The sequence below is a fragment of the Bufo gargarizans genome, chromosome 3 (genome assembly GCF_014858855.1).
Source record: "Bufo gargarizans isolate SCDJY-AF-19 chromosome 3, ASM1485885v1, whole genome shotgun sequence".
NCBI classification, from domain to species: Eukaryota; Metazoa; Chordata; class Amphibia; order Anura; family Bufonidae; genus Bufo; species Bufo gargarizans.
This window is the reverse complement of record NC_058082.1, coordinates 199,010,153-199,278,083: the sequence shown is the minus strand read 5'-3', so window position 1 is coordinate 199,278,083 and position 267,931 is coordinate 199,010,153. Positions and strand designations below refer to the sequence as shown.

The following is a 267,931-nucleotide window of genomic DNA, read 5'->3' as shown; positions in this document are numbered from 1 at the left end:
CAAGCCGCTACATTGGTTTCTGAGACCATTGATTCACTTCATGGCTCTGAGTGAACGCTTACCAGATTCTCAAGAGTCCACGGACGTCTCCACCCCAGAGGAGCCGGCAGTCTTACCAGTGCTATACAACAGCTGAGGAGATCTGAAAGGTCCACCTGCGATAAGATACCTGCCAAATACTTGGACTAGAGACTCCATCTTAAAGGTACTCAACCTTAAATCCCAGTTTTTCACATTGTACATCCCCTACCTTCTTAGGTTGAAGCTAGAATAACTTGAAGTTAATGCAATGCAACGTAGAGATTTTCAGTTTTTGCATTTTTGTTTTTTACTCCCTGCCTTCCCGAAGCCATAACTTTTTTATTTTTCCATTCGCATAGCCATATGATGTCTTGTTTTTTTGCAGAACAAATTACACCAATTATTATTGCATAGAATGTAGCTGGAAAAAAAATCCAAATGGGGAAATTGGAAAAAAATGCAATTCTGCTACAGTTTTATGGGCTTTGTTTTTACGGAAGTCACTATGAGGTAAAACTGACTTGTGCTCTTCATTCTCCAGGTCAGTACGATTAAAGCCATACCACATATGTATAGTTTTTCTTGGGTTTTAATACTGAAAAAAATATAAACTTTTGAAATAATTTTTTTTTTCTTCATCATCATATTCTGACCCCTATAACTTTTTTACCGTTATTTCTACAGAGATGTATTTTTTTAGGTACCCAATTGGACCACAACATGCAAACATCAGATTGCAATTCGTATAGGGTAATGGAATTTTCTTCATTATCCTACAGAAATAGCTATATTACAAATCATGCTGTCACCTGCTGGCCTGAATTGTAATATACAAGTAATGAGCCTGGAAGCCTAGTACAGGCTCAGGCTCATAATCTCCACCAGAGGGAGGCATTCCTGCCCATGAAGTGCACGCTTCCGGGTTTCCGTTTCCGGTCTATCATATTTGACCACGGCATCTGAGAGGATAAATGCCGATCACGGACATTAGCCACGGGTGTCTGTTCTATGATGTTAAAGACCCGACATCCACCGTCCATGTACAGAAGATATAAAATAATCTGGTCTTTTCTCGTCCAATACTACGTCAGACACTGACAGCTGAAACTGATATGCTACACAGACAAATGCTCTAGGTCTGGGTGAGTAGCTTAACTGTGAGAGGGACGCCTCTACAGCAAGCACAATCGAATTCTACAAGTGACTATATATACTGAACAATTTATTCAAAAATCACCCATTGACCTATATAGCCTCAGTTTTCCATTGCAAATACCAACCACTTTATGGTATAAATCAAGGCAATATACGAAAATTTGGGCGATTGTAACATCAATATTCTGCAATTAACTCAGTACTGGATTGTGTTGGATTACCCATAAGAACAAAGAGACAAGTATACTTGGCAAATTTTCGGAACTACATTTGTATAATACCCGAAAACTATATACGAAAGATTCTAAGGATACTTTTCTGCTAATCTGATTTTTTTATCCAATCTTTTACTTGATTTTTTACTTGAATATATATTTGATCTTTTATAAATTGACTCTATTATAACATCTGTTGTCCACTGATATATGGTTATATACTTTCTATACTGTGTGTCAAATAAGATATATTGTTATCTATATTGTTATCCATTTTTTATCTCCAACATTTTATTTATTTTTAATTATTCTTGTTTTAATCTAAACAATAAATGTGTTATATATGTATGAAACCCAGATGGTGAGTGCCTGCTGATTATTTTATATTTATTGATTTTGACTAAGAGATTAGGTGAATCACTTGTAGCAAAGCACCATTACCGTGGTGACAAACAGAGTGAGCCACTATAATTTACAATTTAAGTATATAACATGTACAGAAGATGTCGTGAAGGGGTAAAGTGTCACTAAGCTTACATCAAACTTTGCATCAATAGTGCAGAATGTGTATGTTAAACTTAAAGGGGTTGCCCCATCTCACTGTTTCCATGGTGACCCAAAAGCTGGGCTTATGGAAACAGTCAAGCACGCTGATGCTCCACTGTTTCCATGAGTCCCACTGAAGTGAATTTGAGCCACGGAAACAGCGTAGCAGAACAACCAACACCACTTCTGTAAGTCTAAGGTCCCTTTCACATAAGCGAGTTTTCCGCGCGGGTGCAATGCGTGAAGTGAACGCATAGCACCCGCACTGAATCCGGACCCATTCATTTCTATAGGTCTGTGTACATGAGCGGTGATTTTCACGCATCAGTTCTGCATTGCGTGAAAATCGCAGCATGTTCTATATTCAGCATTTTTCACGCAGCCCTGGCCCCATAGAAGTGAATTGGGCTGCGTGAAAAACGCATTGCATCCGCAAGCAAGTGCGGGTGCGATGCGTTTTTCACTGATGGTTGCTAAGAGATGTTGTTTGTAAACATTCAGTTTTTTATCACGCGCGTGAAAAACGCATAAAAACGCATTGCACCCGCGCGGAAAAAACTGAACAACTAAACGCACTCGCAGGCAAAACAGACTGAACTTGCTTGCAAAATAGTGCGAGTTTCACTGAACGCACCCTGAACGCATCCGGCCCCAAAGCGCAACGCCCGTGTGAAACCAGCCTAAGGTCCCTTTCCCACGAGCGAGTTTTCCGCGCGGGTGCAATGCGTAACGTGAACGCATAGCACCCGCACTGAATCCTGACCCACTCATTTCAATGGGTCTGTGCACATGAGCGTTGTTTTTCACGCATCAGTTCTGCATTGCGTGAAAATCGCAGCATGTTCTATATTCTGCGTTTTTCACACAGCCCTGGCTCCATAGAAGTGAATAAGGGCTACATTAAAAACACAATGGATCCGGATGTAATGTGTTGTGTTGTGATATTAACGGTGAAGGCACATGCCACAGGAAGTTTGTCTTTGCAAGCGTCTGCAGAGTGCTTGTACTGTGAGCAGCAGCTTTCTAGTTTTTAGCCAGCCCTCGCAGTGCGTCTTACAAGATGCCGAAAACTCCTCGACCAATGGCTGTGGAGAAAATGATAATCCTCGTGCAGGAGTGGTCCTGCATTTCGGACACCTGGTCTGGGGAGTACCATGGCGGGCACAAGAAGGAGCTTTTTTTCGAATGTTTGGTCCAAAACCTCAGAAAAAAAGTAGGCAGGATCTGGGTAAGTGCAACATTTAAATTTGTTTGTGAACAGTACCATATTAACTAGTGTAGCACATGTCAAACACTGTAGTATGTAGCATAGCACATGTCAAACAGCAGTTTCGTACTAAGGGGGAAGGGTGGCTCTCGGAGGGGTACCAGAAGCAATGAACGCTTCCATCAATACAGATGGAAGCTCTCATTGCTGGAGCGCTAGGAGCTGCGGTCCTGTCACTCACTGCTAAGTTCCCAGCGCTCCTCCCCTCCTTGAGACTGGCAACGCACAGAATGGTGAAGCAGGAAGACTTCTCCCCGCTCCACCATTCAGCTTGCAGACACAGATCACGCTGCCAGCCTGTGTGGGCGGATCCTGCAGCCCAGAAATCTGCATAAGCTCCACCTACACAGTGCTGCAGAGCGATCTGTGCCTGCAGGGAAGAGAGTTATGTGAGCTTCCGGAAAGGGACAAGGTGAGTAGTTACTGTGGTTTTTTTTTGGACAAGATTTGTTAGCAAACTGGCATAGTTGCCCATATTAACCAATTATATTGGAGCAAAATGTAATAAAAAGGTTCTGTGATAGCAATATTTGTACTGTAGCATAGGATTTGTGGACCTATGACACAAGTGTCATCACTCTGTGAATTATAGAATGGCCCCTACATATCGTCATGGTGCAACGCGATGGTGGTGGCAGACTGTTTTTATTTCACAATGTTTTTATTGAATAGTATAAAACATACATCACAAGCGACATAGCTTTCTTTGCTTGACAATTATTTACATACTTCTCACATTAATAATCGTCATACTGTGTCCTTGTGTTGGGATAAAGGGAAAGGGGGATAGGAATGGAGTTGGAGGGACATAGGGTAAGAACAGCAGAACTACAACAACAACATCAACATAGTCGTGGTTCAGAATTAGGTATAGAGTCAGTACTTAGCGAGGCAGTCAAGTTTCAATTACATTCATGTATAAAGACGATCCAACGGTTAGTGGGAAAAGCAAGAAATCATAATATCCCAAGAGTTATATGTGTCATTGTCATTCATTTATCTTATGTCACTAGAACGCAAAGGTAAGACCTTAACCTACAACCCCTGTGCCTCTTAGCCAGCTTTCTCTCCCTTTATGAATACAGACCTCCAAATTTCCCATTTCCCAAGGTAACTATTATATGATCCTGAGCAAGATGCCATAGTACATTGCATTTCACAATGGTAGGAAACCCTTTTCGTGACCTCAGAAATAGATGGTACCACCGTGGACTTCCAATGTTTTGCTATAAGTATTTTAGCAGTTGTTAGGACATGGAAGACAACCGTACGATGTCTCATATGAATCAGCTCTAGGCCATTAAGCAAGAGGAACATGTCGGGAGTATAAGATAATCCAATTCGGAGAGTGAATGACAACAACTTATACACCCTCCCTCCCAAAATTTCCTGACCTTCGGACATCCCCAAAATATGTGTAGCATATCCCCAAGAAATTTCTTACACCTCCAGCATGTGTTAGACACACCCGGGTATATCAAGGATAATCGTTCCGGAGTCATGTACCATTTATATATTATTTTCCTAGAAGCTTCTAGGTGGTTAGAGCATCTAGAATGTTTCTGGGGGGCAGAGAAAATTGTTCTCCGGGAAATTTGGTCTATTGGAATTTTTAGGTCCATTGCCCATTTTTCCATTCCTGAAGTTATAGCCACATTACATACATCTAGTAACATTTTATACAGTGTGGATATGCCTTTAGGCTGGGCAGTTTTCCCAAAGAAATATTTTGCGAAGGGAGAAGCTTTACCAGTTTCCTCTTCTTGTAATGTAGGACAGCAAAGATCTCAGCCTCAAATATCTAAAGAATTCCCTTTTGGAGAGACCAACTTTTTGAGTAATTTCAGAAAAGGGTAACAATCTGTAGTCCTCCCAAATAACACTCACACTTGTTATGCCTTTCTGTATCCAGGTATCGAATGATATATCTGGGAGCATGTGTTCCAGAATTTTCATAGGGATTTGTGTGCGCTGCATTGTAACTAGTTTCTTAGCCAAGATCACAGATTTCCACACCATGAAGCTAGCCCTCACTGGTGCATATTTAGGAGGATGTCTCAGTCGGTTAATAAAAGGACATTGAAGAATGTCCTTGATATCTCCTGTACCCATTGCGGTTGTTTCCAAAGCGACCCATATGGGAGGGTTTGGGTTTGCGAACCAATACCTCATTTGGTCCAATAAGGATGCATAGTAATACAACAACAAATAGGGAAAGCTTAGGCCCCCACGCACCGTAGGTGAGTATAAGGTAGAAGCTGCTACCCTGTGTCTGGCGTTTTTCCATACAAAATTCATCAATAAAGCCTGAAGTTTAGTAATGAATCTTTTGGACAAAGTTATTGGAACGTTCCTAAACAGATAGATCACTTTTGGTAGTAACATCATTTTAGTCACAGCAATCCTCCCCACCCATGAGATTTCTTGTGAAGAGTAAAGTTTAATATCTTCTATTAACATATTAATCAATGGCAAATAGTTCATCTTGTATAGATTTTTGGAGGGGAACATCAATGTGATGCCAAGATATGAGATCCCTTCAGTCGCCCACTTAAACGAGAATTGGGAGGATAATGTCGACGCCTCATCTGGCGCTAGGCCCATATTAAGAATAACTGATTTACTAACATTTAGCTTGTAGTATGAGATGTCACTGAACTCTTTAAGTTTTAGCATGACCGCCGGTAGGGATTGTGTCGGGTTAGACAGTGCTATAAGCACGTCATCCGCAAATAAGCCGATTTTGTTTTTAAAAGTATTCATAAAACTCATAGTATTCATAAAAAAATGGATCTGACTGTGTGTTGACATTTTTAAAGGTAGCGATAAACCAATCTATCATGTTGTCTTGCTTATTTTAAAGACTGGAGGACAACCTGAGGGAAGAAGTGCATGTGCGGATGAAGGTCCACCATCCCATCCTCCTCCAGACAATGGTGAAGGGAGAACCTCCAGTGCGTCCCATGTCAGTGCTCCTCCTCCAGTTGAATCAGAGCCACCCTTGCTTACCCAAATGTGGAGGTAGAGACCTGCTCCAGTGTTTGAGATGGTGGTGAATACTCAGATCCAGCAGTATATTTCCCGAGCTCGCCAGGAGGAAAATTTTGACCTGTATGTCAGGAGTCTGGCAACTCATTTTAGGAACCTGCCTCCAGAACGATACTTTAGAACTCAAGCTACAATAGGTATGATTCTGGAGGCAGCCACGCTTTCTCACTGGCCCTGTGCCAATGCCACCTCAAGTTCCACAGCGACCCCCGGAATACCCTTCTCAAGGGCGACAATATGGCCCCCTAACTCAACTTTATGGGGCTCCATATAGTGGCGAGTCTACATACCGCCAACATGTCCCCTCTTCTTCCCAACTTGGGCCCTCTCATCATCCAATGGGCTCTTCCCATGCCAGTTACCACGGCCAATGGTATGAGGGAACCCCATCCACACCTGCAAGTTTTTTTAATTTGTAATTTTTAAGTTGTTTTATTTGTTGTTGTTTTTTTGTCTGTGTCCAGTTACACTAAGCAAAGGTGACAAATCTCAGATTATAAATAAAGGGCATTACTCTTTGTTTACTTGCATTGTTGTTTCCCCGTACGTCCTGAACAGCAGCACAACTGGGGTATTTCTGCCCCTGTAGACAATAAAGACAGGTGGAACTTTTATTAATTAAAACAAAATAAAGTACTAATTAACCAATTAGGTCCCTCTAAACCACTCCCCCTGCACTGACCCCGTGCGACAGGTGGTGGTCTCTTGGAGATCAATCTTTTCTAATACTATTTTATTTTCTCTTACTTGCAGATTCGGGATCTCCTGGTGCTGAGGCGTCCGTTCCTGGAGGAATCAAAGCGGTTCACTGTGCGCTCCCCATCCTTGGCAGCAGTGTGGGTGGCGCTTCCTGGGCCTTCCAGGCCCTACCGCCGCCATCTTGGTCCTCTTCCTCTCTCCGCACGGCAGGGAACACCGAATTTACGACCAGTGGGTTCTTCAGGTTATAAGGGAGGAGTACAGAATACGTTTCTTAGCTCCTCCTCCTTCAAAGTTTGTGAGGACTTCACTCCTCTAGCCGTTAAAGCAGGCGTGCCTAGAACAATCCATCCTTCTTTAACTACAGAAGAAAGCTTTGGAGGAGGTACCCGCTGCAGAGAAGAGATCCGAGTGTACTACCCCGTGTTCCTTGTACCCAAGCCGGTTGGGAGCTGGTGAATTATCTATGATAATAGATCTCCGCTACCTGAACTGTTTTATAACCCAAAAACGGTTTCGAATCGAGACCATTCGCTCGGTAATAGAAGTTCTGCAACCAAGGGACCTCATGGTCACCATCAACCTCAAGGATGCGTATCTTCATGTACCCATTCATCTGGATCACAGAAGATACCTACGGATTGCTGTCTCTCTAAATGGCACTGTCAGACATTTTCAGTTTGCTGTCCTGCCTTTTGGAATCTCTTCTGCCCCCCACACCCTCACGAAGTTTGTGGTCGCTATAGTGGCAGCCTTGAGGCTAGAAGTTCTAGAGATTATTCCTTATCTAGACGACTGGCTACTAAAGGGTGCGTCCTCTAGATGTGTTGCAGAACCATCAACATCAGGCTCTTACTTTTCTCCAGCATTTAAGCTGGATAATAAATTGGAAAAAATCCGAAATCATACCGACAACATCAAGAAGATTCTTGGGGTTCATAATAGACTTCTCTCGAATGACTCTCTCCCTCACTCCGGAGAGACGCCAGAAAGTAATCAGAGCCGCAGTTTTCCTAATGGTCCCCCGTGTGGTTTCCATCAGAATCTTGATGAAGATGTTGGGCCACATGTCAGCAACTGCAGAAGCAGTCCCTTGGGCCCTAGCACACTTGCGCCCTCTTCATTTAGAAGTCTTGGGCCTGTGGAACCGCAACCCTACTGGGTTAGACAAGAAATGATCCCTGTCTCCTCAGGTATGCCGCTCCCTCAGGTGGTGGAAGCAGCTGAAAGATGGAAGGTCCTTCATGGATGCATCCCTTCTAGGTTGGGGAGTCCACCTAGAAGAAGTGCCAGTACAGGGTACTTGGACTCCACAAGAGAGCAAAATGTCTTCAAACTTAAGAGAATTAAGAGCGGTCTGGTTGGCGCTCCTACACTTCGCGCCCCAAGTCCAGGGCAAAGCAGTCAAAATTCGCTTGGACAACATGACGACAGTATTCGTCTTAAACAGACAGGGAAGAACGAGATCTCAACCTCTCCTCCAGGAAGTGGGATTGATCCTGTCTTGGGCAGAGAAGAACCTTACCCACCTAGCTTCAGTTCACATCAGAGGAACCCTCAATGTGGTGGCAGATCGCCTAAGTCGAAATCTTCCGGTGCCAGGCGAGTATTCCCTAAGCCAAGAAGTCTTCCATCAGATTACTCAACGGTGGGGAATGCCAGAGATCGATCTTATGGCGACAAGGTTCAACGCCAAGGTGGACAGATTCTGCTCCCTGTATAGGAAGGGCAATCCTTGGGCGGTAGATGCTCTGTCCATTCCGTGGAGGTTCAGGCTGGCCTATCTGTTCCCTCCAGTTTTCATGATACCAACGGTACTGATGAAACTCAGGCAAGACCAGGCCTCAGTGATCGCCATAATAACCTTCTGGCCAAAGAGGTCTTGGTTCACCCAGCTCATGCAGATGAGCCAGGGACAATATTGGAAGCTTCCCCTGAGGCAGGACCTAGTACATCTGGCAGGGTCTAGCCTAGACTTGAAGAGTCTCAACATGACAGCCTGGAGGTTGATCGCCCCTTCTAGAGTCTAGAGGGTTTTCTGAAGGATTTTTCTGCAGTGCAGTGGTGTGCTCTAAAGAAGGCATCCTCATTGGATCCCCCTCTTTCTTCCGTTCTTCAGTTCCTACAGGATGGATGAGACAAAGATCTCAAACCTTCAACCCTAAGGGTACATACCTCAGCTTTGTCTAAAGTTTTGGGCAAGCCTTTTTCTCAGGACCCTCCAATTAAAAGGTTCCTCAAGGGAGCCGAAAGACTGCAACCTAGGATCCGGAGTACGATACCTCAGTGGGATATTTCAGTCGTGCTCAGGGGCTTATGCTCTCCCCCCTTTGAGCCCCTTCAGAGCAAGGATTTAAAGTTCTTATCTTGGAAGACCTATTTTTTACTTGCCATTACATCAGCAAAGAGAATGGGAGAATTGCAAGCCTTGGCTGCTGTGGAGCCATATACTCTATTCTTTCCAGAAAGAGTCCTCCTGAGGTTACTTCCTACCTTTGTTCCTAAGGTGCCTTCTTTCCACAATCTAAACCAGGTCATTTCCTTACCTGTTTTTTATCCATCACCAATGTTGGAAAAAGAACAGGCCCTACAGACACTAGACATTGCCAGAAGTATGAAGACATACCTAGAAAAAACTAAAGACTTCCGAAGATCTGAATTTTTTCATTATTTTTGCAGGAAGGGACAAGGGTCTTAAGGCTTCTAAACCGACATTAAGCCGGTGGATCAAAGAGGCCATAGGAGAAACTTTTTTCGCTTAGGGATTGGCGCCCCCTGCTTTTATCCACGCTCATTCTACCCGAGCGGTAGCTTCTTCTACGGCTGAGAGGAGCCTAGTATCGTTGGAGCACATTTGTGCTGCTGCCTCATGAAGTTCCCACTCCACTTTTGTAAACTATTATAGGCTTGACTTAAAGGGTTCGGAACAGACCGCCTTTGGCAGGTCTGTCCTGAATTCAGTTCAGCTGGAAGACCCTCCCTCATAGGTTCTCTTCTTGCTAAATCCCAAGTTGTGCTGCTGTTCAGGACCTAAGGGAATCATTAATTTCTAACGATAATTTTTTTTTCCTTAGTCCTAACAGCGGCACACATATATCCCTCCCTCTCATTTTTGTTTATTATTACTTAACAGGTCGCACGGGGTCAGTGCAGGGAGAGTGGTTTATAGGGACCTAATTGGTTAATTAGTACTTTATTTAGTTTAAATTAATAAAAGTTCCACCTGCCCTGATTGTCCACAGGGGCAGTAATACCCCAGTTGTGCTGCTGTTAGGACTAAGGGAAAAAAATAATCGTTAGAAATTAACGATTTACTAATTTACGAGTGCACTAACATTCAACATATCCAACCGTAGCCATGTTTTTGAAACAGTTAACATACACAAACAACACTGAGGAAGTAAATGACTGTGACATTATGTACCTAAACAAGTACCTAAACATCCCCCTGCTTCAAAATTTAAATCTAAATAGGTACTTTATTACACACATTCAGTTACAATACATATCAGGGCTCAAAAGATCAATGACTATAATGTATGTTCTGTATTAAAGGGAACCTGTCACCTCCAAAAGTGATATAAAACTGCCAGCATTACCCTATAGCAGTCCCCAGTCTGTTACTGATCATGTGTGTGAGCCAGAAGTCGATAATCCATACTTGAGAAAAACGCTTTTTTAATCTCCATGAGCGCTCTGTTTCCTGTGAGCTTGAAGTCAAGGGGGCAGCGGCCTCCTTGCTTCAAATCAAGCAAAGCCTGCCTCTTACCCGTCCCCTCTTGACTGTGATTTAGATATTTTCTATTCCTTGGGATCGCGCAAGACTGGCGCCTGCACGGTGCGCCCCTTGTGACTGCACAATCCTGTCTCGGGCTCCCCCAGTCAGCCGGGCATAATTTTCTCACTGCGCATGCGCCGGCTAGATTCGGCATGCGCTGGCGAGGTATATTCACAGCGCGAGCGTGATCACTGGCTGCAGGAGCAGGGAAACTCAAGCCAGTGATCACGCTCGTGCTGTGAATATACCTCGCCAGCGCGAGTGTGCACGCTGATTCTTGCCCGCGCTCGTGCGCACGCTGAATCTAGCTGGCGCATGCACAGTGAGAAAATTATGCCCGGCTGACTGCGGGAGCCCGAGACGAGATCGTGCAGTCACAAGGGGAGCACCGCGCAGGCGCCAGACTTGTGCGATCCCAAGGAATAGAAAATATGTAAATCACAGTCAAGAGGGTATGGGTAAGAGGCGGGCTTTGCTTGATTTGAAGCAAGGATCAAATCAATAAGGTAATAAGGTAATGCTGGCAGTTTTATATCACTTTTGGAGTTGACAGGTTCCCTTTAAATTTGAAAATAAAAAATAAAAAATTATTTTTACATTACATATGTAATCATTAACTAAGTAAACAAAAGAATATTATTATAGTTAATGATACAGGTATATAGTTTATTTTACAGAGATTGAAAGTTACATTGTTCTGTTCATACCAATGAGGTATTAGTTCATATTTCACAGACATTTCTAAAAACAGTATGTCTGCAAAATATGTAAGCTCGCAACTCACATCAAGGGTCCTCATTATATTGCAAGTCCCTAACAAAAAAAAATTTAAAACAGAAAGGGCAAACCCCTCTGCCCTACAATCACATATGGAGCAGGTGGACTAGAGGATCCAGGAAGGTTAGCTGGCTGTAGTATGTCCTGAAGATACGAGTATCTGAAGAACTTCCATAGGACCTGATATATAGAATCGGGACCCTGAGTTCGGTGTCTTCTTCACCCATATGTGCTTCCCGTCAAGGACACAAATACAGAATTGTGCCCTCTCCAGGAAACCCTGGACTATATCAAGCCACTGCTGTCTTGTTGGTTGTGGCAGCACTGCAGCTCGCAGTCTCAACCAAATGGTGGTACATGTGGCCCACACCACACCGTGAATTGCGGAGGTCCCCATTCTAAACAAAAAATGTTGTGACGTAAAAGAATTCCCAGTTGCTAGATATCGGAAACAAAAAGAACACAACATAATTAGATCAGTAGTGTTAAACTGAAGAACATGTGCAACAGACTTCAGCATTCTTTATAGGAATTTAATAGCAATGTGTTTGCAAAAATAAAACAAAAAACAAGATAGAGACACGATACCTTATATAATAATACTACTTTAATTTCTTTAAACTGCTGGAGTTTATCCTTTTTATTTAACCCCTTCCCGACATATGACGTAATAGTACGTCATGGCGGCAAGTGACTTGCTGCATTTTGACGTACTATTACGTCATGGTGATCAGACGGGCACCTGAGCTGTGGGCGCCGCCTGATCACTACAGTGTTTTTAATTTAAAAAAAATAGTACCAAACAAACTTTCATCTCACAAAAAATGAGAGCCTACCTAAGACAATCGGTCAAAAGATAAAAAAATCTATTGCTCTCAGATTATAGAGACACTAAAACATAATTTCATTGGTTTAAAAATTGCTATTATTGTGTAAAACTTAAATAAATAAATAAAAGTATATATATTAGGTATGGCCACATCTGTAACGATCTGCTATATAAAAAATATCACATGACCTAACCCCTCAGGTGACTGCTGTAAAAATAAATAAACAAAAACTGTGCCAAAACAACCAATTTTTTGGTCACCTTGCCCCATAAAGTGTAATAATGAATGACCAAAAAATCATATGTACTCAAAAATTGTACCAATAAAAATGTAAACTCTTCCTGCAAAAAACGAGCTCTTGCACAAGACAATCGGCAGAAAAATTAATAAAATATAGCGTTTAGAAAATTGAGACACACAAAAACATAATAATAAAAAAATATGGTCTATTATGTAAAACTGAAACAAAGTAGACACATTTGATATCATTGCGTCCTTAACAACCTGCTCTATAAAAATAGCACATGATTTACCCTGTCAGATGAATGTAGTAAAAAACAATAAATTTAAGTTGGTGCCAAAACAGCCGTTTTTTGGTTACCTTGCCTCACAAAAAAAATAATATAGAGGAATAAAAAAACATATGTACCCCAAAATGGTGCCAATAAAACTGGCACCTTATCCCCTAGTTTCCAAAATGGGGTCACTTTTTGGGAGTTTCTGCTGTAGGGGTGCATCACGGGGGCTTCAAATGGGACATGGCATCTAAAAACAAAATCTGCCTTCCAATAACCATATGGCGCTCCTTTTCTTCTGTGCCCTGCCGTGTGCCTTACATCAGTTTACGACCACATGTGGGGTGTTTCGATAAACCGCAGAATCAGGGTAATAAATAGCCGGAAAAAGTGCAGTTGTGCGAAACGGCCGCCGCTAGCTACTTAGCGCTCTGGGAGAAGCGAGTCTGCCCCAGTCTGCCCCAGTCCTGTTTATTCTATGTCTATAATAAGTAATAAATATTGAGTTTTGTTTGGCTGTTAACCCTTGATGTGTTAAAGAAAAAAATTGATTAAAATGGAAAATCTGCCAAAAAAGTGAAATTTAGAAATGTAATCTCCATTTTCCTTTAATTCTTGTGGAACTCCTAAAGGGTTAAAGTTTGCAAAATCAGTTTTGAGTAACTTGAGGGGTGTAGACCCGAACTGGTCTTTAAAAAGTGGCTTTTGGAAATTTTCTTTAAAATTTTAAGAATTGCTTCTAAAATTTTAAGCCTTCTAACATCCTAAAAAAATAAAATGACATTTACAAAATGATGGCAACATAAAGTAGACATATGGGGAATGTTAAATAAGAAAAATTTTATGAGGTATCACTTTCTGTTTTAAAAGCAGAAAAATTAAAATTTAGAAAATTGCAAAATTTTCTAAATTGATAGCAAATGTGTGATTTTTTCATAAATAAAGGTGAAATATATTGACACAAATTTATGAATATCATGAAGTACAATGTGTCACGAAAAAACTATCTTAGAATGGCTTGGATAAATAAAAGTGTTCCAAAGTTATTACCACATGTGGTACATGTCAGATTTGCAAAAAATGGCCTGGGCAGGATGGCGAAAACTGGCCAGGGATAGAAGGGGTTAAATATATAGATAATACATGGATACACCAAATACTAACATATAGATCATGTACAGAATACATATGCCATTTAAAAGGGCTACAACAAACAGCTATATATTGTCAAACAGTGGGTCCTTGATGTATGAGTCGGAAAATATAGTCTTACCACAAAGTAATAATTAGCCGCTCTTCAGGTGCCACTGACGCATGTTGGTGTCCTGAAAGTCAGGGCAGGCCGCAACTCTCCCAACAGCCAATCAACATAGCGACCAACATGCGGCAATGATTAAAGAACTTTTCAGGGTGCGCACGTAGACCTTTGCAGGCCCTGTGATAAAAATTAGGATGTATCCACATCCACTTCCTCCGCGGCTCCTCTGTCATTTCTTGCCATGGTCAGTAGTTGATAAGGGGAAAGTGATATCCTGCCAAGAAAATAAAGCACACACTACACAAACAAGGCAACTTCTATAATCTCCACACAAAATGGAGCTTTACCCCCAAAAAGGGCATGCTGGGGGTATTTATATGTGTTTGAAGTGAACATGTGGCTATAGATGATGGTTCAGCTTTTTTTCACGTGTGTTAAAAACGCATGCCACCCGGATGTCATCTGCACGGAACAAAACGGAACAAAACTGACAGCACACACAAGCAAAGTCATGCGATTATCACTGAGCGCATCCTGATACAATCCGTAAGGCTAGGTCTACACAACGACATTTGTCACGCGACAAAAATTCACGACAGATAGGGCGCAACAGTTGTCGCGCGACATTTTGTTGCACTAATGTCGCGCGACAATTTTTATAATGGCAGTCTATGGTGTCGCACTGCAACATGCGACATGTTGCGACTGCGACGCGACAGTCGCAGAAAAATCCATCTTGAATGGATTTTCTGCGACTGTCGCGTCGCAGTCGCAGCATGTCGCAGTGCGACACCATAGACTGCCATTATAAAAATTGTCGCGCGACATTGGTGCGACAAAATGTCGCGCGACAAATGTCGTTGTGTAGACCTAGCCTTATGCCCATGTGAAAGAGGCCTATTAGGTTATGATGGTTTTTATGCACTATACTTTTGTAGCTGCTATGTAATATACATCATCAGTCAGGATGGAGATACACAAGCATTTCTACCTAGAAATCTGAAACCTCAGTAGAGTAACAATCAGAGGAAAATGGCACTTGTTGTGCAGTTCCCCAGATAGCTGCACAAAAAAAACACATTCCACGCAGCACGAAAAGCAGAACCTGAAGCAGTCTAGTGTGAAGCGATGGCTTTTATGCTGTGTCTGTACACAAGTGTTTCCCTTCCGTCCTAAACACCAGCAGAATAATGGGGTATTTCTGCCCCTGTAGGATAGATGGAATTTTTAATTAATCAAATTAGTCACTATTCCTAATTTAGGCTACTTTCACACCTGCGTTTAGGTGCGGATCCGTCTGGTGTCTGCACAGACGGATCCGCACCTATAATGCAAACGCTTAGATCCGTTCAGAACGGATCCGTTTGCATTACCATGTTCATGATAATGCAAACGGATCCGTTTTGACTTTACATTGAAAGTCAACGGGGAACGGATCCGTTTGAAAATTGAGCCATATTGTGTCAACTTCAAACGGATCCGTCCCCATTGACTTACATTGTAAGTCTGGACGGATCCGTTTGCCTCCGCACGGCCAGGCGGACACCCGAACGCTGCAAGCAGCGTTCAGGTGTCCGCCTGCTGAGCGGAGGACAAACGGTGCCAGACTGATGCATTCTGAGCAGATCCGCATCCACTCAGAATGCATTCGGGCTGGACGGAAGCGTTTGGGGCCGCTTGTGAGAGCCTTCAAACGGAACTCACAAGCGGAGCCCCGAACGCTAGTGTGAAAGTAGCCTAAGTAGAGCAGCCTTAACCCATATAAGCCCTTCCCACCATATAAAGAATTTCTGGTTCTCAGAGGGGACGACTCTGGTGATTGATTTTGAGTTCTACCACACAAGAATGTCCTCCCCATGGAGTAACTTCTTGCTATATTCCTATTATAGTGCATAATGGAAGCATTGGTTTTTAATGTTAATCTGTTTTCCCTTAGTCCTAACAGCAGCACAAGCTTCTCACCCTATGTAGGATACTTCTTTATAATAAACACAAGGTAGGAAGGGCTAGACGTTCTTATATAGGCTTCACTAATTAATTAGTAATTCATTTCCTTCTGTCCAGTTAGTACACAGGGGTAGAAACATCTGTTATTGTGGTGTTGCTAGGATTAAGGGAAAACAAATCATATTTAGAAATCAACACTTTTCGCTGCAGAATTAATGTATTTACTTGGAAAAATCCATCAAACCACATGGCAGAATAATATATACAGGGGTTGTGCACTTGATTGGACCTGTATAGGGAAGCTTACTTAGGCCTCATGCACACGACCGTATGGCTTTTTCAGTATTTTGCTGTCCGCAAAAACGGATCCGCAAAAAATATGGATGACGTCCGTGTGCATTCAGTTTTTTGCGGAACGGAACAGCTGGCCCCTGATAGAACAGTACTATCCTTGTCCATTATGCAGACAATAATAGGACATGTTCTAGTTTTAGAACGAAACAGAAAAAAACGGAAATACGAAAACGGAAGGCATATGGAGTACCTTCAGTTTTTTTTGCGGATCCATTGAAATGAATGGTTCCGTATACGGTCCGTATACGAAACACAAAAAACAAAACATAAACGGGAAAAAAAAGTTTGTGGCAAGAGATCTTAGGGCTCTTTCACACTTGCGTTGTCCGGATCCGGCGTGTACTCCACTTGCCGGAATTACACGCCGGATCCGGAAAAACGCAAGTGAACTGAAAGCATTTGAAGACGGATCCGTCTTCAAAATGCGTTCAGTGTTACTATGGCAGCCAGGACGCTATTAAAGTCCCGATTGCCATAGTAGTAGTGGGGAGCGGGGGAGCGGGGGAGCGGTATACTTACAGTCCGTGCGGCTCCCGGGGTGCTCCAGAATGACGTCAGAGCGCCCCATGCGCATGGATGACGTGCCATGTGATCACGTCATCCATGCGCGTGGGGCGCCCTGACGTCACTCTGGAGCACCCCGGGAGCCGCACGGACGGTAAGTATACTGCTCCCCCGCTCCCCGCTACACTTTACCATGGCTGCCAGGACTTTAGCGTCCCGGCAGCCATGGTAACCATTCAGAAAAAGCTAAACGTCGGATCCGGCAATGCGCCGAAACAACGTTTAGCTTAAGGCCGGATCAGGATTAATGCCTTTCAATGGGCATTAATTCCGGATCCGGCCTTGCGGTCCGGAACTGAAGACATTCTGATGCATCCTGAACGGATTTCTCTCCATTCAGAATGCATTAGGATAAAACTGATCAGGATTCTTCCGGCATAGAGCCCCGACGACAGAACTCTATGCCGGAAGAAAAGAACGCAAGTGTGAAAGAGCCCTTACACTGACGAGCAAAAGGGTAACAATGTTTTGGACTTTTGACTTTCAGGCTCTATATCTCACCATCCACTACAGCTTCTAACGTAAGACTACCATAATTTTATAGAAAATTATCTTGGCTATCTCATACATAAATTGGACTTGCAACTATTTAGTATATGCAGGGCCGTTTCTAGGGCCAGGCGAGGGGTGCTACTGCACAGGGCGCAAGTCAAAGGGGGGCGCTAGTCACACTGGCGATGCAGGGGGAGGCCACGGGTCAATTGGTGCCCCGCCCCCCCATTGTAGAAGCGCTCATCTCTATAATCATCTGTATCGCCGTCCTCAGGAGGAGGGAGAGGCGTGTCCCTTCCCTGTTCCTCTGATAGGCTGCTGGCACTAGGACGGCAGCCTATTAGAGACCGGTGCAGGCGGCACGATGACGTCAGTGTGCCGCCTGAGCCGTACAGGCGGGACACAGGCCGGAAGAGGCTGGCATCGCATCGCTGACATGGAGGTAAGTATAAGTGTTAATTTTTTTTTATATGGGACAATATGTGGCAGATGATGGGGGGGGGGGGGGGCAGGGAGAGGCACTTCTAACTGGCACATGATTGGGGGGCATCTATGGGGGCACTTACTGGCACATTATTGGGGGGCATCTATGGTGGCACCTACTGGCACATTATTGGGGGGCATCTATGGGGCACTTTCTACTGGCACATTATTGGGAGCATCTATGGGGCACTTACTGGCACATTATTGGGGGCATCTATGGGGGAACTTACTGGCACATTATTGTGGGAATCTATGGGGGCACTTATTAGCACATTATTGGGGGAATCTATGGGGGCACTTACTGGCACATTATTGGGGGCATCTATGGGGGCACTTTCTACTGGCAAATTATTGGGGGGCATCTATGGGGGCACTTTCTACTGGCACATTATTGGGGGGCATCTATGGGGGCACTTTCTACTGGCACATTATTGAGGACATCTATGGGGGCACCTACTGGCACATTATTGGGGGCTTCTATGGGGCACTTCCTACTGGCTCATTATTGGCTACAGTAGCGGAATCCATAACGGAATTCTTAGATAACCTGAACCTTGTACGTCGAACTTCATAACACAAGTCCGCTCAACACTAATAATAATACATAGACATATACTTCAAATTCTGAGGGGAATCCAGTCCCTGCCCCTCATTGCCCTATTAGAGATAGAAATAAGGCAATGAGAGGCAAGGACTGAAGCACCCTTCAGAATTTCAAGCATATGTCTATGGGGGGTTGGAAGTCTATGGGAAGCTACTCTGAGGTGAATAAGCTATGAACAGGTCTGTGTGTGTATGTATATATATATATATATATATATATATATACACACACACATATTCACACATACACCAGCACAACTACTAACTCCCTGCTACACCTACATAACACACATAGCTTTAACCAGCCGTCAGCACCCTAGTGTGACCCCCTCCCCCTCTGCAGCTCAGCATGTGAGCGATTAGATAACGGTCATGTAGCCTGTGCAGTCTGCTGCTTGTGTTGCTGTGAGATGTGGGAATCCCAACAGCTCATGGAATATACACTACCTTGCAGGCCAGGGCTCTCCAGGTCAGTGGTTGGCGGTCAGGAAGTTAGAGCCGTGAAGAGCTTCTAACCTTGCCGGGCCCTCTCACACACAGTGCTCTGCTGGTGTAGGGATGCTAGGCAGGGGAACTGCAGAAAGTGCAAAGTGGATAAAACACAAAATAAGAATATATAAAACCACCCATAGGCATCTTGTAAATATTATTCCACACAGAGGCAAAGTGCAAATGCACAGTGGGTAGAGCATTGAATAAAGAGATCTACAATACAGACCGCAAGCAGATGTGACCTCCAAAGACTCTCCAACACGTGTTTCGCCCAATGGCTTCTTCCAGGGAGTTATTCTGGTTGCCTGATTGGAGTCGGGAAGGAATTTTTTATTCCCCTAAAGTGAGGAAAATTGGCTTCTACCTCACAGGTTTTTTTTTTGCCTTCCTCTGGATCAACTTGCAGGATAACAGGCCAAACTGGACGGACAAATGTCTTTTTTCGGCCTTATGTACTATGTTACTATGTTACATCTGCTTTCGGTCGGTATTGTATATCTCTCTTTATTTAATTTGCATCTATGTGGAATATTTACAGGATGCCTACGGGTGGTTTTATATATCCTTATTTTTGGTTTTTATCCACTTTGCACTTTCTGCAGTGTTAGCACTGCATGGGAGAGGCTTGTAGGGCCTCAGTCCTATTGATATACTGGGGCTTGTGTGTAGTATAACATTGATAGTTTCCATATGAACGTACTGCTGTGCTGATGTTTGACCGACCAATATCCTGCTGCTTAGGATCAATTTTTAACCGCAATGATATTATTTTATTTTGTAATTTGTGTCATAAATAGTGTATATTTTTCATTACTTATTGATGCATGGCTATTTATTCGGTGTATGCCAATAGCAACTGCGTGGTCTGCCGTCAGTGGCTCAGAGTGTTATTAGGTTGATTTCCAAGTGAAAGGTCCCTGGTTCTAATTCAGGAGCAGCCATGAAGAAGATTTCCCAAGAGAAGAGAAACAGCATCATCCAGCTCACCGATAGCAGTATCTCCACCAAGAAAACTGATAAACTGCATCATTTGAGTGCTAGGACAGTTGAAAGAATACAAAATGAAGTCCATCCAAAAGCCAAGAGGTGGACGTCCAGGCAAAATATCAGAGTCAACAAGTCGTTTCATCACAAGGTCTATCAGTTCTAGCACAACAAACACGTCAGTGGAGGTGGCTCGTATGCTATGTAATAGTGAGATCACAGACGTCCATACAAGCACCATGCAATGCCCATTACAAAAGTTTGAAATGGTGGCCCGAAAAAAGGTGAAGAAGCCTCGACCTCAATATCGTCATAAGAAGCATCGGCTCGAGTTTGCAAAAAAGTATAAATAGTAGAAGATTGGAAATTGGTGATTTGGAGATGAAAGTCAATAGAGTGGGCTCTGATGGGTGCAAATGGGCCTGGAAGAAACAAGGGAAAAGGGGGCTAACAGATTGAAGGAACTCTCAAGTTCGGTGGAGGAAGCCTGATGATATGGGGTTGTTTCACACCCAAAGGCGTTGGATACTGGACCAGGATCAATAGTGGTCTCAACGCTGAGGTATATGTGAGTATCCTACAAGACAAATTACTTTGTACACTCTAGTACTATGCATATGAATAGGACGACATAGTGTTCCAGGACAACGACCAGAAGCATACATCGAGATTGGTGAATAAATGGTTCAATGACAATGAAGAAGAGGTGCTGGATTGGCCCCCACAGTCCCCAGACCTGAACCTAATTGAATATTTGTGGGTAGAGTTGAAGAAAAAGTACATTCATACCCAAGTTAATCGACCAGTATGCACCAACATTGGGAATACGTAGAAGAGACCTGGGAATTCAGATTTCGGTTAAGACATGCTTGAATCTGATTGAGAGCATGCCCAGAAGGATCTCAGGCAGTGTTGAAAGCCAAAGGTGGATTTACAAAATACTAACAAAATAATAAAAATGTAGAATTTTAGGATCAAACCAGTAATAATGCAGTTACATGACAAGAATCTGCATAACTAATCACATGCTAAATAGTTGCAAGTCCAATTTATGTATGAGATAGCCAAGATGATTGTCTATAAAATGATGGTAGTCTCACATTTGAAGCAGTAGTGGATGGTGAGATATGGAGCCTGAAAGTCAAAAGTTCCAAGCATTGTTACCCTTTTGCTCGTCAGTGTACTGTACCTGCTTCCCAGTGCTGGCTCTCTGCTCCTTCTCCTCCAGGCCTGCGATGCTCCGCGTGACTCCCTTTCTGAACACATCCGGTTTCACATGGCTGCAGCCAAACACTGGCCTTACGTCATGAATGATAAATGGTCACATGATGCAAGGGGATCCAGTCACTGCCATGGCCAGTCATTGGCTACAGTCATGTCAAACCAGATACTTTCAGCAAGGTAACCCAGAGGAGCATTGCAGGCTAGAAGAAGGGTTGGGGAGCCGGGAAGCAGGTAAGTAAGCCTTCCATCTTGCCAAGTGGGGAGGGGGCAATTTTCTCAACTGCTGCATATTATGGAATATATTGCAGCCCTACAAAAAACCCAAATGCCATACCATTTTCTGCTGCATACAGAAATCTGGAGGGCATTTTCCTGACCTGCGATAGCAAAGCATCTTATAGTGCCTTCATATGCAAATAATTTTTTTAAACCGAATCCATTTCAAAAACATATGCAAGCTGATGTCAGTTTTTATGATGAATCCAAGTTATCCATCTGTTTAGATCAATTCTAGCACACTGCAAGAATGCTTTGCCCTTTGGCTTCCCTTGCTGTCAGTTCTCCTTAATACAAGAACTGAGCAGCATAAGCAGGGCCGGCGTCATAACCCGGCATCCCCGGGCAAGTGCCGGGGCCCAATGCTCCTGGGGGGGCCCACTGAGCTGCTATGAGCACTTCCATCAATACAGATGGGAGCTCTCACTGCTGTCATTTCACTCACGCAGTACCCCTTTGGTGGGGCCCCCTGAGCTGCAGAGACTCAGACCACACCCCCTCTACACAGGACACATGCTGCCTGAGGAGAGAGACCGAGGGCTGGAGGCTGGAGCTGGAGCTGGAGCAGAGACGTGTGTAGACAGTCTGTGAGTGAGTCTGCACTGTGACTGTCTCTTGTCTGTGGGACAGAAGGGGGGGCTCTTCGATCGGCTGCTGCTTCATTCTATTTAGTTGTATTACTGTTTCATTAAGCAGTTTGCCTCCATGATACCTGCCCCCCCCCCCACACACATATCCTGTCCTATCTCATCCTCATGGGGCCCCTGCTGTCTCCTTTCCTCCCTCATGTATCCAGAGCTCCGTTTTCACCCTCCTATCTCCTATTGCTGCCCTGCACAGACCTCCTGCCCCTACTTCTTGTATGAATTCCCCTCAGAGCCCCTTCCACCTACTTGCTGTGTCCACCCCTCCTGTCCATCCAGGGCCCCTGTCTCACTTCTCTGCCTCTCATTATGGTGGCATCTGAACCGCATTCACCATAAGAACCTTCTAACGTCACAGGGTCATGTGACTGTGCCCCCCACCCCGTACTGTGCCCACTTATACCCTGCATTGTGCCCTCTTACCACACCCTGTGCAGTGCCCATAGTCATTCTGTGTACTGTGCCCTCTTATACCCTTTTATCCGGTCACTGTATGGTGGTTTTATCATTGTATGGCGGTGGTATCCAATAACTGCATGGCCATAACTGTGTCCCCTTCCATGCCCACACCACTTTTTTTAGACCTGTCATGAGCGGGAAAAGATACAGATTGCGGTGTCAAAAATACGCCTAACATAGACGTATTTGTATATAATAAATGACCCCCTGAATGTATTATTATTAAGGGGTAGGGCTAATATCTTTATATTATATAGATTCTAGTGTATGATACTGTGCCCTGTATTTCCCAGTAGAAAATGATCCTTGGGAAACACAGTCCTCATCCCTGACCACCAGGACCAGGTAGCGCTCTGTCAGTACATGGCGGCCTCCCCTCTCCGCCACGCTGCTCCGCTGTGTACTGGGGCTTATTCTGACACTAGGGCTGGGTTGACATCCCATTTGTGCCATCCATTTAATGTATACCAAAAATGTATGTGTTAACAGATGCCTCAGACTGACGCCGCACAGTGGCGTCCGGTCACCATACACTTCCATTGTAAAAAAACATATATGCATTTTTTACTTGACTCTGCAGGATACAAAAACGTGGAATGCTGCACATTTGTATACATCAGGCATGTCCAAACTGCGGCCCTCCAGCTGTTCCAAAACTACAACTCCCAGCATGCCTGGATAGCTTACAGCTATTAGAGCATGCTGGGAGTTGTAGTTTTGCAACAGCTGGAGGGCCGCAGTTTGGATATGCCTGATGTATACATCAAATCGATAGGAAAAACGTGATGTGAACACACATTGGGGGGGAGGGGGGGGGTACTAAAATTTGCTGTGGGGCCCAGTCAGTTCTAGCTACATCACTGCACATCTCCTTCTCTCCTCCAGGCCTGGCTCACTGCTGCAGCGGCCACCGGAGAGAAGGAGCGCAGGGAGCTGCGGTTAGTGAATGACAGGACTGCCAGCTCCCCTGCAATGATAGGTATGTGAGGGGGCCACTGGGGGGTCATTCATCACACGGTGAGGGCCCCTTACACAGTATAATGACTCCCAGTGCCCCCCATTTAGTATAATGATCCCCATTGACCCTCTATTTAGCATAATGACCACCAGAGCCCCCATTAAAAATAATAACCCCTCGTGCCCCCTCCATACAGTATAACCCCCAGTGTGGGGGCAACTGGGGGTCATTATTCTGAATGGAGGGTCACTGTGGGGTCATTATACTGTGAGGGCCCTTTACATAGTATAATGACCCCCAGTGTCCCCCATTTAGTATAATGACCCCCAGAGCCCCCTCCATACAGTATTCCCCCAGTGTGGAGGCTACTGGGGGTCATTATTCTGAATGGGTGCGACTGGGGGTTATTATTCTGAATGCAGGGCCACAGGTGGTCATTATACAGTGGGGGGGAATTGGGGGTTCATTATACTGTGTGAAGGGCCACTAGTAGTCATTATACTGTGTGAAGGGCCACTAGTAGTCATTATACTGTATAGGGGCCACTGGGGGTCATTATACCGTGTGGGAGCCACAGGGGGACATGTCAATGTAAAAAAATACCTCATGGGGCCCACTGGGATTTATCGCCCAAGGGCCCACATGAACCTGGAGCCGGCCCTGAGCATAAGGCTGGGCTGCTGTTCCCCGCCTAATGCTAGCACTGAGTAGGAATAAGCTCCTTTCCATCTCCCTATTATCCGTTTGTCAATAGCAGGTTTCACAATAAGTGCAAGGGCTCATTCACATGGCTGTTATTCAGCCGTCCCGTGCATTGGTGGCTGCAATTTGCGGACCCCAATGCACGGGCAACATCGATGCAGCTGCCGAGATGGGTCCAGACCCATTCAACTAGAATGGGTCCGTGATCCATCCGCACCGCAAAAAAATAGAACATGTTCTATATTTTTGCGGTGCTAAGGCACAGAGAGAAACCCCACAGAAGCACCCCGTAGTGCTTCTGTTGGGTTCCGTGCCTCCCTTCCACACTGACCTTCAGGATTGCGGACCCATTCAAGTGAATCCCGGCCCCGTGTCGCTAGACCGCAGGTTGCGCAGGATCCGCTTCAAGAGCAGCAGAGTGGGGCTGGTGCTGTCGGATTACGTGGTGAGGCATACACCAGCAGCCCAGCCCTCCCTGGACCTAGTACCAGCACTGCCGTACAACCTGGTGAAGTAGCGAGCACCAGAAGGGCAGTTGAAGCTGGTACGGTGGCACGTGCAGTAGTGACCCCGTCGCAGCCACCGCAAAGACGTGCCCGTAGAGCCCCTAGAATCCCAGAGGTGCTGGCAAAGCCTGATTGGCAGTCCCCAACTTCAGCCGCACCTGTAGTTTTCCCTTTCACTGCCCAGTCTGGAGTTCGGGTTGAGACGGCTCAGATCGGTTCGGCCCTGGGATTTATCACCGCTAACCCGGGAAGCTTTTATGCCCAGCCTTTCCGGTGGAAACCAGTCCAAGTTTCCGAACTTAAAACTTTTCTGGGCCTCCTCCTCAACATGGGCCTGACAAAAAAGCATGAATTGCGGTCATATTGGTCCACGAACCCGATTCATCACATGCCCATGTTCTCTGCTGCCATGTCCAGGGCACGTTTTGAGGCCATCCTGCGGTTCCTGCACTTTAGTGACAACACCGCCTCCCGTCCCAGGGGCCACCCTGCTTTTGACCGGCTCCACAAAATTCGGCCCCTCATAGACCATTTCAACCAGAAATTTGCAGATATTTATACCCCAGAGCAAAACATCTGCATAGACGAGTCCCTTATACATTTTACCGGGCGCCTTGGCTTCAAACAATACATCCCAAGCAAGCGCGCCCGGTATGGGGTCAAATTGTATAAGCTCTGTGAAAGGGCCACAGGCTATACCCACAAATTTCGGGTCTATGAGGGAAAAGATCAGACCCTGGAGCCGGTCGGTTGCCCTGACTACCTGGGGAGCAGTGGGAAGACAGTTTGGGACTTGGTGTCACCCTTATTCGGCAAGGGGTACCATCTTTATGTGGACAATTTTTACACAAGTGTGGCCCTCTTTAGGCATTTGTTTCTAGAACGGATTGGCGCCTGTGGTACCGCGCGAACTAGTCGCGCGGGCTTCCCCCAACGGCTCGTTACCACCCGTCTTGCAAGGGGGCAGAGGGCCGCACTGTGTAACGAAGAACTGCTCGCGGTGAAATGGAGAGACAAGCGTGACGTTTACATGCTCTCCTCCATTCACGCAGACACGACAATACAAATTGAGCGAGCAACCCGTGTCATTGAAAAGCCCCTCTCAGTCCACGACTATAACCTCCACATGGGAGGGGTCGACTTCAATGACCAGATGTTGTCTCCGTATTTAGTTTCCCGACGCACCAGACGCTGGTATAAGAAGGTGTCTGTATATTTAATTCAATTGGCTCTGTACAATAGTTTTGTTCTCTACAGTAAGGCTGGGAGAACTGGATCCTTCCTCAAATTTCAGGAAGAGATCATCGAGAACCTCCTGTATCCAGGAGGTTCCGTGGCCCCAACCACCAGTGTAGTTAGCCGTCTACACGAGCGACATTTCCCCAATGTCGTTCCTGGTACCTCAACCCAACCGTCACCCCGAAAAAGATGTCGTGTCTGTAGCAGGAGTGGAATAAGGCGTGACACCCGCTATTTCTGTCCTGACTGTCCGGTCTTGGCAAAAGACAACTTTTCCCATTTTTTTATACAAAGTTGGCATTTGACCAAGATATTTTTCTCACCCAGCATGGGTATATGTAAAATGACCCCCAAAACACATTCCCCAACTTCTCCTGAGTACGGCGATACCAGATGTGTCACACTTTTTTGCTGCCAAGGTGGGCAAAGGGGCACATATTCCAAAGTGCACCTTTTGGATTTCACCGGTCATTTTTTACACATTTTGATTGCAAAGTTCTTCTCACACATTTGGGCCCCTAAATTGCCAGGGCAGTATAACTACCCCACAAGTGACCCCATTTTGGAAAGAAGACACCCCAAGGTATTCCGTGAGGGGCATGGCGAGTTCCTAGAATTTTTTATTTTTTGTCGCAAGTTAGTGGAATATGAGACTTTGTAAGAAAAAAAAAAAAAAAAAAAATTATCATCATTTTCCGCTAACTTGTGACAAAAAATAAAAAGTTCTATGAACTCACTATGCCCATCAGCGAATACCTTAGGGTGTCTACTTTCCGAAATGGGGTCATTTGTGGGGTTTTTCTACTGTTTGGGCATTGTAGAACCTCAGGAATCATGACAGGTGCTCAGAAAGTCAGAGCTGTTTCAAAAAGCGGAAATTCACATTTTTGTACCATAGTTTGTAAATGCTATAACTTTTACCCAAACAATTTTTTTTTTTTGCCCAAACATTTTTTTTTTATCAAAGACATGTAGAACAATAAATTTGGCGAAAAATTTATATATGGATGTCGTTTTTTTTGCAAAATTTTACAGCTGAAAGTGAAAAATGTCATTTTTTTGCAAAAAAATCGTTACATTTTGATTAATAACAAAAAAAGTAAAAATGCCAGCAGCAATGAAATACCACCAAATGAAAGCTCTATTAGTGAGAAGAAAAGGAGGTAAAATTCATTTGGGTGGTAAGTTGCATGACCGAGCGATAAACGGTGAAAGTAGTGTAGTGCCGAAGTGTAAAAAGTGCTCTGGTCATGAAGGGGGTTTCACCTAGCGGGGCTGAAGTGGTTAAATAAAGAATAAAAAAAATTAAAAAATATATAGAATCCTTTTTTCTGTACAGAGCTGAGATGCTCTACTAGCTGCCTGTGGATTTTTTTGTCCATCAGACCAGGAGCAAACTGACTTCTTATCTCTGCCCTTAAAAATACTCATTATAGCTCAGTAAGTGTTTATGAGATAAGGTTTATTAGATGACCGGCACAAAGTGAAAATCACACAGCTAGAAAAACTGTTAACTCTTTGTGACAGAATGGCTGAATATTTTTAATAAAGGCCAATTGAAAATATAATTTTTAGCCAAAAATAGATTAAATGCAATAATAAAAGAAAATTGTCTCAAAAGGTGTACATCGCCTTTAAACCTGACCATGCTGAGGACTGTAGATGCAGCCAAAGAAACTTCATGCTTACTTTCTTTTGAAATCGAAAACAGTGCCATCAGCTCAGAACTGGCAGAAACCAGTGGGACCTCGGTACACTGTTCTTCATGAAAGAATTGTGGCCAAAAAGCAATACCTTTGACGTGGAAACAAGGCCATGACTTAACTATGCATGAAAACATAATGCATTCAGAAAGTCTTCAGACCCTTTCACATTTTATTATGTTGCGGTAAAATAAAATAAAAACATTTTTTTCCTCATCATTCTGCACTCAATCCCCCATAATAAAGTGAAAATGGAATATTAGAAATCTTTGCTAATTTATTGAAAAGGGAAAACTAACATACTGCCTTGACCTAAATATTCAGACCATTTTAGTACTTAGGTGAAGCACCTTTGCAGACTCGTGTCTTCTTGGGGATCATGCCACAAGATTTGCACACCTGGATTTAGTGATTATTTGCCATTCTTCTCTGCAGATCCTCTCAAGCTCTGATGGCTTTCAGGTCTCTCCAGAGATGTTCGACTGGGTTCAGGTTTTCATTAAGCATATCTTTGCTCCATTCAGCTTTCCCTCAACCATGACCAGTCTCCCTGTCCCAACTGCTGAAAAACACACCACAGCATGATGCTCCCACCATCATGCTTTACTGTAGGGATGGTATTGGGCAGGTGACTAGCCAAACATAACACTTAGAACTGAGACAAAAACTTCAAGCTTTGTTTTATCAGACCAGAGAATCTTGTTTCTCATAGACGGAGAGCCCTTTAGGTGCTCTTTTGCAAACTTCAGGTGGGCTTTTACTAAGGAGACACTTCTTTCTGATCACACTGCCATAAAGCCCAAATTGGTGGAATGCTGCAGTGATGTTTGACCTTCTGGAAGTTTCTCCCATCTGCACACAGGCTCTTTGGAGCTTATCCAGAGTGACAATTGAGTGACAAAATAAAGCACCAAGGAGGAGGAGTTGTTTGGAAATGAATGAAATGTATATAATGATGATATCTGTACATGATTACAATATTACATTGAAAGGATGTCTGTACCATTCAAAGAAGGCTCTAGCACCCTGTTAGGCCGCCTGTAGTCTGGATACAAGATGAGATACGGTTGGGCATGGAGGCATACAGGTTATGTGTGGTCTCCTGAAGCACATTTGCCCACAGAAGTTGCAGCTCGGCCTGTAGATTCAGCACACTCCTAGGCGAAGATGGCATCCCAGCTGGTTCCATAAATGCTTGATTGAAGAGAAGTATGGTGAACGGGCAGAACATGGAAGTGTTGCAATCTGGCGGAAACATTCCTGGGAAACTCTTGCTGTGTGTCAGCGAGGATTAGGCTCCATCCAGACGTCCGTAATGTGCTTTGCGGAGCCACGGACAGCAACAATGTGCGTTCTGCATTTTGTGGACCGCACACTGCCGTCACTAATAGAATATGCCTATTCTTGTCCGCAATTATGGACAAGAATAGGAAATGTTCTATTTTTTTCGGGAACAGAATTGTGCTGCCCCATAGAAATGAATAGGTCCGCCATTCCGTTCCGCAAAATGTGGAACGAAATTGCGGACATGTGAATGGACTCTTATCCTGCTGAAAAATGCGGGTTGAAAGTCCTATCACAAGAGGCAACACGTGGCCACAGGATGTCCTGCACGTATCACTACTAGGGGTGACTCGTATGTGATGGCTCCACCGATCATCACATCAGCAGTTGGGGCAGTGTGTCGCTCCCACTAGAAATGGTTACATCTGATATTTAGCATCATAGGCTTTTACGTAAATTACAGGATTCATTAACCACTTGTAGACTGACAAGCGGCTACCATATATTCGTCAGGATTGTCAGCATTAACTGTATACTGCTTTTTAGCACTGCAGCGTCCGTAGGGGCAGTTTAAATCTGTGGCCCCAACAGGAAAGACAGAGCAGGTCGAGAGCAAAGCCACCATCTGACTGAACCACATTGGTAACCCTGCCTCCAATGACTCGAAACGACATATCTCCTTTTTCACATTGACTGTAATGGCAATGTCTTCATTGTGTTGAGTCATATAATATAGTAGAAAACATGGAAAAATAGGTGAAAAGCTGCAAAAATTTTACTTGCAAAACCTGCATATACTATAATAAAAACTCTGATCAGGAACTGGTTCAATTAGATTTAAAGCAGGTGTCTGACAAAAAAATGAAAAATAAAAATCATCTCACCTTTTGAAAGCCGCCTGTGTGATCACATGTTTTTGCACATGTGACCGCTGAGGGCAGTAATTGGCTGCAGTAGTCACATGAATGAATTCAGAATGTACCTGTATCCACTTCAACGAGACGGCTCTATGGTATACACTTGAATAGGAAGGAGCCGTCCGACTGAAGTGAATGGGAAGGCTTGGAATCATACAGGTGGGGGGGGACCAGCACCCCGCCGATCAGCTGTTTGAATAGAAGGCAGCGCTCCATGCGAGCGCAACCTTCTCTTCATTGTTTACCTGATCGCTGTCGAGATTACAGCGGTGAGCAGGTGTAATTCCAAGCTTTCCCATTCACTTCAGTCGGACGGCTCCTTCCTATTCAAGTGTATATTCGCTCTGTCTTTCCTGTTGGGGCCACAGATTTAAACTGCCCCTACGGACGCTGCAGTGCTAAAAAATTTACTGTGCACAACATCGAGTTATATAAAAAGATATTTCAGAATGATTATTTGATGTGTGATATTATTTTACTAAATAATTGTATTATTGCACATAGATTTAGGACGTCAGCAGGAAAAAGACCTAGCGCTGCCTCAGCTCAAACATGAGCCTTTCACGCTTGAGGCAAAACCTTGCTAGGCGTTTTTCTTGCCACAATAAAGGAGCAATGAAGTTATGCTGACGTCCTAAATCTATGTGCAATGTATTACAGGTCTTACCATGACTGATCCACCAAGGGCAGACTGCGAAGGTGGACCCGTTCACTTCAATGGGGCTGCAGAAGATGCAGACTGTCCGCATACGTGGCCCCCGCAAAAAAATAAATAAAAATATAGAACGTGTCCCATTCTTCATCCGGCATCCGTGTTTTGCGGATCGCACATGTGCATGAGCCTTTAGAAAGTCATTGTATTCCACATTAAACGACGATTCAGGAGCTTTTCATGTAACTCTATCGTGTGCCATGTTGTGTCAGGCCTCCAAACATTTCAGACTATTATTGGCTGAGCCCGCTGTTTTCGGCAGGACTGGCTAACAATCTAAGGCCTCATGCACATGACCGTTGTGTGCATCCGTGTCCGTTGTTCCGTGATTTTCTGCAGACCCATTGACTTTCAATGGGTCCGTTGAAAACTTGGAAAATGCACCGTTGTTCACGATTAATCGATGTAATCGATTATATTCGATAACTGGATTCGTTGTCGACGAATCCAGTTATCGAATAATCGCCGATTCGTTGCTATTCGGGCGGGCGGTCGCTGCATCTTTATTTTACCTTTTTACAATGACGCTCCCGCTCCTGTAACAGCCAGGCAGAGCGGACGGCAGCGTAACGTCACTCACTCACGTGACACGCCTGCTCCGCCTCCTTCATTCATGAAGTGGGCGGAGCAGGCGCGTCACGTGATTGAGTGACGTTACGCCGCCGTCCGCTCTGCCTGGCTGTTACAGGAGCGGGAGCGTCATTGTAAAAAGGTAAAATAAAGATGCAAGCATCGGGGCCGGGGCTGTTAGGGGGAAGGGGGAGGGGGGATCTGTCTATGGCACTGCTATGGGAAGGGGGGTCTGTGTATAGCACTGCTATGGGGAGGGGGGAGGATCTGTCTATGGCACTGCTATGGGGAGGGGGGTCTGTGTATGGCACTGCTATGGGAAGGGGGATCTGTGCACTGTTATGAGGAAAGGGATCTGTGCACTGTTATGCCCATAACAGTGCACATATCCCCCTCTCCATAACTACGCCGTCCACAGATCCCCCTCTCCATAACTACGCCGTCCACAGATCCCCCATAATAGTGTCGTCCACAGATCCCCCATAATAGTGTCGTCCACAGATCCCCCATAATAGTGTCGTCCACAGATCCCCCATAATAGTGTCGTCCACAGATCCCCCATAATAGTGTCGTCCACAGATCCCCCATAATAGTGTCGTCCACAGATCCCCCATAATAGTGTCGTCCACAGATCCCCCATAATAGTGTCGTCCACAATTTGTTTTAATATGGCCTTTGAACATAATTTTTCAAGTAAGATCATATAAACCTCTCTGTTTTGTAATTTTGTCATTTTTCCCGATTAATCGTAGAAATTAATCGGCAACTAATCGATTATTCAAATAATCGTTAGCTGCAGCCCTACTCATAGGGGCATATTACTGGGGACCGCTAATGGGGGCATTAAACATACCGGGGAACTATGGGGGATATTATATATATGTAGGGCACAGCGGGTTGAGATCTGTTCATCTGTTTTTAGTGGCCGTTTTTAACAGTAGTTAGAAAAGGAATACAAAACATGTGAAAAATGGACGCACAGCAAGAAAATTAATGTAAAAATAGTTTAAAAACGGCCATGAACGACGTACAGTGAGAATGTAGCCTTAGCCTGAACTGATAATAGTAAACTATAGCTTGCAGACAATAGCGTTAAGACAGACTTCAGTTTCTTTTGTCCCTTTTAAGAGGACCAGTCACCACAAAATGCAGCACAATCTGCAGGCGGCATGTTATAGAGCAGGAGAAGCAGAGCAGATTGATGTATATGTTTATAGGAAAAGACTCCATAAAAATTGTTATTTATACATTTATATCTGTCATTTCTGAGTTCAGCTGTACACGGGGGATGTGTTTGTTCCCAGTGACTGACAGTTGTGTACCAATCACTGGTAATAACCCAACCCCCCCCCCCCCCCCATATACAACTATCGGTGACTGACAGCTATCTATGTATACACACTTACACAGAGAATGCTATCAACAATAAGGCTTCTTTCACACTTCCGTTACTGATAATACAACCATCTGCATTCGTTATGAACGGATCCGGGTGTATTATCTGTAACATTGCCAAGACGGATCCGTCATGAACGCCATTGAAAGTCAATGGCGGACAGATCCGTTTTCTATTGTCAGAGAAAACGGATCCGTCTCCATTGACATGCATTGGGGGGGTCATGCCGGATCCATCTTGCGCCGCATCCCCAGGCGGAAAGCAAACTACAACATGTTGCGCTTTGCTCTCCGGTATGTAAACGCAACTAAACAGAATGGAATACATTTTGGTGCACTCCGTTCTGTTCAGTTTTGTTCTCATTAATAATGAATGAGGACAAAACTGAAGCGTTTTTTTTCCCCAGTATTGAGCCCCTATGACGGATCTCAATACTGGAAAACCAAAACGCTAGTGTGAAAGTAGCCTAACACAATCCCCATGTACATCTATCAGTGACTGACAGCTATATATGTATACACACTTACACAGAGAATGCTATCAGTCACTTATAACACCTCCCTCATGTATAACAATCAGTGACTGACAGCTGTTTCTGCATACACACTTACACAGAGAATGCTGTCACTGATAACACCTCCCACGTGTATAACAATCAGTGACTGACAGCTGTTTCTGTATACACACTAAAGGCTGTATTAAACCAAATGATTAGCTGACAGATTTTCTGACCAATCATTGGTTAGATGGCAGATTACACACAGAGATCTTTTTGTCTACACACCAACTATTGGTCTGATTGGACCGAAATTAGTCAGATATTATAATGACAAGGTATTGCTGTTTAGATGGCACGATCTGCTGCCCAGAAACGACAATTTAGGTGCCTGCCCAAATGACAGGATCACCTGATGAACAAGTGCGTCGCTCGTTCATCAGCTACACCTTTACACAGGCAGTTTGTCAGGAATGAGCATTCGCAAGAACGTTCATTCCCGATAATCTGCCCAGCAATTGCAATGTGTGAATTCTATACACCGAGAACGCTATCAACCACTGATAAAAGATCCCCTGTACAACTGGAGTCAGAAAGAGCAGAGATGTAAATGTATACATTACAGGTTTCACTGAAACTGTATATACGACGTGCTCCGCTCCTCCTGCTCTATAACCTGCCGTCTGCCCTCTCTCAGTTGTGCCAGCTGCAGTCTGCTGAGGTGGGTTCCAGGGAGAGGCCTCAACCCCCTTGCAGCTGGTAGGACAGCACCTGCATGGCATCTCCACAGGCCTCCTCCACCCTGCGGACCTGCTCCCGGCTCAGCCTCTCCCGCCAGGCGCTTATGGCCTCCCTGGCATTGCGGGCAGACACCAGAAAGGGTCTGTCTGAGGAGTAGCCGGCTGCCCGAGTCATGTTCAGCACAAAGTCCTCCAGCTCCGCCATGGCGGGCAGCCCAGTGAAATGCAGCAGGCGGCGTAGTTCCTTGTGCGGGGACAACACCAGGTCCTCATAGCGGATCTTGAGGTAGCGGTGACGGAGCCAGGTTGGGCTGTGGCCCCGCACCAGGAGCAAGTCCCGCAGCCAGGCCTGGCAGATGACCTCCAGGGAGCTGCTTAACAAGAAGTCTGCACCTCCTCGGTGCAGCTGCTGCTGCTGCAGGGCTCTGCCCGCTGGGTCCACTCCCCTCAGGCGGCTGCGCAGCACCTGGAGGCTCTCCCGCAGTAGGGAACGCTTGGAGCGGAGCCGGGAGTTGTGGACAGCTCTGGGGTCGCGGAATAGCTGGACCACCCGCAGGTTGAGGCCGGGGTCCCGCAGCAGCGGCCGCAGGGAGGCTAGATCCAGTAACCGCACGTCTTTGATGACGACTACAGGGTAGCGCCTGCACTCCGCCTCCAGGTCCCGCAGGGGCCGAGCCGGGCAGCTCTGCTGACAGTCGTTAGGTTCCACAAGTCCCACCTTGTCCCTGCGCCCCCCAGCGGTGGAGCTAGAGTTCTTTGCAGAAGGTGGGCAGAAGGGGGCGCTGCAGATCACCTTGTTGCTCTTCCAGCCGAACACTCCGGCAGAAGTCAGGTTGTCCCCGGCATACAGCCGCAGCGCGGAGAAGTCACAGCGGAACAGGGAGCCGAGCAAGTCCCTCAGCGCCCCCTGCAGGCTCTCCGCGTCCCCGGGGTACAGGGACTGCCACATGTGCCACGCCGGCTCGTACAAGTAGAAGACGCCGGGATGCTGGTTGAAGAGCTCCCCCAGGAAGGACGAGCCGCTCCGCCATGTAGCGTGCAGGTACACGTGAGTTCGGGGGAGCGGGGAGCCCGCACCTTGCTCCGTTCCTTCCTCCCCATCATCCTCCCACAGAGACTGGTCCAGGCTTGGGCAGAGCCGCCGGGGAGGTGACCGGTTCCAGCCTCCTTCGTAGTCCTGAGCAGCCGAGGCTTTCCTTCCAGACCGCCAGCCTTCGTGTAACATCACTGAGAGGACCAGGAGCATGAGCGCCGCGTACAGCAGCAGGAGCAGCCACAGGCTCCGTGCCCGCCGCCTGCCCATCCTGTCACTCCCGGGCCATCTCCTGCATGCCGTTCTATCGGCCACTTCCTGGCAGTCCGCCCAGGGGCGGGGCTGGTGTCCTCCAGGCTGGGGATTACCGTGCGCTCGTCACATCGGCCCGTAGTCAGTGTGAGGAGGACGCGGCGCTGAGCCTGGAATCCGGAGTCACACCCCAAAGAGAGAGGCCGAGGTGTTATCCTGGGACACGGCATATGTACCATGAAGAGGGGTTATATATATTATACTACTGATATATACCTCGTATACCATGAAGAGGGGTTATATATTATACTACTGATATATACCTCGTATACAGTGGGAGAGTGGTTATATATATTATCCTGGGACATATCATATATACCATGAAGAGGGGTTATATATTATACTACTGATATATATCGTATACAGTGAGAGAGGGGTTATATATTATCCTGGGACACAGCATATATACCATGAAGAGGGGTTATATATTATACTACTGATATATATCGTATACAGTGAGAGAGGGGTATATATATTATCCTGGGACACATCATATATACCATGAAGAGGGGTTATATATATTATCCTGGGACACATCATATATACCATGAAGAGGGATTATATATATTGTATTACTGATATATATCGTATACAGTGAGAGAGGGGTATATATATTATCCTGGGACACATCATATATACCATGAAGAGGGATTATATATATTGTATTACTGATATATATCGTATACAGTGAGAGAGGGGTATATATATTATCCTGGGACACATCATATATACCATGAAGAGGGGTTATATATTATACTACTGCTGATATATATCGTATACAGTGAGAGAGGGGTATATATATTATCCTAGGACACATCATATATACCATGAAGAGGGGTTATATATTATACTACTGATATACCTCGTATACCATGAAGAGGGGTTATATATTATACTACTGATATATATACCTCGTATACCATGAAGAGGGGTTATATATATTATCCTGGGACACATCATATATACCATGAAGAGGGTTTATATATATATATATATTGTACTACTGATATACCTCGTATACCATGAAGAGGGGTTATATATTATACTACTGATATATATACCTCGTATACCATGAAGATGGGTTATATATATGTTATCCTGGGACACATCATATATACCATGAAGAGGGGTTATATATTATACTACTTCTGATATATATCGTATACCATGAAGAGGGGTTATATATATATATATATTGTACTACTGCTGATATATACCTCGTATACCATGAAGAGGGGTTTATACACCTCATATACAGTGAGAGAGGGGTTATATATATTATCCTGGGACACATCATATATACCATGAAGAGGGGTTATATATTATACTACTGATATATAACTCATATCCTACAGCTGATATATACCTCCTATATGGTGGGAGGGGGGTTATACAGGTCCTTCTAAAAAAAATTAGCATATTGTGATAAAGTTCATTATTTTCTGTAATGTACTGATAAACATTAAACTTTCATATATTTTAGATTCATTACACACAACTGAAGTAGTTCAAGCCTTTTATTGTTTTAATATTGATGATTTTGGCATACAGCTCATGAAAACCCCAAATTCCTATCTAAAAAAATTAGCATATTTCATCCGACCAATAAAAGCGAAGTGTTTTTAATACAAAAAAAGTCACCCTTCAAATAATTATGTTCAGTTATGCACTCAATACTTGGTCGGGAATCCTTTTGCAGAAATGACTGCTTCAATGCGGCGTGGCATGGAGGCAATCAGCCTGTGGCACTGCTGAGGTGTTATGGAGGCCCAGGATGCTTCGATAGCGGCCTTAAGCTCATCCAGAGTGTTGGGTCTTGCGTCTTAACTTTCTCTTCCCAATATCCCCCAGATTCTCTATGGGGTTCAGGTCAGGAGAGTTGGCAGGCCAATTGAGCATAGTAATACCATGGTCAGTAAATCATTTACCAGTGGTTTTGGCACTGTGAGCAGGTGCCCGGTCGTGCTGAAAAATGAAATCTTCATCTCCATAAAGCTTTTCAGCAGATGGAAGCATGAAGTGCTCCAAAATCTCCTGATAGCTAGCTGCATTGACCCTGCCCTTGATAAAACACAGTGGACCAACACAAGCAGCTGACATGGCACCCCAGACCATCACTGACTGTGGGTACTTGACACTGGACTTCAGGCATTTTGGCATTTCCCTCTCCCCAGTCTTCCTCCAGACTCTGGCACCTTGATTTCCGAATGACATGCAACAGTCCAGTGCTGCTTCTCTGTAGCCCAGGTCAGGCGCTTCTGCCGCTGTTTCTGGTTCAAAAGTGGCTTGACCTGGGGAATGCGGCACCTGTAGCCCATTTCCTGCACACGCCTGTACACGGTGGCTCTGGATGTCCCCCAAGGTCTGGAATCGGCCCTTCTCCACAATCTTCCTCAGGGTCCGGTCACCTCTTCTCGTTGTGCAGCGTTTTCTGCCACACTTTCCTTACCACAGACTTCCCACTGAGGTGCCTTGATACAGCACTCTGGGAACAGCCTATTCATTCAGAAATTTCTTTCTGTGTCTTACCCTCTTGCTTGAGGGTGTCAATGATGGCCTTCTGGACAGCAGTCAGGTCGGCAGTCTTACCCATGATTGCGGTTTTGAGTAATGAACCAGGCTGGGAGTTTTTAAAAGCCTCAGGAATCTTTTGCAGGTGTTTAGAGTTAATTAGGTGATTCAGATGATTAGGTTAATAGCTCGTTTAGAGAACCTTTTCATGATATGCTAATTTTTTTAGATAGGAATTTTGGGTTTTCATGAGCTGTATGCCAAAATCATCAATATTAAAACAATAAAAGGCTTGAACTACTTCAGTTGTGTGTAATGAATCTAAAATATATGAAAGTCTAATGTTTATCAGTACATTACAGAAAATAATGAACTTTATCACAATATGCTAATTTTTTAAGAAGGACCTGTATATGTTATCCTGGGACACATCATATATACCATGAAGAGGGGTTATATATTATACTACTGATATATAGCTCGTATACAGTGTGAGAGGGGTTATATATGTTATCCTGGGACACATCATATATACCATGAAGAGGTGTTTTATATTATACTACTGCTGATATATAACTCATATCCTACAGCTGATATATACCTCGTATACATTGAGAAAGGGGTTATATACGTTATCCTACTGCTGATATATACCTCATATACAGTGAGAGAGGGGTATATATATTATCCTATAGCTGATATGTACTTCATATACAGTGTGAGAGAGGTTATATATGTTATCCTACTGCTGATATATACCTCATATATAGTAAGAGAGGGGTTATATATGTTATCCTGCTGCTGATCTACACCTCATATATAGTAAGAGAGGGGTTATATATGTTATCCTGCTGCTGATCTACACCTCATATACAGTGCGAGAGGGGTTATATATGTTATTCTTCTGATATATACCTTATATACAGTGAGAGAGGGGTTATATAGATTATCCTGCTGCTGATATATACCTTATATACAGTGAGAGATGGGGTTATATAGATTATCCTGCTGCTGATGTATACCTCATATACAGTAAGAGGGGTTATATATGTTATCCTACTGCTGATATCCTCATATACAGTGAAAGAGGGGTTATATATGTTATCCTACTGCTGATATATACCTTATATACAGGGAGAGAGGGGGTTATATAGATTATCCTGCTGCTGATATATACCTCATATATAGTGAGAGAGGGGTTTGATATATATATATATATATATATATATATATATATGTTATCCTGCTGCTGATATATACCTCATATTATAGTGAGAGAGGGGTTATATATGTTATCCTACTGCTGGAATATATATATTTTTTTTTAAATCAGATAATTTTTATTAAACATTTTTCTTGAAAAACAACGGAAAACAAGCATTCGGGCGTCTATCCCACCCCCCCCCCCTCCCCCGCAGGTCTGCAATATAGAGATTGTCCATAGTAACGTTTCTGTAAAGGGTTCTCCATTAAAGTTCGGATTCATATACTATCTCTTGACTCCGTGTGGTTCTTCGATCGCGTCTTCTGTTGTTCACCGGTGTCGCACACAATTAGACTTCCATCACATTCCCATGCACTCATCGTGTACTATTTTCGGCTAGCCGACCATCCCCTATCTCTCATCCAGTCTTGCCTAGCTGCCACCTTCGCTCAACATTTCTACTACAAACCCCATCATCTCTAGACTACAGGTCCTGTCAGAGTCTCACTCCTTAGCCTCCTCACCCTGCAGACATGTCTCCTGTTACCGATTGCCCTATTAAACCGAAAGGGTGTTAAGTAATATTGTAAAGTAAAAAATGTGGGGGGTTCAGCCTGCACAACCCTATGCAGGTGCACATTGCTATGGCGAAATACAGATACAAACGCAAAAACACAAATGCAATCGCACTCTGCAAACCAGCACTCTGCCCTGCCTTTTTGCTGGATGTTGAATGAGGCATTGGTATACATTTTGGCCAAAGCGTAATGAGCCACTCACCACGTCAAGGTCGCCTTCATGAGTGGTCCCTAACACTAGTTCCTACCTGTTATGGGCCATGACAGCCACACAAAGTCCAGGGAGCACAGGTACAGCATGCATGCCAAGCACACTCTGCTTTTAACCCCGTCCAGTGCCATTACAGCTTTCATCGGATCCAGGGATGCAAGTACCAACATGCATGCTGAGCCCACTATATACTTCTCCTGGAGCCAAATGGCTACTGGTAGGTGCTATATAAGCAGACTCAGTTTTATACTGACTTTAAAACCAGCCTCCAGGGCAGACTAACTGGTCAGGGTTGCATGACTGCTTGGAGATCGCCACGCCTCCACTACATACTACAAAGAAAAAAATATGTAGGGGGTTCAGCCCGCACAACCCTATGCAGGTGCACATTGCTATGGCGAAATACAGATACAAACGCAAAAACACAAATGCAATCGCACTCTGCAAACCAGCACTCTGCCCTGCCTTTATGCTGGATGTTGAATAAGGCATTGGTGTACATTTTGGCCAAAGTGTAATAAGCCACTCACCACGTCAAGGTCGCCTTCATGAGTGGTCCCTAACACTAGTTCCTACCTTTTATGGGCCATGACAGCCACACAAAGTCCAGGGAGTGCAGGTACAGTATCCATTTTCATTGTTTTTAATGATTTATATGCAATAAATTAGTTTTTGGCTACTTTCACACTTGCGTTGGTAATTCCGGTATTAAGATCCGGCAGAGGATCTCAATACCAGAATTAAATGGATCCGTTTTGATTTTGCACATCAGGATGTATCAGTTCCGTTATGATGGGGTTGTGTGAAATCACAACGGATCCATCACCAAATACATTGAAAGTCAATGGGTGAAAGGCTCCTAAAAAAACGGATCCGTCACCATTGACTTAAATTGTTTTCAGTGTCGGATCATTTTTTTTCAATTTTTATGACCGGACACAAAAACGCAGCCTTCAGCGGTTTTGTGTCCGGTCATAAAACGGAATGCTCCTGGCACAGAAGTCATCCTGATGCATCCTGAATGGATCTCTTTCCATTCAGAATGCATGAGGATTACACAGATTCTTTTTTTCTGGTATTGAGATCCTCTGCCGGATCTCAATACCGGGTATACAACAACAACACAAGTGTGGAACAGAATTTGTTTCTGTAGGTATCTAATAAGATGTGTTCCACAGGGGCACAGATCACTTATGCAAATTGCACGTCACATAGAATGCTGCATGACAGCATGCAGATGATGGGAGTATATCATCATATTAGCTTTTACACATTTCTATTTTACTCTTTTTTTTATGTATCACTTTATATTTATTTTAGGTATCCAGCCTTGTTGGCCGGCGGTAGCAAAGCAGACAATGGCCCAGATCTGTGCCTATAATCTGTCTAAAAAGTGGCACAAATTGACACATTATTGTTGCAACTAGAGCTTTGACAATGTTTTCCAACTTGCCTGACAGAGGATTTTGTGGAGAAAAGGGCGGCGCTTTCAAGAATGGGATGGGAATAAGATGTGCCATTTTTATTCCAAACTACCGCCACAATTCTGGCGTAAAGTTCAGTCCTAATAGTTGGTATAGAGTCAGGGAAAAGTGTCCATCCCTACACCAGATGTATCTTGAGCCCTGTGATAAATCTGGTGCAGGTCTGGACAGCCTTTTCTGGGCCAGTGTATGTCTTTCTACATTTTCCTGTATACACTTGACAGGTAGCTAAGTGATGTGGCAATGGAGGGGTTACAGAAGCAGGATTAGATCTCTATCAGCATTGCTGAGTCTCACAAGTGTTTTGTTCCTTCCTGGGAAGAAGGGCTTTTATATCTCAGTAGTAGTCATTTCCTCATCTTTGCAAAGGTAGACAATTAGCCAGATGCCTAGAGGATAGCTTCCTGTCAAAATGGATGTCATTTCCCCCTGAGGTCAGTGATTTCAGGCTTGCAGCTGTGCACAAAACAACTATAAGAGACTGCAATAAACAGCTGCACACCATGCGGATTACGTGCCGTTTTTCTGCGTGGACTTTTGTACGGAGAAACCGCTGTGTAATACCCCAATACAGTACCAGTAAAGTACAAATCTCATGCACACTTTGCTTTTTTTCTTAAAGGGTTTGTCCCACAAAAAATATTCTACAGTTGTTATTTTTCTTATTTCTTTGACCTGCTCACTGTGAAGGCCGCACATGCTCAGTTTCAACCTTCAACTGCCTCCTGAGCTGTGATGGGGAGAGCTGAGACACGCCTCCTGAGCTGTGATAGGGAGAGCATGGACACGCCCCCTTAGCTGCAGCAGAAAAGACACTCCCCTGAGCTGCCAGCTTGATATAAATCTGTCAGAGCAATGAATGGGGACATCTCTGGAGTCATGTGAGGTACAGGGCTGGTGTGGCCGTGAGCTGTGCGGGGTGTGGACTGTTGCGGTTGAGTACCATGTGGCTAGTTAGGCTGCAGCTGCCTGTTATTTACCTAATGAAGGTAGCACTGTATAGCCAGTCTGCATTGTTAATTATTGAAGGTGCTGCTCAGCCATTAACAATGCAGACCAGCTATACACAAAATCCATGGGAAAAAACACGCATAATCTGTAATAAAAATGTATTATAGCTGCTAAGGTATTCAATGAAATCTATCTGTATAGTGCCTCCTGCTCTTTTTTCTAATTTCTCTGTACTGCTCACTGAGACGGAAGCAAATGCTTAGTTCCATCCTTCACCTGCCACCAGCTGCAGCAGATGGCAAGCTGTCTGAGAAGGGACACGTGCCCGAGCCTGCCTGCTTCACATAACAGGAGCAATGAATGGGGAGATTTCTGGCTCTACGTGAGGTACTGTTTTAGATTATGTGTTTTTTTTATTTTTTTTACATCAATCATGGGATAACCGCAGCGTTGTTCTCTGCGGCACTGGTCCAGTTCACCTGGTGAAGTTTCTTACAGATTGCAACAGTGACTGTGTCGGGATACGGAATGTGACCGCTGCAGCCCATCACTTTATGTGCCCTATATCAGCATGTCACTAACATCTGCTGAATCAACCAACCATCTAATATGTATGGGGGGACCTCCCGACTGCAGATGTCAGCGGAGAAAGAGATTGGGCAGTCCATTTGTTCTCTGGGAGATAAACCACTACCAGAGATGGCTGTGGCTTTGTCTGTTCTCCTCGTTCAGGACACATGCATGTATATGGGGGAGACATAGCTGTTGGCTGTTGCCAGCCACCTTAGAGCTCATTCACACACCCGTATCCGTTTTTGCAGATCATAATTTGCAGATCCACAAAACACAGATACAGGCCATGTGCGTTCCATATTCGGGGAACGTCCTTCTCCTGGATAGAAATGCCTATTCTATGGGACAAGAATAGGACATGTTGTATCTTTTTTTTTTTTTTGCGGGGCCACACAGTGTGCTGTCCATATCTTTTGCAGCCCCATAGAAATGAATCTGCAAAATTGCGCAACTGATGCATACAGAAAAATATGGTCTTGTGAATGGGCCCTAATGAAGATATAGGCGACACACTAGCTTCAATTTGTTAAAAAAAAAAAATGAATATGGGATTATTTCAGGGTTCGAAGGTGGAAGTAAACTCTCCATAAGTGTTTAGTCAGTGCCTGGAATAATTCCAAAACCTCCAAGTTTGGTGGATGTATTAAGTCTTGTTTTCCTCACTTACATGTGCAGTATGGAGGAAAAAACACTTATCTGACTGATCTAGCTGGCTGCAAAGATGATTGATGAACTCCATTTAACTGTGCACACATAAAAAAAACTTCATAAAAAGCATAATTAAAGGGAATCTGTCACCGGGATTTTGTGTATAGAGCTGAGGACATGGGCTGCTAGATGGCCGCTAGCACATCCGCAATACCCAGTCCCCATAGCTCTGTGTGCTTTTATTGTGTAAAAAACCTGATTTGATACATATGCAAATTAACCTGAGATGAGTCCTGTATGTGAGATGAGTCAGGGACAGGACTCATCTCAGGTTAATTTGCATATGTATCAAATCAGGTTTTTTACACAATAAAAGCACACAGAGCTATGGGGACTGGGTATTGCGGATGTGCTAGCGGCCATCTAGCAGCCCATGTCCTCAGCTCTATACCCAAAATCCCGGTGACAGGTTCCCTTTAAGGCTACTTTAATCTGTCATGGATCTGCAAAAACGCTTCCGTTACCATAATACAACCGCATGCATCCGTCATGAATGGATTTGGTTGTATTATGTCTTCTATAGCCATAACGAATCCGTTATGGACACCATTGAGAGTCAATGGGGACGGATCAGTTTTCTATTGTGTCCGAGAAAACAGATCCGTCCCCATTGACTTATATTGTGCGTCAGGATGGATCCATCTTGCTCCGCACCACATCGCGGACAGAAAAACACTGCCTTCAGCGTCATTCTGCCCTCGATGGGGATGCAACCAAGCAGAACAGAAAGCATTCTGGTGCACTCTGTTTCGTCTAGTTCAGTTTTGTCCCCATTGACAATGAATGGGGACAAAACTGAAGCGTTTTCTTCCACTACTGAGATTCTATGACGGATCTCAATAGCGGAATTGAAAATGCTAGTGTGAAAGTAGCCTAAGGGAAAAGGGTAAAGATAGTAGATTCAGTCTGTGATATGAAATGTATTAGATGTGACTGTGGTGGGAAACCTAGCAATGTGCATTGGAATGTTAGGCCTGCCCCAAGGGAGTGTCAGCACGCATACCGAGACTGGTTCTTGTGTGCAGTAACATGGTCCTGTAATGGGAACTCACTGAAGTGGAGCTAGTCATCAAAACAAGAAGTGCAGCAAACCCTTCTCTGCAAAGGCATTATTAGGCTACTTTCACACTCGCGTTTTTACTGGATCCGGAAGGGATCAGCAAAAACGCTTCAGTTACTGATAATACAACCATCTGCATCCATTATGAATGGATCCAGTTGTATTATCTTTAACATTGCCAAGATGGATCCGTTTTCTATTGTGTCAGAGTTAAACAGATCCGTCCCCATTGACTTCCTTCTTCTCCGCATCCCATGACGGAAAGAAAACCGCAGCATGCTGTGGTTTGCTCTCCGGTATGGGAACGCAACCAAACAGAACGGAATGCATTTTGGAGCATTCCGTTCTGTTCAGTTGCGTTTTTTCCCCATTGACAATGAATGGGGACAAAACAAAAGTGTTTTTTTTTCTGGTATTGAGCCCCTATGATTGATCTCAATACCGGAAAATAGAAATGCTAGTGTAAAAAGTAGCCTAAGGCTATGTCCATATATGAGCCCAAAGTCCAGTAGTCTATTCTGGTAGAGGAACAGACTATTGGAGTTTACCGTATCTGTCTTATCCAGACACGGCCACGTACCACTGGATCCATCTGCTTTCTGACATAAGTGCTGGCTCCTGAACAGACAAAATACTGCATGCAGTATTTTCTGCCCAGCCAAAAGCCTGAATTCCGGAAAGTGGACGGATCCCATTTTATAGTCAGTGGTGCTAAGCTATGCTAAACTCTGGTAGTCTGTTCCTCTGCCAAAAAAGACTATTGGACTTAGGGTGCATATGTGAACACAGCCAAAGCCAATTAATTATCAGGGTGCATGCACACGGTAAGGCTACTTTCACACTAGCGTTCATGGGTCCGTTCGTGAGCTCCGTTTGAAGGGGCTCACGAGCGGACTCGAACACCTCCGTCCAGCCCTGATGCAGTCTGAATGGAGCGGATCCGCTCAGACTGCATCAGTCTGGCGGCGTTCAGCCTCCGCTCCGCTCGCCTCCGCACGGCCAGGCGGACAGCTGAACGCTGCTTGCAGCGTTCAGCTGTCCGCCTGGCCGTGCGGATCCGTTCAGACTTACAATGTAAGTCAATGGCAACGGATCCGCTTGAAGATGACACCATATGGCTCAATCTTCAAGCGGATCCGTCCCCCATTGACTTTACATTGAAGGTCTGAACGGATCCGCTCAGGCATCTTGCGCACTTAGAAATTTTTCTAAGTTATTAATGCAGACGGATCCGTACTGAACGGAGCCACCGTCTGCATTAATATGATCGGATCCGTTCAGAACGGATCCGATCAAGCGCTAGTGTGAAAGTAGCCTTAGATTGTCAGGTGACTTTCGCGCCTGAAAATCAATTCCATTCATCTGAATGGGATGTGCAGAAAATCCATGTGCTTCCCCCCCAAAACATCCCCATTCATTAAAATTTTTTACAGTCCCAGAACTTTTCTGCAACAAAATCTAGCACTTTTGAAGGCAGACTCAAAGTGGAGAAAGACTGAAGAATGCATACTAATAGCAGCATGGTGGCTCAGTAAAAGTAGCCCTTTGTTGCAGGCAGGTCCATATTGACAGAAGGCGGGGTAATATGATTAGGCAGGGAAAGCATATGTAGGCAGGGACAAATACCATAGTGCAGCACAAAGTACTGCCACCTGCGCCACAGTATTCAACTGCATCACTGTCCTGAGGACATCAATACTGTTCAATTCAGGATGGCACCTACGACTGCTGGCCAGGTATGTAAGAGACAATCGGATCATTATGTACCCGGCAGGCGGCCATGAGGAGGACTTGGGTGGCCCTCCTAGGCATTGGCCCACCGGCAAATTTCCCTCTGGGGTCTATGGCCAATCCACCCCTGCTTGGAGCTCTGGGGTTGTAGATTTAAATCTGACCAAGGGCAACATCTGCATGGAGTTTGTATGTTCTCCCCGTGTTTGTGTGGATCTCCTCTAGGTACTCTGGTCTCTTCCCACACTTCCACGCTTTACTGGGGACAGGAAGGAATGATAATGTCTGTAATAAGTGATGATGATGCTTGCCTATTTCCTATCTAGGTCATTTAACCCCTCATATTGTTGTGCATTTTCATAGGTATATAACATTATATCTAAATTTCCTAATTATAGTGGATTTAATTAGACCTATAAGAGGCCATATTCTTATATGTTATGTATTTTAAAGTAGGCCAAAAGAGTGCATGGAAAGGACACTGTTCATAAAATTTCTTCTCATGGATGTACCAGTCTGAGAAGAGGCATTCCTTTCCCCTTATGGATTTATGGCTGAGATAACAATATTTTCTAGACGCAGCTGGTGCTAATTACCTCTGCAGTTTGGTATCCAGGGGCGTAGCTATAGGGGGTGCAGAGGTAGCAGTCGCTACCGGGCCCAGGAGCCCAAAGACCCTTGTGCCACATAAGACACTGGCATTATAGAAAGTGCATGCTGGTCAATTTACACCTCTGGCTGGAGGGAAGGGGTTAGGTCAAGAATTTGGCATAAGGGGGTGCCCTTTCAATGTTTGGCTCAGGCAGCAGGAAGGCTACGTGCTCCCCTGCCTCTTTCCAACAAGCACTGAGGGAAGGGGGGCCCAAGCTGAACTCTTGCACTAGGGCCCATAAGCTTTTAGCTACGCCCCTGTTGGTATCTATTAATGAAGCAAAAAATCTGTACTATCTATATATACATATAATTAACCTTAGTTTTTTTTGTATAAGAAAATCAATAAGACCTATGTATAGTTTTATATTGTTACGTATTATTAAGGAAATTTATGTAACTGTTATATATATATATTTCTCACTAGGAACTCAAATATTCTTAAAGCACGAATTTAAAGTATAAACCATGTTAAAGAGTCTCTGTTTAGGGAAAGAAGTGTTATTTTAACTAACCATCAATCACCCATTGGAGTAGCAGAGGAGGCACAGATAGCTCTGTGAGAGAACAAGGTTCATTATATTATTATCTGTAACATAAATTAAAAGTATAGGAAAAGTCTAAATGGTTCCCAAACATGTGGGTTTTTGTGTCAAAATTAATCACTGGAGCTCCGATTTAAGGTTCCATATGTCATGTAAATAGAATGTGAGAAAGTCAAACTTGGATATTTAACCCTTACTAGAATGATACTAATAGCTTAGGTAATAGTGTCACCTAGGGGTAAATGAGTAACATTACACCAACCGCAGAAATGCATTTTGGCTAATACAATGACATCGCTGTCATTATCAGATGTACACGCCTAGCCGACAATGATTTGAAAACTCCAAAGCTAGGAAGGTGTGTCTAACTGATAAGTTTGTGATCATAAACACACACATGAGGGAAAGAAAAAACAGCAACAGGAAAAACAGGGAGCAACTGATGACACAGAAACACTGAGAAACAAATAAAGCACACCCAACAGGCTGACGTTATACATGTGCAAATGTCACCTGAATTTAACTCTGCTAGTCTTTTGTTTCTGTGTGCCCCCGTTTTTGTGCAATTATAACTTTTATTATATGCTAATTAGCCTCTAGGAGCAGGGGGGGGGGCATTGCACCTGCTCCTAGAGGCTCCATTCGCCCACCTCTTTCCACTCACTTCTACTGATTGACAGGGCCAGGCCAGCGTTGGTCTCCTCCTGCCGGCCCTGAAATCTCACGCCGCCCCGTTCAGTATTCAGCGCAGGTGCGGTGAGGGAAGGAGACTCGCCGGCTTCCTTACTGCAACGTATTCGGCGCAGTGAGGGAGCCGGCGAGCGTCCTGCGGTCTGTTTTTCTGGGAGATGCTGTGTGTTATTCTTCAGTTTTTTCACATGGATGACAAATGGATACATTCCGAATGGAAAAAACTGAAACACTGAACGCAACTGCAGATTCAAAACTGACTCAATTTGCTTGCAAAATAATAATTTTTTTCCACTGAACAGACTCTGACACATTCCGTATCATCATGTCAAAGAAGCCTATCTGAAGATGGGTGCGGTTCCCATCTCTAGGACCCTGCTCCTATCTGACACTGATGGCATATCCTAACGATGCCACTAATGTCGGAAATGGGCATATCTTTAAATCCATGCTTTTTTTGTTTTTAAAGGTGAATAGTGCAGAATGCCGTTTGGCAGCATATAAAAATGTACATGACACTCCTTTACTTTTGTTCTTTTTCTTTTTTTCTTTTAGTTGTTGTCAGTAGATGGATCTAATCATATGGTATCCGGTTGCTCGTTCCTGTTCTGAATCTATCTCACAAGAAAAAAAAATAAACTTCATTTCCTCCAATTTCTTAAGGGAAAAGTTGCTAGCACAACTTCTGCAAGGCACAGTCTGCAAATTTATGTGTGAAGACATTAAGCGGTGTGGCGTCATTTTTGCCGCATTGTTTGTGGCATTTTTATTCAAATGTTTTTTGCAAATAGTGCGGGTCATTGTGCTATGCCAGTTTTTGGCATAAAACAGTCCCCGTTTTGTGACTTTTTAAACGATTGGCACATGGACGTTTTTGTGCCATGATTGCCACTTGGGAGGTGTAAATGTTGATGATGGACTACTTCAGTCCCATGAAGATACTCTGAGCACACGTACTTCCGGAGGTGTGCCTAATTTATGATGAGACCTGCACCTTGTCATAAATTAGGCACATCCCCTGGCAGCGCAGGGGCTATCAAAGAAAAGCCTATCTTTGATAAATAACCCCCATTGTGTTTTTCCCCTACAGAGAAGGTGATGTGAAAACACCTGAAAAAAAAGCTACAGCATGCCGCATTTTTTAAAATAAGCCAGAAAGACATAAAATGCTACCTAATTAACAAAAACACCAGTAGCAATTTCATATTTCTCAGAAATGTTCATCTGACATTTTTACATCTGAAAAACACAGATGCATAAAAATGCCACCTCATGCACACAACCGTATTTTGTGTTCTCCAATCAGCATTTTTAGTATGGGTTCACAAAATAAAAAACAGACCGCACATGGATGTCATCCGTATGCTGTCCGCATCTGTGTGTCCATTCCACAAAGGGGTAAAGCATGTCCTATTCTTGGCCGCAAAATGCGGACAATGGACCCATTGACGTCAAGCATTCTGCAAAAAAAATAAATAAAATGGATGCAACATGGACATCATCCGTGTTTTGAGGATCCGCTTACAGTTGTGTGCAGGAGGCCTTTAACACATACAAGTGCAGAAAATGCCAGCAAAAACCTACTTGCAAAAAAACCTACTTTTTTGGCCACCTGTGTTTCTTTATTTTTTGTTAACAGCGTATTTGTCCACTAGCATTTTTTTCATGCCATATTTCCCTATTTATTAGGTGATGTCAAAATGCCTGAGAAAAGTCCAAGAGCTTCAGCATGCTGTGGTTTTTAAAAGAATCCAGAGAAACAAAAAAGAGCCACCTCATAGGCAAAAACAGCAGTAGCACACGTGAGTGTCCTGCGTTCATGCTTCCGATAGATGTTCCACTAACATATACAGTAGCTGGTGGTATTGTCGGAAAAGAAGCACAACAAAAAATGCAGGTTCAAAATATGCTAATAAAGCAAAAGTGCAGAAATACGCCAGCAAAAAAGGAGTAGAAAAGGACAGGGCTGCCTGAGTGAGAAAAATAAGGTTCCATTCAATCTTTTAGGGCAGTCTGTTGACTTACGTTATGTGTAGGGATGAGCGAATTTCATATTTTGAAGTTTGTGTGCGGGTTCGTGTTGTGGTATTTACTGAATTGCGTTATGGATTCCGTTACCACGGACCATAACGCAATTCCATAACAGAATGCCTTTAGAGGCATTCCGTCATTCATTTAATCATAATAGAAGTCTATGGTCTGCATAACGGATCCGTCCGGTTTCCGTTGTGCAGGAAAGGACTCCAGCATAACGAAAATTAGACTTCTAAAGGCATTCCGTTATCGTCCGTTGTAACGGAATCCATAACGCAATTCAGTAAATACCACGACACAAACCCGCACACGAACTTCAAAATATGAAATTCGCTCATCCCTAGTTGTGTGCAATCTGACTTAAAGGGGTAGTCCCATGAAAAATATTCTACAGTTTTCAAACCAGCACCTAGATCTAAATACTTTTGTAATTGCATGTAATTAAATATTTAGTATAGATACTGAGTTATTCAATAAAAAGTATCTGTATAGCTCCTAGGGTTGCCACCTTTTCTTCAAGCCAAACCCGAACACGGGTGGAACGCATCGGGACTGGAAGTTGCGTTCCACAGGCCGGAAGTGGGTTGAGCTGTGGAGCGCACAGTAGGGTAAAAGGAAACACAAGGAGGAACAATAGTAAAAGAAAACATTTAAAGGAGGGAGGGAGTGTCTGAAGACAGCGCCGCCCTGCGCTAGCATCACAGCTGATCGTCCCCACTGCTGACCCCTCATCGGCCGCCGCCGCTGCTCACCGCCAGCTGTCAGGTAAGCACGTCTGCAGTTTGAATCCTGTGCCCGGGTCTGAGAAAGGCTTGTATTCGGGTACAGGATTACAAACCCGGACTGTCCGGGTCATTCCCGTACGGGTGGCAACCCTAATAGCTCCACCTGCTGTTTCTTTTTTCCTTGTCCTACTTACTGAGAAGGCTGCACATGCTCAATTTCATCTTTCAACTGCCGCCTGTGCATGTGATAGGGAGAGCGATACAGAGGAAAGACACGCCCCCTGAGAAAGGACACTCCCCTTAAGCTGCCAGCTTCATATAAATCTAGCAGAGCAATAGGAGCAATGAATGGGAAAAGCTCTGGATCCATGTGAGGTACAGGGCTGGTTCTAGCTTTGTTAGAAAGAGATTGTTATTTACTATATGATGTCCGATTTTCTTTTTTTGCATTAATCATGGGATAACCCCTTTAACAAGGCCTCCTGCACACAAATGTATCCGTTTTGCAGTTCACAAACTGTGGATCCCCAAAATACGGATACCTGCTGTGTGCATCCCACACTTTTCTCTGCTTCCATTATACAAACGTCTATTTTTGCGTGCCAAACGAACAAAAAATAGTCCATGTTCAATCATTTGTGACATAGCCGCTCAGATGCGGACCGAACGGCACACGGATGACATCTGTGTGCTGGCCGCATTTTTTGAGGCCCCATAAAAATGAATGCAGAAAACCCACTGATCATCTGTGAACCTTCCATATCCGTTCCTCAAATGGATAGAACATGTCCTATACTTGGCCATAAAATGCAGACCATGGACCCACTGAAGTCAATGGGTCCACAAAAAATACAAAACACATGCAACACGGACATCATCTGTATTTTGCGGATCCGCATGAGGCCTAAGAGTCATTTTTTTTTTTTCTTGGGAATGCTGCAACTAACTTTCAGGTAACAGGAATTATTTTAATCAGCAGAATCGACCCTACAAGGCCAAAGACTGTCCAGCTCCAGTGCTTTTGTGCCCTATATTTATTTGTCATTCCAATTAGACCTTCAGGATACATTCACACATGGCAGATTTGTTGAAGAAATGTCTGACTATAAATCCATCAGATCGGGGTTGTTCCTGCAGCACGTGTATGGATGGCGTGGCAGTCATATAGAGATATCTGATTGCTGAGTTGCCTGCTTTTAAGCATACAGGCAGATTTAAACATTGTTTAATGCCCTTGAACATGGCAGATGTTACAAGTGGTGGTCTATGAGCTAGCGAGTAGAGACCAGTGTATGGTGGGTAGTGCAATGCTTCTTTCAATATTACATCTGTGTTGAATTTTGGGAAAGCAGTGCTAAATACCGGTCTATTCCCACTGTACGTGAATTCTGCTATCAGGTGACCTTTTTGGATGTATGTGCTATTCGTCACACTTGTTTGCATAACCTATTGACGTAAAACCAAGCAGTCACAAAATAACCCAGCACTAGTAGCAGGCATTGAATCTGTTGAGCAAGTTTCATAATTATATACTATTAAATTTACTTTTATTCAGATTTATAATAGCCCCATAAAATCCACCATTACATTGTGCTTTATCCAGGATCAGATTACTTTACATACAGAGCTTTCATATGAGTGAGGTAGTGCCTTACAAAGTAAATATGGCAATGGCAGCCGGAAGCCTAAATCATACATTGCCCCACAATGAAAGCTCTTTAATGACACCTTACCATGACATCACCCTTCCTGACATGTCTGTTTTAATAGCTTCATGCATTCCCCATGTAATAACAATTCTGGAGCATCTATTCTTAGGTCTCTATGTTGTGCCGTTCTTTTATTATTTCTACTAGAAGTTATGAATGAATTGCTAGCAGTCTGCAGTAAGGGTACAGGGGGGTTGGGGTTTCCCTGCACAGTCTAAAAATGGGAGCACTGATTGGATAGAGTCAGTCTGTGCAGGTACGCCCCCCCAACTTGTTACCTCCCCTATGTACCCTTGAAGGTTTTCTGTCACCAGAATTAACCATATTAAACTGGCTGACATTAGCAATGTGCTAATGTCAGCAGATCCTAACTCTCCTATTCTTATGGATGCGCCCCTTATTATTATTTATTATTATTAAAGCACCATTCATTCCATAGCGCTGTACATATGATAAGGGGTGCACATACATAATACAGACAATTGCACTAATCATAAAGAAGATGAGCTAAAAACTGGTACAGAAGGAGAGAGGGCCCTGCCCGTGAGGGCTTACAATCTACATACTGCACAATTTTTACTTTGATGATATGTAAGTTAGGCATTGCTCCTAGAGGCTCCGTTCTCCTACCTTAAGTCACGCCCTGCCATCCGTGATGGACAGGGCCAGGTAGCATTCATCTCCTCCTGCCGGCCCTGTGTGCTGGCTAAACAGCACTGTGCAGGCACAAGATTTATCCAGCACACAGGGCCGGCAGGAGAAGACGAACGCTGGCCCTGTCAATCAAGGATGTTTTACTGGCTAGGGCAGCGCTAAAGCCCGCCCATTAGTGCCGGTGATGTCACCGGGCTTCCTGGCAGCCCCATGGAGAGCCCAGGTACATCACCGGAACGCCTAATAATGCCTCTGCCCTGCGCGATTTAGCACAGGGCAAAGGAGAGCAATGGAGCACGAACTGCTCCGATGCTCAAGTCATAGGGGCTGCCTGGGTGAAAATGGGGGTATGTCCGGACAGACGGATCCGTTCTTGCAATGCATTTTTAAGACGGATCAGGACCCTGATCAGTCTTAAAATGCTATCAGTTGGCATATGTTTGGCAGGCAGTTCCGGTGACAGAACTGCCTGCTAGATTCCTCTGCTGCAAGTGTGAAAGTAGCCTTACATGTGCGCTTGGCAGCTGAAGGAATCTGTGTTGCTTCCATGTTCATATGTGCCCGCATTGCTGAAAAAAATGATGTTTTTATATAAGCAAATGAGCCTCTAGGAGCAACGGGGGCGCTGTCTGTACAGTAGTACCTTAGTTTGTGAAATACGTTTCGTGTGACTGGACTAAACAGTGCTCCTGTGTCACCAACAAATGGCATTCTAATGATTGCTAATGCCGTGTGTCCCTGTGTTGAGTTGTACTGAAGGCATTATGTGGGCACAACACAGTACAGCAGTGGTCAGGCCAGAACGCACTGCAAGTAAAACTCCAGCTCTTATTAAACGTAGGCCTAATAAATTGTCGTTTTTCAAAGAAGCGGTGAAAAATTAAAAGGTGGAATCTGATTGGTTGCTATGGGCAACTAAGCCAGTTCTACGTTACACCAGTTTGATAGATGTGTTTTGCAGTCTGAACACCACAGATAGCGGCTGTGTGCATGCTGCAATTTTCTCAATCCCTTTACTAGAACTTCCTATTCCCGGTTTGCTGACCCATAGAAATGAATGAAAAAATGCAGATTGGATGCAGACCAAAAACACGGTTGTGTGCACGAGGCCTTATTTACCTATACTTTTTAGATCAGAGTTGGCAGATTGGTAGCAGAAACAGCCCTACCTAGTAACTTGCTAGGCCCCATACTCTGGAACTCTCTACCCCAGTACATCAGACTCTCCTCCAACATCCGAACCTTCAAAAGCAACCTGAAAACCCACCTCTTCAGGAAAGCCTACCACCTGCAATGGGCCAGATAAGCAGCTTTTACCCTCACTGACTGTCTTTCCCTTTCCCCTCTGTACCAGTCTGCTAATAGTTTCATGTTTATCGTATTTGTATTTTTTTTTATATTTATTGTATATGTAACCTTCCCTTCATGTACAACAGGACTATGGAAATAATGGCGCTTTCAAATAAATAATGATGCTAAAATGAATGGTCTGACCAGGGGGCATCACGTCACAGCGCCAGAGTTACTAATGTTTCTGTGCCTAGAATCGGCCATGGTAAGTTTCTACATGTCTTTCTCTGCCTTGCATGATCAGGGGGCTTGGCAGGAAGGAGTGGGTTTGGCAGGAGAGGGACATGGCCTAACACGTATTGTTTTGTGCCAATTCTGGCGTAAAATTTTGTCTCAAAGTACAGCAACCGACAGTGGTTATACAGTTGACAACTCAAATCAATAGCGCTGATGTGAAGGAGGTTTTTCTTTCCTTTTATGCATTTAAGGACAGTTTCATACGGTTGTGCTCTCTCTGTGTGATGGCTGCGTTTCCCGGTCTGAACACTGCTTCTCTGACCATAACTCACAGCATCATCATGTTAGTACTGCACATGCGGTCAGGCATGAAACGCTCAATATCAAATCATGATGATACTGATCAGAGGAGCACTGCTCGGTCCAGGAAATACGGCCATCACATGGAGGACAAAAAAAATAAATAAATATATGAAATCAACTACTGAGCATTTAAAGAGTCTGTTTTAATAAATTGTACTGTACAATTTCAGGTCATTTTACAGGTCTTAAAATATTGCACTTTTATAGTTATATTTAAAACCAGACTTTGATGAAACACACGACATGGGAGTACATTTTCCATTTCAAGCATCTTCCACATGGCAGTCTTCACAGGTATACAGTTTGTTCTGCACTTTTATACTACGTTGAAATTGCTTTTTAGGCAATTGTGCTTGAGCTCAGATTTTGGAACACGTGTATAAATATGTAGGAAGGGCAGCGCATTAATGAAGAAACATAAAACATGTACTTGTGCACTGCATTGATTCACTAGCCTAGGTCATATTTCTGAATATGTAACATTTTACTACGTACAGTTTATTACATTTATTAGACATGCTTCATCATTAAAGGGGTTCTGCACTTTCAATTAACTGATGATCTATCCTCTGGATAGATCATCAGCTTCTGATCGGTCGGGGTCCGACACCCGGGACCCCCGCCGATCAGCTGTTTGAGAAGGCAGCGGCGCTCCAGCAGCGCCGCGGCCTTCTCACTGTTTACCGCCGGGCGGGCCGCCCGCCCACTGACGTCACGACTTGTATCAACTAGAGTGGGCGCGGCTAAGCTCTGTTCACTTGAATGGAGCTTAGCCGAGCCCACTCTACTTGATACAAGTCGTGACGTCAGTGGGCGGGCGGGCCGGCGGTAAACAGTGAGAAGGCCGCGGCGCTGCCGGAGCGCCGCTGCCTTCTCAAACAGCTGATCGGCGGGGGTCTCGGGTGTCGGACCCCGACCGATCAGAAGCTGATGATCTATCCAGAGGATAGATCATCAGTTAATTGAAAGTGCAGAACCCCTTTAAACATACATTGACCTACATATACAAAATCATAAAAAACAAAAATAATCTTATTCTTCATGTAAACTGTCCATGTCATCATGCAGTTCAGATGCTATATACTGTATAGTACAAGACTTGTAAAAAAATCCGTTAACGCTTCCAGTCATCATAACATTGCCACTTGCTCTTTAAATGATAGGCACTTTCCAAAAGAGATTTCTCCTTGCCGTTAACGAAAGCTGCTAGTCAAACATGATGGAATAAAGCAGTCACATCTACCTTACAAGTATATCGTTGGGATTAAGCTATTTAGGAGAGGAGCAGGCATGGAGAGGTCCACAGCCAAATTATATTGCAGATTTCTGTGCCACATCTAAAGAATCTCAGGTTCCGTATTGGATGAGGAAATAAAATAGTCTTGTAGGTTCTCCGACAGTACCAGAGAAATGGCCATATTTCTAGTGTGTGAACTGCACCCAACTCTTCACCTCCACACTGGGCCTGAGATACTTCTGGTACCACATATGGTCATACACCTTTCCTTCCACTGTGTTACTTGCGCATGATATTACGCGTTCTCTTCTAGTGGAAACACTAGTCGGGTTCCCCTGTTTGTGATCTCATAGTCTCCTCCAAGTTCACGTTCCAATGCCTCCTCTGAACTGCTTTTTGTTCTTCTGCCATCGAGGCTTGTTGTCGCTGTGTGGGAGCCAGAAGAGCCATTGGCTGTAATGGTGGTGTCCCCATACGTTAACGTCAGGTCACCGTCATTAAATATAAAATCTGTATCATCTTCCCTCAGCTGCTCTGCGTTCTGTATATAAAAAACAAAACAAAAAACAGACTGAATCCAGACAGCGAGGACCTCGAAATGTAGGTCAAAACTGAACCCTTATTCCTTAAGTCAGGTGGGAATTCTTTTTAGTAGTGTAGATTAAAGGGATGTATTGTGAACGAATGAAATTTTGTGTACATTGCCTTTAACATGCTGCTCTCCAAACAGGTTTGAGCCACTGCAACCATCTCAAATGGTGCATCTCTACATGCTTGTTGAAACCCAGAGTCACCAGAACTTCCATGCTAGTGAGACTACAGCGGTAGCCACAGCTAAAAACTAGACTATGGATTTTATTGGTTAGAAAATGTTTTATTTTATTTCGGCTTTATGGAAGAGATTTGGGTATAGGCTAGCATGCGACTTTGTATACACATGTTAGAGTTGGTCCATTAATGCAGCGCACGTATTTATCATAGCAGAAATGTGGTCCTCAATAAATGGATATCAAACTTGGCAGATGTGCTATTTAACATATTGGGGGAGATTAATTAAATCTGGGGTAAAGTAAAACTGGCTTAGTTGCCCATAGCAACCAATCAGTCCACTTTTAAATTTTCAGAGCCCCTTTGGATAATGAATGGTGGAATCTAGAATAATACAAATATTAGTCATTTTGATAATCTACCCCAATATATATTGGCTTATAAGTAGTTTGACTGGGGAAAAAGTAAGGCCTCATTGCACACGACAGTTGTTCTGGTCTGCATCCGAGCCAGACCCATTTACTTCAATGGGGCCGCAAAAGATGCGGACAGCACTCCGTGTGCTGTCCGCATCCGTTGCTCCGTTCCGTGGCCCGGCAAAAAAATAAAAAATATAACGTTTTGCGGACAAGAATAGGCATTTCTACAATGGGCCGCCTATTCCGTTGCGCAAATTGTGGAAGGCACATGGGCGGGTTCCGTGTTTTGCGGATCGCAAAAACCGTAACGGTCGTGTGCATGAGGCCTAAATGCAACTCAAGTTTCTTTGCCGAAATTTGCATAAAATCACAGCAATGTGTGGCCTTACCCCAACCGCTGATGTACTTACATTGTAGACCTGTGGACTTGTGAAACATTTGGCCACCAAACCACACCAGCTTGGCAACGTTGAAGTTAATGGAGGACCGCTGTGCGTCAGCATTGGCTTCAGATACCTGATTTTTTTCTAAATTAAGGATTTTACTCTGAAAGGAGACTTCAGATTAAAAGGAAAACTGAAACACAAGAGGACATTTCCAAGACTTAGGATAAGGCCGCTGTGGATTTTGTTTGGTTTAGGCCGAATGCACACGGCCGTGAACGGTCTGTGGTATCCTGGCCTGGCATCCTGCTGGGAGCAGAAGCGCACGGAGTCATTGGTTGCCGTTAGCAGGATTCCAGGCCGGGATACCACGGACGGTTCACGGTCATTCGGCCTTACACAGCAAAAGCTGCAATAACGCAGTGGCAAAATCTCCATGTGTTAGGCCTTCTTCACACGTCAGTGTTCGGTCAGTGATTTCCATCTGTGATTTTGAGCCAAAACCAGGTGCGGCTCTAAACACAGAACAGGTGCAGATCTTTCCCTTATACCTGATCTCAGTGTAGGCTTTACTACTGTTTTTGGCTCACAAATCACTGATGGAAATCACTGACCAAACCCTGACTGTGTGAATAACGATTTCACCCTGTGCTTTGTAAAGGATGAGATCCACATCACAAGCTGCAGATTTAAAACCTGCACCGCAGATCAATTAATACTTTTATTTTTACGCAGAATTTAGATGGTACTTGTTTAAATCTCATCCACTTTGCTGCAGTCTATCCAAACACATGGTATGTAATACATGCAGGTTTTCCTGCAGAAAAAATGCAGCATAATAGAGGGCGAGGCAAAAGTCTGGACACAACCTTTAAACTAGTGTAATGTGTAGAAACTTGACTTCCAATGGGTGAAAGTATTGATTGGAAGGGAGCTGCATTATTTGGTGGTGGAAAATTTCAGCTGCCATTTTGAAATCGGCCATATTGAATTCAGCTCAGGTTTTTCCAGTGGGAAGGGGGTCATTTGATATATCAATATTGGCTAGAATTTACTCAAACGCACTGTCATTGTTAACCTGTTTATAAGTTAAGCGAGGTCAAAGTTTCCTAAAGTGCTTTACATGTGTTCTAGGTGTCCGCCATTCCGCCAGATGCACAAAAACGCACTGAAAAACCGCAGGTGATACTTCACAGCACTGTAGGATTCACCATTTCAGGTGAGCCTCATTATGTATTGCATCAATGATTGTCAGCCAAAACCTGGTGCAGGTCAAAAACAGAGGGGCACCACTTCTGGTTTTGGCTCACAATCCCTGATGAAAATCACAGACCAGACACAGAATTGTGACCTGGGCCTAATGCAGTGATAGCATATCACTAGAAACTATCACTATGATCAGTGGGGGTCCCAAAAGGTCAGAACCTGAGAACAAGGGGGATGCTGTGCTGGTGAGGTGCTGCATCTCCTCCACTGGTGCTCCAGCCACCCGCTCTGCAGGGAACTGCAGCGTGGCATCATTCAAATGAATGGCGCCAACTACCGTTTCCTCCAGAGGCAGAAGTGCCGCTGTGGAGGGAAAATTTTGGAAGGGAACACAGTGCTAAACTGAACCCACTTAATTCTCAGGACTGGTGATAGTCTAAATAGACCTACACCGATCATAATATGATGGGCTATCACAGTGATATACCCTCACTGCATAAGATGGGAATACCCCTTTAATACCTTTGATTAGTTTACAAGCTTTTTACTGCCATATAGGTTCCTACTCAGCATTAAACCGACCCTATCTGGACTTACTAGACTGATTTACTACTTTAGACTATTTTCTTGAAGTGTCCTTACCGCTGCACTCATGTTTGGGAAAACTGGTCAGATTAATACCTAATACCAATTCCTTTATCCATCTAATGAATGAATTGTGCTCTGTTCCTTTTGTGCTGCCGATACTCTGTTAACACAATCATAAGACTGTATTTCTGCATATTGGAAAGGTGCCTGGAGAAGCCGATACACCAAAGGACCAAGATCATTAAACAAAGAGGATACTTGTGATCAAAGCTGTACCAAAGCCTAAATATCCAAGCACTTTCTTGCTTTGTGCGACTTCCATTTGCAATTCCGCTGTCCTACAAGAGCAAAAAACAAACAAAAATGAGGCTTGTGGTATGAGCATTAAATACCAGATTGTCTAAAAGTAATTTCCCATCCCATGTAAGAAAAAAACAATGCACATGGCACTAGGTTATCCTATTAAAAGAAAAAACTGTATTTGAGCTAACCCTTTATGCCCCATTCACACGTCCGTGTTTTGGTCAGTGATTATAAGCCAAAACCAGGACTGGAGCTTCCACAGAGATCGGGTGTAGGGGAAACGGTTGCACCTGTTCTGTGTTTAGAGCCACGCCTGGTTTTGGCTTGCGATCACTAATGGACCAAAAGGGCTCATGCACACGATCGTATGTATTTTATGGTCCACAAAACACTGAGCCGTTAAAAAAAAAAAAAAAAAAAAAAAAAAAGGTGATGTCTGCGTTACATCAGTTTTATATTTTTTTACAGATTCATTGTAACAGACAAGAATAGGACATGTTCTATTTTTTGTGGATGGACTTACAGACATACAGCTATGGAATACACACTGAGTCAATTCCGTTTTTTTGTGGCCCCATTGAAATAAATGGTTCCGCATACGGGCCACAAAAAATAAAAAATAAACACGAATGGACCCTGACGAAAAATACATTTGTGTGCATGAGCCCATACACTGACTGTGAATGAGGTATTACTTTGCGAGAATAATGTGCAAAAAAGGAGTTAAATTGGTTGATATGGTAAATAAATACACAGCTACTAACCTTAACCTATAAGAATGCACGGGGCATTATGTACCAGTATGGACTGTAACTGAACCAACTACACCTTCTATTCATTATATGATTTACTAGGCATGTAGTGCTACTTAAAAGTCAAACCTGGACCTTTTCATTTATAGTGGATTACTCTTCAATGTATATCAATGCGAGTGCCCCACTGGATACAGGGACTGGTGTTGATTCATTTTCTGTACAGCTCTGTAGAATAGGTTAGCGCTACATAAGTAGCTACAAACAAAAGGTGAGAAATGTGCCTTATATTTTAGGCTACTTTCACACTCGTTTTGTGCGGATCCGCCATGGACGGGTCCGTTCAGATAATACAAACATCTGCATCTGTTCAGAAAGGATCTGTTTGTATTATCTGTAACATAGCCAAGACGGATCAGTCTTGAACACTATTGAAAGTCAATGGAGGACGGATCCGTTTTCTATTGTGCCATTGACTTACATTGTGTGCCAGGACGGATCCATTTGGCTCAGTTTCATCAGACTGAATGGAAACTGAACTGATGCATTCTGAGAGGATCCTTTTTTATTGAGAATGCATTAGACTGCAAACTGATCCGTTTTGGACCGCTTGTGAGAGCCCTGAACGGATCTCACAAACGTAAAGCCAAAGTGCGAGTGTGAAAGTAGACCAACTCTGTTCAGAACGCACTCAAGATCATTTCATGGCTTGCAACATTTTGACAGTTTTATACAACCACTTTGTTTAAGGCTACATTCACACGGTTGTATTAGTTTTGTGGTCAGCAAATGGCAGATCCACAAAATGCGGATAGCGGCCCAGATGTGGACACACACTGATGACATCTGTGTGCTGTTCGCATTTTTTGCAGCCCCGTAGAAATTAATGGTCCACAAGTGACAAGCAAAAAAATGTGGATCGGACACGGACTGAAAATACATTTGTTTGACTGATGCCTAAAAATGTAAACATTTACTCCGTAAGTCAAAACGGACAGCTTAGTCACTTACTGCTTGTAATACTTGAAAACTGTCATTAGTTGGAGGTGGGTCTTCATCTGGATCAACACCAACCCTGAAAAAAATTTGAAGCATGAAACATGGATTATATAACAAAATCTATTACTAGTGGTGAATCTAATCAATCACTCTTATCAACAGCTCAATAAGACACTTTTTGCACAAATGTCACAGTAAGAAGCGGCATGTTCCATCACATCATATTACAGCATTGCATCTAGTGGATGATACAGACTGTGTACAGGCTCCGTATAGGTGAGTTTGTGGTGTATATAAGCTGAGTGTTTGGTAAGTAAAGCCAGCCACATACCGGTGCAGATGCATCCATTATTTCATTAGTACACAAGTGCGGACAGAGAATAAAGGTATTAGTGAAACAGATTATGAAGCCTTTTTCCCCCCACTTTGCATAAATATACAGACAAAGCAAACTTCTTTAGGAAATGCAAATGTTGATGTAGGAGCTTAAAAGGGTTTTTATGGGAGGAGAATATTCTTGACCTATCATCTGGATAGGTCATAAAATATCTGATCGTGGGGGTCCGACATCTGGCACCCCCACCGATTAGCCGTTTGAAGAGTCTGCACCCTTCTCATAGCACATATGACAGATGAACGTGATGTCACTGGCCTAGGAAGAAACTGCAACGCTTACCGAAGCACCACGGCCACTTCAAGCAGCTGATTGGCAGAAGTGCCAGGAGTCTGACCCCACCGATCAGATATTAATTATCTTTCCTGAGGACAGGTCATCAGTATTGTACCCCTGGAAAATCTATTTAAAGGGAATCTGTCATGTAATTTTCACTTCTATAACTGACAGTATTGCCCATCAGAAGATTGTAAACGCATTCCAAACATATCTGTGTGTACTTTGTGTCTTTATTCCATGTTCAGAAAAAGTGCTTTTATTTTTAAGTGGCCAAAGCAAGCCAGCTTTAAGAAGAGGGGAGGGTGATTTTAGCTGCTTGTATCTTGGGATTGGTAGCAGCTTGAGATATGGGCCTGGTCTTGTTTGAAAATTGGCATTTCAAGCTTTCAGACAATATCAGAATAACAGCATTATATCCATCTGAAGATATAGCTAAATCGGGATGGCAGAGAATGCAGTTGAAAGTGAAAGTAAAAACAGGTTTTACTCCTGACTCGATATATCAGCTATATCTTCAGATATAATGGATATAAAATTATGTGATTCTGATATAGTCTGAAAGCTTGAAATGTCAGCTTTCAAACAAGACCAGCACTCCCTTCTTAAGTTTGGTTTGGGCACTTGAAAACAGCAAACCCTGCCCAGCCAGGCATTTGGGAGTGGTTTTCCAGCAGAATAAAGTACTTTTTTTGGACATGGAATAAAGACACAAAGTGCACGAGTATGTATTTGGAATGCATTTGCAATCTTCTATGGGGCAATGCTGTTAGTTATATAGGCGAAAATGACGTGACAGACTATTTAAATCTCAGCTTTTTCTGAGCTTAGTAGACATGTGGACAGTCTTAGCAGTAATTGACAGACTCCTAATGACATCTTCACCACCCCCCCATAAAGTGGCGTCCTAGGGACAAATAAACAATGTAAAAAAGAGAAAGAGAAATGCCACTGAACTGTAATTCAGAGAGTCTCTAACAAAGCAAAACCAACAATTCACAGCAATGACAAATTTATAGATATATCCTACTAAGGGGGAAACGCAGGATGAAAGTAAAGAACTGATGTTGGGTGAAGTTCATTTTGTAAGGGTTTAGTCAATGAGGCTTTTCTATGGGATACAAAATGTGATAACAGCCGTGGCAGCAGGTTGTGCTAGTCATTTCCAGATAGGATCCCACAAGAGGAAAGCAATTTGTTGTTTTTGTTTTATCAGCGAATGAATGGAATTTGTCCATTCTTCTCAGATAGCAGCTGTGGAACGACAGTCCATTTAAAATGGTTTTTACATTCATTTGAATTCAATGACTAAGACACCATGAAAACAAGAGAGCCTTGATCTCGCCACAGAGCCTCTATTGTTGGCCTATAGGAGAGAAGTTTATGTGATCTGAAGGGCATGTCATTGGCGCCCAGCCAGTGTTGAAAGAAGTTTTCTACTAAGTGCATTTACTTCAAGAACAACAGTCTGTTTACTTTGTACTTGCTTTAAGATAGGAGAACACTGCTGGTAAACTACTTCTAAGTCAAATTTAGGCCACTTACATGGTAGACACCATCAACAAGCAAAATAGGCGATGACGAAATACATGAACTAAAAAAAATTTTGTTAAAGAAAATGTATAACCTATATTGTTTTCCTTATTAAAACGAGACATGACTTTTTATTCAGTTTTTTTGTACATTAATATGAAGATGTCCATTTAGCCTGAGCGGCTTTTAACAGCATTGAGATATGTTTTACAAGGCTGCAGAAACCTGGAGACCCGCTTTTACAGGCGACTTTCCTGGGAATGCTTAGTAACCTGAGGAGGAGGGAGTACATGAGAGGTGACTATCACCTATTGTAAATGTTCTGATCCTGTGTCATCTATATATAGCGGTTACCTTTCATGGTAATCCTGGCTGATAATTATGAGATGCTTGCTGTGGAGTGATCTTTATAAAAGAAGTGTCAACCTATTAAGAAGCTACAGGGTCAGAGTGGAAATTTCAAGATTTTAGGATTTTTGTCCTAAAAATATAGTGACATAATTTTTTTTTTTTTAAAAAAGGTAAACTACTGTAAAACATGATTTAAATAGTAGGTCCTTCTCTGATGACAGATTCCCTTTACATAATATGGATACTGATTATCTCATAAAACCATTATTGTGAAGGCTACTTCAGGAAAGGTTTGGCCAGGGTTTCAGTCTTGAAGTGACATTGTAAAAAATCAAAATGGCTTTTCAGTTCATATTATATTGGGGTAGTGAGTCCCTGGTCAGAGTACCTGCTTATACTGGGCCTTATATATCAATCTATTATGAAGCATTTACATTAGTGTGTATGGTGCTCAAACCATACCACTAGTTCATCTAAATATATCAGAATACCATCAAAAAGTTAAATTATGTCAGTAATTAAATTAAAAGAGTGAAACTTATATTATATAGATTAATTACACGCAGAATGATCTATTTCAAGCGCTTATTTCTTTTAAGGCCAGTTTCACAACAGCATCAAGCTTTTCCAGCAGGGGAACAGCCTGCCAGATCTGTACTACGCAGCGTTTTTTTGTCCGACAGCCTTTCGTCATGTTCGCCGTGCTGCGGCCAGATCTCCAGGCGATCCCCATTATAGTGAATGGGGTCCGGGCGGACCTCCAGCAGCACGTGTGCAAACGGTAATCTGGATCCGGCAAGGCTGTTCCCTTTCTTGAACAGCCTGCCAAAAAGGCTTAATGCCAGTGTGAAACTGGCCTAATGTTGATGATTATGGCTTACAACTAATGAATATTTGAATATTGTGAAAAAGTTCAATATTGTAGACTCATGGTGTCACACTCTAATTAGCTAATCAACACAAAACATCTGCAAAGGTTTCCTAAGCCTTTAAATGGTTCCTCAGTCTGGTTCAGTGCACAATCATGGGGAAGACTGGTGACTTGACAGTTGTCCAGAAGACAGTCATTGACACCCTCCATTAGGAGAGTAAGCCACAAAAGGTTATTGCCAAGAAAAAAAAAAATGTGGTAGAAAAAGGTGCACAAGCAACGGATAACCACAGCCTTGAAAGAATGGTCAAGAAAAGGCCGTTCAAGAATTTGGAGGAGAGTCACAAGGAGTGGACTGCAGCTGGAATCAGTGCCACCACACCCAGACACACACACACTTATCCAGGACATGGGGTACAACTGTGGCATTCCTTGTGTCAAGCTACTCATAACCCAGAGACAACGTCAGAAGAGTCTTACTTGGGATAAGGAGAAAAAGTAATGTTTTCAGATTAAAGAAAAATTTGCATTTCATTGGAAATCAAGGTCCCAGAGTCTAAAGGAGTAGAGAGGCACACAATCAAAGTTGCTTGAGGTCCAGTTTGAAGTTTCCACACTCAGTGATGGTTTGGGGAGCCATGTCATCTGCTGATGTTGTTCCACTGTGTATATCAAGTCCACAGTCATCAGAGTCATCTACCAGGAAATTTTAAGTGCTTCATGCTTCCCCCTGCTGACAAGCTTTATGGAGAAACAGATTTTATTTTCCCAGCATGACTTGGCACCTGACCACACTAACAAAAGTACCAATACCTTGTTTAATAACCACGGTATCACTGTGCTTGATTTGGAGTATTGTCAAGAGGAAGATGAGACACCTGACCCAACAATGCAGACAAGCTGAAGGCCGCCAGAGAGCGAACTGGGCTTCCATAGGGTGATCGCCTCCATGCCATGCTGCATTGATGTAGTAATTCATGCAAAAGGAGCCCTGACCAAATATTGAGGGCACAACTGTACATACTTTTCAATAGGCCAACATTTCTGTATTAAAAAAATATATTTTTAAAATTGGTCTTATACAATTTAAAATTTTCTGGGAAAAGGACTTTTGGGTTTTCCTAAGCTGTAAGCCATAAACATTAAATGATATAAATGCTTGAAATAGATCACTCTGTGTGTAATTAATCTATGTAGTATATTTTTGAACCGAATTACTGAAATAAACTTTTTGATGATATTCTAATTTATTGAGATTGACTAGTATATTGCACGATGTTTAATAATGTATTGCACCCTACCCTCTTCATCCACCCCAAAAAAAAAAATAAAAAAAAAAGTACCACATTTTTTGGACTATAAGACGCACTTTTCCCCCACATAAGTGGTGGTGCGACTTCTAGTCTGAATGCTAATGACCGCTTCCATAATGGAAGGCACAGGGAGGCGAGTGCAGTGCTGCACTGGCTGTACTCAGCCTCCCTGGTCGTCTTCCGGATCCCGCTGCGCAGTGTCACGTAGGCACGCACTATGACCTGACACTGTGCGACGTCAGGTCAGAGTACAGCACAGGCCAGAAAAAGCAATGCGGGGAGCGGCGAGTCCTGGATATGCACGCCATCTGAAGCAAGCAAGGCAAGTTTGTTTATTTTTTTAAACCTCTAATCTGAGGAGTGATGGGGGTTCAATCTGAGGCCGATTTGAGGCTAATGAGGGCTGGGGGGTCGGATCAGAGGCTAATGGAGGCTGGGGGTCTAATCTAATCTAAAGGCTGATGGAGGCTGGGGGGTCTAATCTGAAACTGATAGACGTGGGGGGGGGGGGGGGTTGGTCTGATCAAGAATGGGGGACTAATGAGGGTTTGATATGTGTCACGACCATGTTTATGGCCGTGACTCCTTGGGGGGCGCATACAGTTGCCCGCGGTTTGGTTTGTTGTGTCGACCGCAGCTGGGGGCACTTTGCTGTCTGCCTCAAGTGCGGTTGCCGCGGACAACAGGTATGTGTGCGGTTGCCTTTGGTTTGTGTGTGTATTTATGCACTCTGAATGTCTGGTGTGCACTCTGACATTTTCCTTTTATCTGTGGCTGCCCGTGGCAACGTTTGGTGTTAGTACATGTAGTGGCAGTGTCTCGGCCTTTTGGCTGGCTCCCAGGACACGTTTGCCACACATGTCGTTGTCAACGGTAACAGCTGCAGTGAGTATTTGTGTGTATTTCCTTTTATGTGGTCTCACTACACTTCCTGGTGTTGGAAGGGTTAATTCCCTTCTGTGTGTGCGAACACTGGGTGTGTCTGTGTGGGTGTGACTACTTGGGCCTATAAAGCCTCATGGTTATCTCCAGTCTGAGGGGTACTTCAGCCATGACTAGCTGGAGTAGCCTCCTGTGTTATTTCACCTGCAAGTGGGGGCAACCCTTGTGGTCATAAGTTTAAGTTTTATGTCATGATGTTCAGTTGAGGTTTTCAATTGTTATCTGTTTATTGGAACTATGGATGTCCTGGTTACCTGTGTGATATGTGTGCTGTGTCCCTTAGTGTTTTGTGGACATTAGTAGTCATGCATGGGTTCAAGTCAGCGTGACTGTGACAGGTACGTTTGGAACTACATTAGTTCGCATGTCATATCTGTATGTTGTATTTGTTCCCCCATTCCTTGCAGCTTGGCCAGTGAGACTCCTGTCCCTCCGTGTCCAGAAGGAACAGGTCGTCTTACCCTACTCCTAGTTCATGGACCGGTCGGAGGGTGAGTAGGGATCCGAGGTTCCTGAGCATGGCCCCTCCTACCTTTAAGGTCGGCCCATGCAGACAGGAGTTAGGGACGGATTAGGGATGTATTAGGAGGTGACCTGCTCCCTAATTCTGTCGTCCTGGCCGAGCAGCCATTAACATCTTCTGGCATCGCACGGCTGAGGGTTTTCCCCATCCTCAGCCGTGACAATATGAGGTCTGATGGAAAACATTTTTTTCTAATTTTCCTTCTCCAAATCCTAGGTGAGTCTTATAGTCCGAAAAATACGGCATATATATGATGCTCTGCATTTTTATTTCTGTTGCTGACAAAAGAAAGTAAAATAATTTAAAAGACCCAGTCATACAAACAGCATTGAGATGTGAACCCCAGAACCAATACAAAGATAATGAATGTTAATCAATAATACATTTATAGATGACAAAGACAGTGACATATGCACAGAAATGATATAAATTTTGTGCTGAATAGAATTACACAGACAAGTGAAAAGTAGCCCAAGAAGCTTAGTGTTAATTACATATGGCAGAAACCAATCACCTGAAATACTGCCAATGACTAATGTTCGCATCCTCCGACGATGGGTTATGGTCACCAACTCTGGTACAGCACAAGAATGAAATGAAAATGAAGGTTGTGGAATGGGTGACCTGGAACATTAAGATACTTCACTACATGGACTGACAGATTAGAAGAGAAAACCTAACAAATCTGTTCAAATGGTAACCACATTACAGGTATATCACTTACCTTCCCTACTTAAGTAGAAGAGTTCTACACATTGCACACAGGCCAGCCAACAATATAACCAGTATTATAATTGGCATTTCTAGACCTAATAGAAATGAGTACCTTCAGGTGCTAAATTATCAAACATATGGGATTAATAGAAGGGAATTTTAGAGTGGGGCTATAGTTCAATGGAAAGTGGAAGTTCTTTCCTTTTTTTCTGGTCAGTAAGAACACACACTATATGTAAATCTATATCTATATCTATCTATCTATATATATATCTCACACACAAATGTTTTAGTATCAGGAGAAGATTAAGATTTGTGCATCTGTGGAATACACAGCATGGAACTCACTACCCCATCAGGCTGAGTAACCTGAAAACCCACCTCTTCAGGAAAGCCTACCACCTGCAATAAGCCTGCTGCCACCTCATAGCCACATGAGCAGCATATACCCTCACTTACTGTGTTATCTCCTTCCCTTATAGATTGTAAACTCTTGCAGGCAGGGTCCTCTACCCCTATGTACCAGTCTGTTAATAGTTTCTTGTTTATTGTATTTTTAGATTTGAGTACAGCGCCATGGAATGGTGCCTTCAAATAATATATATATATATATATATATATATATATATATATATATATATATATATATATATATATACACACACACACACATATACACACACATATACACACACACACACACACACATATTTATGTATGCGTGTGTGTGTATGTTTTCCTCATTGCAGCGGTGAGATCACATTGACAACACGTGATTGCTGCAGCCAGTCACTGGCCTCAGCAGAGCACTGAAGAGACCACTGACTGGCTGCAGCAGCTATGTGTTGTTGACTTGATGTCACAGATGCAGTCAGGAAAACGGAGCCCTGCCAGGTAAATAATAATCTATTCTTTCTTCTTGCAACCAGACAACCCCTTTCATGAAAGAGGTTTGGCATATTTAAAGGCTCTTGTTGTACTGTTGTCAATTTGCTTTCTAAATGCAAATTTAGGCAACTGTCTAAATAGTCTTTATCACAATTTCCTACCATTTTGGTTCTGCAGAGAGTGTACAAGTCCTTTACATAACTGCTGCTGCTCCTGAATGTAACACATTTGTCAACTCTGTAGATAGGGAGGAAAGCAATGAAACACTTGTAATGCCCTTTTTCACAGGGACTCAAAACTCAGGGATAGTTGCATGACTGGGGGGTCTCCCTGGGAAGTCAGTGGCTGTGATATAGGGGCTCAACCCCCAACACACACAGCACACATTAGGGTCAATTTCGTAGGGAGCCAATTTGCCTATTTGTATATATTTTTGGAGACAGTTTAAAGGGGGAGAAGACAGCAGCACCCTGGACACACAGATCCATCATATATCATTGGTTAGGGACGCATCCACATAAAAAAAAAAAAAAAAAGAAAGTTTGAAACTAGGAGCAGGTTACAAACTGAATATGAGTAATTATGTGTTCTTGCATAGCAAGACCACATAATGTTATCCAAGACCACAATGTTATCTCACATATATATTATTATGTGTTCTTGCATAGCAAGAACACATAATTATGTGTTCTTGCATAGCAAGACCACATACTATTATCTCACAAGTATATTATTATTATTCTTCTTATTCTTATTATAGCCAAATTTGCCACCCTAACTCCTCCCACAGTTTTTACACTACATAGACAAAAATTTACCAAAACATGCAGATTGTACCCGATCGGATTGCTATTACTTTGTGGAGCGATCCCACCCCCGGGGCCCCCGTGGCGGGCCCCGGAAGCCCCCTTTTTTCCCATAGACTTTGACAGGGTAAATTTTCAAATCGCTCCCACTCGCACAGATTTTAAACTAAGGTCACCAAACTTGGGTCACTTAGTCATGGAGTCAACCCGAAAACTTTGGGCACATTTCGGGGACCCCAAAAAGTGGGCGGGGCCACACAGCACCAATCAAAATCTCCCCATTGACTTTAATGAGACCTTCAAATTGCTACTTCTCCCACATTTTTAGGAGTACAAATTCCAAACTTTGCAGACTTGGTCGGCACCCACCCAAGTACCTTGCTTTTGCTTTGTTACCCGATCCCACCCTCCGGGCCCCTGGGACAGGGCCCCCAAAATCCACGTTTTTCCCATTGACTTTGACAGGGACAATTTTCAAATCTCTCCCAGTCGCACAGATTTTAAACTAAAGTCACCAAACTTGGGTCACTTAGTCATGGGGTCAACCTGAAAATTTCTGTCACATTTTGGGGGACATTAAAAAGTGGGCGGAGCTACAAACCACCAATCAGATTTTCCCTATTGACTTCAATGAGAAACTTTTAAATTGCTGTCATTCTCACAGTATTTAAGCCAGAATACCCAAACTAGGCACCGTAGGTCATTGGGTGACTGGGGTCAAAAAAAATTAAAAAGTGGGCGGGGTCTACAACGGCCAATCAAATTTCAGCCATTTGTTTAAATGGGAAAAATTCAAACTGCCGCTGCTCTTAGACTGTTAATGGCAGGGTTCCCGAAACTTGGCACAGTTGGTCACTGGAGGACTGTGCCAATGTATATCTCATTTTGGGGATGCTAAAAAGTGGGCGGAGCCACAAACAACCAATCAGATTTTCCCTATTGACTTCTATAAGAAACCTTTAAACAGCTGTCATTCTCACAGCACCCAAACTCGGCAGGGTGGGTCAGTGTGAGACAAAGGTCAAAATTTATAAAAGTGGGCGGAGTCTACACTCCACCCAGTTACTCCGCCCACTCCAGTTGTAAGCTACTGGTGGAGGCAAGAACACATCACACAATTTCCCCAGAAATTGTACCTTTTCTAGTTATTCTTATTATTATAGCCAAATTTGCCACCCTAACTCCTCCCACAGTTTTTACACTACATAGACAAAAATTTACCAAAACGTGCAGATTGTTCCCGATCGGATTGCTATTACTTTGTGGAGCGATCCCACCCCTGGGGCCCCCGTTGCGGGCCCCGGAAGCCCCCTTTTTTCCCATAGACTTTGACAGGGTACATTTTCAAATCGCTCCCACTCGCCAGGCTTTGACGCTAAAGTCACCAAACTTGGGTCACTTAGTCATGGAGTCAACCCGAAAATTTTGGGCACATTTCGGGGACCCCAAAAAGTGGGCGGGGCCACACAGAACCAATCAAAATCTCCCCATTGACTGTAATGAGACCTTCAAACTGCTACTTCTCCCACATTTTTAGGAGTACAAATTCCAAACTTTGCAGACTTGGTCGGCACCCACCCGAGTACCTTGCTTGTGCTTTGTTACCCGATCCCACCCTCCAGGCTCCTGGGACAGGGCCCCCAAAATCCATGTTTTTCCCATTGACTTTGACAGGGACAATTTTCAAATCGCTCCCAGTCGCACAGATTTTAAACTAAGGTCACCAAACTTGGGTCACTTAGTCATGGGGTCAACGCGCAATTTGTTAGAACATTTCGGAGACCCGAAAATGTGGGCGGGGCCACACAGAACCAATCAAATTCTCCCCATTGACTACAATGAGACGTTCAAATTGCTACTCCTCCCACAGATTTAGGAGTATCAATACCAAACTTTGCACTCTTGGTCGGCACATACCCGAGTATCTTGCTTGTGCTTTGTGAACCGATCCCTCCCTCCGGGCCCCTGGGGCGGGCCCCCGAAAACCTCTTTTTTTCTCCCATAGAGTTTTATTGGAAAAATGCAAACGTTTGTCACTTATACAGCTTCGGAGTGAAACTCACCAAACTTGGGTCACTTAGTCATGGGGTCAACCTGAAAATTTCTGTCACATTTTGGGGACATTAAAAAGTGGGCGGAGCTACAAACAACCAATCAGATTTTCCCTATTGACTTCAATGAGAAAATTTAAAATTGCTGCCATTTCAACATTGTTAATGGCAGGGTTGTTAAACTTAATATATTCGGTTAATAGGTGACTAGAATTCAAATGTTTTAAAGTGGGCGGAGTCTACATTGGCCAATCAAATTTCAGCTATATGTTTTAATGGGAAAATTTAAAACTGCCGCTGCTCTTAGACTGTTAATGGCAGGATCCCCAAACTTGGTACAGTTGGACAATTTAGGATTAGGATTAAAATTCAGAAAAGTGGGCGGGGCCAAAAACAACCAATCAGATTTATTTGATTGATTTCAATGGGAAAATTAAAAAATGCAGAAAATTGAAAAATGCTGCCATTATTGATGTCAGGGGCTTCAAATCTCAGAAATCAGGTCATAGATTACTTTGGCTTCAAAAATTGAAAAAGTGGGCGGAGTCAACAACGACAAATCAGATTTTTTCCTATTGACTTCAATGATAAACCTTTAAATTGCTGTCATTCTCACAATATTTAAGCCAGAATACCCAAACTTGGCACCGTAGGTCATTGGGTGACTGGGGTCAAAAATGTATAAAAATTGGGCGGGGTCTACAACGGCCAATCAAATTTCAGCCATTTGTTTAAATGGGAAAAATTCAAACTGCCGCTGCTCTTAGACTGTTAATGGCAGGGTTCTGAAACTTGGCTCAGTTGGTCACTAGAGGACTGTGACAATGTATATCTCATTTTGGGGACGCTAAAAAGTGGGCAGAGCCACAAACAACCAATCAGATTTTCCCTATTGACTTCAATAAGAAACCTTCAAACAGCTGACATTCTCACAGTATTTAAGCCACAGCACCCAAACTCGGCAGGGTGGGTCAGTGTGTGACAAAGGTCAAAATGTATTAAAGTGGGCGGAGTCTACAACGGCCAATCAAATTTCAGCCATGTATTTAAATGGGAAAAATTCTAACTCCCGCTTCTCTTAGACTTTGATTGGCACAGTCTTCAAACTTGGCGCAGTTGGTCACTGGAGGAATGGGATTAAAATTCAAAAAAGTGGGTGGAGCCACCAACAGCCAATCAGATTTCAAGCCAACATCTTGTGGTTTCTTCAGAAACGACACATTCTAGTTATTCTTATTATAGCCAAATTTCCTCCCACAGTTTTTACACTACATAGACAAAAATTTACCAAAACGTGCAGATTGTTCCCGATCGGATTGCTATCACTTTGTGGAACGTTTTGCCGAATGGTTCACGGAATATCGTCGTTCTTGTGGCGAAAGTTGTCCCATAGGAATGAATGGTAAAGCTAGAGTGGGAGCTGGCAAAAGCTGAAAAATCAGGACATGATTTCTAAACTGCCACCACTCCCTCATTTTCAGGCCCACCTACACAAATCTTATATCAAAACGTTCAGCTATCCCTGCTGCCACTAAAAATGTCCACGGCTAAGCCATAATCCGGATAGTTTTCACAATATGACCATTTGTTTGCAACTCACGCCGTCCATTGACATTCATTGAAACTCCACTCTGCATAGCTCACATTTGAAGGGCAATTTCTAAACTGCGACTTTGCCTTCATTGTTAATATTGCAGAGACATACTATGCATCAAAATGTAGGTCTGGGTCTTGTGATTCTCACAATATAAAGCTCTTCGCTGTAGGATTTACAGTTATTAAAATACGACCGTTTGAAGAATGAAAAGTAATCAGGAGAGGCAAAATACTCTGACCTGTGCCAGGCTGGAGCAGCAAAGAAAGAGGAAGTGATGTCATAGACTGACTTTTTTCTGATTGGTTGTTGTGTTTCTGTGGAGATTTTCAGTAAAGATTTTCAGTAAAGAGAGTTATGCAAATGTGAAGCCTCCTGTCATGTGGTAAAATTAGAGCTGTGTGAATATCATCATGCCATCTAAAGGAAAGAGATCTAAAGCTGCAAAGATACGCTGGACTAAACTGCACCTTTCAGACCCACGTTTTTGGGATCCAGAGCCCCACAGCAGCATAGTGGAAATGGAGGTTTGTGAAAGTGAATGTGCCAAGGAGGTACATAGTGAACCTGTGGTGTCATTCCCATGTTCAACTAAGTGTCAAGTTCAAGAGCACACTGACAGTGTGATGGGCACTTCTGAAAACCATGGCATGCAAGAACCATGCGTACCAAGTGAGATATCTGTGCAGGCATCATTTCATCAGGGTCATCATGACTATGGAAGTTTAAGGAACAAACAGTGTACATGCATGGCTCTGACATTTTTGGCATACCACAGTGAGCTTGATGATGTGAGGAAGGATGATCTTGATCAAATACTGAAGGGCAACAGCTTGTATGGCACAACAATACAACAGTTAAAACGAAGAAATGTCTATCAGCACCAACACTTGACAATGGAAGAAGTGCCCCTCAGAGTCAACACTGAAAAATATGAATATAACGTTGTTAAATCTCCAGTGTTATCGGGATGTGTGAGAGCCACGGTAGACAGTGACAACCAAGGTTGGTTTGTTGACCTCTCCACAAGACTACAGTGCCTCAATGCAGATGTTACACATGCACTTTTTATAGTAGTGCCATATTGCATTGCATTGTTCAGAGACAAGTCTGGGAGATATGGACTGTTTGATTCTCATAGTCGAAATAAGGATGGACTTCCTGCCACTGGAAAAGGAAAAGCTGTTATGATCACTTTTACACATTTGAGTGATATGGAGGCAAGGATTTATAATTTGTATGAATTGCTCCTTACAGACAACAGAGGCCCTATTGATGGACTGCAGTACGACTTCATGCCAGTCTCATTTCATCGTGCAAGACGTCTGTCAGATGGTTTGCTGTCCCCACCGGTGCAATCTGACAAACCACATAATGGAAAGCATGTGGAGAACAAAGTGACACAGATGACCAAAGATGCAACACACACTGGATTCCCAGCCAGCAAGCATTCTCCAAGGTCACTTGATGCAAAATCCTCACAGGGCATATGGAAGGACAGTAAGGCATTTTCCAAATTAAATGCACAGCAACAACAAAAACTGAAGACAAGACACAGAAATGAAAGAAGGCGTGGTTTCAAGGCTACAAAGATGTCTGTCACCAATAAGAAGACGACATACATCACCAGCCGATACAGAACAGATGCCGATTTTAAGTTGAAGCAGAAGCAATATATCATTCGCAAATATGCGACAGATGCCAATTTCAACTTGAAGAAGAAGCAATACATCACCAGAAAATATGCAACAGATGCAGGTTTCAAGTTAAAGCAGAAGCAATACACAACCAGCAAATATGCGACAAATGCCATTTTTAACTTGAAGAAGAAGCAATACATCACCAGAAAATATGCGACAAATGCCGATTTCAACTTGAAGCAGAAGCAATACCTCACCAGAAAATATCATAATGATCCTGCTTTCAGAAAACGTCACTTGCAACATTGCATGAGTTACATGAAAATGAAGCGTCACACTCAAGCAGACTTTCGCATAACCCATAAGATGCAATGTGCCTTCAAAATAAGAATGAAATATAGACGATGGACTCATGTCATGCGGGAATGCAGTCAACCAGTGGACAACAGCCTAATGCAGACAGCTATATCCACTTTCCATGAATGCATTAAAGCTGGGCCAACTTTTGTGTGCACGATGTGTCATCGCACCCTTTTCCCTAACCAAGTGAAACATTGCATTCACAGCAATTATAAGACGAATCTACACATTGTTGCTGCCTGTTTGACAGGGAAATATGTCCATGTGTGCAACAATCACTGTCAAGGCCCTGAACAATGCACCGTACCAGATGAAAGGACCAAAGAATGGATTTGTCACAACTGTGATTCACATTTAAAAGCAGGACACAAATCATCCATCGCTGTGGCTAACAACATGGAGCTGGCGCCCATTCCCCCAGAGCTTTGCGATTTGAATGTGCTGGAAAGACAACTTTTGGCCAAAATACTGCCATTTGCTAAGATCATCACACTTCCCAAAGGTCGACAGGCAGCTATACACGGCGCTGTAGTGTGTGTGCCATCTGAGGTGGAAACCACGGTCAATACTCTACCAAGATCGCACAGCACATCCCAGTTACACAGAGTGAAGCTGAAAAGACGTCTGACTTACAAAGGCCACCAGCTGTTTCACAATGTCAACATGAGAAATGTAGTAGCAGGTCTGTCAAAACTCATTGACACACACCCCGACTACAGTGACATTTCAATCAGAGTGGATGAGACAATCGCTGCTGATAATGCGGATAATGATGATGATGGGATGGAACTCGACAGTTGTGATGAAACTGAAATGATGGAGATACTTGAACGCATTGAAAATTGTGATCCATCAGAGGTAGAGTCTGCATGTTTACTGGCTGCTTCTGAGCAACAGGAAAGCCATGACCAACAACCTCCCAATGCTGAGGATGAGAAGGATTTACTAAGACCTGGAATTGGCCTAGACAGTTGTTTGCAGCCATCTGACCTTGGAGAGGAAGCACTGACACACGGTGATGGAATATTCAGCATTGCACCTGCACAAGGAAACACACCTGTCAGCTTCTTTAAAGTTCCTAGGCTTGAGGCAATGGCTTTCCCTGTTCAGTTTCCTACTGGACAGAATACATTGGACCAGGCAAGACAAGTCAAACTGTCCCCGAGCATGTATTTCAATGCGAGGCTTTTTTGTGTTGATACTCGTTTTGCTAGAGACACAAGCTATCTCTTCTTTGCGCAGTTTGTCACAGAAACACACATGGCCAAAAGCAGCATGTCCATCCAGTTAAGGAAAGGAAAACCCAATACCAGGGATGGACAGAAAATATCCAACAAGCTGCTACAGGACAAGCATGAGGTTGAGAGGTTGGTGCGAAACCGAGATGCCACAAGGTTCATGCAACCACTGAGAGGGAGTCCAGCTTATTTTGATAAAAATCTGAAGAATTTGCTAGCCATGGTCAGACAATTGGGTAAGCCAACATTTTTTCTTACCTTCTCTGCTGCAGAATTCAGATGGCCAGAGGTAATCACGGCAATAAAGGCGCAACAAGGTCAAAAGGTGGATTTTGCAGAGCTAGACTGGGCTGAAAAGTGTGACATCCTTCGAGGCAACCCAGTGACCACCATGCGCATGTTTGACAAATGGGTTGATGCTCTGATGCGAGAGCTGCTGTTGGGTCCTGCACAGCCAATCGGTGAAGTTATCGATTACTTCTACCGGGTTGAATTTCAGGCGAGAGGGAGCCCTCATATACATTGTCTCTGTTGGGTAGCAGGAGCTCCTATATTTGGACAAGAAAGTGATGACCAGGTGTGTGCCTTTATAGATCATAACATCTCATGCCAGCTGCCTGATGAAGCCAAACAGGCCCTACTTCACAGATTTGTAACAGAACTTCAAATGCACAGCAGATCTCATTCAAAATCGTGCAAGAAAGGTAACAGAGTATGCAGATTTGGATTTCCAAAGCCACCTATTACAAAAACGAGGATAACTTACCCGATTCCAGAAGAACAAGGAGATTGTGCAATGAAACCACAAGCAGCCAAAAACAAACTGAAACCAGTCTGGGATTTGCTTAATAACCCGAAAGTGCAGCTTGAAGACATGTCACAGCTACTGGCACAGTGTGATATGACTTTGAATCAATACAACTCGTACATTGAGGCATTGACCTCCTCAAGCGTGATTGTAATGAAGCGAGATGTCAAGGACTGCTGGGTGAACAACTACAATCCACATTTGCTGACGGCCTGGAATGCCAACATGGACATCCAGTACATTCTTGATGAGTATGGTTGCATCATGTACATGTTGTCCTACATATCCAAGCCAGAACGCGAGCTGAGTGACCATCTCAAAACAATAGTCAAAGAAATGAGCACAGAAACAGTGACAGAACGAGAAGAAATGAAAGAAGTTCTTCAGGCTTATTCAAAACACAGAGAGGTCAGCGCCCAGGAGTCTGTGGCCCGTACGTGCAGCCTGAAAATGAAGTCTTGCTCACGTGAGGTTGTTTTTCTGCCAACTGGTGACAACGCACTGAAAATGAGTCTCCCGCTCAGTGCATTGCAGAACAAACCAGCCGATTCTCTTAATGTGTGGATGACGAGTTTTGTCGACAAATACAGAGCCAGACCCGAAACACCAGAGTTTGAGTCCATGTGTCTGGCAGACTTTGCATCCCATTACAGGGTTGTCTATGGCAAGCAGAAGGAAGATGGCAAGCAAAAGGAAGACCGCAAGCGTGTCAGCCTTTTGAATGAAATGGGAACGATTCAAAAACGCACAAGAGGGAAGCCTGCAATCATCAGGTACGCACGCTTCTCAGAGAAGAAGGACCCTGAGAACTACTACGGCAGACTGCTTAAACTCTACCTCCCCCACCGTTCAGAGTCATCACTGAAAACTGTAAGGTTCCCAACACACCAGGATTTTTACAAAGGCGCCTGTGTAAGCTTACCAGGAGAAGAAGCAATCCGAGCAGTGTCTGCAATTGTTACCAGCAACCAAAAGAAGTTCGAACAACACAACAAAATTGTGGAACAAGTCTTGGATGACTTTGTAAAAAACGGCCCTGTTGAAGATGCTTGGAACACCTTTGCCCCAGAAGTTGAGTTAGATAGGTTGGAATGTATAGAGGAACGCAAAGAATGGGAGCCACTTCATGAGAATGAACAAGATGATGTTCCGGAGTATACACGTCACAAACAAACAGGTGGAATTGCGCTTACTGTGAAGGCCCCACAAATGTGTCCTGATTTCCTTCATAAAATGTACAGAAAACTTAACCGGACACAAGCTCAGACATTCTACTCAGTTTGTGACTGGTGCACTAACCGTGTACGTGGCCTAAATCCTAACCCATTCTATTACTTTGTCACTGGTGGCGCAGGGACAGGCAAATCACACCTGATAAAGTGCATCTATGCTGAGGAGACAAAGATACTCTGTAAACTTACCAGACTACGTGAGGAAGCAGACATATCCATGCCCAGCGTTTTACTAACTGCATTTACAGGAACAGCAGCTTTCAACATTTCAGGCAACACTTTGCATTCTCTGCTGAAGTTGCCAAGAAGCTTGAAGCCACCCTACCAAGGACTTGGAAATCTCATAGATGAAGTGAGGGCACAGCTGTCAAATGCGGAGATCATTGTTATTGACGAGGTGTCAATGATTTCAAAGCCCCTGTTTGCCTACATCAACTGGAGATTACAGCAAATCAAAGGCAGTAAGAAACCTTTTGGTGGTATGTCAGTACTAGCAGTAGGAGACTTTTACCAGGTCCCGCCGCTGGGAAAAAGTAAGCCACTCTGCGTGTTTGAGGAAAATACCAATGACGTCTAAAAAGACTACTTTCAGATGATCACGCTGACAGAGATCATGCGACAGAAGGATGACATTTCATTTGCTGAGCTTTTGAATAGAATCAGAGTCAAGCAAAAGACTGACACCTTAAGCAATGATGACAAAGCTCTGCTTGCTCAGGCTTTGACAGATCCCACCCACTGCCCTAATGATGTGCTGCACATCTTTGCCACCAACAAAGAGGTTCACAAATATAATGCCGCAACTGTGTCTGTTCTCCATTCAAACGTCACCAATATAGATGCCGACGATTACAGAAAAGACCCTAAAACAGGAGTGATGCAGAGGCAACACCAACCTTTCAAAGGACACAAAGACAATCTGATTGACACACTGCAAGCAGCTGAAGGTGCCCGTATCATGATCACAAGAAACATTGATGTTGAAGACGGGCTTGTTAATGGGACATTTGGCAAGATTGCAAGAATAATCATCCAGACTGAGAATGGTGCTACTACGGTAAACAAGCTTGGGCTTGTGCTGGACAATCCAAATGCAGGACAGAGATACCGTAACAAGTCATCTTGTGATGCTGACAACTTGGTGTACATAGAAAGGGTAGAGGAAAACCTGAGACAGAAAGGAGTTGTTCGCAGGCAGTTCCCCCTGAAGTTGGCTTTTGCATGTACGATTCATAAGTGTCAGGGGATGTCGATACAGTCGGCAGTGGTCTCATTGAAACGGGTCTTCCAACCAGGAATGGCCTATGTAGCTCTGAGTAGAACGACTACACTGCAAGGACTGCACATAACAGACTTTGATGAGAAGAAGATCTTTGCTGATCCTGAAATCACAGCCTCCCTGGACTCAATGAAGAATGCATCACTGGAAAGTGTTATGCCCCTCTTAAAGTTTTTACAGACAACAGACAAACAGCAAACATTAACAATTATCCATCACAACACGGAAGGATTACCAGCTCACATTGAAGATATCAAATCTCACCACGAGTTGACACTTGCAGATGTTTTATGTTTCACTGAAACTCATCTCTCAGGCTCTTCTGTTGCTGAAAGTCTCCAGCTGGAGGACTACAACCTGTTCAAACGCAACAGACACCTTTCATACACGAACCGTCCTGACATTGCAAGTAAAGGTGGCGGAGGTGTCGCCTTGTATGTCAAAAACCATTTCAAGGCCTTTGAAAAGCAGTATCATCACAATGTGACTGACTTGGAGTTCTTGGTTGTCAAACTGGAGTCCCCTGTACAAGCTTTGATCGCCGTTGTTTACAGGCCACCTGATTACAGTATTGGCCAATTCCTTACTAACATGCTGGGCCTCTTGGAATCTTTGGAAAGAATGGATTGCCAACCTATAATACTCTGTGGAGATTTCAATGAAGATGTTTTGTGCAGCGCAAAGAAGCCAATATCTGATCTTCTTGACTCAAGAGGATATACCCAACTGGTCTGGGCAGCCACCACAGGAAAAAAACACTGTTGGATCACATTTACATCTCCAGGGTGCAGCACTGTCTCCAGTCAGGAGTACTGCACAGTTATTACAGCTATCATGATCCCGTGTATTGTGTTTTGAGCAGTGATTGTGAACACGCTTAAAGCCTGCATAAACAGGGCATGAGTGTTGCCAGGAAACAGTGGTTGTAAACACTGATTATCATCAAACAGATAGCACACCTTCACCTCCATTCTACGTCAAGATGCTGAGACCCCCCCCCTCCCCCCACCCCCAAATGCATGTGGTCATACCTTCATTTGTTAGGCTTGTTAATGCTGCTAATGTTTTTATAAATGTATGTTTTAACGTAACTGTGAAGCACTTTGGGCAACATCGTTGAAATTAAATGTGCTATATAAATAAATAAAAATTGAAATGCATTTCTCACTCTATTAAGCTTGCCATGTGCACTTTTTAAATTCGATCAATTGGTCAGTGTAATGTTTACTATCTTTACTCAGTCCAAACACTCCCCACAGTTACTCTGCCCACTCCATAAAGTTACTCTGCCCACTCCATAAAGTTACTCTGCCCACTCCATAAAGTTACTCTGCCCACTCCATAAAGTTACTCTGCCCACTCCATAAAGTTACTCTGCCCACTCCATAAAGTTACTCTGCCCACTCCATAAAGTTACTCTGCCCACTCCATAAAGTTACTCTGCCCACTCCATAAAGTTACTCTGCCCACTCCATAAAGTTACTCTGCCCACTCCATAAAGTTACTCTGCCCAGTCCAACCTTTCCACAGTTACTCCAGCCACTCCAACCACACAACAGTTACTCAAGCCACTCCACCCAGTTACTCCGCCCACTCCAGTTGTAAGCTACTGGTGGAGGCAAGAACACTTCACACAATTTCCCCAGAAATTGTACCTTTTCTAGTTATTATTATTATAGCCAAATTTGCCACCCTAACTCCTCCCACAGTTTTTACACTACATAGACAAAAATTTACCAAAACGTGCAGATTGTTCCCGATCGGATTGCTATTACTTTGTGGAGCGATCCCACCCCCGGGGCCCCCATAGCGGGCCCCGGAAGCCCCCTTTTTTCCCATAGACTTTGACAGGGTACATTTTCAAATCGCTCCCACTCGCCAGGCTTTGACGCTAAAGTCACCAAACTTGGGTCACTTAGTCATGGAGTCAACCCGAAAATTTTGGGCACATTTCGGGGACCCCAAAAAGTGGGCGGGGCCACACAGAACCAATCAAAATTTCCCCATTGACTATAATGAGACCTTCAAATTGCTACTCCTCCCACATTTTTAGGAGTACAAATTCCAAACTTTGCAGACTTGGTCGGCACCCACCCGAGTACCTTGCTTTTGCTTTATTACCCGATCCCACCCTCCGGGCCCCTGGGACAGGGCCCCCAAAATCCACGTTTTTCCCATTGACTTTGACAGGGACAATTTTCAAATCGCTCCCAGTCGCACAGATTTTAAACTAAAGTCACCAAACTTGGGTCACTTAGTCATGGGGTCAACGCGCAATTTGTTAGAACATTTCGGAGACCCGAAAATGTGGGTGGGGCCACACAGAACCAATCAAATTCTCCCCATTGACTACAATGAGACGTTCAAATTGGTACTCCTCCCACAGATTTAGGAGTATCAATACCGAACTTTGCACTCTTGGTCGGCACATACCCAAGGATCTTGCTTGTGCTTTGTTAACCGATCCCACCCTCCGGGCCCCTGGGGCGGGCCCCCGAAAACCTATTTTTTTCTCCCATAGAGTTTTATTGGAAAAATGCAAACGTTTGTCACTCATACAGCTTCGGAGTGAAACTCACCAAACTTGGGTCACTTAGTCATGGGGTCAACCTGAAAGTTTCTGTCACATTTTGGGGACATTAAAAAGTGGGCGGAGCTACAAACAACCAATCAGATTTTCCCTATTGTCTTCAATGAGAAAATTTTAAATTGCTGCCATTTCAACATTGTTAATGGCAGGGTTGCTAAACTTAATATATTCGGTTAATAGGTGACTAGAATTCAAATGTTTTAAAGTGGGCGGAGTCTACAACGGCCAATCAAATTTCAGCTATATGTTTTAATGGGAAAATGTAAAACTGCCGCTGCTCTTAGACTGTTAATGGCAGGATCCCCAAACTTGGTACAGTTGGACAATTTAGGATTAGGATTAAAATTCTGAAAAGTGGGCGGGGCCAAAAACAACCAATCAGATTTCCTTGATTGATTTCAATGGGAAAATTAAAAAATGCAGAAAATTGAAAAATGATGCCATTTTTGATGTCAGGGGCTTCAAATCTCAGAAATCAGGTCATAGATTACTTTGGCTTCAAAAATTTGAAAAGTGGGCGGAGCCAACAACAACAAATCAGATTTTCCCTATTGACTTCAATGATAAACCTTTAAATTGCTGTCATTCTCACAATATTTAAGCCAGAATACCCAAACTTGGCACCGTAGGTCATTGGGTGACTGGGGTCAAAAATTTATAAAAAGTGGGCGGGGTCTACAACGGCCAATCAAATTTGAGCCATTTGTTTAAATGGGAAAAATTCAAACTGCCGCTGCTCTTAGACTGTTAATGGCAGGGTTCTGAAACTTGGCACAGTTGGTCACTGGAGGACTGTGCCAATGTATATCTCATTTTGGGGACGCTAAAAAGTGGGCGGATCCACAAACAACCAATCAGATTTTCCCTATTGACTTCAATAAGAAACCTTTAAATTGCTATCATTCTCACAGTATTTAGGCCACAGCACCCAAACTCGGCAAGGTGGGTCAGTGTGAGACAAAGGTCAAAATTTATAAAAGTGGGCGGAGTCTACCCTCCACCCAGTTACTCCGCCCACTCCAATTGTAAGCTACTGGTGGAGGCAAGAACACATCACACAATTTCCCCAGAAATTGTACCTTTTCTAGTGAAGATTGCAGCCTCATTTAGTGTAACTTTTATTTTGTTTCTTTTGTGTATCTTTATTAATCTCAAAAGGTGTATTTAGTCTTTAATGTATGCATATTCAGATTTCTATGTTATGGACTAGACTTTTTCTTGACTAAAAACCACATACTCATGTGTGTTTTTTTTTCTGTGGTGTAAAAATATCCTAGTCTAACATGAAAGACACAAATAAGGACTGTATTTGAATGCTCGGACCAGAGCATTTCTATGCAAGCTCTCTTTGCGCACAGTAATGACTTTCAGCAGAAAGTATGGGGGTGGGCTGCTTTGTAAAGATGCTCTTATTTCCTGTGTCTTGGGTTTCGTGATCAGCGAGAATCACCTAGACTGGATACATCTCGTTGCACCTTTTAGCTGTGAGAAGGTGGTGCACGGGTTTGAAACCTCAGGAAGTAACAAGTACGTTTGATCCGCACTATTCTCAGTCACAAGCTGTGCAGCCTCTTCACTGTGCTAATCCCGGATGGTTGGACCCCCACTGATCAGCTATTCATGGCCTATTCTAAGCAAAGGTGGTTAGTTTTAAAGAGGACCTGTCACCTCTCCGGACATGTCTGTTTTAGCAATTACTTGATTTCCCGTGCAGAGCATTTGTTCATCTAACTATGTTTTGACATTCCTCTATTATTCATACTTGAAGATTATTAATGAATTGCCAACAGTCTGCATCTATGTGTTGGGCCAAGTTCACACTTCAGTTATTTGGTGAGTTATTGTGAGCCAAAAGGCAGGTTCGGGTCAAAAATACAGAACAGGTGCAGATCTTTCCATTATACCTCATCTCTGAGTAGGCTTCACTACACACAATAGCTGATGGAGATAACGGACCAAATAACTGAAGTGTGAACTTGGCCTTACCAGTTAATGTGTGTTCCTGCATAGTCTGACACTAACAAATTACTGCTGCCAGTGGCAGCCCGTGCAGGGACACCCCCCTAACTGGTAACGTCCAGCTGGACCTTTATTGCACACTGCTGGCAAGTCATTAATAAACGTCTAGTAGGAATAACATACAGCAATAAGTAAAGATGCTCCAGTATTGTTATTACACGGGGATGCAAGTAGTTACTAAAACAAAAATGTCAGGAGAGGTGAAAGGCTCTTTATGTCACTGAAAACCCCCTTAAAGGGTGTGGGTTTGAAAACTGAAATTCTACATTTCTCTGCACTTTCCGCACTACAAACCACATGCCTTAGGCCCCTTTCACACGGGCGAGTATTCCGTGCGAGTGCGATGCGTGCGGTGAACGTATTGCACCCGCACTGAATCCTGACCCATTCATTTCTATGGGGCTGTGCACATGAGCGTTGATTTTCACGCATCACGCATGCTCTATATTGTGCAATTTTCACGTGACGCATCCCCCATAGAAGTGAATGGGGTGCGTGAAAATCGCATAGCATCCGCAAGCAAGTGCGGATGCGATGCGATTTTCACGCATGGTTGCTAGGTGACAGTCTATTCACTGTATTATTTTCCCTTATAACATGGTTATAAGGGAGAATAATAGCATTCTGAATACAGAATGCATAGTACAGGGCTGGCCAACCTGCGGCTCTCCAGCTGTTGTAAAACTACAACTCCCACCATTCCCTGCTGTAGGCTGATAGCTGTAGGCAGACTGGGCATGCTGGGAGTTGTAGTTTTGCAACAGCTGGAGAGCCGCAGGTTGGCCAGCCCTGGCATAGTATAATAGTGCTGGAGGGGTTAAAAAAATAAATAAAAAAAGTTAACTCACCTTCTCCTCTTGATCGCGTAGTTCCCGGTCTCTTTACTTCTTGAATGATGAGCTGTGGGCTAAAGGACCTGTGGTGACGTCAGATCACATGCTCCATCACAACGGTGATGGACTATGTGATTTGACGTCACCAAAGGTCATTTAGCCCACAGCTCATCATTCAAGAAGTAAAGAGACCGGGAACTACGCGATCAAGAGGTGAAGGTGAGTTAACTTTTTTTTAACCCCTCCAGCACTATTATACTCTGCATTCTGTATTCAGAATGCTATTATTTTCCCTTATAACCATGTTATAAGGGAAAATAATACAATCTTCAGAACATCAATCCCAAGTCCGAACTTCTATGAAGAAGTTCGGGTTTGGGTACCAAACATGCGAGATTTTTCTCACGTGAGTGCAAAACGCATTACAATGTTTTGCACTCACGTGGAAAAATCGTGCATTTTCCCGCAACGCACCCGCCTCTTATCCGGGCCAAAAATAAGACGCCCGTGTGAAAGAGGCCTTAGTTGTGCTTTTTTTGGTTTCAGATTTGCTGTAGATCTCACCCTTAGCTTTGCAAAGGATGGAATCTGCACACGGACTCTCCCACGGACATAAAAATCACAAGAAAGAGATACAGAGCAATAAAGGTAACGGAAATGCATTACAAAATTAGAGCTACCTTCAAAGGATGTTTTAAAGGAAGCTTTACAAAACCAGAAAGCCTTGTACTATGCGAGACACTTGTGTAATCAGCTGCCGTTATTTTAACTTCTTTTACCCAAGCTGAAGTCAGACGTGCTACCTTTTACTGTAAATATTAACTCTGCATTACCAAGAAAAGCATGCAAAACCTCAATGCACAGTAGAATCCGTTCCATGAGAAACGCTACATGCATTTTGTAAAAAAAAAAAAAAAAAAATTCAAAAAACAGCAACATCCTCCAAAAATGCCAAAAAAAAAAAAAAAAGACATGAAAGCTGTGACAACTGCATTAAAAACTTGTGAAAAAGAACTGAAAGTGTGAACATACCCAAGAAGAAGTGAGGATTAGTACCTTTTGCTTTATATTAGGGCCTAGGATTAGTTTAGAAGTTAATGGGTGCAATGACTCTCACTGAAGTGCCAATCAAGGGGGAACTTTCCATTACCCTTCCTGTTTCAGGTCAGCAGGGTTGTTGTCACATGACCCCTTTTGACTATGCTGAATGGCTTACAAATTTAAAGGAATATTCTTTAAAAAAATTAAAATAATAAACACAATAGGCTTGTCCAGGCCAGGCCTCATGCACACGACCATATGTGATTTGCAGACTCTTTGTCTTGAGAAGGTCCACGGTCTGCATTTTGTGGCCAAGTATAGGACACACAAATGCAGAAAGCAAACAGATCCTGATCATTCAGATTAGGCCTTGTGCACACGCAAAACACATATGGTTGTGTGCATGAGGCCTAATCCAAATGAAATGACAGCTTGTTTCAGTGTTTTTCACTAATACAGGTTTTTTGCTTTTACATCTTTTAGATCTACTTTTTGTGTTTTTCCCCAGTATGCAGCCTTTAAAATAATTTATGACGATAGATGTAATTTCTGTTCTGGGCTGTGGTCACATGACCATGCAGCTCTCATTTCCTGTGATGTTGTGTCCATACAGGGGCAGGGATAGGGGAGTGTCTATGTAACCACCTGGTGGGAGGAGCTATAAACTAGCTGGGCGTTGTTAGGGGCAGTGATAGGGGAGTGTCTATGTAACCACCTGGTGGGAGGAGCTATAAAGTAGCTGGACATTGCTAGTGGTGGTCTTGAAATTGTGGTAGCGAAAGGAGAAGTGCATCATGGGTTTGGTTGGGCATAACAGGAAGTGTTACATACAGAAGGTGTGTGTCTTGGCAGTCCTATTCTCCTAGTATGCAGGTGTCAGAGCATACTGGGGGTTGTAGTTGCACAACAGTTCTCTATTAGCAGTGTTCCACAACTCCAGTCTTCAGGACCACCATCTGGTCATGATTTGAGAATATCCCACAGAATGAATACCTGTGCCAAGTCCTGATGCATGGACACTAAATAGATCACCTGCCCAATACTAAGGAAATCCTGAAAACATGACCGGCTGCTTTAGGGGACTGCAAGTACCATCATGTGTATTGCTGTAAGGCTAGGGCTTCACGGTGACATGTGTCGCGCAACAAAAAGGGTACAACTAAATTTTTTGTAATGATAGTCAATGGTGTTGCAGTGCGAGTGTCGCACAAAAATCCAACTTTTGCGACGGATCAGTTTGTATTATTTTTAACATAGCTATGACGGATCCGTCTTGAACATCACTGAAAGTAAATGGAGGACGGATCAGTTTTCTATTGTGTCGTTTGGCTCAGTTTCGTCAGACGGACACCAAAGCGGAACGGAGCCAAACTGATGCATTCTGAGCAGATCCTTTTCCATTCAGAATGCATTAGGGCAAAACTGATCAATTTTGGACCACTTGTGAGAGCCCTGAACGGATCTCGCAAACGGAAAGACAAAATGCCAGTGTGAAAGTAGCCTAACCTGTCAATCAACAAGGAGCGGTCTGGGAGAGGAAGCGGTAGGAGCAAGAGTACAAAAAGTGACTCGGGCCACCCTTAATTGCTCATTTGCATGTGGATTAAAAGTACTTTTTCTCCAGAACGAAGCAACAGATCCCAAAGTGAAAGTTATTTAGATCCAGCTGAGATAGTCCTACAAGTCACTGTGCCTTGTTTACCAGCAAATTTCCTGGTGACAGAATCTCTAAGCACAGTTATCATAGGACTCCCACTTCTATGTCACAGGTTCACCCCATAGTAGGTTGAATTCCATTCATTTTTACATTTTATAATCTTAGAGGCTCAAAGCTGCAGTTACGCTTGTGAAAGAATAAAATAAAACAAAAAAAACACACACGGCTACCACACGTTAAAGAGGACATTTTTGATAGCATATGCTATAAATGTCAGATAGGAGCTTTGAACCTGGACCCATCTCAAAAACATTGATAACATAGTGATAAAATAATGACAATATTAACTGCAGCGGCTATAAAGAAAGATAAGTCATCTAATATTTACATCGTCAGGACAGACTTTGACCATCTTATAATGTCTTTTTAAAACCACTGACCGGATATTGAGCCAAGACAACATGGGCGTAGTTCCACCACCTATTATCCACACAGTAAAGAAGACAATCAGGAGAGTAGTGGAGAACATCATGTGATGGGCATATGAAGCAGTGTCACGTATGGAAAGTGCAAATGCCATAGCTCCTCGGAGGCCTGTTGGACATAAAACAGTGTATGAAGATTTAGTAATATCAGCAAAAGAGATTGGCCACCTTTTGTTTTCTTTTTGAATAAATAGTTACAAGAATAGGTGCACTACTGTGGTGGATGCAAACAGTAACATCTGACTAAACCCTCACACTGATGTTAAAAATAAGACCTTAGCCAGTATATCCTTATATTGAGGACATACCTGAGCCCACGCACCACGTCAAGGTATATCAAGTGGCACAGGACCTAACACTAAACCTACCTGTTACTGTATGGGTAGTACCATACAGGTAGGTAGGTTTAGCATTAGGTCCTGTGCCACTTGAGAAACCTTGGTGTGGTGCGTGGGCTTAGGTATGTCCTCAATATAAGGATATACTGGCTAAGGTCTTATTTTTAACATCAGTGTGAGGGTTTAGTCAGATGTTACTGTTTGCATCCACCACAGTAGTGCACCTATTCTTGTAACTATTTATTCTATATATCATTCCACAGCCACACATTTTACCATCTGGTGTAGGATGACTCTGTGGCACTTGTGGTCTGCTGCGGGCATCCTCCACTATATGCATTTTTTGCTGAGGATTGCCCTTAGCAACAGACCCTAAGCGCAGTATCTGCTCCCCTGAGCATGAATGCACAACTGCATTTGGGGTTGAGCATTTCCGACCTTTTGAAAACACGTATTTGTGTAATTTAAATCAAATTTTTTTCAGACCTGCAAAAGGGAAGCACACTTACCCACTTACTGTTGCTTGCTTCACGGCCTCAGCTGTCAGCACAGGTCACCCAAGGTAAACATCCACTTTGACTGGCTGCAGCGGTGACTTGATCCCCTTGTGTCACATGAGCAACTGACATGACACAAGGGAGTCTGGTCACTGCTGCAACAGCGTCAAGCAGATGTTTAAAGCCAATCAGCCAACGCCAGGGAGTGAAGAATTCGGGACACAGTGGCAGGAAGCAGGAAGGTATGCTTCCTATTTGCAGGTCTGACACCCCCCTTCCCTCGTAATAGGTTGCCAAACCTTTTAAATTGCAGTGTCAATAGATTACATTTTATAAATGCAGAACTGAAAATCTTATAGAAGCACCATGCAGCCCCATGAAGGCGCAGGACTATGCAACATGCAGTTAGTGAGCAGGAGGATCAGCAGCTGTATATTCAATGGCACAGAGGGTTAAAGGCATCTGTCTCCAAGGAAGTATAATACATGTATAGAAAAAACCTGCTACTGACAACACATCAGTAATTTGTATGTTGATACTCACCCACATTGTTTGGTATGTATGCTACTGTAACTGTGCTTTCATTTCCCTTTGGGATTAATAAAGTTGCATTGTATTGTATTGTATTCCCCTGCTGTGCACCCACGAGTCAGCCGAGTCCTTTCTATACACAGCAGTCCTCGATGCATACCATGGCTGATTTGTGGGTGCATAGCAGGGGTACAAGGGTGCGTATTGACATACAAATTACTGATCCAGAGTCAGTTCTATATATGCATTATTATATAGTACTTATTAGGGCTGCCGGAGGTGACAAAATCCATTCATGCTTATGTCCACCCCCCAAAAAACTCCATTCTTACATCAGAAAAAATAAATAAAAAAATCATGCATATTAAAATACGACATGTGACCCGATAACTAGTGTTAAGCGAAATTGGGTTTCACGTTCGGCATACAAGGTTTGGATTATCTAAGAACTCCGTTATGGATTCTGATTCCATGGACCATAAGTTATGGTTCGTGGTAGCGGAATCCATAACTGACTTCTTAGATAACTCGAACCTTGTACTCCGAACTTAAACAGATGTTCGCTCATCCCTACTGATAACCTATAGAAGATTACCATGCACCAAGCTTCGAAACATGCTGATGGATGAACCTAGGTTTGACAGATGCTAGGAAGACACTTCATTTCCAAATAAGTTGTGATGTTTAAATGTTTGGCGAAGGAGAAATAATAGTCTAAATAAAAAAATAAATAAAAAAAAATTCAGGCTTTGGGCCTCTTTGTTCCAGTATACAAAGACATTCTGCGGTGGGATGCTTGGAGACAGTATTTTTCTGTATCAGAATGTACTCCTGTACAGAGCAAGGTCCAAATTTGATGTGGAAGAACTTGAATGACTTTGTAGAAAACCTAAAGCTCAGTCAACATAAAACACTTTTTAGATGCTTTGCATCAACCTACCTGAAAACATCATCATGTGCTGAAAATTCCAGCCAATCTTGTGTCTTCTGCCCAGGTTCAGAAGAAAAGATAGGGGGTATACATGAGCTGCTCTACCTACAAATACAGCTATCTGAAAGAGGCAGTAGTTAAGTACTCAAGACCTGTATAAAGACCAGTGCAAGTAAGAAAGTATTGTGTTTTGTATGGTGAACAGCACATTAAGTTTTGGGGGTTATACCCCCAAGAAACTATTCATCACCTATCCACAGGATATTTCAGGGGTCATCAACCTCCGGCACCCCAGCTTTGGTGAGACTACAACTCCCAGCATGCTCCATTTACTTCTATGAGTGTTCTGAGAACAGCCAAGCAAGTGTGCATGATGGGAGATGTAGTTTCACTACAGCTGGAGTGCCGAAGGTTGCTGACCCCTGGGATAGTTAATAAATAATAGATCACAGGGAATATGACTGCTGGGCCACCGTGCTATACTGACAATGAGGGGTCCCCGAGTCCCCTCTCTGAATGTAGTGCTAGCGCACATACCAGTCCATCACCCCCTTCATTTCTGTGGGGCTTAAGAAGGTCAGTCCCACGTAAGTGGTTGGATCTCCTGCACATTTATCACCTAACTTGTGGATAAGTGATAAAACCCTTTTCGTGGGATAATCCCTTTAATGTGCGAGCACTGCAGTGACAGAATACAGGCAGTTATTACAGCGTCGTTCTCAAATGTCTGGGGTTCAGACAATTCCAATAATAACGGTAATGATATGACTTGTTTCATTACAACCTGGAACTAAAATAGATTGTATTTAGATTTTTATAAAATGGACAAAATAGTCCAAATGGTTACAGTGGAACGAAAAAAAAAAAATACCTTGTTCAAAAAACTTAATGAAAGCTGGAAAGTTCTGAGTGCACATGTATTTACCATGTTGGCGATGTAACTACTAAATTACGTCTGGACCAATCAATTAACCTTTGAAGTCACAAATAGCTGAATAAGTTCTGTGTGCCATCGAAGTGTAACATGATCTGACACCTGATGCGAGTATAAATGTACCTGTTCTGTAAGGCCTACGAGTCTCCAACACTAAGTAAGCAACACGAGGACCAAGTAGCTCTTCAAATAAGCCAAAGACAATGGTGTGAATTATAGATCATGGTTGGGCTCCAAACAAATATCCCAAACTTTGAACATCCTACTGAGAACAATTCAAACTATTAAAGAATATGGCACAACTTCAAACCTGACACAAAGAAGGACACCCACCAAAACTCACAAACCAGGCAAGGAGGCGATTAAATCAGAGATTCAACTGAGACACCAATGATTATCGTGAAGGAGATTCAAAGATCCACAGAGATAAAAGGCATCACATTTGGAGTTTTCCCAAACAGCATACGACAGACTCCCAAAACACACAGAAGAATTTTCTCTGGCCAGATGGGACTAAAACTGAACTTTTCTGGCCACCATGGGAAACTATGTGTGTTGCAAACTCAACAATTCCCATCTCCTCAAGAACAGCATACCCACAGTGAAGTATGGTAGTGGCAACATCATGCTGAGGGGATGCTTTTCATTACTAGGGACTGGAATTGAACGAAATATGGATGGTAGTAAATACAGGGCAATTCTTTAGAAAAACACAATCCAGGTTCACAATCCAGAAGAACAATGACCCTAAATCTACTGGGGGCTACAGTGGAATGGTTTAAAGCAGGGGTCTCAAACTGGGCTGGACATATGGGCCGCACACAGGGAAAAAAAAAATCCATTTGAAGGGCTGCGGGCATCTCAAATATGATACAATACACGTCTGAGCATTTCCTCAGCCAGCCATGCCTGGGAATGATGCCAAGAGCTCCCCTAGTGGTGACAACAATGGGATGAGAGAGGTAGCACTACTATTTTGTGGCATTTTAATCGTTTTTTTTTACAAAACTACACATGGCTGGACAAACCCTTCTTAATGCAGACCCCAAAATTAATACAGACTCCCAGACCCTGAAATGAATACAACCCCCAAATTCATACAGACCCCTGATCAGCCCACACATTTATACAGACCCAAGATTACACCCCAAATCAGCCCCCAAATTCAAACAGACCCTAGATGAGACCTCAAATTTATTAAGACCTCAGGTTTCACCCCAAAGCAGCCCTCAATTTTGCAAGGAGTCCAGATCAGACCGTGCCCTCTCCACTTTGATTGACAGAGCCAGGCAGTGTAAACGTCATCACTCCAGGCGCTGTCAAAGTGGAAAGGGCACGGCAGTTGCAGAGAGAACAAAGCCACTAGGTGTAACAGCCACGCCCCCGTTGCACCTTGAGGCTCATTTGCATACATCAAAACATCCATTTCTCAGCAACTTGGACACATATGAACATAGGACTAAGGTCCCATTCACCCGACCGTATATTTGGCCTGCATCCTCCTTTTGAGGATTGGATGCAGACCCATTCATTTTAATGGCGCCGGAAAAAAAATTGGTCAGCGCACCACATGCTGCCTGCATCTGTATGTCTGTTCCGCAGTCCCGTAAAAAAGATAGAACATGTACTATTCTTTTCCAGACAAGAATAGGCATTGTTACAATGGGTACACAAACAAACAAAAAAACAGTTGCAACACAGACGTCATCTGTATTTTTTGCAGACCCGCATTTTACGGACTACAAAATACATACAGTCGTGTTAATGCCCCCTTACACAAATGCCTTCCGCTGCCAAAGGCACATGCAACAGGTCAGCCAGTTTAATGGGTACAAATCTGCTGACAGATGCCCTTTGAAAGGTGGCCACACACGAGAGGTTGGTAGATTGTTCAACTGTCTTCACAGACATGGCCATACATATGTTTTACTCATATTGGCCTTTAAAGATGTTCAAACTGGCCATACATGTTCAATGATACCAGGTGATGATCAAAAGATTTTTGGGAACATTCTTTCAAAGAAAAATCTTTCGTCCGACTATCAGATGAAAATATAAAAACACAGCTAACCCTTCAGAGAATGACGGTCCGCCATTGGTCAGCTAAAATGACCATTTCATTTGGCGACCGATTGCTTTGGTTGAATCCATCCATTTTGATTGACTTTAGACTAACGTGTCAGGTTGCCTTTAAAAGCGCACTACCCCTAAAATACAGGCCAACACTTGGTATAAGCACTAGATTTGAACCTGAACACATTAAGTTGTGATGTGATGTTTTCTATTAATTAAGAAAAGGATACAAAAGCGCCAACGATAAAGATTGGACTAAATACGTGTTTCTGAAACGTGAACAACGCTAATCCCATGTATGAAAATATGAAGTTTTCAGCCAGGAAGTGCAGGACCTCAAAAAGCTGCATGAAAATACAAAAAAAGAAAAGAAGAACATGTTAATGGGTATATTACAACAGATGACAGATACACATTGGATTTTACAGCTACAGATAATAAAATAAATAATCCTGTATATACTGTGCAGGGCTGTCCAGAAAAAAAAGCAAACAGGAAGGGTGGGCACTTGAATCGCCGATTAGACCCCCTGAGGTTGTATTTTGGTGATATGTGTGGGACAGGATGGTGCTAGTGGTCAGTTTGCAGTGTTTGCCAGCGAACAAATGCGGGCTGCCATCTTTAGTAAGGTAGACTCACCCGTCCGGCGATGCACAGGTAAACCCTTACCTGTGCCGGGAGCCGGTCTGAAATCAAATGCAGTCACCAGGAGCAGGCAGTTCCGAGAACAGCCGCCGGGGGCCTTCATCGGGCTGTTCGCAGAACTGCCTGCTCCCGGTGACTGCATTTGATTTCAGACCGGCTCCCGGCACAGGTAAGGGTTTACAAGTGCATCGCCGGACGGGTGAGTCTACCTTACTAAAGATGGCAGCCCGCATGTGTTCGCTGGCGAACACTGCAAACTGGCCATCACTGCTAGTTATGTCAGGACCTTGAATTTTAGACTGCCTTTGTACGTTTTCCTAGGCTGTGCAGATCTACTCCCTATTGGGTGTCGCGCTGTTTTATGGGTATTGTATGAAACTTTACATTATGTACTAGTCATCGTGCTTTTCCCATCTCCATGGATGTAGTGACTATATGCATACGTAGTTTGGTTACTGATATTAGGGGGGCTTCTGTGCATGGTCTTTCTGTATACAGTGCTTTCAATGACACCTTGGTTCTAATAAAGTAAGTGACTGTACAATGATTAGATGTGCATTCTCTGTTAGTTTGGAGCTGCTTTAGCTTTCCTTTTCTAGGCGGCTCTGTCAGCATATGTAAAGGGGTTTTCCATATGTAAATGATTTAAGGAGATTAGACAACCTATTAAGAGACCTGACACAGGCTGCTTTCACATCACTGCTATTATTTCCGTTCTTCTGTTCCGTTATGGGTGCAGAAGAACAAAAATAACAGCAGTGCCAGATTCGGCAAATAATTGAGAGGAACGGAGCCAAATAAATCTCATTGACTATAATGGGAGCAGTTAGGAAGAACGTATTATTTTTTTTTTAGCAGGGAATAAAGTCCTGCATGCTGTACTTCCCTCTCCACTTTTTTTTTTACTAAAGCCTCATGCACACGAACGTTGTTTGTTCCCGTGTCCGTTCTGTTTTTTCTTTTTTTGCGGATAGGATGCGGACCCATTCATTTCAATGGGTCCGCAAAAAATGCGGACAGCACACAGTGTGCTGTCCGCATCAGTATGTCAGTTCCATAGCCCCGCAGAAAAATAGAACATGTCCTATTCTTGTCCATTTTAGGCATTGTTACAAAAAAAAAAAAAAAAAAAAAAAAAGGAAGGATGGCATACGGATGTAAACCATTTTTTTCCGCAATTTGCAGACCGCAAAACACATACGGCCGTGGGCATGTAGCCTAAGGCCGCATGCACACGATCATTGTGTGTTTTTCTGTCTGCAAACCGTGGATCCGCAAAACACGGATGGGCATTTCGCAATTTGTGGAACGGCACGGACAGCCTTCAATATAACTGCCTATTCTTGTCCGCAAAGCGCGGACAAGATTAGGACATATTTTATTTTTTGCGGACCACGGAACGGAGCAACGGATGCAGACAGCACACGGAGTGTTGTCCGCATCTTTTGCGGCCCCATTTAAGTAAATGGGTCCGCATCTGAGCTGCCAAAACTGCGGCTCGGATGTGGACCAAAACAACGGCTGTGTGCATGAGGCCTAACTCTGATGGAGACCCCAAACAGAACTTCCGACGCAGATGTTAAAGCAGCCTTACAGCAATTTTCTAGTAAATATCAGAACTGCTCCTTTTAGGAGCAAGAGAAACTGCTGGGCTGAAAGTGTCCATACACTTGCTAATTCTGCCAAAACCTATTCCTTTTACCTCCCCCATAAGCTTATCAAAACCTTTGTTATGTCACTAGAAAATATCCAGAACATTTCTTTGACAGCTCAGTGACTCAAACACCATACTTTCTCAAAGTAAAGACAATGGAAAATGTTCACCCTTTGGGTTTTCTCAGTTAAGGTACTTTCACACTAGCGTTCTTCTTTTCCGGCATAGAGTTCCATCCTAGGGGCCCTATACCAGAAGAGAACTGATCAGGCATATCCCCATGCATTCTGAATGGAGAGCAATCCGTTCAGGATGCATCAGGATGTCTTCAGTTCAGTCATAAGAGAAAACCGTAGCATGCTACGGTTTTATCTCCGGCGAAAAAAAACTAAAGATTTGCCTGAATGCCGGATCCGGCATTTTTACCCATAGGAATGTATTCGTGCCATTCAAAATACCGGAATGCCAGATCAGTCCATGTGCAGATGGTAAAATGTGAAAAAAGATACAAGACGGATCAGTCTGTCCGTATGACAAGCAGAGACTGATCCGTTCTTGCAATGCATTTGTGAGACTGATCCGCATCTGGATGCGTCTCTCAAATGCTTGCAGTCACATCCAGATCAGCGGATCCGGCAGGCAGTCCTGACGACGGAACTGCTAGTTGGATCACCCTGCCGCAAGTGTGAAAGTAGCCTTAGTGTGAGTTTCTGGCCAGGGGTAGGAGTTATCTGCACGACTCATTGTGTTAGGTTACATGCACACGACCGTATGTGTTTTGCGTATGCCATCCGTTTATTTATTTTTTTGCAGATCCCTTGTAACAATGCCTAAAACAAACAAGAATAGGACATATTCTATTTTTTTTTTTTGCAGGGCTACAGAATGGACATACTGATGTGGATAACACACGGTGTGCTGTCCGCATTTTTTGCGGACCCGTTGAAATGAATGGGTCCCCAGCCTAGCCGCAAAAAAAAAACTGAACGGACACGGAAACCAACAACGTTCGTGTGCATGTAGCCTAATATGGTGTTACTTCAGAATAGTTTTACTCCATAGTGATAGGTTAGTAAAGTGGTAGGTCACAGCCTATATCGGGCACCTATGAAAGTTACTTGGTATAGGGGCCCTGTGCACTGACAAACAGGTAATTGTCTGGATGGGGTGTACGGGGTTATGTTTTAAGATATTACAATCATGTTCTATTAATATACCAATCCAGTCATGTACTGTATATAGAGTGGGGGTGAGATGGTCATTTCTATGCTGTTTTGGTGGCTTTATTTTTTTTTGTGGGAAAGTATGTATTTATATTTCAGCTTTTGGCAGTCATGAATGATAAGAACTGCACTAAGGCTGGGTTCACACTTGAGCGTTGCGCAAACGCGCGTTTTACGCGCGTTTTTGACGCGCATTTTTATGAGCGTTTTTGTAATAGTAAACGCGCGTTTGACGCGCGTTTGTGTGATTCACTACTGTGTCCTATGGCCACAAACGCCCCAAAAGTCGCTCATGTACTTTTTGGAGCGTCGGGCGTTTTACAGCGCGATCGTACGCGCTGTAAAACGCCCAAGTGTGAACCATTCCCATAGGGAATCATTGGTTTCTCCTTGTTGAGCGTTTTACAGCGCGTAGGAACGCGCTGTAAAACGCTCAGGTGTGAACCCAGCCTAAGGGACTTTTGTGCGATATATTGTGTTGAGTTCGGAGGAAGATAGAAAACGACTTTTACGGCTTTTGCTGCAACGGAGACAAGACAATACATAGTAACAGTTTATACAATACTAAAATACGAAATGTGGCAGGTCCCTGCTTCTCTGCCTTTCTTCTAGGGGTTTACAGAAGAATGTGTATACTAATAACTTCTAGCGTTCCTTTAACAAGCTGAAGCATGCATGACCATCGCTGGTGGTGTGCCAAGACCCTGTATATCATGCAAGCACTAGCATCGAATAATTACCTGTTTAGTTCTAGTCCTTGATTCAGGCGATAAATTATTATACGTGTAATGAGCTTGTGTGATACCACAGAACAGAACAGCGACTACTCCTGCAAGTGCAAAATGAGAGTTTTAGTCAATCCTAGTGTAACACAAGGAAGCAAATACTACAGCCATCACCTTCTAGCATCATGACCACCAGGCAAATAATATTAATATATACTTCCCCATGTAAGCACATACAACTGAAGAGTAGAATGTGACTCAATGTGAGTTCATCCACCACTATGTATGTGATCTTGTGGCACCTCAGTGACTTGTGATTTGGAATAAAAGAATATGACCCTGGCAGGAAGATGTAGGTGTTCTGGACATTAATGGGGAAATATAGCAAAACTGGAGTAAAGGAAAACTGGCTTAGTTGCCCATAGCAACCAATCAGATTCCACCTTTCATTTATCAAAGCTCCTTTGGAAAATTAAAAATGGAATCTGATTGGTTGCTCTGGGCAACTAAGACAGTTATCCTTTACACCAGTTTTGATAAATCTAACCTATAAATGTCTTCAAGGCACACACAGGGTTAACTAAATGTGCTATTCAGGCGTACTATACTTCATGGTGTAATTTAGAACAGATCTCGGCTCTCATGAACCACAACCACAGGGAGGAAGTCTGCATGTTTATACAGTGTGGCCTACAAAAAAGTAGCCCGTCTCCAGCCATAGTATGACAAAATGAATGTGTTCTATTTGAATTACCCACAAGTCCCAAAAGATGATGACCGTGGTCCCCGTTCACATGTCCGCATCTTTGGGCAGGTCGGATTATGTTGGCGGAAACTGCTTGTGATGTTTTCCTGGAGTTCATCCAGGGGATGTGGACTGTTAGCCTAAACGGTTTTAAAATTTAGCACAGATAAAAATCACAGGTGGATAAATCTTGGGAACGTGGTGGTCACCGTTCTCTAAACAGTAAACAGTTAATGAACACGTGCCAGTGAGTTCTGTGAGGTGCGGCATGTTGCTCCATCTTGTTGGAAAAAGCAGGACATTTGGTCTTTTGTGGTATCAGCCAATGTAATCCAAGGTGCCCAAAGATGCATAGACGAGAACGGGGACCACTTTCAGCGTCTTTTGGGACTTGTGGGAAATATAAAAATAAAATAAAAAATCCACTTGCTGGTTCATGCAGGATACTTTTTTATAGAGCCATACAGCTCTGAACAGACATTGGGGGAGATTTATCACATTTCACCTCTCATTTTTTAAAAGGCGCTCTGAAAAACTGAAAGCTGGAATCTGATTGGCTGCTGTGGGCAACTAGGCCAGTTCTACTTTACACCACTTTGGATAAATCTAGCCCACTTTGCTTACAATCAGCTTGAAGCACACAGGACTTTAAAGGGGTCGTGTACAAGGCACTTACTAATGTATTTTGACTGCCCATATTGCCTCCTTTGCTGGTTGGATTCATTTTTCTATCATATTATACACTGCTTGTATGCAAGGTTTATGACCACCCTGCAATCCAGCAGCGCCGGCCTATTCGCACTCTGTCCCGGCAACCAGAGAAGCCAGCGCATTTTCCTATAATGTGCAAGCACGGCCACCGCTGCTGGATCGCAGGGTGGTCATAACCCCTGGAAATAAGCAGTGTATAATGTGATGGATAAGTGAATCCAGCCAGCAAAGGAAGCAATATGAAGAACAACAATACAATAGTAAGAGCCTTGCATTAAAGGGAACCTGTCACCTAGAAAATGCATATTAAACCGCCAGCAGTACCTTATTGCAGCCTGTAGCATGATTATAAAAAGGTGTCTGTGTCTTTTCTGTACAATGCGGCAAAAGTCTGAAAAAATACTTTTATTCAACTGGCCACGCTATGTAAACGATAGTCTTGAAGTCAAGGGGGCAGCAGCTTTCTCGCCTGAAGTCAAGCGTGCCCCATCCCCTTGCCCGCCCCTTAGTATTTGATTGATAGGATGTTCAATTCCTTCACTGCTGGGCGCTTGAGCGTAGTCTCGCGCATGCACAGGCTATCATGTGCGAGTGCCTGATCATTGAGCCTACCTCACAGCGTAGTGGAACAGTGCGCAGGCCCCGGCACTGCAGGGACACAACGCACGCGCAAGACTACGTTTAAGCGTCCAGTGGTGAAGGAATTGGAATTCTTATCAATCAAACGCTAAGGGCTGTTTCACACGAGCGGATGCCGTGCGTGACATCCGCTCCGTGAATGACAGCCAAGACCCGATGCGGACAGCAGAAGCACGCAGCATTAACATGATTGATAATGCTCCGTGCCTCTCTGTGATCTCTTTACTACGAAATCAGTGACCACTTTATCTCACTGTGATTTCGTAGTAAAGAGATCACAGAGAGGCACGGAGCATTATCAATCATAGTAATGCTCCGTGCCTCTGCAGTCCGCATCGGGTCTTGGCTGTTATTCACGGAGCGGATGTCACGCACGGCGTCCGCTCGTCTGAAATAGTCCTAAGGGGACGGAAACGGGGTGGGGTACTTGCTGCCTCCTTGACTTCAAGACTATCGTTTACATAGCGTGGTCAGTTGAATAAAAGTATTTTTTCAGACTTTTGGCGCATTGCACAGAAAAGACATATGCCTCTCTATCTTGGCATCATTTTTCAAATGTACTTTTATATTTTTGAAAGGTTAAAAGGCTTATAAGTTTAGCAGCAATTTTACTAATTTTCAAGAAAATTTCAAAATCTTTTGAGGGACCAATTCAGTTCTGAAATGCCTTTGAGGAGCTTGTATATTAGATGCCCCATATATCACCCCATTTTAAAACCTGCCCCCCTCAAAGTATTCAAAGTGGCATTTAGGAAGCGTTTCAGAAGAATTAGTGCAAGATGCATATTTTCAAATTTAATCAATTTTTTTCCAAACACAGCAGGGGATAAAATAGAACTAAGACTTCACCGATTCTGTAATTCTTGCCATGTTGAACTTGCAACATCTCTAAGGTACCAGAGGTGTAGTGGAAACCCCATGAAATAACTCCATTTTTGAAACTACACTCTCCAAGGAATTCAGCTGGTGGGGTGTCAGCTCCTAGAGGCTCCGTTTGCCCACCTCTTTTCTCGCCCTTCTTCTCTTGATTAGAACAACACACAGTGCAATAGCACTCTACAAACCAAATAAGGTACAGAGATATATTATATTGTAAATGCTATGCTAATAAATTAGAGATGCTTAGCGACGGGCACCTACGCATTGGGATGTGCTGACCCCCTTTTGTCTTCTTCTCTTGATTGACAGGGCCAAGGCTGCGCTGCTCTCCTCCCGCCAGCAGTGTCCACTAAGAAAATCTCGCACCTGCGCCGCCCTGTTCAGTATTCACCGCAGGCGCAGTGAGGGAAGGACGCTCGGCGGCTGCCGGCTTCCTCACTGCACCTACGCTGAATACGTCACAGTGAGGAAGCCGGCTGACTGAGAACGTTCTTCCCTCACTGCACCTGCGCCGAATACTGAACGGGCCAGTGCAGGTGCAAGATTTTCGCAGTAGACATGGCCGGCTGGAGGAGAGAAGCACTGCCTTGGCCCTGTCAATCAAGAGAAGGATTGACACTATAGGAAAAAGCACTAGACTCACTAGTCCCAGCCACCAGAGAGGCCGGCGCTTTTTCCTATAGTGTGAAAGCACGGCCACTGCTGATGGATTGCAGGGTGGTTGTAACCATGGAAACGAGGAGTGCTTAATATGATGGAAAAATGAATCCTGCCAGCAAAGGAAGCAATATGGATAATAGGAATACATTAATAAGTGGCTTGTACAAAACTCCTCTACATAATAAAAGTTATTTGCTGAAGTGAGACAACCCCTTTAAGGCATGGTGCCGGAAGGGGTTAAACTCTACGTATAGGTACACCAATAGAATACATACACCTACCTGTAAAGCCACACGCTTCAGCCAGGAGGAACGTACTCCAAGACAATAGAAAGAACAAGGCCGTCTCCAGTAAGGGAAAGCAGTGCAGCTTGGTAAACTTTGTTACGTTACAGGACAGTTAAGGAAATAAAATGGGGCGATCCGAAGTGACAAGGACAGGCTAATCAAACAATGAAAAGGCAAAGAAACAAACATTCAAAATGTTAATTATAATCCACCAGGCTTCAGAAATTGCTTTCAATTTTCAAGATCAACCTGAGGAGTTTTGTAATCAGCCATGTAGAAGAACAAGGAAATAATGAAATGTTAAAATTGTTACAGAAACAGAACGAATATGTTTTACATTTCTAGGTCATTTAAATCATGAAACGTTAAGTGGACATCAATAATTCATTCTCTGTCCTATACCCTTTATATTCTGCTTTGGAGCAATAAGCAAATACTTTGTAGATTTAGTTTACATATAGGCGGTGTTTGCCTGTTATAATGGGGCACATTAAAGAAACGGTCTAAGAGAAATGGTCTTTGTTGCCCATAACAACTGATCTCAGCCGAAGACTACGGGCAACAAATACAGTTTTTCTTTTAGACAGTTTGATAATTCTCCCCCTGGTTTATTTCTAAAGCTTGCCTTACACACAAAATAATTGTTGGCCAAATGCTCGGGAGGCCCCCTTACATATTAGGCTGTGTTCACATCATGTCTATAGTCTCCGTCAAGAGTATGATAATTGGATGCCTTTGATGAATGCCATACAGTGACATCTGTCACTTAAAGGGTCCTGTTGAAAAAAAATAAAAAATAGTCCCATGCTGTGTATGATATTTCACTGTATACCACTGTACAGAAAAGCATAATCTACTCCACTATTCCATACCCGTTTTCTTTGCAGTATATCCTGAACTATATTGGATAGATAGAGGCTGAAAAAACACTTCAACGGTAACGGTCATATTTTATTTTATTTGTTAGTTTATTAGAGCTAGGCATGTATACCTGAATAAGACTGTTACTAGGGCTTGTCTGTCTTCCAACTTAATGTCAACAGATGACAGAGGGGAGGTCCTTCACACTGCATGCCTGCATTAGGCTTCAGAGTGAGGAGGCGTGTCTCTCAGTAATCCAATCTGATTGGCTGGCAGGGAGCCGCTATCTACAGTAGGTGTGTATGGGAAGTGAAGGAAAGCAGTTTTGGCCTCAGAGAACTGGCAGAGGAGCCATCTTAAGAAGGTCCTCATATTGTAAATGTTTAAACAGCTGTAACTGAGGGAAAAACTCAAGGAAAACAGTGGTATGTGAAGAAACTAAAGATTGCTTAATGCATAATGCTGCAGCAGCAGTAACATTTGCTAAAATTGATTTAAAAAAAAAAAAACCATGACAGTTACCCTTTAAAGTCTCTTTCGGACTAATGTTCTACTACAAATAAATCTGCCAGGGACGTGATGTGAATATAATCTTAGATTGCTGGAATATTCCATGGAAATCAGGGGGATGAGACAAGTGTTGTCTAATATGTATGGGTACCTTTGTTTCACATTTGGGCATTCATCTTATATGAATTCCAATCTTTGCCCTTGTACATGTAATTCTGTGCAAACAACAGAAAGGATATAAGAGCTGTGGAGATGCCAGTGCAAACACCCATTGCAAAAGACCCACTAAATATGCCAACGAAAACACCAACAGACTTGAAAAAGGCAGCTGCATCAAACGTGTGCGAGTTCTCACCGGTCGGTTGATATGCCATTATAGACCTAAGAGGAAACAAAATTTAAGTTTTTAGAAACACCGGCGGGCGAAAAGTGCTCCCTGATGGATATGACTGCACTTGATAAATTAATTCCTTTGCCAGTAGTAATTTTAACAAAGCATATTGTATTTGCAATAGTTCAAGTTCAGCTCACACTGGTGTAGGGCTGAAACGATTACTCGATTAAATCGAATAATTCGACACAAAAAAATCCTCGATGCAAATTTTTTGCATCGAAGATTCGTTTGTGTCATGTGACCACGGAGCGGGAGTGAAGCGCTTGCTATTACTCCTGCTCCGTGGTCTCCCGCTGGCTTGCAATACTCACCTTTCCAGCAGGCGGCCTCCGGACACTCCACAGTAAGTCCATGGTCCTGCGCTGCTCTGACCTCCTGACGTACGCACGCCGTGACCTGACGCACTGTGTGACGTCAGGAGCAGAGCAGAGCAGAGCGATGGAGTGTCGGCAGCACCCCTGCTGGAAAGGTAAGTTGGTGAAACCGAGGGGGTGGGGCGCAACTAAGGCCAGGCGCCTGGAGTGCACAGCGTCATAGAAACCAGTGACGCTGTGCAATCCGGGTGTCAGGAGGAGCGTGGCAGCAGAGCTGATGGCACACTGATGGCAGAGCTGATGGGGCACAGCTGTGGGGGCAGAGCTGATGGGGCACAGCTGTGGGGGCAGAGCTGATGGGGCACAGCTGTGGGGGCAGAGCTGATGGGGCACAGCGTGGGGGCAGAGCTGATGGGGCACAGCGTGGGGGCAGAGCTGATGGGGCACAGCGTGGGGGCAGAGCTGATGGGGCACAGCGTGGGGGCAGAGCTGATGGGGCACAGCGTGGGGGCAGAGCTGATAGGGCACTGTGTGGGGGCAGAGCTAATGCACTTGGGCTGATCGCACAGTGGGGAACAAAGGGTGTTGGGGACTGATGGCAGGGGGTCTGATGAGTTTTTATAAAGGAAATTTTTTTTTTTTCTTATTAGATTACTCGATTAATCGTAAAAAATAATCGATAGAATACTCGATTACTAAAATAATCGTTTACTGCAGCCCTACACTGGTGTCATGGTTTCATCTCCATCCTGTCTCCCACAGTAAAGGGGTTGTCCTCTTTCTACACAAGTTTCAGGAATGCCATATACCGACATATAATGCCATAACAAGGCATCATCAGATTTTATACTAAGGACTCATTTAGACGGCCGTATGAATGAGTCCGCATCCGTTCTGCAATTTAGCGGAACGGGTGCAGACACTTTCATTTCAATGGGGCAGCAAAAGATGCCGACAGCACACGGTGAATGAGGATCCGCAAAGCACTACGGCTGTCTGAATGGACCCCAAGACTGGTATTTGTAACGTCGGTCTTAGTATATCTGCCCAACTAAGCAATAATAATACATAATAATAATATAATTTACATAATAGTGAAAAAAAAAACAGGAAAACTATGTGAAAATAGAAGATAAAGTGCTGGCAAATATATAAAGCAATAGCAAGGACAAGCACTATACTGCTGAAGAGCAATGATGTTAGCAGGAACAAATCAGCCCTATTTGTGGCATCCATACATGAGCAACAATGAATGCTGTATACCAGACCTTACCTAACAGTGATGTAAAGTGGCCCAAAGTACAGTCATGCGCTGCCTCACATATCGCTGTTAAAATGTGCCCCTTCTTCAAGGCTTGCTTTTAACCCATGGCTTATTAAAGATCAGATGTATTTTTGCAGGTATTTTCAGGTGTGCACAGTGTTTTTGTATATGTGTCTTGGCGTTGCATGCACGTTGAACCATGACTTTTTCTCTATATATATTTGCTGTGCCCGTCTCTTATGCCTCATCCATATGGTTTAATAAATTGCATTTTTACATTTATGGCGACAAATATAAAATTGTCAATAAATCCACCAGATTTTTTATTTTTAAGAATTTGTGTCTGCAACTCAAGAAACCCCATTCACATCCTGCAGAGAAAAAAAAAAAAAAAAAAAAGGATCTGGGGACCAAAGATTTTACTCATGGTACTGAAGTCCGCATCACAGTCCACAGATTTTGAAAATGAAATTGCACAGTGCAAACACGCCCTTAAATTATTAAGAAATGTTAATATCTCCTATTGCCCTGCTTCTCCTATACTCCATACCACTGCAGCGATGATGTCATCTTCTTGGCTGCTATACCGCATGTGACAGCTGCAGCCAATCACTGGCTTCAGCAGTATATGCCAGTCACATGTGGCAGGATATGGGCACATCAGTGCTGCAGCCATACAAATAACACCCGGAGCCAGAAGGACCATAGTGGTGGAACTGAAGTAGGGGGAGGTTTGAATCAGTAAGTATAACTCCTAAAATTTTTTAAAAAAAATAACCCCTTTCCCAGCCATTTAACTATTTTTTATTTTTTAACTCTGCCATCCCAATTCAACCCTTGTAAAATAATAATAATGTATAAGAAATAATACTCACGAAGACAACACAATGGCTACTGCATCATTAAGCACACTTTCCCCAAACAAGAGGGCATACAAATCCACGTCTGCACGCAGGTCATTGAATATTGCTAGCACTGTCACTGGGAAGAAGCACAAGACAATGAAGAATTAGAGTATAAAACATGCAGATACATAATACATGATGCATTGCAATAAGTTATTTGTAAGAACATGTATTTTATTGCATGTAAATAAAAACTGATGTTTTGTTGAACTTTTATTTACTGTGAAACATTAAAAGCGGCATCAATATGCTGCAAAGGAAACAGCAGCAGTAATTCTCTGGCAGCCTGGATCTGCTATCATTTTTCAGTATGCTGCAGACAATAAGATGCAAAAAAGCTAGATAAAAGGAAGGTTTGGTATCAATATTCAGCATCATACAGCAAAGCAGAGTTCGGACATCTGGACGAATGGAGGAGCTCTCTGGGGGAAACCCACCAAGCATGTGAACAAATATCTGGAATGTTTATCTTCTATTACTGTATTTCCAGATGTTGGAGGGGGTGCTAATACTTAAAAACTGTAGTGCAATACAACAAATACCAAGTTACCATGGAAAGCACAATACCTGGGTCTGTCGCGGAGATGATGGCTCCAAAAAAGAGACAGTCTGTGTAGAAAAATTTACCATCCAGCTGACCAACAAGCTTCATTAATTTCACTACTCCATACATGAGATTTCTGGAACAAACAATAAAAGCAGTCATTTATTTGATCAAACGATTCATAACAAAAAAAAATAAAAAATCTAACTAAAAAACTAAAAGTACTTAATACACCAAATATCAGTCATCACAATGAGATGGGAATTCCTATTTAGTAAATGCATATGCCTCGTCTCATAGTATGTGACATTTTATATATTATTTACCACTGTATGAAATTTAATACGATAGAAAATCCATTCCATGTGGGGATCAGGTGCTCAATCATCATTCAGAACGTACGTATGTTACTCCTGACCACCTTGTACTTAATTGCTTTTGCTCATTCACAAACATTTTTTGGGGTGTCTAATGTACCTGAAGCAGTAGATAGGAATGTTAAAGCTTTACCTTCATAGGCTTGAAATATTAGGCTGTGTAGCGCTGGGAAACTCCCGGACTAATGCACCAAAAGCAGCCGAAGTACAGTACACGGTACCTCCAGCACATGGCCCCAATGCAAGGTGAACAGAGCCTTTAAACAAGGTATTTTCATATGCAAAAGAAAAAAACTCTACAAACCTTTTCATGTAGAATTATAAAGAGTCTTTGTAATAAAAATGTATGTATGTATGTATGTATGTATGTATGTATGTATGTATGTATGTATATATATATATATATATATATATATATATATATATATATATATATATATATATATATATATATATCTCTATCTATATCTATATCTATCCATGTGCTGCGGCTGCCTTTAGTGCTAAAAGAGGCAATAATTGCCCTCGGTGCCATAATAAACATCATCGTACACACTTAGGAATTAGAGGGTTCATCATTATTATTTACTAAACTTTAGAGCAGACTACACATTTTCCCATGTAAGAAAAAACAAAACAAAATAGAGTAGCGCCAACTCTGAACAAAAGGCCTAAATATTGGGGAGAGACTGAAAAATAATAAGATAGACCTGTAGAATACAGCATCCCAAACATAAACCTGTGCTCTGGGGATCAAGACCCAGAAAAACCACAGTAGTGGAAGGGTTAATCATAGTTTCCAATTCTTTAAACATCCCTCCCTCTAAAAGGAACCCATCAGCAGCGTTTCCGTCCTGAATCTACTGCCATGATGCCTTCATCCTTGACCGACGTTTTGCGACTTCACATAGGAAAACGCACTGCTCTGCCGAACCACTGGTTTCATCATTGCAACGGGCGGAGCAGTGTGTTTTTATATTCAGAAACTTACTCTCATTATGTAATTTTTAGTAAAATCAATCACTCATCTTTTATGCTGGAAGCAGTCGGCACCATCTTTCTGCCCATCTGTGATTAGAAACAGAAACAGCTGGAGCACCACCAGGCCCCACTGACTACAATGGGACCCGGTGGGGATCCCGCCCGTTTCCGGCATTAGTGCAGATATTTGGCCAGACAAATAGTGCTACAAAGAGCAGTTTTTGTTCGGCCAAATCCCAGCACTAATGCTGGAAACAGGCCGGTACCCTACCGGGTCCTATTATAGCCAATGGGCTCCGGCAGCGAAAAGTATTATCCGGCTATGCTGGATATATTGAAATCCGCCAGGCTTTTCCTCTACTGGAAACGCCTGTCAGAACAGTTTTGCGCTTGTGTAAAACTAGTCTAAATGTGAACAGCTTAGGATATTAACTTTGGGCCATAAAAGTGTCTAAACGGCACCTAATTTTGTTGGTTATGAGCGATAGGCACTGCCTACCAGTTTCTTTACCTGTTTTCACCTGGCTTACTCTGAACAGTAGAAAGCAGTGCAATATCCCATTTTTGTTTAATAGTTATATTTATACTGTAGAGTGCCGCATGGCGGTGTTATAACTTTACCTTCTCCCTCCTAATAAAACTAAACTTTTTCTGGCAGGTCTAAAATATTATTTGTGAAAAGTAAAAATAACAAAAAAAAGGAAACACCACTGGAATATGACCCGGCCTGCCATACCACCTAGCTGCTCAATATAATTAATAATAAATGGACGGTTTCTCTACATTAGTATATCCACATTTTTTATTGCCTAATAAAATCTAGTGTATAGTCACGGTCCTTCTATAGGCTTATAGAGCGGAGCTCTCGCACTTACACAAAAGATCATTACATTCCACAGCAGTGCAAGACAAGTTGATACAATGTCTGATTAATACTTTCTTATTCTAATGTTCTTATTTCATTTAAAGTTGCCACCCTTTGAAACAGTACCCTACGTAGTACGCAGTTATAATAATATGGAAGTTGTAGGGTCACTGTTTGGATCTGCAGCATTACTGTTGCGCGCAAAAGTTCAGCAATATATGATGTCAGTTGCTTGTCAATTCATATAGAATGCGCAATAATTGGCAGGCGGTTACGTCGCTACCGCCCGGCACATTCAACAAATTTGGCAGTTATTGTGCGGAGTGATCAAGCAGAATATGTTGGCAACTGCTTACCGGACCTACGTGGCTGCATTTCAATTCTTTTGCTGAGCTCTGGTTATCCTTCCCGCATGTGCGCTAGTGCCGGCACTGTCTTCCGTCTTGTAGCTTTGCAACACTGACTTTGATTTTTTGTTGCGAAGAATCAATGTAGAAATTCGCACTCTATGTGTACCGCTGTGGTTTCAATATTGAAACCACAGCGGTACACACGGAGTGTGAATTTCTACATCGATTCTTTGCAACTAAAAATCTGCAGCTGCGGACAAGAATAGGAATTCTCTATATAGTGCTGGCGATGCGCGGTGTCCGTGTTTTGTGGTGCGCAAAACACTACGGATGTCTGACTGGACCCTTAATTTGTTATTGTATGTATGCATAAAGCATGACCTTTTATATGTATTTTATTAGGCAATAATAAAGGTGGATATATTAATGTAGAGAAACCGGCCATTTATTATCTAACATATTATTTACAAGCTGTAACATTGTGGCAGTAGTCTCATAACCAGCTCAGAGGACAGGTTCCCTTTAAAATACATATAATGGGCACAAATACACCTCTCTAGGAGCATTCTTTCAAGAACGAAAAACCTGCAGAGCAAAGGCGGCTAAATATAGGACGGCTGCTGGTACACGTGCTGCGGGAGACACAATATCACGGCACAAGCAGAGATTATTTTCAGCTGCGCAGCGAATGACTGTACATCATCCAAGTCTTCACACAGCTATGACTCACCCAATGATAAAACATGAGACTGCGGTGCCAAAGAAGGCATAGGCGAGGATGGAGCCAATGTTTCTGAAGAAGTGGCGCTGAAATAAAGGAACAAACAAGTAGGACTTTAGGAATGATTTTTTATGTATTACATACTGTATATTAGGAAACCAGACTTTACAGTGACACGGTGTGCGAATTGTTCATGGGCATTCTTATCAAGGAGACTACAACTTAGTAAGTTCATAGAGTAACTCTAGCATTGGGTTAGGGCGGCTCTCATAATACCAAATAATTATGGCCTAGCTGAAGAAAATAAGAAAAATCCATTGAAATGCACAATACACTCTAAGATGTGATTAATGAAAGTTACAGGCCCATAGTCTAAAGGTCCCTTCACACGGGTCAATATTACAGCAGATAGTCCAGAAAGAAGCGTTCCTTCCCGACAATCTACTGCTCGCTGGTGGAGGAGACCGCTGCATTTACATCTCCTCCAGAGTACGGGGAGGAGTGATCACTAATGCCATCGCTCTTCCCCATACTGACTCTGGCAGGAGATCGGGTTTACACAGCACGATCTGCTGCAGGTGAGCGATCATTTTTGCGTGAGCACAAGCGATCGGTTTATCCAATGAACGAGCTTTTCGCTAACCAGCATTCCTATGAACTCTCAGCCCATATAAAGGGCTCTTAAAGTCCAAGTGTTATCACCTAACTAACTCAGCCATGACCGCATGCGTGCTCCTGTCCCTCTGTCTCCTTCCGAGGACCAGGGTGTGTGCAGTAGAAACGTACCTAGTCCAAGCTCTACCTGTGCACTGTTCATCCAAAATGAAATATCGGCGCATGTGCTTAAAACAAATCTAAGGGAGCATTCATACGACCGTATCAGTTTAGTGGACCGCAAATCACACATCCACAAAACACGGACACTAGCCATGCGCATCCCCCACTTTCTGTGGGCCCTACCTTAGAACTGCCTATTCTCCTCTGTAAAGCAGACCAGAATAGGACACGTTCTATAATCTGCAGAACGGAAGCATGGATGCAGACAGCACAAGGATAACATCCATGGGCGGTCCTGATTTGTCGCAGCCCCATAGAAATGAATGGGTCCACATGCGATCTACCAAAAATACAGTCGTGTGAATGCTCCCTAATACTGCAATATATTGATATTTCATCCTGGACAAACTATAGACAGGGAGATCATGGGCTAGGCAAGTCTCTACTGTGCATACCCTAGTCCTTGGATTCGGAGTATGCGCAATAGAGACAGAAGGATGGAAGCGGGCATGGATTGGTTGGATTAGTTCACCCACCCGGGGCATGACGTCACTTGGATGTGCTGCAGCTCTTGTCTGGGAGAAATGTCATTGTTTATGTTCAAGGCAGTGAGTAGAGAACACAGAATTATACCAGAATTGAAACTGGCGTTTTGGTTTCCGTTTGGGAGATCCGTTCAGGGCTCTCACAAGCGGTCCATAACGGATCATTTTTGCCCTAATGCATTCTGAATGGAAAAGGGTCCGCTCAGAATGCGTCAGTTTGCCTCCGTTCAGTCTCCACTCCGCTCTGAAGGCGGCCACCATAATGCTGCTTGCAGCGTATTGGTGTCCGTTTGACAAAACTGACCTAAACGGATACCTTCTGACACACAATGTAAGTCAATGGGGATGGATCCGTTTTCTCTGACACAATAGAAAACTGATCCGTCCTCCGTTGACTTTCAATAATGTTCTAGACAGATCGGTGTTGGCCATGTTAAAGAGAACACAAACGGATCTGTTCTGAACGGATGCAGACGGTTGTATTATCTGAACGGATCCGTCTGTGCAGATCCACGACGGATCCGCACCAAACGCCAGTGTGAAAGTAGCCTTACACAGCGACAAATTAGTGACCAATCCCTTTAAGTCACTGGGTCACTTTGTTATGAGGTCATTTTAGTAAAATCGCTCATGAATATCAAGGACTCCAGAGAACATGAGCAACAATGAAGAGACCTCAGCTTTGATTTGTGCTGCTGCACTGACTTCATGAAAACTACCCCAGCAGTGGAATCCGGGGTCTCTCTCTAGTTTATGCTGCTCTCAGATCAGGCAGAACAAACCTGGTGACAGATTCATTAAAGCATAACAACACTTTCATTTTCCATAAAATCAGTAACACAAACCTAGGTAGGAAACTTTGCAATATAGGTTATTATAGAAAACTGCTTCTTTCTCCACTTATCAGACCCCTCAACCCTGCATCATGCTCGGACTGTTCACTCGATATCAATTTGGATCATATTGTAGCTGCTGCACAGGAGACGCTGACATTTCTAGTAAACTTTCGAATATCTAACCCTCATGCTGGGTTCACAGCAACACTGCTTGTTACTGCTGTATAATGTCATTTATGATGTGAGCGTTCGCTCTCGTCTCTTCATTTCTGTCATTACTTCCTATAACGCTTCATAGTAACTCACCCAAGAGTCTGTACAAAGTGTATGTACAATGTTTTTACCGCTTCTCTATCATTGATGTGTACGGTAGAAATCAGAACAGATAATGCAAACACCGTCTGGAGCGGAGTTCATGAAAACACTGACAATTAGACATGGACCTCGACATCGTCATTAATTCTTGATATTCCTGTCCACACAACTTCTGATAACCAACCAGAAAGGGTACAACACTTGAAATGGTCTTCGGTTCATTCTCTTCTATTGTGTCTCCTTGCACGCCCATTTAGATTTAGCAATTGTGTCACATGAGAAATCAGAAATGGACCGCACCCAAATCTTACAAAAGCCAGACAGATGCTTACAAATGTATTTCTATTCCACAAAGTATGAAATATTACCTCCCATCACTACACCACACAGTTGTGAAATCTGCACATAAAAATATACAGTGTCACTTCCTTTATGTCTGGAAACACTGTGTAAACAGAAAAACCACCCTTGATATGCACAAAACCAACCTTATCGGACCAGCTGGTACCTGCCAACCAGTGGCGTAACTAGAGTGTTATGGGCCCCAGTGCAAACTTTGGATCGGGCACCCCCCCCCCATTTATACAAAGAAGCGGCAGAATTTCTTACTAAGGGCTCTTTCCCGTGCGGCTAGTCCGCTGCGTGAATGAGAGCCAAGCCCCATTCCGGACAGCAGAGACAGCTCCGTGCCTCTCTGTGACCTTTTTACTACAAAATCACAATGAGATAAAGTTGTCACCGTGATTTTGTAGCAAAACGATCACAGAGAGGCAAAGAGCATTATCAATCATGTTACTACTCAGTGTCTCTGCTGTCCGGAGCGGGGCTTGGCTTTCTTTCACACAGCAGTTTAGCCACACGGGATCCGCTCGTGTTAAAGAGCCCTAAGCCCAATGCATGGCTACACTCACCCAGTCCTAATAAAATCTGGTCCTACCTCATCCAGGGTGTCTCTGGCGTCGGCGTGATGTCCGCTGGATCCAGAACAAGGTTCCTGTGGTGATAGAGAAAAAAAGAATAATCACATAAGGAAGGGATGGTGACTGCCCCTATGAAACTACCAGCAGGGGGCGCTGTGCTGGCCTGGTAGACTGAGCTATGCCAATGTATAGCAGGGTAATTTAGGACATTTCCCCTAAGTGCAACCACACAGTGCTAATGTCTACATTGTGGCCCCTCACAGTACTAATGCCCACCTTGTGGCCTTTCACAGTAATTAAGCCCACCTTGTGGTCCCTTCACAAAAGTTATGTCCTTCTTGTGGCCCCTCACAGCAGTTATGCCTACCTTTGTTCCTGTCACAGTAGTTATGCCCAGATATGTGTCCCTCACAGTAGTTATGCCAAATATGTGCCCCCTAACAGTAGTTATGCCAAATATGTGCCCCCTAACAGTAGTTATGCCAAATATGTGCCCCCTCAAAGTAGTTATGCCCAGATAAGTTCCCCCTCACAGTGGATATGCCCAGATATGTGCCCGCTCACAGGGGTTTGCCCAGATATGTGCCCGCTCACAGTGGTTATGCCCAGATATGTGCCCCTCACAGTGGATATGGCCAGATATGTTACCCCTCACAGTAGTTATGCCAGATTATGTGCCCCTCACAGTAGTTATGACCAGATTATGTGCCCCCCTACAGTGGTTATGCCAGATTATGTGCCCCTCACATTAAATATGCCCACATATGTGCCCCTCACAGTGGTTATGCTAGATTATGTGCCCCCCTCACAGTAGTTGATATATGTGCCCCCTCATAGTTATGCCTTTATATGTGCCCCCCTCACAGTAGTTATGACATATTAGGTGCCCCCTCAGTAGAGATGCCCACTTTTGTGCCCCCTCACTCTAGTTGTGCCCATCAACCCCCTTCCCCTTTGCCCCCAGTCTGCAGTGTTAGGAAAAGAAAATAAAAAAACACATACTTACCCTCTTCCCTGGTGTTGCGCTGCCACACTCACATGGCGCTGCTGGCTGTGCTGAAGGCAGTTTCCCGGGCCTTCAGAGCTCCTCCCACAGCCAGCAGCGCGATGTGCGGCCAGCAGAGGGAGCTCTAGAGCTCCTGCTTCACTGATGATCTGGATACAGCCTGGCAGTGACAAGAAATGCCGGGCGGACTGTATGTGAGTGAGTGAGTGCGCGCGCGCGTCCCCCCTCTTCCTCCTCCCCCCCTCTGCGCAAACCTCCCCCACCTTGCTTCATATTAAACATGTAATGGAGCGCCCTGATGGGGGCCCGGCATTGTCACTGTACTTCATGCTGGGCCCCGTCACAGCGCTTCATTACATGTTAGTACAGCGGGCCCCTCCCCCCGCCGGGCCCGGTCGCAGTCGCACTCAGTGCGACCGCGATCGTTACGCCCCTGCTGCCAACCGAGAGATCTTTACAAGACGACTGAATCCCAGCAGGTCTCTCAGCTTCCATGTCAAATTTGCTGGCACAATTGTCCGGGTGTTCAAGATAGGTCATCAATGTCTGATCGGTGGTGGCCCCACTACGGTCACCCCACCATTTGGCTGTTTGAAGAGTCCATGGCACTCTGGTAAGTTTCACGGCCTCTTCCTAGGCCAGAGACTTCACGCTCATCAGTCACATGGCCTACTTGCAGGCAATCCATTCAAGTGAATGGGCCTGGGCTGCAATACCAAGCATGGCCACTATACAATCTACAGCGCTGTGCTTATTTTGCTGTGAGGCGGCGGTAGCTCTCACTGAAGCGCCACAGCCTCTTCACACAGTTGTTCGGGTGTAGGTGTCAGACCCCACTGATCAGATAGGTAAATTAGTATCACTATAGAAAAATGATTTAATGTCATAAATGAGCAATGCGATTTTATATGCTCATAGGATTATTTCTTCCTGTTCTTCTATACTTCACAACCACTATTCTAACCAGCATAGCAGGCAGGTATCACCAGGAGGCCCAGCAATGGATAGGGTTTCTGAACCCAATTCTGATATACCCTTTTCCAGTTTGCTTCCCATGTGACCATAAAAGTGGAAGTCACAGTGCCCCCATAATAAAGAAAAGCCATAGTGCCCCCATAAATGCCAGCCATGCTAGCCACCTGACTGTGATAGCAGATGCCTGAAGCCCAGAATATTAATAAAAAATAATGTCATCATTATCATGATTGATAATCATTAATATTATTAATAATATAAACCAAACCCATTTAACCTTGTGAGGATGAAAAAAAAAGCTCATATGTGTAAAAAGTGGTTAAAATTATACCGTCTACAGGTATAAAATAGTCCAGATAGGCACTATACTTCGTAAAAAGGTACACCTTCAGGGCTTATTTTTTCCTGGGTCCTTGATTCTTCACCCCAAAAAACAAAACAAAAAACAGGTGAAAATAATAGGGGGCACCGTTTTATTCATCCCTTCTGTAAGGAACTGCAGCTCATGCGTTCAGATTTTAGGGTTACTTATACTGTAAGTGACGTCCAGGGGACTGGCCGGTGGAAGTGATGCAGGGAACTTTCAGGAGTGGTGGATCTCTGATCAGACGTTATCCAGCCTGGTTATGTAATCTATAATAAGGCTTGGAGTAAACCGATCCACCTTTTAAACAAAGAATATTCTGTTCAACTTTTTCGGCAGTGGGGTTGATCAACCATGCAGTTTTTCCACCCATAATAAAGCTGCTACATCATCATATTTTATTCTCTTATGCCACTTAGAGGTTAAAAAAAATATCATACATAAATGGAAGCTTTTCGAGCACAGGAAATCACAGTAACGTAAATGGAGCAGGCATAATCAAAAATATCAGCAAAAAACTGCAAACTTTACAAAGAAAAAAAACTAAAACGTGCTGATTAATATGTGGTGACAGCGTCATCTAGTGGTCATTCTGCTGCTACACTGAATCTAATTGGTATATGCTGAAAAAAAAGACAAAATGATATCCGCCTAACAAAATAAAGATAGTAATGTAATTAAAAAAATAAAAAAGTTTTACAAAGGCACTTGTTAATTAAGGATCAGTCTGATAGCAGCAGCATAAATAGGGGGCTGGTTCTGACTGTCCGTCATGAGCAAATACTCAGCTTTTACCCTGTATCTATTGATATGTCTTCCCAGGGTGTATTGTCTAAAATACTCAATATTCAATATTCTGTAGACACAAAAGTCACAATCTGTACAACATTATTCAAAATTATTCATCAGAATAAAATCAAACTGTGCCTCAAAACTAAGTTGTCTGCAAAGAAAATATCGTAATCTCATGACAACACTTTCACGGTACGGAATAATCCTGACTTACCTTTTTTAAACTGTATCCAGCGTGAAAAATAATAGGTGGCAACAAAATATTAAAGAAGACTTCTGGGTCAAAGGTCACCTGGAAAGAAGCGATAATACATTCAGATTACACGGGTGCTGGAATTGGGGGAACTAAATAAACACAGTTAAGAAGATCATCATCTCTCTTAATTGACCTAAGCGCATTATGCTAGGCCGCAGAAGGGAGTAAAGCATGTGATGTTAGACAACAAACGCTGGGCTGTTGTGATTCGGGCTACCATGGAAGTCTTACATTTTATAATGCAAGACGGGGACTAAAAATAAAAATCTGAAAAATACAAAAACAAGGCTCAATAGTTTTTGTAGGTTAGACCCCATACACAGATGTCCCATAGTAAAACTTAGTATGCACACAGCAGTTTTTGTCTGGCCGATTCTCGCCATATTTGCTGGGTTGCAGCCATATCTCTGCAGGTCCCCATTATAAATAATGTTACCAGATGGCAACGCTGTAGCTTCCAGAAATGCAGAGCGATCTGGCAGGCTGTTCCCTGCAGGATATACAAGCGCTAGTGTGAAACTAGCCTAACATTGAATTCAATAGAAGCTGCAAATCTTTGTTCACTGTGCTAGCCCTAGTGGCAGCTGCTGGAAAATATTTTCTATGGATACAGATTTTTATTAAAAAACAAAAAAAACAAAAACAAACACCCTTTCTGATGGAGAACTTGTCACTATGAGACCTCAAAGCATCAGTGTGCTTTTATAATATAGAGCTATACTAATCCACCAAACGGCACTCTTAATCTAGCAAATGGAAAGGGCTTCCTGGTTCAGTACTTTTATTTCATATGATCTTTTTTCAGACAGCTAGCCGCTCTGAAAATGATCATTAAAATATACACATCACACCAGAAATCCTCAGAAATATGTGAAACCTAGCTCAAGCAGAAAAAAAATAAAATTATTCCAAGCCAACAAAATGTAAGTCTCACATTGCTCAAGATCAATCATATAGATAGAGGTAATGCTTTGGACAGGCAGGGGGTCATTTAGCAACCAATATGCGCCACTTTTTGGCGTATATTAGGCGCAGATTTTGTCGCCGATCTTAATAAATGAACCCAGTAGTATACACTGGTGTGGACGACATTATTAGAATCTAAATGTAACACCATTTGCCTTAGATCACCTTCAACTAGAATTCGTGAGAGATGAAAAACTCCAGGTTGTAGCTCACAGTGGTCATTCCCTATTCTTCTACAACTGTCTCAAGGTTCTCATTTATCCAGCTCATGGTATATCTGTAAAGAATAAATCAAGGCAACCGGACGTACTGTAGATTTCTTGAAACGTTTCACTCGTTCTTCCAACGAGCTCTCTCAATTCTGAGTGATTGTACAAGAGAATTTTTGTACAATCACTCAGAATTGAGAAAGCTCGTTGGAAGAACGAGTGAAACATTTTCAAGAAATCTACAGTACGTCCAGTTGCCTTGATTTATTCTTTACAGATATTCTTCTACAAGTTTAGGCTCAGATTTGGTCTTACTGGTCACCTTCTAAAACTTCGCTCTTAAGCACTGGTTTTATTATCTTGACGTCTAATACAGAAGAGGCAGAAGGGCGATTATACATTCTACATAAACTGCTTAGAGCCTGAGGTATACGACTAGAGAACCAAGTACAGGTCTGGCCACCATGAACCCAAGTAATCAGTAATTTAACCACCTCCCGACCGCTGTACGCGTATATGCGTCCGGGAGGTGGTTGCTTTATTCCTCCTGGACGCATATACGCGTCTTCTCGCGAGACGCGAGATTTCCTGTGAACGCGCGCGCTCACAGGAACGGAAGGTAAGCGAGTGGATCTCCAGCCTGCCAGCGGCGATCGCTCGCTGGCAGGCTGGAGATCCGAATTTTTTAACCCCTAACAGGTATATTAGACGCTGTTTTCATAACAGCGTCTAATATACCTCCTACCTGGTCCTCTGGTGGTCCCTTTTGTTAGGATCGACCACCAGAGGACTCAGGTAGGTCAGTACAGTCCCACCAAACACCACACTACACCCCCCCCCCCCCGTCACTTATTAACCCCTTATAAACCCCTGATCACCCATGATCACCCCATATAAACTCCCTGATCACCCCCCTGTCATTGATCACCGCCCTGTCATTGATCACCGCCCTGTCATTGATCACCCCCCTGTCATTGATCACCCCCCTGTCATTGATCACCCCCCTGTCATTGATCACCCCCCTGTCATTGATCACCCCCCTGTCATTGATCACCCCCCTGTCATTGATCACCCCCCTGTCATTGATCACCCCCCTGTCATTGATCACCCCCCTGTCATTGATCACCCCCCTGTCATTGATCACCCCCCTGTCATTGATCACCCCCCTGTCATTGATCACCCCCCTGTCATTGATCACCCCCCTGTCATTGATCACCCCCCTGTCATTGATCACCCCCCTGTCAGGCTCCGTTCAGACGTCCGTATGATTTTTACGGATCCACGGATACATGGATCGGATCCGCAAAAAGCATACGGACGTCTGAATGGAGCCTTACAGGGGGGTGATCAATGACAGGCGGGTGATCACCCATATACACTCCCTGATCACCCCCTGTCATTGATCACCCCCCTGTAAGGCTCCATTCAGACGTCCGCATGATTTTTACGGATCCGATCCATGTATCCATGGATCCGTAAAAATCATGCGGACGTCTGAATGGAGCCTTACAGGGGGGGTGATCAGTGACAGGGGGGTGATCACCCTGATCATCCCCTGTCATTGATAACCCCCCTGTAAGGCACTATTCAGACGTCCGCATGCGTTTTGTGGATCCGATCCATGTATCCGTAAAAAATCATGCGGATGTCTGAATGGAGCCTTACAGGGGGGGTGATCAGTGACAGGGTGGTGATCACCCTGATCACCCCCTGTCATTGATAACCCCCCTGTAAGGCTCCATTCAGACGTCCGCATGCGTTTTGTGGATCCGATCCATGTATCCATGGATCCGTAAAAAATCATGCGGATGTCTGAATGGAGCCTTACAGGGGGGGTGATCAGTGACAGGGGGGTGATCACCCTGATTACCCCCTGTCATTGATAACCCCCCTGTAAGGCTCCATTCAGACGTCCGCATGCGTTCTGTGGATCCGATCCATGTATCCATGGATCCGTAAAAAATCATGCGGATGTCTGAATGGAGCCTTACAGGGGGGGTGATCAGTGACAGGGGGGTGATCACCCTGATTACCCCCTGTCATTGATAACCCCCCTGTAAGGCTCCATTCAGACGTCCGCATGCGTTCTGTGGATCCGATCCATGTATCCATGGATCCGTAAAAAATCATGCGGATGTCTGAATGGAGCCTTACAGGGGGGGTGATCAGTGACAGGGGGGTGATCACCCTGATTACCCTGATCATCCCCTGTCATTGATAACCCCCCTGTAAGGCTCCATTCAGACGTCCGCATGCGTTTTGTGGATCCGATCCATGTATCCATGGATCCGTAAAAAATCATGCGGATGTCTGAATGGAGCCTTACAGGGGGGGTGATCAGTGACAGGGGGGTGATCAGGGAGACTATATGGGTGATCACCCCCCTGTCATTGATCACCCCCCTGTCATTGATCACCCCCCCCCCCCCCCTGGTAAGGCTCCATTCAGACATTTTTTTTGGCACAAGTTAGCAGAAATTTTTTGTTTGTTTTTGTTTTTTCTTACAAAGTCTCATATTCCACTAACTTGTGTCAAAAAATAAAATCTCACATGGACGCACCATACCCCTCACGGAATCCAAATGCGTAAACATTTTTAGACATTTATATTCCAGACTTCTTCTCACGCTTTAGGGCCCCTAAAAAGCCAGGGCAGTATAAATACCCCACATGTGACCCCATTTCGGAAAGAAGACACCCCAAGGTATTCCGTGAGGGGCATATTGAGTCCATGAAAGATTGAAATTTTTGTCCTAAGTTAGCGGAAAGTGAGACTTTGTGAGAAAAAAACAAAAAAAAAATCAATATCCGCTAACTTATGCAAAAAAAAAAAAATTCTAGGAACTCGCCATGCCCCTCATTGAATACCTTGGGGTGTCTTCTTTCCAAAGTGGGGTCACATGTGGGGTATTTATACTGCCCTGGCTTTTTAGGGGCCCGAAAGTGTGAGAAGAAGTCTGGGATCCAAATGTCTAAAAATGCCCTCCTAAAAGGAATTTGGGCCCCTTTGCGCATCTGGGCTGCAAAAAAGTGTGACACATCTGGTATCGCCGTACTCAGGAGAAGTTGGGGAATGTGTTTTGGGGTGTCATTTTACATATACCCATGCTGGGTGAGAAAAATATCTTGGTCAAATGCCAACTTTGTATAAAAAAAAATGGGAAAAGTTGTCTTTTGCCAAGATATTTCTCTCACCCAGCATGGGTATATGTAAAATGACACCCCAAAACACATTGCCCAACTTCTCCTGAGTACGGCGATACCACATGTGTGACACTTTTTTGCAGCCAAGGTGGGCAAAGGGGCACCTTTCGGATTTCGCAGGCCATTTTTTACACATTTTGATTGCAAGGTACTTCTTACACATTTGGGCCCCTAAATTGCCAGGGCAGTATAACTACGCCACAAGTGACCCCATTTTGGAAAGAAGACACCCCAAGGTATTCCGTGGGGGGCACGGCGAGTTCCTAGAATTTTTTTTTTTTTGTCGCAAGTTAGTGGAATATGAGACTTTGTAAGGAAAAAAGAAAAAAAAAAAGAAGAATCATCATCATTTTCCGCTAACTTGTGACAAAAAATAAAAAGTTCTATGAACTCACTATGCCCATCAGCGAATACCTTAGGGTGTCTACTTTCCGAAATGGGGTCATTTGTGGGGTTTTTCTACTGTTTGGGCATTGTAGAACCTCAGGAATCATGACAGGTGCTCAGAAAGTCAGAGCTGTTTCAAAAAGCGGAAATTCACATTTTTGTACCATAGTTTGTAAATGCTATAACTTTTACCCAAACCATTTTTTTTTTGCCCAAACATTTTTTTTTTATCAAAGACATGTAGAACAATAAATTTGGCGAAAAATTTATATATGGATGTCGTTTTTTTTGCAAAATTTTACAGCTGAAAGTGAAAAATGTCATTTTTTTGCAAAAAAATCGTTACATTTTGATTAATAACAGAAAAAGTAAAAATGCCAGCAGCAATGAAATACCACCAAATGAAAGCTCTATTAGTGAGAAGAAAAGGAGGTAAAATTCATTTGGGTGGTAAGTTGCATGACCGAGCGATAAACGGTGAAAGGAGTGTAGTGTCGAAGTGTAAAAAGTGCTCTGGTCATGAAGGGGGTTTCACCTAGCGGGGCTGAAGTGGTTAATGAATAGCACACAGCATCCTCTACAGCAGAATTGTAGGTCACTGAACTGAAGCCTCATGGGCAAAAACAGGCCAAGTGAGCGCTAGGCTCTAAGGCAAGTTTCAGATGTGCAACGAAGCCTGAGAACATCACAAGACTCAGGCAGTAATAGAGGAACTCAAAGTAGAAAATCACTCTCACATACAAAGCAATTTAACCCAGAACACGACAGATCAAGCAATTTAGAGCCAGAAATTACAAGGACTGATACATCTTGTAGACCAGAAATGCTCAACCTGCGGCCCTCCAGCTGTTGCAAAACTACAACTCCCAGCATGCCCAGACAGTCTACAGCAGAGCACGATGGGAGTTTTTACAACAGCTGGGGGGCCGCAGGTTGAGCATCCCTGTTGTAAACAATACCTGCTCAGCATAATCCACATTCCATAGTCAAGAAGTTGAGCCACCGACGCCTCTTACTCGGGTCTGTAATTTGGTAAGAGAATAATACGTAGTAATGTACCATATGGACTACGCAGATTTAGACTACGAAGACATCGTTTTTTTTTAATAATCAGTAATACGCCTATATTAGGTCTCTATCTGGCACAGATTGCGGACGAAAAGGTTATTTGCGCCGCAATCTGCAACTCCCTCCCACAGGTCTAAAAAAGTGTGCGGGGAAGGGGAAGGGCCGGCATTTACTATTTTTTACTCCTGTTTTAGGAACTTTGCAGATGAGCGTGTCCGGATTAGGTCTGGATGCGTTGCGAATGCATTCAGTGAAAAATGTGCAATTTTGCAGGCAAAGTCATTCAGTTTTGCCTGCAATCGCGTTCAGTTATTATCGCGCTGGTGCAATGCAATTTAATGTGTTTTGCACGTGCGTGATAAAAAAAAAAAACTGAAGGTATACAAACAACATCTCTTAGCAAACATCCGTGAAAAACACATCACATCCACACTTTCTTGCAGATGTGATTTTCACACAGATCCATTCACTTCTATGGGGCCAGAGTTGCGTGGAAAATTGCAGAATATAGAACATGCTGCGATTTTCACGCAACGCACAAGTGATGCGTGATAACCAATGCACATGTACACAGCGGGTCCAGATTCCATGCAGGCACAATGTGTTCACATCACGTATTGCACCCACGCAGAATTCTCACTCATATGAAAGGGGCCTTAGGCGTAGAAAATGGTCTAAGTTTAAACCAGAAAGGAAGCTGTCTAAGGGCTCATTCAGACGGCCGGATGCTTTGTTCCGCATTTTTGCAGAACGGGTGCGGACCCATTCATTTTAATGGGACCGCAAAAGACGCAGATCCGCATTTTTACGGACAGCAACAATGGAACTCTATTAATTGATGAGAACCCAGCCTAATGTGTATGGTCCCCTTAAGAGTCAGCAGTAGACAAGGCTTCTTTATCACTGTATGTCATTTATAGTGATATACATATAGCTGAAGGGAAAGACAAGTAAATTAATACGGAAAAGAATATAATACACCTGAGGCATATAAAAACCTTGGGGAATAACAGTCTAACCAAGCCCTAGCTACATACATTACTACTGTGGATTACCAGTGACTGAACACAGTTTCACATCAGACCCCCTTATGTAATCCTTTCAATGAGACCATTATAATTTCTGGATAAAGGACGTTACATTTTACTGCACGTTACAGAGAAAATCTGTGTCACACCGCCAGCTGTTACTGATGTTTGATTATCTGGTAGTGTGATAGAAGCAAAAAAAAAATAATATATATATATATATATATATATATATATATATATATATATATATATATATATATATATATATATATATATATACACACACACACACCCCTAAAGAATTATTAGGAACACCATACTAATACAGTGCTGGACCCCCTTTTGCCTTCAGAACTGCCTTAATTCTACGTGACATTGATTCAACAAGGTGCTGATAGCATTCTTTAGAAATGTTGGCCCATATTGATAGGATAGGATCTTGCAACTGATGGAGATTTGAGAGATGCACATCCAGGGCACGAAGCTCCCGTTCCACCACATCCCAAAGATGCTCTATTGGGTTGAGGTCTGGTGACTGTGGGGGCCATTTTAGTACAGTGAACTCATTGTCATGTTCAAGAAACCAATTGGAAATGATTGGAGCTTTGTGACATGGTGCATTATCCTGCTGGAAGTAGCCATCAGAGGATGGGTACATGGTGGTCATGAAGGGATGGACATGGTCAGAAACAATGCTCAGGTAGCCCGTGGCATTTAAACGATGGCCAATTGGCACTAAGGGGCCTGAAGTGTGCCCAGAAAACATCCCCCACACCATTACACCACCACCACCAGCCTGCACAGTGGTAACAAGGCACGATGGATACATGTTCTCATTCTGTTTACGCCAAATTCGGACTCTACCATTTGAATGTCTCAACAGAAATCGAGACTCATCAGACCAGGCAACATTTTTCCAGTCTTCAACAGTCCAATTTTGGTGAGCTTGTGCAAATTGTAGCCTCTATTTCCTATTTGTAGTGGAGATGAGTGGTACCCGGTGGGGTCTTCTGCTGTTGTAGCCCACCTTTCTTTCCCATTCTGACATTCAGTTTGGAGTTCAGGAGATTGTCTTGACCAGGACCACAACCCTACATGCATTGAAGCAACTGCCATGTGATAGGTTGACTAGATAAATCGCATATATGAGAAATAGAACAGGTGTTCCTAATATATATCTATCTATAGTTAGTAAGAGTCCAGCGGGAGCAGTGTCCACAGGGGCCGCGGCAACACCCCAATAATATACGTCGCAAAAGTTGCCACAATATGGGTGAATAAAAGTTCACTATTTTTCACTTTTAATTGGAGTGCTGTCCATTTTCTTCAAGATATAGATAGAGAGATAGAGAGAGATATTATATATATATATATATATATATATATATATATATATATATAATAAAAAATCCCCTCCAATACTCTGCACATTGCTCTTAACTAACTGCACTTAGACCACTGTAAACATGCAACCAGTAAGTGTAATACGATAAGGACAGTGTGTGGACAAAGTATAGAAATAAACTAAAAAGAAACCACCCAATCTGCAGATACCACTGTGAGCACCAGATGGCGACAAAGAGGCCGCTCAGAATGCATCAGTCTGGCAGCGTTCAGCCTCCGCTCCGCAGGCGGACACCTGAACGCCGCTTGCAGCGTTCGGGTGTCCGCCTGGCCGCGCGGAGGCAAACGGATCCGTCCAGACTTACAATGTAAGTCAATGGGGACGGATCCGTTTGAATATGACACACTATGGCTCAATTTTCAAACGGATCCGTCCCCCATTGACTTTCAATGTAAAGTCTGGACGGATCCCTGAGGCCACTTTGACACTTAGAATTTTTTTTACAATATAATGCAGATGGATCCGCTCTGAACGCAAGTGTGAAAGTAGCCTAAATCGTTTCTCAGAGGTTGTAAATTAGTAGCAAGGAGCTTCACTTTTTATAAAACAGATTTACTGGTAATCATTGGAGGGTTAAAGGGGTTGTCTGGTAATAAATACTTTGTCGCTGTTCCGAGCAGCCTGCCTTTGCTAGGTAAAGAATCATACTTACCTGCTCACCACACTCCAGTCCTGCGCACTTGCTTCTCTATGTCCATCTTCCGGATCCAATCACCTACTCCGCTGCAGCCAACGACTGGCTGCAGTAGTGACAGGTCCTCAAGACAGTAATCCAATGTAGTAAGTTTCATGGCACTCTGTGTTGTCCTGGGTGCTTTCAGTTGGGTTCCCAACTCAATGGTATACAAAAAATAAACTTCAGAAATCCAAAACTGTAGGATGTAGCATGACTGTGCTGGTATTACCTCCAGACGGCGACCGTTATACCACAAGCTTATTAATCCCATTGCCATACATGTTGATATTAGTTTCACGTTTTACAGCCTTATTGATGGTTTTATTCTGGATTTACATCCCTATTGTATCGTACGACTTCTATCTAACGCATTTATCACCAGGAGATAACCGAATGACTGTTTCAGCTTCTCATTTTGTATATTGACGATATGAATATATCAAGCATGACTCTAGCGGGGCAGGCTGCGAGCATCAGCGAAAAAGGATTTCTTGGAGGACAACCCGTAGCAGCTTATACTAAAGTAATAACGTCTTCACAGACTAGACAATCTGTCTGCAGAATCCTTTAATCAATACTTAAAAAATGTTCATTTACATTTTTTTAATGAAATGCACACTATGGGGGACATTTATAAATAATGGCATAATTTACACAAAAAAAATACTAACGTTACATATCAAAAGTGGTGAATTGTTTCACCTCATATCACTAGGCACATGCCACTTTTAAAATGTGGCTTAAAATATAAACCAGATTATCACCTATTTCCCTCTATTTGTAACATTTTACCACCAGTAGCACTAAAATGTGACTTTTAAAGGAAACCTGTCACTGGGACTTTGGGTATAGAGCTGAGGCCGCTAGCACATCCACAATACCCAGTCCCCATAGCTCTGTGTGCTTTTGTGTAAAAAAAAAAAAAACAATTTGATACATATGCAAATTAACCTGAGATATCAAATCGTTGTTTTTTTTTTAACACAATAAAAGCACACAGAGCTATGGGGACTGGGTATTGCGGATGTGCTAGTGGCCATCTAGCAACCCATGTCCTCAGCTCTATACACAAAATCCCGGTGACAGGTTCCCTTTAAACCAAAATGTGCCATTTCAGCCACCCATGCCAGACCGCACTTGAGACTTTTTAACCATATTTGCGACTTTTCCAGACTCAGGAAGTTTTTGTCATTGTTTATATTAGATAAAAATTAATGTGTCCTGTTTTAATACTTACCTATCACTTGTTCCCACGACGAGTTGGTTCTCTTTTCAGAAATGCGACTGACAAAAAGTCGCATCTTTCTGCCATAAATGCAACCTTTTTACACAAACCACCGCCACATAAGCTGGCTTAATTGTCTGCAGTAATTTGAGCCAATTCTGCTGATAAAAGAATGATAAATGAGGCGTAATATGCACCAATTTGATAGCCCCGCCCACTTTGACATTTATATTTCATTTTATGGTGAAAACGCCATTTTGTTTTGGTGCATTTTACTCCATAATTCTGGTGCAACATGCTTAGTAAATGTCCCCCTATATCTAGCTATAAATAAAGGGATCATGCACACGGCCGTAGTTTGTCCGCATCAGATCTGCATTTTATGCGGAAATTATTTCAATGGGGCCTCAAAAGATGCAGAGTTGCAGACAGCAAACTGTGGCCCTGCAAAAAAAATTGAACATGTCCTATTCTTGTCTTTTTTGCGGACAAGGATAGGACATTTCTAGAGGAGTGAGAAAAGAAAAATGGCAGCATGCATAAGGCCAGGATCTATGATTTACGGACCGCAAAACAGATGCAGCTGTGATAAAAAAAAATAAAAAAAAATAAAAATAATGTGATTTGTTACCTGAAAGGGCATCAGCAGAATTGTACCTATGAAAATGACTGAAGTTTAAATATATACAAATGAGCCTCTAGGAGCAACAGAGGCGCATCTTCTGTATGGCGAGCATTTTCCTGTACTGCACTGATTACCGGCGCAGAGTAAGGCCGAATGCACACGGCCGTGAGCGGTCCGTGGTAACACAGCCTGGATTCCTGCTCACACCAGTAGCGCACGGTGTCATTGGTTGCTATGACGCCATGCGCTACTGCTCTCAGCAGGAATCCAGGCTGTGTTACCACGGACAGCTCACGGCCGTGTGCATTCGGCCTAAGCCTTTAGGAGAAGTCATTCATGATCAGGTTTAAACTGCCTGGCCCTGTCAAAGTACAGAGGGCACAGCACAATTGCAGAGAGAGCAGAGCCTCTAGGTGTAACAGTAAGGCCCCCCGTTGCTCCTAGAGACTTATTTGCATATATTAAAACTACATTTTTCTCAGCAATCTGCACATATGAGCATGTAACCAACACAGATGCCTTCCGCGGCCAAGCGCACATGTAACAGGTCAGCCAGTGTCATAGATACAAATCTACTGACAGATGCCCTTGAACAGCGAAGCGGAGCTGAAACTATAAGGCCTCTTTCACACGGGCGAGATTTCCGTGCGGGTGCAATGCGTGAGGTGAACGCATTGCATCCACACTGAATCTGGACCCATTCATTTCTATGGGGCTGTGCACTTGAGCAGCGATTTTCACGCATCACTTGTGCGTTGCGTGAAAATCGCAGCATGCTCCACTTTATGTGTTTTTCACGCAACGCAGGCCCCATAGAAATAAATGGGGCTGCGTGAAAATCGCAAGCATCCGCAAACAAGTGCGATTTTCACGCACAGTTTCTAGGAGACTATCAGGATGGAGACCCGATCTTTATATTATTTTCCCTTATAGCATGGTTATAAGGGAAAATAATAGCATTCCTAATACAGAATGCTTAGTACAATAGGGCTGCAGGGGTTAAAAAAAATATATAATTTAACTCCCCTTATTCCACTTGTTTGCGCAGCCCAGCTTCTCTTCTGTCTTCATCTTTGCTGTGCAGTAGGAAAAGGACCTGTGGTGACATCACTTTTCGCTCATCACATGGTCCGTCACATGATCCATCACCATGATCCTGAACGGATCTCACAAACAGAAACCAAAACGCCAGTGTGAAAGTAGCCATGCACCCCCTTGCATAGACGTATTAGGGAATGTTATATCGATTCTCCTATTCAAAGAAGTACGTAATCATGGCAAGGAATTGACAAGTCACATGTACTCTGTGTAAAGAGTAAGTAACGGTACATTAAAGGGGTTCTGCAGTTTGTTTAAACTGATGATCTATCCTCTGGATAGATCCGCAGGGGTCCCACCCCTGGGACCCCCGCCGATCAGCCGTTCGAGAAGGCAGCGGTGCTCCAGTGACGTCACAACTAGTATTAACTGGCCTGGGCGGGCTACGCTCGGTTCACTTGAATGCATAGATCATCAGTTTAAACAAACTGCAGAACCTCTTTAATCCCTTCCTTTCCATCTGGTACTTCTGCTGTGTCTCTGAACTTTGAAAAAACACTTGAGTGCTGCAACCCACGCTGATCACTAGAACAAGCCGTCTCTCCTTCCCAGGGAGACTGACTCAATATATATAGTCTATGAGGCTGTCTCAATCTCGGTCTCCTGCAGTGAGGAGAGAAATCATGCTGTGTGAGCACTTCTCTCTCTTCGTTCTAGCGATCGGCAGGAGTCTCTCAGCACTCTGGCCCCACCAATTTAAAACTTTCATATGTCATATGATACATCAAAAGTTTTTTCAATGTTCAGTGACACCAAGCATTATAAAGACATCTTACATGTTACATATTCTGTCCTAAGCTGTTAGGGGCCTATACTCTTCAGAGTGGCTGGACCAGCAGAAGGAGGGGGGGGGGGGGGGGGGGGGGGGGGCATTCTTGCCTGGCTCCATCACTCTATAGCAGTCTCAGCAGGTCCTGGGTCTCTGGGAAATAACATCCTGTTGACAGGCATTACGTTACAACTGCAGCCAATTACTGACTGCAGCAGTGACCTGTCACCCATGTGGTACGTCACTCGGTAACGTGCAGCATGAGAGACGGGTCATGGCTGCAGCAGTCACAAGACACCCATCAACTGGATGTTCATTCCCAGAGACCCGGGACCTGCTGAAGCGACCAAGAATCAATGTAGCTGGAATCCAGCAGTGGTGACCAAGCGAGTATGAACCCGACCGCGGGTCTATCCACTCTGTAGAGGTCTGTTAAAGGGCATCTGTCAGCAGATTTGTAGCCAAGAAACTGGCAGACCTGTTACATGTGCGCTTGGCAGCTGAAGGCATCTGTGTTGGTCCCATGTCCATATGTGTCCACATTACTGAGAAAAGGTATGTTTTAATACATGCAACTGAGCCTCTAGGAGCAAAGGGGGCGTTACTGTTACACCCAGAGGCTCTGCTCTCTCTGCTACTGCTGGGTTCTCTACACTTTGACAGGGCCAGAATGTTGATGCTTTCACTGCCTGGCCCTGTCAAAGGCAGAGGATAGAGCAGAGCCTCTAGGTGTAACAGTAACGCCCCCATTGCTCCTAGACGTTGTTTTAATATATGCAGATTATTATTTTTCTCAGTAATGTGGACACGTATGAACATGGGACCAACACAGATGCCTTCAGCTGCCAAGCGCTCATGTAACAGGTCAGCCAGTTTCATAGCTACAAATCTGCTGACAGATGCATTCTAAAAAGTTTAGTCTTGGATAACCCCTTTAATTTGTGACCAAATCAAACTTTATCAAAATGAGATCCACACAGTCATTTAGTTCAGAATTCCTCTTCTGGAGTTAGAAGAACTTGTGCCACCTGGAAGAGAAGCCACCTTTAATGCCAAACAAATATCCACCACATCATACCGATAACTTGAAAGCACAACAAAACCCAACAGTATCCCCTCCCCAAAAAATAACCAAGGGTCACTTACTTTTCTCAACATGTCATTCTGTTCCATATTATGAATCTTCTCAGGAATAATTTCTCCCTTTAATGTGTACTCAAAGAACTTCCCACTGACGTTGACCAGGAGTGTGGTGAATGCCCTCTGTTCTGGAGAGCAGCTGATGGCCTTGTCATAGGTGCTGGTGGAAGGTATGCCATACCTCAAAATCACCCCAACAATAAGACCTGATCAATGAACAGAATTCAGTCAGAAACATCAATGACTATGCAAGAAGGTCAGATCTTGAACATTATTTCTTACAACTTCAACTCAAAAGGGACCAGAAGGAGTGGGGGTTGGGGCCTTGGAGCTGAAATAGAGTGGTGGTGAATAGAAGAGTGCCTAATCCTATAAAATGTCCCCCATATGCCGGGCCCCTCACACTGAATCTACTTAGGCTACTTTCACACTCGCGTTTTGGGCGAATCCGTCATGGATCTGCAAAAACTGATCTGTTACAATAATACAACCACATGCATCTGCCATGAATGGATCCGGTTGACGGATCAGTCATGAACTCCATTGAAAGTCAATGGGAGACGGATCCGTTTTCTATTGTGCCAGAGAAAATGGATCCGTCCCCATTGACTTACATTGTGTGTCAGAACGGATCAGTTTGGCTCAGTTTCGTCAAGCGGACAGCAAAACGCTGCAGCAGCCAATGGCAGAAGGGGATGGGGACGAGCCTCCCTAGCGTCACCCACGATGCTAGGGAGGCTCCTCCCCATTGCTACCCCCCCCCCCCCCCCCACGACATCGGATGTTTTCATCCGCACAGGGAGAAGCAGCAGTGGCGGTGTGGGGCCTAACTAAAATTGGTTTTGGGGTCAGGCAATCCCTTTAGAGGGGGTTATCCAAGTTCTATAATGTCCCCCCCACATGCCCAGGTCCCTTACACAGACCGTACTTGCCTCACTCCCCAGCACCCACGTCGTTTCTCATACCAGCATGGCCGATACTGCATCTGCATAGCAGGCCGCGACGGGAACGAGCCTCCCTAGCGTCACCCGCTTTGCCAGAGAGGCTTGTTCCCGTTGCAGAACGATGCAGTGGCGGCCGTGCCAGTATGAGAAGTGATGCAGGTGCCAGGGAGCAAAGTAAGTACTGTCTGTGTGAGGGGTCCAGGTATGTCGGGGGCGCATTATAGAACTTGGATAACCGCTTTAAGATGAAAAAAAAAAAAAAAAAAAAAAAAAAAAAAAAAAATAATCATGCTTTCTTTTCAACTATACAGATATTGTAACCACAGACATCTGGCATAAAAAATATATATAAAAAATGTACTGTATATACTGTATGTTGACCTGTACCAACTATGACATCCTAATATAATGAAATAAATAAGCAAATGCAAACAGGAAAGGGCAGCAGCCTCTGTACTATATACAATACACAAACATGAAATTACATTACTGCTACTTCTAATAAACTTCAAAATGTGCACTAAGAACCTGCCATTCAAATTACAGTCAAAATTATTCAGCGTTTCATATATTCTAGATGAATGTGGCATGTAACATTTAGGAAAAAAATACATTTAGTTTATTTAAAGTTCTCTTGTCAGCTACTTCCCCCAGCGGTACAATCTCACTTATTGGAGGACCTATCCATAGGATAGGTCATCTACATCAGACCAGCGGGGGTCCAGCGCTTGACATCCCCACCGCTCAGCTATTGTCACAATCTCCGGCATGGGAACTGCACAGCGCGGTCCAATGTGTTGTGGCCATGCAGTAAGCAGTCACTGGCACTATACAACGGATGGAGCCGTGTGGCATCACTGCCTGGGGCCGACACCGAAGCTTGTGAAAACTGCTGATAGGCAGGCATGTCAGGAGTAGTGCCCTTTCCAATATGAGAGAGTACTGATGACCTATCCTAAGGTTAGGTCATCAATAAGCAAGTCCCAGACAAACACCTTTAACTAATCAATACTGGAAAACAAGTCCAAACTATTGTGTAGATGAAAGCCCCAACATATTCTAAGTGCTGTAGACCATCATGGCATGCTGGGGGTTGTAGTTTCACACTAGCTTGAGAGCCACATAAATAATGCATGTGAAAACTGGAAGCATACATTAAATAATATATAGAAAGTATTAATAGCTCTATAGTGAATCACCTGGCAGTGTATGGCGGTACTACTGGAATAGGGGCCACAACGAGCGCTGCACTGGCAGGAGCACACATAGCTGCTCCTGATTGTGCCCGCTAAGCTTGGCTAAATCCTGGCACAGCACATTAGTACCCTGGGCCGATATGACGTTTCAGGATTTAGCTGAGTGGAGTGGGCACCTGTTTGTGCCCCTAAAAGCTGCAGTAATGCCAGACCCCCAACAACTGATATTTGTGTTATATTCTATGGTGTGCTATATGTGCCAAGTTACTGAGGATCTCTCACAATACAAACTGCATAGAGATCTTAGACCTAGTCACAATAGCTGCATTATCCTTTAGGAAATTTTGCCCATCAGATATTATAACAAGCATTTTATTAATCCAATTAAAGAGTTAAAGTACATCCCAGCCCCTCGGCTTCTCATTCAAATGCTGACATACATTAAGCATTCTGATTTGGACTTTCACAGTAAGTACACCGGCCTCATCAGGACAAAGATTTATTTAATACTGTATGCAGTATGCATTGTAAAATCTGAGGATACTCTTTAACCCCTTAATGAGAACAGACATGTCCCTCTACAAACGCCATTAAAAAAGGTCTTATTATAGGCCACCTTTTTATGGTGGCCTACTATAAACGCTGCACGGGTTCCCCAAACTTGACTCTCGTTTGACAGCCAGGATCCTGCTCTAACAGCCCAAATCAGCAGAAGTCTATTGCTCACGGCATCTAAGTGGTTTCAGAGTGAGGGGGTCTCTCTGTCACCCATCCGTACCCCTGCAAATGAGACTGCGGGGTGCCGGACGTCTGTAAACTGGAACCAGGGTTCAAATGAAGGACCCGAGCCCTGTCTATATGCCCACCTGAATAGGACTGAACAGTTTTAATTACACTGCGCCGCCTCTACAAGCGAGATGACTCACAGGTAATTTTTAAGTGGAAGCAACACTTACACAAGCACCGCTACCCCTTCAAACAGATGATCGGCGGGGGTGCCGGTAGTTGGACCGCCACCGATCTGATATTAATTACCTATCCCACGGATAGGACATTGATATCTTTGTACTGCACAATCCCTTTAAAGTTTGGCATAAATATATACCTGACATTTCATAACTGACTAATACAGTGCTTGAATGTCCGTGGATAGCCCAGTGAGTAGAGGGTATTGTAGACAACAACTGGGACCTCCTTCTTAAGTGTTTATACAGATCACATCAATGGCGGGTTATCATAACAAAGGCAGTGCTATTGGTATACTAGCCAACTTGTGCTTTCGCTACTAAGCCCTAGTCTAGCAAGGGGGAGCACCTCAAATTGGCTGTAGTCGGAGCACCCGCCCTGAGAAGAGCGACCCCCAGCCAGCTGGAACCTCGGAACTATTTAGAAAACGCTCATAGTACAAGCCCTAATTCCGCCAATGCGTTTAACCAGTAACCGGATTTTTAGGATGAAAAGTGTTACCCCATGTGGTTTGAATGAAGTTCTCTCTTTCAAACCCTTCATATAACATATGGACTCTCTGGCTTTAAATACATGATTCCAGGCTCCTCAGAGTCTATTCTACATGATGGAGATTGCTTCTTATCATGGATCCTAGAGGAACCTGGTCCGAGACCTCTTTTCACCCCTCCTGCCTCTCTCTCACTTTTTTTTATGTCATCTTCATATTATGGTTTCTTCCTCTCCCAACCTCCCTGATAACATTCAGGGCAATTGCCACATGTATCTATAAGTATTTTCACCCCTTTGATGTACACCCTGGTACACCCAGGTGTCAATACATACACTTATGATGTGTGTCCTTATGCCTCCTTATCTGTTGCTACATTTTGGGTATGTATTTGGTTATTCCTGTATACTTAGCACCCAGGTCCATTAGGCACCATGACCCGATTTTGGATATATGGTTACCATGACAATTTGTGCTGGCTATTTTCTCAGTAGATCTAAATTATACAGGACCTACGAAAAAGAAATTAACGGAGAATCGCATATAGGGCCCTGCCGGGAAAGCTCTGCTCTGTCACCTAGGTAATGATCCCGCCCCTTGTCACGCATTGGATGACGTACGTATGATGCAAGGACATGAGGCGGAGCAGATTAGCCGGCCCCTCCCTCTGCTTGCTACGGGCTAACTGCGTTGCAGAGTCCCCTGACTGGGCGGTACTCTGTGTTAAATAGATCACGATTTCACTCAGTTTGCCACTGCCACTCTATACTTTGACTGCCCGCCATGCTGCTTACCCGGCGAAACTCGCTGGAGGAATCTATATTGACCCCGACCAGCTGATCTTAAATATATACCTGACATTTGTATTGTTGTCAAAGCAGTAATAAAGCCTAAACAAGAACAACCACGTGTGCAACAGCTTGTACAGGAATGTATTTCAGAAGCATGAATTCCATTATGGAATCAAATTTTATATAAATAAGAGCTGATGGTTTTGACTGCAATTTTATCCCCCGGTCTGAGGCATGGCCTGACAGGCAGCCTGTGAAAAGCCCATAGACTGCAACAGTATTCTATTGTAGTCTATGGGGCAAACGATCATGAGATCACATATTAAAGTTCCTAAAGGGAAGTAAAAATTACTAAAGGGAACCTGTCACCGGGATTTTTGTGTATAGATCTGAGGACATGGGTTGCTAGATGGCCGCTAGCACATCCGCAATACCCAGTCCCCGAAGTCCTGTGTTCTTTTATTGTGTAAAAAAAAAAGAAAAGAAAAATAAGATTTAATACATATGCAAATTAACCTGAGATGAGTCAGAGCTTGAAAATATGACTCTTCTCTGGTCACACAAGATAGATATGACTCTTATGTTAATTTGCATAAAAGGCGGGAAGTACAAAAATGCATACGGTAATACTTATTGAATTAGTCTGCAAATGAAATTAAAAGTGCAATTTAGAAACACTCAGTGAGGGTAGCATAGTAAAGGTGACAGGTTCCCTTTAAAGTTTAAAAAAAAAAAAAAGTTCATAAAATGTACAAATATATATATTATAATATGGAAATCACCCAACTTTCCAAATTCACATTTAACAACGAACAAACAAAAAAACATAATTGGTATCGCCACGTCTGAAAATTTTCTAACTATTTAACCCCTTAGGCCTCTTTCACACGAGCATGACGGATTGGCTCCGGATGCGTTCAGTGAAACTCACACCATTTTACAAGCAAAGTCAGTCAGTTTTGTCTGCAATTGCGTGCAGTTGTTTAGTTTTTTTTCTGAACGGGTGCAATGCGTTTTGATGCATTTTTCACACGCGTGATAAAAAAAACTGAAGGTTTACAAATATCTCTTAGCAACCATCAATGAAAAACGCATCGCACCCGCACTTGCTTGCGGATGCAATGCGTTTTTCACGCAGCCCCATTCACTTCTATGGGGCCAGGACAACGCTCATGTGCACAGCCCCATTGAAACAAATGGGTCAGGATTCAGTGCGGGTGCAATGTGTTCACGTCACACATTGCACCCGTGCGGAAAACTTGCTCGTGTGAAAGGGACCTTAAGGACTCAGCCCTATTTCACCTTAAGGAATTGGCCATTTTTTTGCAAATCTGACCAGTGTCACTTTAAGTGCTGATAACTTTAAAACGCTTTGACTTATCCAGGCCATTCTGAGATTGTTTTTTCGTCACATATTGTACTTCATGACACTGGTAAAATGATTCAAAAACCCAACGGATTCCGCATAAAACGGATGACATACGGAATGACATCCGAATGTATTCAGTTTTTTGCGGATCCACTGACTTTGTATTGTACCAGGATCCGAATTTTGCGGAAAAGAATAGGACATGTTTTATATTTAAAACGGACATGTGGAACGGAACAACGGAAACTGATTTTTTCCAGGACCCATTGAAAATGAATGGATCCAGATCTGGTCCGCAAAAAACGGAACAGATCAGGAAAGAAAAAACGGACGTGTGAATGGACCCTAAAGTTGATGACAGGTTCCCTTTAAATATTTTCCTGTGCGTTGAATGCTGTAAGAAAAAAAATAAAGCTGACTTATTTGCTGTTTTTGGTCACCTCACCCCCCCCCAAAAAAAATTTAAGTGTTAAAAAAGTATTATTTAATCTAAAAAGGAACAAATAAAAACTAAAATGTGCCCTGCAAATAACAAGCACTCACAACTCTATAGACAGAAATATAGAAAAAAGTTATGGGTGATATGGTGATGCAAAGAAAAAGTTGTTTTTTTTAAAGTTTTTTTTAAAAGTAGTATAAGGTTAGAAAAATTAGATGGCGGGGAAGAAAAAAAAAAAAAAAAGAAAATATAAAAAGTCTGTGGCCTGAAAGGGTTAAGGGCTCAGTGCATTTGGTTACAGAGTTCCATGCATAAACATATGCAGGAAGTGACTAAGTAACTACTATAGAAAGCCAGAAGAGCAGCATTTAAAGGGGTTGTGCAGCAATTTATATTGATGTCCTATTCTCAGGATAGGTCATTAATATCTGATTGGTGGGGGTCTGACACCTGGCACCCCCCCCCCCCCAACCAGATGTTTGAAGAGAAGGCAGCGTTCCATGCAAGCTCCGCTTCCTGCTCATTACACTGCACTGTGTCTCAGATGTGCAGGGCAATTAAAAGTACTCACTCCATTCACTTGACTGAAGAGAGTGCTTGTAATTACACTACGCCACTGCTGCACAGGAGACGACGCGCAGTGTAAAGACTGGGAAGCATGGAGCGTGGCCTCCTTGTCAAACAGCAGATCAGGGGTCCGACGTCCCTGCTGCCGATTAGATATTGAGGACAGGTAATCAATATAACTCACTGCACAACCCCTTTAACTATATTTCCATTAGATAATCAGGGTTCTGATCACAAAAAAAAAATTTATTATTATTATTATTATTAATAATAAAATTATTATTGTCACAGAATTTTGTTATATATATTCATAAAAAGAGAACTGGTATTCAAGATTGGACATAGCCATGACTGAGATTTATGAAACACTAGCCTACCCAAACAAGATTTTCCAGAAGTAAATTGCACTTACAGTACATACATTCAAAGTATCCTCATGTTGTCAACAGGTAAAAAGAGAATACATTAAAGGGCTCAGGTAAAGGAGCTTTATTAACACAGAAAGGGGATTTTACCTTGTAGGATTCCTTTTATTTTACAATTTTAAAACCACATAAGGCTACTTTCACACTGGCGTTTTGAATTCCGTTTGTGAGATCCGTTTCAGGGATCTCACAAACTGTTCAAAACGGATCAGTTCAGACCCAATTCATTCTGAATGGATGCGAATCATCAGTTTGGCTCCGTTCCATCTCAATTCCACTCTGGAGGTGGACACCAAACGGATCCGTCCTAACTTACAATGTAAGTCAATGGGGACAGATCCGTTTTCACTGACAATATGGTGCAGTTGAAAATGGATCCATCGCCTATTGGCTTTCAATGAAGTCAGGACAGATCCTTTTTGACTTAGACTTTAAAAAAAAAAAAAGAATAATGCAAACAGATCCGTTCTGAACGGATACAAGCGTTTGCATTATAGGTGCGGATCAGTCTGTGCAGATACAAGACGGATCCGCACATAACGCAGGTGTGAAAGTAGACTAAGGGTCCATTCACACGTCCGTAATTTGGGTCCACATTCGTTCTGCAATTTGCAGACCCATTTACTTTCAATGGGACTGGAACGGATGCGAATACGCATTTCACGGATCCGCATCCGTTTTTTTTGGGATTCGCAATTCAGTTCTTGAAAAAAATAGAACATGTCCTATTCTTGTCCGCAATTGCCAACCAGAAATGTAAATGTCTGTAATGGCAGCGGGGCCCGGTGCCTGCTTCATTCATAAAGTGGGCGGAGCAGGCGCTACGAGCGCCCACCCGGCCTCCTGACTGCTAAGATGTTAGTAGTACAGCGCTAGATTTAAAATGATTGGAATACTTTAAAAATATCCACAAGTTAGATATGATTACTGTATACTACAGTGAGCGGGGCCCGGCGTAGTAGAATACAGTGACTGCACCGGGCCCCGCTGCCATTACAGAAACAGATGCCGGCCCCCACCCCTCCTCCCTCTCAGCCTATTCACCAGACGGTTGCAGCATACGCCCCATAAGACGCACTGGTATTTTTCCCCCACTTTTGCGAAAAATACGGTACTTCTCTACTGTAAGAAAAAAGGCCAATGCATGCAGTGCGTCACGTTACCGCAAAACGAACACGTTAAGTGACCATGAAGAAGCATGCTTTTCATATGCTTCACAATATGGCACGCAACGCACAGTTAAGGAGCGGTAATACTTATACTTTCCATTGTGTTGCGCTGTTACAGGGAACACAACGCCCATGGTTAACCTAGCCTCTCACTGATTGCAGGACTAGACACTTGTATAAGTGAAGGGAATGGATAGTCAATAGTTCAAGACTGAAGCTGTAAACCATTTGAAAAACTGCTGTCATTCAGCTAAGGCTATAAAAACTTGTAAACTCAGATTGTTAGCTTTAACTTTAAACATGACTATGGGATTCTACTAGGGAAATCATGTTTTACAATAAATGCCCCTTCTTGGATTCTCCCACTGCCCTATCTATAGCAGAAGATCAGCACACAAAGGAGAAGGCAGCAGCTTCCTAGCCAGTAGTTCTGTGGTAATGACATGTATGTTGCCTTTCTTTCCTTCAAGGAATGTATAAAATACATTTGCATATTAAATTCAGAGGAGTCAGAGTCGGGGAGTCGGAGTCGAGAGCACCAAAAACTGAGGAGTTGGAGCATTTATCTACCGACTCCACAGCCCTGCCTCTGCGGAGCAAAGACAATGAGAGAAGTGTCAGGCTTGTGCCCAGGTGCAAGCAGCGTTATGTTGTCCGCCTCCAGAGCGGAAATGGAGGCTGAACGGAGGCAAACTGATCCATTCAGAATGCATTGGGGCTAAACTGATACGTTTGGGCCGCTTGTGAGAGCCCTGAAACGGATCTCACAGGCGGACCCTGAAACGCCAATGTGAAAGTAGCCTTACTTAAATAAATTAACTTTGCACGATATTCTAATTTTGAGTTTCACCTGTATATATGAGAATAATAGATAAATCGGTACTGATCCCTATAGTACATTACTAGTAATGGCGACCCAATCCAAATATGTACCATTAAAGAAGTTATCTCACAAAATGGAAACAAAATATCTGGAGTAATGCACACTATTAAAGTATTTATGGTAACTATATCAATGAAGAAGAAAAACACTGCTCTCCTTTGCAATTTTTAGCTTTTTAACTTACATTATCTGAAGGACTTGTGTTTTCCCTTTCTGTGGGTGGGCAGCAGCTCTTCCTATGTGAGCATCATGCACTTGCATCTCCCAGGAGTGCACCACAATTGGCTCTTCATAATCCATTTCTGCCTTGCATAAAACGCACTCACACAAAGCCCCAGAGAGGCCATTAATAAATGGCACTGTGGCATGCAATGCTCTCAACCCCCAGCCATATGGGTACATCACAGTGGTTGAAGGGGTTAAAACAATGTTTTATAGGGATTATCCCGGACTCCTATTGATGACCTATCCTCTAGACAGTGGGGGTCTGACATTCGGCACCACCGCTAATCAGCTGTTTTAAGAGGCCATGTTTATCGGTCATGTGGTCTAGTGGCAGCTTAGTCCCATTCAGGTGAATGGGCCTCGGCTGCAATACCAGGCATAGCCACTATACAATGCACAACACTGTGCTTGGTAAGCTGTAAGGAGGCCACAGCCTTTTCCCACAGCTGATAAGCAGGGTCAGATATTAATGGCCTATCCTGAGAATAGGCCATCAATATACGAGTCCCGGAAAACCCCTTCAATGTATGACAGTAATCTCATTGCGAATGGTGGATTCTCTCCATGGGGTCAGATGCTTAGACTTCGGTGAGCAGTGCCTGACAAGATCAGACTACCATGTTGCATCAAGGAAATTTAGAATAAGTTTTTATTTTCTACGGGTTACCCCAACATCTGCTGAATAAATATGGGACCACAGTGTTGCTGGTGGATAGACCACTTATCCATCACAGTGTAGGAGGGAGGGGACAAACAACAGAAGGAAAATGACCAGAAACTAGGCCTCAAGGCTAGTGAAAGGGAAAGGTGACCACATAGGAAACCCTAAACCTAGCCCCGACTCCTGCCAGTATGTATAGACCCTGAAGGTGGGAATATACATACACCGGAAACCTAGGCCCCAGTAGCCCTGAAAATCCCTGGGTGTAGTGACAGGTCTGAGACTACTGGTTTCTTCCTAGATGAACAAACCAGCGTCTCTGATGCAAAGAAACAATGAACAAAGAACAACAAAATACACCTGCACCTGACAAGGTGTGGTCATTACCAACAACAACACTGCAACTAGTGAAAATAGAGCCACTGTCAGATAACCTCACGTTCCACCAGTCTCTCAGATCTTCTAACCTCTGTCATGGGAAGGACCGTGACAGTACCCCCCTTCTACGGGTGAACTCCGAACACCCAGGACAGACCTCATCAGGATGAGCGCTGTGAAAGGCCTTCACAAGGCGACTGGCATTAACGTCGGCCGCTGGAACCCACATGGTTCAGCAGGTTCGACATATCTTTTCAGCAATGATTTGTGGAAAACATTATGATTTTTTAAAGCCTGCAGAAGTTAGAGACGAAAGGCGACCGGATTAATCAGGTTAGAAATCTTATATGGACCGATAAACCTTGGCCCAAACTTCCAAGTAGGTACTTTCAACTTAATGTTTCTTGTGGACAGCCACACAAAATCACCCACTCTCCGGTCCGGACCAGTCATACGTCTCTTGTCAGCCATACGTTTATACTTTTTGCCCATTTATTTAAATTTATTTATTTATTTTTATTATTTAGAATTTTCCGGCAAATAGATGACAAAGAAGAGGAAAATCTTTCCTCTTCCGGCATATCAGAAGTCTCAGTACCAGAAAATTTGCCAAACTGCAGATGGAACCCATATGCCCCCAAAAACTTGGACTAAAAAACTTGGTTAATTATGGCAAACTCAGCCAAAGACAAAAACGAAGACCACTCCTCCTGATTTTCCCGAGACAAAAACATCTCAAATAAGTCTCCAGATTCTGGTTAGTGCGTTCAGTCTGTCCGTTCAACTGAGGATGAAATGCCAAAGAAAGGGACAATTGTACCCCCAGGCGAAACACCTTCCAGAATCTGGAAAAAAAAGTGAGTCCCCCTATCACAGTGATGGTGTACCTTTTAGAGACCGAGTGCCCAAACTGCAACCCAAAACCCACTTATTTATCGCAAAGTGCCAACACGGCAATTTAACCTGAACACTAATATCATACATCTTCCATGTACTTTATCATTTAGCTATAATGACCTGCCTACAGTCAATGTGCTGCCTGTGCTGTTCATAGCATGTCCTGCACTATTGAATCGCAGGCAAATTCTAAGGCATATTGGTACACCATAGACTTTCTCCACGGTGTGGGTGCTCACAGAGAGGGCTCTGAGTGCCGCCTCTGGCACCCGTGCCATAGGTTCGCCATCACTGCCCTATCAGATACCACATCAGAGAGGATACCATGTAGTTTCACATTATTATAAACAAACACTTGTGCGAGAGTTTAGCATTAGGTAAATCTGATATTGCTATAAAATGTGACATCTTACTGAAGCGATCAACAACCACCAGAATCACAGTTTTCCCTGAGAATTTAAGCAAATCTGTGATAAAGTCCGTGGATAAATGAGTCCAAGGTTGGGAAGGGATAGACAACAGAAGTAGAGATCCTGAAGGCCGAGTATGTGTCACCCTGGCACGTGCACAGGTCTCACAAGCTGACACATAACCCTCAACACATTTGCGCAACCCTGGCCACCAGAATCTATGGGAAATGAGATTGACTGTGAATCTGCTCCCAGGGTGTCCCGTAAGAACTTTACAGTGATGTTCTTCGAACACCTTGGGCCATAGTTCCGAAGGAACAAACAACTTCCCCTGGGCCTCCAACACTACTGCCTCAAGTTCAGGATAAAGGGCGGATATTACCACCCCTTTAGCTAATATCATCTACATGACAAAGCATCTGCCTTGACGTTCTTAACACCAGGTCGATAGGTGACAATACACACACACACACACACACACACACACACACACTCTGGCCTGCCTTGGGTTCAGACGTTTAGCCGACTCCAGGTAAGCCAGATTTTTGTGATCGATAATTACCCTAATAGGATGAATCTCTCCTTCCAACCAATGATGCCATTCCTCAAAAGCCAACTTAATGGCCAGCAACTATTACCTATGTCATCATTTCTTTCAGCATTTGAGAGCTTTTTAGAGGGACGTCACAGCGCAGGGATTGCACACGCAGCGACGTCACAGCGCAGGGATTGCACACGCAGCGACGTCACAGCGCAGGGATTGCACACGCAGCGACGTCACAGCGCAGGGATTACACACGCAGCGACGTCACAGCGCAGGGATTGCACACGCAGCGACGTCACAGCGCAGGGATTGCACACGCAGCGACGTCACAGCGCAGGGATTGCACACGCAGCGACGTCACAGCGCAGGGATTGCACACGCAGCGACGTCACAGCGCAGGGATTGCACACGCAGCGACGTCACAGCGCAGGGATTGCACACGCAGCGACGTCACAGCGCAGGGATTGCACACGCAGCGACGTCACAGCGCAGGGATTGCACACGCAGCGACGTCACAGCGCAGGGATTGCACACGCAGCGACGTCACAGCGCAGGGATTGCACACGCAGCGACGTCACAGCGCAGGGATTGCACACGCAGCGACGTCACAGCGCAGGGATTGCACACGCAGCGACGTCACAGCGCAGGGATTGCACACGCAGCGACGTCACAGCGCAGGGATTGCACACGCAGCGACGTCACAGCGCAGGGATTGCACACGCAGCGACGTCACAGCGCAGGGATTGCACACGCAGCGACGTCACAGCGCAGGGATTACACACGCAGCGACGTCACAGCGCAGGGATTACACACGCAGCGACGTCACAGCGCAGGGATTACACACACAGCGACGTCACAGCGCAGGGATTACACACACAGCGACGTCACAGCGCAGGGATTACACACACAGCGACGTCATAGCACACTGATAATAAACAATGCCCATGTTGTTTGGGTCTAGACTTCTTTATATGTTAATTTAAGAGGTGTTATTTTTGTCGCTGAAAAAAAACCAAATTACGTACCGGTAATTCCCTTTTCATGAATCCTCCATGACGGCATACCATGAGAGATGACCCGCCTCCAACCAGGTAGGGACAGGAAGTATAAGTTTGACTCTCCTCCGGCTCCTCCTCAGTGTCTTTCTGGATCGACAGCCTAGAGAGTGTTCTTTCGAATCTTTTTTTTTTTTTTTTTTTTTAGGGTGGGAAACCCCTATGCCGTCATGGAGGATTCATGAAAAGGGAATTACCGGTACGTAATTTGGTTTTTCCCTTTCATCCTCCATGACGGCATACCATGAGATATAACATATTAACAACTTTAGGGGGGGATTATAGCTTGAAGGACTTTCCTCCCAAAGGCTAGATCCTGACCTGCCTTAACATGGATTCTGTAATGTTTAATAAAAGTATTAGGGCTAGACCAGGTGGCTGCCCTACAAATTTGCTCTAATGAAGCGTTTGCCCTCTCTGCCCAAGAGGCCGAAACCGATCTCGTAGAATGAGCTGTAAAGGCTTCAGGAGGTGATTTCCCTAGCGCTTTATATGAATCTGAGATCGCCGTCTTAATCCATCTTGAAATGGTATTTTTTGTCGCTCTCTGCCCTTTGTTTAAGCCAAGAAACTGAACAAACAAGGAATCCGTCTTTCTGAAAACCTTCGTGGCCTCTAAATATATAAGCACTGCTCTCCGCACGTCCAACTTATGAAACCTCTCCTCCCCTTCTGTTTTCGGGTCGTCGCAAAACGAGGGAACCAATATCTCTTCTTGCCTGTGAAAATTAGACACAACTTTGGGAAGGAAGGAGTTGTCTAACTTAAACGTAATTCTATCTGCAGAGATAACACAGAAAGGTTCATTAATTTTCAGGGCCTGGATTTCACTAACCCTGCGGGCTGATGTAATTGCTACTAAGAACAGGGTTTTAAGTGTTATATATTTTATAGAGACAGATGATAAAGGTTTAAAGGGGCTTTCTGTTAAGCCTGATAGAACTAAATTAAGATCCCATGGTGGAGTCATAGCTTTCAATGATGGTCTCAGTCTATCTGCCCCTTTAAGGAATCTGACAACCCAAGAATGATTTGCATTTTTTTCATCAAAAACTGCACTAAGGGCTGATACGTGAACCCTCAGAGTATTGGGACGAAGACCTTTCTCCAGCCCAGACTGTAAGAAACCTAGAATAGGAAAGAAAGGACCAAAAGTTTTTCAGGGGATACTTTTTCTTTTACACACCAGGTATTAAAGGTTCTCCAAACCTTATTATAGATCTTAGAGGTTGTCTCCTTTCTACTGGCCGACATAGTATTGATGACGGGATCTGTCAGGCCTTTAGCTTTTAAGATCAACCTTTCAGGTTCCAAGCTGCCAAATGCAGCTTTTCCACCTCGGGATGGAGAAGGGGACCCTGCGACAACAAATCCTGATCCCAAGGAAGGATCCATGGACTTTGGATTGACATGATCTTCAAAAGAGGAAACCATGATTTTTTGGGCCATAAGGGAGCTATCAAAATAACATGGGCTTTGTCTTGCCTTATCTTCTTTATCACCCGAGACATTAGTTGTAGGGGGGGGAGGCATAAGCTAGATGGAACCTCCATTTTATTGAAAAGGCATCTATGCCTTCGCTTTTGTCTCTTGGATTGAGGGAGAAGAAGCGGTCTACTTTTGCGTTTGTGGCTGAAGCAAAGAGGTCTATTTGGGGAACTCCCCACTTTTGGGTTATTTGGAGAAAAACTTCTTCCTTCAGACTCCACTCTGTTTGATATATCTTGACCCTGCTTAGGAAGTCTGCTTTCACATTTAAGCTTCCTTTTAAATGGACCGCTGAAAGGGATCTTATATTTCCTTCTGCCCAGGAAAAAATCTTTTCTGTTATTTGACTCAGACATAGGCTTCTTGTTCCGCCTTGATGGTTTAAGTACGCTACCACTGTGGTGTTGTCTGATCTTATTTGGACATCCTTTCCCTCTATGTCTTGACTCGCCACTTTTATGGCCTCCCAAACTGCCATCAATTCTTTTTGGTTTGAGGACAAAGTTTTCTGGTGGTTTACCCAGGCCCCCTGGAAATAGTGATGAGAGTAATGCGCTCCCCACCCCCAAGGACTTGCATCTGTAGTGATGAAAACCTGCTCCTCCGTATTCCACGGAATTCCCTGGCGTAGGTGGCTTACTTGCTTCCACCACTGAAGACTCTGATTCACCGAAACAGGAACCAGAACTGTCTGTTCCAGAGAGCTCTGGCTTCTGTCCCAGCAGGCCAGCGTCCACTGCTGTAGAATTCGAGAGTGGAACTGAGCCCACTTTACTGCAGGGATGCAAGAAGTCAGGGTCCCCTGTAGTCTCATGGCTTCTCGTATCGAACAGGATGGATGACTCTGAAACCGTGAGACCTTTTCTACCACTCCAGAGACTTTTTGTTCTGTAAGAGACGTTTTCTGACGAGTGGTGTCCAGGGAGAGACCCAAGAAAACTATTTCCTGGGACGGGACTGGCTTTGATTTTTCCCAATTTATTAGCCATCCCGCCAGATACAGCGTCTGGCAGGTCACAAAGAGATTGTTCTCTAGTGACTGTTTTGACTCGCCTACTATCAGTAGGTCGTCTAAATACGGAATGATCAAGATATTCCTCCTTCTCAGGTGGGCCACTAGTTCCAGCATCACCTTTGTGAAGACCCTGGGGGCCTAGGTTATCCCAAAGGGTAATACCTGGAATTGAAAATGGAACAGAACTTTCCCCAAATAAACCGCTATCCGCAGGAACTTTTGGGACTGTTTGCATACCGGAATGTGGTAGTATGCGTCTCTTAAGTCTAGGGAGGCTAAAAAGTCCCCCTTTTTCAGCAGATTCACGGTTGATCTTATTGTCTCCATTTTGAATTTGTTGTACTGTATGAATTTGTTTAAGTTTTTTAGGTTTATTATTAACCGAAATTTCCCGTCTGGTTTTTTTTTACTAGAAAAACGGTTGAATAATATCCCTGACCTTTTTGAGAATAGGGAACCGGAATTATGGCCCTTTGAGCCAGAAGCTTCCGAATCCCTTCCTCCAGATTTGTTTGGAGAACAGTTGTCTTTTGAATGGGAGTTACCCTGAAAATATTTGAGGGAGGAGGAAGACTGAAAACTATTTTGTAGCCTTCTGAGATCGTATTTAAGACCCAAGGGTTTGTTGTAATTTTTTCCCAGTAGTCTAAAAAACAACTTAGTCTCCCTCCTACCTGAGCACTGGCGTCATTGCTTTGACGGTTCCGTATTCTTTGAAGAAAACAGGTACCCTCTACTCTTCTGGTTTCTTCCCCTTGACCAGCCTGAGTCCCTGTTTGTTTTCTTTGCTTGAAAGGGGGTCCCTTTTTTAACTCTCCGAAAGGGAAATTTCCTCTTCCCGGAATCTCTGGGAAAGGTCTTCTTAGAATCGGAAGCCTTTTCTAGGATGGACTCTAAATCCTCTCCAAACAATAGATTACCATGAAAAGGTAAGGTGCATAATTTTAATTTTGAACTGACCTCACCTGACCAGGATTTTAACCAGAGGGACCTTCTTGCCACGACCGCTAACCCAGATGCCTTAGCAGCTATCCTGACAGATTCCGCAGTGGCATCAGATAGGAAATCCACCGCTTTGATTAGGAGCGGAAAGGAATCTTTAAGATCACCGTATGTACTACCGCCTTTCAGTAGGGATTCTAACTGTGTGAGCCATTTTTTTAATGATCTGGATACTGAGGTTGCCGCTAGGTTTGGTTTGAACAGGGCAGCACAAGCTTCCCATGTTTTTTTAAGAGTCTGATCTGTCTTTTTATCCATGGGGTCCCTTAATGACCCCATGTCTTCAAATGGTAAGGCGTTAGGACCCTTCACTAATTTAGACAGAGAAACATCTATCTTAGGGCAGGTGGTTAACAAGGCTTCGTCTTCGCTAGAAAAGGGGAGACGTCGCCTTATTGTCCTAGGAATGAATAGTTTCCTATCCGGGGACCTCCATTCTCTTTTAATCAGATCGTGCATGTTTTTATGCACCGGAAAACCTCGGTTAGATCTCTGTTCAAAACCACTGAACATCTCGTCATGGACTGATCTACAGATTTTTTCATCAGAAAGATCCATAGTGGCTCTAACTGCCTTAATTAATTCTCTGGTATCTTCCGATGAAAAGAGATAGTTTTTAAATTCGGAATCTGAACCAGAATCTTCAGACCCGAGTTCACCTGACTCTGAGTCCTCCTCAAATTCTGAATCAGATGCTTTTGTCGCTGGTCCCTGCGCCTGTTTGGAGCAGGAAGGAATTAATGAGGTGTCTGACATAGCAGCCCTGATTTCTTCCCTAATTGTGTTTTTAAATACTTCTTTTAGGGACGGAACTAAATCCTTAGAAATGTTGTCAGTGCATTTTTTACACACTTTCCTAGCAGAAGAATCAGAAAGTTTAATAGAACAGAGACTGCACTTTTTTGCCCTCTGACTAGATTTTGCTTTCTGAGCACTCTCTTTCTCGCTCTGCACACATACAGAAAGAAAGAAAATACATAAGGGTTAATCTAACAGAATATACTGCCTTTTACCCTTGTCCTGGTAAATTACTCACTGGTACGGATCCCTGAGTGTTCTCCATAATTTCACCTGGGTCCAGCATCTTTTTTAGGGAAACAAAAGTCACTGTTCCCCCCTTAAATAGTTTTTACCTCCAGACCTCAGATCAGAGGACGACTTCCGTTATAATCCTGTGCGCTTTTTTGAATTTTCCCGCCGCCGGCGGCATGCGATCCACCGCCCGGAAGTGCTCTCAGGCCCCAATCCGGAAGTGAGCTGTGGAACACTTCGTGGAACGCATGGCGCGCCTCCACTTCCGGTGACGACACTGTGAGCGCCGGCCATGCCGGATCGCAGTGTGGAGTATCGCAACCGACCGGAGGGACTCCCTGAGTGTCCGGCCCCACATGGACCTGTCTGCCCGCACCAGAAGCAGGTAAGAGACAGGTCTTCCAGAGCCCGGCTTCCCCAATGGGGACCGGACCCTGCTGCCTCCTCACATGGCATCCACTTTCCTTCTTCTACTTCTTTCTTCATGGTCGGCGACCATAAGAGAAAACCCATCTCCTACCTGGAGGGACAGGAAGACACTGAGGAGGAGCCGGAGGAGAGTCAAACTTATACTTCCTGTCCCTACCTGGTTGGAGGCGGGTCATCTCTCATGGTATGCAGTCATGGAGGATGAAAGGGAAAAACGGCTTTATAAAAAGGTAAAAAACAAAACGGCTCCTAACTTTTTTAGCTGGCTCCTAGATTCCAAGGAAATTTGTCAAGCCCTGCTTTAGAGGCATTCCGTTATTCATTCCGTCATAATAGAAGTCTATGGCCTGCATAACGGATCCGTTTGGTTTACGTTATGCTGGAGTCCTCTTCTTTTATTATGACGGAATGAATAACGGAATGCCTCTAAAGGCATTCCATCATGGAATTGCATTATGGTCCATGGTAACGGAATCCAAGGCGAAATTCAGCCAATACCACAACACGAACCCGCACACGAACTTCAAAATATGAAATTCGCTCATCCCTAGTGGAAACCCTAAAAAAAAAAATAAATAAATATGTGACCCCATTTTGGAATCTACACCCCTTAAATAATATATTAAGGGGGGGTACTAAATACTGACCCCCTAAGCATTTTACAGAATTTGGAAACACTTGGCTGTGAAAATAATAAGTTTCATTTCTTCCAATAAAATGTTGCTTTAGCCCCAAATTTTTCATTTTCACAAGGGGTAACAGGAGAAAAAGCACCCCATAATGTGTTACCCATTTTCTCCTGAATACGGCAACACCCCATATGTGGTGGTAAACTCCTGGGGGGCAGATTCAGAATGGAAGGAGCGCCATATGGCTTTTGCAGCGCAGATTTTTATGGATTGGTTTAGGGGTGCCATTGGTTTATATATATATATATATATATATATATATATATATATATATATATATATATATATTTTTTTTTTTTTTTAAGTAATTGTCTTATGTGGGGGCTTATTTTTTGGGGGGGATGAGGTGTCGTTTTCATTGGTACCATTTTGGGGTACATAAGACTTTGATTGTTTGGTATTACAATTTTTGTGGGGCAAGTTTTTTTTTTTTTTACAGCCCCTCGGGTGAATATCTCATGTGATATTTTATAGAGCAGGTTGTTACGGACGCAGCGATGACAAAATTAAAAATGATAGACATATTAGTTAAGTTTTACACAGTGAAAGCCTTTTCAAAAAGAATAAAATCTTGTTTTTGTGTTGCCATTTTCTGAGAGCCATAGTTTTTTTATTTTTTGGCCGATGACTGTTTGATTGGTACCATTTTCAGCTAAATACACCTTTTTGATCGTTCCCATACACTTGTATAGGAGCGATCCGTCCCATTGAAATGAAAGGGATGGCTTGGGTGTAATTACACCTGCTCACTGTTGCAGAGGCGACGGCGAGAAGGTAAACAGTGAAGAGGAGCCAGCGCTGGCACGGCGCGCGATCCCTCTTCAAACAGCTGATCGGCGGGGGTGCCGGGTGTTGGACCCCCGCCAATCTGATATTGATGACCTATCCTGAGGATAGGTCATCAATATTAAAAGCCCGGAGAACCCCTTTAATGTGCCGTATACAGCACGAGTCTGTCCCACTGATTGACAGGCATAGGCACCCTCACCGCCATGATGCCTGGCTCTGAAGTCTCCGAGATGAAATGAAACTCTGAAGCATTGCCAGCGATAGTACAATTGGTGCATGTACAGTCAGTCCTCCAACAGCCAAGGGAGTTTAACTGCGCAGATTTGGTCTCCTGCAGTGAACAGAGAGAGTGCTCCGAGTGCTTCTCTCTCCTTGTGCTGAGATCCCCACTGATCACTAGCACTCAGACCCCCCGCAGATCAAAACCTACCACATATAAAACATTTTTTCAAAGCGCAGATACACCCAAAAAAAAAAAAAAAAAAAAAAAAAAAACACACACATTTGCACCAGTGTGCCAGTAAAGTCCAGAGCAAATAAGGCCTATATTTATACACATAATTTCTGTTTTCATGTTGTATTTGCTTTGTGATAAAAAGAAAATTGCACGTAAAGTGCATAAAAGAAACCAAAACTTGGCAGGTTACCTTCAGGCCTAGTCTTAAAGGGCTTCTGTCTTTTTTTTTGGGTTAATAATAATCCCTACACTGCGAGCTCCCTATACATAAGCTAAATATTCATTTTGGTTCTGTAGATTTTGTTAAAAAGCTATTTTTATAATATGTAAATTACCTTGCTACCAGCAAGTTGGGCGGCTACTTGCTGGTAGCAGCCGCATCCTCCTCTCATAATGACGCCCCCTCCGCTGTGTGATTGACAGGGCCAGGGAACGGGATCGTTCTCTGCTGGCCCTGTTTGAATTCAAAATATCGCGCCTGCGCCGTACCTGTCTTTAATCGGCGCAGGCGCACTGAGAGGTGTCACATTTACACCCGGCGCAGGCGCATTGAGGATGGAGCGGCCGGGAGAGAGGCAGCCTCTCAGTGCGCCTGCGCCGATGACGTCACATCCACACCCGGCGCAGGCGCATTGAGGATGGAGCTGCCGGGAGAGAGGCCGCCTCTCAGTGCGCCTGCACCGATTAAAGACAGGTACGGCGCAGGTGCGATATTTTGAATTCAAACAGGGCCAGCAGAGAACGATCCCGTTCCCTGGCCCTGTCAATCACAATGCGGAGGGGGCGTCATTATGAGAGGAGGATGCGGCTGCTACCAGCAAGTAGCCGCCCTACTTGCTGGTAGCAAGGTAATTTACATATTATAAAAATAGCTTTTTAACAAAATCTACTGAACCAAAATGAATATTTAGCTTATGTATAGGGAGCTCGCAGTGTAGGGATTATTATTAACCAAAAAAAAAAAAAACTACTTCTTCAGATATCTGTCACATTTTATCTTTCCTGTTTTTACCAGTCTTATGAGAAGTGGGTGGAACATTAAAATGACAATCAGATAAAATGCTAACACGTAGCTTAACCACAAAATATATAATACAAATGTCTTATCAGGAGTCCCTGTAAGGCTACTTTCACACTCACGTTTTGGCTTTCCGTTTGAGAGACCCATTCAGGGCTCTCACAAGCGCTCCAAAACGGATCAGATTTGCCCTAATGCATTCTGAATGAAAAAGGATCCGCTCAGAATGAATCAGTTTGCCTCTGATCAGTCTCTGGAGGCGGACACCAAAACGCTGCCTGTAGCGTTTTGCGGTCCGCCTGACGAAACTGATCCAAACGTATCCGTCCTGGCACACAATGTAAGTCAACGGGGACGGATCGGTTTTCACAATCTGGCACAACAGAAAACGGATCTGTCCTCCATTGACTTTCAATGGAGTTCATGACGGATCCGTCTTGGCTATGTTACAGATAATACAAACGGATCCGATCATGAAGGATGCATGCGGTTGTATTATTGTAACAGATCCGTTTTTACAATTCCATGACGGATCCGCCCAAAAACGTGAGTGTGAAAGTAGCCTAAAACTTCAAGGCAGCTGTGGGTCAAGATCAGGGGCAAGGATAATGAATTCTGCTACACTGACTACGATACACAGCCATTATAGTCCACCCCAAGTTTGGGTTTACACATTCAGGAATTTAGATGCATTTTAAGCCAAAACCAAGAAACAAGCTTAAAGGGGTTATCCCACCTTCTAATTTCATCGCAGCGTCTCCTGTTCGCTCTGTACTAACGCCTATTTCCTGGGGCATTGTCCTTTCTATTGATGGGCAGCTCGTCAGCGCTCTGCTGATCAGTTGACTCCGCCTCCCTTACTTGAGTGCGCGCTCCCGTTATAGCAAACTTCATTCTGGGAGACGCTGGAGCGCTTTCTCTACCCTCTCACGTCCTGCATTCCGCGGCTCTGTTTCAGAAGCAGCACAAGGGAATGAAGAACCGCGCATGCGCGGCCATTGCATTCGGCCGGCGAAAGGTGGCCGTAACCAAGGGAGGACACAGTACAACAATGAGGTAAAAGGGGGAGGTTTTTAGCGAGAAGGGTGGGAATTGGCTTAAACATTATATTTAGGAAAATGATCATTGTCGCAGCGTGGACAAATTAAACTATGATCCTTTTGATGGGATAGCCCCTTTAAGTATTGGACAAAGGAAAGGGGTTGTCCAGCCCCCCTTCCCATTCAACCTGAAGGGCAGAGTACTTAGGACTGTTTCACACTTGCGTCGTGACTTTCTGGTTTTGAGATCCAGCAGGGCCAAAATGGATCAGTTTTGTCCTCATTTGTTGTCAATGGGGACAAAACGGATCAAGATGCACTAGGTTCTCTTTTGTTGCGATTTTTTTTTTTTTTGACGGGACACTAAAGTCACTGTAAACTACGGTTTTGTGTCCGGTCTGCGAAAAACAGAACAAAACAGATCCGGCATGAAAATCGATTTAAGTCAATGGTGCCAGATCATTTTAGTTATTTATTTTTCCCCCATGAAAAAACTGATCCGGCGCCCATTGACTTACAATGATTTTCATACCAGATGCGGTTTGTTCAGTTTAGATCTAATACAACCTGATCTGTCCGAAACTGATACATCCAGATGTATTAAATGGCACGGATCCGTTTAATTCCAGTTTACAGAACCTCTGCTGGATCTCAAAACTGGAAAGCCACAATGCAAGTGTGAAACAGGCCTTACCTGCTCCCCGCCGCTCAGTTCTGGCTCCTTCAGACCACTGCCAAGTTCACCGCACATGGAGCTTCTTTATAAACTGCCGGAGAGGATGAAAGCCACATGTTTCGGTGCAGCCAACTGCCTGCATCAGTGACTTGTGACCCAGAAGAGTTCTTTGAATGAGGTTCTTTTTACACACACACACACACACACACACACACACACACACACACACACACACACACACACACGTTGGCATTTTAACTATTGAAGTCAGTGGATTTTGTCCATGTGAACATACCCCAACAACTGATGCTGCCACCCCAGAGGAGTGCAGCAGTTACCATTACACCTCTAGTAAACAAGTATTTGGAGACACCTAGATGGGAAACTGAGCGCAAAACTCTGCCAAGCGGCCAATTTGGGTCCATTTTACATAAAAGACATTTTAAACCAGTTTTACTTTACAATAAAGATGGAAAGCATCCATTTCTCCATTGCATCACAGCTCGAGAACAGACGGCGTCTTTACAGTCTCAGTAAAGTAAAATAAAAGTTCCTTAACCTTGAACGCACTTACTGAAATACGTTAATCTGGAAATCACCTTGTCTACACATAGCATGAAACATGCCCATAGATAAGGCAATCTGTTCAAGCAGTGCATCATGGAAATCAGACGCCAGTTTTTCATGGCATCCACTGGTGAGCTAATGAAGGCCTATTTCACATGAGCTATACAAAAAACGGTCGCATATTATACAGTATTCATAGAATTCTATGGGGCAAACATACGCAAAAAGTGTCTCCTTTCTGGTTTCTGTCTGAATAAAATCTGTGTTGCAGAACTTCAGTAGGAAAATTCAAGACAACAGGAAAGTATACTTGGTTTTTTGCTTTTTTTATAATGGAAGTTAACCACAGGCATGTTTGTATAGTTTACATTTGGATTCATCACAAAATAGTAAAATACAAATGCAACAGTTAACAGTCACAACACGTTAGCTAGATGTGATAACTCACCCACTGCATGTGCTAACTCTGCTACACCCGTACTTAAAAGAATGGGCAATTTCCATTTTAAGGGCTCATGCACGCGACAGTTGTTTGGGTCCGCATCACTTCAATGGGGCCGCAAAAGATGCGGAAAGCATTCTGCGTAGTGTCCGCATCCGTTGCTCCGTTTCATGGTTTCGCGCAAAAAAATAAATAAATAGAACATGTCCTATTCTTGTCCGTTTTACGGATCAGAATAGGCATTTCTAACACGGGCCGTCTGTTCCGTAAACTGTGGAACGTGCACGGCCTGCATCTGTGTGCAATTTGCGGTCCCCAATGCACGGGCAACATCCGTGCAACATAAGTGCCGTGCCGCAGAACCATTCAACTTGAATGGGTCTGATCCGTCCGCACCACAAAAAAAATAAAAAATACAAAAATTATATGGTATATTGAGGACCCACTGTTTGCAGGCTGCAATACGAACCCGGCCGGCACACGTTCGTGAGCCCTTAAAGAGGACCTTTCATGGGTTTGTAGTAAGAAAGATAAATATACCTGCGGGGGTACCCCCCGCTGTGCCGCCACCCTGCCTTTTTTAAAATAGCGCTCCTGCACCCTGTTATGGCCTTCCGCAAATTTTTGCGCTCAGTATGCTAATACTGAGCATCGGAGCAATGGGGAGGAGACGCAGTCTTTCTCTGTGTGTGTCTCCTTCTCCCTGTCTGTAACGCTGTCCAATCACAGGGCAGAGCGTCACAGCCAGGGAGGTTTTTTCTCCAATGTCTCCTCCCTATTGCTCCGATGCTCAGTATTAGCAAAATTTGCAGGGGGCCATAACGGGATGCAGTAGCGCTATTTAAAACAAAAAAACACAGGCAGGGTGGCAGCACAGCGGGGGTACCCCGCAGATACAGATATTTATCTCACTTACTACAAACCCATGAAAGGTCCTCTTTAAGCATAGATGAACATTCCAGAGAGGGAAGAGACAGAAGCAGAGAGAATTGACCCAACAGGGAGATGGCAGTCCAAAATGAAGCTCAAGAGCAAGCTGCAGAAGGAAACGGTTAAAACGTTTTTGTCAAAAACTGCAGAAATGTTTTATATGACATCACATAATACATACAATGCCCAAAAAGCATGTAAAGTGTCCCCAGCCAACAATTTTTGATAACGCACTAAAAATATTATTTTATTCTACCGTGTCCGAATGAGCAAATGCTAGAAAATAAATGTTCAATAGTGGGAAAAATGATATGATTTGCCAATAACTAGGCAATGTTAATCTAAAAGAAAAAAAGAAAGAAAAAAAATCTTCCAAAAAAATAAACATTTAAAACGTCAAGTCATAAATGAAATGTTACTTAGAGTTTAGTCTAAACACTTTATTGCAAAATGAACAAGCCCATTGTAGCCACATAATTACCGACACTACCTGCAGGGATGTTTAACCTAAAATACTATGTCGCCCAGCAAGAACTGGCCCTTGATATAAGACATATACTGGTTTGAGCTAGAGAGGCCTGAACAAGAGGTGACTCAGCACACAGTATTTCAACATACCGTAGATACTGCCACAGGCACAACTCAGAGGCCATTTTCTGTAACACACAAACTACAATGTTTTTACAAAAGGTATAGTTCCCCCATTAGAACCACTTATTTCTGACACGTACAGTTCATGTACCATATTATACTAAACAAATTAAGATTTCTAAGCATCCAACTGACCATCACATTCAGCACACATAAAATGATTCCCATACTTAAAAGGGGTATTCTGTGGTACAATTATTTATGACCTATACTTACAATAGGTCCTTAAAGGGGTAACTGCATGAGTAATGTAAAGAATACAAATCAGACATCATATAGTGCATGGCAATCTCTTTCTAACAAAGCTAGAACCAGCCATGTACCTCACATGGATCCAGAGATCTCGCCATTCATTGCTCTGCTAGATTTATATCAAGCTGGCAGCTCAGGGGAGTGTCTTTTCTGCTACAGCTAAGGGGGCGTGTCTCAGATTAACCTATCACAGCTCAGGAGGCAGTTAAAGGCTGAAACTGAGCATGTGTGGCCTTCACAGTGAGCAGGTCAAAGAAATAAAAAAATAAAAAACAGTAGGTGGCGCTATACAGTTACATTTTATTAAATAATTCAGTGGCTATGCTAAATTTTTAGTTACATGCAATTACAACTGTAGGATATTTTTTGTGGAACAACCCCGTTAATATCAGATTCATGGGGATGTGACGGTACAGTCGCTGATGCCAGAACCAACACAGATCGGAGCTAGACGCACAGCTCTGTCCTCTGTGTAGTGGCCATGCTGGACTAGAAACTGGCGACAGCAAAACTAGCGAAGGCACCAATAATTGTAACCCAGAAAAAGGGGTTGTCTCATAAGGACAACCCGTCAATATATATATTAGGACATAGGGATAACAGAGCGACCCCTCCCTATATAAGCCAGAAGAAAGACTCCCGTTAGTGGCTCCTTCTTATATTAAAGGGGTTGTGTCAAGTTTAAACGTTATCCCCTACCCACAGGATAGGGAATAACTAACTGATCGCTGGCAGTCCAACCTCTAGGACCCCCACCAATCCCAAGAACAGGGGTCTCATTTCCTCGATCTGATGAAGCTGCAGGTTGGGCATGTTCCATTCATTTTCTCTGGCACTAGCAAAGTAGTGCTCGGTAGTAGTTTGTTACCAAAGGCCCGAAAAAAATCCAACCGGACACATTTTTGGGCGGGTAGTCCTTATTGGCCATAGATGATGGGAATTAGGGCTGCACGATATGGAAATTTTGTGCTATTGCGATTAGGGCCCTAAAAATTGCGATAACGGTATGCGATGCAATATTTTAAGGGAATTGTGCTAGAGGTCTATTTGCTTGGATTTTCAAGGCAAACGCACACAAATTACTGATAATGCTGAAATGTAGTTATGCTTAACTCAAGAACTGAAATGCACAGTGTTTTTCAAAATAAAACATCTTTTACTAAATTAAATAACATATTTGCATTACTGCAAAAGTACAAAATACAAAACTTGCCATTTTCTTAATAGCACAGAACAGATAAATAAAATAGAAAAAAAAGAACATTTGTTCATTAAAATAACGACTTGTCTCCAGACCCTCCTCCCTCCCCGCACTGTAACTGATGTATCGCCGGCCGCGCTGTGCAGCATAGTGGCCGGCGATACATCCGTGTCTACCATCGCTTTATAAGGCGCACTGACATTTTCCCCCCACTTTGGGGGGGGGGGGGGGGGAGTTTGTCTTATAAAGTGAAAAATATGGTAATATAATTGCAGCATTTTTGGGTCAGCCAATTGGCGATTGCGATATGGCGATTAATTGCGATATATTGTGCAGGCCTAACGGCAATGCACATTTCAAAACCAGCTATTTCAGCTGATGTTTATCTCATGTACATAGGCAGCTTAACACGTCAAGGCCTTCTACTGTCTACCCCAAGCACAATAATGCCCCCTTTTTACACGGGCAAGATTTCCGTGCGGGTGCAATGCGTGAAGTAAACGCATTGCACCCGCACTGAATCCGGACCCATTAATTTCTATGGGGCTGTGCACATGAGTGATGATTTTCACGCATCACTTGTGCGTTGCGTGAAAATCGCAGCATGCTCTATTTCGTGCGTTTTCCACACAACACAGGCCCCATAGAAGAAGTGAATGGGGCTGCGTGAAAATCGCGAGCAAGTGCGGATGCGGTGCGATTTTCACGCACAGTTGCTAGGAGACTATCGGGCCGAAGACCCGATCATTATTATTTTCCCTTATAACATGGTTATAAGAGAAAATAGTAGCATTCCGAATACAGAATGCATAGTACAATAGGGCTGGAGGGGTTTACAAAAACTCCCCTTAATCCACTTGCTCGCGCAGCCGGCATCTCTTCTGTCTGTCTTCTGTGCTGTGTGGAGGAACAGGACCTGTGGTGACGTCACTCCGGTCATCACATGGCCCATCACCATAGTAAAAGATCATATGATGCCCCAAACATGCCGATTTTTCTCAAGCACATGCAAAACGCATTACAATGTTTTGCACTTGCGCTGAAAAATCATGCATTTTCCCACAACACACCCGCCTCTTATCCGGGCAAAAAACATGACGCCCGTGTGAAACAGGCCTAAGGGTACAGCCACACGTGGCATAAACACTGCCGATTTTCCACAGCATTTTACAGCAGCAAAGTGCAAGAGTTCCTTCCTGATAACGTGGATCTTAATTGGGTCACCTGGTATACTGCCCAGTTTCTAGGTTTGTGCCCTAGTGGCATGCAAACCACTTCCACAGGTAGATATTTTCTATTTTTTGGACCTTTGGTTATTTAATATTTAAACTTAGGCCTCATGCACACAGCCGTTGCCCGGCCTTGGCCATATTGTGGCCCGCGGCCTCCACACATCATGTATGCGGACCCATTCACATGTTCTATTTTTTTACGATGCAGACGGATCACGGACCCATTCAAGTTGAATGGGTCTCACTCTGTCCCGGCCATCACATGGATGTTGCCCGTGCATTAGGGACCACAAATTGCGGCCCTAAATGCACAGAACGGCTGCACAACTGCAATACATGGGCACTGGCCGTGTGCACTCCGCATCATGGATGCGGAGCCATTCATTTGAATGGGTCCGCAATCCGGAAGGTAGGTGTAGAACGGAGGCACAGGACCCTACGGAAGCACTACGGAGTGCTTCCTTGGGGTTTTTGTTCGTGCCTCCGCACAACAAAAAAGTAGTGCATGCACTGTCGGATGCGGATCCCATTCAAGTGAATGGGTACGCGTCTGCATGCGGCGGCCCTACGGTCCGTGTCCGTGCATTGCAGACCGCAAATTGCGGTCCGCAGCATGGGCCCGGCCGGCACATGGTTGTGTGCATGAGCCCTAAATCTTATCTAAAAGGTGAGGACATTTTCCATGCAATTTCCATTTGAAACCCATGGCATATCAATTTGTGTGGATTTTCAGTTGAGAGATATCTGGGGCAAATCCATGTAAAAATCTGTGACAAAAACTGAAATTTGGTGGATTTGGATTTTTGGTGTGGTAAAGCAGTGAAATTTGCATGAAAATCCTTGCAAAAAAAAAAACAAGAAAACAAAAACAAACTATACCGCCATGTGCAGGTACCCTTAGGCCCCTTTCACACGGGCGAGAATCCCGCACTGAATCCGGATCCATTCACTTCAATGGGGGTGTTCAGATGAGCGGTGATTGTGCGTTGCGTGAACATCGCAGCATGTTCTATATTTTGCGTTTTTCATGCAACGCAGGCCCCATAGAAATGAATGGGTCTGCATGAAAATCGCAAACATCTGCAAGCAAGCGCGGATGCAGTGCGATTTTCACGCATGGTTGCTAGGAGATTATGTAAGTAAAATTGATAAAAATCAATTTACTGTATTATTTTCCCTTATAACATGGTTATAAAGGATAATAATAGCATTCTTAATACAGAATGCTTAGTAAAATGTGGCTTGAGGGGTTAAAAAAATAAAATAAAAATGAATCATCCACTTGATTGCGCAGCTGGCATAGTCTTCTTTCAGGACCTGCAAAAGGACCTTTGATGACGTGGTGAGCGCAGTGACGTCAGCGCAGGTCCTGCTGAATGAAGATAGAAGATTACGTAAAAGGTCCTTTGACAGGTCCTGAAAGAAGAAGCAAGAAGACTATGCCGGCTGCGTGAACAAGTGGATGATTCAGGTTTTATTTTTATTTTTTTTAACCCCTCAATCGACAATGTAGTAAGCATTCTGTATTACGAATGCTATTATTTTCCCTTATAACAGTGTTATAAAGGGAAAATAATAAAATATACAGAACACCAATCACAACCCCATACTTCAGTGAAGAAGTCCGGGTCCGGGTCTGGGTACCACAGTCAGTTTTTTATCACAAGCGTGCAAAACTGAACATCGGAACGCAATCGCAGTCAAAACTGACTGCAATTGCGTACCTACTCACACGATTTTCCCTGATCGCAGACGCAAGGCATCCGGAGATTCCGGACATAATCCGGACACGCTCGTCTGCAAGGGGCCTTAGAGTGTCCAAACACATAAGAGTTTGTGTGAAAAAGCAGATGCCGTGTATTGTGGATTGTCAGGGTTCTACACTGCGGCTTTTTATGCCTCGCAAGTACAGGTGAATAGCAGGGGTTTTCTGTGTATAGCAAAAGCCACAGCAATTTGCAGAAAGCGGATGGGTCTCAGCCACCTGTGTCCTACATTTAAAGGGGTTTTCCGGGTGATTAATATTGAAGACCTCAGGATAGGTCATCAATATCAGATCGGTGGGGGTGCAGCAGCTGGCAACAGGCTCGGACTGGCCCACAGGGGTACAGGGGAATCCCCCTGTGGGCCCCTGAGTAAGGTGGGCCCCTAGTCTCCCGCCCCCTGCACAAGTGGCACATTAGATTTACTGCACTACATATATTCAATGTACAGCACATCAACCAGCCTATGTTTGTATAAAAAAACTTGTTAGATTTATTATATTTTAATGCATCCATATGGGGGCCCCCCCCCCCCCCCCCAAGATAAATTTCACTGGTGGGCCTTAGGTACCCCAGTCCGACACTGGCTGGCAACCTTTCCTACCAGCTGTTTGAAAATGCCATGGCTGCGCTTGGCATTGCAGCTCAAATCCATTCACTAGGCTGTGCCTAGGCCATGAGACACCCCTAGAGGTAGCTCTTCAAACAGCTGATCGGACCGCCACCGATCAGATATTGATGACCTATCCTGAGGTCTTCAATATGAAATCTGAGCGCACGTGGTGAAGAGGTATAGAACATATTTCACATGAACATACCCTCAGACCAAACATCAAAGTAAAGTAAATCATTAATATATATATATATTATATATACGAAATACATTCATCTAAAAATATTTAGGAACTTCTGAATGGAGCTTTACCCATCACAAATGGCTCCACCTCAGCCTACTCATTTTTGGTGAAGCCCAGGTTACTGGGAGTTTATACCATACGATATCAGATCGCCTGGTGCCCTGACTGTTCAGCATGGCTGAAACAAGATACAATAATAAATATTTCAGGGCAGAGGAGAGGAACGGGAACATCTGTGACGTAGAACAGAAGCTCATGTTCTGATCCCCATCTCAGGAAGAAGACTACTGACCCAATTCTCCTGTACTGCAGAACTAAATGCTGCTCCAATAGTCATTCCAACTGGAATCAGCCATGTATGTTACTTACAGAGACCTTTGTCACCAGGAAATGCAGGGCAGACAGCATGTTATAGAGCAGAAGGAGCTGAGCAGAGTGATATAGTGTTGTCGTAAAATAATCTGTAAGACTTAATTTCTACATTTATATTTCTGACTTTGGTTGTGCACAAGGGATCCGTCATCAGTGATTGACAGCATTCTCTGTGTGAGTGTATATACGGTACATAGGTAGCTGTCAGTCACTGATAGTTCTACACAGGGGCGGTCTTAGGCCTCATGCACACAACAGGTTTTTTTTTTTTTTCATGGTCCGCAAAACGGGGTTCCGTTGTTCCGTGACCCGTGTCCGTTTTTGTTTCCGTGTGTCTTCCTTGATTTTTGGAGGATCACCAGACCAGAAAAGTGAAAAAAAAAAAATCTAAGTCAAGTTTGCCTTGAAAATGATAGGAAAAAAACGGACACGGATCACGGAGGCGGATGACAATCTTGTGTGCCTCCGTGTTTTTTCATGGACCCATTGACTTGAATGGGTCCGCGAACCGTTGTCCGTCAAAAAAATAGGACAGGTCATATTTTTTTTGATGGACAGGAAACACGGATCACGAACGCGGATGACAAACGGTGCATTAGCCGAGTTTTCAACAGACCCATTGAAAGTCAATGGGTCCGCAGAAAAATCACGGCAAACGGAACAACGGACACGGATGCACACAACGGTCGTGTGCATGAGGCCTTACACAGAGAATGCTATCAATCATTGATAAGTGTGTATACATAGATAGCCGTCAGTCACTGATAGCTGTACACGGGGAAGGTGTTATCAGTGATTGATAGCATTCTCTGTGTAACTGTGTATACATAGCTGTCAGTCACTGATAGCTGTACACGGGGGAGGTGTTATCAGTGATTGAAAGCATTCTCTGTGTAAGGCTACTTTCACACTAGAGACGCAGACCTCCGGCAGGCTGTTCCGTCGGGTTAACAGTCTGTCGGATCCGTCCTGCCGCTAGTGACCGTGTGCCCCCGGACTGCCACTCCGTCCCCATTGACTATAAGGGCGGAGTTCCTGCAGCCTTTCGCTGTGCGCTGCCATAATAAATGTCGGACATGTTGTCGTTTTATTCCGGCAGACTCTCGCTGTGCGCTGCCGTGCCTCCAGCGGAACTCCGCCCCGCCCCTATTATAGTCAATGGGGACGGAGCGGCAGTCCGGGGGCACACGGTCACTAGCGGCAGGACGGATCCGACCGGCTGTTCACCCAACGGAACGGCCTGGGTCCGTGCTGCTAGTGTGAAAGTAGCCCAAGCGTGTACATAGCTGTCAGTCACTGATAGCTGTAAACGGGGGAGGTGTTATCGGTGATTGATAGCATTCTCTGTGTAAGTGTGTATACATAGATAGCTGTCAGTCACTGATAGCTGTACACAGGGGAGGTGTTATCAGTGATTGATAGCATTCTCTGTGTAAGTGTGTACATAGCTGTCAGTCACTGATAGCTGTATATGGGGGAAAGGTGTTGTATTCCCAGTGATTGATAGCATTCCCTGTGGAAGTGTGTACACAGCTGTCAGTCACTGGGAACACATCCCCCGTGTACAGCTGAACTCAGAAATAACAGATATAAATGTATAAAATAAGTTTTATGGAGTCTTTTCTCATAAACCTATACACCAATCTGCTCAGCTCTTTCTGTTCTATAACATGCCGCCTGCAGATTGTGCTGCGATTTCTGGTGGTGTCATCTTGGAAGAGGAGAAAGAAGTAGTCATGTGAATGAATGGACAAGGAGCTGCAGATTTTCCAGTCCAGCCATCTGCTCCCACAGATAAGGTGAAGGGACAAAACCAAATGCAATTGTGCTGCAGCCAGGCCCCAGCATTGACGAGAGACCTCCACATCCTAACCAGTAACACACTGTGGGTACTGGTGCTCAGCACTGGGACACTACTGCTATTTCACATGCCTCTACATGGTGGCACCAGAACCGTCCCAAAGTCCTTCTGGCCTTCAATGATAGAAGATGCTGAAGGTCCCAGCACCACTCCCCTGGTGACACCGCTCTGCACAGTGCCAGGACCTGGTGCTGCCCAGATGTCACCAGCACCACGGACGTCCTGTGGCAGCCGCAGGCCACCAATGTCATGGACTCACCGTATATCATGGCCAGGCCGGTCTCGTGCAGGAAGCGTGCCCGGCGGTGCTTGAAGAGCCAGATGGTGAGGATGGTTAGGGTGAGCAGCAGGATGAATGTCAGCAGGCTGACGCTGTCCTGCCGGTGGCTCTCCTCTGCCTCCTGCTCCGTGGCGATCTCCTCCATGGCGCTGTCCTCAGCCCGTGCCCAGGGGATCCAGGGGATGAGCAGACACAGCAGCCCGCGCATGGTGGAGCCGAGCGGCCGTCTCAGCAGCAGAGCCCACGCCGGCAGCTACGCAGCGCTCAGCAGACACATTCTCCTTCCTCCTCCTCCCGGTGACAACCAGAAGACTCCAATGCGCAGAATCCCATGGCGACTAATGGAGCTGCGCTTCCCCGGCGTGCTCTGCCCCGGACACGCCCCCAGAAGGGCCAGGCCTGCAGGCTGTTATTACCGGCGGTTTGGACTGAAGGGCACCAGTTATACACTTATATATAGAGGGCAGGAGAAGAGGTAATACACATGTCCTGCATGAGGCGCATACAACCATCTGTCCTGTCAGCTCCGGACTCAGGGCACACCTCCCAACTTTGTCAATGAATAAAGAGGGACACTAGGCCACGCCTCTAACTCCGCCCAAAACATAAATATACATCTAATCCCACCCAGTCCCCTTAATGCCCCCGCATAGTAATTATTCCCCCTTCATGCCACTGCACAGTACTTATGTCCTCATTGTGTCTTGACAGAATTATGCCCAGCTGTACCCCCAGTAATACGCCCACATTGTTCCCCCCAGTAATATGCCCACATTGTGCCCCCCAGTAATATGCCCACATTGTGCCCCCCAGTAATATGCCCACATTGTGCCCCCCCAGTAATATGCCCACTTTGTGCTCCTCGCAGAAAGTAAAAAAAAAAAAAAGAAACACCACATACTTACCTTCTTTCTAGCAGCAGCAGCAGGACATCGGCTGCTCTAGTCTGTGAAGGCTCCGTCTGGCCCCATTCTCTATAATGGCTACCGGCAGAGATCTGGCCACATTCTCTATAATGGCTACCGTCAGAGAACCGGCCACATTCTCTATAATGGCTTCCGGCAGAGATCTGGCCACATTCTCTATAATGGCTACCGGCAGAGAACCGGCCACATTCTCTATAATGGCTTCCGGCAGAGATCTGGCCACATTCTCTATAATGGCTACCGGCAGAGATCTGGCCACATTCTCTATAATGGCTACCGGCGGAGATCTGGCCACATTCTCTATAATGGCTACCGGCAGAGATCTGGCCACATTCTCTATAATGGCTACCGGCAGAGAACCGGCCACATTCTCTATAATGGCTTCCGGCAGAGATCTGGCCACATTCTCTATAATGGCTACCGGCAGAGATCTGGCCACATTCTCTATAATGGCTACCGGCAGAGATCTGGCAACATTCTCTATAATGGCTACCGTCAGAGATCCGGCCACATTCTCTATAATGGCTACCGGCGGAGATCCGGCCACATTCTCTATAATGGCTACCGGCGGAGATCCGGCCACATTCTCTATAATGGCTACCGGCAGAGATCCGGCCACATTCTCTATAATGGCTACCGTCAGAGATCCGGCCACATTCTCTATAATGGCTACCGGCGGAGATCCGGCCACATTCTCTATAATGGCTACCGGCGGAGATCCGGCCACATTCTCTATAATGGCTACCGTCAGAGATCCGGCCACATTCTCTATAATGGCTACCGGCGGAGATCTGGCCACATTCTCTATAATGGCTACCGGCGGAGATCTGGCCACATTCTCTATAATGGCTACCGGCAGAGAACCGGCCACATTCTCTATAATGGCTTCCGGCAGAGATCTGGCCACATTCTCTATAATGGCTACCGGCAGAGATCTGGCCACATTCTCTATAATGGCTACCGGCAGAGATCTGGCCACATTCTCTATAATGGCTACCGTCAGAGATCCGGCCACATTCTCTATAATGGCTACCGGCGGAGATCCGGCCACATTCTCTATAATGGCTACCGGCGGAGATCCGGCCACATTCTCTATAATGGCTACCGGCAGAGATCCGGCCACATTCTCTATAATGGCTACCGTCAGAGATCCGGCCACATTCTCTATAATGGCTACCGTCAGAGATCCGGCCACATTCTCTATAATGGCTACCGGCGGAGATCCGGCCACATTCTCTATAATGGCTACCGGCGGAGATCCGGCCACATTCTCTATAATGGCTACCGTCAGAGATCCGGCCACATTCTCTATAATGGCTACCGGCGGAGATCTGGCCACATTCTCTATAATGGCTACCGGCGGAGATCTGGCCACATTCTCTATAATGGCTTCCGGCGGAGATCCGGCCACATTCTCTATAATGGCTACCGGCGGAGATCCGGCCACATTCTCTATAATGGCTTCCGGCAGAGATCCGGCCACATTCTCTATAATGGCTACCGGCGGAGATCTGGCCACATTCTCTATAATGGCTTCCGGCGGAGATCCGGCCACATTCTCTATAATGGCTTCCGGCAGAGATCCGGCCACATTCTCTATAATGGCTACTGGCGGAGATCCGGCCACATTCTCTATAATGGCTACCGGAGGAGATCCGGCCACATTCTCTATAATGGCTACCGGCAGAGATCCGGCCACATTCTCTATAATGGCTACCGGCAGCGTTCAGCTGTCTGCCTGGCCGTGCGGAGGCGAGCGGATCCGTTCAGACTTACAATGTAAGTCAATGGGAACGGATCCGCTTGAAGATGACACCATATGGCTCAATCTTCAAGCGGATCCGTCCCCCATTGACTTTACATTGAAAGTCTGAACGGATCCGCTCAGGCATCTTGCGCACTTAGAAAATTTTCTAAGTTAATAATGCAGACGGATCCGTACTGAACGGAGCCTCCGTCTGCATTAATATGATCGGATCCGTTCAGAACGGATCCGATCAAGCGCTAGTGTGAAAGTAGCCTTAGAGAGAGCGGAACCTCTAGGTGTAATGGCAACGCCCCCGTTGCTCCTAGAGGATCATTTGCATATATCAAAAGATCATTTTTCTCAGCAATGCGGACACATATGGAACAGGAGACCAACACAGATGCCTTCAGCTGCCAAGTGCACATGTAACAGGTCAGCCAGTGTCATAGATACAAATCTGCCGACAGATGCCCTTTAAATGTCTTCTGAATGTAGCCAAGTGAGCACGCTTGGCCATTTTCAGACATTCCATAGCAGTGAATGGGCAGCAAGCCACGCAAGTATAGCCACCCCTCCACTGGGGTATGGGACTTCTGAATTTGCCAACCAAGCACTCAGCTATTTTCCCATAGCACGTAATAGAGGGTGGTTGCACTTGCCATCCCTTCACTTCAGAGCCCTCTTCTAGAGAAAGGAGCAGGTTTCAAAGGTGGGATCCACACTTATCTGACATTCATAGCATATTCTAGTAAAATACCATGTCACGCTTCGGTGTGGGAGGGAAACCCCACACCGAGCATGGGAGGGAAGGGGGGAACAGGAAATCAGGCCTCAGAACTAGGGAAGGAAGATGGATACCTCCTGGTGAAAACCCGAACCAATATCCTTACTGACTACCAGTATGTGCGGCGTCTGCGCTCCTGAACATAGAAGCCCAACGGCTTAGGTAGGTTTAGCGTAGGACCCGCCTGACCTGAGACCACCTTGACGTTCGGTAGGCGGGCTTAGATGTGTTTTGATCAAAATATATTGACTAAGTGTCTCAGACATTATCATATCAGAGTGAGGACTTAGTCCATATATAGTGCTTACATCTGCTTTAATAAGTGCATTATTATCTTATTTCTGTGGTTTTCTTCAATAATATGGCCAGGGACATCCGCAAATTTGTATCATATCATGCAGGATGTTTTTATCTTAGTTTTTTCTGTGATTTTTTTGACTACCAGTATGAACAGACCCCAGAGGTAGGTGAGTTCATATGCAGGAATACCTAAAGTTCTATCTCGCCCTATAGGACCCTGGTACTAATGGCAGGGACGAGACTACCTGTTCCTCCAAAAGGAAGGACGAGCAGGAGTCTTCTTCAGGCCTACTACAAACAATAGGGAAATGCAACACACAGAACCCAAACAAAATGCAAAAGGGAAAGGAAAGACTTAACTTTAAAGGGGCTATGGAAGCACCAGGAACTCAGCCGAGATACAACCACAAACTATCCACAGGCACAGAATCTATAAACCGCACAGCATAGTGGGAGAAGCAACTATAAATAAGGAAGGTTACATGACCACATTAGCAACACCTGATGCAAGGGGTGTGGCCATTACCAGAAACAACACAGACGCCTATTAATCCACAAGGAAAACCTGTCAGGTCAAACCACGTGTTGCCAGTCTCACAGATCTCCTACCACTCACTGTCGCCGGGACGTCCATACCTCTTGGTACGTCTGTGACATACCATCAATGTCTCTTTGACCCATTAAAGGGGTTGTCTTATCTCAGACAATGGGGGTATATCACTAGGATATTCCCCCATTGTCTTATAGGTGCAGGTCCCACCACTGGGACCCGCACCTATATCGGCAACAGAGCCCCGCAATGTGGTGGCTGGAGGACTCAGGTCTGGCCACCACCAAGCGCTCTTTTTGCATCGCCATTTTCTGACAGCCATAACTTCTTCATATTTCTGCCTGCAGACATGTATTTGGGTTTGTTTTGTTTTTTTTGCAGGGTGAACTGTCATTTTTATTCGTACCATTTTTGTGGTACATACAGTTTTTGATCACTTTTATTAAACTTCTGGGGGAGAAAAGGTGAACAAAAAATGCCAAATCATGGAATTTTTTTCTCAAGGCGCAGGAAAATCTATTTTTATATTTAATATAGATTTTAATAGTTCGGGCATTTTCGGATGCAGGGATACCTATAATGTTTATTTTTTATTCTTTTTTTTTATGTGTAAAATTGGGAAAGAGATGCAGCACGGTGGCTCAGTGGTTAGTTCAAATCTGACCAAGGACGACCTCTCTATGGAGTCTGCATGTTTTCCCTGTGTTTGCGTGGTTTTCCTCAGGGTACTCTGGTCTCCTCCCAAAGACATTCTGATAGGGAATTTAGATTGTGAGCTTCGTTGGTGACAGCAAGTGTCTGTAAAGTACTGTGGAATATGTCAGCACTATATAAGCGAGTAAAATAAATATTTTTAAGTGTTGTTTTTTTTACTTTCTCCACAGTAACTTTTGGTTCCCTTAATCTTCTGATTGCTTGTCCCACAGACCACAATAGAATATTATTACAGTTTATGGGATTCTGAGGCCCCACCTGCTGAGCAGTGCCTTGCGCATGGCTTTACAGGCAGTTAACCAGAATGCCCCAGACTGTCACGGTAATCGATCAGAGGCCTAGCAGCTCAGTCTATACAACCCCTTAGGGCTCTTTCACAAGAGCGGATGCCGTGCCTGGAACCAGGAACCTGGAGCGAGGATAAACAAAAATTTATTTTTCCTGTGTGCACAAGTGGCTACGTGTTTGCAGGGAGAAGCGCGGACCAGAACCCATTTTCTTCTACTATTACATACAGGAGAGAGGACCGGCTCCTGTCATCTGGACTGCTGCTATTATTAACAATCTTTTGGGGTATACACGGACTACAGTGTCTAATGTTGCTTTGCAATGCCTATATATAGTGCCACTCTATATACTGTACTGTTCCAAATCCAGGAGAAAACTATATAGTCAAAAAGAATTGGAGCTCTCCCAAAGTGTCCAGTGAATGGATTTTCTTTATTCGCCCATACATGCAGTGATGTGGCATGTCAGCTTGTTCAATGGAGCTTTAAGCAAGTTGAAACATCACATCATCGCATGTTTGGGTGAATATTGAGAATTATACCTAGTGTACAGGACATGAAGAGTGGTGCTGTGCAGTGCAGATACTGAAAGTTACACACTGTATATAGAACAAGCAGGGTGGAAATCTGCAGCAGATATTGAGAATTACACTAAGAATACAGGACATGAGAAGATATAATGGCACTGTCAGCACTACTCCTCATATCTGTATACAGGCTGTAATTCGTATATACTGTCTCAGGTATCTGGAGACATGCTGACTGTAGTGCATTCCATAGCTGCTGGAGGGTGCGTGAAGGAGGATCCATAGAGCAAACATGGCAATCGAGGATGTCCCACAGATGCTCAATTGCATTCATGTCTGGGGAATTAGGGGACTAAGGTAGTCCTTGGAAGCCTTGGTCATACTCTTCCAACCAATGTCGGTCATATGTGACATGTTGCATTGTCTTGTTGAAAGATCCCATTCGCCCCAGAGAAGAACGCTGAGCCTCTGATGCGACCAGATGTAAAGTAGCTACACTATAAAGTCAACACTCGACCTTTTGAACGTGACGCATAATCTGGATAATAGCTAAGACAGTGCCTCATTGGCAGACAGCTGTGAGGTATTGGCTTAGCTATAATACAAGTTATGCTTCAAGGCCTGTTTAAAAGTTCAAGCATTGACATTCCTTATGAAGAGTGCATAGTAGGTGTAAGGATTTTTATAGGCCGGGCAATGCTCCTCTGGGGAAAAAATATGCATTTTATTTCTCTTTCCAAATAGAAAAAAAAGCTGAGCCTCTGATGCCACCAGATGTAAAGTATCTATCCTATAAATACTTTACATCTGGTGGCATCAGAGGCTCAGTTTTTTTTTCTATTTGGAAAGAGAAATAAAATGCATATCTTTTTCCCAGCCTATAAAAATCCTTACACCTACTATGCACTCTTCATAAGGAGAGATAGTACCTCCCAAATCCTGACTTAGGCCTCTCACCCAAATAAGCCAGTAATCTCAGCTCTGCACTGATGAGAGGCAATCACCCTGAAACAGCTGTTTGCAGATGAGGTATTGGCTTAGCTATAATACAAGTTATGCCTCAAGGCCTGTTTAAAAGGTCAAACATTGACTTATAGGATAGCTATCTTACATCTGGTGGCATCAGAGGCTCAGCTTTCTTTTCTTTTTTGAAAGAGAGCTCATTTGCATATATTTTTCCCAGAGGAGCATTGCCTGGCCTATAACACTCTTTGCACCTACTATGGTGCTCTCCATAAGGAGTAATAGTACCTCCCAAAATCTTATCAGATAGACCGACATATAGATAGACAGATAGATAGATAGATAAGGGGGGAGTTACTGTGAAATGCTTCTCAATGAACCTTCTCTGCCAGAGGTCAGACATTTGAAGGCGGCTCACATGATATCTCTTAGGCTTAGTGGCAGACCATGCGAATGCTATGATGCCCAGGGCAAGAGGGGGCCCAGTTGGGATCATCTCCTGTTCTACTGGGGGTGAAAACTTGGTCAGGACTCTACCCTCTAAAGAAACAACTTTTAGCAAATGAAGCAGTGGAAAAAAATGGCCCATTGAAAGGGGTTTAGGTGGAAACCCTTCTGTCTTGGGGGTGGGGGGGGGGGAGAGAAGCTGTTTTGGTCCTTGCTATGGGGCCCTTACTTCTTTATTTACACCACTGGCTTGTTTGCTGTGTTGCCTGCTTTGATTGTAGAAGTGCCCACACTTTGCCATTTGTATATAGCTTGTGTTATTTAGGACCAGTGGATCAGTACTTACAGGAAACCAACTAGGTTTTTGTTATCTGTAGAGCACCTCATGACATAGGCCCATTAAAATTTGAGCTAATATAGAGGTCATGATGTTGTAATTCCATAATCCATTGCACCTATTAGTGATTGCCACTTCCTCTTATCTAATATCTTTATTGTTGCAGACTAGTTGGCAAAGTGCTAGACTTGGGCCATCTGTGAGCTATCTGAAGGAGGCATCTGTGCATTGTGGAGAAGTGAGACTGCAGTTCATTAGTCTCTGATGAAAACTGAAAGGGTCCAGTGTTCTTCTCTTATAGCCCTATTGTTTTCTGACTTGCTCAACTGCATATCAATGAACAGAGCCAAGAAAAAGACCATTTAGATTTGTTAAGGCTAATCCCATAACATTATTTTGGCAGACCCTAAGGAGGAAGCAGAAGACACAATAAGGCCCCCATCTTTAAGAAATGGCATGAGGTGATGTCTGCTAGTCTTAGATTGATTTATACTAAGGAAATGACCGACATTAAACTCTGAGCGTGAAAACACTATTTGTGACCGTTTGGCTACTTTCACACTAGTATTTTTGCTGGATCTGACAGGGCTCAGCAAAAACGCTTCCGTTACTGATAATACAACCATCTGCATCCGTGATGGACAGATCCGGTTGTATTATCTTTAACATTGCGAACACCGATCTGTCATGAACTCCACTGAAAGCCAATGGGGGACAGATCCGTTTTATATTGCATCAGATAGTGTCAGAGTTAAACGGATCCGTCCCCATTGACTTGCATTGTGGGTCATGACGGATTTGTCTTGCTACACATCCTATAATGGAAAGAAAACCGCAGCATGCTGCGGTTTTCTCTCCGGTATGGGAACGCAACCAAATGGAACAGAATGAATTTTGGAGAATTCCGTTCTGTTCAGTCATGTTTTGTCCCTATTGACAATGAATGGGGACAAAACTGAAACGTTTTTTTTTTTTTCTCGGTATTAAGCCCCTATGACGGATCTCAATACCGGAAAATAGAAACGCTAGTGTGAAAGTAGTCTTATATAGTAATGTATATTATCATTATTAATCACAAGTCAATTTACAATATGTAATAACATTTGTATAATCAATTCTGATGTTCTTACATATTTTTGTTTATATATTTTTTATTTTTTAAGGGAACTGATGCAATGTTGGTGTGTGGTCGGCGGAGTATTGGGCTTCTTTGTTCATGGAAGAAGTTGGAAATACAGACTAATGGAAGCAGAAAGGAATGCATTACTTGGGTTTGCTTATTAATTAATACTTAATAGTGATAAAAAAAAATGTCATCTGTATTTATTTTCTGATTGTAGATTTTTATTCTATTACTCATACAACATTACAGGGGCAGCCATTTTACCTGAGCTGCACTGCTTTATTAAAAGCGGTTCAGAGATATTCTTTACATCAGCCTCTACAGCAAAGTAGTCTGGGGATGGCTCGTTTCTGTGAACAGTGTTGTGGGCATGCACTGTGACCTGTGTAGAGGTCATTCTGCAGGGAGGAGGATGGAGTAAACTTTGACCACCACCTTTTGTGAGTGCTAGATCCTGTAATTTGCCTCCAGCTTGAACCAGAACCTGTCACCATAAAACGTAGAGTAATTTGCAGGCAGTGCATCATACAGCAGGAGAAGCTGAGCAGATTGACGCAAGGTTTTGTGGGAAACGATTCAGTAGAACATATCATTTCTACATTTATATCTATGCTCTTTATGTGTTAAGTTGTAGATATCTGCAGTGAACGATAGCAATCCGAGTATAAGTGTGTATACATGAATAACTGTTATCCACTGGTAGTTGTACAGTCTTAAAGGGGTTTTCCACCCCTGAGGACCTTTTCTGGAGACCGCCCTACATGGCCAGACCTGCGGTGTGAATCATACTTGTTATAGCATGTTATAGAGCAGAAGGAGCTGATCAGATGTATAGTTTTATGGGAAAAGATTCAGTATAACTTGTATTTTATGCATTTAATTTCCTGCTCGTTCTGGGCTTTGAATTCCAGGAGGCGGTCCTATCAGTGACTGACAACCTTCCCTTCATGACTGTATATAGATATAGCTGTCACTCAATAACAGGACCGCCTACCTGATGTCTGAGCCTAGAATGAGTAGGAATTTAGATGAATAAATTACAAGTTATACTCAATCTTTTTCAATAAAACTATATTTCGGTTTGCTCAGCTCCCCCTGCAATATAATATGGTGCCTGTAACTTACATAGCATTTTTTTCAAAGAGACAGGTTCCCTTTAAGTTCAGAAAGAGCAGAGATTTAAATGTATAAATTTCATGTTTTACTGAATGTATTCCCACAAATCTATACATTATTCTGCTCAGCTCCTCCTGCTCCTGCCCAATTCCATAGTTTACCAGTGTGGTTTCCCCCATGACAGGGAAAATTATATCTGTATGACTCATAAGTGGGTTTTCTGTAATGTTTTTCTCCTGTCTCCCATCTTTAGGTCTGCAAGGTCACCTACTATATGATACAGTACCACGGTCCACCTTATATTGTCTCTATTTTTCTTTCTTTATTGTTTTCTAGTCATACGCTGTCAGTCATGCACACTTCATTATCCTTTTTGTTTTTATGGTGCCCTTTTGGGAGCTCATGTTGAGCACCCTTTATTACACATTATACAGGTAAAAAAAACTCATTAAAAACTTTGCACCTCCACATAATTTTGGCGCTTCTTCCAGCAGCACAGAGGAACATAAGACCGGTAAACAAACGCATAAATATTGATTACCTGTTTTCAGGATAGGGCAGCAAAATCTGAGGAGGTCCGACTCCCGACACCCTCACCATTCAGCTGTTGGAAGGGACTTAGGTGCTGAGGCAAGCTCTGAAACCTCTTGCTCACCCTGTGAAATCATGTCCATAGGTTACATGATGTTTGTAAAGATCAGTCCCATTCAAGTGAATGGGCGTGAGCAGCAATACCAAAGACACCACTATATAATATATGATGCTGTGCTTGGGATACTATGAAGAGGTCAAATTGCAAAGCATAGTCAATTACGCTTTGCAATAAAGTTTTAAAAAAAGTCCATTGATGCATATTGCATAGATTTCTTTCAAAAGGGCAATATCTGGTTAATGCAAGTAGTCACTAAAATCATACACACAGGTGAAACTCGAAAAATTTGAATATCGTGCAAAAGTTCATTGATTTCATTAAAGGGGTATTATCATCTTAATGATCACTGTTAAATCTGTTAATGATTTAACAGTGATCATTTTTCTAAATATATTTCATTAACAAATCCCCACACCTTAGAAAAAAATAAACCTATACCTACCTGACTGTTGTCTTCCGTCTCCCCTGGTTACGGCCACCGCTCTTCTTAGGAATCGCGGTGGCCGTGCGTGTGCAGACGACTTCTTTTCTTCTCCCGGCCGGCCGCGCGCTGTACTGAACGCGCACGCCGAGTCCGCGCATGCGCCCTGGTGACTTCTTCCTGGCAAGTATGCTATACTGGCCAGGAAGAAGTCACCAGGGCGCATGCGCGGACTCAGCGTGCGCGTACAGTACAGCGTGCGGCCCGGCCGGGAGAAGACATCAATGAAGATGGAGCCCGCCCCCTGCCGAAACCAGGAAGTGGACGGCGCGCCGGGAGCAGGTAAGTATAAAACTGCGTCTTGAGAAAACCCCTTTAATGCAACTTCAAAGGAGTTGCATTAATGCAACTTAAAATTAGTGTTTTGTGAAAAGGTTAAATATTCTAGGCTCAAAGTGTCACACTCCAGTCAGCTAATTAGTCCATACAACCTCAGCAAACGGTACCTGAGATTGTGACTTTGGGGTTTCATAAGCTGTAAGCCATAATCATCCAAATTATAACAAATAAAGGCTTGAAATATCTTGCTTTGCATGTAATGAGTCTGACATATGTTAGTTTCACCTTTTAAGTTGCATTACTGAAATAAATGAACTTTGCACAATATTCAAATTTTTCGAGTTTCACCTGTATTGTCTCACTGTGTAAAATAGGACTACCCTCTGCTGTATCCTGCTAATCTGACATAAATATATTATTTTCTAGAAGATTTGCTTCTTGTAGACCAGAGGGAAATGGATCATTCTTGTATGTCAGTTTCTATACAAGAGTGGAACATTTTTGCAGAAGTGCTGGTTTGTGGCAAGAAAATGTGTGACTTTTCCTTTTTTACGCCACCCTCTGCATTAAAAAAATAAAATAAATTTAGGGCTGTATTATACCAACAAATTATCTGTCCTATCAGACCAATAGTTGGTGTGTATAACAAAAGATCTGTGTGTGTGTAATGGGCCATATGGCCAATGATTGGTCAGAAAATCTGTCAGATAATCAGTTGGTGTAATACAGCCCTTAGTGGGGTGAGAACAAACGGGCCTTGGGTGGCATACTTAAAACTGACTCACATTACACCTGAAATTTTCACCAGCTCTCTTCCTGTTGTAGATTTTGGGGTAGATTTAGCAAAACTGGTATAAAATAGAACTGGCTTAGTTGCCCATAGCAACCAATCAGATTCCACCTTTCGTTTTTCTGAACTACTTTGGAAAATGAAAGGTGGAATCTGATTGGTTGCTGTCGGAAACTAAGCTAGTTTTCCTTTACACCATAGTAGTACATAAGGCCGAAAAAAGACATTTGTCCATCCAGTTCGGCCTGTCATCCTGCAAGTTGATAAATCTCTCACTTTGTTTCCTGGAGCACAGGACTCCCAAAGATGTGCCAGAATAATTACACCTTCATATATATCATAGGGCTGCAGTGTTTCTTCGGGCTCATGCGCACGACCGTATGCCCTCCGAGACATACGGTTCATGAGCGGGCCATATGTCCTAGAGCGGCATAGATCGTGCGCACGGGAGCGCACAGCATCATAGGTTACTATGATGCTGTGTGCATCGGGCCACCCGCGGGGCTATTGTCCCGCACTCATAATATCCTATGAGTGCGGGACAATAGTCCCGCGGGCGGCCCAATACGCACAGCATCATAGTAACCTATGATGCTGTGCGTTCCCGTGCGCACGATGTATGCCGCTTCGGCACATATGGCCCACTCACGGACAGTATGTCTCGGTGGGCATACGGTCGTGTGCATGAGCCCTAAGATTGGTGTAAGAAACACCAGTCTTGATACATTCCCCCAATATATCTGTAAATATACCAGTGTTCATGAGCCCTTAAGTATCCTTCAAATCAGAAGTATACCACAAAGCTTTCCACAGTGTTGCACCACCCTACATCTCCTTCATACCTGTGTTCTACGCTTTGCAAATGATTTACAACATCCACCATAATCCGAACGTCACACTCCCGTCTTCAAAACTTCTCCTGAGCTGCACCACTTCTCTGGAATGCCCTACACCAAGCAATTAAGTGCATTCCCAACATCCACATCTTTTTAGGGTGGCCTATCACATCCTCTAATCTAAAGGTGGATTTACACAGGCAGATTATCAGGAACTAATGTTCCTGCTCGTTCCCGACAATCTGCCCGTCTAAGTGTGCTGCTGACCACCAAATGAATGTGATCCTGTCATTCCTGCAGCCTGCAGGCACATCAATCACAGTTTCTGGGCAGCAGATCGGCTGTCTTAACAACGATCTGCTGGCCAGAAACAATGATCCTGTATGAGAACGAACAATCTCAATTGCGATCCCAAACTGTGAAGGAGATCACTGCATGTACGGTAAATGCAGCGGTCTACTTCACCGAATGAGCAGCAGACTGTCGGGATTGCTTCCTTCTATGGCCAGTCTGCCCCTGGTCGGTATGATAAACAAATGATGGGTCTTGAAATGCAGGGAGGAAAAAACAAACACACAAAAAGAAAAATTGGCTGTGTCCTTAAGGCCTCATGCACACAACAGTATTTTTTCTCGGTCCGCAAAACGTGGTTCCGTTGTTCCGTGATCCGTGGCTGTTTTTGCTTCCGTTGTGCTTCCGTGTGTCCATGTTCCCGTTTTTTTTTGCGGCCCGTCAGAAATCTTGGAATGGTTAAAAAAATGTCATTTTAATATCTCCACCCAGGATACTGCTATAAATCAAGGGCACCTGAGTATGCATTTGTGGCCATTTTCTGTAGACTTTCCAGAGTACAGAGGTTATTTTGGCTGCTCTCTTTGCTGTATCACCATGTCTGATTCTGAGGACGAGGTCGTGCTGCATTGGCTGGTTTCTCGGCGTTGGGGACAGCGCACTCCTTTGATGAATGAGGAACCGAGTAGAAGGCGACGATTTTGGGTCCATCCGATTGTTTCACAACGGTACCGGAAAGGACACTTCCATACGCTCTACAAAGATCTGCGCCTGCATCCTGAGAAGTTCTTTTCCTTCTGTCGGATGTCAGTGGGTACATTTGATCGATTGCTGTCGTCTCTACGTACTGTCCTTACCTTTATGGACACCAATATGAGGCGCAGCATTACTCCTGAGGAAAGGCTCATCGTCACGTTGAGGTAAGCAGTATAGTACTTGTTAAGTTTCAACAGAAATGTGCACTGCTTGTGTTAGGAGTAACATGTGCTCCAAAATGGCTGCTGTGAGACATGTGCTACTGTTTGCTGAAGTAGCATTTCTTTGCCCTTTTTTTTATTTGGGGGGAGTTTAATGGTTTGTTTCTTAACACATTAATCCCTGTCACATGACCTATCATTTTTTGATAAATTTTTACAATTTGGAACAAGTTCCAAACTTGTGTTCAGCTATCGTCCTCCAGACACTCCAAAAATACACTGCACTCGCCAGGCGTTTGATAAAAATGGTGTTTAATACAGTCAGTCCGCCGTGATTCAGCAGCTGTAACCTTCCTTTCAGAGTTATTAATCTGCCAACAATTTTCATCCAATACTGGCGAGTGCCGGGGTTTTTGGTAGTGTCTGAATGAAATTGGTCCCTCTGTCAGGATCTCTCTCTGCGTGCACCACCTTGGTCAAAGTCGATGTACCGGTCTGGACCCTATTTGGTATGATTGTGCTGCTGGCAACCCCTGAGATTTCCAGCTAACGTCCTCATCATGCATAATGTTCACATAATTATGCACTTGCACAGCATTTACTGCATTAAAAAGGGGCTAAACATAGTTGTTGTCACTTAGTTGTGGTAGTACTGCCCACACACAGGGCCTTGAGTGCCGACTATGGCACCCGTCCCATAGGTTCCCCACCACTAGACATATGGTGTTTTCAATTGTGTAGTGTATACAGCATTATACTAGAATCCTGAATCTGTTCTTACATGCGATTTGTTGCTGACTGTTTTTTTTTTATATCCTTTTTCCTACAGATTCCTTGCCACTGGGAACTCTTTTGCATCCCTGCATTTTGAGTTTCTTTTAGGGACCTCAACAATCTCGAGAATTGTACGACACACTTGCCATGTCATCTGGCAGCAACTCCGAGAGACGGTGATGCCACAGCCCAAGGTGGACAATTGGCTTCGGATCGCTGAGGGCTTCCAAAATTCTGCGCAGTTACCAAACTGCATCGGGGCAATGGATGGCGAGCACATCCGTGTGAAGAAGCCGCCACACTCAGGGAGCCGTTTCTTCAATTATAAACAGTTTTTCTCGGTAGTGCTGATGGCTGTTGCTGACAGTCATTACCGGTTTATAATGGTAGATATCGGGTCCTATGGAAGCACTGCGGATGCTCGCATCTTTAGTGCTTCTAGAATGGGTGAGCGGCTTCGTGCCAACCAGCTTGCCCTGCCCGAGTCCAGAAGACTGCCCGGATATGCAGGTCCGCCGGCTCCGTTTGTCATCGCGGCGGATGAAGGGTTTGCATTTACTCCACATGTTATGCGGCCCTTCCCAAAGCATGGTTTGGATGTCAGGAGGCCTATCTTCAACTACCGGTTGACTCTTGCCCGTCGGTATGTGGAGTGCGCTTTCGGGATACTCTCTAGCAAGTGGAGGGTGTTTCTGTCACCCATACAGATGGATCCGGAGAATGCTACCCTGGTGATTCAAGCTTGTGTTGTTCTACACAACTTCACCCGGATTCACGAGGCTTCCTCTTCTCTTGACATGGAAGATCTACCTACGTCATCAGATTTGGGTTTGGAAAGGACCCTGCATAGACGACCTGGGACTGCAGGCATTGCAGTTCGGGAACTCTTTGCAGACTACTTTATCAGCCCAGAGGGGTCTTTGCCGTGGCAGAGGGACGCTATTCGTGGCAGTTTTTGAAATCTTCTGGGCTCTTTAGTTTTTTTTATTTTCTAGCTAAATTACTATAAATGATTGTGTTAGTTGAGTGTAGGGACTCGCAAGATAATGAGGACCCTTGACGTGGGCTTGCGGGCTGAGATTTTATACATATAACTAAATATTAATGATGTTTCTGTCTAAATGGTATTTTTCAGAAACATCTTGATACTTTGCTCGTATGGTCCAAAAAGTTTTCTAATACCTCATCTCCACAGGAACCCTAAATAAAGATATTGATCGTCCAAATAAAGTGTGGCTTTGTGAGATACAGTGTGTGTAGCTTTTGTTTTAGAATGCATTTTAAAATGTACATGTTGTGGGACCCAAACCATACTTTACTAAAAATTAGGGGTCACCCAAAACACTGGCAAGGCTAATTATATAACATCACACGAATAACATAAAAATAAAGTGCTTGAATAAAAACAACCATCCCAAATTATAAATCCAGAAGGTCCCGAGTGAATGAGCCAGGTGCAAACGTGGACCGTGGCCTAACCTGGGCCTGTGGTGGGGCCCCAGTTGGTAAACGGGGCTGGTAAAGGGGCTGGCCCCCAGAATGATTAGGCCCCTGAGGTGGAAGGTACTGTGGGGGGGGGGGGGGGGCGGGGCATAAGAAGGGCCTTGGGTGGGTTGGGGAGGGAATGGATATGGCGCAGGATTTGGCTGCTGGCCTGCATTTTCTATGTTTATTTTCATGGCATTTAATTGCCCAATGAGGTCCCCATGGTTGGGGCAAATGAACATTTTTATAACCATGTTCAAGCAAGCCATGCAGTCAGGCTGCTCATTCTGAGGGACCTGCTGCAGTAGCGGCCCGAGTCCCCTCAACATTTTCTCCTCCTTGCCATCACTCCTCCTCTGGGCCAGAAAATCGATGACTCGGGCATCAATTGCTTCCCGACTCTCTGGCACAGAGGAAGAGGGAGGGACGTGGCGGCGACGTCTGGGCTGGTGTTGAACAATCCGCGGTGGACTGGAATAGTGGTTGGGGGGCTTGGCTCTGGGTGGAGTCCTCGGGGTCCTCAGCCGGCGTGGGAGCAGGACTTGTGGCGGGGGAGAAAACCGCAGGGGTCTCACTCCCAGACGTCTCCGAATCAGCCGAGGGATCCAGACTGTCCACAGTTCTGAAATGGAATTACCAAAAAAGTACATTACATTTTGGCCTGGATTACATTTATAAATACACAGACTATATTAGTTACAATCTGGCGTGTGTCTCCAAATTAGATACAGAGTGGTAGCATAGATTAGACATTTGATTTTAATTACTCACTACTAGCTTAGAGGTGAACAGTGCAAAATCGAAAATAATAGCATTTTACATGTAACGCTAGCAGAAGTCTTGTAAAGGCATAATGTTACTGAAAAAGGAAAACATTGTTTGCCGTTTGGAGCTGTCCAACAACAGAAGAGGATTCAACATTCAAGGGCCGAAACCAGTGCCAACGGCATCTCGTCAGGATGTGACCCGCTACCACCATCCAAAGTATCAAGCGGAAAATAGATCCGAGTATACGATCATTTACTAAGAATGAACATGTACCAGCCCTCAATTGACCATGGTGAGAGTATTACTTTTAATCCTGCTGGTCAACCGTAGTTGGAACATCATTATAATCCATTTTCTATGGATCCGTTTTTTTGACATTTTCTATGTTTTAGGAAAGGAATCAATGTTGGCTTTGGTTCAGTACCATTTAAGCAATATAAATGACAATACCAATACCTAAGGAGTTCCATTTTCAAATACATACCAAAGTAAGGGAATCGGTCTGTATTAAACCAAAGTCACATTGTCCCAAAACCAAAATATGAAATACATATTCTGCCCTCCTATTCCAAGAGGAGGCTTTTTGCAAGCTAGGGTAAATAGTAAACCAATCCTTGAAATAGGTTCAAACCAATCGATTGGTGTGTGACTTCTTGCGGGCAAACTTGATGATCTACTGTATGAGGAAATAATGCGTGCAGTGTGCACGTGTCATCTCCCTTCTCCTATATCTTGTTCATATTGCAAACCTCTATGTCCCTAGACGGACAATAAATGTATTGTACACAAACAAAACAGAGAGGGGAGGCGCAATCTGCACACTACACGTGTCGTTTCATCAAACAGATCATAAGCGGTTTAACCACACCCCAAAAATAATGTAGACAAACAACACCAGGCATGTACAAACTGTTGCCCACCAGCTGATGCACAACTACAACTCCCAACCGGACTGGTAAGTTTACAGCTAGTCTGCCATGCTGAGAGTTTGCGTTGTTATACAGCTGGATGTAGTCAGTTATGACATGGCTGCACTAGAGAAAGTATAGATCAACAATACAAGAACACAACTGGATCCTTTAATTTCTGGGTCAGTTTTACCCGTCTACATACTACCGAAAGTGTGCCCTTTAAATACATTCATAGTAAAAACAGAAAACTACTTACGGCCTCAAATCCATTACTGGCCTTAGGAACTGCAGCTGGGCAGTGTATATATAGGCCCGTTTTTTGGAGCTTCCCTCCCCACTCCGGCCTTTGCTGGTAACCTCCCGCCGGAATTGGTCCCGGCAACTCGCCCATCTGGTTTTGGTTTGCTTGACTGTTTAAAAATGAAATGAAAGACAATTGTGAGATCTTCATTTTTTTAGAAAAACGAAATTTTGTTGGAAAAAAAAAAACATTAAAAAGGGAAAAGGAAAATGCGCAAAATAAGCAATAATGGAAAAAGCACATGATACAGTCCAGCAGGTGTGTGGATGCAAGCAATTAGGACTAATAAACTTTACAATATGTGAAGGTGACAACTGTAAGATGCGCAATTTCAAGGAAAAAAGTAGCCAGACGTTATTATACATGAGTACTGTATGCTGTCGCAAAGGGCAGGACAGCCATTTAAATATGGAAATGGAATTTAATACACGTCTGTTTAATAAACCAGGTACAGGGCTTTAGGATAAATGAGGCTGTACCACAAAGAAAACACTATGGTGCCCTCTGGAAATTACAAACTACATATTTGGGCCACACAGAGGGAAATGACAGCACAACTACATTGCTATCACTTACCTAATTCAGCACGACCTCGGCTATCCGCTTTGGCCCATTCATGCTTTCGTAGGCTCCGGTCCACTTGTTCCCATGAGGCATCCTTTTTAACCCGGTCGCAATACGAGTTGGTATGGATGTCCCAAAGTTCGGGCCTCTCCTGGACCAGGGTAATCAATTTTTCAACGTTCCACCTTGGCATGGTGGCTGGTAAAAACTTGAAAAATGGCTGCCTCACCACACACCAGCTTGTCTGCACAGGAGGCTAGAAATTACCATATCCTGTGACCATATACTTCCTGTATCTATTTTTTTAAGAATTTATTGGCACAAGTTTTGGCAGACAATTTGACCATGTCAGAAGTATGAAATAAAACGGGCGCGGACACGGGCGCGGCCGCGGATGACAAACGGGTGTGCAAACGCGTTTTTCACGGCCCCATTGACTTGAATGGGGCCGCGAACCGTCAGCCGTGAAAAAAATAGGACAGGTTATATTTTTTCACGGGCACGAAACACGGGTCACGGGCGCGGGTGAAAAAACGGTGCAGTAGCCGAGTTTTCAACGGACCAATTGAAAGTCAATGGGACCGCAGAAAAAAACGTTCGACGGAACAACGGCCACGGGTGCACACAACGGTCGTGTGCATGAGGCCTAAGGGATACATTTTTGATGACATATTGCTCCTGATAAAAAAAAAGGTCAAAATTAAAGGGAACCTGTCACTGGGATTTTGTGTATAGCGCTGAGGACATGAATTGCTAGATGGCCGCTAGCACATCCACAATACCCAGTCCCCATAGCTCTGTGTGCTTTTATTGTGTAAAAAAAACCTATTTGATACATATGCAAATTAACCTGAGATGAGTCCTTTATGCGAGATGAGTCAGGGACAGGACTCATCTCAGGTTAATTTGCATATGTATCAAATCTTTTTTTTTTTTTTACACAATAAAAGCACACAGAGCTATGGGGACTGGGTATTGCGGATGTGCTAGCGGCCATCTAGCAACCCATGTCCTTAGCTCTATACACAAAATCCCGGTGACAGGTTCCCTTTAATAAAAAAGGTTTTCTATGAATACTGATGTTAAGGAAATACCCCTGTCTTAAGGAAGTATCTTTTTCTTAGCATGAATTTTATTTTATGAGGTTCCATTTTTTGTATTGTTCCAATGTATCCACATTTCTTTTTTTTTTTTTTATCCTATTTGGGTCTATTATGCAGATCTATGTGCCTTTATAGTAACAGATTTCCCGTTATTATCTACTCTCCTATAATAAACCTGTCTTTTGCCTAATAAATTAATGGGTGGTTCTGAAACCGAGAATATAAAGCATGTGCTGAACAACTGAAAGGGGTTTATATTTTGGGAGTCAGCCACAGCTGAGTGCATTTCATTATTCTCCTACCCTCAAGGAAGCAGATTCTGTCAGGGCTCTTTCACACGAGAGGATGCCGTGCGGGTAGTCTACTGCATGAAAGAGAGCCAAGCCGCGCTCCGGACAGCAGAGACACGGAGCAGTAACATGACTGATAACACTCCGTGCCCCTCTCTGATCTTTTTACTACAAAATCGCAGTGAGATAAAGTTGTCCCTGTGATTTTGTAGTAAAGAGATCACAGAGAGGCACGGAGCATTATCAGTCATGTTACTGCTCCCTGCCTCTGCTGTCCGGAGCGCGGCTTAGCTTTCTTTCATGCAGTGGATTCCACGCCCGGGATCCGCTTGTGTGAAAGAACCCTTAGTTTTCCTTTTCATTGTATAACTGCTTGTTTTTTGCATGTCATATTTCTTTTTTTCTCTTTTTTTTGCCATTGTAAGCACTTCACCTTTTGTAGTAAAGCTTAAAGGGGTTGTCTCACCTCATCAAATTTTATTTATTATGTGTAGAACAAGTAACTTACTAATGTATTTTCATTAGCACTAATGGTTCTGGTCCCACTATCTTTTTTCTTTCTTTTTATAGACTGCTCGTCTCTAGGGGTTTACGGACACCAGCAGCAGTGGCCGCAATTGCGCACTGCAAGGAAAAAGCATGCACAGGACCATGCCCATGCACATTAGATCCCGTTCCTAGCCACCTCTCAGTCTCCACTGGCATTCTCTCCTGTTCCCCCTCCGGCACCGAATTTTTCATATTCTTGTTTGCATAGAAAATGTCCAGGGCATGTGCCACAAGCTAGAGAGCTGTAATATACAGTCAGGTCCATAAATATTGGGACACCGACACAATTCTAAAATCTTTGGCTCTATACACCACCACAATGGGTTTGAAATGAAACGAACAAGATGTGCTTTACCTGCAGACTGTCAGCTTTAATTTGAGGGTATTTACATCCAAATCAGGTGAACGGTGTAGGAATTACAACAGTTTGCATATGTGCCTCCCACTTGTTAAGGGACCAAAAGTAATGGGACAGAATAATAATCATAAATCAAACTTTCACTTTTTAATACTTGGTTGCAAATCCTTTGCAGTCAATTACCTAAATTCCTGAAGTCTGGAACACATAGACATCACCAGACGCTGTGTTTCATCCCTGGTGATACTCTGCCAGGCCTCTACTGCAACTGTCTTCAGTTCCTGCTTGTTCTTGGGGCATTTTCCCTTCAGTTTTGTCTTCAGCAAGTGAAATGCATGCTCAATCGGATTCAGCTCAGGTGATTGACCTGGCCATTGCATAACATTCCACTTCCTTCCCTTAACCCCTTCCCGACCGCAATCCGTATATATACGTGATAGCTGCACATACCCCGTGCAGCTACCACATATATAAACATTCTGGCAGCTCTTTAATCCAAGCGCTGCAAAGCGTGGGCCCGGCATGCATGCTGGTAACTGCTTTCCGTGGATATAATGGAGGCCATTTTGGCACCAAAAATGACAGAAATTCAGGCTGATCCAGCATGCATGTGGAACCTGCACTTTCTGAATTATATGGTAGCCGTCATGGCACATAACAGGTAAAATTTATTTGGTTTGCAGTGAGCTGTTGCATTGCATGTTTTGTTTAACAGTCTTGTTTTCAGCCATAGCAACGTGCTCCTGCGATTTGGGATGTGCTGACTGACCCCCTTTTTTCTTTGGATTGAAGCTTCTGCCCCTGCCCTGCTGCTGTCACGGACAGCATACAGTGCAGTAATGCCGGCAAGGGACCAATCATAGTGGCCCCTTGCCGGCAATCGATCCGATTGGTTAGTCTGTGCAGACTAACCAATCGGATTGAGGCAGTGAAAAAATGCCGGTTTCAGGCTCTGATCTGCGCTCTGCAGATCAGAGCCTGAAATCACAGTGTCCTCGTGCCCCCCCCCCGATCTGTGCAGCCCCCCATCTGTGCCCCCTCAATCTGTGCCCCACCTTGTGTCCACAGTGCCCCTCCTTGAGTCCGCCCCCTCCCCACCCCATACATTCATTCCTCCTGTTGCCCACCTCCCTCAACCCTCCCCTGCCCCCCCTTCCAGCGCTGCCCCCCGCTCGGTCCCCCTGCTGTGTTTGATGGCGACGGCTCCATTCCTGAGCCGCCTCCATCATCAGAGTGTCAGCTCTATGTTGACACTCTGCTGTAACCCCATAGATGCCGCGGCAGCGGCATCCATGGGGTTAATAGAGGGAGGGGGCTCCCTCTCTCCACCATCAGGGCTGCCGCGCTGCGATGGCAGCCCCAATGGTTGCCATGGCAACCGGATGCTTTGCAAAAGCGTCCGTTGTTGCCACCTACAGGGCATCTGATTGTATTACACTTTGCAATGCAAGAGCATTGCAAAGTATAGTACAGCCATCAGCCCCACTGGATCTTCAAGATCCAAGAGGGACTTGATAAAAAAAAAAGTGAAAATAAATAAATAAAAATGTAAAATTACAAAAATAAATTGCCTTTTCCTATAACAAATGAAAAATAAAAAAAACTACACATATTAGGTATCACCGCGTCCGTAACAACAGTCTCTATAAAGATATCACATGATAGACCCCGTCCGATAAACACCATAAAAAAATAAAATAAAAACTGTGTAAAAAAAAAAGCAATTTTTGTCACCTTACATCACAAAAAATGCAACAGCAAGCGATCAAAAAGGCGTATGACCCCCAAAATAGTACCAATCAAACCGTCACCTCATCCATCAAAAAACGATACCCTATTTAAGACAATCACCCAAATAATAAAAAAAGCTATGGCTCTCAGACTATGGAGACACTAAAACATCATTTTTTTGGTTTCAGAAATGCTATTATTGTGTAAAACTTAAATAAATAAGAAAAAGTATACATATTAGGTATTGTCACGTCCGTAACGATCTGCTCTATAGAACTGTCACATGACCTAACCCCTCAGATAAATGCTGTAAACATAAATAAATAAATAAATAAAAACTGTTTCAAAACAGCCAATTTTTTGGTCACCTTGCTCTATAAAGTGTAATAATGAATAATCAAAAAATCCTATGTACCCAAAAATGGTACCAATAAAAACCTCAACTCTTTCTGCAAAAAACGAGCCCCTGCACAAGACGATCGGCAGAAAAATAAAAAAACATATGGAGTTCAGAAAATGGACACACAAAAACATAATTTCTTTTTCAAAATTGCTTTATTATGTAAAACCTAAACAAACAAAGAAAGTAGACATATACCCGGAAGCTCTCCGACTTAGTGCAACACGCCAACCTAGCGTGAGTCCACACCGGACCATTGGTGCTTACACGGCAAGGAGAATTAACGCTGATTCGGCGTGCGGTCTATCCAACCAAACAGCCATCTGCAGGTGGTGAAGATACGGTAAAGAGACTGCTCATTCATATACTTGCCTGCTATACGATTTTTTTCTCTCATTGAAATGCCATTGATATGGTGATTATATCGAACAAATAAGTGGTTATACACTCTCTCATTGAGAACATACCCGGAGGACTTTTGATATTTATGTGATCACCTACTTTTTCAACAATTCGATTATCCATTGGTCACCTAATCAACAGGTTATGAAAAGTGATACGATTATATTACTTCTATCGACCTTTATGCTTTTTATCTATATGTTTTTTATTTTTGCTTTTACAGTGTTTTTATAGTATTGCTTTTAGTTCTTACATGAATAAATATTTTTTTGATGCAGCCCCTATGGTCTGAGTGCCCATTCTATTTACATATAATTGATGCACTCTGGTTATTGGGGTAAACTTATGCACGTGAGCACCTGACTCCATTTAGTTTGGAGGTGAGCCGCCAGTCCATTGTATTCTACAATCTCTAATCTGGCCTTCCTGTTTTTGAGGCTCACCAATGATTTACATCTTGTGGTGAACACTCTGTATTCACTCTGGTGAAGTCTTCTCTTGATTGTTGACTCTGACACACATACACCTACATCCTGGAGAGTGTTCTTGACCTGGCCAACTGTTGTGAAGGGTGTTTTCTTCACCAGGGAAAGAATTCTTCGGTCATCCAACACAGTTGTTTTCCGTGGTCTTCCTGGTCTTTTGGTGTTGCTGAGCTCACCGGTGCGTTCCTTCTTTTTAAGAATGTTCCAAATGATTGTATTGGCCACACCTAATGTTTTTGTTGTCTCTCTGATAGGTTTGTTGTGTTTTTTCGGCCTAAAGATGGCTTGCTTCACTGATAGTGACAGCTCTTTGGATCTCATCTTGAGAGTTGACAGCAACAGATTCCAAATGCAAATAGCACACTTGAAATGAACTCTGGACCTTTTATCTGCTTATTGTAATTGGGATAATGAGGGAATAACACACACCTGGACATGGAACAGCTGAGAAGCCAATTGTCCCATTACTTTTGGTCCCTTAACAAGTGGGAGGCACATATGCAAACTGTTATAATTCCTACACCGTTCACCTGATTTGGATGTAAATATCCTCAAATTAAAGCTCACAGTCAGCAGTTAAAGACTTCCACCTCTACCTGCCACAGACACACTGACTGGATCCCTGGACACACATACACCTGTCCACACACAAACATAAAAGGACACAGCACACATAAACACACAGGGACCCAGAACCATAGCTGCAAAAATAACAGACACCACATAGACATAAACTTAACATCACATAAACATATAGTATCACAATTTATGACCACAAGGGTGGCCCTCACTGGCAGATGGTATATGGGACCAGGAGAGTGCCTCCAGCTTACTACAAGGCTGGAGTACCCCTCAGAACTCAGGTCTCAACTGAGGTTAAATAGCCCATGTAGACACACCCACGCAGACACATCCAGTGCTCACAGACTAAGAAGGGAATTAACTCTTCACACACCAGGGAAGGGAAGACAGCAACTAAAAGGGGACTACACCAGGGGTGTCGCTAGGTTAAAACATTCGGGGCCTGGGCCCCGGATGTTTTGTCCCATGCCCCGAATGTCCTGCCTGCCTGCTAGATACAACTGTATTACCGTACACAGAACGGCAATACAATTGAATCTTACACTGGGAAGAGGTGAAGGACCTTTGGTGACATCACAGGCCATGTGATCAGCAAAACAGGCTGTGATAGGATGACCTGGATGATGTCACCATCATGTGACCAGTGCAGGATTGGACGGAGTGAAGAGGAGAAGGAGCCTAATGCTGATGTCTGTACAGGAGAGGTAAGTGAAGGGAGAGGCAGAGCAATGCTGGGAGTTGTAGTTATTTAACTAGGATGTATGTTAGGGCTGAAGGGAGGGATGTTATTGACATGGAACTGTGTGCTTGAGGTGGCTGGGGGAGGGAAAGATGTTTATGTACATGGGACTTAATGTTTAGGCCCGTGTTTCCCAACCAGTGTGCCTCCAGCTGTTGCAAAACTACAACTCCCAGCATGCCTGGACAGCCTTTGGCTGTGCGAGCATGCTGGGAGTTGTAGTTTTGCAACAGCTGGAGGCACACTGGTTGGGAAACACTGGTTTAGGCTACGTTCACACTTTCATTTGGTGATCCGCTTGTGAGATCCGTTTCAGGTCTCTCACAAGCAGCCCCAAATGCATCAGTTTAACCCCAATGCATTCTGAATGGATGCGGATCCATTCAGAATGCATTCGTTCGGCTCCGTACGGCCCCCTGTTCCATTTTGGAGGCGGACCCCAAAATGCTGCAAGCAGCGTTTTTGTGTCCGCATGGCCTTGCGGAGCCAAACGGATCCGTCCTGACTTACAATGTAAGTCAATAGGGACGGATCTCTTTGCATTGACACAAAATGGTGCAATTGTAAACGGATCCGTCCCCCATTGACTTTTAATGTAAGTCAGGACGGATCCGTATTGTGACTTAGAAATTCAAATCTAATACAAACGGATCGGTCCTGAACGGATGCATTCGTTTGTATTATATCGGTGCAGATCCGTCCTGTACAAGTACAGGACAGATCTGCACGAACGCAAGTGTGAAAGTAGCCTTAGGAGGTGATGTTTACATGGGATTGTGCATTGGAGGCGGCTGGGGAGGAGGTGATGTTATTTACATGGGACTGTATGGTGGAGGGAGGAGTATAACTGCAGGGGGCACTGCAGATCCAGGGGACATTATAGGCGGTCTTATTACAACTGGGGGCTCTATAGGAGGGTCTTATAGAACCGCCTTATTTCTACTAAGCGCACTATGGGGGTCTTATTACTACTGAGGGGTCTGTAGGGAGCTTTATCACCACTGGTGGAACAATAGGGGGCCTTATTTCTACTGCGGACTCTGTGAGGGTATTATTAATATGGGAGGGCTCTTCTAATAATGGGGGCATTGTTGAGGAGCATTATCACGGTTGGGGCAGTGTTACTAATGAGGGCATTCTAGAAGGGAATTACTATTGGTGGGGCTATGAGGAGCACTATTACTATGGGGGACAGTAATGTTTCTTTAGGATAGTATTTGGGGGTATTGGGGGGGGGGTTGAGGTTTTGGCACAGCAAGCAGCAGGATAACACTGTGGGGACTCCAGTTGGGGGATAATGATAGAATGTGAGGAAGCTAAGATGCCTGTGTGTCACACTCTGCAGAGACGAGGCTGCTGAGAGAAGTTGTCCAGACCAAGTGGAGAAGATGATGGCAGAGAGGAGACGTCACCTGGAGGCCCTGGATGCGACAGGTAAGTGCCACTGTATAGCAAGTACGGCATAGTGTGGGGGGGGGGGGACATATTTTTGGGGGCTTGTGCCCCGGATCTTTTGAGACCCTAGCAACGCCCCTGGAATACACACAATAAACCCCGTGCACACCAGACAAGGAAAGTGCACACATAAACACACGTTGCCAAAGACAACCGCATGCATGGACAGCAAGCCGCCCAGCTCAGGCTGCTCCACTGCCCAACAACCACAAGTTGCCAGCGGCAACCACACGTGAGGCAAGATACTAGCCCTCACCTGTGGTTGACAACAATACCAGACCTCAGGCAAATGCATGTGGCTCCCAAGGAGTCACGACCATGACCATGGTCGTGACAATAGCTCTCTGCGCTTTTATTGTGTTAAAAAACTGTTTTGATCCATATGCAAATGACCTGATATGAGTCCTGTATCCGGAGATGAGTCAAGCGGAAAGGAGGACAGCACCGCCCCGCGTCCTCCGAATCTCCTCCTTGCTGGCTGACGTCACAGAGCTGGAGCGCCATAATCTTGCAATGCGCGAGCTAGCGCATGCGTAGTTCGTTCCCTGTGCTGATGCCAGTACAGGGAATGAACATGATACCGACACTGCGCATGCGCTAGCTCGCGCATCGCGAGATTTCGGCGCTCCAGCTCTGTGATGTCAGCCAGCAAGGAGGAGATTCGGAGGATGCGGGGAGGTGCTGGGCTCCTTTCCGCTTGACTCATCTCCGGATACAGGACTCATATCAGGTCATTTGCATATGAATAAAAACAGTTTTTTAACACAATAAAAGCGCAGAGAGCTATGGGGACTGGGTATTGCAGATGTGCTAGTGGCCATCTAACAGCCCATGTCCCCAGCTCTATGGCCAAAATCCTGGTGACAGGTTCCCTTTAAAGCACATCTTGTTCATTTCATTTCAAATCCATTGTGGTGGTGTATAGAGCCAAAAATGTTAGAATTGTGTCAATGTCCCAATATTTATGGACCTGACTGTACGTCTTTGGCAGCGGCTGGGAAGAAAGAAAATTAAGAAACAGATCGTGGCAACCAATTGCCATTGCTGTTAGTGATTCTGATACATTAGCAGCTTCAGGAGCACGCACGTACAGGATTACATTATCCCAGCACCGCTTGCCTGCTCCATCACTCACAGCAGAAGCACCACTACAGCTTAGTAAGTCCCCTGGAAGAGCTGAGTACTAAAATCAGGTGGTGAGACAACGCCTTTAAAACTTTGATGAGTTTAGTCCTTGTATGCTCTAAAATAATCAATAGCCTTTCTAAGCGTGTTTAATCATTTGACTGCTGGAAAGCAGAGTGTGTGTTGTATTTCCTACTAGGCCCAAAATTCAGTTGATGGTGGGAACATGTGAAAAAGTGGATCCAGTGTGCCACCAAACAAGATTGGTTTAGGGCTACTCCTAAGGACGTTATCTAAATGGCCCCCTTGTCTTCACTCTTTAACTCCAATACAAGGATAAGGACTTTGCTGCAGGGGAACTACCAGGCTGCTACCCTTGGACTAGTCTCTGTTTCGTGCCGACCGACAGGGATTGAGAGATGCTAGTGTGGAGCACCAAGAGAACAGGCTAAACTGTAGATAGGAACAAGCCAAGATTAGGGCAGACAGACTTCATACACTCTGGTAAATAGGCCAAAGGTCAGGCAAGCAGAACAAGGTAAATGCAAGTAACAGGCAGAGGTCAGGTCAGGCAGAAAAAGGTCATATCTAGTTATCAGGCTGAGGTTGGTACACAGGCACAACTATGCACCTTCACAGGGACTAGCTAGCTAGACACACCTTTTGCTCAAGTACCCTTCCACAGGGGAAGGTGCCTTAAATACCTAAGGCAGGCTAGCCATAGGCTGGACAATTAAGAACACGTGCTGGTCCTTTAAGAGCTGGAAGAAATGCGTGACCTACATGCAGACAGGCACCACTGGCAAAGATCAGGCTGCTCTACAGGTCATGCCCACTGGAAACAGGGAGACACTAGCGTTCAAATCGCCAACATCCCGGCATGTATCTGGGGTGAATGTACTGTGTTAGGGTGATATTTATGCTCAATTTAAAGCCTAAGTGGAAAGAGAGTGCACGATTGAGTAAGTAGAGATAGTTTATCCCTTGCAGTCACACACGTCACATGATGGGGACAGTTCGTACATGACAAGGGATGTGTCCACATGAGAGAGATAAGATACATTTTCCACAATGTGTACAGTAGTGGCAAAGTGCATTTTACCAAATCTCATTCACATGCTGTCTGAAAAATATAAGAGCTTGTTATTAGCTCATTTGCATCCCTTTCTTCCCAGAATTCCAAAGGAGCATGTACGGCCTATAAGCCTCCTCACGCCGATAAAGGCGCTCTCTCCCCAAGGAGAGATAGTACCCCCCAAATGAAAAATATAAAATTTTTAAACCCATGCCAATTTATGCTCTGGATATTAATAATTATAATAGAAGTTGTCTGAACGAGGAACCCCGATGGAGAGGACTGAAGACTTCAGCCTGAAGGTCTTCAACCTCGGGGAACCCCAGCGAGGTAAAGAAGCTCGGCGAAGATCTTCCCCAGAAGAACTCCGCCCAGCAAGAAGGAGAATATTTGCATAGCCCTGAACCTCTGAAAAAGGGACACTTTGCGAAGATTCTCCAGGGAGAGGAAGGCAGGAAGATAGAAGCCAATGCCTCAAATCTCCAAGCCTCCCAAGAACAAGAAGAATAACACAGACCAAGAACAAGGAAAAGCCACAAAGAAAACTCACCAGGACACTTCAGCCTCCACATCACATTAAAGACGTGTTTGGCAAGAAAATGGTTCTGCAACAGGGATTCTCCAAACCAGAAGGGGTGAGAATCCATTTGTTTTTTGCAGGAATGTTCTGGATCACTTTTGCATTCGTGGCTATATGCAAACGGTACTGGGAGTTGGTCAAAGCTGCGACTCCGGACTCTCCTTTCAAGCACTTTGTGTGCAGCCGCCCAATCAAGAAGGAAGAGAGGAGAGTGACCGTATCCATGCAGAACCCTCACATCCCAGGCAAAGACATAGTCACCTACCTGAAGTGCTTCTGCACCGTGGTGAGCAATCCCACCCACATCTTGGATGGAAACGGCTTCTGGACGGCAAGTGGTCTGTCATCTTCCGCCTAAACAAGGATTCTACAGACCCGGATAGCGTACAGCACCTGCCACAGTCATTCTCCTTGGGCAACTCCTCGGCACTTATATACTACCCGGACATGCCGCAAACCTGCAGGAAATGCAGAAAGAAGGCCACGAGTTCAAGAACTGCAAGGAGGATTCTTGCCGAATTTGCCGGGTCACAGGCCACAAGACTAAGGACTGCCCTAAGAAGATGGTATGCAACCTGTGCGGTCTGTCCGACACAATCTACAATGACTGCCTAAAGCGGGAACGCACCTGGGCAGCTGTTGCAGCCAGAGCTCCGGGCGACGGGAACCTCACCAAGCCTCAACTCCGGCGATGAAAAAGCCCAAGGAGAAGCCATCAAAGAAGGAGGGTAAGCAGACACCTGCCCCAGGCCACACTCCCGTGTCCTCCCTTTCCCAGCCCCCCTGCCGCCTCATCATCACTACCACTGGAGAGATCCAAATCCAAATGCCCATTACCTCAGTGGTACCTCCCCGTGCCCACAGCCCAACCCGCGCTATTGCCACCGCTGCAGTAGCACTAACTGCTCCTCCAGCTATTGCAGCCTCCTGTGAAGAGGAATATCCTGCTCTCTCGTCCCCAGGTGTCAAGCAAAGAAAGGGGAAAAAAAAGGAGAGGGACAGCCCAGTCGCTGACCACTCCAAGAAAAAGATGATCGAGGCGGTGGAAGATCCCCTGCCCGACAAAGAAGAAGAAATGGAGCAGCAGGTGGAGGAACAGGTAGTCGCCAACGAGGCCCCCGAGCAGCAAAACCATCAGATCACCACCAAAAGCTTTGACAAGATCGATGTGAAGGAAATAGTGGCCAACGGGGAAACCGCCAACCCGCCAGCCCTCCAGACAACCATAGCCGAAATCGAAGTCCAGGTCCAGCTGTTGCAGAGGCCATCCACAAACAGCGGACAAGAGAAAGAGAAGCCGTCGGACGACTGGGGTGGTAACTAAGCTGTATCGTTTCCGCTAGCCTATTTCTTTTCCTTACAGATTGGCAAATTTTAACTTTTTTTTCCCATTAATGTTAGGAGCATTAGGGATGGGTCCAGACATCAGATGGTACTAACCTTTCTTGCTTCCCAGGTTGCCGACATGTACAGGAGTGTGCTTTACCCCCCTCTAGGTCTCACAACCATCTGGCCAGGCAGTGGTCCCAAGGCTCGTCCTACTGGTCCGGTGGTGGCGACTGTAATTCGGCTGGGATGGTCATCCTCATCAGGGGAAGCACTTTTACACTTGACTCCATCCAGGAGCTCGTCTGCGGCAGGCTACTTGTTGTAGACGGTTCCTGGGTGGGAGAGCCGGTTAGGCTTATCAATGTGTATGCTTCCCCTGACAAGGGTGAATGACTGGAGCTTTTACAGGCCCGCCCTACAACTGCAGCTCGCTACCACCAGGGCCATAGTGATGGCCGGGGACTTCAACTGCCAGATCGAGGAGGACAGACGCAGCTCCAGGAACTTCAAGCAAGTTAGATCTCACTTCCAAACTGCTTATTGATATGGTGACCCAAGCATCCCTGCAGGACATTGTGGGCTTCATGGGGAAAGGCTCCATTAATTATACGTGGAGCTGACCCAATGGCTCCCTCATTCTCGGATAGACTTTGTGTTTACCTCTTGGGCAGTCAGGCGGTGTAGGCACTCTATGATCCCTTGCTTTTTCTCCAATCACAGAGCCATTCAGGTCCAGTGCATCCTTGGGAACGGGTTCCTCCCCCGGCCCTGAATCCTGAAAACTGAACTGCGCTCTGTTAAATCAAGAGGACGTGCTTGCGGAGCTTAGAGAGGTCTACATAGCTTGGCGGAATGACAATGCTTGTTTAAATGGACTAGTGACTGGTGGGAGTATGTTAAATTCCATTTTCATTGTTTCTTTCAGGCCAAGTAACAACAGACGTGTGAGAAGAGGGCCTTCAGAGAGCTGCAGCGTGAGCTGCGGTCCCTGCAAGACCTTCACCAGTGTGGCTGGAGCGTTAGGAAGGAGCTGGAGGAGACCAAAAGGAGCCTTAAAAGGCAGTTTGAGGAGGAATGCAAGCGAGTCATCTTCTGTTCCAAAGTGGAGAACCTGGGGAAGGGTGAAAAGTGTAACTCGTTATTTTTCAGGAAACTCCACGCCGGCCACGCGACCCTGAACTCTGACGCTGGGGAGGTGCTCTCTGACGCTAGATCCTTTAGGTCCGGCAGGGCCCTGGGTAGTGACGGGGCTCTATGTAGCGCTGGGGGATCTGATCTGTCCGGACCTGCTGGAACTCTATGAGGAGATGGTGGTGGAGGGTAGAATGCCCCCCATCGTTGAGGGAAGGAATGATCACGATCTTGTATAAGCAGAAGGGGGAGAGATGGGACTTTAAAAACTACCGCCCCATCCCATCCTCGAAAAGGTGTTAGCCAACCGGCTGAAGGTTATCAGCAGAATCGTCCACCCAGATTAAACCTGCGGCATTCCTGGCCAGGAGAAGGCATTTGAACGATTGTCTCATTAATCCATGGGCAAGGCTTTGCGCAAGCTAGGTCTAGGCAGGAGGTTCTGTTCGTTTGTTAACCTGATGTACCTTGACATTTGCAACACAGTGCTGATGAACGGCTGGAAGACTGACCACGTTCCGGTGCACTCTGGGGTCAGACAAGGCTGCCCTCTTTCACCTCTTTTTTTTTGTTTGTGTTATAGAACTCTTTGCAGAGTCTATCCGGCAGAATGGAGAGATCAGAGGAATCACTGCACCAGGACACTAAGAGGTCAAGTGCTAGCTGTACATGGACCACATGACCGTCTTCTGCGCTGACAGGTGATATGTGGGGGCTGATGGCTGACATATAGGGGCTGATAGATGGCTGACATATGGGGGCTGATAGATGGCTGACATATGGGGGCTGATAGATGGCTGAAAGTTGTGGGGTTGATCTGAGGAATTGGGGGTCTGATCTGAGGTCTGATTGACATTGGGGTTCTGATTGGGGCTGTAAGCTGAGGTCTGATTATCATTGGGGGGCTGATTGTTGGTCTAACCTGAGGTGTAATGGAAAATATTTTTTTTCTCATTATTCTTCTCTAAAACCTAGGTGCGTCTTATGGGCCAGTGCGTCTTATAGGGCGAAAAATACAGTAATTTATTAAGTGCTGCCTTGTGGCCTGCGCTTCGTCACAGTACTAAAGTATGTATGTATTGTAACGATTGATTGTAATAAAGGAGTTTTCAATAAAAATAAAAAGTTGTCTGAACCTGCCAATTTTTAGCAAAAAGCACAGAATTCTTTCTTCTGATCACAATATTGGAACTTTTGAAACATAACCTTATCACTTCCCAAAGGATCATAACAAACCATGGCCGTTGCAGGGCTTTTCATAGCTTAGGTGACTTGGGAATTGTTTCAGTGAATGGAAAAATCATGCTTCCAGTCACCTAGCTACACAAAGCAGTATTCAGTTTATTAATTAGGAACATAGTAGTAGAAAAGCAAGATGCAGCAGTTATTATTATGTTATTCTTTCATTATGTTTTATTATGTTTAGTATATCCTACGTACTGTAGGATGAAGTAGTAGTGCATATGTCAATGCATAAAAGTCAGTGTTGCCCATAGCAGATTATTGCTCTCAATTTTTTATCTGTTCTGGAAAATTGAGAAGGTATATCTGATTGGTTGCCATGCGCAACAGTATATTTGTTTAATTTTGTTTTTTGAAAGCACCGAATCCACGCATGTTTTTTTTCCCAGTGCATTATTTCTGTATTTTTGATGCGTTTTTTTTAACCAATAGTTGTTCACTTCAAAAACAAAGCTGCATTTTCAGCTCAAGGTTATTGGCACGGATCTGCGCCAAAAAACGCTCGGAACATACAAACAAAAAAACGCATTGATATGTAAATGCAGCAGTCTGCTTCACGGAACAAGCAGCCAACTGTCGGGAAGGAACACTTCCTTCCCGACAATCAGTTGTAACATTGTGCGCTGTAAATCCAGTTTTAATCATCCCAATAATTGCATTGCTATACCCAAGTTAGTGAACACATTACTGCAACAGACTTTGTAGTTCAAAGACATTTTACTGCAAAAATTGCATTCTTATACCCATGTTAGTGAATTCATTACTGCAGCAGATTGTGTAGTTTAAACAGATTTTACTGTAAAAATTGTATTGATATAGCCTTGTTAGTGAATTCATTACTGCATCATACCATGTATTTGAAAGACATTTTTCTGCAAAAACTGCATGTTTATTCCAGTGTTAGGCCCCTTTCACACGGGCGAGTATTCCGCGCCGTTGCAATGCGTGATGTGAACGCATTGCACCCGCACTGAATCCCAACCTATTCATTTCTATGGGGCTGTGCACACGAGTGGTGATTTTCACAGATCAGTTATGCGTTGTGTGAAAATCGCAGCATGCTCTATATTGTGCGTTGCAGTGCGATAATCCACGCAACGCAGGCCCCATAGAAGTGAATGGGGTTGCGTGAAAATCGCAAGCATCCGCAAGCAAGTGCGGATGCGGTGCGATTTTCACGCATGGTTGCTAGGAGACGATCGGGATGAAGACCCGATCATTATTATTTTCCCATATAACATGGTTGTAAGGAAAAATAATAGCATTCTGAATACATCACATGATCCATCACCATGGTAAAAGATCATGTGAAGGACCATGTGATGACCGGAGTGACGTCACCACAGGTCCTTGACTACAGTCAGCAAAGAAAGAGACAGGAGAGATGCCGGCTACGCGAGCAAGTGGATTAAGGTAAGTTAAATTTAAAAAAATAATAATTTAACCCCTCCAGCGCTATTTTACTATGCATTCTGTATTCAGAATGCTATTATTTTCCCTTATAACCATGTTATAAAGGAAAATAATACAATCTACAGGACACCAATCCCAAGCCTGAACTTCTGTGAAGAAGTTTGGGTTTGGGTACCAAACATGCGCAATTTTTCTCACGCGCGTGCAAAACGCATGACAATGTTTTGCACACGGAAAAATCGCGGGTGTTCCTGCAACGCACCCGCACATTTTCCTGCAATGCCCGTGTGAAAGGGACCTTAGTGAATGCATTACTGAGTTTGAAGACATTTTACTTCAAAAACTGCATTATTAGTATTGACATTGTCAATACCAGTGTGCAGTTTGTTTGTAGAAGGGGAGGGACAATAAATCGCACCTTAAGATACAGAAGAAAACACTTGTAGTTTTGTTAGTACCATTTAATAATCTGTGTACCAAACCAGTGACATTATTTTATACATCTCATAATATATGTCTGGTAAACGGAAGACTGCAGCGCCAGCCTGGCATCCGACTGCCCCCATTGACACAAAGGGGGAGATTTATCAAACTGGAGTAAAGTAGAACTGGCTTAGTTGCCTATAACAACCAATTAGATTCCACCTTTTATTTTCCAAAGGAGCTGTGAAAAGTGAAAGCTGGAATCTGATTGGTTGCTATGGGCAACTAAGCCAGTTCTATTTTACACCAGTTTGATAAATCTCTCCCATTGTTTTTAGACATTTGTGCAGAAAAAGCCACTGTTTCTTCTTACATTAATGTGTGTGCGTATAAGGCTCCATTCACACGTCGGTAATAATGGGTCCACATCCGTTCCGCAGATTGCGAAACGGGTGCAGACCCATTCATTCTCTATGGGGACGGAATGGATGCGGCGAGCACACTATGTGCTCTCCGCATCCGCATTTCCGGAGCGCACCGCTGATCTTCTGGTCAGCGGCTCCGGAAAAAAATAGAACATGTCCTATTCTTGTCCACAATTGCATACAAGAATAGGCATTTATATGGGAGTGCAGGCCGGGTGTATTGCGGATCCGCAATGCACTATGGACGTGTGAATGGACCCTAAATTAGGGCAGATATCTGCTCCTGTTAAGGAATCATTTTTTACGCTCGTTCCCAGCAAGCCATATTTTTCTGATAACACTGTGTGTGTTTAAACACCATCCGCCCCCAATAATGGACAATGTTTGGAAGTATATGAAAAAGCATAACATATGTGACTGAGCAGTGTGTTTTTAAATTTTTTATTTTGTAAAACTGATTACCTATGCTTCAGATAAGGCTACTTTCACACTTGCGGCAGAGTGATGCAAAACATATGCCAACTGATGGCATTTGTAAGACTGATCAGGATCCTGATCAGTCTGAAAAATTTATTGAAATGCCGGATTAGTCTTTCCGGTGTCATCTGGAAAAATGGATCTGGCGTTTATTTTTTTCCCACTTTTTTTGGGTCTGCGCATGCGCAGACCGGAAGGATGGATCCGGCATTCCGGTATTTTGGCACTAATACATTCCTATGGAAAAAATTGCCGGATCCTGCATTCAGGCAAGTCTTCCGTTTTTCTGGCCGGAGATAAAACCGTAGCATGCTGCGGTTTTATCTTTTGCCTGATCAGTCAAAAAGACTGAACTGAAGATATCCTGATGCATCCTGAACGGATTACTCTCCATTCAGAATGCATTAGGATATGCCTGATCAGTTCTTTTCTGGTATAGAGCCCCTGTGACGGAACTCTATGCCGGAAAAGAAAAACGCAAGTGTGACAGTACCCTTAAACACCAGCATTATGGAGCCATCATGTTACAGTGTATCTGTACCGTGTAAGAAACACGGATATTGTTTAGCTATTAGTATGATAAAGAGCCTATTATTACCCTTCATTTATATGTCGGTAGTGCCATCTTCAGTTTGTTTACGGAACAGCGTTTAAAAATGAATTTCCAGCTGTATAGAAAACTGTATTTTTCTGTAATTTTCTGATGACACATTCCTTTAAATTGTGATTGTGCCTGTTTTGTCAGTGGAGTAGGCATTTGTGACTTATTTGCACCATTTTTAGAGTGGCAGTTTGCATTTAATAAGGGGCAGCCAGATGTTTTGTGCTTGGAGCTACATTTTTAGCCAGATTTATCATAGCATTTTTTTATTTTTTATTTAAGTTGCAAATAAGTTACTCCAGTCCCCTGGGGAAGTACAAATTGGGAATACATATGTTTAGACAGGCTATAAATTGGTATTGTGTGAGAAATGTAACAAATGGCATGTGACGTTAAATGTGTTGCAAAAAACTGGCTTCAAACCAATCTGAAAATATAAAGGTGTACCAGATTCATCATCCAGCATCAGCCACCTTAATAAATCAGCACACTGTTCGGCTACCTTCACACTCGCGCTAGCAGGGTCTGGCAGGGGAACAGCCTGTCAGATCCGTACAAACACCAGCCCATATGTGCCGCCGGAATTACAGCATGCTGCAGTTCTTGTCTGGCCGCCTCTTGGCATGTTTGCCGTGCTGCGGCCTTCCCATTATAGTGAATGGGGCCGGAGTGGACTTCCAGCAGCACACATGGGCTAGCGTTAGTATGGATGAAATGCTCCGATGCTCATATAAAAGGGGATATGTCCGGGTTCAGCTCTAAACCCAGACAACCCCTTTAAGGGGGAGAACAACAGTGAGAGGGGAACTAAGGGGGCATAACTACTGTGTGAGGTACTATGGAAACATAACTACTGTGTGGGGGCACTAAGAGTAGGTGGAGATCTGTATGGAAAGCTTGGCTGGTTGTGGGAGGCAGGGGAGTTGCAGGAAGTCGATCAGGGGGCATTAAAAAATTCGCAATGGGGTCCAGCCTTTTCTAGTTAATCCCCTGAGTATTAATGAATAAGCACCATAAGACCATTTCAAAAACTTAAATTTTTTGTGACAATTAAGTTTTAAATTTTTTTGTTTGGCTCTGTAGATTTTTTTGAGTTTTCAAGTAACAAGACAGGTATACATAAAACTATAAGAAATATAGAATAATCGGTCCCTAACATTGAAATTTGAATGCTACGAGTTCAGTAGGTCAGCAGTGATAAATCAGGCCAAGTGTTAATCTTTTTAATACCAAGCAATCTTAACCCATTCTACCCTGGGTGATTTTCCATATTTGCCTTTTCTTTTATTACTCTCTACCTTCTTGGAGCCATACATTTTATATTTTTTCATTCACATGGCCAGATGAGGTCTTGTTTTTTTTTGTGTGGGATAAGTTGTATTTTGTAATGGCACCATTTAATATTGCATAGGATGTAGTGGGAAGCTGGAAAGAAATTCCAAATGGGGTGGAATTGAAAAAACAAAACTGCAATTCCGCCACAGTTTTAAGGGTTTTGTTTTTACAGTGTTTACGATGTGCTACAACTTGTGCTCTTCATTCTCCAGGTCAGTAAGATTTCAACGTTACCACATGTGTCGTTTTTCCTTGTGTTTTAATAAAAATAAAAAAATAAAAATTTTGCAAAAAAAGAATTAAATAATAAAAAAAAAAAATGTTCTCTATTTTGATATAAAGCAGATACAGTGAATATAAAAAGTCTACACACCCCTGTTAAAATGTCAGGTTTCTGTGCTGTAAAAAAATGAGACAAAGATAAATCATTTCAGAACTTTTTCCACCTTTAGGCCCTTTTCACACGGGCGAGTATTCCACGCGGATGCGATGCTTGAGTTGAACGCATTGCACCCGCACTGAATCCCGACCCATTCATTTCTATGGGGCTGTGCACACGAGCACTGATTTTCACGCATCACTTATGCGTTGCGTGAAAATCGCAGCATGCTCCTCTTTGTGCATTTTTCATGTAACGCAGGCCCCATAGAAATGAATGGGGTTGCGTGAAAATCGCAAGCATCCGCAAGCAAGTGCGGATGCGGTGCGATTTTCACGCACGGTTGCTAGGAGACGATTGGGATGGGGACCCGATCATTATTATTTTCCCTTATAACATGGTTATAAGGGAAAATAATAGCATTCTGAATACAGAATGCATAGTAAAATAGGGCTGGAGGGGTTAAAAAAATAAAATTAAATAATTAAACTCACCTTAATCCACTTGCTCACGCAGCCCGGTTTCACTTCTGTCTCCTTCTTTGCTGATTGCAGGAAAAGGACCTGTGGTGACGTCACTCCGTCACCACAGGTCCTTTTCCTGCAGTCAGCAAAGAAGGAGACAGAAGAGATGCCGGCTGCGCGAGCAAGTGGATTAAGGTGAGTTGAATTTTTTATTTTTATTTTTTAACCCCTACAGCCCTATTTTACTATGCATTCTGTATTCAGAATGCTATTATTTTCCCTTATAACCATGTTCTAAAAGAAAATAATACAATCTATAGAACACCAATCCCAAGCCCGAACTTCTGTGAAGAAGTTCGGGTTGGGTACCAAACATGCGCGATTTTTCTCACGCGAGTGCAAAACGCATTATAATGTTTTGCACTTGCGCGGAAAAATCACGCATGTTCCCGCAACGCACCTTTTCCCGCAATGCCCGTGTGAAAGAGGCCTTAATGTGACCTATAAACTGTACCACTCAATTTAAAAACAAACTGAAATATTTTAGGTAGAGGGAAGAAAACAAAAAAACTAAAATAATGTTAACTAGGAGTCAGCATACACCCTGACCTCATTTAAAGTGCCTCTGATTAACCCCAAATAAAGTTCAGCTGCTCTAGTTGGTCTTTTCTGAAATTTTCTTAGTCGCATCCCACAGCAAAAGCCATGGTCCACAGAGCGCTTCCAAAGCATCAGAGGCATCTCATTATTAAAAGGTATCAGTCAGGAGAAGGGTACAAAAGAATTTCCAAGGCATTAGATATACCATGAAACACAGTGAAGACAGCCATCATCAAGTGGAGATTACCAGTGACATTACCAAGAACTGGACGTCCCTCCAAAATTGATGAAAAGACGATAACTGGTCTGGGAGGCTAAACACGGCTAAACAGCACTAGTATCAATCATTTGCTGTGCACTAAAAGAGGCATTAGTATACAGTTTGATCAAAGAGCATAGGCCCACTTACCGCGACAAGGTTGCCTCTTGTTAAGTGGGAACCTACTCTAACCATAGCGCAGTGCCGTGCGGCGACCACCGCGCCTCCACATTGCTCCAGCAGGCAATGGGATCCGACAGCCACACAGCTACCCCGCTATACGGCGGAGCCACCTAGGCCTCGGATCCCACAACTCCACCAGCACAGCACAGAAGCAGCGACGGCCACCGTCCAGCGCCGCATGTGAACTGGTGCTAAAGGATCACCTGTTCACAGCTTCTCAGGAACTCCAACTGAGATGTGGTAGGAATTAAAACCCTGTGCAGACTACTGCTAATTTGAGTTAAGAGCACCTGTGCCACATGGGGAGGAGTGCTGACTCAGAGGGGGAAAAAAAAGGACAAAGCATATAAGAATCATGGTTTGTAGAGAGTTTGTAAATCGCACATCCTCATTCCTATACTTATGACTACTGTATGTAATAAACAGCATTTCTATTGATAAACACGGCTAAACAGCACTAGTATCAATCATTTGGGACATAGGTCACGTGGGACGCCGCAATCGAGACCTTGACCACACGGGACGCCGATGTGAGTCTAAGTGGCTGACTAAGGATATACATCGATCTCCCTCCAGTGACACAAGAGGGGTAACATACTTTATATTGATATACCAACATATGTGATCTACATCACGTTTATACGCCACATATGGCGATTGAGTGCGGTCCTATATTTGGCCAGATAGGATCGCACATCTTGATATAACACTGCAGCTGGACTCGGACTGTCCATATCGGGATCAGGTCCACAGCCTGGATTTGCAGTTTTTTTGTGTTTTTGTACAAAACATTGTTTTAGGGTCCATTGGGTGCCATCTGCACTTTTTTTATGTATGTATATTTTTATGTGAGTATTTTAGGTGTATTAAATTAGGTTATTGACACCCTATATTGGATGTTTCCAGGTAATTGAGTGCCCTCCAGCAATTTATTTACATTACAATTTCTGATTCGGATTTGGGTGAATCCGTGGAGTGAGCACCGGTTCCTTGGGGAGAGGGTGGGGTGAGCCGCTGAACATCAGTACATAATCTCTAGACAGATTTACTATTGCGACTATTTAAAAAGTTGCAAAAAAATGCGCAATTTCACTCCAGTGAGGACCATGCTTATTTTATGAGACTTTTATCAAAGAACATGCAACTTTTTTGTAAAGACGTGAGACTTTTTCGTAAAGATGTGCAACTTTTGTAAAGCTGCTTATTGACGGATAAACTACTATTGTCAAGCCACATTTATTAAAGTCTTAAGGGGACGATCATAAATCTGACTTGGCTAAAACTGACTTTAGCCATATGTAAAAGGGGAGTGAGCTGTCAGAGTAATGATAAATCTGGCCCATAGAGTTATCACTGTGTTATCTGTGGTGTTACATAGGACTGCAGGTGACATCTATCACATTATCTGTTAAAAGGGGCGTGCCCACAGGCTGGGGGGGGCACAATTTTTGGCCTGCTCTGGGTGCTGGCAACCCACGCTACACCACTGGTATGTCGTGATGATATGTATCGTGAAGGTGCATCGAAAGAAGGTATTTAGAGAGATGGTATTTAGGGAAAAGGTATTTACAGAAAAGGTACATAAAGAGAATGTAACTAAAACGATGGTAAAGGGAAGATATGTAGAGAGAAAGTACATAAAGAGGTGGCATGTAAACAGAAGGTACACAGAGAGACTGTACTTAGAGGCAGGTCCGGCGTCAGCACCCGGCATACCGGGGCCTACTGCGGAGCTGCAGTCCTTTCACTTACGCAGCTTCAGACTGGAGCAATGGGGCATCCTCTGGTGATAGTCACATGAGGCCAGCTCCTGCTGTCCTCCTTAGGCTACTTTCACATTCGCGTTTGGTGCGGATCCATCATGGATCTGCACAAACGCTTCCGTTCAGATAATACATCCGTCTGCATCCGTTCAGAACGGATCCGTTTGTATTATCTGTAACATAGCCAAAACGAATTGTGCCATATTGTGTCAGTGAAAACGGATCCGTCCCCATTGACTTGCATTGTGTGCCAGGACGGATCCGTTTGACTCCGCATCATCAGGCGGACACCAAAACGCTGCAGGAAGCGTTTTGGTGTCCGCCTCCAGAGTGGAATGGAGGCGGAACGGAGGCAATCTGTTGCATTCTGAACGGATCCTTTTCCATTCAGAATGCATTTGGGTAAAACTGATCTGTTTTGGACCGCTTCTAAGAGCCCTGAACAGATCTCGCAAACAGAAACCAAAATGCCAGTGTGAAAGTAGCTTACAAGTTCCTGTGCTGCAGAGCTTCAGACACGCCCCCTCTTTACTCCAGCAGAGAAGACATTTTGCCTTACCAGCTTCGGACATGCCCCCTCTTTACTCCAGCAGAGAAGACATTTTGCCTTACCAGCTTCAGACACGCCCCCGCCCCCCTCTACACAGGACTTGCTGCCTGAGGAGGAGAGAGACCCCAGCAGAGCAGACGTGTGAAGACAGTCTGTGAGTGAGTCTGCTGCACTGTGGCTGTCTCTTCTCTGTGAATCAGGAGGGAGGTAAGTCAGGGAACTCTTTAAGCTGCTGCTGGATGCTGTAGACCAGCAACTTCAATGCTATTTAGTTGTTTTACTGCCTCATTAAGCAGTTTGCCTCCATGACACCTGCCCCTATCTCATCCTCATGGAGGCCTTGCTGTCTCCTTTACTCCCTCATGTATCCAGAGCTCCTGTTGCACCCCTCATATCTCCTATTGCTGCCCTGCACAGACCTCCTGCCACTACTTCTTGTATGAATCCCCCTCAGAGCCCCTTCCGCCTACTTGCTGTGCCCACCACTTTTTTTAATACAGGGCTCCGGGACCCTGTTTCACTGCTCTGCCTCTCATTATGGTGGTGTCTAAACCGCATTCACCATAAGGACTTTCTAACGTCAAAGGGCCCCCCACAGCTTACTGTGCCCCCTTATACCCTGCATTGTGCCCTCTTACCATATCCTGTACAGTGCCCCTAGTCATTCAATGTACTGTGCCCTCTTATACCCTTTTATATGGTCACTGTATGGTGGTGCTATCCAGTGACTGTATGGCGGTGTTATCCGGTCACTGTATAGCGGTGTTATCCAGTGACTGTATGGCGGTTGTATCCAATAACTGGATGGTCATAACTGTATCCCTTTCCCTTCCCACACTATCCTTTTTTAGACCTGGCATGAATGGGGAAAAGTTGCAGATTGCGGTGCTAAGGACCTTTGCGCCACAATATGTGTCAGAAATACGCTTAATATAGGCAGGGGGTGTACTAAAATTTGCTGTGGGACCCAGTCAGTTCTAGCTACATCACTGCACAGCTCCTTCTCTCCTCCAGGCCTGGCCCAGGGGTGACGTCATCACATGTGTCTCACTGCTGCAGCGGGCCTGAGGAGAGAAGGAGCGAAAGGAGATGAGCTGCAGTTAGTGAATGACAGGACAGCCGGCTCCCCTGCGCTCCAGCAATGATAGGTATGTAAGGGAGGCCACTGGGGGGGTCATTACACTGTGAGGGCCCCTTACACAGTATAATGACCCCCAGTGCCCCCCATTTAGTATAATGATCCCCAATGACCCTCCATTCTGTATAATGACCCCCAGTGCCCCCTCCATACAGTATAACCCCAGTGTTGGGGCCACTGGGGGTCATTATTCTGAATGGGGGGGCGACTGGGGGTCATTATTCTGAATGGAGGTCCACTGTGGGGTCATTATACTGTGTGGGAGCTACTGGGGGTCATTATACTGTGTGTGTGGGGGGCATTGGGGGGTCATTATACTGTGTGAAGGGCCACTAGGGGTCATTATACTGTATGGGGGCCATTGGGGGTCATTATACAGTGTGGGAGCCACAGGGGGACATGTAAATGCAAAAAATGCCTCAAGAGGGCCCACTGGAATTTATTGCCCAAGGGCCCACATGAACCTGGAGCTGGCCCTGCTTAGAAGTAAGGTATATAGAGAAGCTATACAGAAAGATGGTATGTAAAGTGAAGCAATGTAGAGATAAGATAGAAAGAAAGCACATAGAAAAAAGGTACATAAAAATAAAGTATTCTAAAAAGAAACATTATTTGGCTCTGTCTGAATCTCGTTTTCACCAGCATTCTGCACATACAGGTTATTGTTTCCTGAAATGCTCCTGACTAGGGTTGAGCGAACCCGAATCTGGACTTTTTCACTGAAGTTCGGGTTCGGTGTTCGGGTGATTTTTATTATTTTCCGTTATAACATGTTTATAATGGAAAATAATAGCATTCTTAAGACAGAATGCTAAATAAAATGGCCATGGAGGGGTTAAAAATAATAAAAAAAACTCACCTCATCCACTTGATCACGCAGTCTTCTTTCTTCAGGACCTGCAAAAGCACCTGCAATGATGTCAACGCGCTCACCACGTTGTGAGCACGGTAACATCACCGCAGGTCCTGCTGAATGAAGATAGAATCAAGGCTGTGCGATTAAGTGGATGAAGTGAGTTTTTTTATTATTTTTAACCCCTCCATGGCCATTTTATTTAGGATTCTGTCTTAAGAATGCTATTATTTTCCATTATAAACATGTTATAACGGAAAATAATAAAGTGAAGTTCGGGTCCCAATTGACTTTAATGGGGTCCGGGTTCAGATGAAGTTCGGGAACTTTGACCAGAAGTTCGGCCGAACCCGGCGAACCCAAACTTCCACGGGTTCACTCATCTCTACTCCTGACGCAAACTGCTAGTTTATATACCACACAGTATATATTTATTTATTTTGTTTGTGCGATCCTCTTGTATCAAAAAGCAAAGTCAAAGGTACTTCTCAATACAAGGATACATACGATACAAATGCATACGTTAGTCTTATGGGCTACGGACACATTTGAAATGCACGTTCAGAGCATTCCCAATGTGTTCTGAAAATATACAGAAAGGTTAGGTGTGAAAGGAACTTTATTCTTACATTTAAAAAAAGTGATCTTGTATTATTATTACTGCTTAAGAAGACAGGAAATGGCACCATCAGTTAGACATCACTATATCTATTTTACTACACTTTATTTGCTACAGTATATTTTAACATAAAACCTTTTTCTTTTCCATAATACTCCATGTTGTATATAAGATGTGGATGTGTGTAGCTGATACAGGATAAAGCTGTGTGGTTACATATCTGAACTTATTATTATAGTGAAACATTTGGTTAAGGGCACTTCTGACCTGTTGCATACTATACAAAGCCAGCATGAGGTCGGAGCCTTATTAAAGGGGTTGTCTGGGTTCAGAGCTGAACCCGGACATACCCTTATTTTCACCCAGACAGACCCCTGAGGCTAGCATCAGAGCATCTCATGCTCCGTTTCACTCCCTTTCCCTGCTCGCAGGGCAAAGGCTCTTTTGTTTACAATAACACACTGCCGGGCGGAAACTTCCGCCCGGCAGTGTGTTCGGTGACGTCACCGGCTCTGATGGGCGGGCTTTAGCGCTGCCCTAGCCGTTTTACTGGCTAGGGTAGTGCTAAATCCCGCCCATCAGTGCCGGTGACATCACCGGGCTTCCTGGCAGCCCCATGGAGAGCCCCGGTACGTCACCGGATCTCCAAGACATGCCCTTGCCCTGCGCGATTTAGCGCAGGGCAAAGGAGAGCATCGGAGCATGAACTGCTCCGATGCTCAAGTCAGGGGGGCTGCCTGGGTAAAAATGGAGGGATGTCCGGGTTCAGCTCTGACAACCCCTTTAAATGCAAGACATAACCTTCACAGAAGTGGATTCAGCACTTATCACATGTTCCTGTTCATTCATTACTGCATATTGAAGGTTTTCTTGAGACTTTCCTTTGCCATATTCTTGGTCAGACTGTTCCATTCCTTCGGATAATCGGCAGGTTTGGCATCATACTCTCTTGCAAATTGCTCATTGAACTCTTTAAGAACAAATTTCCAGTAATCAGAGGCTTCAATGCTGGGATCAGGCTGAATATTCCAGTCAGGATACACTTCTTTATATTGCTTATAGGGATGAGGTATTTCATTTGTATCACTATTCTGAAATGTTCCATTTCCACTGACACAAGTAGTGCAAATGTCATGGTTAAGAATAGATGTGTTTAACCTTCTGTACGTTCCTAATCCTTTAGGTCGATGGACAGAGGCAAAATGGTGTTTGTGGTCGTCACCTCCAGCTTCACAAGGGACCTTGCAGAATGGACACTGCTTTCCACATCCAAACACCTTCTTGAATAGTTCGTCTTGAGGTTTCACTGTTACTCTGGAAAGAATGACATCCACACTCAGAGATTCAATTTCTGATTTGATATCTTCTATTGTGTCAGTCAAGAAATTGTTCAGATTTCTAATAAATTCTTTTATATTTGCTGAGTTTTTGAAAATGATTGCCATCATCTTTTCCTGTGGTAATACCAGATCACTGGTTAATTTCTTTTTGAAAGTAGTAAGGAACTCTTCCACATTCTTTGAATTATTCCACATGTTAGGATTGTTGAAGAAATCTCTGATCTTTTCTGTGATTGCTGACAAGATCTTAATTCCTATTGTGCTGAAGTTTTTATATTTCGTTTTAATGTATTTCAATATCCATTTTTTCACAAATTTTTCATAGTTTTTTGAGTATTCTACATATTTTCCAAAAACATTTTCTTCCAGAAGATTTAAGAGAACAGTGTACTGGAAGAATGTCCGGGAGGTGTAGGTTTCAGAGCCTTCAGACCTCATGATGTCGTCTACGAGTTCAATGCCTAGATTTCGAATAATGTTTTCAATTATTGCTGGCTTTAGACATGTGTCACATATGCGTTTGGCGAGATCCTGATTTTCATTCTTCTCTTTAAATACATTCATAAATGTGCTAAAGTATTCAGATTTCAATGTTTCCAGCTGTGAATGAGGGTCATTCTTTCTGATAAAATTATTATGCATCACCTGGAAATCAGCAGCAGCATGTCCTAAAATGTTCAATTTTATTTCTAGCTCAAGTTCAGCTGGGATATTCCCTTCCTTAATTAGAATGTCATCAATCATGTTCAGCAGTTGTTTACAGTAGGTGTCATCATAATCAGCATCTCTCTGGGCTTGCTCTTCAGAGTATTTGCAGCATTTGTCATGTATATATTGAGAGGTATACTCATACTTGTGTGAATTTGGTGCATTTCCTTTCCACCATGTATATGCACTTTTCAATAATGTCAAAATTCCTGCTCTTTTTCTGTCAGTATTCTCTGTCTTAGGTCTTGGCAAGTGCTGTATTTGATTTAGTTTTTCATTAACTGCTGATCCCTTGTCTCTCATGGTCTTGGTGAACTCAAGCAGCATGTCTTTCTCAATATTACGTTTTATGAGCGATTTCACCCCTAACTCTTTGACCGTTTCTTGCCACATGGTCTCAAACTCCACTTCTAACATAGCATTGTCCAGTTTATGTTGTTTCTTCCTGCATTCTTCCATAAGGCTGGAAACTTTGTGTTCAATCTCCTTAATATACTGCTTGCATGCTCTTTTTATCTTATGTTGCTGTTTTTGAATTTGAATCGCTATGTTGTACTTGTCATGAGAGGACCTTCCAAGGTTTTCTCCAAGCATCTTTACACTGATTATAAAGTCTTCTTTGTATTTTATTAAGTGAACACAATCTTTCTCTTGTTTGAAATAATCCTCCAGCCATGTTATCATTTTGTGCTGCTCTTTTGCAATGATGTTTTGTAGCCTTATACAACATTCTTTACCTTTTTCTTCCAAAGTTTCTTCAGATTGGTTCTTGATAATGGTTTCAGTATTAGTGAACCATTCATGGATCAATTTGCTGAATTTCCACTCTAATTCAGAATATTTCATAGACAGTTTGTTGTAAGCACTGGCTACCAAGCTATTTCTAAAGCTGAAAATAAAGTTCTCATGTATGACTGCATTCCATAAGTCTCCCATCCACTTAGCAAATTGCTGTAGGTTATGTGCCCTATTTTGGTTTTGTTTAATCAATTTTAGTAAATTTTGCTTCAATTCAGTAATATGTTCGCTGTAGCCAGCGCTGACAGGAGCCATTGGCGGTATACCCTGCCAAAGACTAGGGATGTACCAATGGTGTTCCTCTGAATCATATTCCATAACATCAGAAAACCCCTTATACTGAGGCTTCTTCTCTATGGTTGCCACAGTTTTGGTCATTTCATTTAGTTGTTCCAGCAATTTATTTCTGTCTCTCATGTTCATTACAGGAGCAGACACGTCACTCACATTTTGATGAACAAACTGGCAATTGGGCTTCTTCCCAATTTCTTTCATTCTGAGAAATGCATGGACCACAATCTGTAAAATATCTTTCATTTCGGTTATATTTTCCATGGCCATATTGATTACAGTGATGTCACTTAACCCAACCACTAGAGTGGCCAACTCATTGTCGTGTTCATAACTGCCCTCCAGAGAATCCAACTCGGGAGCTTTTAACCCTTCAGTGTCAATCACTAGAAGAAAATCACATCCGAGCTCCCCCTGGAAGTTCTCCTTCACTTTAATAAGAGTCATGAAAGCTCCTCGTGTGCATCGTCCACTGGCCACTGGAAACTGTAGACCAAACATGGTGTTCAGAAGAGTGGATTTCCCCGTACTTTGAACTCCCAGCACGGTTATTACCTTTATCTTGCTTCTGCCGCCTGTCTTAGAGTGCACTATATTGAGAACATCTGTTACCCACCGCACAGGAATCCTGGATGCATCTCCATCAATCAATTCCAGTGGGTAGCCATCAAGCAGAAGATCACATGCTATTTCAGGGAGATGGTTATATTCTATAGGTGCATTGTTTTTTTTACCCATGACATGCCATACCTCATAAAACTGAGATACCTCTCTCAGGAAATGCTCTATTCCCAATGAACTGTCTGATATCTTTTTATCGATCTCCATCAGCTCTTGGGAGTCACTGGCCTGAGAATATTTCTCTTTGTATTTCTCTTGTAAAGATGTGAGCATTTCCCTTGCTGCTAAGTCCAAATAATATTTTAACCAACTTAAAAAATAAAACTTTTCTAATCGATTTTTTGTTTTGATCCCTTTTATAAAACTGCTAATTCCTTTTGGCATATCACATTCCCACTGTTTCTTCCTTATCTCATTACATTTTCTTCTCAGTTCAGATTTGTAGTTTTCCCCATTTCTATTTTGTTGTTTTTTCATCTGACAAAGTTCCTTTTCTAGGGTTGACAGGTCTTTTAGAAGTTGCATTTGCAGTTTCATTGTTTTTCCTTTATACTTGACAACATCGCAGATCTCCTCAGTTATGGCTCTGGCGTGTTTTTCCGCAGCTTGACATTCCACTGTATTTTCATCCACACAGATATTTTGCATTACTGCTATACGAGCCATGTCTTCTACACTGAGGTAATTAGCATTTTCCTTCTCCAACTTCAGCAGAGCTGAGCGAATCATTTTAACAGCTGTTGCTTCATTTGTGGTTTTTGAGATCACTAAAACATTGTCCTTCTTTAGGTCAGTCATGGACATCACAGATTCTATCATCTCTTCACTTTCTTTTCTGCTCACTTGCTCTTCAGGAGTAATAATGAAGAGATATGTGGAGGGTTTATATTTCATTAATAATTCACATTGAGTCTTACTGATAGTTTCAACAAAGATGACAACAACTGAAGATATATCTGCTATGAAGTTGAATGGCTTCAAGTTGCTCTCCAACTCCCCACGAAGGTTTGTAAAAGCAACAGGCTTGGTAAAGATTCCTTTACCAGCAGGAAAATACCAGGATATCTCCACTAGCCCCAATGATATAGTCCTTTCCACATTTCCACCTTCCATGTCTCGATGGACAAAGATGTCTTGACAATGTTGTGTTGAACTTAAAATCTGGTTTAGGATTTTTGACTTAGAAAGTCTGCACTTTCCTAATCTCACAAATGAAAACGTTGGCATGGAAATTTTCACCAAGTTTTCCTCCTGAAATCCTTTGCTATGTGCCAGGTATTGGGGTCTCCATTTCTTCACAATTCCCCTCATTGCCCACAACATAAAGGTGTAGTCTGGACCATCATTGGCTGGCAGTAGCAGAGGGACAGAAAACTGACACATGGACATTTTTGATATCATCTCTTGCTGAAGGAAATGATCTGAGCAATGTAAGATAACACATTGTAAGTCTAATGGGTGGATACCATCTGACAGGTCACTGTCCATATCCAGCATTAACGTGTGATCCCTGCTCATTTCTTCTCTGGTCCCTTCTGTACTGATATTCCTTGCCTCCTCATGCAATGACATCAATTTTCTTATAAAATACCAAGCCACATTTTCCTTAGGAAAAACTCCTGGTCTCAAGCATTCAGCACCAATATCAAGAACATCATTTAGTGTAAGCTTGGATGTCTGGTAACTCTGAAATTCAATCTTTTTGAGAAGATCCTGGAAGCAGGTTTTTTTGTCTGTAAAATAATTAGAAATAAAATGATCAGTGTCAGAGACCGAAGTGTATGTGCTTCTATAGTGTATACAGTACTGGTTCTGTAAAATTCAACTATGGATGTTTTCTATGAAGAGGTATATCTTAACCCCAATCTTCATAAAATCCCATAAACACAACCCCCCTTTAAAGTGTGAGTACACGGCCCCACCTTTTTTTTTCACCACCTTACACCTTAACAAACATAGGTCGCATGTTGGCTTACTCCCCACTAGTGCCATGATCCCACCTTTATCTACTTAATCCTTTTAACAAATAAGGATCAATATCATCAATTGATCCTTGCACTATATAATCTGGTGTCCTCTTTTGTTAGAAACTGACAATATCTCATTGCTAGAAATGCCCATTTCTTTCAGCACACCAATGACAGATCGCCATATGCAGGCAACTTTATCTCCGTTCCTAGGCATCTGATAACTATGGTGCTCAACGCAGAATGTGATGTCAGTTACATGGGCAAGATTTGGACATGTGAACAAACCTGAGGGCAGCAATCCAGGAGCACTAGGAAAGGTATTTAACCCCCATTTGGCTAGCTGGCCGGGACTGCCACTGCAGCCCAGTCTCAGCAACCGGCTGTTATAGTGTAATATCAGCTTGCACTCCTTTTTAGAAGTTATCTATCTAACTAGCTCATGTACACCACAACTGCCTGCTGCTTTGTTTGGTCCCCTGATGAGCCTTTTTGGTGAAACATGGCATGTCGGGATTTACAGGGTGTGTAGGTAAGGGGCAGGTTCCGGACAGGGTCGCCCTTATCAGGAGGAGCACTCTGTGGTAGGAATCATGGACAGAGTGGCAACCTGGTATGGCAACACAGGTATATATTAGGTCTTGCCTACTGAATGTCCTTTTCCCCAGGCTCTAGGGGCGAAATTTGGGTGAAAGCAGGAAACATCCTACTGTATCTCCAGAGATGGTCAAAGCATGTGGTCCAGAGGTGCCCTACTACCTGGATGCCGCCGTGCATTTTTAGTATTACAACACTGTATAATTGTTTGTTGCTTACTATATGGTGTCATCTCGGACTACATCTGATGAGGTGACACTATTTCGAGGCTTCCAATTTTGTCTTGTGTTCTATTGTTTTTGATGGTCTATCAATTTTATATACTTATTAAAAGTTAAGTTATATTGGCAGTTCCTTCACCATTTATGATTTGTAGCTGTAAAATATGGCTACCTACAGACCAAATCTCTCAGGTCACCACATGAAGTGGAAAAAGGGAAATGTAGAATCAGCAGAGAGTACATGTGAATTTATTAAATATCAATTAAGAGTTTAAGTTTTTAGACTTCCGGGGACTGAAATTCCCAAGTTAGACTACCATTTCTATAGTGAAAGGAATTTCCCAAATGTATGTAAACTCTCTTAAATCTTAAATATTTTTTGTCTTGATATTAACACTGAGGTACAGACTTCATGGTATATGCTTTACCTTTTATTAATTAATTGCTAAACTAACATATAACTGGTATCACACCTTTTTCCTTGGATTCTTTCTTTACATTTTCTTCTGGTAAATGGATGTCCTCATATTTAGAAGTGGTCAGGCCATCTAATTGTGCGACAGAAAGTGTTACAATTATTCCACATTTCAAGGAAATAAGCAATAATATTCACATATAACATAAAATCTTCAGTTTGATACAAAGATAAGATGTCCTTCATGGATTTAGCTCCACCTGTATGCGACTGCTTGAGTCCATAACATCCTTTATCCTACATTAATGACCCATCCTCAGGATAGGTCATAAATATCAGATTGGCGGGGGGCCCGACTGCCAGCACCTCCACTGATCAGCTGTATGAAGAGAACACATCACTTATGCGAGTGCTGTGTTCTCCTCACTGGTTACCTGTTTGAGCCGTCCTGCTGAAATGTCTACAGCAAGCAGGTAAATAGTGAGAACACAGTGCTCGCATGAGTGCTGCATTGTCTTCATGCAGCTGATCGGCAGGGGTGTTGGCAGTTTGAACCCATAGATCTGATATTGATAACATACTTGGGATAGGTCATCAATGTAGGATAAGCAGACAACCCTTTAATGAGTTTTGTACCTTGCGATAAATCTAGGAAGGTTACGCGAGTAGATAATCTTCCTCTAAACAAGCACCAACGATATAAAATGTTGATCTGGGCTTGTGTAGTCCATTTGAATGAAGAAATCATTGGCATGATGAATCGTTTCCATACAGTTTGCATATTTTCAGCAGCACTTACCCTGTTTAATCAGGGCATTTTGGGGGCCATATCATCACTTCCAGGACTCCATTGTTCTTCTTTACACTGAAGATAGTTCTTAACCCCTTCCTGCTGTGCCATACGTGTACTGGGAGAGTCTCTGCTCTTTGCAACTACCATAACATCACCACTTTGCTTGACAGGACCAGGCAATGAGAATGTCATCACGCCTAACCCTGTCAATAAAAGCGAAGAGGGCCTGGTAGTTGCAGAGAGACCAGAGCCTGTTGGTGTAAGGGCTCATGCACGCAAACGTATTTTCTTTCCTTGTCCGTTCCGTTTTTTTTGCAGACCATATGCAGAACCATTCATTTCAATGGGTCCGCAAAAAAAACAACTGAATTTACTGGGTGCATTCCATTTCCGTATTTCCTTTCTGCAAAAAAATAGAACATGTCCTATAATTGTCCGCATTATGGACAAGGATAGGACTGTTCTATTAGGGGCCAGCTGTTCCGTTATGCAAAATTTGGAATGCACATGGACGTCATCTGTATTTTTTGCAGATCCGTTTTTGCGGACCGCAAAATACATACGGTCGTGTGCATTAGGCCTAATGGCCCCCCGTTGCTCCCTTAGGCTCATTTGCCTTTTGCATATATTAAAGCATAATTTTCTCGGTAATGCAGGCACATATGAACATAAGACCAACACAGATGCCTTCAGCTGCCAGTTTCATAGGTAAAAATCTGCTGACAGATGCCCTTGAATGTGTTAGTGTGTGCTACAGAGCTGTGTGTGTATAATGTGCCTACTGCACTGCTGAGTGTATTATCTACTGCAGCTAGGAGGCTGCCGTAGTTTTAAATGTGTCGGACAGCCGGAATCTGGCCAAATAAAGGAGAGGCAAGGGCATCTGCATATATTTTGCCTATCTTTTCTAGCAGCATGTGTGGGGAATCAAGGCTGGCGTACAATATGCCGGTGTTGATAAATTTCCCCAATGTGCATATTGCACTGCTGTCAGTGTGTATAATGAGCGTAATGCAGTTCTGTGTGTGTACAATGTGCATGATGTAGAGCTGTGTGCGTTTTTGTATAATGTCATGTTCATGGAGATTACGAAAAAAAACACACAAAAAAAAAATCTAGCAGAACAAGCACCTCTGAGGAACTACAGAAGACATATTCTCTTGGATAGGCACATTTAATGACGTGACCACAATGCTGTTTGTTACAATGGTCAAAACTATTAACTCCCTCTACGCTAGACCTCAAAGTTAGTGACCTTGACCCCTCCACTTAATTAAACCACCAGGAAAGGTTTAATAAGGTTTTTTTCATTTTTTGTTGTCTAAATCTAATAGTCTGAAAAAATATGTTAATTCATTGCTAAAGTAATATAGAACCAGTATATATGAGAAGGCAAACATCTTTTAAATCCTTTTTTCTCCACTATATTCACTTTAGAAAATAAACCGTCAGATGAAATGCAGAATGTCAAAGTAAAAACTCCCCATTAAAAGCACCCTGTCTGACCCAGGAAGGAGTGCAGCGGCGTCTTAAAAAGATTAAAATAGAAAAATTGCTGGGACCAGATGGCATACACCACCGTATCCTAAAAGAATTAAGTAATGTCATAGCCAGAACCTTATTTCTGATATTTAAGGACTCTATACTGACAGGGAGTGTTCCACAAGATTGGCGTATAGCAAATGTGGTGCTAATATTCAAAAAGGGTCCAAAAACAGATCCCGGAAACTATAGGTCGTTAAGTTTAACATCTGTCATGGGTAAACTGTTTGATGGTTTTCTAAGTGATGCTATTCTGGAGTATATCAATAAAAATAAGCGTATAACACTGTATTAGCATGGTTTCACAAGGGATCAGTCATGTCTAACTAATTTAATCAGTTTCTATGAGGAGGTAAGTTCTAGACTTGACTGCAGCTAATCAATGGATGTCATATATCTTGGACTTCTCCAAAGCATTTCATACTGTACCACATAAAAGGTTAGTATATAAAATGAGAATGCTTGGACTGGGATAAAATGTCTGTATGTGATAAAATGTCTGTATGTGGGTAAGTAACTGGCTCATTAATAGAAAACAGAGTGTGGTTATTAACGGTACACACTCAGTTTGGGTCATCGTCACCAGTGGGGTACCACAGGGGTCAGTATTGGGACTATTGTCTTCAATATATTTTATAAATTTCAGTTTTACATTATGACACTAAACTGTGTAAAGTAATTAATACAAAAGTGGACAGTATATTGCTGCAGATGGATCTGGATAGAATGGAGACTTGGGCAGAGAAGTGGCAGATGAGGTTTAATGCTGACAAATGTAAGGTTATGCACATGGGAAGGAATAATACAAGTCACAAGTACATACTAAATAGTAAAATACTGGGTAACACTGACATGGAAAAAGACTTAGGAATTTTAGTGGACAGCAAACTAGTTATAGCTTTGCCAAGTCTTGCGAGACATTATGCAATAACCTCATAAATTAAATTTGTTCGGTTCCAAGGTACCACTTCTAGAGTTCGGGAAATGATTTTTTACAGTACAAAATAATTTATGAAGTTATTGCGAAGTCTCGCGAGACTTCGCGAAGCAATAACTTTGGCTCATCGGAGCCAATACATTTTAATACTATACGGAGCTCCTGCTCCGTACAGTATTAGAATGAAGTTTTATGCAAATCGACGTCGGATGTTTCATCCGAAGTTGATTCGCTCATCACAAGTAGTAATATGACAAGTTATAGTTATTAGATCACCAAAAGGAGAAATTCAGGCGGCACTACACCACAAATCGCTGTCATATATCAGTGATGGGCAAACTGCGGCTCTCCAGCTGTTGTAAAACTACAAATCCCATCTAGCCCTGCTGTGGCGGTTATGGTGTCGAGTGAAGTGCTTGGAGTCCTCGGGAAGCACTAGGAGCATCCATCGACGGAGGTACCCGGTCGGGGTGCCAGGAGATCAGTTACATTGGTGGCAGCAGTGGGATGGCGTCCTAGTGCGAGGAGTAGCAGCTCGGAGACACCGTTAGTGGAGTATATTGAGGGCAACGCTAGTATCCGTACAGCGCCCCTGTCTACAGCAGGATGGAATCGGCTAGTCTTCGGACAGCGTTCCACTACGAGTTGGAGGATGACCCGGACTGGAGGGATGCAGTCCAGAAAGGTGTCTGGTACGGGGCCCTGGAAGATGTACAGCGGGGGCGAGAGTCTCCCCAGTGAGGAGCAGCAGTTGCGGATGCGAATGGCCCTGCGAATGCCCCTTCTGGGAAAGCATCCCCTGGATGAGTGGGTGACAGAACTCGAGAGCCTGGTATGGAAGGAGCTTTGGCTAGACGACACCTACCAGGCACTCTGGTGGTATGTGATTCGGCACTCCCCCCTGGATGGCTGAGCACGACAGACCCGAGGGTGAGGATTATGATGGCCCTGGCCTGTTGTTTGAGACCTTCACAGAACCGGAGTTCGGAGATGCTGGAGAGTCCCGGTTCTGGGATATCTATAACTACAGGGAGGCTATGCATGATTGGGCTACAGCGAGAGAGGTGAGAAAAGACCTGGCATCTCTACTGACAAAGGAGTGGGAGCTGGAGCAGGATTACCAATACTTCTTCAGCTCAATTCGGCCCCAATATACACTGCCAGAGAGCTGGGTGGCAGTCCCAGACCTACAACCCTACAGCTGGGAAGACCCGACTGAAATATCCCCTGCTTCAGTACCAGCTACAGAGGTAGGGGACGTCATAGACTGGTCCTGCGGGAACCCCATATGGCAGGTGGAGATGGGACCGAGATCTCTCCGCCGGCCCTACAGGGATGCTGGGCCAACGGCAGCCGGAGTTTGAGGGAGTAGGGACAGTCGGTCCTGCTCCCCAGCGGCAGTATGTTTTGCAGGGAGAGAAGAGCATCGTCTCCATTCCCCAGCGGCAGTGTACCTTGAGGGGAGAGGAGACAATCGGTCTCTCTCCCCAACCACAGGGAGACAGCACCCCTAACTCCGATGGTGCAGATGGGACCGCAGTCTCTGCACCAGGCCTACCGGGATGCTGGACGGCCGGTACAGATTTCCCACCAACCCCGCAGGAATGCCAGGAGGAGGAGGTAAATGATCCCTCCTCTCCACAGCTAATCTGCAACAAGGTCCTGGGGGCAGGATTCCCTGACCCTATCCCAGCGGAAGAGCTGGCATCTGGGCAGAGCGCAGTTGGCCTCTGGCCTCCCCTATCCTCTTGTCCAGAGGCTGACTCCCCACAGGCTACCCCAGCAGAAGAGCTGGCATCTGGGCAGAGGGCAGTTGACGTCTGCCCACCAAGTACCCACAGCTCCAAGCTAGAGAACAACAATGAAATAAGGAGTAGCAGATGCCCACTCAGCAGCTGGGGACATACAGAACAGAGCCAGGCCCCAGAGTTCAACAGGAAATAGTGTTTGTTTATGGGTGGGCTACTTGACTAACTCAGGCACCGACCGACAGGAGGTCAGGTACCTGGTTAGTCTACTGTTGGGAGGGGAGAAATGTGACGGACTGAAACGTCACTGGGGCTGCTGTAGAAGCTAAGGGCCAGCATCCTTCCTACAGACTATCGACCGAGAACTATGGAGACCCCCTAAGACCTTTTGGGGTTACAAGGAACTATGAACACTGATTTATGTGTGTAATTTATATGCCACATATTTCCTATTGCCCATTAAAAAGGCATGGTGTGGATTCAGCAACACAAAAAGTGTTAACTCACTGAGACTCCCACTGATTGTGTTAGTGATGGGATTAAGATAGTTGATTATCAGAGCAGCCGACTCCTAGATGAGTAGATCACCCTATGATACACTCTGGAGGTAATACCATCACATGTGTCTCCTCTCTTCTTATTCATTCATTATGGAGGGGGTGAAGAGGTTTGTTTGCATGTTGTTAATGTTTAATTGCGTTATGTTTTTAGACTTCTTGAACTGTATATATACTGAGTTGATCTTCAATGAAGGGAGTTCCTGTTTACCCTTCATCATGTTGAGGCTGGTGTTTGGGTAACTGATCGACACTGGGGATTGCTATATGCTGAAGATTTGCTATACTCCCCTGGCTATAACTACTAGCTCTTGTAAGAGCTGTTCCTGCTCTCTGGACTTAGGAGAGGTTCACCCACTGGAGCCTGGTTGTAGGTCCAGGGTGGGTAGGAGACGGCGAGACCTCAACCAAGCTTCGGCGGTTCTTGGGGTCTGTGGTGGTTATGGTGTTGAGTGGAGTGCTTGGAGTCCTCGGGAAGCACTAGGAGCATCCATCGACGGAGGTACCCGGTCGGGGTGCCAGGAGATCCGTTACACTATGTTATACCTTTTTCTGTGGATTTTTTCTTGACATTTTCTTCTGGTAAATGTATTTCTTCATGATTAGAAGTGGTCAGATCATCTAAGTTTGCAACAAAAGGTAGAAAAGTGTTAAGATTATAACACATTGAAAGGATCCAGTAATACCGCAATAATTTTTGCTGAAATCTTCAGTTTGAATAAAAGGATGAAATGCCAGTCATGGATTTGGCTCCACCTGTATGTAACTGCCTGAGGGAGGAGTCCATAACATCCCATAATAAGTTGTAACCTAAGTTATAATACATTTTTTAACTTGTGCGGATGTTTATGGGCCTATTATCTCTAGCAGAAATCTTCACCTTAACAAGCGCCAACAATATAAAATGCCGATCGATGCTTTTTTGGTCTAAAACAATCATTTCTAAGATCTTTCATCCTCATACAGTTTCATATTGTCAGCAGCACATCTCCTTTTATGGTGATTTTTCATATAAAAGATGTGTGTTGCAGAAAGTTCTTAAATAGGTTTTCTGAGATCATTAAAAATCTTGGACAACTTTTACATCAGACTAAAATAAAAATAAAAATATCCTATACTTAACCATTACTACAATACCATACTCTGAAGAGCTACTCCAGTACTCCTTGCCACAGTTTGTTTAGTTCAGGTGCTGCATCTCTGCAGATCGCTATGTACTCATGAACACTGAAGTGCACAGTGATGTACAGGGAGGCAGCACATGACTGCTGCAGCCAATCACTCTCCTCAGCTGTAGAAGGCTGAGGACAGTTGTTGGTTGCAGCGGTCATGTACCGTATGCTGGCATGTCATCGCTGCTCTTTGTAAACAAACAACAGTAAGGAGTAATGGAGGAGCACCACAGAGAATGGCGCCAGAGGAAGGGATAGTATATGACGACTTTTAATGTTAAGCTACAGCAGGTGCGGTCCAAAATTATTTTGTATATGCCCTTTAAGGATCTTCTTATCTGTATTACTTTTTATGCTTACTGTATATGTGTCACATCGAGTTAAGGATCAGTGCATCCTCTAGTCTCCAACCCACCACTGTCCCCCAAGCAGTGGCCCCCAACTGAGCAGCGTTCCAGAATCGTTCCAAAACCAGAATAGAAAACAGGAATAGAGTCAGTATCTAAAAGTGAACCAATAACCAGCCATAATCCAGACCAGAGAGTAATGTCAGTACCAGAAACACAGTCAATACCTTGCAGGATCAATACCAGGATATCACATCAAAACACTTATCGGCAGGCAAAGGCATAGTCAGAGATAAAAACCAGGTGTAAGGTCCAGAAATCCACAAGATACAGAAAATGCTAGTGATGGGTATAGACTAATCACAGGCAACTGTGACCAGCAGCTTGCCTGTTTAAAAACCCTGCCATAAACAAACATTGGATGTCAGCCTGGATTCTGATTAGTCAGATGTGCCACCTGACCCAAAAGTGACGCCAGTGCGCACAGGACGCCAGAGTTTATCCCGATTGGCCTGACATCCCTGCACGTCATTAGACCGGACCGCCCTGCAGCTCGGCCTGGTTGTCCTGGTAACCAAATGCTGACTGCACTGCGGACCCGTGGGCTCAGTGAGGCGGTGTGGACAGGCAAGTATGTGATCATATGAAGGTGCATTACATGCCCCTCCGTACATTAAGTGATAACTTACCTTTGTCAGCATTTCCTTTCTTTGGATCCTCAATGTGACTTTTCTGCACCTCTTGCTCAGGGACATTTTTCTCCTCTGAAAACAAGAAACATATCAATCTGTATATTATAAAAAACACAAAACTAAATGGAGCTCAAGAAAAAAGGTCAAAACCATAAAAAGTCCAGATTACTGGGTTTATAGATCTTTTCCTATCATATGAGATTTGTGACATATAGTGTGCACATACTGTTGAATATGTATATATCTTTTATTTACCTTTTGATGGGGTAACTGGTTAGGAGGCTTCTACTGGAAAGAGAGGTGATGGAATTATGCTAAATAACTTACTGCCTATTAGACCATTGATTTAATCAGGTTTCGTTTTCTTTCTTAGATCTCTCCACTACCTTTTGGTTACTAATATTATTTTCCTTTTTATTCTGCAAACTCTACACAGATTACTGAAGTATATTCACATCAATCACTATCTCTACTAGAGCTTTATTCAGTGCTATAATTTTATATGACAACCCCTAAATCAGGTTATAATTATGAAAGTCAAGTGGGTGTACAACCTCTACTACACCTACTGATAGTGAGGGGTCCTTTTCTCCCCATTCTCAGCTGAAGAACAGGACAAGTACGTGCTCTCCCTCCTCAACTGGAAATGGTGAAAACAAAAAGGACCCTTCATCTAGACTCCCTTTTTACATGAATTCTAATTGATGGGTTATAAAATATGTCATGGGATATCAGCTGTAATTTACAGCGATATTTGGTGGGGCCCAATGCCGTCCTAAGGATGGTAAGGCCTGAGCAGGTACAGGCATTAGTCAATTGGGTGGCCGACAGTGGATCCAGCACGTTCACATTATCTCCCACCCAGTCTTCTGCAGAAAGCGCACAGATGGCGCCTGAAAACCAAGCCCATCAGTCTGTCACATCACCCCCATGCATACCAGGGAAACTGTCTGAGCCTCAAGTTATGCAGCAGTCTCTTATGCTATTTGAAGACTCCGCTGGCAGGGTTTCCTAAGGGCATCCACCTAGCCCTTCCCCAGCGGTGGAAGACATAGAATGCACTGACGCACAACCACTTATGTTTCCTGATGATGAGGACATGGGAATACCACCTCAGCACGTCTCTGATGATGACGAAACACAGGTGCCAACTGCTGCGTCTTTCTGCAGTGTGCAGACTGAACAGGAGGTCAGGGATCAAGACTGGGTGGAAGACGATGCAGGGGACGATGAGGTCCTAGACCCCACATGGAATGAAGGTCGTGCCACTGACTTTCACAGTTCGGAGAAAGAGGCAGTGGTGAGACCGAGCCAACAGCGTAGCAAAAGAGGGAGCAGTGGGCAAAAGCAGAACACCCGCCGCAGAACACCCCAAAGGCAGCTTCAAGGAGTTCCCTGGCATGGCACTTCTTCAAACAATGTGCTGACGACAAGACCCGAGTGGTTTGCACGCTGTGCCATCAGAGCCTGAAGCGAGGCATTAACGTTCTGAACCTTAGCACAACCTGCATGACCAGGCACCTGCATGCAAAGCATGAACTGCAGTGGAGTAAACACCTTAAAAACAAGGAAGTCACTCAGGCTCCCTCTGCTACCTCTTCTGCTGCTGCTGCCGCCTCGGCCTCTTCTGCTGCTGCCGCCTCGGCCTCTTCCTCCACCTCTGGAGGAACGTTGGCACCTGCCGCCCAGCAAACAGAGGATGTACCACCAACACCACCACCTCCGTCACCAAGCATCTCAACCATGTCACACGCCAGCATTCAGCTCTCCATCTCACAAACATTTGAGAGAAAGCGTAAATTCCCACCTAGCCACCCTCGATCCCTGGCCCTGAATGCCAGCATTTCTAAACTACTGGCCTATGAAATGCTGTAATTTAGGCTGGTGGACACAGACAGCTTCAAACAGCTCATGTCGCTTGCTGTCCCACAGTATGTTGTTCCCAGCCGGCACTACTTCTCCAAGAGAGCCGTGCCTTCCCTGCACAACCAAGTATCCGATAAAATCAAGTGTGCACTGCGCAATGCCATCTGTGGCAAGGTCCACCTAACCACAGATACGTGGACCAGTAAGCACGGCCAGGGATGCTATATCTCCCTAACTGCACACTGGGTAAATGTAGTGGCGGCTGGGCCCCAGGCAGAGAGCTGTTTGGCGCACGTCCTTCCGCCGCCAAGGATCGCAGGGCAACATTTTTGCCTCCTGTTGCCTCCTCCTCCTACTCGGCTTCCTCCTCCTCTTCTTCCACCTGCTCATCCAGTCAGCCACACACCTTCACCACCAACTTCAGCACAGCCCGGGGTAAACGTCAGCAGGCCATTCTGAAACTCATATGTTTGGGGGACAGGCCCCACAGCGCACAGGAGTTGTGGTGGGGTATAGAACAACAGACCGACGAGTGGTTGCTGCCGGTGAGCCTCAAGCCCGGCCTGGTGGTGTGCGATAATGGGCGAAATCTCGTTGCAGCTCTGGGACTAGCCGGTTTGACGCACATCCCTTGCTTGGCGCATGTGCTGAATTTGGTGGTGCAGAAGTTCATTCACAACTACCCCGACATGTCAGAGCTGCTGCATAAAGTGCGGGCCGTCTGTTCGCTCTTCCGGCGTTCACATCCTGCCGCTGCTCGCCTGTCTGCGCTACAGCGTAACTTCGGCCGTCCCGCTCACCGCCTTATATGCGACGTGCCCACCAGGTGGAACTCCACCTTGCACATGCTGGACAGACTGTGCGAGCAGCAGCAGGCCATAGTGGAGTTTCAGCTGGAGCGCGCACGGGTCAGTCGCACTGCGGAACAGCACCACTTCACTACCAATGACTGGGCCTCCATGCGAGACCTGTGTGCCCTGTTGCGCTGTTTCGAGTACTCCACCAACATGGCCAGTGGCGATGACACCGTTATCAGCGTTACAATACCACTTCTATGTCTCCTTGAGAAAACACTTAGGGCGATGATGGAAGAGGAGGTGGCCCAGGAGGAGGAGGAGGAGGAAGAGGGGTCATTTTTAACACTTTCAGGCCAGTCTCTTTGAAGTGACTCAGAGGGAGGTTTTTTGCAACAGCAGAGGCCAGGTACAAATGTGGCCAGCCAGGGCCCACTACTGGAGGACGAGGAGGACGAGGATGAGGTGGAGGAGGATGAGGATGAAGCATGGTCACAGCGGGGTGGCACCCAACGCAACTCGGGCCCATCACTGGTGCGTGGCTGGGGGGAAACGCAGGACGATGACGATACGCCTCCCACAGAGGACAGCTTGTCCTTACCTCTGGGCAGCCTGGCACACATAAGCGACTACATGCTGCAGTGCCTGCGCAACGACAGCAGAGTTGCCCACATTTTAACGTGTGCGGACTACTGGGTTGCCACCCTGCTGGATCCACGGTACAAAGACAATGTGCCCACCTTACTTCCTGCACTGGAGCGTGATAGGAAGATGTGCGAGTACAAGCGCATGTTGGTAGACGCGCTACTGAGAGCATTCCAAAATGTCACAGGGGAACAAGTGGAAGCCCAAGACAAAGGCAGAGGAGGAGCAAGAGGTCGCCAAGGCAGCTGTGTCACGGCCAGCTCCTCTGAGGGCAGGGTTAGCATGGCAGAGATGTGGAAAAGTTTTGTCAACACGCCACAGCTAACTGCACCACCACCTGATACGCAACGTGTTAGCAGGAGGCAACATTTCACTAACATGGTGGAACAGTACGTGTGCACACCCCTCCACGTACTGACTTATGGTTCGGCCCCATTCAACTTCTGGGTCTCTAAATTGTCCACGTGGCCAGAGCTAGCCTTTTATGCCTTGGAGGTGCTGGCCTGCCCGGCGGCCAGCATTTTGTCTGAACGTGTATTCAGCACGGCAGGGGGCGTCATTACAGACAAACGCAGCCGCCTGTCTACAGCCAATGTGGACAAGCTGACGTTCATAAAAATGAACCAGGCATGGATCCCACAGGACCTGTCCATCCCTTGTGCAGATTAGACATTAACTACCTTCCCTTAACCATATATTATTGTACTCCAGGGCACTTCCTCATTCAATCCTATTTTTATTTTGATTTTACCATTATATTGCGGGGCAACCCAAAGTTGAATGAACCTCTCCTCTGTCTGGGTGCTGGGGCCTAAATATAGGACAATGGTCTGTTCCAATGTTGGGTGACGTGAAGCATGATTCTCTGCTATGACATGAAGACTGATTCTCTGCTGACATGAAGCCAGATTCTCTGCTATGGGACATCTCTCCAATTGATATTGGTTTTATTTTTTTTATTTTTTTATTTTTTTATTTCCCTATCCACATTTGTTTGCAGGGGATTTAACTACATTTTGCTGCCTTTTGCAGCCCTCTAGCCCTTTCCTGGGCTGTTTTACAGCCTTTTTAGTGCAGAAAAGTTTGGGTCCCCATTGACTTCAATGGGGTTCGGGACGAAGTTCGGGTCGGGTTCGGATCCCGAACCCGGACATTTCCGGGAAGTTCGGCCGAACTTCTCGAACCCGAACATCCAGGTGTTCGCTCAACTCTAGTCAGGAGGTGACGATGCCACACATACCAAAAACCACCAACTTATGTTAAATCCTGGCTCAGAAAATCTGTTTTTCTGATTAGGGTCACGTGGACACCCCATGTTTGGTACCCCTGTGACCCTAATACTAAGAGCTGAATAATGAGCCCACAGTTATAGGGCGGGCATTCTCCTGTGTAGAGTTATGGGCAGAAATCCAATTTAGACCAGATTTTAGCGTGACTGACCGGTCATAAAAGTCACAGCCAACTCACGCCCTAAAGGCGGGTTTACAGATTGCCTGGACCAATTCTTATAAATTGGACAGAGCAGATTGTACCGTGTTCCCCATTTTGAGGCCAATCTGATTGAATGAGGATCCGTGTCTTTCTGTATTTCCTCAGGACCTGATAGCTGCAAGTCTCTGTGTGAGTAAAGTAGGCGTCAGTTTTATTTCATCCTTTTTATTTTAAAAACTTTTCTGTGTATATTTGAATGCTTCTGTGTTTTTACATCTTTCAATTTTTATTAAAACCAATTATTTAACCTAGCACGGGCAATATTTTTTAGGGCAACTAGAGTTCCTAATTTTAAGCTACCTGTTTGCTTTAAAATGCGAATCTCAGAAGTTTAGTAGTTGTTAGAAGGAACCGGCAACAATTTGCTCTCCCGTACAATCTGGTAAATTGTAGGAAGCAGGGTGATCAAATTCGATAGTGTGTGTAGTCTCAGTACTTGTCCCGATTGACCGCTGGTACATGATCCCGGTCTGATCAGGTACTGCGACCTGGAGAATAGGGCAAGATCGTGACACACAGCAGTAACCATTTCTGGCCACTACGCCATGGATGGAGCTGTGTTGTTCCAGTGACAAAGCAAAAAACATCCGAGTTATAAAGACTCAGACCCCCACCAATCTGATATTGGTGACCTATCCTAAGAATACAGAATAGGCTATCAATATAGATGTCCCAGTAAACCCTATCTGCCTGTTTTCAGAGAGCTAGTGCTGTATGGCACTACTGTATAGTTGACACAACTGCACTATCCAAGGATCCCAGGGCAGCATGGCCACCTCTGTCACTTATATTATCTGAACGTCTGGTCATGGGGCTTTGCTCTATTGCAAATAAATCCTAGATAATCTGTAATAACTAGGAAGTAATGGTAACATGCTAATACAGTACATCATCAATAACAGCACAATGCCTGTTTGTAAGGTCAACAGGATACTATATATCCTGTTGACCTTGTATATATACGCACACAAACAGACACAAAAACCTACACAGTCACAAATACTGTATATTCACATACACTTCTTTTCTGAGCACCAATTGACAAACTGCAGCAAAGAGTGAAAGTAAAGGGGACACAAACTAATAAGAGGCATCAAAAACAGATAAGACAAGGATATCTGAGTGGTGAAGATGCAGTAGAGAGCTGTTTGGGACACCTCTGAAGCTTGAAGAAAGACATGGAGAGAACGAGAGAATGCATCAAGGATATTTCTGCTCTTACCCTGGTTTAGTTGCATGCATTGGAGGAATAAACTACAAGTCGACTCATCTTTCTGAAGAATTATATTCACCAAGGCTCTTGCTTTTTCTTTCACGTTACTCATATTTTCAACTGTAAAATATTCTTCCTGAGTGATCAGGTTTTTTGAATCAAATTCATCCAGAAATTCATTAAAATCCTTCTGTAGAGCTGCCACGATCTCTTTCCTTGCTCTTCGAATGTAATTAGTTGTATTCTCTGAAATTGCTGCCATGGCTGAAGCTCTTGAAATGAAGTTGAAAAACATATTAATGGATATTGTCATTTACTGTCCTACTGTTTAGGCTGGGATGCATAATGCCATGGTGAACTGCACTTTTCCAGTTAGAGAAGTAGCCCTAACCCTAAAAAGAACATGTCAATAACAAAGGGAAGGGGGAAACACCAAAATATGCCATTCCCATTGTGACAATGTTATGCTCCCTAAGACCCCTCTAGGACCCTCATCTATGCAAGAGATTTGGAGCTCTGTACAAAATCTCAGTTGGGGGAATTTATCATGAGGGTAATATTTGAAGTCAGTTTTCCTTGAGTCTGCGCTGGCTTACTTTGCCAAATTTATCAAAATGCGCATGCTGTTTGTTAAATTTGCTACTCCATCCAGGTTTCTACACTCTGCCCCCCACTGCAGTGAATTTTGGACTTCTTTGCAACATTTAAAAAAAGTCTCAGTCATAAATCTGGAGTGACGCTCATTAACATAGCTAACCACGCTAAATGCAAGAAGCCGCAAAAGCCTTACATTGCAACTTTTTGAACACAGAATTCTGGAGTGCAGGACTTGATAAATTCCCCCCAGAATCTTGAAAACATACCTAACCTTTCAACAAACTTTATAATACAGAGTGTATGTACATAAGGAAGAACACTTTCTGGCCACTGAAATACTTGTATCTGGCATTTTTTAGCAGTTTTCCCTGTGCATGCTGAAGGTCTAGTGGCCAGATCTCTGCCAGACCCCATTATAGTCAACGGGGACAGCGGGCATTCTGGTAACAATGCCAGATCCAGAGGGTTCCAGGAGGCTGTACTCTGCCAGAACGGACTGCTAGAGCTACAAACAACAGTGTGAAACAGGCCCTGAATAGTTTAAAAATTGTGTTAAGTCAAGGTTAGGCAATCATTTAAACATGACATATCGTTGGTGAGGAGTAAAGAGACTGCATATACTGTATATATAATGTAATATGGAGTAAAAGAGTATATTGATAAGAGGTGAGATTTTAACATTACCTTTCATGCCTTTCACTTGTATCATATTTTTCTTGCTTGTTTTGAGACTTGGTGATTAGGTTGTATTGAATCGAAAGTTCAACTGATGGAGATGTTGAGGCGATGCACACATCAGTTTCATTATTATTATATTCCTCATATATCTGGTTCTTGCTGCTTAAATTGTGTTCAATTTCAGTCTGAGATGTTGAAGTGATGGAGATTTGCATTCCGTCATTAACTTCTTTAGTAATCTGATTTTCACAACTTACATTTTCTTCTATTTCAGCCTGAAATGTTGGATTTATGGAGGTATTAGTTTTATCATCATCATCATCTTCCTTTGATATCTGTTTTTTGTTATTTAGATCCTGTTCAATTTCAGTCTGAGATGTTAAAGTGATGGAGATTTCCATTCCGTCATTAACTTCTTTAATAATCTGATTTTCACAACTTACATTTTCTTCTATTTCAGCCTGAAATGTTGGATTCATGGGGGTATTAGTTTTATCATCATCATCATCTTCCTTTGATATCTGTTTTTTGTTATTTAGATCCTGTTCAATTGCAGTCTGAGATGTTGAAGTGATGGAGATTTCCATTCCGTCATCAACTTCTTTAGTAATCTGATTTTGACAACTTACATTTTCTTCTATTTCAGCCTGAAATGTTGGATTCATGGAGGTATTAGTTTTATCATCATCATCTTCCTTTGATATCTGTTTTTTGTTATTTAGATCCTGTTCAATTTCAGTCTGAGATGTTAAAGTGATGGAGATTTCCATTCCGTCATTAACTTCTTTAGTAATCTCGTTTTTACAACTTACATTTTCTTCTATTTCAGCCTGAAATGTTGGATTCATGGAGGTATTAGTTTTATTATCATCATCTTCCTTTGATATCTGTTTTTTGTTATTTAGATCCTGTTCAATTTCAGTCTGAGATGTTAAAGTGATGGAGATTTCCATTCTGTCATTAACTTCTTTAGTAATCTGATTTTCACAACTTACATTTTCTTCTATTTCAGCCTGAAATGTTGGATTCATGGAGGTATTAGTTTTATCATCATCATCTTCCTTTGATATCAGTTTTTTGTTATTTAGATCCTGTTCAATTTCAGTCTGAGATGTTAAAGTGATGGAGATTTCCATTCCGTCATTAACTTCTTTAGTAATCTCGTTTTTACAACTTACATTTTCTTCTATTTCAGCCTGAAATGTTGGATTCATGGAGGTATTAGTTTTATCATCATCATCTTCCTTTGATATCTGTTTTTTGTTATTTAGATCCTGTTCAATTTCAGTCTGAGATGTTAAAGTGATGGAGATTTCCATTCTGTCATTAACTTCTTTAGTAATCTGATTTTGACAACTTACATTTTCTTCTATTGCAGCCTGAAATGTTGGATTCATGGGGGTATTAGTTTTATTATCATCATCTTCCTTTGATATCTGTTTTTTGTTATTTAGATCCTGTTCAATTACAGTCTGAGATGTTGAAGTGATGGAGATTTCCATTCCGTCATTAACTTCTTCAGTAATCTGATTTTCAAAACTTACATTTTCTTCTATTTCAGCCTGAAATGTTGGATTCATGGGGGTATTAGTTTTATCATAATCATCTTCATTTGATATCTGTTTTTTGTTACTTAGATCCTGTTCAGTTTCAGTCTGAGATGTTGAAGTGATGGAGATTTCCATTCCGTCATTAGCTTCTTTAGAAATTTTGTTTTCACAACTTATATTTTGTTCCATTTCAGCTTGAAATGTTGGATTTGTGGGGATATCAGTTTTAGTCTGAGATAATGAAGTGACAGAGATTTCCATTTTGTCACTAACGTCTTGAGAAATCTGGTTCTCACTACTTACATGTTGTTCCATTTTAGCCTGAAATGTTGGATTCTTGGGGATATTAGTTTTATCATCATCATCTTCCTTTGATATCTGTTTTTTGTCACTTAGATCCTGTTCAGTATCAGTCTGAGATGTTGAAGTGATGGAGATTTCCATTCCGTCATTAGCTTCTTTAGAAATCTGGTTTTCACAACTTAAATTTTGTTCCATTTCAGCTTGAAATGTTGTATTTGTGGGGATATCAGTTTTATCAGTTTCAGTCTGAGATATTGAAGTGACGGGGATTTCCATTTTGTCACTAACGTCTTTAGAAATCTGGTTCTCACTACTTACATTTTGTTCAATTTTAAGCTGAAATGTTGGATTCTTGGGGATATTAGTTTTATCGTCATTATCTTCCTTTGATATCTGTTTTGTGTTACTTAGATCCTGTTCAGTTTCAGTCTGAGATGTTGAAGTGATGGAGATTTCCATTTCGTCATTAGCTTCAGCATAAAATTTTGGATTTGTGGGGATATCAGTTTTATCACTATCTTCCTGTGATATCTGTTTATTGTTACTCAGATCCTGTTCAGTTTCAGTCCGAGATGTGATGGAGATCTCCATTCTATCATAATCATCAACAGTATTGTTTTCATCTGATTTTTTGTTTTTACTAATTAACTTTAATTTAATGTTTCTGTCATCCTCCCTGTGTCTCTTTGTAGATACTAGTGTCTCTGTAGTTGTAATTTTGCTTTCACTAGAATCCTGTTCTAAATATTTAGTGTTTCTGATTTTTGGAGATAGAATCCTATCTTGAGGAATGTCGATGTTTTGTACAGAAGAAACCATGGTTCTAGAGTCTTTAGAAAATGTACACATGTATACAGAGTCTGTGTTTTCTCCATGAGAATGTTGGATATTGTGTGAGCCGATACTTATGTCACTTTCTTCAGGGGTGAATTCATTTTCTTGTGTATTTAGTTCTTCAGTTTGATTTGAAACAACATTGTGAACAGAATCAGCACCATCCTGAACAGTGTTATATTTAGAGTTTGGCTTATGCAGCATGAAAGAAGTTTTGTTTCCAAGCTTTATTTTATCTTCATGACTCAAATTTACAACTGCATGAACTTTTAGACCATTTACAAAGGTCTCAGCATGTTTGTTGGGGTTGAGAAATATTTCTCCATCTTGTGATATGTCAATAATACAATGCTCCAACTCAATGCCAGGTGCAGTGACCTGGATGTCTTGAGACTCAGCAGCACCAATTTTTGTTTTATCGCCTAAATGATACAGAAGAAGTTCATTCTGATTATTCATACTAATAGATAAGTTTATGAGGTAACATTTATCTTCGTCAACTTTAATGCCAGTATGTTCTACGGTGATTCCAAGTCGCTGGAGCTGTTTTTGTCGTTCCATGGCCGACATTTCCGTCTTTTTTAGCTTTTCTTCCCAAGAGACTTTTAAATCTCTTAGAAGCTTTTCTGATTCCTTTAACTTTGCCTCTAGTTCCTGTTTGTATTTTGCTTCAGCCTGTTGAAGTTGTTCTCTCATTACTTTCACTTCTTCTTTCAGCTCTATTATAGCCTTAGATTTGATATCTTCGTTTACCATTGCTTTGTTGACTATACATTTGGCACGGTCAGCATATTTCAAAGTAGAGAGTGTCTCCTGATAGTTAACAGATGCTGGGCTTATTGTTGCCAACATTACAGTCTTACTGTTTCCTCCAAGATTGTTTTTTAACAACCAGGTGAGTACTGAATCTCTGTAATTGATAAAACTACTCTTTCTTTTACCTTCAGATTGTTCAGCCAATGAATTTATAACCAGACCAAGAAATGTTAGCGACTTATTAATGTTAGTGCTTTCTTTCAGTTGATCCCCAGTAGCTCCAGAGATGGAAGATCTTTCACTTCCTGCCAAATCCACCAAACTAACCTTGCTGAGAAGCTCTTTCAGAACACCATGTTCATTATGAAGAGTCTGTGTGACTGTGAGAGTAAATATTGCATGTGACCGACTGCTGTGTTCATTCATTTTTGTACTGGCAATTTTCCGGCATTTGTTCCCTTCTAGTATCAGTGATTTTATGTCTTCAGTATTACTGACAGCATGATGAGACAAACCTTCCACATAAGGGCCAAAAGATTTGTGTTCTCGAACTCTTAGTGCCTTAAAGTCACCTGTGGGGTATAAAAGATCTCGTACTTTTTCGTTGTATATTTCTAAGTATGCAGCTTCAACTTGAAGGCTTTTTAAATTATTTATTTCTCTGCTAAATAAGGCAGAACATATTCTTGGCACTAGACCAGGTTGGTCATCTGTCCCCATCATAGAAAATGTTTTTCCTGATCCTGTTTGACCATAAGCAAAAATGCATGAGTTGAACCCTTCAAAGGAACTGTCAACAATGTCTTCCCCAAGCACCTTAAAAATATCCTCCTGGCTTGTATACTTGGCAGGGTCTTCATCTCTTACAGACCAAAAACAGTGATCAAAGAGAAACTCTTTTTGTGCTGTGCATGTGGATTTCAACACTGTTTGTCTTCCTTCCATGTATACCACACATTCTGCCTGTGAATCAATTTCTCTCTGATTCATTGGCCGCACCCTCACAGCCACTTTTACTTTACTATCCACCATTTTGTTGTGGTTGTAAATAAATGTAATTTGACAAAGATCACGAGTAGCATCAATTGCTCTTCAATATGTTGTACACTGTAGAAGAAAAAAATGTCCATATGAAATGTATGTAAGTCAATAGAAAATAATTTTTAAATATATATTGTTAACCTATGTGTGTTTAGGCATATGAAACATTTTTGTATAATGTAATTAAAAACTTTGCATAGTTTGGCTTCTGCAGAGTGGTGTGAGGTATTTGCTGTTTGTTCAAATCTTTTTATTAATGACCTCAAATCTTCAAAGCTGAACTCGGACATATCCCCATATTCACCCAGGCAGCCCCCCTGACAAGCGAATCGGAGTAGTTTATGCTCCGATGCTCTCCTTTGGGGCAGGCACATTGAGGATTGAGCGGCCGCCTCTCAGTGCGCCTGCGCCGATTGAAGACAGGTACGGCCGCGGCGCAGGCGCCAGATTTTAAATGCAAACAGGCAGGGCCAGCAGAGAACGATCCCGTTCCCTGGCCCTGTCAATAAAGATGCGGAGGGGGCGTCTTTAGGATCGGAGGATGCGGCTGCTACCAGCAAGTAGCCGCCCTACTTGCTGGTAGCAAGGTAATTTGCATATTTTAAAAGCACGTTTTAAACAAAATCTACTGGCCCAAAATGATTAATTAGATTATGTAGGCATAAATCGCAGTGTAGGGATTATAAGTAAACAAAAAAAAAAAAAAAAACGGTTTAGTGGGGTGACAGAAGCCCTTTAAGGAGCTTCAAGCAGAGCAGAAGCTGCACAAGAGTCATGTGCTATTCTGCGAGGACAGCACCGAAAATTATTTAAATGGGGCAGCAAGCACATGGATTTCAGCAAGCCCTATTCAGGTCAATGTAATTGTTTTTCAGTTGAGGAAATTTCTGCAACGAAATCCACACCATGAAGGCAATCTATAACACCTCATTCACAGTGTTCAGTTAGTGATTTCCATCACTGATTGTGAGTCAAAATTAGGTATGGCTCTAAACACAGAACAGGTACAGATATTTCCCATATAACCTGTGTATGTGTAGGCACCACTCCTGATTTTGGCTCACAATCACTGATGGAAATCACTGACCAAAACACTGATGTGTGAATGAGGCTTAAATCTCTATATAAAGACTGTACGGTTGTTACTATACCTCCTTGCTATTTGTCTATGGTTAGGAACTCCCTACCCTACCTGTAAACAATACAACATAGTTAAAGAATAACTGTCACATTTAGACCCTAATTTAAATTTTCATATACACTCACCTAAAGAATTATTAGGAACACCATACTAATACGGTGTTGGACCCCCTTTTGCCTTCAGAACTGCCTTAATTCTACGTGGCATTGATTCAACAAGGTGCTGATAGCATTCTTTAGAAATGTTGGCCCATATTGATAGGATAGCATCTTGCAATTGATGGAGATTTGAGGGATGCACATCCAGGGCACGAAGCTCCCGTTCCACCACATCCCAAAGATGCTTTATTGGGTTGAGATCTGGTGACTGTGGGGGCCATTTTAGTACAGTGAACTCATTGTCATTGTCAAGAAACCAATTTGAAATGATTCGAGCTTTGTGACATGGTGCATTATCCTGCTGGAAGTAGCCATCAGAGGATGGGTACATGGTGGTCATAAAGGGATGGACATGGTCAGAAACAATGCTCAGGTAGCCTGTGGCATTTAAATGATGGCCAATTGGCACTAAGGGGCCTAAAGTGTGCCCAGAAAACATCCCCCACACCATTACACCACCACCACCAGCCTGCACAGTGGTAACAAGGCATGATGGATACATGTTTTCATTCTGTTTACGCCAAATTCGGACTCTACCATTTGAATGTCTCAACAGAAATCGAGACTCATCAGACCAGGCAAGATTTTTCCAGTCTTCAACAGTCCAATTTTGGTGAGCTCATGCAAATTGTAGTCTCTTTTCCTATTTGTAGTGGAGATGAGTGGTACCCGGTGGGGTCTGCTGCTGTTGTAGCCCATCTGCCTCAAGGTTGTGCGTGTTGTGGCTTCACAAATGCTTTGCTGCATACCTCGGTTGTAACGAGTGGTTATTTCAGTCAACGTTGCTCTTCTATCAGCTTGAATCAGTCGGCCCATTCTCCTCTGACCTCTAGCATCAACAAGGCATTTTTGCCCACAGGACTGCCGCATACTGGATGTTTTTCCCTTTTCACACCATTCTTTGTAAACCCTAGAAATGGTTGTGCGTGAAAATCCCAGTAACTGAGCAGATTGTGAAATACTCAGACCGGCCCGTCTGGCACCAACAACCATGCCACGCTCAAAATTGCTTAAATCACCTTTCTTTCCCATTCTGACATTCAGTTTGGAGTTCAGGAGATTGTCTTGACCAGGAGCACAACCCTACATGCATTGAAGCAACTGCCATGTGATTGGTTGACTAGATAATCGCATTAATGAGAAATAGAACAGGTGTTCCTAATAATTCTTTAGGTGAGTGTATATTGTTACTAATAACATGATATTCCAGAATCAGTTACTATTAGACTGACTTACCCCATATTTAATAAGATTCCGCCCTTAGCAACCAGTCTGCATAGAACTGCAATTTCACTATTCAGTTAAGATGGCCGCCACTGCCCTCACCCTAAGGCTAATCCCGCCTGCCCTCACCACCCACAATGCATTGAGCTCCTCACATGCACTAACCAGTAACAATAGCCCCCAAAAGTGTCAGTAACCAGAGCCCCCCCCTAAATGGTTAATCTCCTGCAGCAACAAGGGGTCCTCTTACCACATGTTGCTTTCATTTATACACTGAGCAGATGGCAGATATCCTATCCCTGGTCTGCGCTGCTCCAACTCTGCATTCTCCAGCTCCGCTGAGTGAGGGAGCGTCTGCCAAGCGCAGGGACAGTGAGAAGTGCACACAGCCTGGGCACTGTTATCAGCTGCTGGGGAGGACCTGGCTTTAATCATTTACTTACAGTCCCTGGCTGTCAGTAATGTGACCTTGCACGCTGTGTGCTCTGTCTATCAATAGATAGACAGACCATGCCTAGCAACCCTATTTTAAGAACAGGTAAAAATAGGCAGTACAGGGAACAAAAATGTGGAATTAAGGTGTCATTGAATACACAGTGAAAAGTTGAAATAGGGCCACCAAGGTGATAATAATCACCACAATCCGATACTCCCAAAAAAATATATACGGTACAACAGTTATCCTTTAATAGATTTACAAATAATGTCATACTTTACACTGTCTTAGTATACGAATTAATGTTAGACAAATTTACTATTCTAGTGCATGGACATTCGTAAATTTGAAGTATCAAAAATCCTGCACCAAATTTATGCTAGAATTTTGTCTGTTTTGCCAAAAAACTGTCTACTACCACATAAGTTGGCGTAGTTTTATTCCAAAAATGCGCCAAAATATTTTGAAATTCGTTCATGCTTCGTTTACTGGTAAAAGGTGAATTGAGTTATGGATTTCATTACCATGGACCATAACGTAATTCTATGACGGAATGCATTCCTGCTCCCGCGGAAGAGGATATCGCGTCTACAGTCCAGACCCTGGAGGCTGTGGATCCCTCCGCGACGGCCAAGCGCACGGACCAGACATCCCCCAAGATGGCCCCCGACGCCAAGCCTGCTCCAGCGGAAGACACCGCCAACCAAGATGCCCAGGCCTTGGACTGGACCAGCCTGCACCGTAGACGGCACCCGAAGCCGCACCTGAAGCCCAAGATGACCACCAGGAGGCACCGGAACCGGCCGCACGGCCGCGACATCAGGTAGGAGCAGTCGCGCTCCCTGAGGCCCAGGCCCGGTCCGAAGCTGCCCCTGCATCATGCCCAGTGGACTCTGATACCCCTGGTAGGCCCAAGCCAGCTCCTCCACGCACACACGCACACAGAACCAACACCTCCAGAGCGGGACGCCCAAATCCTGAAGTCCCATTGGAAATCACCACTCACGCCCAGATGGCCTGGGAATACAAGTCGGCCATAGAGGAATAGGTCAAGCAAGTTCTAGATGACCCCCGGCCCAGTGACCCAAAGCTCATCAGGCGCACTGGGACTGTACTCTGGTTCGCAGTGGAGAGAGGAGTTGGATTCCTGCAAGACAGTTACAGTGGGGAAGAAATATTTGTGGGCCGCCGTTCTGTCAAACGCCACTACTTACCACAGGCCCGTCACAACCTGTATGCAGGGGATTAGGTGGAGTATACCCCCATGCGCTCCATCCAAGGCCCGTTTGCTGCCGGTGTAACTTTACTTGCCAAGCCATTATCCCCTGCCTTAACCCCAGAGACCTAGCAGGAGGACCCAGGCTCTGCAGGGAGAGTCCGCTGTTTACAGGAGACCCAAGACGGCAGGTTGCGGTTCAAAGAACAACTCCAGCCAGAACCTGAACCCCTCATCCCTGACCTGGCCGCACCACCAACCCTACGGGTGGGCCAGATCAACAATTCGGTTCTCATCTTCAACCCCAGGGTACAGCCATATATCCTGCCTTGGAAACAGCCTCAGGCACCCTCAGTTTGCCTACCAGAACCCCTTCAGCCGGAGTTATTGTCCACCTATGCACCGGCTAGGGATCCCGGCTTGCAGCATGTCACAGCTGCATTCACCAGACTGACTGCTCAGCCAATTCCAAAAAACACCACAAGAGGGCAGTGGCGCACCACTAAAGCTGCAAAACTAAGTTACCAGAGGCAAGAGCGCCCTCTAATGAGCTTCAGTAGCTCTAGCAGTGAGGAGGACCTGGACGTCCTTCTTTAAATGCCTTCCTTTTCTAAAAATAAAGGACTAATGGGAGCCACGTCATGGACTGTTCCTGGCCGGTGAGGACCCGTTGGCATTGTTTTAATGGTTTCCTTTTACAGGTTGCCCTATTTTGTCCTCACCCTGATGGTCATGTGCAATAAGGACCCCCATCTTCAACTTCATTTAACCCCATCTTCACCTTCAACAACCTTTCACATCCCAGGTTGTGCCAAAGTTTGCACATTGTTTTATCCCCTTTTTCAGGTTACTTGATAGCCTTATGGAACTATGGTTCTTAATATGCTGCTTTTATGTGTTTTAAATGACATTTTATACCGCCTAATGGATTACAATTAACTTTATTATTCCTGTGGATTACAATTGACAATTGACTTTTGCCCGTTTCCAGAGGATTCTACTGTACATCAAGTACTTCAAGTAAAAGTCGTATTTGAGCATATGATTGCACTAATAAATGCATAACTTATTTGCACTGTTTTTCCAAAAGGTTTACTGCAACGTAAAAAGCTTTCACCCAAAGAAAGGACTCAAACGTATACCTGAGCTCTTTGTGACTTTTACAGGTCTGATATTGCACTAATTTTTCTTAAATGTTTACAGGTTGAGCAACGTTCAAGTACCCGTGCCCATTGTATGGACTCTTTTACAGATGCAGCAATGTGAATTTATGCATTATTTGTGAAACTGCACTAACTTTTGCCTTTAGCTAGTTCAGTGGCACCTTGCTTCTGTGTGCCTTGATTTACAGCTCTGTTCTCTTTATATGGACTGCCTCTGCGGACGCTTAATACTAATGGCCTACATCTAGAGTCATATATCCCGGGTATCCAGGTAAGACCAAGTGGTAAGTTCCAGGCAGGTCCAGCAAGGGTAACTAAACTCCCATTCTGGTGTGTCTTCCAGGAGTTCCATAGGATTATCATTCCCTCCTCCTGTGACTGCCAGAAGCGTTTGGAGAAGCTCATGACCTCCTCTTCTGTGCCTTTGCCTAAGGTATGGAGCCTCAAACCTTAGTGCCATTTAGCTACCCATAGTTACTATAGTGATCGTGCTATTAGCCTTATATTTTGACTTTGGTGCAGGGAAGGGAATACATGATAAAGCCACCCTTCCATTTGCGGGCATTTCATTACATAATGGTGGGACTTCAGAGTAAAGACACCCCCATCCTTTCTTTGGTGTTAGGATCTGGAACACTTCAAAGTCAGTCAGTAGTGATTGCTTAGTGCAGACCGTTGGTTCTCTGGTTATACCGAGAGAGAGATTATTACTTAGGACACCCTACTCATGCGGGCAGGAACCTTGGGTAGCCGTTTCATGTTAGTCTTTGTTTGTCTTTATGTGTAATACATGCAGCACTTTGTACTAAATTGGGTACCCCAGAGCTGGTTCCTCCCCTCCTAAGCATAAGCCGAGGGTGGCTTAACTCGAAGTAAGGGGGAATGTAACACCCCAGAGTGGTGTTACGAAACTTTTCTACCCTGCTACAATCTGTTATGAGCTTTAACCTTGTCATCTGATGTAATTTTACATTATGTCATTCACAACTGTGCATTGTAAACCTTGTTAAATGTATATTGCTGTAATTTCCATGTTCACCAGCAGGTGGCAGCAATGTTCTGGCAAGGACTTAAGTTCAGTTTAGTACACCTAGGCTGGAATAGTTTGTTCCAGCTTAGCTCCCCCTCTGTGAGTAGTGGGCTGTGCCCATATCCTGCAGCATGAGGAGAGAAGGAAGTTAGTGAGGAGTGTAACCCACCCCATGCTAGGGGTAGGGTGTGCATGTTAGGAGCTCCCAGAGATAGGGAACCAGGCCAGGATCTTGTCTCGGCTAAGACATTGATCATCATCCCTAGCCTGAGCCCTGCAGCCTCGGCCTGGATGAAGCAAGCAGACAACTTCAGTTCCAGGAAGAAATCATACCCTGAGAAGATAACTGTGAGTAAAATCCAGAGACCCAGGAGAAGCCATATTCCTCCTCAGCTAGTCAGTCCCCAGACAGCAGAAGATAGAGTGTGCAGAAGCCAAATTCCTGCCATAGTAATGTCATGGCGGGGAGAGGGGGAAAACCCCCCACCGTGCAATGGGAGTGGCTGCAACGCCAGATAGCGGGTACAGGGAGCTGGTCACCACCTAAAGTAACCCTGAGCTCTCCCTGGACTCCTAGCGCATGAGCCGCCTCAGATGGTAAAGGGGTTCATGCTCACGAACCTAGGACCCTACTATCCCTGTAATGCCCTAGGCCTAATGACAGGGCAGAGACCACCCATTCATCCTACACCACAGATAAAAAGGTGTCTCCAGAGGCCCAGTGGCAGACAGGAAGCAAGACCATGGGATAAACAGTACGGCAGGTAAGTTACACAGCAACATAACTATGCTATCCACACTTACCTACCGTAGCCGAGATAGAATGCGGCTCCAGGCTGGGAAACCCACAGTATTGTCTTTGCTTAATCCCCTCCGGGAAAGCACTCCCCTTTCGGAGCTGAGACACCACCAGAATACCTCCATACACCAATACAACATACACCAGGTGGGGGAGGAAAACAGAGATACACCGGAGGGGACACACAGCCAGGGAAAGGAAACAATATAATAAATAAGGGTAACTCACACAGACACAAAGACATACCGCCAGGGAGCAGAGCTCCTACTCAGGCAGACAACAAAATAAGACTGACCACAGGCTCCAACACACAAACATATAAAGAGGCCTGAGGTCACACCCACCACACCTAGCAGACACACCTAAATTAACCCCATGACAACCAAAACGGGGAAAGCACCAAATAAAGGAAAGTGTACGTACAAACAGAAAACTACACTTTGCCCCCGGCAACCAGTCTGCACGCAACAGCGTCACGGTCAAACATAAATTGGCCATGACAAGTATAGCGCTAACAAGCAGACGTCCTTTCCTGCAAGCTCCAGGTAAATGAGAGAGCAGAAGATAAATTCCTGCCAACCATTGCCAATACCTGCTGGGACCTAAGACTAAAGCTGTATCTTGCTTGGATGAAAGTTATAATCAGTAAAAACAAGTTTGAACTTTACCCAAGGTCTGGATCTCAATTTCTGCTGCAAAATCCCTCTATTATTCCTACTAGCACTACACTCAATTTATTGCAAGTGAGCCAGGATCCAGGAGTCCAGCCGTACCCAGGTAGGAGACACCGTTGACACCATTATCACCACCATACAGAGATATTACACCACTCTGGCATTCCTAACCTGGGGCGTGAGTTATAACACCTTGGAGGGCCCTGTGATTGTACCCTGCGCACGCTGAAATTGGCGTCACGAACAAAACTGTAGACTATCAATTACACCTGACCCAGCCATTGCATAACTTTGCGTCAGCGTGCATACCCCGATCCAGCTCATTGCAGATTAAGCAGCAGAAAATGCCTGTATAATGGGTAAACAAGAGTTACACATCGGACTCCATTTTTCAAGCTTACCTCTGGTCCAATTAATGACAGGGTTGTGTAATTGGAGCCAGAGCATACCTAAATCCATTTCAGCGGGCACATTTTCTAAGATCAACAAGGAGCAATTCTCAGTGTGGGTTACCCCTACAGTCAGGATTATTTCGGGTGTACAAAACTTAACAGTGCCCCCTTGCAGGGGGGCAGAGTCAATGGCTACAAAGTATATAGAATTGGGAAGGACTAACATACGGTAGGCAGGGGTGTAGCTACAGGGGGTGCAGAGGTAGCACTTGTGCCACATAAGAAGACACACAAAGCACTGAGGGAAGAGGGGCCCAAGATGAACTCTTGCACTGGGGCCCATGAGCCTTTAGTTACGCCCCTGACGGTAGGTATGCCAACCTGAAGAGCAAATTTAAGATCAATAAAGTTAGAGGCCGACCGAGAATCAATAAAGGCACTACCGGACCCCTTGTTTAAACCAAATGAAACAAAAACAGGTACCAATAACTTCTGCTTTACCACCCTAGGAAGTACCTTATCTTTAGATCCCTCTGGTTTGGGTGATCTTCCAGAAGGAGGGACCTTGGGACATTGCCGGATCCAATAATCGGAGTCACCACAGTAAAAACATGTACCACAACGACGACGTTGGTCTCTTCTGGTCAAACCTAGCTGCATAGGTTCATCAGTACAAGGCTCAGACTTTATCCCCACAGGACAGGTCTCTGGTTTGGATATAACCTGTGGAAAAAGCAAATGCTCCCAATGTCTCTCCCTAAATCGTCTGTCCAGTCTTACAGCAAGCGTCATAGTTTGCTCCAAGGTGTCAGGAGAGGGATAATCAACAAGCATATATTTGAGAGTCTCCGATAGACCAGACCTAAACTGACTTTTAAGAGCTGGTTCATTCCAACCAGAGGGAACGCACCATTTACAAAATTAAGTACAGTAATCTTCTACCGGTCGGTCACCCTGCACAAGGCATTTTAACTGAGTTTCCGCTACAGAGGCTCTGTCAGGTTCATCATACAAAACTCAGAGGGCCTGAAAAAAACGCATCAACAGACCTAAGACACACAGAATAATGAAGAAAACTTCAGCAGTTATGTTGCAAACAGGTGAATCGTTTATTTGAAGTGCGGCCTTTAATACAGTAACACTTCGGCCGGATATGGCCTTTATCAAACTGTGACAAAAAGGAGTGAGAAAACAGTGTGTCAATATACAAGCAACTCATGGTACAAGTCAGTTATTAGAAAGTATAGCACAAGCAAATACAGTACATTCTGGTCTCATATGGTTTATAGAATCCACGAGGAACAGCAAGACAGGGTATCTAGTGTGGTAATGTAAGGAAAACGGTCCAGAATCAGTGTTGTGTACAATATGTCAAATATATACATTCCGGTACTTTTGCATATGGAGTGGCCCATTGGATACCTTACTTAAATTCCATACCTTTCTCAATAATATCTGCCCTGAACTACAATTCACCATACATTTCCATTCTGAGTCCATTAATTTCCTGGATACAACGGTCACAAAAGAATCAACAGGAATCCTTGTCACAGATCTTTACAGAAAATCCACTGATCGCAATAACTTACTCCACTATTCGAGCTTTCACTCACAAAACACAAAAAAATCCCTGCCACACTCTCAATACACACGCCTTAGACGTATAGTCACATCAGAACAAACACAACAACTCAGGTTGACAGTAATGAGGCAAAGATTCCTAGATATCCTATCCTGAACCTCTTCTCAAAGACCACACAAGATCCAAAACTCCCCAAATGACCACTACTTCAACGCGCATTCCGTTTGTACACACTTATCATCCTAGCAGCAACAAAATCTTGAATAATATCAGAAGCCAATGGTCCATTCTGCAGAAAGCATATCCTGACATAATTGAATGAAAAAATCCCATATTGACCTGCACACGACGACCCAAAAATCTATGTGATCTTCTAGTCAAAGCGGATATAGAATCAACCCACAAGATCCCCAAACATATATTCCTGGCCACACAGAGAACCGGTACTTTTCTGTGTACACTGTCTACAGTGCTCTAATGTACAAAATGGCTCATATTTTCATCACCCACAATCGGGGAAGAGCTTCCCCATTAAAGGTTACTTCACATGTGACTCTTCGTTTATGGTCTACCTGCCCTTGCGGCAAAATCTGTTGGTTCTCCCTTATAGATCAACTAGCAGATCTTCCTTGAAGCCACCTACCGTATCCTTTATATTTTACATTTACAGTTAGTGTACTATATACAAACTAATCTGTTTGTTCCTCTCTTATTCATCTTCTTTCTTATCTACCTCACTTCTGCCCCTATCTCCCTTCCCCCCTCTCTCTCCGATATATCTCGTGTTACTATTATAGCTGCCCACATTAACTTATTTGCCTATTGCATACCCATTATATAATTAAACTTGCAGCGCTCCCGGGATTCTCACGCATGTGCTTTCATTGAGACCTGACATGAGAACAAGCACCGATATGAATACAACGCTTGGAACGCTCCTCGCTCCACTGCGAATGCGTCATAGTCAGCACGCATACTTTCTGGTTCAGATCACAGCGGATCACAGCTCGCGTGCGCACCCGCCCGAATTAGGCGCGTCTGACTGTTTGAAATAGGCGCCTTTTTCACTACACATGGCGCATTCACCTACCCGTGCAACTGCATGCCATCATTGCTTATTGAGCGCAGTTTTCCATCATACTTTCCCATCTTCCTAAAAGCGGCAACAGGTAATTACTAGAACTTCCACTATGTTGATCTACTTTACAGTATCTGCCTCTTACAAATATGACTACTGCCCCCTTCTCAGATATGGCTACCCCTTGGCCTAACTTCTGATGCAGAGTACCTGATTCCTATGTTAACACAATATTTTTTAGCATAAGTACCGGAATGTATATATTGTATATATTTGACATATTATACACAACTTCTATGATTAGTGGACTGTTTTCCTTATACAACCACACTAGATACTCCGTCTTGTTGTTCCTCATGGATTCTATAAACCATACGAGACCGGAAAGTTCTGTATTTGTTTTTGTATTTGTATCTGTACTATACTTTTTATAAGCGGACTTGTACCATGAGTTGCTGGTATATTGACACACTTTTTGTCACAGTTTGATAAAGCCCATATCCGGCCGAAACTTTACTCTTTGTAAAGGCCGTACTTTAAATAAACGATTCACCTGTTTGCAACATAACTGCTGGAGTTTTCCTCATTATTATATGAGGGGTGGGAACTCGACTCCAAGCGTATATTGGCAGAGTGCCACAATGTTCTACATTACAACAAAGACACAGAGAGTAAGGGGGTAACGAAAATGCCCAGTCTTGGAGGTCGCCTTGAAATAAGGACATAATAATTCCTACTCTTTGCTGAGCAGAACCAGAAGAATGAGGGCGCAAACGGAAATACAGTTTGCAGCTCTCCCTAAAGACCAAAAAATCATTGCGATCCCCCGAGAACCGATCAGGAAGCTTAACATGTGGTTCAACCTGTAGAGTGGATGATGAAGAAACAGAGAGGTTTCGGACAGTTTCCTGTGCTTGAAATCTCTCCCCTAACTCCTGGACAATCTGAGCCAGATTTTGGACATGATCCGTCAGAGTTTGCAATGGATCCATGATTAGGTAGTAAGGCCTGAGATTCTTTCACGAAAAGGGGTTAGGGAGTGGTGCACTCCTGACTCCACCCACTCCTCTGTCCCTGCCTACTTGCACTATCCGTCCTAGGCAACGGAGTGCAACTGGGCGACGATCCTTAACCTGCGTAAGTGCGGAGGGAAAGACAAACAAATATATACAGGGAGGTCAAACAAGCAAGGTCAAAACCAGGATATCACAGCGGTACCAGGGAACAAGCAGAAGCAGCGTCAAACAACAAACTGAAAGTCAGTACCAGGAGAAGCTAAAACAAGACAAAGGGAGAAAGCAAGGGAAGTCAAGGTCAAAGTCAAGCTGAAGTCAAATGCCAGGAGATACAAAAGTACAAAAGGAGCAAGCAAATACAAAGTCAAGTAAACTAGCCAAAGTTCAATACAAGGAAAAATGCCAACGGAGTATAACTAGGTATAGGACCCTAATCTCAGGCAACCTGTGGCCAGCAGGCTGCCTGTAAAATAGGGAAGAGCAGGAGTCATGTGACGTGGCCAGCGTCACATGACTCATCCCCCTGCATACAGCTGAGCGCCCAGTTCGGCGCTCAGACACTTCGCAGTCACTATGGGAGCGGAGGACGCCGGCCACGTTAAGGAGGCGTGCGCTGCCGGTTCCTCCGTGCTCCCCGTTGCTCTGGAGACAAGGACGCAGCGCGTGTCCTCGTTTTGAACATATTGCAGGGCGCCTGTGGCACTAAATGGATGGAGTGCGAAGTCGGCGCCCTGTGACACTAGCACAGACCAAAAAGCCAAAGTATGGATATAGAGCAAGTCTAGTTGAGATAGAAGCAGCCTTAGCTTGTGGACTCCATAGCAGGGGCGGACATATCACCTGTGCAGCCGGTTCACCTGCACAGGGGCCCGGGCGTGTGAGGGGGCCGATTCATACTAGTGAGTGCTTCTGAAATCACTCACTAGTATCATGCTAGTGAGCACATCCAGAAGTGATCACTAGTATGAATGAGCCCCCTCTAGTATGCAAGAGAGAAGCACTAACTTACCCCTCCTGCTCCGCTTTCTCCCTGGTCTTCTCCAGCCTGACTGCGTACAGCACGCACTATGACCTGACGCTGTACACAGTCAGGTCATGTGACTGTGCAGGGCGGGCTGTTGGAGACCAGCAGGGCAGGCACTCACATCAGGACACCCCGGCGGACATGGAGAGCAGGGGAGCAGGAGAGGTAAGTTTTAATTATTTATTTTCAGTCTGATCTGAGGTCTGATGGGGGGGGGGGGTCTGTCACATCGATATGGGGGGCCTGAATAAATAATTAACAACTGATATTAGGGGGGTTCTGAGCAAGTGACATATGGGGGCCTGCCTATTTTATATACTGGCAGACATGGGGGCACTATGGAGGGGGAATAGCAATATGGGGGGCCCTATCTTATACAGGGAGTGCAGAATTATTAAGCAAGTTGTATTTTTGAGGATTAATTTTATTATTGAACAACAACCATGTTCTCAATGAACCCAAAAAACTCATTAATATCAAAGCTGAATATTTTTGGAAGTAGTTTTTAGTTTTAGCTATTTTAGGGGGATATCTGTGTGTGCAGGTGACTATTACTGTGCATAATTATTAGGCAACTTAACAAAAAACTAATATATACCCATTTCAATTATTTATTTTTACCAGTGAAACCAATATAACATCTCAACATTCACAAATATACATTTCTGACATTCAAAAACAAAACAAAAACAAATCAGTGACCAATATAGCCACCTTTCTTTGCAAGGACACTCAAAAGCCTGCCATCCATGGATTCTGTCAGTGTTTTGATCTGTTCACCATCAACATTGCGTGCAGCAGCAACCACAGCCTCCCAGACACTGTTCAGAGAGGTGTACTGTTTTCCCTCCTTGTAAATCTCACATTTGATGATGGACCACAGGTTCTCAATGGGGTTCAGATCAGGTGAACAAAGGAGGCCATGTCATTAGATTTTCTTCTTTTATACCCTTTCTTGCCAGCCACGCTGTGGAGTACTTGGACGCGTGTGATGGAGCATTGTCCTGCATGAAAATCATGTTTTTCTTGAAGGATGCAGACTTCTTCCTGTACCACTGCTTGAAGAAGGTGTCTTCCAGAAACTGGCAGTAGGACTGGGAGTTGAGCTTGACTCCATCCTCAACCCGAAAAGGCCCCACAAGCTCATCTTTGATAATACCAGCCCAAACCAGTACTCCACCTCCACCTTGCTGGCGTCTGAGTCGGACTGGAGCACTCTGCCCTTTACCAATCCAGCCACGGCCCATCCATCTGGCCCATCAAGACTCACTCTCATTTCATCAGTCCATAAAACCCTAGAAAAATCAGTCTTGAGATATTTCTTGGCCCAGTCTGGACGTTTCAGCTTGTGTGTCTTATTCAGTGGTGGTCGTCTTTCAGCCTTTCTTACCTTGGCCATGTCTCTGAGTATTGCACACCTTGTGCTTTTGGGCACTCCAGTGATGTTGCAGCTCTAAAATATGGCCAAACTGGTGGCAAGTGGCATCTTGGCAGCTGCACGCTTGACTTTTCTCAGTTCATGGGCAGTTATTTTGCGCCTTGGTTGTTCCACACGCTTCTTGCGACCTTGTTGACTATTTTGAATGAAACGCTTGATTGTTCGATGATCAGGCTTCAGAAGCTTTGCAATTTTAAGAGTGCTGCATCCCTCTGCAAGATATCTCACTATTTTTGCCTTTTCTGAGCCTGTCAAGTCCTTCTTTTGACCCATTTTGCCAAAGGAAAGGAAGTTGCCTAATAATTATGCACACCTGATATAGGGTGTTGATGTCATTAGACCACACCCCTTCTCATTACAGAGATGCACATCACCTAATATGCTTAATTGGTAGTAGGCTTTCGAGCCTATACAGCTTGGAGTAAGACAACATGCATAAAGAGGATGATGTGGTCAAAATACTCATTTGCCTAATAATTCTGCACTCCCTGTATACTGGCACACATGGGGAGGGAGGAGCACTATGAGGAGTGGGGACCCTATTTATATACTGGCACACAAGGGGGGCACTATGGAGAAGGGGGGAAAGTAGCACTTTGGGGGCATCTTCTGGGGCCCTATCTTATATACTAGCACATATGGGGGGCACTATGGAGAAGGGGGGAGCATCTATGGGGGCATCTACTGGGGACCTTATCTTATATACTGGCACAAATGGGGCACTATGGAGAAGGGGGGAAAGTAGCACTTTGGGGGCATCTTCTGGGGCCTTATCTTATATACTAGCACACATGGGGGGCACTATGGGGAAGGGGGAGCATCTACAGGGGCATCTTCTGGGGCCCTATCTTATATATACACTTTTTTGCTGCCTAGGTGGGCAAAGGGGCCCACATTCCAAAGAGCACCTTTCGGATTTCACGGGCCATTTTTTACAGATTTTGATTGCAAACTACTTTGCACCCATTTGGGCCCCTAAAATGCCAGGGCAGTATAACTACCCCACAAGTGACCCCATTTTGGAAAGAAGACACCCCAAGGTATTCCATGATGGGCATAGTGAGTTCATGGAAGTTTTTATTTTTTGTCACAAGTAAGTGGAATATGAGACTTTGTAATTAAAAAAAAATAAAAAAAAAAATCATAATTTTCCGCTAACTTGTGAAAAAAAAAAAAAAATTCTAGGAACTCGCCATGCCCCTCACGGAATACCTTGTGGTGTCTTCTTTCCAAAATGGGGTCACTTGTGGGGTAGTTATACTGCCCTGGCATTTTAGGGGCCCATATGCGTGAGAAGTGGTTTGAAATCAAAATCTGTAAAAAGTGCCCTGTGAATTCCGAAAGGTGCTCTTTGGAATGTGGGCCCATTTGCCCACCTAGGCTTCAAAAAAGTGTCACACATGTGGTATCGCCGTACTCAGGAGAAGTTGGGGAATGTGTTTTGGGGTGTCATTTTACATATACCCATGCTGGGTGAGAGAAATATCTCGGAAAAAGACAACTTTTCCCATTTTTTGTATACAAAGGTGGCATTTGATCAAGATATTTCTCTCACCCAGCATGGGTATATGTAAAATGACATGATAGATGCGCAAAGGTGCCCAAATTCCTTTTAGGAGGGCATTTTTAGACATTTGGATCCCAGACTTCTTCTCACGCTTTAGGGCCCCTTAAAAGCTAGGGCAGTATAAATACCTCACATGTAACCCCATTTTGGAAAGAAGACACCCCAAGGTATTCAATGAGGGGCCTGGCGAGTTCATAGAAATTTATTTTTTTGGCATAAGTTAGCGGAAATTGATTTTTTATTTTTTTTCTCACAAAGTCTCACTTTCCGCTAACTTGGGACAAAAATTTCAATCTTTAATGGACTCAATATGCCCCTCAGCGAATACCTTGGGGTGTCTTCTTTCCAAAATGGGGTCATTTGTGGGGTGTTTGTACTGCCCTGGCATTTGAGGGTCTCCGCAATCATTACATGTATGGCCAGCATTAGGAGTTTCTGCTATTCTCCTTATATTGAGCATACAGGTAATGAGATTTTTTTTTTCCGTTCAGCCTCTGGGCTGAAAGAAAAAAATTAATGACACAGATTTCTTCATTCGCATCGATCAATGTGGATGAAAAAATCTCTGCCAAAAAAAAAAAAGGAGGGGAAAGGTGTCTGCCAAGACATAGGAGCTCCGTCCAACATCCATACCCACTTAGCTCGTATGCCCTGGCAAATTCGATTTCTCCATTCACATCAATCGATGTGGATGAATAAATCATTGCCGGGATTTTATTTTATTTTTTTATATACAAAGTGTTTGCCAAAGCATATGAACACTGCCACCTCCTCAGCTCATATGCCTCGGCAAATGTGTCTTTTACTGCAGAGGAGAAATCTCGTCTTGCAGCGCCGCATACACCGACTTTTGTGTAATCTGACAGCAGCGCAATGCTTCTGTCAGAATGCACATCAGTGCTGCAGTTAGTCGATCGGTTGGTCCACCTGGAAGGTAAAAAAAAAAAAAAAAAAAAAGAAAAAACCAGGCCGCAACGCAATAAATTTATTAACTTTATAATAACCTTTGAACAGAACATATAAACTTTATTTAACTTTTGGAACTGAACGTTAACTTTTTTGCTTACTGTTTTTTTTTTTTTTTTTTTTTACCTTTATAGGACAAACCTCTCCTTCCCCATGGGACAATGTGCAAAGTGCAAATCGCCCAAAGATGTGGCGAAGTGCATTATGCACTTTGTCCCAGGTGAAAGGAGAGGCTTGCAGCAGCTGTGTGTGAATGGGCCCTAATAGCCCTGTGTGCCTGTCCTGGTGAGATGTGATCCCTATGCTAAGTGTACCTGTGTGTGGTACTTCCGGAAACACTCCCCAGGGTGGTCAGGGCAGTCAGAACAGAAATAGCGGGTGTCACGCCTTATTCCACTCCTGCTACAGACACGACATCTTTTTCGGGGTGACGGTTGGGTTCGAGGTACCAGCAACGACATTGGGGAAATGTCGCTCGTGTAGACGGCTAACTACACTGGTGGATGGGGCCACGGAACCTCCTGGATACAGGAGGTTCTCGATGATCTCTTCCTGAAATTTGAGGAAGGATCCTGTTCTCCCAGCCTTACTGTAGAGAACAAAACTATAATATACAGCCAATTGAATCAAATATACAGACACCTTCTTATACCAGCGTCTGGTGCGTCGGGAAACTAAATACAGAGCCAACATCTGGTCATTGAAGTCCACCCCTCCCATGTGAAGGTTATAGTCGTGGACTGAGAGGGGCTTTTCAATGACACTGGTTGCTCGCTGAATTTGGATTGTCGTGTCTGCGTGAATGGAGGAGAGCATGTAAACGTCACGCTTGTCTCTCCATTTCACTGCGAGCAGTTCTTGGTTACACAAGGCAACCCTCTACACCCTTGCAAGACGGGTGGTAACGAGCTATTGGGGGAAGCCCACGAGACTAGTTTGTGCGGTGCCACAGCAGCCAATCTGTTCTAGAAACAAAATGCCTGAAGAGGGCCACACTTGTGTAGAAATTGTCCACATAAAGATGGTACCCCTTGCCAAATAAGGGTGACACCAAGTCCCAGACTGTCTTCCCACTGCTCCCCAGGTAGTCAGGGCAACCGACCAGCTCCAGGGTCTGATCTTTTCCCTCATAGATCTGAAATTTGTGGGTATAGCCTGTGGCCCTTTCACAGAGCTTATACAATTTGACCCCATACCGGGCGCGCTTTCTTGGGATGTATTGTTTGAAGCCAAGGCGCCCGGTAAAATGTATTAGGGACTCGTCTACGCAGATGTTTTGCTCAGGGGTATACAAATCTGCAAATTTCTGGTTGAAGTGGTCTATGAGGGGACGAATTTTGTGGAGCTGATCAAAAGCTGGGTGGCATCTGGGACGGGAGGTGGTGTTGTCGCTAAAGTGCAGGAAACGCAGGATGGTCTCAAATCGTGTCCTGGACAAAGCAGCAGAGAACATGGGCATGTGATGAATTGGGTTCGTGGACCAATATGACCGCAATTCATGCTTTTTGGTTAGACCCATGTTGAGGAGAAGGCCCAGAAAAATTTTAATTTCGGAAACTTGGACTGGTTTCCACCGGAAAGGCTGGGCATAAAAGCTTCCCGGGTTGGCGGATGTAAATTAAGTGGCATACCGATTTGTTTCTGCCACAACTAAGTCCAAGAGCTCCGCAGTCAAGAACAGCTCAAAAAATCCCAGGGCCGAACCGATCTGAGCTGTCTCAACCAGAACTCCAGACTGGGCGGTGAAAGGGGGAACTACAGGTGCGGCTGAAGTTGGGGACTGCCAATCAGGGTTTGCCAGCACCTCAGGGATTCTAGGGGCTCTAGGGGCCTGTCTGTGCGGTGGCTGCGACAGGGTAACTACTGCACGTGCCACCGTACCAGCTTCAACTGCCCTTCTGGTGCTCGCCACTTCACCATGTTGTACGGCAGTGCTGGTACTAGGTCCAGGATGGGCTGCGCTGCTGGTGTATGCCTCACCACGTAATCCGACAGCGCCAGCCCCAATCTGCTGCCCTTGAAGCGGATCCTGCGCAACCTGTGGTCTAGCGACACGGGGCCGGGTACGCCTGGTGCTATCAGGGACCTCAACCTCCTCGTCCGAACTTTGAGTCAGACTGCCACTGCTTTCTACAGGTTCATATTCTGACCCGCTAAGATTCATCAGATGAGGGTTCCTATTCCTCATCCGACTGGGTCAGAAGCCTGTAGGCCTCTTCAGAAGAATACCCCCTGTTTGACATTTGGGCTACTAAATTTAGGGGTATTCCCTGAGACTATCCAAGAAAAAAAGCAAGCCTGTCTTACAAATGGGAGGCTAGCGAAGTACCGTAGGCCGCTGCGGTTGATAAAAAATATCAAAACTGATTTTTTTATTGCTGCAGCGCTTGTGAAGTGATTGTGCAGCGATCAAAAAAATAATATTTTTTTGTCACTGCGGCAGGGCGGGCGTGGGTGACCGATCAGGCCTGATCGGGCAAACACTGCGTTTTGGGTGGAGGGCGAACTAAGATGACACTAATACTATTATAGATCTGACTGTGATCAGTTTTGATCACTTACAGATACTATAAAAGTGCAAAAGCTGATTAGCGATACGCTAATCAGCGAATAAGTGACTGTGGTGCGGTGGGCTGGGCGCTAACTGATCCCTAAACTACCTAACCAAGGGGCCTAAACTATCCTAAAACCTAACAGTCAATACCAGTGGGAAAAAAAAGTGACAGTTTGCACTGATCACTTTTTTCCCTTTCACTAGTGATTGACAGGGGCAAGAAGGGGTGATCAAGGGGTTAATTGAGGTGCAGGGGGGTGATCTGGGGCTATGTGTGGTGTTTGGTGCTACTCACAGTGATGCCTGCTCCTCTGCTGAGACCAACCGACGAAAAGGACCAGCAGAGGAGCAGGGAAGCCATTTAACACATTATATTTACAAATATAATGTGTTAGATGGCTTCTGATTTGAGATTTTAAAAATCGCCAGCCTGCCAGCAACGATCATTGGCTGGCAGGCTGGTGGCGAAATGGTTCTTCAACTTTTGCCGGCCCGCGATGCGCATGTGCTGGCCGGCTCAGACCGAAATCTCGCGTCTCGCGAGATGACGTACGGATGCGTCCAGGAGGAATGAATCGACTGCCTCCAGGACGCATCCGTGCGTTAGGCGGTCCGGAGGAGGTTAAATGCACATGGTGCTCTTTTATTCCTGAGTCCTGTTGTATATCCAGGCAAAATATTAGGGCCACATGTATGGTAGGTTATAAAACCAGGAAGTGCAGCATAATAAGGGGGCTGACTTTTCACACGGTCATATGCTAGGCACAGCATATTGGGCATTGAAATGGCATATCTTTGTAAAAATTGTAGTTTTCACCTTGCACAATCTGCTGTAAATTTTTACAAAACAGCTGTGGGGTCAAAAGGCTCATTGGTAAATTCTATGAGGGGTGTGGTTTATAAAATGGGGTCATTTTGGGGGATTTATTTTTATTTTACCTCAAAGCCTCTGCAGTTTTTGTCCAGTGTTGTATAAATTACCAAACCAAGCTTTAAATGCACATGGTGCTTATTCCCTTCTGAGACCGCTGTGTGCCCATACAGCACTGAATGACCATATATGGGGTCCTGCTAGATTCTGGAGAAAATGGGTAAGGTCTGAGGTGCTTTTGTAAACAAAAGAAAAGAAAAGTACATTTTTCATTTTCACATCTTAGGCTACTTTCACACCTGCGTTCGATCGGATCCGTTCTGAATGGATCCGCTCATATTAATGCAGACGGTGGCTCCGTTCAGAACGGATCCGTCTGCATTATTACTTAGAAAAATTTTCTAAGTGTGAAAGTAGCCTGAGCGGATCCGTTCAGACTTTACATTGAAAGTCAATGGGGGACGGATCCGCTTGAAGATTGAGCCATATGGTGTCATCTTCAAGCGGATCCGTCCCCATTGACTTACATTGTAAGACGGAACGGATCCGCTCGCCTCCGCACGGCCAGGCGGACACCCGAACGCTGCTTGCAGCGTTCAGGTGTCCGCTCACTGAGCGGAGCGGAGACTGAGCGCTGGCAGGCGGATGCATTCTCAGTGGATCCGCCTCCACTGAGAATGCATTAGGGCTAGACGGCTGCGTTCAGGGCCGCTCGTGAGCCCCTTCAAACGGAGCTCACGAGCGGACACCTGAACGCAGGTGTGAAAGGAGCCTTAGGGTTGGACAGCCATTTTAATGAGGGGAATATACAGACTTAGTGGGGTAGTGTGAGCTGTAAATACTGCTGTGTCTTTTAATTGAGCACACTAGTTACTTTCCTTCCAGTTTCAATTTTCATTTTTGCTTTTCTAGAACTGCTGTATCGTATATTTACACCAAGAAGCATTTATTGATCTCTGAGACTCTAGGTAAGCTTACAAAAAAAACGAGATCACCAGATCCACCATATTAAGTGGCCTCTATGTCAAGATCCAGCTCTTTTATAAGCCTTAAAGGGGTTGTCTCATGACAGACAATAGGGGAATATCGCTAGGATATGCCCCCATTGTCTTATAGGTGCGGGTCCCACCGCTGGGACCCGCACCTATATAGAGATTGGAGCCCCGAAAGTGAAGGAGGGTGCACTGCGCATGCGCAGCCGCCCTCCATTCATTTTCTATGAGGCCGGCGAAAATAACCGAGGACCGGCTCGGCTATTTCCATCGAGCCCATAGAAGTGAATGGGAGCGGTGACTGGTCATGCGCGGTGCACTCCTATTCACTTCTATGGGGAGCTGGCTTGGTGGTGGCCGGACCGGAGTCCTCTAGCCACCACCTTGCGGGGTTCCGTTCTCGATATAGGTTTGGGTCCCAGCGGTGGGACCTGCACCTATAAGACAATGGGAGCATATCCTAGTGATATGCCCACATTGTCTATGATGAGACAACCCCTTTAAGGATGTGACAGGGGAAGACCTAATCCTAGTAGCCAGGGGCATACATAGAAATCATTGGGCCCCATAGCAAGAATCTGATTTGGGCCCCCTAACTCTGCCCACTACCCATCCCTGACCCATCCCACTACATGCCATGGCTTCTACCCTGCCACTCCCCCATTGTATTGCTACTGACCCAGAGAATGAATGGCACAGGTCAGTTTTGCCGCAAAGGGAATGCCGTAAGAACAAAACCCGTAAAACGGTGGAGAAATTGCAGTTTTTTTCAAACACCACCCCATTTGGAATTTTTTGGCCCGCGTCCCACTACATTGTATGCCATATTAAAGTACAACTTCTCCTGCAAAAAATAAGCCCTCATACTTCTATGTGAACGGAAAAATCAAAATATATGGTCAAGAAAGATAGGGAAGGGTTAAAAGGGGCTATCTAACACGTATTATGCCCCCCAAAATGCCCAGGCACCACATACAGATAATACTTATGCCCAGTGGGGAGGTGCAGCCAATAGCAGGCCGCGTCAGAAATGAGCCTCTCTAGCGTCACCCGCGATGCTTGGGAGGCTCGTTCCCATAGTGGCCTGCTACTGACTGCCCCCCATGTCGCCGGATGTTTTCATCTGCGTGATGGGAGAGAGGCAGTGGGGGCTGTGCGGGCATCAGGAGCAATGCGGAATGCCGGGGTATGAGGAAAGTAAGGTGGCCAGGCATTTTGGGGGCATTAAATCTTTGCTGCTGATGCGGAGTGTGCACATAGTCACCAATCTTATTCCCCCACCACCACCAGGTAACTGATGTGCTGGGGGGCTGTAGGCTTATAGAGGACTCCTACTTTGGGGGAGTAGGAGGAAAGCACAATGTCCTTATGAGTCCTCTATGAGCCTACATGCCCCCTCCCCCCAAAAAAAACCACTGCTTGCTTCCGCCCTACTCCCATCAAAAATACCCATATGATATGGGTACAGTTGTGTTCAAAATTATTCAACCCCCAATGCTGTAAAGGGTTTTAGGGAATTTAGTGTACATTTGTAATTGTGTTCAGAATGAAATCTTACAAGGACTTTTTAAAGAACCAAATGCAACTAAAATGACATCAATTGTTTTTGTAATACAGTATTGAATGGTTTTTTTGTGATTTCTTCATTGACACAATTATTCAACCCCTTAAAGACTACTACTCTTAAGAACAGAGGTTTATTCAAGTGTTTTCGATCAGGTATTGAAAACACCTGTGGATGTCAAGGAGCAGCAATCAAGCATAATAAGCACCAATTGGGCAGATTTAAAAGGACTGTGATACTCAGCTCCCTCTAGACATTTACTGGTGTGTTTACAAACATGGTGAAGTCAAGAGAATGGTCCAGGAAGACAAGAGAAGAGGTGATTTCTCTTCACAGGAAGGGCAATGGCTATAAGAAGATTGCAAATATGTTAAACATACCAAGAGATACCATAGGAAGCATCATTCGCAAATTCAAGGCAAAGGGCACTGTTGAAACGCTACCTGGTCGTGGCAGAAAGAAGATGCTGACTTCGACTGCTGTGCGCTACCTGAAGCGCAAAGTGGAGAAACGTCCCTGTGTGACTGCTGAGGAACTGAAAAAAGATTTGTCAGATGTGGGTACTGAAGTTTCAGCTCACACAATAAGGCGCACACTGCGTAATGAAGGCCTTCATGCCAGAACTCCCAGGCGCACCCCCTTGCTGTCTCCAAAGAATAAGAAGCGTCGACTGCCAAAAGTCATGTGGACAAACCACAAAAGTTTTGGGATGGTGTTCTGTGGACTGATGAAACAAAATTAGAACTGTTTGGGCCCATGGATCAACGCTATGTTTGGAGGAGGAAGAACAAGGCCTATGAAGAAAAGAACACCTTGCCTACTGTGAAGCATGGCAGGGGGTCAATCATGCTTTGGGGCTGTTTTGCTTCTACAGGTACAGGGAAGCTTCAGCGTGTGCAAGGTACCATGAATTCTCTTCAGTACCAGGAGATATTGGATGAAAATGTGATGCAGTCCGTCACAAACCTGAGGCTTGGGAGACGTTGGACCTTTCAACAGGACAATGATCCCAAGCATACCTCCAAGTCCACTAGAGCATGGTTGCAGATTAAAGGCTGGAACATTTTGAAGTGGCCATCGCAGTCACCGTCCAGACTTAAATCCGATTGAGAACCTCTGGTGGGACTTAAAGAAAGCAGTTGCAGCGTGCAAGCCTAAGAATGTGACTGAACTGGAGGCTTTTGCCCATGAAGAATGGGCGAAGATACCCGTAGATCGCTGCAAGACACTTGTGTCAAGCTATGCTTCACGTTTAAAAGCTGTTATAACTGGAAAAGGATGTTGTACTAAGTACTAAGATTGAATGTCACTTGGGGGTTGAATAAAACTGATAATGATGTGAGCACAGAAAAGACATTTGTGGTTATTTCATTATAAATGTTATGTTATATTTGTCTGACTTACAAGTGCCTCCTTGATTTAATTGTAAAGAAGAAAACTGAAATGATCAAAATCAATGTCAAACTGGCCAAAACACTCAATTTCAGTGGGGGTTGAATAATTTTGAACACAACTGTATTTTTGATGGGGGGAGAGCAGCAGCAAGCAGTGTTTTTTTTTTTTTTTTTGGGTGGTGGGGGGGGCTCTGTAGGCTCATAGAGGACTCAGAAGGACAGTCCTTCTGAGTTCTCTATGAGCCTACAGGCCCCCCCCCCCCCCCAAAAAAAAAAAAAAAACAACACTACTGCTTGCTGCTGCCCTCCCCCCATCAAAAATACCAATTTCTATCCAACCAGAACCATATATTTACATTTTATTAAAAGTGGCGCTCTTACTGTGGCATGGCACACTACCCGAGTGTGTTTATTCTGGCTGGGTTCTGCGTTCTCTGTGTAAAGTCAGTGACCCTGATCCAGAGCGGTCCTTCAGTCTGGGTCTGAGGGGGAAAGGCGGGGGCTGCGCTGGACTCACTGGCTGTCGCTGATGACTTGAGAGGGGTGCTCTGTGTGTGCTTGAGCCTGCTGCCTGCCAGGGATACACTGGCCAAACAGCAGCAGCAGCATCTTTGCGCTGCTAAATGCCGATTGGCCAGTGTGAAATGCAGCAGAGCAGAGAGCAGATGCAGTGCCTGGGAGCCCGCAGCCCGGAAGAGGTTAGACCGGGAGCGGTCGCGCGGGGGGGGGGGGGGGGGTTGGACACCACTGGGAGAACACAAGTGGACGGCCCACCTCAATACCCCATGCCATGGCAGATATGAACATGAGACCAACACAGATGCCTTTAGCTGCCAAGCGCACATTCAACAGGTCAGCCAGTTACATATGTACAAATCTGCTGACAGATGCCCTTTATGATTAGTAACATTCCCAGTTATATGGTGATGGGACTGTGTTGGCAGTTTAAAAGTCATTTATAGGCTATGTTTATAAGTCATAATAAATTAATATATCTAAGGCTGGGTTCACACCTGAGAGTTTTACAGCGCATTCCTTCCTGTAAAACGCTCAACAGGCAAGAACCAATGCTTTCCTATGGGCATGGTTCTCACCTGAGCGTTTTACAGCGTGTACGAACGTGCTGTAAAACGCCCTAAGAAGTACAGGAGCTTCTTTGGGGCGTATTGTTGCATGTTCCCGCCCATAGACTTTAGCGGAAACGCGCGACAATGGGCGTTTCTTGTTTGCTCATTTAAAAACGCGCGCATGTACTCGCCGCTTTGTGTGTGAAAAGTATTTTACTACTGTCTGAAACAAGCTCTCTCCTATTGATAAAATGGCCAGCCTCTGTATTCTAGTGATATGCCCCTATTGTCTATGATGAGACAACCCCGTTAAGGATGTGACAGGGGAAGACCTAATCCTAGTAGCCAGGGGCATACATAGAAATCATTGGGCCCCATAGCAAGAATCTGATTTGGGCCCCCTAACTCTGCCCACTACCCATCCCTGACTCATCCCACTACATGCCATGGCTCCTACCCTGCATCCCCCCCCGTTGTATTGCTACTGACCCAGAGAATGAATAGCACAGGTCAGTTTTGCCGCAAAGGGAATGCCGTAGGAACAAAACCCGTAAAACGGTGGAGAAATTGCTGTTTTTTTTCAAACAACACCCCATTTGGAATTTTTGGGCCCGCTTCCCACTACATTGTATGCCATATTAAAATAAAACTTCTCCCGCAAAGAATAAGCCCTCATACTTCTATGTGAACGGAAAAATAAAAAAAGTTATGGTCAAGAAAGATAGGGAAGGGTTAAAGGGCCTATCTAACCCCTATTATGCCCCCCAAAATGCCCAGGTACCACATACAGATAATACTTATGCCCAGTGGGGAGGTGCAGCCAATAGCAGGCCACGTCAGAAATGAGCCTCCCTAGCGTCACCCGCGATGCTTGGGAGGCTCGTTCCCATAGTGGCCTGCTACTGACTGCCCCCCATGTCGCCGGATGTTTTCATCTGCGTGATGGGAGAGAGGCAGTGGGAGCTGTGCGGGCATCAGGAGCAATGCGGAGTGCCGGGGAATGAGGTAAGTAAGGTGCCCAGGCATTTTGTGGGGCATTTACTCTTTGCTGCTGATGCGGAGTGTGCACATAGTCACCAATCATATTCCCCCCCCCCCCCCAGGTTACTGATGTGCTGGGGGGCTGTAGGCTCATAGAGGACTCAGGAGTACAGTGTGCTTTGGGGGAGTACGAGGAAAGCACACTGTCCTTATGAGTCCACTCTGAGCCTACAGGCCCCCTCCCAGAAGACAAAAAAAAACACTGCTTGCTTCCACCCTCCCCCCATGTTTTTTTTGGGGAGGGGGGGGGGGGGGCTCTGTAGGCTCATAGAGGACTCAGAAGGACCCCCCCACCCAAAAACAAAACCCTACTGCTTGCTGCTGCCCTCCCCCCATCAAAAATACCAATTTCCATCCAACCAGAACCATATATTTACTTTTTATTAAAAGTGGCGCGCTTACTGTAGCATGGCACACTACCCGAGTGTGTTTATTCTGGCTGGGTTATTTGTTCTCTGTGTAAAGTCAGTGACCCTGATCCGGAGCGGTCCTTCAGTCTGGGTCCGCGCTGAACTCACTGGCTGTCGCCGATGACTTGAGAGGGGTGCTCTGTGTGTCTTGAGCCTGCTGCCTGCCAGCGATACACTGGCCAATCAGCAGCAGCATCTTTGCGCTGCTAAATGCTGATTGGCCAGTGTGAAATGCAGCAGAGCAGATGCAGTGCCTGGGAGCCTGCAGCCCGGAAGAGGTTAGACCGGGAGCGGTCGCGCCGGTGTGTGTGTGTGTGGGGGGGGGGGGGGGGTTGGAGGGACACACAACTGGGAGAACATAAGTGGCCGGCCCCCCTCCATACCCCATGCCATGGCAGATATGAACATGAGACCAACACAGATGCCTTTAGCTGCCAAGCGCACATTCAACAGGTCAGCCAGTTACATATGTACAAATCTGCTGACAGATGCCCTTTATGATTAGTAACATTCCCAGTTATATGGTGATGGGACTGTGTTGGCAGTTTAAAAGTCATTTATAGGCTATGTTTATAAGTCATAATAAATTAATATATCTAAGGCTGGGTTCACACCTGAGAGTTTTACAGCGCATTCCTTCCTGTAAAACGCTCAACAGGCAAGAACCAATGCTTTCCTATGGGCATGGTTCTCACCTGAGCGTTTTACAGCGTGTACGAACGTGCTGTAAAACGCCCTAAGAAGTACAGGAGCTTCTTTGGGGCGTATTGTTGCATGTTCCCGCCCATAGACTTTAGCGGAAACGCGCGACAATGGGCGTTTCTTGTTTGCTCATTTAAAAACGCGCGCATGTACTCGCCGCTTTGTGTGTGAAAAGTATTTTACTACTGTCTAAAACAAGCTCTCTCCTATTGATAAAATGGCCAGCCTCTGTACTCACTTTTATGAATGCACTGCAGCGAGCGGGAGCGACTGTCACGCTCCTCCTTCCTGAATTAGGCTGGCCATTTTATCAATAGGAGAGCGCTTGTTTAATACAGTAGTAAAATACTTTACACACAAAGCCAGTTATGTGCGCAGTTTAGGACACATGAGGGGACACATAGGGCCATGAGGGGGACCAGCATAAGATGCTATATGTGTGTCTTATGCTGGCCCCCCTCATGCCCCTATATGTCATAGCGCACATCCTCTATAACAGTGCCATCCACAGATCCACCCCATAACAGCGTTATCCACAGGTTCCCCATAAGTGTCCTCCACAGATCCCACACATAACACTGTCCTCCACAGATCCCACACATAACACTGTCCTCCACAGATCCCCCATAACACTGTCCTCCACAGATCCCCCATAACAGTGTCCTCCACAGATCCCTCATAATACTGTCCTCCACAGATCCCCATAACACTGTCCTCCACAGATCCCCCATAATAGTGTCCTCCACAGATCCCCCATAACAGTGTCCTCCACAGATCCCCCATAACAGTGTCCTCCACAGATCCCCCATAACAGTGTACTCCACAGATCCCCCATAACAGTGTACTCCACAGATCCCCCATAACAGTGTACTCCACAGATCCCCCATAACTATGTCATACCCAGCCGTTTCATTGGATGCCCCTGTTGTCAATAACACAAACGCGCGTATTGCGAGCGTTTCCTAAATACAAAAATGCCCCAAAATATGCCTCAAAAACGCCTGCAAAACGCCTGATAAAAACGCCTGTAAAATGTGCATACCGAATACGCTCAGGTGTGAACCAAGCCTAAGACAAAAATGAGTCTGTTGTACATAGGGGGTAGACAGAGTTAGGCAGAGAGAGAGGGGGAGTGTAGGGAGTCATAAACAGGGAGAGAGAAAGAAACTGAAAAAGAGAGATGTGGGGAGAGAAAAGGAGGACAAAAAAATAAGAGGAATAAAAGGAAAGAAGGGGACATAAAGAGGTTTACAGAGACAGTGAGGGAAGAAACATAAAGAGAGTTAGAGAGAGAGTGGAAGAGAAAGTAGGAGGGGGAGTGCATGAAAGGGGAAAAAAGAGAGGAGAAACAGAGAGAACATAAAATAAAAGAAGACAAGGTAGAAAGTAAAGTGTTACCTTCTTCCCAAGATCCATAATGGCGTTCGCTTTCATACACCTACCCCACCTGATATAGACACAGATCTCTTAGCTTCCAGATATGATTGTAATATGACGAGGACGTTATCTACTTGCTGTACAAGTATTAAGGTTGTTTTCCAACTAGTGAGACTTTCACTTTCTCTTTTCATTTACAGGAAACCGCTCCCTAAAGGAACACTAAACAGAATCCCTCTCCCCCCCCCCCACACAAAAAAAAGGAAAAAACCAACAAAACATAACAATCTCTGAAGGCTGCTTTTGCACTTGCGTTTACATTTTCCAGTATTGTGATCCATCATAGGATCTCAATACCGGATAAATCGCTTCTGTTTTGTCCCCAATCATTGTCAACAGGGACAAAACTGAACTGAACAGAACGAAATGCTCCAAAATGCATTCCTTTCTGTTTGGTTGCCTTCCCAGACCGGAGAGCAAACCACAGCAAGCTGCGGTTTTCTTTCCATAAAACAGATCAGTTTCCTTAGACACAAGTCCCCCATTGACTTTCAATGGTGTTCATGATGGATCCGTCTTGGCTATGTTAAAGATAATACAACCGGATCCGTTCATAACGGATGCAGACGGCTGTATTATCAGTAACTAAAGCGTTTTTGCTGATCCCTGCCGGATCAGGCAGAAACTCAAGTGTGAAAGTAGCCTTATTTGTCTTGTTTTGTCTTATCAGATATCACAGTCAGGGCCGTCTTTAACAAGGGGCAAAAGGGGCAGCTGCCCCGGGCCTAGTTGTGGGGGCCTAAGGCAGCTCCCTCTTAAAACCCTGCTGGCCACTGCCCCGCGTGTTAGGCTGTCAGCTACACAGGGGAGTGCTGCCATGCCATGCCTGCCTGCTGGCACTCCAGGCAGCGAACTGTGAGAGCTGTGATTTTCTTAGGAGAAAGGACCTTAGATGACATCATCACCATGTGACCAGTAACCTAGCAATATTACTGGTCACATGGCTATGAGGTAATCAAAGGTCCTTTCTACCAGGAGTGTTGCTGCAGGAGAAGTTTGCCTTAACTGTGGAGCTTTTTTTGTGAAGATTACATCAGGAAAAGGTGACAGGGGCTGTTATACTAATATACTGTAAGCTACTGTAAAACAAAACATGCAATGCAACAGCTCTCTGCAAACCAAATAAAGTACAAAAATGCATAATAATTGCTAGTGCTATACTTAGGAATTAGAGATGCTTGGCAAATCATTTTGTACAAAATTATTTGAGCCCGTCTGCCACACTTCAAGGCGTTCTCTGTAAGACGGGTTCCTAACACTAAATTCAGGAAAAATGCAGGAAAGACCCCCGATGTAGTGTCTAGCACAAAATGGGTGGTTTTTTGAAACCAGAATATAACAGCAGTATATAACACTTGTATTTGACTGTGAAAAATGCAGCAAAGGCCCCAGATGTAGGGTCTTAAACAAAAAGGGTGTTTTTTAAACCCAGTATATAATTGCAGTATTTAAAGCTTGCATTTGACTGTCACAAATGCAGGAAAGGCCCCGATGTAGTGTCTAGCACAAAATGGGTGGTTTTTTAAAACCAGAATATAACAGAAGTATATAACACTTGTATTTGACTGTGAAAAATGCAGCAAAGGCCCCAGATGTAGGGTCTTGTACAAAAGGGGTGTTTTTAAACCCATTATATAATTGCAGTATTTAAAGTTTGTATTTGACTGTCACAAATGCAGGAAAGGCCCCAAATGTAGTGTCTTGCACAAAATGGGTGTTTTTTTTAAACCAAAATATAACAGCAGTATATAACACTTGTATATGACTGTGACAAATGCAGCAAAGGCCCCAGATGTAGGGTTTTGCACAAAATGGGTGTTTTTTTTAAACCCAGAATATAATTGCAGTATTTAAAGCTTGTATTTGACTGTTACAAATGCAGGAAAGGCCCCAGATGTAGGGTCTTACACAAAATGGGTGTTTTTAAACACATTGTATAATTGCAGTATTTAAAGATTGTATTTGACTGTCACAAATGCAGGAAAGGCCCCAAATGTAGTGTTTTGCACAAAATTTGTGTTTTTTTTAAACCAGAATATAACAGCAGTATATAACACTTGTAATTGACTGTGACAAATGCAGCAAAGGCCCCAGATATAGGGTCTTGCACAAAATGGTTGTTTTTTTAAACCCAGAATATAACTGCAGTATTTAAAGCTTGCATTTGACTGTCACAAATGCAGGAAAGGCCCCAAATGTAGTGTTTTGCACAAAATTTGTGTTTTTTTTAAACCAAAATATAACAGCAGTATATAACACTTGTAATTGACTGTGACAAATGCAGCAAAGGCCCCAGATATAGGGTCTTGCACAAAATGGTTGTTTTTTTTAAACCCAGAATATAACTGCAGTATTTAAAGCTTGCATTTGACTGTCACAAATACAATAAAGGCCGCAGATGTATTATCTTTCCCAAAATGGGTGGTTTTAATACCACACTATAACAGCAGTAACTAGCGCTTGTATTGAACTGTCATAAATGCAGCAAATGCCCTAAATGTAGTGTTTTGCATGGAGCTTTTTTTGTGAAGATTACATCAGGAAAAGGTGACAGGGGCTGTTATACTAATATACTGTAAGCTACTGTAAAACAAAACATGCAATGCAACAGCTCTCTGCAAACCAAATAAAGTACAAAAATGCATAATAATTGCTAGTGCTATACTTAGGAATTAGAGATGCTTGGCAAATCATTTTGTACAAAATTATTTGAGCCCGTCTGCCACACGTCAAGGCGTTCTCTGTAAGACGGGT

At 44.0% G+C, this 267,931-nt stretch overlaps 3 protein-coding genes across 9 annotated transcripts; all 3 read right to left on the bottom strand.

The window, feature by feature from the left end:
• Positions 1-33,062: 33,062 nt before the first annotated feature.
• Positions 33,063-35,367, bottom strand: CHST7 (carbohydrate sulfotransferase 7). Its single transcript, XM_044285019.1, has one exon. The coding sequence runs from the start codon at positions 35,155-35,157 to the stop codon at positions 33,856-33,858; it is 1,302 nt and encodes a 433-aa protein (XP_044140954.1). The 5' UTR covers positions 35,158-35,367; the 3' UTR covers positions 33,063-33,855.
• A 20,832-nt stretch (positions 35,368-56,199) lies between these two features.
• Positions 56,200-165,172, bottom strand: SLC9A7 (solute carrier family 9 member A7). 5 transcript variants are annotated; one of them, XM_044284603.1, is made up of 18 exons: positions 164,779-165,168; positions 131,354-131,553; positions 117,504-117,581; positions 114,170-114,226; positions 110,769-110,845; positions 107,489-107,601; positions 106,892-106,997; positions 104,284-104,425; positions 102,668-102,773; positions 98,768-98,856; positions 94,736-94,849; positions 91,508-91,619; positions 89,157-89,310; positions 68,481-68,540; positions 61,776-61,839; positions 59,968-60,047; positions 57,943-58,048; positions 56,200-56,886 (listed from the first exon to the last, which is right to left on the bottom strand). In XM_044284603.1, exons 1-18 carry the CDS (start codon positions 165,005-165,007, stop codon positions 56,641-56,643), a joined length of 2,133 nt encoding a protein of 710 aa, XP_044140538.1. In that variant the 5' UTR covers positions 165,008-165,168; the 3' UTR covers positions 56,200-56,640. The 5 variants fall into 5 exon arrangements, 4 of the variants coding, with proteins under 4 accessions (XP_044140538.1, XP_044140540.1, XP_044140539.1 ...); XR_006388188.1 differs by having other exon boundaries at positions 56,846-56,886; positions 68,481-68,590; positions 164,779-165,172; XM_044284605.1 differs by lacking the exon at positions 68,481-68,540.
• A 45,228-nt stretch (positions 165,173-210,400) lies between these two features.
• Positions 210,401-265,295, bottom strand: LOC122933241 (interferon-induced very large GTPase 1-like). Of its 3 annotated transcripts, none has more exons than XM_044288100.1 (7): positions 265,139-265,295; positions 231,764-236,307; positions 230,492-230,754; positions 224,471-224,545; positions 222,809-222,883; positions 216,744-216,818; positions 210,401-215,218 (listed from the first exon to the last, which is right to left on the bottom strand). In XM_044288100.1, exons 2-7 carry the CDS (start codon positions 236,230-236,232, stop codon positions 210,576-210,578), a joined length of 9,600 nt encoding a protein of 3,199 aa, XP_044144035.1. In that variant the 5' UTR covers positions 236,233-236,307; positions 265,139-265,295; the 3' UTR covers positions 210,401-210,575. The 3 variants fall into 3 exon arrangements, with proteins under 3 accessions (XP_044144035.1, XP_044144036.1, XP_044144037.1); XM_044288101.1 differs by lacking the exon at positions 265,139-265,295 and adding an exon at positions 244,991-245,546; XM_044288102.1 differs by lacking the exon at positions 222,809-222,883.
• Positions 265,296-267,931: the final 2,636 nt, after the last annotated feature.

What these genes read in the sequence shown, in the direction of transcription:
- SLC9A7 (XM_044284603.1), bottom strand. Translation starts at nt 165,007, where the DNA reads ATGCGCGGGCTGCTGTGTCTGCTCATCCCCTGGATCCCCTGGGCACGG. An exon ending in CGGCCTGGCCATGATATACG is followed by an intron (nt 131,554 to 164,778) that starts GTGAGTCCATGA and finishes TTCATTGATCAG; the next exon opens with GTCTTATTGTTGGGGTGATT. An exon ending in AGTCATTGGCAGTATTTCAG is followed by an intron (nt 61,840 to 68,480) that starts GTGATTGGTTTC and finishes AATTTTTTTCAG; the next exon opens with GGTTGGTGTTGATCCAGATG.
- CHST7 (XM_044285019.1), bottom strand. Translation starts at nt 35,157, where the DNA reads ATGGGCAGGCGGCGGGCACGGAGCCTGTGGCTGCTCCTGCTGCTGTAC.
- LOC122933241 (XM_044288100.1), bottom strand. Translation starts at nt 236,232, where the DNA reads ATGGTGGATAGTAAAGTAAAAGTGGCTGTGAGGGTGCGGCCAATGAAT. An exon ending in ACAAGTGAAAGGCATGAAAG is followed by an intron (nt 230,755 to 231,763) that starts GTAATGTTAAAA and finishes CTTCATTTCAAG; the next exon opens with AGCTTCAGCCATGGCAGCAA. An exon ending in ATGCATGCAACTAAACCAGG is followed by an intron (nt 224,546 to 230,491) that starts GTAAGAGCAGAA and finishes TCTTGTTTTCAG; the next exon opens with AGGAGAAAAATGTCCCTGAG.